The 211,760-nt window shown below is 35.5% G+C and overlaps 5 protein-coding genes and 1 long non-coding RNA gene across 15 annotated transcripts; 3 read left to right on the top strand and 3 right to left on the bottom strand.

Moving 5' to 3' along the window:
• Positions 1–5,124: 5,124 nt before the first annotated feature.
• armc2 (armadillo repeat containing 2) lies at positions 5,125–47,869 on the top strand. The gene is made up of 18 exons (XM_056480717.1): positions 5,125–5,196; positions 6,004–6,308; positions 9,048–9,120; positions 9,202–9,373; positions 11,238–11,356; positions 12,727–12,772; positions 15,308–15,391; positions 21,072–21,262; positions 25,077–25,179; positions 25,275–25,531; positions 29,349–29,494; positions 32,225–32,324; positions 35,487–35,769; positions 41,044–41,166; positions 41,262–41,375; positions 41,454–41,586; positions 41,660–41,799; positions 47,520–47,869. Exons 2-18 carry the CDS (start codon positions 6,094–6,096, stop codon positions 47,645–47,647), a joined length of 2,427 nt encoding a protein of 808 aa, XP_056336692.1. The 5' UTR covers positions 5,125–5,196; positions 6,004–6,093; the 3' UTR covers positions 47,648–47,869.
• Positions 37,949–47,376, bottom strand: LOC130247475 (uncharacterized). The gene is made up of 3 exons (XR_008839551.1): positions 47,208–47,376; positions 47,054–47,131; positions 37,949–38,561 (listed from the first exon to the last, which is right to left on the bottom strand). It is a non-coding gene; the product is annotated as an uncharacterized LOC130247475 (long non-coding RNA).
• A 915-nt stretch (positions 47,870–48,784) lies between the features above and the next one.
• Positions 48,785–117,274, bottom strand: sesn1 (sestrin 1). Of its 6 annotated transcripts, none has more exons than XM_056480710.1 (11): positions 117,191–117,274; positions 116,314–116,634; positions 54,234–54,299; positions 53,844–54,077; positions 53,570–53,752; positions 51,980–52,210; positions 51,690–51,837; positions 51,335–51,447; positions 51,056–51,246; positions 50,495–50,639; positions 48,785–50,404 (listed from the first exon to the last, which is right to left on the bottom strand). In XM_056480710.1, the coding sequence occupies exons 2-11, from the start codon at positions 116,590–116,592 to the stop codon at positions 50,318–50,320; spliced, it is 1,677 nt and encodes a 558-aa protein (XP_056336685.1). In that variant the 5' UTR covers positions 116,593–116,634; positions 117,191–117,274; the 3' UTR covers positions 48,785–50,317. The 6 variants fall into 6 exon arrangements, with proteins under 6 accessions (XP_056336685.1, XP_056336686.1, XP_056336687.1 ...); XM_056480711.1 differs by having other exon boundaries at positions 51,335–51,444; XM_056480712.1 differs by having other exon boundaries at positions 53,844–54,044.
• Positions 117,275–120,205: 2,931 nt separating this feature from the next.
• On the top strand, positions 120,206–128,269 carry cep57l1 (centrosomal protein 57, like 1). 4 transcript variants are annotated; one of them, XM_056481411.1, is made up of 11 exons: positions 120,206–120,324; positions 120,873–121,053; positions 122,786–122,962; positions 123,069–123,190; positions 123,313–123,429; positions 123,571–123,648; positions 123,749–123,841; positions 123,970–124,041; positions 125,171–125,400; positions 125,499–125,643; positions 127,792–128,269. In XM_056481411.1, exons 1-11 carry the CDS (start codon positions 120,304–120,306, stop codon positions 128,038–128,040), a joined length of 1,485 nt encoding a protein of 494 aa, XP_056337386.1. In that variant the 5' UTR covers positions 120,206–120,303; the 3' UTR covers positions 128,041–128,269. The 4 variants fall into 4 exon arrangements, with proteins under 4 accessions (XP_056337386.1, XP_056337385.1, XP_056337384.1 ...); XM_056481410.1 differs by having other exon boundaries at positions 122,783–122,962; XM_056481409.1 differs by having other exon boundaries at positions 120,867–121,053.
• Positions 128,270–131,093: 2,824 nt separating this feature from the next.
• cd164 (CD164 molecule, sialomucin) lies at positions 131,094–149,880 on the bottom strand. The gene is made up of 6 exons (XM_056481135.1): positions 149,701–149,880; positions 146,864–146,935; positions 135,490–135,558; positions 134,968–135,030; positions 134,481–134,537; positions 131,094–134,391 (listed from the first exon to the last, which is right to left on the bottom strand). Exons 1-6 carry the CDS (start codon positions 149,774–149,776, stop codon positions 134,228–134,230), a joined length of 501 nt encoding a protein of 166 aa, XP_056337110.1. The 5' UTR covers positions 149,777–149,880; the 3' UTR covers positions 131,094–134,227.
• A 7,040-nt stretch (positions 149,881–156,920) lies between these two features.
• On the top strand, positions 156,921–210,330 carry grm1a (glutamate receptor, metabotropic 1a). 2 transcript variants are annotated; one of them, XM_056481035.1, is made up of 9 exons: positions 156,921–156,996; positions 158,682–159,535; positions 170,118–170,367; positions 192,022–192,257; positions 197,401–197,647; positions 199,946–200,117; positions 203,141–203,267; positions 204,658–205,600; positions 208,285–210,330. In XM_056481035.1, the coding sequence occupies exons 2-9, from the start codon at positions 158,800–158,802 to the stop codon at positions 209,027–209,029; spliced, it is 3,456 nt and encodes a 1,151-aa protein (XP_056337010.1). In that variant the 5' UTR covers positions 156,921–156,996; positions 158,682–158,799; the 3' UTR covers positions 209,030–210,330. The 2 variants fall into 2 exon arrangements, with proteins under 2 accessions (XP_056337010.1, XP_056337011.1); XM_056481036.1 differs by having other exon boundaries at positions 208,320–208,528.
• Positions 210,331–211,760: the final 1,430 nt, after the last annotated feature.

The raw sequence follows: 211,760 nt of genomic DNA, 5'->3' as shown, positions 1-211,760 counted from the left end.
TGCAGCTCTCAATACTTAAGTATCAAGTAAGCAGCAGCAACAAAAGTAGACTGCATTGTCACCTTGTGTTGGCTGCGTATGGGGAAAATCTGCACTTGAACACACTCCATCTCATTACTCTTCGCCTACTATAGCTTAACTTGCTCTGCATTGTATCTTGTGCAACATGAGCTCAATTTATTACTTTATTTACCTGTAATACTGCATCCCACTCAAAGCTCGCAGAAGAAATGTGACAGAGTGTGTGGCTGGCTTTTTTAGGACAGCAATGAGAGCAGGTGAGTCAATCAGCAGCCTGTCATCACTGTCATAATAAAAAAAGGCAATGTCTCAAGCAGTCAGCTGTTTGTTCTCACAACTTTCATCTGAGCAAATTAGTATGTCAAATGGAAAGGTCAACAAATCCAAAAGCAGCACAAAACTCACCAGTATTTACATTCTTAATCCTAAACACACCATTCGGGTTTTTGTCTCTCATCACCCGACTATAAAGGTTATGTATTGTGTAAATGTCTGTGTGTATGCACTACAACACAGCACATAATGCATAGGATCTGCTGAACCATATGTCAGACCGCTGCCCACAAGGCTATATGGCTGCATCAACAGTGCCATTTTTATCCTGACAATCAATCTTGATCATGTATTTTATTTATGCTGAGGAGGATAAAACATGTCTAGGACACCATGGGTATTTTTTTATTTATGTCAAGCTAGGTAGAACAAGTGATTGAGTGGGTGCTGAGAAAAGACAATGACAGCAATGTATTCTGGGATTTGGTTACTTGAACCACTGAGGCATAACTATTTGAAGAGTCTACAGCTCGGTCTGTGAATTTTCAAGGCCACATTTGTTCTTATATCCTGCTTTCACGGATCAAACATGGTTAAATATGCAAAAGAGCAGGTGAACTACAACAGCCAGACAGGCCTAAATGTGGCAGTCTTCGATTAGCTCATTAAAGTCAGCATGAAACACTGTCAAAAAGTTATCGAATTAAATTACCTTACAAGTCAATTTTACTTACAGTACATTTAACTGACTTCAAAGAGGCCCTATGATTTAATTAAGTTGAAACATGCCTAACATTTTGGTTAAATTAATGTAAAAACATGTTAACATGACTTTTTTTCACAGCGAAGTGACCATATTTCGTCCCTACTGTGGATTTTAATCGCATATTTTGCTCCCAAGCCCCACTGTATATATTTGTTTTGAAATCAACAGAGATGGGAAGTGATGAAGTACAACGAAGTAACTTCAGAACGCAGCAGCACAAGTGGTCTTTGATGAACCCAAAAGAGCACGTCACTCCGCTACTCACCTGTTTGCACTGGCTGCCAGTTGCTGCCCGCATCAAATTCAAAGCTCTGATGTTTGCTTACAAAGTGACCTCTAGCTGTGCTCCTTCGTATCTGCTCTCACTTCTGCAGATATATGTGCCCTCCAGAAACTTGCGTTCTGTGAATGAACGTCACCTCGTTGTTCCATCCCAAAGAGGGAAGAAATCACTTTCCCGAACTCTCACATTCAATCTGCCCAGTTGGTGGAATGAACTCCCTAACTACATCAGAACAGCAGAGTCACTTGCTGTCTTCAAGAAACGACTAAAAACGCAACTGTTTAATCTCCACTAACTGTGCCCTCTCTCTCTCTCTCTCTCAAAAAAAAAATATATATATTTTTACTAATGCTTTGCTTCTTAGACTTTTACACACCTGAAACTTGTCTATAGCACTTGTTCACTGCTGCTCTTATAGTTGTGTAAATTGCTTCCTTGTCCTCATTTGTAAGTCGCTTTGGATAAAAGCGTCTGCTAAATGACTAAATGTAAATGTAAATACTTTGTTACTGCACTTAAGTAGATTACTCTGGTAATAGTACTTTACACCACTTTATTTTTCTGACTTTTTACTTATACTCCTTACATTTTTACACAAATATCTGTACTTTCTACTCCTTACATTCTTAAACCAGGCTTGTTACTTTCATTTTCATGTGTCTGGTGTAGCAATCTATATTATTTGTTGTCATTGTGCAAATTGAACTCCTTTTTGATTCAGTTAAAAAAAAAATTTCATTGTGCGTCTGCGAGCAAATACACAGCTTTTTCAACCCTTTTCAGTCTTCATTTAATTAGTTTAACAAATGTTTTAACATTACAATTATTCACACTGGGTGATTTATGAATAGAATTATAATGAAAAGGAAAAATAAGGAATTTATCACATGAAAAAAAGTTTTGGAGGCTGTAATTGCTCCTGTGTATGTTTTTTTTCCTAGAATAAATGTATTAACAGCATTAATGACTTTATCTATGAAAGAAAATATCCACAATACTCTGGAAAAACAAGGAAACACAGAAAACATGGGATATTTTGATTTTAGTTTTGAAGATACAGAAGCAGCTTTAGCAGAATACCCAAAATAATAAAATAGAGTATTTATTATACAAAAAAAAAAAAATGCTTTGGACAAAATTAAGTGTTAATTGAAGACGTTTATTATTTGTAAAGACTGAGGCCTCGTTTTTTTTATAAGTAAATGAATTGACATTAATGGTGGTTGTTCTTGATTTAAAAGAAGCAAATCTACATGCTAAATACTGTGAGTTTGAGTCAGGATGATGATACACAGATTTTTGAGCAGTGTTGTTTTGCAATATTGCAGTGTGATGTTACTAGGGTACTTTCCTACCGAAAATTAGCAACAACTTTTACATCAAAATCAGAAATTTAAGTTATTTTGTATAAATGTATCGGTAAGATGTGAGGTCTAGTTGCCAGCGTGAAACTAAAACAGGAAGTAGTGATGGATACTTTTTACGTAAGTACATATTTCAGGCCGTACTTCTTTACTTTTACTTGAGTACAAAAGTGTAGTCAGTACTTCAACTTTTACCAGTCGTTTTAAACATAAGTATCTGTACTTCTATTTGAGTAAAGCATGCGTGTACTTTTGCCATGTCTGGAAATCTTGATAACAACATTACAATATTTCATTTAAAAATATAATTCATGGTGATTTTAACCTAATTTCTACTGAAATCTCTTTGTGTGTGCTTAGTCATAAAAAACTGGAGTGGTTCTCAACCACATGTTGACACAAGCTCAACGTGTATGACAGTCCTTACTTTGTGTAAAGTCTGAGTAAACACTTTGCTTAGGCTCGTCATCATACATTGGTACACTATCACTCCATTCGTCTTATTACCAGGTGAGGGAGTGCATGTGTGTCCAAGAAAGGCCATAAGGAACTGGTTGCCAAGGCGACAACAGCAAGAAAAAACGACAGTCCTTGCAAAGCAAGGCAAACCAATTTACCTCAGTGACGTAGAGGAAGAGCAGTCAGTGTCAGTGGTATTTGTGCAAATGAGTCAAGGTTCATGAGATAATTACATTAACACTGTTTATGCAGCTTGCTAAATTCAGTGTTAACCTTGTGACACGTTTAATCTAAAATCTGACAGGCTGAGAAATGCAGTATGCATGACATAATGTTATCAAGATTGCCATCCTTGGCACCACACTCCCCTAGTGACAATGAAAGAGGGCAACCATATCTATGAAGCCATTGGCCAATGAGCATTCTCGTACTAACTCCTTATTGGCTAGCTCATCCAATGGCATTACACCAATGAGACTTCTTGTATCCATGAGAATGAAGCTTGTAGGGCTATTTAAAATCCTAACACAGAGCCAAAAGATGGCACATGTGTGCATTTTACTTTACGAGGAACAGAGGAAAAAAAGAGATTTAGAGGGTCAGATAAACCATGGCAGTCCTGCGAAGTAGTTTTGTCTGCTGTATAATGGCTAAAAAAGCCTGCTGAACATCATGAGAGGATAAATTCAACATTGCATTATGATGACTTTTTCCTTTTGTATGAACTTTTATATACTTTTTTCCAATGTATGTGGATTTGCTTATGAATGTTATTAAAAGGTAGTCTCAGTTAGGATGTTTGACTACCCTAAAATAAAATACAGACAGTAAACAAAGAAGACAAGGGCTGATACTTATTAGTTGCTTATTTTGAATAAAAGTACTTAATATTATTAATGTATGCAATTACTGTGCTACATTTACTCTATTGTAATTGTACAATTTTTGGCCTATTTTTTTTTTTAAATCACACATACAGGTAGTTCTTATAAACTGTATTTTACCTAATAAGGACGTAGGCTGTGCAATTTTAAATGCACAAAGTTCTGAGGGAAATGAATTAAGGTAAAGCTGGTTTTATGTTTGCACATTCGTTCAGTGACAACTTGTGACATGCTCCCTATAATGTTTACCATGGTACTTTGAATATTCGGTCTGAAATCACTTGCAATTATGATTCAAAACAACATTAGAATTATTTGACTGTGAACAATGTTGTACTTTGATAGCCATTGGCTGCTAATATGATTCCACTATTTAGATTTGGCAAAGAATACTTTTCTGAAATTATATTATTAAGCAGAAATTAAAATAAACCAACTTTACCTTAATGGGAAAATACACTGGGAAAATGTCTCATGAGGGCACGCTTATTTGTTATACACTGTCTTCTTATCTACTTCACTACATCGAGAGCCTTTTGATATACATGAAAGTATCCTCTATTAACAAAGTTTTTAAATTCATGTTTGTGTTATTCTGGCTTCATGAACATCAGCTTACCTGATAACGTGTCGCCTCAGTCTTCACCTGGCGTCTCTGTTCAACTTTATGGTTTTTCATTGAACACTAAATAGTTTATAGGGAAGGAATATGATGTAATGACTCATTTAGATTCAGATGAATAAAAATACACATATTTTACTTTTGTTTCAATGGCTCAGTGTTTGAACTCTCACCTTAGTTTTTCCGTTGTACGTTAGCTAAATAATGTTGTTTGTTTTTGTTTCACAAGATGCTACACCCTGACATATTTCGGCAGTCCGTATGTAATTTTGCATTATGACTCCTAATTGATTTGTTATAACTATTTAAAGCATAAATGTAAGCAAATATGACAAAAAGAAAGGAAGCAAAAGGAGTTAACAGGTTTCCCACAACAAAAGCCTCAGTGTGTCACGTGACCATGCGCGTGGCCGTGATTACTCTTTTGGCTTGCGTCCCTCTATTTGCTGTCACACACGCTGACGTTTCTGGATTAAAGATGACCTTTTTAAAACAGTGAAACCAAGAATCGGCTTTAAATCAAGGTAAAAGGGAATGTTTTTATGGGCTAATCACATAACGTTCTGCCTTAAAGACCAATATCATTAGTTGATTAAGTGTACTGCAGGCAATGTTTTATACTAAATAGATTATTGTTTTGTTGGTTAACTCGAACTGTTTAAGATCGCAGTACATTCGACTGGTTTATTATACGACTTTTTGCTCCATTAACGTTTTTTAACGTTACTTTTTATGTCCCACTATATGTTTTAAATGTTTTGTTTTGCTACAGCCGATCTGCTCTAACAGCGTTGTGCGTTTCTATGGTGACGGTGCGAGAACGCGCATGCTTGTCTTGCACTCTTGCACTGTGCATGAGTGAGTGATGTTACTCCGGTTTAGAAACAGTTCAACACGTGTTTCAGATGGAATTATTCCATGCTTTTGAATGTATTGGAAACACGAAAACAAGATATCATTTTAAAGGATTGAAAATATAAATAAATAATCACTTTCTGTGAAAATTAAAAAGTCTGTGATCATTTACTCACCTTCCACATTGTTCCAAACCTGCTTGACTTTTGTGTTGAACACAAAAGAAGATATTTTGAAGAATGTTGGACAGCAAAAGTCATTATCTTCCATAGTATTTTTTTTATGGATGATTCTACTTTGGCTGCTGGTTTCCAACATTCTTCAGAATATCTTACTTTTGTGATCAATCTAAGAAAACATGAATAAACATTTAGAACCAGTTGAGTGTGAATAAATACTGAGGACACTTTTAATTTTTGAGTGAACTGTCCTGTCCCTTTAATTAGGTAAAAAGATTACCATTTTTCCCCTTATAGTTATGGAGCTTTCCATCCATTTTGGCTATACGGTAATGATCAAGGTCTCAGGCCCTTGAAACCTGTACACATCCCCCTTATGGATAAAGCATGTCTATAATGGAGTTCCAGCACAACAAAAGTGATGGCGTTTACATGAGCACTGGCCACAGGAGACAGACGAGTGCAGAGATAGTGTCAGAGGCTCGACGCTCTCTCAGATCTCTTGCCACACAGAGGCCTTTCACACCTCAGGAGAAAAACCGGCAGCTCTTTGGAGAATCATCATCTCGTGCACGTGATGGGCGACCACCATCTGCATTCAGGTAAAAGGACATCTCATGATTTGCATGCATTATATGATTGATCATAGAGATCTAAATTTATCATAGAGATCAACAATTTCTTCTCACTTTTTCAAAAGCCTTGGTTCCAGCTGTATTGTTGTTTTCTTGTAGGAATCGTAAAAAATGTAATTAAACAGTTATCAGCCACAAACCAAAAAAAATGAAATTGCATGTGATTTTTTTATTTTAAGCAAAAGCAGCTAAATAAATAGATAAATAACATCTATAATAAAATATTAAAAGTATTACAAATTGTTGTTTTCTTGTAGGGATTGTAATATATATATATATATTAAAAAGTTATAAGTAATTTAATAAAATTAAATAATAGTAATAGTAATAGTACTTTAATAAAAGTAAATAATAAGTATATAATAAAAATGTATTTTTGAAAAAAAGTATTTCAAATTGGACTTACTTTCTGTAGTGAGGGAATTAACTGCAAATTAAACTGTGAATAACATAATTAAAATAAAAATATAATATAAACATAAAGATATTGATTTAAATATCTTAATAATGAACATGGAAACAATATATTTTATGTCTGCATATATTTACTGTATATAGGCTATACATACAAATATTAAAGTAATTTGAGAGTGCAGGAAGATTGATTTGATCATTTGCAGTGTATCAAGGAAATGGGAGGCAGTGGTACCAATTTGGGAATTTTGTCATCCTATTTGGTGTAATATTATTTCAAATAATGTTTTAAACAAGGAACTGTTCAGTGTGTATTTTGGGTACAAAACAATAATCAAACATTATCATTTGTAACATTATCACTGTTCTATTATTGACATTTCACAAGTAAATGCACCTGGATACACATCACAGCCATTATTTTCTTTATTTTCTTGTGCATGAAGTATGTTACCATGTAAGGTGATTTTGTCAGGTGAATCTGGATTTTAGCAGTGCAGAGGAGCAGATATCGCATATAGTCATGGAAAGACTTAACCAATATCATATAACATATATTTTTTATGTTGAGGGTCTTACAAATAAAATAATGTCATTATTAGATCCTGATTCTTTTTACTTTTATTTCAGAAAATAAGATTAAGTGTTCTTAGAAGAAGACAGCAAAACATAAATATAAATAAATCAAATAACAATACAAAGAGTGCATATTAGGGCTAATGGGCCCCATGGCTGGAATTGCTTCGTGCCACCAAGTCACTAAATTTACCCCTACATATAGTCTTAATAGGCCACATTGTCTAGCAGCAGGAACATAAAAATGTAAATGCATGCATGTAAAGCGAGCAGCTTTTGGGGAATTTGGTTGTATTCAAATAGGAACTAGCTCTATAAATTAATTTCTGATGAAGGCATTTGGAAGTATTGATAGTCGAGCATGTTCTTTTGGTGCAACTTGTTTGACTGCATCCAAACTACTAAGGCACATACTTTAAATGAGTACTTGCTTTGAAAATGATAAAAATGACATTTTTGATAGTGCTGGGCAAATATTAATCACAATTAATTTTTTTCTTTTTTAAATATTTTCCAAATAATGTTTTACAGAGCAAAGAAATTTCCATAGTATGTCTGATAATATTTTTTCTTCTGGTGGAAGTCTTATTTGTTTATTTTGGCTAGAATAAAAGCAGTTTTTAATTTTTTATGAATCATTTTAAGGTCAAAATTATTAACCCCTTAAAGCTATATATGTTTTCATATATATTTTACAATCACATGTGCGTAATTAATATATATATAATTTGCATATATTATGCCAAAACGTTTATAGCATGAATGGATGTACTGTAATATGAATGCAATCTGGTCATACTGCATTTCCCATGTTACCTTGTTACAGTTAGCTACATCACTTCAATTCCATTCACAAATACTCTCCCATGGCCTCATGGAAAATCAGTCTGCCATGGAAATTATGTATGCATGCCTCATATTCTTGCCACAATAAGAAAGTAATCTGGGCACTTTTTGTGTACTGTTTTTCACCTAGTTTAATTATAGATGTCATTGCTAAATCACGGGTAATTTTCATTCATTTCAGCAATAAACATTTAAAAAATAAATAGATGAGGTTTATCTATACAACTGGCTTTAATAAGAGCATATACTATATCAATAAACATCCATGTTGCTCAGTGGTTTGTATTTAAAGGATTATAAATGATCCTTGAACATCTCTATTATGTACATGTGATTCAATTTACATACAATTTGTATCATATACTGTACAAAGGGATGGGCAGTATTTATGATACTGGGATTGATCCAATAAGCCTATTGATAGAAGGTTTGCAGAGAAATTTCATGCTCCCTTGTAAAAGAATTTTATTTTGATACATTTGTGGCTGCTGTATTTTGTAGTTTATTTTGATACATGTAAAATTGAGGTATTTGGTTTTTTACTTTAAAATACACTTTAATGTATTTTTGCCCATCCCTGACTGTACATATATATTTTATATCAAAATATAGATGTATTTATACATAATCAATATACATACAGTAGTACACACATCTATATTATGTCAAAACAAACTTTTATTTTGAATTAATCGTGATTAATCTTTGCCCAGCACTAATAAAAATGAATGGAATTCTTACTTCCAGAACCCAGACTGCTACATTTTAAAATGTGCTTATATATTAATTAAATAATATTAACTGCTTTATTATTACTATAAGACAGCTATACTGGTTTTAATTACCTTCACAAATTTCCCTCTTTTCTAGTCTTCATGCCCGACATTTTGAAGCTCCTGACTCCAGGCCAGGATCTGGAACTCGTCTCAATCCGCTGGAACATGTAGGAGGCTTTTCAATCCTTTATGTCTGACTATTCAGCTCAAAACAGGAAACACTAACTCTTTAGACCTCTCCATCTCAGAAACCCAGGGTGTCTGTTTCCCTGGATGAGGATGGAGGTGACGATGAAGCTGCTCTTCCCAAACCCCCAGCAGAGCGAGGAGGTACCAGGACTGGATCAGGAGGTTCTCGTGCCAGACTGCTTAGAGCAACATCCGTTAGCAAAATGCCACCTATGACACCAAATGCAAAAAGTAAGAAAAAACATTTTAGCAATCGATGTGAAGTTTTTCTTGGTCTGTTTTTGTACTGAAAGTCACAAAAGAAATTATAAATGACAAGATATAGGATTGCTTCATCTATCATAGAAAAACACAATGCATTAATATTGCAAGTTCATCTGTCAGGCAGATTGATAACCCTCAATAAATGCATTGTGTAATGTGCATTGTTGCTGAAGTGTTTCCAATGAATTGGCTCTTCCAAAAAAAATCTGATATAAATCAGTTTAAATCCCCAGGATGTAACTCAGCTATGTGTGCCTTCAGTTTGTTTGTATTGAGAAAACCAAATGTGTGTGTTTGTCATATCAGTAGTTTGCTAGAATGAATTTTATACTAAGCACACAAGTAATAAAATCATTATAAAGGTTCAAGGATACTGAAGGACAGAGCTAGACTGTAAACGGTTGATATAAATCCAACTGGCTGTGCTTTAATTGATTTATATCCTGCTTATCTATTACAGTACATATTGTTTGAAGTTTGAGTCATAAATCTATCTATCTATCTATCTATCTATCTATCTATCTATCTATCTATCTATCTATCTATCTATCTATCTATCTATCTATCTATCTATCTATCTATCTATCTATCTATCTATCTATCTATCTATCTATCTATCTATCTATCTATCTATCAAAATGAATGAACGAATAAATAAATAAATAAATAAATTGATAAATACACACATCAATAAATAAATAGATACACAAATAAATAAATAAATAAATACATACATACATACATACACACATAAATAAATTAATACATACATACACACATAAGTAAATAAATAAATACATAAATAAATAAATAAAATACACACGTCACATCAATAAATAAATAGACATATAAATAAATTTATATAAATAAATAAATAAATACACACACACAAAAATAAATTAATAAATACACACATCAATAAATAAATAGACACACAAATAAATAAATAAATAAAAACATACATACATCCACACATAAGTAAATAAATAAATATATAAATAAATACATACATACATACATACACACATAAGTAAATAAATACATACATACACACATAAGTAAATAAATAAATACATACATACACACATAAATAAAATAAATAAATAAATAAATAATATATATATATAAATAAATAAATAAATAAATACATACATATATACATACATACAAACTCACACATAAATAAATAAATTAATACATACATACACACATAAGTAAATAAATACATTAGTACACACATCAATAAATAAATAGACCTATAAATACATAAATAGACACATAAATAAATACACATACATAAATAAACACACACACACACACTTACACACACACACACAAACACAAATAAATAAATAGACATAAACAAATGCATACATACACAGATAAATAAAATAGACACATAAATAAATAAAATAATAAATTAATAAATTAATTAAATAATTAATACATACTGTACACACATAAATAAACACATACATTCATACATACACATAAATAAATACATATACACACATAAATAAATAAAATAAATAAATAAGCTGTTTATAAATATAGGCAGACATTTAGGCAGCAATTTAGATTCTTAAATTAATTTCTGGAAGATCATGATATTTTGAAAACTGAAGTAATTGCTGCTGAAAATTCAGCACGCACAAAACATTGTTATTTTAAACTGTATAAATATTTCCATAAAAGCAGCTTTACAGTATATGAACTAAATGCATCATTGATGTGTATAACACACAACAAACACACATTATTATTATTAATTTTACACGTGGTTTTTATTTTTTATTTCATTGCTAAGCCAAGTTGTTGTCTGTCTGATCAGATATGTCTCCAGAGGCAAGGATTGGAGGAGACCAACTAGATGACGGAGACAATCTACGCTCAGCTGATATTACAAAGCATAAAACAAAATCCTCCTCTGAAACTGATCTGCACACGCTTATCGAACAAGGGTAGGCTTTTTGAGACGTTTTTTCTTTATGCATGTTCTTTTATTTTTACTCTTTTTGTGTATTTTCAATAAACAAAAAATGTTTGAGATCTGATACTGGAATCAGCATTTGAATGAATCAAGTGCTTGTTTATTTGGGCTTCATAAAAACCAGTACTGCCATCATCAAACTCACGCTGTAAATTGACTTATTCTCTGTGCCTAAGAACAGCGGTAAAAGAAAAAAGTGTGTCCTTGACTCACAGGACACCCTGTTCAGGCGCTAACTCATTCTGAGAGGATTAGTAGATTACACTGTCATTAATTCACTTGTTACCGGTATTATGAGAATGTATGTACATTGTCCATAATATAGGCAACACAATTGTGTAATCCATCACCTTAAAAAGTTCATTTATTAAAATCCAGGCACTCTCATTAATACAGTATGATGCCCAGAATGCCCACTTGTGACAATCACAATGCCTCCAATTTAGATGCATTTACGGACAATCTGGAATTTAATAGTGAGTAAAAGTAAAGCAGAGAACCCTCTCTCTCCATCTATCTCTACCATATCCTTGTTATAGTTGCTAATGGAGCGATATTAGATTATGCAGGCCGCTTGTGGCTGGCTGGCTGACTGTTCTGTTGACCACCAGCACAGTCTCATTTGAGATTCACACGATGAGATCACGTCTCGGCCGAGGCATCCCATCAACAAAGAGGCATTATCGAGATGTTCAAAGCCCAAACACAATCAATGCCACAAATATGCCCCATCTGTGCCATCATATTTTCCCCCCAGTCCTTAAGAAATATCAGTTTAAGATAAAGTATGAATATTTGCATTATACTTTAGTAAAAGTTACAGCACAGACTAAAACTGTTAACGGATATCTTGATTTCTATGATAAAATGAACTATGACAGTGCATGACTAGCTGTAATACAAGCATGCAGACCTGTGGTTTCCTGTCTGTTACAATAGCTCTCACATGCACGCATATTTTACACAAGCTTACTCTATTCTTCACCATTTACTGATTTTGCCACAACTGACAGTTGAAGAATTATAGATAATCAAAAAAATCGAGTAATTAAAGCTGCAGCAGGATATCACAACAGTGACATCTTGTGTCTGTCAGGAAAACAGAATTTCATGAGAATAACTTAATATAGAAATAATATTTTGCATGTCTTTGTGAGTAAATATTACCATTAACGTTAAAACAATATCTGCAGACTTTGTAAATGCTCGGTTTTAAATATAAGTTCATCTAAGTTTTGTAATTGACCTCTATCCACTGTTCCAAACACAATGATGTCATTTGTGCCCTCTATTCACTCTGTATGTATGTTTGTGTGTGTTTGTGATCAACAGGAGACCACGAATTGATGTTTCCAGTCAAAGTGGATCAAAACCAGGTATATTGATTTATCTATTCTACTACACTATACACTCACTGGCCACTTTATTAGGCACACCTGTCCAACTGCTTGTTAACGCAAATTTCTAATCAGCCACTCACATTGCAGCAACTCAATGCATGTAGATATGGTCAAGTTGATCTGCTGCAGTTTAAATTGAGCATCAGAATGGGAAAGAAAGTTGATTTAAGTGACTTTGAACGTGGCATGAGTGTTGGTGCTAGACGGGCTGGTCTGAGTATTTCAGAAACTGCTGATCTACTGGTATTTTCATGCACAACCATCTCTATTGTTTAAAGAGAACGGACTGAAAAAGAGAAAATATCCAGCAGTTCTGTGGGTGCAAATTTCTTTTTGATCCCACCGGTCAGAGGAGAATGGCCAGACTGGTTCCAGCTGATAGAAAGGGGTATGCAGAAGAGCATCTCTGAATGCACAACACATTGAACATTGAGGCGGATGGGCTACAGCAGCAGAAGACCACACCAGGTGCCACTCCTGTCTGCTAAGAACAGGAAACTGAGGCTACAATTTGCACCGGCTCACCAAAATTTGACATTAGAAGATTGGAAAAACGTTGCCTGGTCTGATGAGCCTCGATTTCTGCTACGACATTCGGATGGTAGGGTCAAACCTTGGCGTCAACACTATGAAAGCATGTATCCATCCTGCCTTGTGTCAATGGTTCAGGCTGGTGTAATGGTGTGGGGGATATTTTCTTGGCACACTTTGGGTTCATTAGACCAAATGAGCATTGTGTCAATGCAACAGCCTACCTGAGTATTGTTGCTGACCATGTTCATCCCTTTATGACCACAGTGTACCCATCTTCTGATGGCTACTTCCAGCAGGATAACGCGCCATGTCATAAAGCGCAAATCATCTCAGACTGGTTTCTTGAACATGACAATGAGTTCACTGTACTCAAATGGCCTCCACAGTCAACAGATCTCAATCCAATAGAGCACCTTTAGGATGTGGAGGAACGAGAGATTCGCATCATGGATGTGCAGCCAACAAATCTGCAGCAACTGTGTGATGCTATCATGTCAGTATGGACCAAAATCTCTGAAGAATGTTTCCAGTACCTTGTTGAATCTATGCCACGAAGGATTAAGGCAGTTCTGAAGGCAAAAGGGGGTCCAACCCCGTACTAGTAAGGTGTACCTAATAAAGTGGCCGATGATTGTATATACACACACACACACAAACACACACACACATATATATATATATATATATATATATATATATATATATATATATATATATATATATATATATATATATATATATATATATATATGGAAAATTTGACATTGTGGTATTTTGTTTTACTGTGATATTCTGTACACTTGAAGTCATAATTATTAGCCTCCAGAATTATTAGCCCCCCTGTTTATTTTTTTCCACAATTTCTGTTCAACACATTTCTAAACATAATAGTTTTAATAACTCATTTCTAATAACTGATTTATTTTATCTTTGCCATGATGACAGTAAATAATATTTGACTAGATATTTTTAAGATGCTAGTATTCAGTTTAAAGTGACATTTAAAGGCTTAACTAGGTTTATTAGGTTAACTAGGCAGGTTAGGGTAATTAGGCAAGTTATTGTATTACGATGGTTTGTTCTGTAGACTATAAATATATATATATATATATATATATATATATATATATATATATATATATATATATATATATATATATATTGCTTTGAGGGGCTAATAATTTTGACCTTAAAATGGTTCATAAAAAATTAAAAACTGCTTTTATTCTAGCCGAAATAAAACAAATAAGACTTTTTTTCCAGAAGAATAAATATTATCAGACATACTGTGAAAATTTCCTTGCTCTGTTAAACATCATTTGGGAAATATTTGAAAAGAAAAGAAAATTCAAAAGGGGGCTAATAATTCTGACTTGAACTGTATATTGCGAAATGAAGATAATGTCACCAGTTGATTTGAATAGCTCTATTTAGAAAGATTTCAATAATTTAGATTGATTGTGATAATCAACTCTTATTATATGCATAGTGCATCTGCATAAACTATAATAAATTACAAGCAAAAATTAACAAATAACACTTGAAACCACTAGCCTACTGTCAAACACGTGATAGACGTGCACAGGACTCACAATCTTGTAAATCTTGTTCCTGACGCAATCTTGCCAGTGGCCGCAAATATCTGATCAGATTGTAAACCTAAACCACTTTTTGCTGCAGCAGTTTCTCAAGGTTCTTTATCCAGATGCCAGTTGTTAGCCGTTTGATCTGTTGTTTTTTGCAACCCACTGCTTCCTGCAGCTCGTCCACAATGCAAATGCTCTAACAGAATAGACAATATCATGAAGAGCTGTGTGGGTGTGAGGCTCTGACCTTTTCATGCTATGTTGAACATCCTGTAATACATTCATATGCTTGAAGATGTGCAGGGGCGAACTGTCTGAATTTCCCTTCCAGGATCAATAATGTGCATGTACCTGTCTGACTAGATTTTTGAACACCGCTGTCTTTTTGTAGATGCAGATGACAGTGAGGATGAATCTGTGTTCTGGAACACTAAAGTCCTGCCCGTCCTTCAAGAATTCGAGTCCTTTGCTGGAGGTGATGATAAAATTATTGTTATGAATGTGTTTAATATGCACCATATGGCCTGTTAAAAAAATCAAAGTGTCACATTCTGTTATCTGCTATCATCAGACTATGCATATTGGTTGAGTTTAAATGAACAGTTCTGGGAAGGAATTTATCCCTAATAAAATGTAAAAAAAAAAATAGAACGTTAATAGCTCCAAAAGCATTTTTTAAAGATTCAAGTCGATGAGTTTTCTTTATGTAATGAATACTAAACATGTCCTTTAAATGCTTCATGGAATTTTACTTCTATTTGGACTATTTGGATAGATGAACATAAGTGTTTTCTTATTTATCTGAAGATTTTTTTAATGATACTGCAGTTCCAGCACTCGAAAAATGACTTTTGATTTTGTTCAAACTACTTATTTAAAATAAGTTGAAACAACACAATTTTTAGTTTTTGATGTTCAATTAACTTGAATTTGTAAAAACGATGAAGTTAACTTAATAACATTGATTTGTGTTGGAACAACGTGAAAGTATTGTACCCAGCATTTTTTACAGTGAAAGATATTTTTTTTAATTATGTCCCAACAGAACAGCTCTGCTTTTTACATTCACCCAGTGCAGTTTCTACATGCATACACACACAAAATCTTATTATTATGGTGGCTTGAGAAAGCCATCATACTGTTATACTACATAAACTTCTTCTTCTTCTTCTTAGACTATTATAAGAACGCATCTCCTCCTAGAGAGTTCATACTACAACTGACAAACTAACTCCAAACCTCACAACTATACTAAACTAAGTTGCTTTACCTTTTCCAACTGATCCGACTTACAGTTTTCCCAAAACTGTCCCGGAAAATTCAGAAAAGTCCCATTTACTTAACATTGGACCAAACTTTATGACCTCATAACCAGACTGTCATACAGACTTAAGGTTGGGCTCATTTAACTCAGACTACCAATTTGCCAATCCCTGATGACCTTTCAACTCACTAGCCACACCCTAGCAACTGCCCCATAGACTTCCATTATAAAAAACTGCCATTGACTTTTCATTGGACATACTAACGACATACCAATTCATACTAGACACATACTAACAAGCAAACTAATCATACTAGCTAATTCAATGCTGATTCATACTATAAACATACTAGCAACATGCTAATTCATACTAAATTCATGCTAACAACATGTTAATTCATACTAGAACCATGCTAATTTATGTTAGTAACTGCCTAGGAACTACTCAGAATACCTTAGTAACTACCTAGCAACACCCTAGCAACGCCTTAGCAACCACCTAGCAACACCTTAGCAATTACCTACCAATGCCTTAGCAACTGCCTAGCAACCAAAACACCCTAGCAACCACCTAGCAACAACCTAGAACACCTTAGCATCTGCCTAGCAACAGCTTTAGCAACCACTCCGAACACTTTAGCAACGCCTTAGCAACCACTCAGAACACCCTAGCAACTGCCTAGCAACCCCCTAGAACACCCTAGCAACCCCCTAGCAACGCCTTGGCAACCTCCTGAAACACCCTATCAACCGCCTAGCAACGCCTTATCAACTACCTAGATAACCCTAGAAACCCCCTAGAACACCCTAGCAACCACCTAGCAATGCCTTAGCAATCACTCAGAACACCCTAACAACGCCTTAGCAACCGCTTAGCAACTACTCAGAACACCTTAGCAACCTCCTACCAATGTCTTAGCAACCACCTAGAAAACCATAGCAACCAACTAGGAATGCCTTAGCAACCACTCAGAACAACCAAGCAACAGCCTAGCAACCACCCAGCAATGCCTCAGCTACCACTCAGAACAACCTAGCAACCGCCTAGCAACACCTAACAACCGCCTAGCAACAACTCAGAACACCCTAGCAACACCTTAGCAACAGCCTAGCAACGCCTTAGCAGCTACTCAGAACACCCTAGCAACCGCATAGCAACAACTTAGCAACCGCCTAGCAACCACTCTGAAAACCCTAGTAACCACCCAGCAACACCTTGATAACTACCTGGAAAACCCTAGCAACCGCCTACCAACACCTTAGCAACCAGTCAAAACAACCACGCAACTGCCTAGCAACTCCTAAGCAACCACTCAGAACACCCTCGCAACCATTCAGAACATCCTAGCAACCACTTAGCAACACCTAAGCAACCACTCAGAACCCCCTATCAACTGCCTAACTAGAAACATGCCAATCCATACTAGAAACATGCTAACCTATATGAACTGATCTATATATGCCAACCGTTTCAAACTTCTTAAAAACTACTTCAGTTATTTAAACTTTTAAACTACTTCAGACTTTCAGACGAGACTTTCTCAAGCCACCATAAAATGTTACTTTTCTAGCTATAATTTTTTTCTATTACTATATTTAGATTGATAAAGATGTTCACAATTTTAAGGTTATTGGATTGTGCTTATGCATGTTCTTACTAAGAAGCTGCACTCAAATGTGTCCCCGAGTGAAAGCAAAGCTGCAGGGAGAAAGAAAACACAATATCTGGATGCAGAGGAACAAAAACAAAGCTTGTGTTGAGCTTGGCACGGCACTGAGCTTTTAAAGTCAAAGCTTGTGGGGGGAAAAGAACCGTGAAATGCAATCCAATAGCAGTAAATATTTAAGTACTTTGAAAATTCAATAGAAATTCATTTAAAAGATAAATATCAAATATTTATTGCGCCTAGAGCCGCTCGGTTCATGCATAAAATACCATTCATATTCTCCATGGCATCATCAAGAGAGCCCTGTTGGGGAGAATGCCAACCATCTTGGAAACAGATTTGAGAGACAACATTTGTCTTAGCAGAAATAGCTTTGGAAGGCTCAGCTCCCCTCTAAGACAAGTTAGATCCAGCAAAAATAAAGCACACGATGGTTAAAACCCATGTAGTAACGGATAATTATTCTGCAAGCAACAGCTAGTCAAAAATGCAAACATGGGTTTTATGGATTTAAGTTGCGGCCGAGGTTATTATAGTTTCACATTTTTAAATTGCTTTTATTTTGGTACTATTTATACATTTTCGGTTCATTTCAGTTTAGGTTTAGTTCATTTCATTAATGGTTTTGTTTGTTTTAGTTTAGTTGAACTCTTGTCTATTTAGTTTTTATATGTTTAGTTGAAGTTTTGGTTTTAGTATTTCTTGTTACTAAAAACACATCCAGTGGGAACCAAAGACAAGGTTAAAGTCCCCAAGAAATAAAAAAAACATATGATTTTGTTAGCGTACATTGCTAGTTTTGTGGTGAACGATTCATCTGTGCATGTCATTAAGAAAAAAAATGTTTGCCCTTCTAATCTTTAATTGAAATCTGAAAATGCACCTGTTTGTTTTCAGTTAAATTGTCAGATTACCTATATCTTAGGAATTGGGTGTGGCTAACACATTTAACCATGCCGCTCCAACTGTCAGCTTTGACAACAACCAGAAATGGTGAGCAGGAGGAGTCTATTAGGTTGTAATAACTCCCCCAAAACACTTCCTGATATTTCTGGATGAAATGCCTACTTTACTACATCCATTCAGCTCGCTGTAGAAAAACAAGCCACACCCACTGTTTTGTCATTTAATATTCAGTTTTTCTAGGAACTGCATCAGAATACGAAAATAAATAACGGTCGAAGCTTCCGATTCATGGGGACTTTAATGTTTATTACACACAGTTTACTTTAGCTCTTGCGCAAGCTTCTTAGTAATTAAAAATAGAATAATTGTTTGAACAGACGCTGAACCTAAAAGCACACAAAATGCTACTTAAACAATTACAAGTAAAAAATGTTTAGAATTAAGAAAAACTTCTTCATATTTGAGATAACTTAGTAGTTAAAAATGCCTCATTTACATTTTTGGTAGCTAAAGAAACGTTAGGACACGCTTGTTTATATCGAGAACATGTTTCTGTAGAAAATATAGAATACTATAGAATAGTTTTGAATGGGAAAAAGGGTAATGGCCAATATGGCAAACGAAGCACCGCCTTCTAGTACAGCAGCCAATCATTGATCGCTATAGACGAACAATTCTTTGGGGGAGGACCAGACTTGGGTTTCTGCAGATTTTGTGTGATTCAAATGTTTAGCAATTAAACTAAACAGACAGTTGTTGTTTAATGGACTTTCAGTGAAAGCTTTATGTGACTATTTTCAATTTCATGAGGTTCCTTTTACAGCATCGATGTTGTAATATCATCAGTTAAATAGACTTTAGCATCTATTTAGTTCTTAAAGAGTAAAAAGAGACGAAAGACCATGTAAATGCTAGCGCCTTCATTAGCAGCAGGCTAGCGCAGAAATTCCATTGAAAATACTGGGGTAAAATTAATTTCCATATTTTAAAGACATGGCGTGGAAAAATATTATTTAATGCAGTGCTTCTTGTTGGGTCTGATACCCACTTTATATCATATCTCAGCCAGGCAGTGTTTTTTTTTTAAAGAATTCAGACCTTAAACACGTCAATTTTGTATGGGATAACAATTAACCAGAAGCCCTCGGGCTGGCTGACTGAAATTAAAAGTCCCTGCGCATATATGCGATTGCATTCGTGATTCCTAATATGAAATTTAATCGTAAGCTTGGCAAGCAATTTTGTAGAATTTGATGTTTCTCCATTTAAACAAAATGTCCGACCATACTACCCGAGAGGCATTTCAAAGATGGCCACCGAGTGAAATGACTTGCCTTAAAGGGACTTTGGCTTGACTGATGTGTGCATTGTTTGTAAAAGAGCTATCTACAGGTACTTCTATAATGAGTCGCAGCAAGTCAGATTTTCCACGACAGTGCTAATTTTTTTTTCTGTTAGTTTTTCAGTGACTGTTGTTAGTTTTATTCATTTAATTGTGAACTTTTTACATTATATTTTAAATGATTTTGACCAAAACGTATCAACTGTTTCAGTTTGTTCATTCATTAATTCATTCATTTTCTTTTCGGCTTAGTCCTTTTCTTAATCTGGGGTCACCACAGCGGAATGAACCGCCAACTTATCCAGCATATATTTTTTTACGCAGCGTATGCCCTTCCAGCTGCAACCCATCACTGGGAAACACACATACTCTACGGACAATTTTAGCTTACCCAATTCAATGTCTTTGGACTTATGGGGGAAACCGGAGCACCCGGAGGACACCAACGTGAACGCAGGGAGAACATGCAAACTCCACACAGAAATACAAACTGACCCAGCCAGGAGCCAGGAGATTTTGCCCATGTTGATACTCTATTACAGTCTAACATTGCTTAAACACTCAACCACATTATGTTGTTGTGCTTAAGGTCAGTGCGTACAGAAAAAAAAACAGTAAAGAGCTATTATACTGTATACACGCTAATGATGCATACCATACAGTGGGAGAATTCGCCTGAAGGCCTGTGTTAACTCTGTCAGTGGGTGTAAATGTGGGCCAAATGTCAGTGAAATGTCAGTAAGCCTACTCCGTGTACACATCAGTTGAGCCGAATGAAAGAGGCTGTGTAGCCCATAGACGACTCTTCTTTCACTGTCCTTCATGGAGACAGTTGAAGGGTGACAATGCTGCAATTAATACTGTGCGAGACACACTGTTTGAAATGCGACCTTGACACTGTTGCCTATTTTGTGCATTGGAACTTACAGTATAATGTACTGATTGGGTTATGTGTCTCAAAAAACAACCCTTCTAGGTGATGCTGTGTCAGATGAGATTGTGGGACAGCTGTGTAACTCATGCAATGGTCTCTATGATGCCCTGGCAGAGAGAGGCATGCTGGGAAGGCAGTGTAAAAAGAGGTCCGGCATACTGAGAATACTGTTCAGACTTATAGATGTTGGATCGGACCGACTTAACCTAACGTTAGCCAAGCTTATTCTGGCAGTAAGTATATACACACACATGTTCACAAACACACAATATGAATGTCTCCCATTTTTTTTACATTTGAGTTTCTTTTGTATGATGAACACAAAATAAGATATTTTAAAGATTGTTGGAGATCAGTAGCCATTGACATCTAGTATTTTTTCCTTACTATGGATGTCAGTGGATACCGATGTTCATTTTACTTTGGGTATGTGCAGAGTTATCTTTGACAATGAAATATGTGTTTAAATTGACAAACATAATTGTATTACATAATTGTAATAGAGATTTTGGTCACATTTTATTTAAAGGTACAATTTTAACCGTTAACAAACCATTAACTTTTTTTAACTCAATAAATTACTAATTAGCTGCTTATTAATAGTGAGTTGGGTAGTAGTTGGGTTTAGGTATTGGGTAGGAATAGTTATGTAGAATGAGATTTATCAGTACTACCAAACAGCCAATATCTTAATAATAGGCAGGTAAAAGATCAATAGGTAATAGTGGGAATTCTAACCTAAAGGGGTGGTCCACAGTGTATTTTTAAGGCTTAGTTGTGTTTATAAGATGCAAAGCAATGTGTGCTCATGCTTCACTTGTAAAAAAATACAATATTTTTTCATATATCTTATTTTGATTGTATATAGCTACGATATAAACGATATTTCCTAGTTCTTCTAAAAGGTCTGCCCTCAAGAGGCTCTGATTGGTCAGCTAACATAATGTGCTGTGATTCGCAGATTGGCTCCATGTCACCACATCACGCGCCTGCAAGTACGCACGTTTGTGCTGTGTAAACAGTCTGGTCAGGGCAGCTGTTAGCAGCATCAGCTGCCTGAATCAGACAGAACAATGAAGAGCACACAGCTGAACCTCACGCCTGCTCTCTAAAATAAAATCTGACAAGTGTCTTTAACTAATATTCAGAATAAGCATGTGTAAGTAATATAAAACATTCGCATATCTTTTGCGAGTTTGTTATTTGAGATGTAGAATGCACGGAAAGTGGCCACATAGAAAGACACTGCACGCGCTGCTGAAGATTGTGGGTGTTTACAGCGGTTTGACTGATAAATATGAATTTGTAGCTAAATTGTTAAAAGTGTCAAACAACATTTACTTTTGTTTACATCCTTGTTTACGTCCTCACTACAACATACCATTAAACTAGAAACTGTGCATGTAATTGATCAGTTTTAACAAATAAAAATAGTTACAGGTTGTGGCTTACAATCCACAGCTTCGTCGGTTGGAGGAGTTTTAACTGAATCCAGTATTAAACTGGGAGAGATTCTGGAAGCTGTCCTTTGTCAAGTGCTAGCTATATGTTTTTTATAATTCTCTGGAACATAATTAAAGTTAAACTGTAAGCACTTCTCTCTTTGTGTCATGTCCTTTGGAAGTCCAATAACAGAAACACAAGAAGCTCTGTGGAAATAGCAGCGTTTTATATGGCATTTTAGCTTTCTCTGCTTTAACATTACATCGTCTATGGCCACACCCCTTCGTTGCGCAGGTTGTGCGTGGTGAATATACGTAACCGGAAGCCCTTGTGATCTTTGTGATTTTTTTTTGTAGTTCCCTAACTTCGTTCGCTGTAGGCTTTGCTAAGCTAACTCTGTAAAAGACAATGTCTCCCTTTGCATTGAACTTTGAGCATATTACATTCAGAGAATGTTGTTTATGTTCGCACAGCTACAATACACATCAACTAAAGTTTAAAATATGATATCGTAGTGGACCACCCCTTTAAACCAAAGTGTTACCGAAATTTTGTATGCACATTCCACAACACAGTCAGTGTCAATCAATCAGCCATTGGTTAACTACTGTTTTCGACAACACAAAAATGTAAATTCGGCAAATTGAGCCATTTCGTGAAAAATGTGTGAAGCTTAAAGATGAAGTGTATAGTTTCTATGCTCCTAGTGTTAACTAACAGAATTGCTAAAACAATGTCAAACAACCTAGCTAATCCCACACCCTTTCTTACAATTATTGTGATGCTTCATATATTTGACTATTTTGACAAAAACTTAAGTTTAACGTTCTGGTGCTCACGGCGACCCAAGTTCGATTCCTGCCTCGAGGTCCTATGCTTTCCTCTCTCTCTGCTCCCCACACTTTCCTGTCTTTACTCTCTATCATTCTATCAATTAAAGTTGAAAACCATGAAAAAATTATATATATAGTTGCAATCAGAATTATAAAATTTTTGAATTTTTTTTTTTTTTTATATTTCACAAATAATGTTTAGTCTTATTTATTTTATATCAGCTAGAACAAAAGCAGTTTTAATTTTTTTATGCCATTTTAAGGTCAATATTATTAGCCCCTTTAAGCTATATATTTTTTTCGATTGTCTACAGAACAAACCATCGTTATACAATAACTTGCCTAATTACCCTAACCTGCGTAGTTAACCTAATTAACCTAGTTAAGACTTTAAATGTCCCTTTAAGCTGTATAGAAGTGTCTTGAAAAATATCTAGTCAAATATTATGTACTGTCATCATGACAAAGATCAAATAAATCAGTTAATAGAAATGAGTTATTAAAACTATTATGTTTAGAAATGTGTTGAAATAATCTTATCTCCATTAAACAGAAATTGGGAAGAAAATAAACAGGGGGGCTAATAATTCAGGGGGTTTAATAATTCTGATTGCAACTGTATATAAAAAAAAAAACATACCCGTCATGAAGAAACTGCAAGTTTGGTGTCTCAACTGATAGCTTTAACGTGACATCACGCCATTAGTGACATGCCCCCCTGGCAAGCAAAACAACACAATCTCCTGCTGCCCACCAAGTCACGAGCTTAGTGACTTCTTTTTTTTAGCCAAAATGCTGGATAGTTGTTGTGCAATAGGATATACTAACCAACAAGAACACATGCATCTAATACCTTCAGAGAAAGAAAAGCAAGAAAGGAGAAATTTGCTGATTAGTGCCAATCGACAGCATTTTTGACCCATCCTGATCTAAAGTACCTATAACTATCATTTCTTCTGCATGCTTTCTTTACAGTTTTCATTCTAATTGGCAGTTAATTGCAGTTAAAGTATTAATTAAAATTCAAAGTCATTGCATAAATAGCAGAAGTGAACAAATAGATCTTCTCTATCAGCAAATATTATTGTAAGCAATATATATATATATATAAAACAGAGCGTCACATTCTACAGTATACCGCCGTCACCCATGACTGAATATGTAAACAATCCTGAATTGAAGCTCTGGCAGGGATGACTGACATAAGTATATATGGGTGCTGTATATAGATTGCAAGTGGTTAGAATTTACAGTTTGTTATTATCTCTTTTTTGTTCAGTTGACATGTAGTCCAAATATTTGTAGCTTGAAACAGAAGGATTTTCTATGGAGATCCCATTGTAAGCTGTCAGTATGGCCAATTATGTTGCCCGACAGGTCTCCGCTCAGGTCAACTGACAAGAAACTATCATATTGAAACACAAGATCTTATCAAATGTTTAAATAATTTTTATCTTTAATCATTATTCATGTTTTACCCCATTTTCTGACAGTGTATTTTTGTAAGACTTCAAATATTTAGCAACTAAACACCTTCTGGCTTAGCTTAACATCTAACAGTATCCATGACCCAAACTCTCATTACTGCTTAAACTGGATTGACAAATTTGAGCAGACTGCTTTCAACGTTTTGATAGTCAGACCTTTAGCAGAGACTAACTCATGTACTTATAGTAGTCTACAAACAAAAAAAAAACTGGACAAAATAATCAAGCCTAGCTGTATGTGTGAGGTTTATAATCAAAATCTTATTGCTTTTCTCTGTTACCAGCTCAATGTGAGTGGGAATAACTTGCTGAACATCTGCAAACTCGTCTTCAAAATCAGCCGGAACGCTAATAACGACGCCCTGTTCCTCAAGGGCTCCATCCTAGGTTATTCCTCCATCCTGATTATTGTATAACTTACCCAAATCCAATTAGTCGCTATCTCTAAGATCACCCCATTGTGTGTATGCATTTCCCCACAGACTCCCTTGTGTCTCTGCTCCAGTGTGACGATGTGTGGAGTAAAGGTGAGGCCATTCTGTACTGTGTGGGCTCACTGAAGCTCCTCTCAGGAAACAGTGCCCTCTCCAGGCTGCTGCTGAATAAAGGCTTCATCGCCGTCCTGATGCAGTTGTCAAAGAGACTGATGCACGGCCCATCTGCAACTTCAGCTAATGTTAATACTCGCAAGTCAGATGGAGAAGGTCAGCAGATCATCACAGGACACATACTGGTACAGGTAGGAGGTCCTTGACTGTAGCCTGGGTTGTGAAGGAGACAAAGTTCCTAAATTTTCTATTCAGTTTTGAATATGGTGATGAAGCAATCACAAATATACCAGGATACACTACAACAAAGGAAATTGTGTCATTTTAAAGGGATAGTTCACCTAAAAATTACAATTCTGTCTTTAGCTACTCACCCTTTACTTGTTTCAACCCTTTCTGAGTTTTCTTTTGTTCAACACAAAAGAAGATATTTTGAAAAATGTTGGAAAACCTGTAACCATTGTGCTTGATTCCTTAATTTTAAAACCCTAATTAAATAAAGTATCAGGTTCCTCTCGTCATTGTACACTCACTGGCCACTTTATTAGGTACACCTGTCCAACTGCTCGTTAATGCAAATTTCTAATCAGCCAATCTCATTCCAGCAACTCAATGCATTTAGGCATGAAGACATGGTCAAGACGATCCATTGCAGTTCAAACCGAGCATCAGAATAGGAAAGAAAAGTGATTTAAGTGACTTTGAATGTGGCATGGCAGTTCATTCTGCTGTGGCGACCCCAGATTAATAAAGGGACTAAGCCGAAAAGAAAATGAATGAATGAATGAATGAATGAGTGAATGAATGAAAGAATGTGGCATGGTTGTTGGTGCCAGACGGGCTGGTCTGATTATTTCAGAAACTGCTCATCTACTGGGATTTTCATGCACAACAATCTGTAGGGTACAGAGAATGTTCCAAAAAAAAAAGAAATTATCTAGTGAGTGCCAGTTCTGTGGGTGCAAATGCCTTGTTGATGCCAGAGGTCAGAGGACAATGGCCAGACTGGTTCGAGCTGATAGAAAGGCAACAGAAACTCAAATAACCATTTCTGCTGCAACATTCGGATGGTAGGATCAGAAATTGGCGTCAACAACATGAAAGCATGGAACCGTCCTGCCTTGCATCAACGGTTCAGGCTGGTGGTGGTGGTGTAATGGTGTGGGGTATATTTTCTTGACACACTTTGGCCCTATTAGTACTATTTGTACCAGATCTCAATACAATAGAATTTCTTTGGGATGTGGTGGACCATGAGACTCGATTCATGGATGTGCAGCTGACAAATCTGCAGCAACTGCGTGATGCTATCATTTCAATATGGACCAAAATCTCTGAGGAATGTTTCCAGTACCTTGTTGAATCTATGCCACAAAGGATTAAGGCAGTTCTGAAGGCAAAAGGCGGTCCAACCTAGTACTTGTAAGTTGTACCTAATAAAGTGGCCGGTGAGTGTATTTCAGTTTTTTTTAGGACCGTATTTTGTAATGTCTTTCAAGGAGTAATTAAATTCATCCCAAGGTATCTCGATAGATTCTGCAAATGAATCAAATGAATCAAATGTCCACTCCAGGAAGATTAATGAAAATACACTTTTATTAACAAAATTAATCCAGTGAAAATATGAACAAAACAAATGCAAAAACAAAACAAAACTGAGAACAAGGGGCCTTACAATAGACTCACAATATAAAGAAGTCTGTTTAAGTGTGCTGTTGGTGTTTATGCTGCAGCTTTTCATACAGTATTTATACCCATGAAGGTGTTTGCCTTCTAAGTTAGATTAAAAATATATTCATTACTGTTTCTACCATGGTTAATCAAAGCATTGTAATAAAAAAGACTCTGCTAAATAACATGAAATGTAAATAGAGAAAAAGAAATCCCTTTGTTCTTCGAAGTAAAGTAATAAATCCTTCTTCACCAACTAGGGTTATATACTTGTTGTAATAAATCTCTACAACCATAAGATATATGTGTCAGGAAGCACAATTAAGCATAGCAACGCATTTGTTTATCAGCAATTGGGCAGGTCGCCCAAGGTCTCCTCATCCAGGGCCATGGCTCCTAATCGGTAAAGAACATCCTCCTCTCCTGATAAGTCTCCCAAACTTCCTCTAGTCTTCGATTGCAGTCATTTGTTAGGAGTTTCAATTGAGCCATGTCCTCCTTTATCGCAAGCATGTATTTGACCAGCTTCAGTAAATTGCCCTTGACCTCTGCGAACTCTCTGTTGAAGAAATCTCTTATGCTTCTTCTCATCTCTAATAGCTGTTTCAGCAAGCATCAGAATATGTACTGTAAGTGATGTTTTTTTTTTGTCTTTTACAATTAATATCATTAAACCATACAGAGACCACACCATTGACTTCCATTGTTTTCCTACTATGGAAGTCAATGGTTTTCAGCTTTCTTTAAAATATGTTCTTTTGTGTTTAACTCCATACGGTTTGGAACCAATTGAGGGTGAGTAAACAGAGAGTAAATTTTCATTTTTTGTGAACTATCCCTTAAAAGGCCTAGTTCATCCAAATAAACCAATGTACTCTCATATACTCACTGTTACGTGCTTCCAAAATAAGTGTTACACTATCAAATATATTTTGAAGAAAGTTGAAAACCAGTAGCCATCGAAGTCCTTACCATTTACTTTTTCTACTAAGAAAGCCTACTAACAAAATCTCTAATTTTGTGTTCAACAGAAAAAAAAACTCATTAAAAATAGTTTTGGAACAAGCGGAGTGTAAATAAATTAAACAATTTTCATTTTTGGTTTAACTATCCTTTTAATTAAATGATTTGTCTAGAAATGACCATGAATTGGCTTTCCTTTTCTATGGGAAACAAAAGATAATTTGATAAATGTGTTTTTGCTAGCACTGACTTCCATTGAACCAAAAAAAGAGACACGTTTCTCTTAATATCATCTTTTATATTCTAGATTAGAGAAAGCCATTCATGTTTAAAATTCAGGGTAAGTAGTGACATGAGTTTTATTTGAAATGAACTATCCTTTTATAAAAGCTAAAAGGACTTTTCTGTGATGTAGGACAATCCCTTTTCCTTGTTTCAAAAGCACTTAAGATCCATCATGCATTGGATGGTGTACTGGAATAGTGCTTTGTGCAACACTCACGCACGACCATAGACAAACAAATAGGCTTGCATTGTAAACATGGTAAATCTGTGTCTTTAAAACAGGAGGAATTCAGCAAGCTTGAACCCCACCCGGACGTTTCTCAGAACTCTGTTCTGGGAGTGAAACGGAACAAAATATGAGCGTTTCATAAGGGTGGGGTGGATTTTAATGTGCTTTTCCTCTGCTTTTGTTTTTCCTTTTGTCTGGGAGGATGCCCTTTTTCCACTTCTCCGTGTCCATATTTTACTTTACACTCCTCCAGCACAAAGTACGCTTCACAGGAATGATTAAACTCAGCCCAAACAAACATCCTGAGCTCGGCATGCATGGTTTGATGTTCAGCGCCAATTGCCATGCCACTCATTAGCTTGTTGGCAGACGGAAATGAGGGTTTTTATGAAAGTACCATCCATTTGGCTTTAGTAGGCACCCTCCTTGTACCCTAATCAGTGTTCCGAGCTCTTGATGGAGAGATTTATGAGACCAATTTAAAGAACCTCTGTTATTTTTTCTTGATTATAAGTGTTTCCTTTTTTGTACGCATCCCTAGCCATTAGGTGCATACTGACACACACCTGCAAGACAGTCCCCCATTCATCAAACATACACACTAATACCAAAATCAAACAGGGGTGCTTCAGGGGTAGTTAATGTGTCGGTGCTTTTTGGATAAGTGATTTATAAAGATAAACAACAAAAATCATAAGCCCACGGCACTCAAAACATAAGTCAAAAAGTCTTTTCGAGTGCCTTGGACTTATGATTTTTGTTGATTTTGTTGGCTACACACACTAATACATTTGATTTGATTTTTGGTTTCCTTAAATGCATAGAGTTGCTCTCAGTGTTGACCTCTGGACACTTTCTAGGTCACAGGAGCTTTGAGAAATATAGCCGACCAGTCTGAGTCTCGGCCTTCCTTCCTGTCCAACAAGGCATTTTCTACTCTTTGCTTGATTCTGGAAAACCACCGCAATGACCTCGACGTCTGCATTAATGTGGCCCGAATATTCAGGTGAGTTGTCCCTGTGTGCATCCAAACTCTAAGCGCTTCTTTAGAGCAGTAGTCTCCATTTATATTTTAAGTGCAGCTTCATAATAATTAGAGTTAGGGCTAGGGTTATAATAATTAATAGAAAATACCATGAGACAAATTCATTTAAAATATGAGACAATTTAAAATATGAGACAAATTCAACAGCTTTACTTACTTACTTACTCCCAGGGCCGTTATTAAAGTTGATATTTATCCGCACCATGTTGCTGTTTCGTAACATCAAATTTTTACGAGGTGGGTTGTAAGCCCAACGCTCAACCCCCAACCTGGAGGATTTAAAGCAGCTTTAAAAGACTGGAATCTTATTGTATAGCTCAGGCCAATTCAATTAAACTGATTAATTGTTGCAATATATGTTCACTTTAATATAATTTAGTAGTGTCATCATCCAATGCAATTTATTTAATGTTTTATTGGGGTCAATAATAATTACAATAATAATTTAATTTTAGATGTAATCAAACCATATTTGATCAGATTTCCTTTAGTTTCTTTGTGTTCAAACCACAAGCTCTATGCCTGCGTGTTGTTGAAGAGCACTTGATTTAAGACAGGATTTGAAAAGTTCAGATGCAAAAACCTAATGCAATCAGTGTTTTTTTTCTAAAATAAGCCTTTTTCAGGCTTCTGTGTGCATGTTCAGTAATTTACTTTTTTGGAAAAGGACAGATTATTTTCATTGCCTTTAAAGTGAAATAGCTGACTATAAACATAGAGAAAAATGCTTATTTTGGAGAAAAATGTCAGATTGAAGCTTTTTGCATCTGAACTCTTCATTTCAAGAGTTCACACTTAGCTGATAATCAATAAAGCGTATTTGGCATGCTGTCCCGGGAGAGAGCCCTGAGCTCGTAATATCCTCGAGCCTGGGGCTCCCTTCCGTTAAAGGGCGAGAGCGGAGTTCGAGCTCAGGTAGGTCTGGAGGACTCTGCTGCTTGTCGCCGCGTGAGAAGTGTAAACTAGTGTTTTTTCGGTGATAATTTGGTTTAGTCAATTGGCTATAGTTTATGTTTTTGGACGGTGGGAGGAAACCGGGGGACCCGGGGGAAATCCACGCGAACTCGGGGAGAACATGTAAACTCCGCACAGAAACACCAACCAGCCCGATAGGAGGTTGGACCAGCGGTGTTCTTGCTGTGAGGCAACAGTGCTAGCCACTGGGCCACCGTGTCGCCCTATTGGAAAAAGGGGGAGGAAGTAGGGGTGGAAGGGGGGGAAGCTTCAAGACGAAGATAACTGGAGTGAAAAACTCTGGTTATTTATAATGCTTCCGTAATCATCTAATGGGTCAGATTACAGAGCTAATGAGGAGCCAGCCGTGTTGATCATAAGCACGTGATCCTCTCGAAATTAGTTTATAAATAAACCACACTTAAACTTTGCCATCTGAAATCGTAAGTTTCAACAAAAACAAAGTGATCGTCGCGATGTCCTCTTCTAGAGTCTTGCAGTGTTTGGTATAGATTTGTGGCTAACAAAGCAGAAATAAAGCCTTTGCTTATTTATTTTCACATTCATATCTAAACTGCTTGAACATACTTCACAACATTACATAAAAAAGCAATGCCCTCATCCATAGAAATTTTTATCAAAAGTGGACAAAAGATCTGGACTTAAACTTGACTAGTTCTTCTACTTGTATTCCAGTTAACCAAAACACATCTTAAATGGGTAGTTCACCTAAAAAAAATAAAAACTCTTCCATCATTTACTCCAAGACTTTCTTCTGTTGAACACAAAAGAAGCTATACTGAAGAACATTGGAAAAAAAGGCTCTATTAACTTCCATAGTATCCCAGCGGGCACAGGATGTCAACATGACATCAGATTGATGTTGCATTTTGTTTGGAAATAAAAATCGGGTTAGCGTTGTCAGGCCAACATCAATGTTCAATGTCGAACAGACGATGCCTTTTGGTTACTTTCCAACAACCTAAAAACAGCAAAATATCAATGTCTACGCTGTAAAAATCCTGCTTGCCTTAAGCTGAGTCCATTGAACTTATATTATGTTAAAATGACTTTAAACTGCTTGCATACCTTATAAAATTAAATTAGAACATGATTGCCATAGTTTATTAAGTTACAATGAACTAAAACATATGCTGTCAGGACTAGTTGTTCATATAATTTTTTTACAGTGTAATGATGTTACAGCTAATTGTTATATGGACGTTACTAATATGATGTCTATCAGACGTTGGATTTTGGTTGCCATACCTGATGAATAAATGTAAGTATTTGACGTCAATATGACAATGGTTTAAGATGTTGGCTCGAAGTTGGATTTTGGTAGCTTTCCAACACAACCTAAAATCGGCAAATTATCAACGTCATTATTGGACGTCAAAATAACATTGCCCTTAGATGCTGGTGAGCTAAATCTAACGTAATATTAATGTCTTATGACATTTTTGTCTGCTGGGATGTTTGTTCCTTCTATGGATGTCAATGACCACATTTTTCTCTAACTTCTTCAGAATATTTTTGTGTTTGTGTGTTTGTTTACCAGAAGAAAGGAACTTTATAAAAGTTTAAAACCACTTGAGTTTGAGTAAATGGTGCGTAATTATTATTATAATTTTTTTGGATGAACTATGCCTTTAATACCATGCAAGCAAGGTCTTTGTTTGAGGAAAAGATCTAGTTGATGAGTGTTGATAAAGTTTGTGTGCTCTGTCTCTCCAGCAAGCTGTCCACCTACACCGAATGCTGTCATGCACTCGCTGAGACGCCACGCTGCTGCAGCCTATTTTTGGAGCTGCTAGGCAAACACAGCAGGAAACAGGTGAATCTGGCTCAAGTCTACCAATGCTCAGACGTACATTGCAAAACATAGGCTGCGTGTTCCGCTTTCTGATCTGATGTGAAACTTGAGCAGTGGTCTATGAAGATGTGTGTGTGTGTGTGTTTCTCTTCGTTTTATTTCGGTACAGACAGTTCAGATGTTCCTCTCTCTCTTTCCTACTGGCACTGACAGAAATGAGATCATGCGCTTCTAATCTTATAAAGAATAAACACGGTTCACACTGTGTACTAGGTATCATAAACACAGTCCTGCAAACACCCTGCATCTCACATCGGGACATACTGTCCTCTAGACTACTGGCAGAGATCTCTCTCTCTGCACCCCGCTTTTCATACATACCTAATGAAAACAGAAAAGAGCTTTTGAAAGCCAGTTTAAAATGTCTGGCCAAGTGAAGTTCACAAAAAGGGGGCTGTGTTCACAGGCATTTCAAAGCTGTTTAAAGATTTAATAATAATTATATGACTATCTCAATCTGTGTCATTGCTATTAAAAAAGACGATAAGAAAATCACTCAATGCTCCTGACTGAATAACTTAATTACTGTAACTTTCATAATGATTAAAGTTAGAGTAGTTTTTTTGTTTGTGGTATAAAGTTTGAAGGGGCGGCACAGTGGCTCAGTGGTTAGCACTGTCGTCTCACAACAAGAAGGTCCCTGGTTTGAGTCCTGACTGGGCCAGTTAGCGTTTCTATGTGGAGTTTGCATATTCTCTCTGTATTTGCATGGGTTTCCTCCAGGTTTCCCTCACAATCCATATAAATGCAGCATAGGTGAATTGAATAAACTAAATCGGCCGTAGTGTATGAGTGTGATTTTTTATTTATTTATTTATCCTTTGTTTTACTATGAATTTCCCATTGAGATATCCATCTCTTCTACCAGGGGGTCCTGACCAAAATGACAGCACAAAAAGTTTCAGATACAAAAGTAGACACATAAAATATCACATATTAAAATGTACACAAAACATTCACATGATTCTTCCAGATACGGTTTGAAAAATATTTAGAGATGGGAATGTTTCTAACATGACATAACACTCTGCATTTCATTTTATAATGTAGGGCCAAAGGAGGAAAACTCTGCTCTCTCTAGGAACAGTTAAATGTAATTTATAAGAATTTCGTGAACTATAAATACTATATTATTACAAATATAGGACGGCAGTTTACCTAATAATACTCTAGTGGTGAGTAGAAGCATATGCATTTTTCTCCTTTGGTGCAGGGAAAACTAACCAACTATTATGTACAAAGTAGATGAAGATGCATTCATCACAAATCGTACTGCAGCATGATATATACTGTCCACATTTTTTAATAACCACAGGTTTGCATGCATATAAACTACATCTCCAAACTCTATCACTGAAAGTAAACAGCTTTGGATATTTCTTATTCTTGCTTCGAAAGGAAGGCACTTCTACATATGAAAAATAAAACCCAATTTAGGTCTGAGGTTCTTCTCAAGATTTTTACGCTGTTACTACAGTCCCCCTCCAGGGTTAAGATTGGTGAAATGAGTGTGTATGGATTTTTTCCCAGTACTGGGTTGCGGCTGGAAGGGAATAAGACATATGCTGAAATGGTTGGCAATTCATTCCGCTGTGGTGACCTCTGAAATAGAGACTAAGCCGAAAGAAAATGAATGAATACAATTTAAAAATTATGAAATTTTGCTGGAATGTAAATGTTGGTGTCATAGCAAGCTTATTTATTAAACTCACAATTATACTTCATACACTGTAAAAAAATCCAATTTACAAATTGTTCCCCAAGTTTAAAACTGTAAGTTAGGTGGACATATTTTTGAGCTCAGAGTTGAATGTACTCATAAAAACGATTTAACTGCATGTTTGGAACTGTGAATGAAAATGAAAGTAAAAAATTCAGTTGAGGAGACTTTAAATTTTAATTTCTTCATTTGAGCGTTCACATGTTTGCATCAAAATTGCATAAAAAAAGTTAACTTAAAGTTTTAAAGCAACCGGCTGCAAAGACATTTTGAGTTTATCAAGCTTCAGTGGTTGAAGTTGTGCCAAATTATTTCGTATAGTATACTTCACTTAAACCAGCCTTTTCAGTCATTTTAAAAAAATAATTTGGCACAATTTCAACCACTGAAGCTTGATAAAAATTATTTTTTTTGCTTTAATTTTAAGTTAACTCAACTTAAGTTTTTTTTACAGTGTAGGTCAAAAGCAAGAGTACGTGGCATTTATTATAATGGGTTGATGTGAGGATTATAAAGGATAATAAATGCTAAAAATGATGGCTTAAACTGGCTTAATATTCAATAACTAGTTACAAGTTTATCCCCAGAATTTGAGAAATCATCAGATTCATTGTGAAATTATAAATATAGCAAATTTTAATGTTAGATGTGACTGTGATTAATTACAAAAATAAGTTTTGTTTTTCTATCAATTGACAACACTAATTATATAAAAACTTAAAAAAATAAAAACAACATTTCAAGAATTAAAAAAACAAAGTGTAATAGCGGTTTTAGGTACATTTGTAGGTACATTTTCCTACATGACTATTGATCCACATCCACGTCTAGAATGAGAATAATATGATAACAAATTAAAATGCTCCATTTAAAAACCACTGCACAGCCCTAAAACAGTATTTGTCATATGAAACTTTTATACTTCGTCTTCACGGTACTAATTACTCACCAAGAACATTTTTATTATTTAAAAATATACTCCATTTTCATATGATCAGATACTCTAGCATTTTTCAGCACATTTCTCAAAATGCCAAGTTGTTGTGAATGATTCTTCAACATTTTTTAGATGCTTTGGTTGTTCTGGTATCTGTGGTACTGTTACTAGCTACTGAATTTGCATTATAATTTGTTTATGACTAACCGTGTTGACAGAGCAGGATATTAATTTCTTTTCCATTTTTTGAATTGCTGTTTACACAAGGGCTTGTTGGTGTGGCATTTGTCCCGCCCCTCCTCCACTGTGATTGGCTGGCTAACTAAAAAGACATTGACAAGTGTTGCACCAAAAAAAGCACTAAATGCTCAGTGCTCAGTGTAAAAAAGAAAAAAAACACTATCTTCAACCTAACTTTCATATCTACATATGTAACACACATGTCCTTTGTGTTTCTTATGTGCAGGATCTTGTGGTGCGTCTCCTATTCACACTAGGGAATCTGACCGCAAAGAGCACTGAAGCCAGAGAGCAAGTCTATGAGGAGGAACAAGGAATGGATGTCCTCCTAGATCTTTTCCAGGCCTACCTGAAAACACCATCACCCCCTGAACAATGTTGTTCTCCAGAGAGAGAGGACGTCCTGGTCAAACTAATCAGATTGCTGGCCAACCTGGCCATCCATCCCACCGTGGGCACAGCATTGGCTGCCAACACATTGTGTGTACAGCTGCTACTGAAAGTTCTGGGTAATCATAATCTATACACACACACTCTGTCGAGTCCCTAATAAGTTATATGTTTGGTTCTGCATTCTCCATTTGTGTTAAGCTGGGTATTTATAGGTCCCCCATAGTAAAGCACAGCTTTGTTTGATGTGCAATATTATTTGAATGAAGACATATTAAGTAGCTTCTCCCCCTTTAAAAGTCTCATGAAATAAAAATAAAGTATTTTAGATATTAGTATCAGTATTGTTTTTAGGATATGTATAATCTAGTGCACACCAAAACAGTGTTAAAATTTGCGTTTAGATGATATAAAACTGATATGAACATGTAAAACTTGTATTTTGTCACTTCTGCCTCATTAAGTCGTGACCAATCAAACGCCCTCTAGTATCTGACATGTCCCGCCCCTTCAAGATGCTTCACATTTGATACGCTTGAGCTCAACCACTCAAAATACAAAATACTATTGGCCATTTTTTAAGGGTGGCGGTACACTATGCCCAACCCTCTCTTCACGTTTCAGATGAGATTACGTCAAACACAGAATTATAATGCACATTTTAAAGCACTTCACAGGACCTTTAAAAAAATATCCAACAATCATTTTAGTTTATTTTACAGTTTACATAGTCTATAATCACATGCTGAGATGTTTATCCGGTCTAAAAAAATATTCAGTGTCGAATTCAAATTAGACGCATAGGTTTATGTACATTCACACCAAAAGCTTTTGCCCCCCAAGCCCATATTCCCCTCCACTGTTTACTAGCATTGATTATATATATATGCAACTAATTAGGCAAGGTCCAGGGGTCCTGGAGGGCCGGTGTCCTGCAAAGTTTAGCTCCAACTTCCTTCAACACGGCTCCCTGGAATTTTCTAGGGCTTTGTTTAATACTTTGTTTATACTTCCATACTATATAGTATTGCTAAAAATAGTATGCGAGCCGAGTAGTATGTCCGAATTCATAGTATTCGAAAAAGTTTGTGAGAAGTACCTGGAGGACGTACTATTTACAGCTAGATTTTGAAGTGCGCATTCGATGCACACTATGCTATCCCATGATGCACCAGGAGACAATTCATGAATGGGAGTGAAGTGATGCAACTGACGCGGACAGGTCACATGACCATGACAAAATGGCGGATGTAGTACGTCCGAGTTTTATTCATACTGCTCACATTTATACTCTATAGAACAGGGGTGCCCAAACCTTTTCTTATAAAGGGCCAAAAACCAAAGTTGAATATACCAAACCGTATTACATTAAATTTGCCATGTGTATTTTCTTAATATTTAAAAAATAACCAGAAAACGTTGATTTAAAACATTAATTAATGATGCAGTATCATTTTTAACATTTTCTAATGAACTAATTATAGTAAAAACAAAAACAATCCCATTTATTACACAATGGAGATCAATGCTGAATACACAAGTCGGGCTGCTCCTGCCTTTGCCTTGATTTGTTCACCGATGTCTTGTACATTGTCCTCTATCTGTCAAGTGGCAGTGTTTACATTTTAAAAGTCTGATTCATTTACAACATTTAATCTTAGCTGGCTTTTTGTTGCTCCTCAATTAAACAAAGAACAAAAGGTTACATTAAAATTGGAAATGACGATCTCTGTCAAAAGCATTCGCCCAAACCAACTCTCTATCATTCTCACTCTCTTTTCAGATAGGATGGTGGGCCAACCAAAGGTTACCATGGGCCAACTTTGAATACCTCTAGTATATAATGTACTTTTCTAACAGCCGAGTAGTACATTTAAATTCAAATGCAGTGCCTACTGAGTAGTAAGCGATTTCGGACGCAGCCTAGTATACCTAGAAAGAGCTTGATTAGCTGGTTTAGTTGTGTTTAATATGGGTTGGGACTAAACTTTTCAGGACACCAGCCCTTCAGGACAGAGTTTGGGCACCCCTGGTTTAGGCGAACCCTCTGTATGAATGTCCGAATATATGTGACCGAGTTCAACTGCGTCATGTAGTTGATGGACTGCTTCTGATTATAGAGAGCATTTGATTGGTCAGAAGAAACAAAATATACAAAATTTGTTATTTTTAATCTTGTAAATGTACATTTTGTCAAAATGATTTACTCACCCTAATGCATTTACAAATCATTATGAGTTTCTTTGTTCTATTGAACATAAATGAAAATATTTTGAAGAACGTGGAAACTGGTAGCAATTGACATTCATAGTAGGAATAAAATACTATGGAAGTCGGTTTCCAACATTCTAATATCTTCTTTTGTATTCAACAGGGGAAAAGAAACTCAAAGAGGTTTGGAACAAGTGAAGGGAGAGTTAAATTATCCCATCATTTTCATTTTTAGGTGAACTATCCATTTAAGATCCATAAAAACCCGTTCCATTTTGATTTCAGAGGAACTTTAACGCATTGCACCATAGTACACTTGCTCTTGCATTTCAGTGTGGTTGTCACAGAGATGTGACTTTAAACACAGCAACACACAGATGTTTCGGGCTAAGTTTACTTCCTTGAACGTAAATGAATGTGCAGGTTGGTTGCTGTGCACTGCAATCACATGCTGTTCTCTCCGCGTCAGTTACTGGCACAGACACTACAGTTACTGCATCCTCTCCAATGATGAGAACAACCAGACTGCAAACTTATGCACAGATCTTGACTTGAGCAGCCTGGCGACGATGCTGTGTGGTTTGATGGTGTGAAGGCTGCAAGATTGGTTTTGGTTCTGCATGTGGAGGTTTCAGAAGGAGGCATTGATAGGGGTGAAGAGGTGGTTGTGCGTTTCCTTTTTGAAATAGAGAAAGAGATCCTGTGGAAAAATTTGTTAAATTAAAACAGATATCTACAGTTTGAAGTGACATTTAGAGCATGCTGTCGTTTTTTTTAAATAGATATGTGGACAGTTAGAGAGGAAATGGGTGGGAGATTTATTGTTTCTCGCTTATCTACCTTATGTCTGCTACATTAAATTGACATCCTGTTATGATGAAAATGTAATTTGAGAAGGAAAAAAGTACAAACTGAGAAATCAACAGTGACTGAGCATTTGCCACAACAAAAGGTGTTTCGAAACGCACACATTTTGCAGCGTGACGCACAAAAACTGACAGAGCAAACCGCACTTTGAACGGGAACTACACGATCTTTCTGTAGAGACACTTGCTGTCGGATTCTGACTACCTCTATTTCAGATTTATCACGAAGTGCTCGATCTGAAATTCACACGAAGGGTTTTGAAACTTCTCAAGGAGGAAGTGATACCTGATTACCAATCTGTAAGGTTGGATCTTCACTACCAAGAAGTGAACCATCATGCAACTTCTACTGTTTACTGTTTACTAGCATTGTTAGTCATGTAATGTATTTTTATAAACTGGCCACTTTTATGAACTGACTTTTAAATAGACTTATGGTTTAGTCCAAGTGAATAACGAACAGATAAACAAACATGTAAGGCGATGGACTCAAACTCAATTCCTGGAGGGTCACAGCTCTGCAGAGTTTAGCTCCAACCACCTCCAACTCACACCTGCTTAATAGTCCTCTGGTAGTCTTGAACACCTTGATTAGTTGGATCAGGGGTGGTTAATTAAGGTTTGAGCAAAACTATGCAGAGCTGCGGTCCTCTAGGAATCCAGTTTGAGACCTGTGATATAAAGTAATAACACACTTTTCCCCCCTTTTTATATGCCTGGACAGTGTATTCGAAGTTGTTTGCCTTCTGTTTTGCATTGCCAACTAAGATATGCCAAAAAGGATGGTTCACCAAAATATGAAAATTCTGTCATCATGAGACATTGAAGAATGTTGGAAACTGGTAACCGTTGACTTCAGTGGTATTAGTTTTTCCTACTCTGGATGTCAGTGGTTACAGTTTTTTTTTCCAGCATGCTTCAAAATATCTTCTTTTTTGTGCAACAGACAACACTGTTATCTGTAACCCTTTATTTTGATGGTCCATTTGAGTATTAGTAGTCTGTCTGCTTAATATCTGTTGATACAGACATTCAATAGACATTTAACTGATTATAAGAAACTTTGCAAGTACATATCAACTTACACTAACCCTACCCCTAACCCCAACCTAACAGTCTACTTATAATTTAATGAGAATTAGTTGCAATGTAACCTAAATTCAACAAAACATACCATCAAAATAGGGTGTGGCCGACAACAACTAAAAAATTAAACTGGTTTGGAATAAATCAAGGGTTAGTAAATAATGATAGAACTTTAATTTTTTGAGTGAACTATCCCTTTAACAGAAGATGTGCTGCAGAACACATCAATCTCAAAGTGTTCGAACTAATCTGTTGAATACTTAAATGACTCATTCATAAAGTCAAAAGGCATGTATTATTTGACCCCATATACCCCCATTTTACTATGTTCTAATATTAATTAATTAATATTTTACTAATATTAATTATTATCATTATTATTATTATTATTATTACTGTTATTATTATTATTATTATTATTAATAGTAGTAATAATAATAAAAACAATATTGACTGGAGTAATAATTTCATTTGAAACTACATTCAATAAAGCAGTTATTTAAAATTGTAATAAATATTTATCAATTTAACTATTTTTTTTACATTTACTAAATGCTGCCTTGATGGACAGAATAATTTTGTTATTTAATAAATTTTGAAAATTAAATACATGAGGAAAGAAAAAACTGACCCCAAACTTTTGACCGGTAATGTTTATATACAGTTGAAGTCAGAATTATTAGCCCCCCTTTGAATTTTTTTCTTTTTTAAATATTTCCCAAATGATGTTTAACAGAGCAAGAAAATTTTCACAGTATGTCTGATAATATTTTTTCTTCTGGAGAAAGGTTTATTTGTTTTATTTCGGCTAGAATAAAAGCATTTTTTATTTTTTTTAAATCCATTTTAAGGTCGATATTATTAGCCCCTTTAGGCTATTTTTTTTTCAATAGTCTACAGAACAAACTATCGTTATACAATAACTTGCCTAATTACCCTAACCTGCCTAGTTAACCTAATTAACCTAGTTAAGCCTTTAAATGCCACTTTAAGCTGTATAGAAGTGTCTTGAAAAACATCTAGTAAAATATTATTTACTGTCATCATGGCAGTGTTGAAAAAATCTTCTCTCCATTACACAGAAATTGGGGAAAAAATAAACAGGGAACCTAATAATTCAGGGGGGCTAATTCTGACTTCAACTGTACACCATTCTATCAATTCTAATTAAATAAAAGTCATTATTTAATCATTATTTACATTTTTCTGTCTTTTACCCATGACTCTCAGAGTGCCGGAGTGTCCAGGAGAGTGAGGAGTTAGTGATCAATGCAGTGGCCACCATCAACAACCTCTCTTTCTACCCTTCCCAGAGCTCAGTGATCCGTTCCCAACACACACACATCTCCCAGTGTAAGACATCTCAGTGTGTGCATATGTGTGTACCCATCCTGTGTGTCGCATCTGTCTTTGTAATCTCCCCCCGGCCTGTCCTTCTGTCGCCGCAGTGCTGCTCAAGCTCTTGCTGGGCTCCAGTATGGATGCAGTTTTGGAGGCCACGCGGGTGTTTGGAAACCTGTCACAGATCAAAGACGTGAGACGCTTCGTCATGCAGCACAAAGGTGTGAGACGCTCTCTTCCACTTCTTCTGTCATCAGACCCCCAGAGTCTGACGCCGGCCTTGTGTTTTTGTGTCTCAGTGGAGCAGTTTGTCATAACCCTCTTGGACTCCAAGAGCCCTGATGTGTGTTTCTCTGCATGTGGAGTTCTCATCAACTTATCTGCAGATCCTGACAACAGGGCCATGCTGAGCGCCGAGGGAGCCGTTCAGAAGTAAATCTCGCCTCTCACTTTGGTGCGCCAATTTTCTTGACTGACGTTTAACAGTATTATGTTTTCTTTCCAGGCTTGTTGACTGTCTGCGTGACTTCGGGCCTCAGGACTGGCATTTAGCCGCTGTGGTGTGTCAGACTCTGTGGAACTGCTCTTTAGATGGAGAGCTCCAACACGCTCAAGAGCTTCTGGAGATCTTACGGCTGTACACAGGTATTTATGTACACACAAGCACCAGGACTTAGTTTAACATGGTTCAACAATTACAGTTGAAGTCAGAATTATTAGCCCTCCTGAATTATTAGCCCCCCCCGTATATTTTTCCCCCAATTTCTGTTTAACAGAGATTTTTTCAACACATTTCTAAACATAATAGTTTTAGTAACTCATTTCCAATAACTGATATCTTTTTTGTCTTTGCCATGATGACAGTATAATATTTTAATAGATGGTTGCAACATAGGCTCATTCTGAAAATGTAGCCATGTCTACATTTCTGGAGATTGCGAATTATGTAGCCAGAAGTACGTATGGCTGCATTTCGTCCTACGAATGCTATGGGGCGGTATAACGCCATTCCTTTTCGCGCTTACCAGCTGACCGATTACCTCCATATGGATGGTTTTCGCGCTGTTGCCAGTTTGTCCATTTAGCTCGTCATGTACGTCAGCGAACTTGAAAAACAGAGAGGAGTTGGCCACGACAACAGGGTTTGAGTCCGGCAAAGAACGATTCCAGACAGCAGGTAAGACAAGAACAGAGGTCAAAAAATAAAATAAACAAGTAATTAACAGGGTGAGAATGTGGTAAAATCTGAAAATGTGGTAAAAATCAGGCGAGGGCTTTTCTTTTTTCTGGATTTCTTTTGAAAACTGTTGGTTGGGTTTAGGGAAGTGGGTGGGCTGGTCAATCTGTGCTTTTGAAAACACTATTGGTTGGGTTTAGGGAAGGAGGAGGGTGGGTCAGTTGATCTGTCGGTCAGGCAATTGACAGTCAGTTGACAGCGGCCTCTGGGGGATTTACGCGAAAAGAGCAGGTGCAAATAGCATTCGCTGTAGAATTTGAGATTTGAAAAAGCGTAGCCAGTGGCCTCTGGTGGACTCACGAAAACAAAAACTGCAAAAAAAGTAGCACCTTGGATGCATTTAGAACTCTACAGAAATGTATATAGCGGTACGTTTTCAGAATGAGCCTGGGTTGGATATTTTTCAAGACACTAGTATCCAAGTGCAATTTAAAGGCTTAAGTTAATTAGGTTAACTAGGCAAGTTAGGGTAATTAGGCAAGCCACTGTAGACAATGGAAAAAAATATATTGCTTGTAAAAATTAATAACTGCTTTCATTCTAGCCGAAATAAAACAAATAAGGGCCTACTCACACTATGCTATCCGAACCGTACCCAGGCCCGTTTCCTGGATCGTTTGAGAAGTGTGAGTGTGCTGAATTGGGCTCACTTGGGCTTTGGCGCAGTACGCTTGTGTGTGAGTGCAAAACGCGCCTAAGCCCGAAACTGAAAGCGAGTTGTGACGTTTAAGGGACTGTTTCACATGGATTTATTAATCATTCTTACTGTTCAATGAACACAAACTGTCGTAGTTTATTAAAGACACAAACTCTTCACTGCACCACAGCTGCGCCTTCAGCAAACCTCCAAATTCCTGCAGCATGAGGACTTTGTGTCTGTTTATGAGCGTCAAAAGTGGCGGATCTGTTCGGTGAAATATTTGACTGTGTGTCAACGCATCCCAAACGACTAAAACAATATAACTGAAGAAATCTTCACTGTGCTGAGCGAGAGCGCTTCTCTACTGAACAGTGCATCATCGATGACGTAAGCGTGCCCAAGCCTAAATGTAATGTAATGAGTGCGGGCCGTCGGGGGAGACGGGAGGGGGGACAAGCGTGCTTTGGCCCTGTTCAAGTCAAATGTACATAGTGTGAGTACGCTTTAAGACTTTCTCCAGAAAAATTCCTTGCTCTGTTAAACATGTTTTGGGAAATATTTGAAATATAAATATATTGAAAGTGTGGCAGTTCTTTGTGGCATAAGCCATGGTCACAGTAGAGTTTGAGCATGTGAAATTCTTACGACATTTGCGAAAAGGGGTGGGAATTAAAGAATCGATTATTAGACAATAATAAAGCAAGCGATTGCTCAATATTTTACAATTCTGTACAGAGAGGTCACATTTTGATCTTCTATTAGTCTCACACAATCACATGATGTGATTTCGCAGGTCAGTAACTTTGTGACGCAGCGACATGCAAAACTTGTCACATGAGCTAGTGCTTCTGGTCTGCCTCATTCATATGTGTATGAAAAGTCAATGGGACAAAAAGTGCAGTATGACTGTGGCTATAGATTTAACAAGCTGCTGGTCCATACATGATAGCATCATGCATATTCTGTAGTTTCTCTTTTAAATTGAATTACATTTTTGACATCCCCTTACCATACTTCAGTTTTTCATCAAATTTTCTGACCAATCAAATGCTCTAAAAGTATCTGACATGTCCCGCCCCCTTCTCATTTGCTTATCATTTGATGAGCTTGATCTTAAACACTCTTACTGGCAGAGCTGTGACAACAAGGAAACGCTATTGGCTGTTTTTTTTAAAGGGGAAGAGCTACTATATGTCCTGCCCAGCTTTCAGTTGAAATTGTCACACATCAAACAAAAATGCACATTTCAAAGCAATTAACGGGACCTTTCATCATTTTTGAAGAATTTAACAACACAAAAACCAAGTCTTTATATGTTCTATCTTTTGTTCTCATTTATTTAAACTTTTTTTTTTTAAGTTCACTAATATTACACTATTAACTGACCACAGAATAGTCCCACATAAACTTGACTGGATATCAGAAATAAAAGCTCAGCAGAAGGGACTTTTCTTATCTTTTACTGCACATGTGGTATCAATACATAACACTAATGACTGTTGTTAATTTGTAGTTACATCCATGAATCAACAAACACGAAGCAAATAAACAGTGTTTACAGTTCTGTGTTTACACGATGTTCAATGATGTGCAATGATGTAGTAGTGGTGTCTCATTTCTTAGAAGCATATTTTTACCCATAGCTCTTGCTACTCTGTTTCAAGGAGCAAAGGGTAGCTATAGGCCAAGGGGTATAAAATAGAATTGGGATTCGGCCAAATCCACTTAACTCTTGCAGTTACATATGGGAGGGTGAGGGATGACAAAATAAGTTTGTTAAATGCATACTCTAGAAGGCAGTGTGTGTTTACAGCCATTGCAATCTTTTTGGCTTGAGACTTACGCTCTCATTCACTTCTATTGATTTTTAGACATCAAAAACAGCTTGGTTGGCTGCTTAATGTTGCAAACTGATATTTCCTTATTATATTACTTTTTATTTAATAATACTTTTTATGTGTAGTCATGAACACACTTGTTTGTAGAGCAAGTAGTTTCTGCTGTTTATTATTCCTTGTAATTTCTCCCATAGGCAACTAAATATGCTTATTTCACACGACCAACATTTTAAAAAAACGAAAGTGAGGCTGAGGTGGGAAGAAACCCGGAAGTATATGATGAGAACTGTAAACATTCCAACAACATGCTGTGGACTACAAACCTCCTGCGGTTGCTGCCATTTAAAAATGCAGATATGGTATAAACACCACTTTAATATAATTCAGTTGTTTGATTTAAACAATTAAAAGCATATTAGGCATCAAACAAAATCACAATCTCTTTAAGAGTAATACGCTTAAGTGTCCTCCTAGGCTTTAGCTCATGGCACTGGATAAACACAGTGGGGACGCTTCCCTGCATCAGCCTATGTAACCCAGTGAGCGATAAAACAATACAGTCCTGTGTAAAAATGTTTGGAGCACACCCTCTTGTTGTCTGTAATAGTGTTGTCACGATACTGAAATTTTTAAAACGTCAATTCCCTGCTAACATTAAAGCGCGTTCATAAACAGGGCTGATTTGCTATAGTATTTACCAGCGCTCGGCAGAAATTACTGTTATTGGCCATGAAGATCAGTTCAAGGTGTGCAAACACAGATACAGGGACACTGGAGCGTTTTAAAGCTGCGAAGATCACTCGAGTCATCAGCGGATCGCTCGTCTGTATTTGCACTTAGTAAACATTGATGAAGTGCTGTGAACTGATGACCTTCACAGCCAATCACAGTCATTTCTGTTGAGCACAGGTGAATACCATGACAAATCAGCACTGTTTAAGAAAGTGCTCAACAGTGCTTAAATGTTAGCAGGAAATTGACATTACCGAAACGTTACCGAAAATTCAGTATCATGACAAGTCTAATATAGTGAAAGAATCAGTTCATTAACTTGAGCTTGATAAATGGCATCTAAAACGTGTTTGGGAAAGAAAATGTTAGCTAACTTGTGCCATTTCTCTTAACTTAGCTGAAAATGAGGTCCGATATCCCTTTTTATTTTCACTATCCATTCAGAACGGATCTTTAGGCTCACTCGGAAGACATTAAAATTATAATTTTGTGTCACTTTTCTCTTCTCTGACAAGATATACAGCCAGGTACACAGCGACTCAGTCCTGTGTGACTCAGGTGATACTTCCGGGTTTCTTCCCACCGCAGCCTCGATTTCACTTTTAAAATGGCAGCCACGTGAAATCAGTCTATAGGACGTTCTAAAACAATCACAAAAACGAGCACACATTGACGAATAAGGTCAATGGGGTCTATGTGGAAGTATGCTGAACTGTATTACCAAATCGACGCGTTTAAGGTCTGTTTTCTTTAAAAATCAGCGATCTCCACTGGCTGAGTGATATCTGATATAAAGTGGGTCTCAGATTGTACAAGAAGCACTGTATTAAATTACATTTTCCCCTGCCGTGTCTTTAAAATATGTACATTTATTTTACCCCTGTATATTTAATGGAACTGCTAATACCAACAACCATATAAAATGGAAAAAAGTCACATTAACTGGTCACCAGAAGTATATGAGTATGGGAAGAAACAGCTCGACATATACCCCATAGTACAGCATTCTAGGACAAAATTTACACTTTGCATACCACACCCCGATTTTTCCAACAAGCTTTTAAAATAAGCCATGGTGCTTCCCTATTAATTTGTGCACTCCCTGGGGAAATAGTGAATATTTTCTGGGAAAATGATGATGATATTAGACAAAAGCAGATTATAAAGGTTTGGAATATGCCGGATATAAACTGAACTCGAATTCTACATCGAAAGCTAACGTTACAGCCATGAAATATGAGTCAGTTCGGATGGCAGTTTGGATAATCTGACTAACGTTAATTAAAATGATACTTATTGATTCCCTTAACATAATTCACAAACAAGTGCAAATAGTGGCATCTCGAACAAGACGAAACTAGAAATGCATCTATGAAATTACGAGACAGAAAAGACTCGTGATTGTGTATCTGGGTTTCAAAGCTAGTTAAAGCTAATGTTAGCTCAGCTCACCTGTCATCTTCAGAGTCCTCAAGTCGTTCCCGGGTTATTTGGGCATGTCACAAATAAACTAAAGTTCTGCAAGCTGTCCTGATCCATTAACAGAAAAAGATTAGTTTAGGTTGAGTGTTGTTTTAAGTTGTTTGTTGGCAGTTACTTTACGCACCGTTGACAGTTGATGGTGATCCATCCACACAAACACTTCCATTTCATTCACTCGTCTATGTTTCGGGAGGTGATCAAATTGTATATTGCCCTGCTTTTCTGGGTAACTGCTGTCTGTGCTGGTGTTGCAAGTTCCATGGTTTCGTCTATTTTCATGATAATTCCCAATTAATTATCATATTTATTGTCAATGCTACTTTGAGAGAACATGGCGGACAGTGGCAGAGAATATCGGTGTTATGATTGGCCTATCGCCTGTCAATCAAACTGCCGCGAACGGTCAATTAAAAAAATTGTCTTGTGTTTTGGACAGACAGAGAAGCTTTGCAGTGGCCTTCTGAAGACGGAGTCAGACAGGTTCAGGAAGCACGCTGGGAGCTGCTGTTTGTACCAGTAGCTGAAAGGCTAAGACAACGTTTACATATTGAAGACACCATTTAAATCATTCAATAAGCTCAAGTGATGCACAGCCTCGTCTCCGGTCTTCACACGTACAAGCAAGCTGAGGAATGAGCCGGTGTGTATAATGCACTTTAATACAAGTTAATACTGTATATAGGCTACTGTTCAAATAATTATATACAAACAATACTATTCGACTGTTTATTATTCAACACATAATTACTGTAACATTCAAAGATATTATGAAGGCAATAATCATGTGTAGAAATTCACTCACAAAACTTCAAATCATCTTAAAGACTTTATTAAACAGACACTTCCAGAAAAGTCTGTGAAGAACACAGAGTAGAAACATTGTCTTACTTGCTTAATACAATCACATCAAACTTATATACTGTAATATGGCACTGGCTTCCCCCCCTTTTGCCCTGACAGTTACACTTTACAGCTGAAATACATTAATATGAAGTTAACACAGCTGCCTTAGAGGTGAACTATACATGCTTAAAACCCATTGACCAAAATGTGATTTTGTTGGTGAATTTTATTGAACTACTGTGTGGCTTTTAGTCTTCAGTGTGAAGTCTGAAGCAGTCTCTAAGGGACTTTATTTAGAAAATATTTTCATTTTTAAAAGGGTGAAACCAACTTCTCGTCTTGTGCTTTTAAAATGAGCAACTATCTCTGGGTGATTTCCAAACAATAAACAGTTACTGGCACCGAGTGGCTTCAGATAAAAACAGGGAAATTTGTAACTATGGGAAAATTTCATTATTTTTGCAACAGGGATAGTTCCCAGGTCAGCACTGTGACTTCCTTTAATCCATGCTGTGAGAAGATGAATTGCTACCTTCAACATTGTGTGTTTAAATCATTAGTGCACAGCATGGGATGCTTTACTTTACTTGCTTGTTTTGATACATAAAACTTTGAAATAAGGGCGAGTAGATGTCATCAAAACATTAATTATGTGACCTAAAGTTACATAAATGATATCCTAAAGTGTGTTATTCTTGTTAAGCAATACAAATGCAAATGAGAAAAGCTTTAGTTCTTATGGTACAGCCTGTTTAAATCTTCTAATACTGAATAACAGTGATTGTTTGGTGCAATGTATCATTTTAATGTGAGGTTCTGGGTAGAAAACAAAAATGATTAAACTACAAATGAAACAAGTGAAATACAATGTTTTATTTTCTTTCTTTTTTTATCAAATATTTTCTTATAAAAGCGTCAGTAACTGACATCAGTCTCTCAAGTCTGACTTAAAACCTCCTCATATCCATTTCCAAAGGAAAAAGTACCATCCCTCTAGTCCTGCCATCATCAGAATGCAGTACTTAACTGGTTTTAGTAAACAAAACAAAAAAAAAGACAGCAGAGAATCCACCCTGCTTGAAAAGAACACACACACACTCACTCGAAACAAAACTGCTTAGTTACACTGGTTAAAGTTCTGAGAATGAGAACAAGCATTTAACCCCACAGCCGCACGGGTCGCCTGGTTCTTAGAGACTACGTCTGTACAGATTGCAGCCCACAACATTGTAAGACAAAAGTTCAGCTCACCAGACAGCACTTAGATACTTAAGGATACAACAGGAGGTATTTAGTTATAATAAACCCCAAAATGACAAACAAAAAAAAGCTTGAGTTAAGATGACCGTGCATTACAAGGAAGACAGATAAGGCGGATGGATCAGAGCAAAAGGAAGCACATCACAAAAGGAAGACCTTTTCGCTTTAAAAGTCATGAACACACATTAACAAAAAAAGATAGAAAACGGTCATCGAAACAAAATGGCTACATAACAGCTGAAGCTTAACATTTTTTTTTTCTTAAAAAAGTGCTTTGATATTTTAAATGCATGAAAAAAGAGCCTATGTTTGGATTTTTTTAATCCCCCTCCCTCACATAGCATTTACACATTGGAAATGTGACAAAGTGGTGTACAGTAACCTATAAGAAGGGCTCAGAACAGCTATTACTTTTGAATTGCGCTCTCACACTCACATTAACACAATCGTTCCTGGATTAGCTTATACAAATGGGTGATGGTTTGGGTGTCTTGAGGCCTCTCAGTTGAGAAAAGCAGCATGAACAGACGGCACCTCGGCATCTGTTGCCAGTGCTGCGCATGACTAGGCACGCGTTTATGCAAAAATCAGTAATGCTTCTATCTCTAGCCACTGCTGAAATTTTGTTTATAAACAATATAAAACGATATGAAACAAAAAAAATACTAGTAGATAGGCATGTTAGTGCAGTCTATCTGCACCATTGCTGGAGTTGCTATTTTTGTGTGTGTGTGTGTTGTTTTTTTTAATCTCATCTCACAAAAAGAAGATATGATTATATGGCATCTTATCGCAGATGCATTTGAAATACTAAAGGAGGCCTGGCCTCCAAAAGCTCGCCGTCTCAGCTTGTCCTCTCGAGGAAAAGAATCCCCTCAGACGCCCACTAGTGGAGGCTGAGAGGACACACAAGTAATTCAGCAAGTAAGGTTTGGTGGTTGTTTTTTTTTTCCTTCTTTTATCAAAACAACCTTGTCATTGTCCTCCAGTGCGGCCACTCAATCGTTCGTCTTCCTCCATTTTATGTTTTTCCATTTTTTTGTTGTTTTTATGTTTAATAAAGTGTCCCACTGTAGCAACATCAACAACAACAGTAAACTATTAATTAAGAAGGTCGACATGAACAGCACTTCATGTCATGTAGCGAGTGATAGCTCTCAGAGCGTAAAGCAGTTCTGCCTGCATACGCGCTTCCATAAGAAGCAAATTAACGTGGACCTGAAAGATAGAAAAAAGAGGATTTAATTAATTAATTAAATATATTTTTTTAAATGTACATTTTTTGGAGTTTTATAAAGCCTTTCTTACTTTCTCAGAGTGCCGGAACTGTCTCCAGAAGCTCTCGTACATCCTCTTGGTAATTTTTTCTGGACTGCACACCATCGTTTTGATGTAGACTTTAAAGCTGCGGTCTAAGAGTTGGTTAATTTCTCCATAATCATAATCGTCGTACCTGCCAAGCAAAAGAAGAAGGAGATGTTTTAATGACTGGAGGGGACAAATAATACAGTAATCATTAAGACAAAAATTGCATTTTGTAAGCACTGCCCTGCTAAAATTTCTTTATTAATATTATTTATGTACAAATACATTTTATTTATTCATTGTTTTTTTTTTGCTTATAGTCATTCTAGTATGTAAAATAGAAAAAAACATATTTGGTAACTAATTATTTTTATAAATGTGTGTTATACATTTTCCATAAATAGTATTATATATATATATATATATATATATATATATATATATATATATATATATATATATATATATATATATATATATATATATATATATATATTAGTAATTCTTACAGCATGACTGAATCTATGAAACATTTGTAAAACAGTGAGCAGTAGAAAGACTGACCGAATCCCGAACATGCAGTGGATGTAGTTCCAGATGGCTCTGCGGAGCATGGAAGTGTCCACACCCTGATGTGTCGCCATTGTGTTGTACGTCAGATTGAACGCAATCTGAAACTTTTCATCCAGAAGCTGGCCGAAATCGGAATACAGCCGATTCACCAGGGAAAATCCATGATCTTCCCAACTGTAGTCCTGTCAAGGGCAGAAAACATAGGGCTGTTATTGTAATCCTAAATTTCCTTTGGTAGTCAAAAGCAAAGGTGATGTCACTTCCTCTTACCTGCACTCGGAGAGTTGGTACATGTTCTCCTCTCCTGGAGAAATCTTTATAGCCATAACTTGGGTCTTCAAAGTGTCGCGAAACATCTCTGGATGGCACACACTCCTCATCTTCTGTTGAGCAAACCATGATTTATTGTGATTGAGTACCAGTAATAATTAATCCCAATAGAACAGCAAATCAGCATATTATGATTTCTGAAGGACTATGTGAGATATTAGATTTTAATTTACATTTTGTACTAGTATGTCACGATTTAATAGTATTTGTGATCAAATATATAGATGAGGAAAACAGGCTTGCAGAAACGTCTATCGTACTGTTAGCAAACATTTTAATGGAAGCATCAACTTACCAGAGGTGACCACCAGCATACTCTCCGTCTTCTCCCTCTCAAACCGAGTGGCCATTTCCTCCTGGCTGGCTTCTTCTTCATCACGACATTCCTGAAGCTGCTTCATCCTCTCCATGAGCACTTCCACCTCACCAGATGATTCTGACCCCTAAAACATGCATACAGGAATCTAGATCAACACAAACTTAACATACACTGTACTGTTAGAAATTTGAACCTAACTTTCCACAGGTTCTTGCAATCATTATTATTATTACTATTTTTTCACTGAACGCTGGCCTGTGTCTCACCTGCTGGTTCCCAAACATATCCTCCTGGGCACCGTTGCCATTGGCAATGTCACAAACGCAGTAACCGCTGAGTGAGGGCGGCCTGAACGTGTGTCCTCCGTCTGTGTGGATGTCGGGGGTGATGCCGCAACCAAATGTGAAGGAGGCCAGAGAGTGATAGTGTGTGAGTAGCACCACAGCATGGATCAGCTCAGCCAGGGACCAGCTGTGCTCCTCTGCCTTCAGCAGATGCTGTAATTCAAAACAATAAATAAAAATACATTTTAATGACATGCAGGAGTTTTTACAACAAAAGAAATAGAGTAATATTTGAAATATCTAAAAGATGTCAGGTTCTTAGAAATAAACTTTCACTACTCATGTGGTTTTGAGAAAAAAAAAATCCAAAACTTTCAGAGAAGTTTCAGTTTAATGACTCATTTAGTATCACTACTGTTAAAATACCATTCTTACATACTTAGTAAGGCTGTGCGATTTGGGGAAAATATCTAATAACGATTTTTCTGACAGATATTGCGATTGTGATTTAATTTTATAGTCAAGATTTAGCTTAATATGTATCGTAGCTTACTGCGGTGAGTGTTAATTAAAAAAAAGAAACATAATAACTTACTCCAACATTTACTAGATTGAGTGTCATTGGTAATACTACTAGTTGACCTTTTTGCAAGACACTCCTCATATGGCTGCCTGTGGTGCTTTTTAGGTGCTGGTTGTTGTATTTCCTCATGATGTGGCAACAATTCTGCCACAGCTCTTACAAATGACCTGTTTTTGTTCGATGTCTGTGACTTTGGAACCACAATATTTCCGTATTACCGACGTGCGGTTTTTCTTTGATATTAATTTGTCTGTTAATGCTTCTGAAGCGGCAGACGCCATCATCCCACTCATCCGCGCACTTGTTTGTTTGTTTGTTTTTTTTATAGTGGGCATTCCGCTTAGGCCGGTTGCGCAATTCTGATTGGGCAGAATGAAAGTGTGCTCACTCAATTGACTAGTAAGACTATCACACACAGACGGCAGTCATGCATTTGCTGTGGGCGAGAGAAATAAATAATACATACATCTTTCATATCGCACCCTCTTGCAATTTAGCTAACCAAAACGCTTTAAAAATCGCGATTGCGATTCGGTTTTGAGTAATCGAACAGCCCTAATACTTAGAAATAGAATTACACCAACCTATTTACTGTTACCTATTTACCTATTACTGAGACTTTTTTGGGGGGGAAAGTCTCAACTGTTTTTCACACCAAAAACAAAACAGAAGACATTTTTATTCAGAAATTAATATTATATTAACATAAATTTAACTTGTGCTGAAATGAACATGCTCATCGCAGAATGTGCATTCAAATCACAATATGTATGTTTTTATAATGAATTAATAGCACCATGTACCTAAAACATTAAATGCTTATAAAATAACCCCATTTAAGCTTATTTAAATCATATCTACTGAAACCCGATCAGTTTTCATACTTCACAGCATCTTGTAACGGCATTATAAAACATCTCGATGCTCATTACAGTTGCATAACACCTGTTGGCGAAAGTCCACGAGTGACCGTGAGGCTGAAGTCATACCTCAATGTGTTCTTTGGTGAGCAGCCAGGGGCGGTGGGCCAGGATCTTATTGAGCTCCCCGAGAGCCTGCAGCTTCCGTGGGGCTTCTTCCAGACCATTCAACCACTTCGGATCACCTCCGACCTGCAGGAAGTCATTCACGTGCAGGTTGACCAGATACGTGCACTGGTGCCTAGCAGCAGCCTGTTGAACACACACACATACCAAGCGTTCAGAACAATCTGCAGACTATTTTTTTTTTATTAAATACAAAAAATACAGTCTGCAACCTCACCATTATTCCAATATAATGTCTACAGTGCAGAGACAATGGACCGTCCATCTGAAGGAGGTAATGTTGTGTCCTAAGAAAGCTCTCCAGATATTGAGGATGAAATCCCATGACCAAGGAGATGTTGTCAAGGCGACCAAGCACTGCAAAGGCATCCTCAAAAATCGACTGTGTCCTTTCATCCAATTTACTGACTTGAAGTATCTGGGACAACAGGGGAGTAGAGATGCGGTGAACCTGAGGAATTCAGTGCTTTTAAAATAACTTCACTAAAGTGTATGATAAATGCTGTTTGTGCGATTAAAAATAAAAGCGGTGTCATTTGTTGATTAAAAATTGTTGTTGCCAGATTTATGCCAACTTTGAGCAAGCGGGGCAGATGTTAACACTCACCTCTTTCTCTGGTATAAATCTACTTGGTCCATTTCCCACTGGTCTGGGGATTCGCACTCCAACATCCTAGAAAAGATCGGGAAAAAAACATGATTACATGATCGAAAACCACAGAGAAACACTTGGCATGAAGCTATACTCGTATCGAAGAATTTCTGGCATCAGACCAGAACTCTTAAAAACAACATCCTTCCTTAGCTCAAACATCAACGGTTGGTTCTAGAATATTCTCTGCCATTTAGTAGAAAATAAATACTTTATAATACACAACACAACAATGCACTTTTACAATAAGTAGCACTAGCAACTGATCATTCATCTTGAACATCATTCATCTTCTCACTGTCAAAGGCACAAAGAGAATGACTCAAAACAGCCTAGACACCTTATCAACAAAGGTTGACTGAGTTAGCATTGCACCAGTGACATAAACATGAAAAATAGCTGAATCAGACAGGGATATGCGAAAAATAGTGTAAAATATTTATATATATTGTTGAACGGTATTAAACTTGACTCCGCGAACAATGAGATCGTCCCCCTGCAGCAGCATACAGCACTTACAGACAATGGCATATGTTATACATATATAATTTTACAATGTTTATTAAACAAAACAAAAAAACAGCATTTGGTCAATGTGACACTGACTTCCATTTCATTAGTCACTGATCAATAGCAAGGGTCTATTGATCAGATGACAGAAAAACAAGCCATCGGTGTTCATGGTGCAAGTACAAAGAACTGACTGCACTGCAGCAAACGATCTGAATGAACGAACATGTTTTGAAAGCAACAAAGAAAAAGAAAACAGTAGACTAAGAAAACGGGTTAACGAATAACACAAGTGTCGTTAGTTAAACTCGATGTCAAACTCATACGCTTTCTTACCTTTTTACTAAGTCGCTCGCACTGTGTGCAAATTTTAAACAAGTCTGTCATGGTGAGAGAGGAGTTTTCCATAGTTTCATTAGATGCCGATGCGTGCCTCATATTGCGCTGTTCTGCTTTTAAAAACAAAATCTAGAGCGACTGTTCTTTGTATTTGCTTTATCCTGTTGTTCCTTGAGGCATTGGGTTATGCTACCCGTTCATATCAGCTGTTTCAGCTCCCGAGCAGAATACCCACTGCTTCCTAGCCCTCTTGTGGTAAATAACAGGCTGTTAACATGACTGACGTAACCAAGAGCCAATCTCGTTGCGAAAACAACCTACGTTGTCCAATCAAAGCCAAGAGGGCGGAATTAAAGGAACACACAACGCCTTCAGCCGACTTAAAACTGTACTTCATGCAAAAATATTAATTGTCATCATTTGTGGATCAATGCATCACTGAAACATTGAATTACTGAGTATTAAAGCTACAAGATAGCAATTTAGACTACTTTATGTAGAAAAAGATACATTAAAATGATCTCACTTTTCCCTTTGTGAATCACATATAAGAAAGTCATAAAGATTTTAAAGAACATGAAATTAATAAACTACGCTGTAAAGCATAACATAAGTAACGTTATAGTAATTTCATTTATTTGGAGTTAATGGGGTGATATGCACACTGCACTTCTGATAGGGAGCTTTCCTTTGCTTACAGATGCATGACTGGAAAGCTTTCTAATATTGGTTAATACTTAACCGACTTTTAACTTGGTCTTCCAATAAACTTATTTACATGGTTTGTCTTGTAGTCTATATGGCCACGGTTCCAAAAGCCCGGTGTAAGGGGCTGATTTAAGTAGCTCGAGCAAGAGGGAGGGGATGTTTTTTTTCCTTGAGCAAAAGCGAACTGCAGTAAACAAGCCTCGCAACGTGAATGAGGATGACGGCATGGACTACAGTGAAAAACAAGCCAAGATCAATCCCTGCCCTCAGCTTTATATCCCCCACAGGGAACAAGTCAAGACACCTAGCAGATAAAGTGACGCTTTTGGCAGGGCTATTGATTATTTTCTAGGAAAAAGAAGTAGAAGAAAAAAAAAAGTTCTACAGGTGCCTTTGGTTTTTCAATGCATTTTAAAATGTTGTTCACACAGTTTAGAGACTTTCAGAGTCATTTAACAATGAACGCATAACTCTGCACAATATCTAATGTCTTTATTTGCGCAAATGCACAATTGTTGAATACATACAAGTCCATCTAACTTGAATTAAAGTTCTGTGCATGAGCAGAAGGCTGTCAAAGCTTTTAGATTTGGCATCGCTCATGAGATGAAGAGTAGCTATTCAGCATGTTCATTGTGTCTGAAGGGACTGTCCTACATCAGGGGGCTGAAGGGGTGTAAACAGACCAGAGCAGGAGTCAGCACTCTCTCTAGTGATAGGGGGGTAGTTTAACCAGGTCCACTGAGCCCTATGGCTCAGCAAACCTACAGAAGAGAATGGTCAGCGTTTGCCTTGCGCCCACCTCCCCTCTTTATTAAAAAAAAAGCCAGACTATTATCGGAGAACAATCTTCAGGCTCTACTGTACTCACACCATATCATAACATAGGGCTCAGTCGGTTATATAGATGAGAAAATAGACTGCAAAAAGAGTTTACTATAGTACTCCAGTCATATGAAAACACATAACAAAAATCAAAAGCTTGCACAATAGTTGGCAAACACATAAGTGTTGTTTTTAAAGTCTTTTTTCAGTCGTATCATTCCAACTCATTTAACCATCACACATGAGGAACATGCCTGGACATATACATGTACTTCTAAGAAAAATACACAAACTATCAATTTTCATTTCCCCCTCAAGTTAAACATGCCAATCAAGTCAAATTAATCCAATCATCATTACTGTAAGCCGATTGTCTTCACTGTAAACTAAAAGTTAACAAATAAAACTAAAGCTTTTCAAAACTCTCATAGTGTCTATGACTGGAAATCTCTTTAGCCTATTATTTGTTCAAATATGAAACAGCAGATTTAAACCATTCATTCAAGGCTATATATGTGAATGACAAGACTGGAGAAGGTGACTTCTTGGAGCTGTGTGAAAAACATCTGCTGATAACTCTGGCTTTGCCGGTAAAAAAACTTTCATTTTAGTGTGAACGCGTTCTGTGTAACAGGGTGTGTTTGTAGAAGTGCCTCTCTGTGTGAATGTGCGTCTTTGCGCTGTTGTTTTTCTTGTGCTGAACGAGCAGCCATGCTAAAACCACAAGCCTTCGGATGTTCAACAAGTGGCAGAAAAGTTGCCTGACGCAGCCCTCGTCTGAACCGGTTCCATCCTGACCTATCAGAGAGCAGGGGGAAGAAAGAGCGAAAAAAAATAACACAAAAGACACAAGCCTAGCAACAGGAGTCAGCCAATCAGAGAGCAGAACAACAGTTTCAGGGTCCAATCTGTTTTTTTCACCCTCACTCCCCCACCGTAGTGCCTCTGAAAGAAAAAAAAAGTAGTCTAACTTCAAAATGAAGTTGTTTCTTGGTCTGTTCAATGACTGGGAGTGATATGTTTTTATGGCTGAATGTATCTGTTGCTTTGTAGGCTGAAAAAGTGTTGCAAGTTGACTAAAGTCTTTGCAGCCTTGAACTTTAGACCATATGGTGTGACAATAGCCACAATGTAAAACATAATAATAAAAAGAATGGAAATATATGATTTCAGTGACCCACATTGAGCATTTATTGTTGTTTGCCATTTGTCTCATACTCTCCAACATTGAATATAATCCTATTCTATTACACTAGGAAAGATTATCAGTCAAATAAACTCTGCAGTACATTGGGGTCCCTCTTTTTTAGTTGGTTTGCTTCCTATTAATCCTTCAAATTTACATATTAGTTATTGTGAACTTAATTGAAGAGCCCTGCTTTGGTGATTATCTTTTTGTTGTAAATACATATTCAAATTAACTGGCTGAACCCATCTGAACATGTCCCCATTGTTTCCGAGATTATGTGATTATTCTTTGTGTGATTAATAAGAATGGCATAAAAGAGATGTATATCATTCTATAGAGAGATATCACTCTGTCTATATATTTATAAACAGTAAACATGTACTCTATACACTATATACACTCACTGGCCACTTTATTAGGTACACCTTACTAGTACTGGGTTGGATCCCCCTTTGCCTACAGAACTGCCTTAATCCTTCGTGGCATAGATTCAACAAGGTACTATCTTAGCTGACAGGAGTGGAACCCGGTGTGGTCTTTTGCTGCTGTAGCCCGTCTGCCTCAAAGTTTGGCGTGTTGTGCATTTAGAGATGCTCTTCTGCATACCTCGGTTGTAACGAGTGGTTACTTGAGTTACTTTTGCCTTTCTATCAGCTCGAGCCAGTCTGGCCATTCTCCTTTGACCTCTGGCATCTGCCAGAGGCATTTGCTCCCACAGAACTGCCGCTCACTGGATATTTTCTCTTTTTCTGACCTTTCTCTGTAAACCCTAGAGATGCTTGTGCGTGAAAATCCCAGTAGATCAGCAGTTTCTAAAATACTCAGACCAGGCCGTCTGGCACCAACAACCAGGCCATGTTCAAAGTAACTTAAATCACCTTTCTTTCACATTCTGATGCTCGATTTGAACTGTAGCAGATCACCTTGACCATGTTTACATGCCTAAATGAATTGAATTGCTGCCATGTCATTGGCTGATTAGAAATTTGCGTTAACATGCAGTTGGACAGATGTACCTAATAAAGTGGCCGGTATGTATACAGAATACATTTTTTATTTGTCTTTAGTTTGAATTATTTGCACTAGTTAAATTAACTAGTATAAAAGTCTCATTCTTAATATTGATTTGATTCATTTAATTGGTTACTTCTCTCCAAAATAACAATTTGCATTTCATTTGCACACCCTCAGGGCATCCAAGAACAAGGTCGTCAGGTAATTTGGTTTTGCCTGTAACTTGTTTTTTGACTTTCAAACTGTTGGCAGCCACTAACAAACTTCATTGTACTGATGAAAAAAGCCACCTAGCCTACATCTTGAATGACCTAAGGGTGAACAAACCAACAATAAATAATTTTTTAGTTTTTTGGCTATTCCTTTTAACCTCGTAAAGTTATCAAAAGCAGCTTTATTTTACTAACCCTCCATTCTACAGTTAGCACCTTGTTTACTGTATGTCATCTGAGTCAGTGTCTTTGCTTGCTGGAGTTCAATGAACTTTCCTTACAGTGAGAGTTCAATGACTGTAGACTGTGCCCAGGCTCAATAGCTCTTTTCAAGACACTAAACATATAACAAGCATTCAACAGCCCTTTCCTCCATTATCAGATCCACCTTTCCTCTCGTACTTTCATCCTTATATCCTCTATGTCACTGGTCATTTTTCCCACCCAGCTTCCCTTGTTCTGGACTGTCAAACTAGCACTTGTATTCAGCTTTAGGGTTCTGAGAATCAGGCTGATTGGAGCAGATCAGTCTTGCATCTGTCTTCCTGAAAGAGGTGCGGTCCACTAGGAGCACTGATACAAATGAACACACACACATACACATCCAGACAGTCAGAGGAAATGGCACTCCCAAAGCACAAACTAGCACGCATATTGCATACTCCACTCAACAATAAGGATTGTTTCTACAGGCCAGCAGTCCAGATTTCATTTGCCCTGGGGATGTTTAATATTAAAATAATAATGATACTCATGCAAAGAAAGCAAAATGCACAAATGCAACTTTTAAGGGGGTCATTTACAATGCAGGTGCTTCTGTTTTCCTGTGCTATTTTCTACCTGTCATCTTTGTTGGGAAGCAATCACATGACATCTTTGGCCAATTTACCATGCCTCGCTTTTTATTTGTCATCATGAACACTGTTTTAAATTCAAATGTCAACTTAAGAAACGTACAAACCTTTTGCATGCACTTTTTCTAACGCTGTACTAACTTTGTTTGTGCTTGCTGCTTAAAAATTGATACTATTTTCAGCAATGATGCATTTAAATGATCACAGTGATCATCAATCCTAACCATTCAAATAAATGCTGTCCGTTTGTACATTCTAATCATGAATCTCTTCATTAAAAATGTTCAGCTGATAATGAATTAATGATCTATGAGCACAAAATCTGGATATTAGAATGATTTCTAAAAGATCATTAGTCACAGACTGAAGAAATTGTTGCTTACAACAACAAAAAATAGAAAAGACAATTGAATGAAACTTTCTAACAAAGTTACTGAGAGGTGTCTGTGGTCACACAGTAAATTGTCTAAAACATTGATTCATTCATTCATTAATCCATTTTCTTTTCGGCTTAGTCCCTTTATTAATCTGGGGTCGCCAAGGATGCCCTTCTAGCTGGAACCCATCACTGGGAAACACCCATACACACTCAATCACACACGTACACTACGGCCAATTTAGCTTACCCAATTCACCTATACCACCTGGCTTTGGACTGTGGGGGGGAGAACATGCAAACTCCACACAAAAATGCCATCTGACCCAGCCGAGGCTCAAACCAGCAACCTTCTTGTTGTGAGGCGATTGTGCTACTTACTGCGCCGCCGTGTCGCCCGTGTCTAAAACATCAATTACCAACTGGTATCTACAGTACAAACAACTAAGCATTTCTTTCAGTTGATATTGTTAATGGTTTATCAATCAGCTACAATCTGGCTTGTTTCAACCCAAATTTGAGTCAAACATGGACAAACCCATCCATTAAACAGTTGTCCATATTTGGACCACATCTGTGTTGAAGCATTTTGCACTGAGTGTAGTATCAAGGTCATTTTTAGCAGGGGTACAGAATAAATTGAGTTCACCTCAACTGTCCTTGCAGAATACCTACACATTTAGTTGAGCAAACACAGTGTCACAAGCAGATTTTGAACGATATACATGTTGTTTCAATATTTGAAACCTACCAAATTGCCTTATAATGCTTGTAACAGGGTTTCTGCAGGTTTCAAGTCAAATTTAAGACTTTTAAGACCATTTTAAGATCATTAAGAATTTTGATCAAAAGATTTTTTTTCTAATGTATTATCATAAGGGAATCATAATTGTTTTTAGTTCCCTTTCCTTGAATTTATGGGGGAATTTGATGTAAAAATGTTGGTAACACTTTATTTTGATGGTCCATTTGAGTATTAGTAGACTGTCTGCTTAATATCTGTTTGTACTGCTGCTAAACAGACATTTATAAATGTCTTATAGTACAAGAAACTTTGCAAGTACATGTCAACTTATACTAACCCTAACCCCAATCTAACAGTCTATGTATAATCTAATGAGAATTAGTTGGCATGTAACTTAAATTCAACAAACAGACCAACAAAATAAAGAGTGACCAAAATGTCTAACAGCTGTTGCGAACTGCATCTCTTTGCAATAAAAAAAACTTAAATATAAAAATAAGGTTTTATTAAGATGTATTGTTGGTGATTGATCGATTGGATGGAAAAAATAAGACCTGTTTAAAAATGATTTAAGACCTACAACACAATATTTCAGTCAATTTAAGACTTTTTAAGGCCTAAAATTTTGTTTTTGAAATTTAAGGCATTCCCAGCAGACACCTTGTTGTAAAGTGTGCTTGTTTTAAATTTATTTCAAATAAATACTAAGTAGTTTGATATTTCTTTACCTTAGAACCAATGACATTCTGATATTTATTATATTTATTACAGAACAAAGCCAGCATACATAGCTAACAACAACTTTAAACAAGCCAGGGTTTGCATTAAATGAAAATACATAAGGAATGAAATAAATAAATAACAATAAACAGGAAAAGAAAAAAACTCTTGAGGTGAGAAGTGACCTTTATGCACATCTAATATAATACTATTTTCTTTCAGTACACTTTAGTTTATCTATTTTTTGTTCTATAAGCCACATTTTTGTCTGAATACTTTTTGAGGCCAATGTAGTCCACATACAGACAATCAGAAATCAAAACCTCACTGTCCTTTGCTGTATAGTTGGAGATCTTTCGCTCACTTCACCAGTGAGGAAGCCACAGTTCCTGTGGATGTTATGTTAATAGGGAGGGCTCGCAGCTGTTAAAACACAGGGGGCACACCACATAAAATTCAATACGTATATCTAACATAAATAAAGCCAAAACCCGCTTCTCCAGCTATCTTTAGCCCAAAACAAACCACAGTCCCACATAATTAATGATTGTCCTTTATCATTTGATGTACAACCTAAGCAGACTTTGCTTTATAACAGTCAAAATCAATACATATGGTTAAGTATTGGCTGATAAAGATGTGTGGTTTGCTTTTATTTACTAAACATTACCCTGCATGAGCCCTCGGCCGAACTGTAATTTTCATGTAATGTTAATGCTTTATTAATATAGATCCATGATATGCCAAGTCACTACCTCTTTCGGACAAACAAGCTTGCTCACATGGAGGCAGTGAAAGACTCAACAAAAACAATACTTCCTTAATCAGACCGCAGAACACTGTTCCTCAAAACAAAAATAAATATGTAACGAAGCCATAGACTTATCTCTTTTTATTACCCTTCTGTTTATCCGTAGTTCGCAGCTGTGGAGAGAGGTAACATGATCATATGAATGCCAGCCTGTTTAGTCAGTCTATCATGCCTTACATAATCAGTCTTGGAACAAAACAATAATGGTGTCAGTGAACTTGCTGTTGATTCAGCATCTGTTTTATATACAACGTGAGACCTGAGATGGACTCAGATTGACTGTCGGCCTGAGGATTGATTGGCAGGATATAATGGAGAAAGATGCTAATATCATACTAATAGCATTTTGTAATGTACTATAATAAAATATTTGGCAAAGAGTGTATAGCACAGCACTGAATGTTACATGAATATCACCTGCATAAATCATGTCAAGATAAATACTTTCTATAGCTCCATTTGGATTTAAGGGATGGATGCAAGGGATTTTCACAATTTGCAGGGTGTAGTTGGTGACTTTATTGGTGTACGAATCTAGAATGCCAGTGTTTTTCTCCCATGACACAATTGAAAGCCCCATTCTGAGTTACTTACTGTTTTTAGACAAATAAAGAGGTTGTTTGATGATTTAACTGCCATCCAAATCCACATTTCTGAGTTTATAAAGGAAATCAATCAAAAAGTTGTTTTGTAAATCCTTTTTTTGGCCACTGAAATGCACTGTACAGTTGCAATTTATGGTAATTTACATTTCCTTGTATATTAAAAATGGACATTTACATTAAAGAAGTGCTAGAAATTTAGTGTCTGTGTGTGGGCCCTATCATATACCCGGCCAGTAAGGTGCAAGTCGTGTTTGGCGCGATTTGTTGCTATTATCAGACCAGCGCAACCATTACCTTCCCATTTTGCATAAATAGTAAATCCATTTATGCATCTTTGTGGACTCATGGGTGTGCCGGTCTAGAAAGGAGGTGTTTTAGGGAGCATTGTTGGTGCGTTGCTAATTTGAGGAACTGAAATAGACTGCGCAATTGACCAGCTGAAAGCTGGTCTAAAGTCCAGCACAGAGTGCATTAGTAGCCTTAAACGCGTACACGTTGCTTAATACACACAGGATTTACAGCAATGCACAAATATCTTTACAAATGAAAATCTTTGCGCTAACAAAATTAAATATGTAGGCTAATGGATGTCTTCGGTGGAGTGTGTACAACACCGTTTCCTTATTCACGAAAGTAAAAGAGCAAAGTAAAGAGTAAAAGTAAAGTAAAGAGAAAGTAAAGAGGCAGAATGGAGGAGGCTCAATCTTTATCCTCGCGCTGCAGATGGTTTGTTTAACTGTTTTCTCGCTAGTGAAGCATACAGATTTTCCACTTACTTCGTTTGCCATGTAAATAGCAAATGCACCATGGCGTACGCAACTGACTCTTAAAGGGAATGGGAGATGAGTGTCCGATTGGTTTAATGCAAGTTATGCTCAAAACACACATAAATCATTAAAAGATCAAGCACAACCCTGTTAAACCATGCACCTCAGCGCAGAGCATATTTTTCCGTCCTTAAAATAGCAAAAGTGGATTCGGACACGCCCTTAATGTTGTTTAGGGTTGTGAGTTGTGTTGGGGTCCAATGCAATTGTCTGTTGTTGTGGCAATCATGGCACTGAATCTTGCATGTCTTACAGCGAATATCATTTTTTCATATTGCAGATTTAAATACGGTGCCCAATTTTACTGTTAGTATTCAAATCAAATAAGACATTAATAAAATAATAACTTACACACTTAACCCAAAAGTAAAAATTCTATGCTACTGTACAGGTGGGAAACAAGAATTTGAAATCAGAATTTAAAAAATGCTACCTGCAAAAGGAAGCTCACTATGTTTACAGTGTCTACCATTGTTTGAGACAGATATAGATCATCTGACTTCTTCAGAACTGTTTGTTTGCAGTGGAGCAGCTCAATAATACTACAGTATCATAAGTTCATATTAAAAAGCTCTGGTGAACTAATTTAACACTCGTGTCCTCTTTCCTCATCAATATCGGATGAGACCCCGGCAAAACCGGATGACCAAACAAAACCGCCTATATGCCTGGGCCTCAGGCCATGCCACAGTCAGAATGAAACCACTTAATATTTCATTGTTTATGAAAAGCCTGTACAGACCAGCAGAGACTGCCTAGTTTCCCCTTCCCCAGCTGTAAAAATTTCCATCCTTGAAAGAAGGAAATAATTTACAAGCACTAAAAACCTCTGCCCACAGCCCTTTCTCTCTTTCCCAACAGGTAATGTAATTAGGATCGGTTTAATGCACTCAGGTGGAAAGCTTTACAGTAGATAACACACACGGTATACAGTATACAGTATTATTGCACAATAACACATTGCACAGTTTGAGCACATTTGCATTGACACCGTGCACGTGCACAAATGAGAACGCTTACAGTTGAAAATCAGTCATTTACAGTGCATAAATCAACATGTCAGGGTGAGCAGGTTCGCAGCCTTTGCATATTATAGGTTAATAATCCTATATATGCTATACGTTCTAGAGACTCCACCTAAAAACACATACCTGTGCAATGCTTTTGGCTAAGCTGTTCATTAATAACTGATCCATGCATGTCTGAAAGTCATGTCCATTTTCCATACTGCACCATATAATGTGCTGGTGCTCAAATTTACTTTTAGTGTTGATTTTGGTTTTATAATTATTTACACCTAATAGTACTGCATGTTAATATATGCATTTTATACATTATTAGCCATAAAATTAAAATAAGTAAATAAACATATTCTACATTAATAACTATCAATTAAAACGAACATTAAGTTTAGTTCACCCCCAAAAGTTGTTCCATCCCCATAATAACTTGTTAATCTTTGGAAAACTAATGAAGATTTTTTATATACATCAAATCTGAATTTATCGGATTTTAGAAATATAGCAAGTATGGTTTATGGACACCGATCTATGTTTGTATATAAATAAAACAAAGTAAATATGATATACTTATGATATAAAGCAATCAAGTCCAATTTGGATCAAATTTCTTAATGGATTTTTTAAGTGTTCTAGTGATTTTTTTAAAAGCATCAGAGTTTTAGAGTGAATATTTGAATGGATTTCTATGGAAAATATTGCTTTATTTGTGTTACAATGATAAAGGGGAAAACTAATTAAACATATTAACCACTAAACAACAAAAAAACCCACAAACCTTCCAAAAGCAACACTGACTTCTACATTTCAAAATAATGCCTGACAGTCATATTTGCTAGAATGAAAAGACATAGATTTGATTCCTGATCGCATTTAAACTCACATATTCTATAGTAAAAGCTTTTACAACCACCGCTTCTCTTTTTTAAGTACAGCAAAATCACTGTTGTTCCACTGTTACAAGCTTGCAAAAGAGAGAAGGAGGCTAGGAACACTGTTATTTATGAAGACAAAATGAGGAAGTGTGCCAAAAATTCCCCCTAAACACCCACACCACCCCCTCCCGACTCATTCTTTCTTATCCTTCCATCCGAGAGAAGAGGAGAAACAGGTTCGGCAGACTAGAAGCTTGCTGACTAAATAACATGTTGCAAAACTGAGACAGACTGAGAAAGAGAAGAGAGCAAGATAAATCATTGACAGGCTCATAAACTGAACAACATGTCAGGAAATTACTATAAATGATTCAAATTAACTGTAACTGCTCTGAACCGGTATGTTGGTCATACGAAACAGGGCACAGAAAAAAAAAACATGTACACATCAGCCAAACCTCTGAATGCCAGAGAAGTGTTAATCTTGGTTCTGGACATGCTTTCGTAGTGCAAATAATGAGAACAAATGATGTCCGACTCGCCTTCATGAGAACACTGGCTTCATACACATGACCGTCTGTTAGGGAGCTCATTTTTAGAGGAGCCATATGGTCAGCAGCGGGAAAGACTAGACTTGTCGCGCAACGGCCAAATTAAACTATACGTTTTCTACACAAAACACAATCTTTAAGGAAGATAAATCAAACTGCTACATTCTGCCATGGTTAAAAACAAGCAGTAGCAGTGCAAAAAACTAGAAATAAACATATTTTTTAGCTTTAGTAGCTTTGGTCAATGACTTCTTGTTTGAAAAATTAAAAAGATGAAAATTATAAATTATTACAGCTTTAAAATCAATAAAATTTAAAGCTAAAGTTCAAATAAAATGAAAGAATGAGCAGTATGTCTACATTTGACTAAAATACATTTGTAAACGCAAATGTCCTGCACATTTTTGTTTATATATGAAATTCATATTTTTTACAGGGTTTTGGCTCGGTGTGTACTATTGTTTTAACCAACACTGGATGTGAGAACGTAATCTGAAACTTAGTCATACTTATACAATTTTTAGCAATTGATACTGATCCCTAAAATCTAAGATCGATCTGGACCAGGGGCTTCACAAACTTTTTAGCCTGCGACCCTTAAAATAACAATTCCAGTGACTCGCGACTCCCTTTATCCTCTGAGGTGGTTATATAAACACACAAACATTGCACACATCGTGCACACACACCAATAGGAACTATATAAACAAGCTTATTGACAACACACAAAAAAGTGCAACAGTCTAACAACCATATCATTTTTTATAGTCATTATTCGTTTGTTAATTTAATATTAACCTCACTTAACGAGAATGGTGAGCACAGTATTTACGGTTTTGTTTTGGATACCGCCACTTGGAGATGATCCTCCATGTTCAGTCGTGGCCTTTATTTTTAATGTATGTGAGTGCCATAAAGGTGTCAAAGTTGAACATTGTGCTGTAAAATCAATCTGCTGCAACAAACACTACTGCTGTGTCATCAATATAGTTTAATAACCCCAGGGGTCGCAATACAATGAAAAAAAATTAAAAGGCTGATAGCTTTTTATTTGCAAGTTGTTTTTTCATGTAACTATTAAATACTATTCTTTATCTTCTGCAGGTTATAAATAAAATATGGTGATTCTAATAGTTTAATAACATATATGACATTTAAGAAAATCACCAAGCGACCCCCATCATCGTCTCGCGACCCTCTAGTGGGTCCCAACCCCCACTTTGGGAATCACTAATCTAGACAATGATGTTTTATATGATACTTGACTAAAACCTCACTAGACACACACAAGCACACATCAATGGTAAGAAACTTTGTGTTTTAGTAACTTTTATTCTAGGATCAATGTATTTGTTTTACACTGTAAAAAGCAATTTGTTGAGTATAATTTGCAGTTTTAATAAACTTAAGTTAAGTCAATTTAACAGTTCCAAGTACAATCGCTAATCGCTTTTTACAGTGTATATTCTGCCCAGTTTATCAGAAAATTATAAGTACGCTGAAAAAAAAAATTCAAAGGTGATTCCTTGGGTTTACTAATTATTTTAAAGTTAAGTGGTTATAAACATTTATTTGGGCTGAATTTAAACAAATGAATTAGCTTGAACATATCTACATTTAATTTGTTTAAATTCAACACATAAATTGTTTGCAACCATTTTGAAGACATAATTTTTTTCAGTGTATGAACAAACATCCCATGTCACATTGATGTACACTGCAGAAAAGGGACAATACAACTAATGTCCATAGCATTACATTAAAATCATGCATTTTGACTGTTGCCATTTGTCAGTTATTAAATTTTATCAATGAAATGGGTAAAAACTTAACTCTAGTTAGATTTAGACATTATAGTCAAGACTATAAGCCTTGTGTGCAGTGTGCACTTTTTATATTTGTGGTTGGTAATGATTAATTTAACCAGTAAAACACAGGTATTAATTACTAAACAGTACAAAAAACTGTTTATAATAGTGAAGCTTTGTGCATCTTTTACATTTTATCATTTCTATTATTTTCAGCACAGAAAAAGCAGTAGGAAAAAAAACAAGAAAGTCAGATAAACCAAGGTTGCACACAATGGCACAAAAAAATGCTGCATGGAGTTCTAAAAAAACAAATATGACTTGCATAAAACAAGAAAGTCAATAAACATGGCCATTATGAAGGCCTGTGTTTGGATTTCCAAATCTTTGTTATTCTCTCAAATGTCTCGTCTACAGCTTGAGGACTAGGGTAAAACATTCATTTCTCTTTTCATAACCTTTGTGTCGAGCTCAAGCAGTCAGACTGTCCACAGTCCCATACTGGCTAGTGGGGAGACATGACTGTCCTATGGGATTCTCAGAGGAAATACTCAGACAATGCAAGCCCCGTCCCCTCCCTTCATAAAGGCCACAGTCTTTCTTCACAATGAGCAATGACCATGGTCAATGAACACACACACGTTCAATGAATCATTAGCATAATTGTTTAAACAAGCGCAGTTATTAAGTTATTACAAAGGGCAATTCTGAATGATACGACAATAGGAAAATATTGATTTGTATTGATAACAGTAATTGATTTTTTTCTGAGTGTGTTTTTGTGCTGGGATATTGGTTTGCTCAAAATGGCTGATTCTTTTAGAAACAAAGCAAATGGTTGTCGATATGAATGGATAACTGAATATCTGACTCAAATGATTCGTTTAAAAAACGTATTCATTCAGAAAAGCTGTGCTTGGAACTATGTTTGTTGGCTAAACAGAAAAAAACTAACAATATCGTGACTAAAAACAGCTAATAATAAAATCAGTTTCACATTTGCAAGATTTTTGTGTAAAAATCCGGAAAAACATTGCTCTTGCTTATGTGATATCACTTAAAAAAACACACACACATACGGATATGTTTGCTTTGATAACTTCAAGTCATTCTAATTGCATATTACAGTTTTTCTCAATTGCTTTGGCTCGATTCTCTATTGACATTTTTATTTTTTAAAACAATAAGTTTAGATCTCTGAACAATTAGCTTATTGTTCACATCATATTGTCATTTCATATTCATTTAAGTGATTTTCCAATGCTTTGGCACATGTGTGCAAACAGTAAGTACAATTGTCTGTAGTTTGGACAAAAACTGATCGCATATGGCCTGTTGATCAAAACTGATGAGTCGATTCTCATTTAAACGGTCAATCTCTTCACAACTTCTCAATCACTATTCACATAATCCATCACACTCAAATCTGTTTATTCAATTATCAAACATTTGGATACGCGCATGTTTACACCATAAATATCTGATTAACATTGTTTTAGTGTCTGCTATAACTACCTCTAGTTGCAATACAATTTGTGTTATCTGTTTATCAATCCAGTTTGGTAGTATAGATTGCCCACATCACAATTACTACATTCACAATCCTGAACTGCAGTAACAAGAATAATTTTTTTCATGGATATTTAGTAGTTTTTTGTTTGTATTTGTGGTAACATAAAAAGTATGAAATATACAATACAGTAACTGGACAAACGAGGTTACACTTTGCATGTAACCGTGCATTCACATGGGGCTTCAGTGTCAACACTTGACCGAGGGTGTCTTTGAAGTAGGGCCTGACGCGATCGTCATACCAGCGTCAGCCAATGAAATTAGTCCGCAATCGGCTACTGTCTGAGCTGGGGTATTTGTATAAAGCGATCTGATTGGCTGACACTTTTATTGGCGCTTAAAATGTTGAGAAATTCCCAACTTCTACTGAAGCAGTGCAGACAGATCCACAATTCAGTTTGGCAACGCTTCACGTCACCCATTCAAAGTGAATGGGAAGCGTTGACGCTGACACCCCGTGTGAATGGGGCGTATAACATTTGTACACAAGTAAATGTACTGCATAAATACAAATGTTCATTAATTTTATGTACTATTGACTCTTCTCAACAAATATCAGATTTTTTAAACCTTAATTTCCATGGTTGACTTTCATGGTGAAAAAACAGCTAATCATTTTGAGCGGTGTGGCTCACATGGTGACAAGTTCACTATGTTTTGGTGGCTTTGGCCAAATTACTGACACAATAACTAGATTTTGGAGCATGAATGAAATGTTTTGGGTGAAAGACTACATTCTGCAGATATGCAATAAAGTTCTGAAGTTCCAGGAATGTTAAGTCTGTTTTGAAAAATGTGCCAAAGCAATTGAGAAAAACTGTATTAGGCTGTATCATGCAGTGAACACTTTTGTTCATTTGATTCAATGTTCAATTCAATAAATATTACACACAGCAAACACCTGTGACTTCTAGCTTGAACCCCAAAGACACATGGATATTTCAGAATAAAGCCAAACTACTAAATTGGGCATTCTGACCAAAAAAAAACATGCTGCAGCAATTCCACAGAGAGGAGGAAAACTTAAAAAAGAAAACTAGGCGAAGGGTTGACTAAAGAAGAACAACTGGGGAAAGGCTGAGGAAGAAAAAGACCAAACATCATTTCCTTTTTAAAAGCTAAACACTTCAAGAGTGTGAAATAGGGCTGGGCGATTTGGCGTAAAATCTCAATCTCGATTAATTGAACATTTTAACTCGATTACTATCAATGAACTATTATTTTATTTATGTTATTTTTTTGCCCTCATATTTCACTGACTGGGGCGACGCAGTGGTGCAGTAGGTAGTGCTGTCGCCTCACAGCAAGAAGGTCGCTGGTTCGAGCCTCGGCTGGGTCAGTTGGCGTTTCTGTGTGGAGTTTGCATGTTCTCCCTGCGTTTGCGTGGGTTTCCTCCGGGTGCTCCGGTTTCCCCCACAGTCCAAAGACATGTGGTACTGTTGAGTTGGGTAGGATAAATTGTCCGTGGTGTATGAGTGTGAATGAGTGTGTGTGTGGATGTTTCCCAGAGATGGGTTGCGGCTGAAAGGGCATGCGCTGCGTAAAACGAATGCTGGATAAGTTGGCGGTTCATTCCGCTGTGGCAACCCCAGATTAATAAAGGGACTAAGCCGACAAGAAAAGGAATAAATTTCATTGATGAGTTTTGTACAGTAAATATGCTCACAAATTGCAAGTGAGAGATTTCTGAATGAAGGGTGTATTACTTGACTTTAAAATAATTGAAGGAAACACACTATTTACTATCTATGATCATTTATTGAATATCAACAGTGGACAACTGAAAATAAAACACACTCTGCCTAAATAACTTGCACTTTTGGAAATATAATTTATTATTTTCAATGTTTTTCATATTAAAAGTAGAAAATAAGCAGTATCTCTTCTAAATCAAATAACTCCTGCATATCCTGTTAAATAATATTTTAAACGTTGCATTTCTTTTGTAAACAAATATTTTAATGTAAATAATAACTTTAATATAATGGAAAATATGCCGTCTCAAGGCATCTCTGACGCAGCTTCCAATCATCATCAATGTAGTGCAAAGTAAGGTTCAAGAATGGGTCCATCGTCCAACTTGACTAGAGATCAGATATGGCTGCGAAGTGGCCGCAGAAGTATAAATCAGCCTTAACACAGCAGGGCCACATAACACATAGGGAAAGTAATTGAAAAAAATTTGACCTGGAAATATTTAATCAATTATAGATTCTGAATGTCGATTTCGATTACTTTTTGATTAATCGCCCAGCCCTGTGAAAGCTTGGATTAGTTTAGAAAGGTAGGACATGTCCAGTGCTCTTTTTTTGTATTGGGCAACAACGTGATGCAATATTATTTACCTGAAACTTGTCTTGACAAGACTGATTAGTGAACTCAACAAAGCACTGCAGTTATAAAAGAACATTTTATTTTTATATGCAAAACTTACACAAACACACACACACACAGAGAGAGAGAGAGCTGTGTGAGAGTATGAATGGATGCACTGTCTGTAAAAGTTTCCTGCTGAAAAACATGTTTTGTACCAGACTAAAAAAAAAAGATGTCTGTGGTGTGTGGAGAGAGAAAGAGAGCAACCAATTTTTTTATTTAAACACGAGACGGAATGTATTTTTATCACTTTCTTTTACTTGTTTATTAATATTTGCCTTCCACCTATCACTCCTTCACCCTGACCCTGTAGAAAGCCTGCATACTCGAGGTGTTTGCTCAAGTTGCTTTTTGTAATATCTTTTTCGCATGCTTTGTCAAAAAGACAATGGTTGGAATGTGACATGCAGAAGGCATTAGTTAATGTATAACATTCACAGAATTGTTCAGGCATCCTGCATAGCTTAAAAAAGCATATGTTTAACATATCACCTTGATGCCAACAGTATAAACAGCTAAGCACTATACACATATAGAATCCAAATATTTATTTTCTGACCAAATAATGTATTTTAGTGCATGCGAAATTTATGTTGTAGACAAAGTGGGGTGTTATGCAAAGAAAATATGATAATTAAATTTAGAATATATTTTGGTTTGAATGAGGGACAAGAAAAAAACACTAATAGGCATAATTTCTTTCTATTATGCATGTATATAAATCAGCATGTACACATTGTTATTTTCACACTTCAAAACAAGTCAACTGTATTCAATAGAAGCATTACACTAGTATAAATAATGCCTCAAAGCTAACAGACACGGACTAAAAACCACAAACTGCTAATTATCAGGCTTTAAACTTTTCTCTACAGTATTTCTCTGTGTGTGTGTGTTCACGTGTTTGTGTGTTTACATTCAGTAGCTCCTGCTGTGGTGGGTTTAGTTGTGCCCTTGCAGAAAACAAACACTGATCACATTACCAGCAGATAAACTGTGGGCATGTCAGCACAAATCCACGCTGCATCAATTCTGATCCTTTTCTGACATTCCACCGTGGACATTCCCTTAAAGACTATCAGCTGACACATGACCCTTCAAAACAAATTCAGAAAAATCACTGGATTTCCATTAACATAATGCAATAATCTACAGTTCCAGGAGAAGAAGAAAAAAAAATATGGCTGGGCCTAACTACTCTTGTCCGCTCGCCGTTCTTACAGAGTTCTTTCCCAACTGTGGTAGTTGTGAAAGTCGTTTTTATATATGGTTTTGAATATATAGTGGTGCGATTGTAGTTTATAGGATAGAGCACGAGTCCAGGGCTCAACAATAAGATCCAGTGTAAATTTGCACATTAAACATGCACTTAAACATTTGGTTTTATTTGATGTGCAGCACAATGTTTGTTGCAAATTCTACTGATTTAAATATGCTACAAAGGTAACCTTATCTAGATGGCTGATAGGGATCAGTTTTATAAAAAATGTAAGAAGGATTTACAAGTGTGTGGGCCATAAAATCTAAATCCTACCTCACAATATTTTACTGTATATATGAATGACAGTATATGTCACAATATATTTCTACTTCGAAAGAAAAATAGATTGTGGAAAAACACTGCACAAATTAGAATGATGTGTGCAATTAAGTATTATTCACATGAATAAGTTACATACAAAGTCAATGCAAATGCGTGAATAGAAGCGAATTACCAGTTGGCAAGATGAATAATACAGAATGCATGAAGCGGTATGCGCAACGCATTTCCTGTGAATGCTCTGATTTCACTTGAATCCAATTGCGTGAAGAGATTCAAATTAAAGGTTGGCAACATGAATGATGCAGAATGCATGACGCGGTATGTGCAACACATTTGCCATGGACGCTCTGAATTTGCCTCAGTCTCATCATGTGTATAGAGGCAAATTACCGGTGGGCAGCACGAATGATGTAGAATGCAAGACACAGTATTATGCATAGGCCGGTATAAGATTCTATAGCAGCCTTAAGCCAAATATACGTGCAAGGCTGCTTCTGAGGTTAGATGCACAGTAGTGATGGGAAGTTCGGATCTTTAACGCGAACTGGATCTTTTGTGACAATCTTCCCAAGTTTGGACACAACATATCAAAAATATGGAGTCAGCAAGCATAGTTTCAGTCAGTTAAAACATCACCACGATCTGAAAAGTTTCTTACAATTACGTTTTGCAACCCAACTGATACATGATTCACTTATTTAAATTCCATTATGATTTTCTGTTATGAAATAAACTTTTTTTCACCAGATCCTCTCATTTAAGCCCTCAGTTTACCCGTGCTGCAGTTGTTCAAGTTTAGTTCAGTCACAGCAGGCTATCATGTACCGTCTGTGTTCGGTTCAATAAATCACGTATGCGCACTATAATCGGTTCACCACTTCTCAAATCTGATCTCAGTGTACTGTTCTAGTAACTGAATGACTCAGTATATATTTGTTTATTTCGAGTCAGAGGGGGTATCAGGCATGTAAAAAGTAAGTATTTTGTGGTTAAGTGCTTAATGTTACTGGAGACATAAATCGTTTCAAATGATTCAGTTCGGTTTGGTGAATTAGTTCAACCTGTTCACTTAGAAGATCCAGTTAAAAAGTATGATTCGTTCACGATCGCGATCACTAATACAGAAATAAAACCCATTATTGGGCAAAATGTGTTAAATTAATAGTTTTAAGTCTCTGCTCGGGTCATATTTAATGCTGTCGCCGTGCTGCTGTCATGTCCAGCTGTTGTTTTTGTAACAGGAGCAACAGCGAGGACTGACTGGAGGAGGACCGGCTTGATCTGGCCAATGGCATCAGGATCACAAACACTGAGGTGCTATACGATCAAACACCCGGCAGCTCAAATTAAATAGATTTACTTCTAAATAGCTTACAGTATTTATTAAATTCATTTTACAAAAATAAAAACGAAGCTTGCTTTAAATTAAATTGCTATAATTTTAATTAGTTTTAGTTAGTTTTGTATGTACACAATACAGTTTCAGTTAGTTCTAGTTAAAAAAACCTCTAGTTTTCATTTTTATTTCAGTTAATGAAAATGTTTTTTCAATTCTAGTTTTCATTTTTTCCTTCATTTTCGTTAACTATAATAACCTTATTGTTTAAGAAATTCAACAGAAAAAATTACATATTACATAACATTTAAATAAATAAAATCACATTTATTTATGTGGCCAATAAAAATACAGGCAGGGCGAGTATAAATCTGGCCCATAAACTCAAACTACTGGCCCATAAAAATTCTTATTGTTGATCCCATTTATGACCCCCTTCTCCATCTCCATGTTTTTTTTTTCTCTATAGTCCTCTCTTTGTTCCATTGTCTCCCTGATGTCCCATCTTTCTGCTTTGTAGTCTTTCTCAGTGGGCTTGTGTTGCTCTTGATATTTGATGGCCAGCAACAGATGCACGAAGACCTAATTATCTAATGCATGTAAATACCACATTACCACAAATACAGAGAGGAAGAAAAAAGAGAGATATGGACATCAACTTATATGTGGCTTCACCCTTTTGTCTTGACTTACATGCTCACAGTTTCGTGCTAACTATTTATTGCCTGCATTTAACTGTTAACATTCCCTCTAAACAAAATGAGCCAAAAAGCAGAGTTCTAGGAGAAGACAACAATCTTACCAGGAGATGATTCAATAGTACACACTGATTTCAATTACTTGCAGTCACCGTGACTCTAGTAGTGCAATCACAGAGAAAGCATGGATCAACCTTTCACCTGAATAAACCGTATTTATTTTTAAATACTTTTTTCTGCGAAAATGCCAACAGTTTTAATGTCCTCGATAGCTTAGCAACCTTCATGACCTCAACAAACAAGAGTTGGCAACAGGAGCCAGTTCTTCATCAACCCTGATAACACAGACCAGATATTGCTGGATTCCTGCTCAGCGCTCACATAAATAAGCAAGTATAAAAACACATTTTCCTCACATTAACTCAAATAGGAATTAATTTTACATGCTAAATGCAATGTTTATTTTTTTGTAGCTCCAAACTACCACAATCTGGCTTATTTAATTAGGACTGTAAATGTTGATCCACAATTGTAATCTAATTACCTCAGTTATGTCTTCACAACATCAAATTGAGCTCAGCTACAGTTACTAAGGCTATTTGAGTATTTAATGTTGCATTTACTGTAAATAGGGAGCAGTGGTGTTTTAGTTCTCAACATGCTTCATAGGGCTTGTTCAAGAGGGTAAACACTGAAATTAAGTGCAATTTGTTTTTGAGTAAAAGGAAGGACTAGTTAATGTTTAGGTATGTTTGATGTTTAAATAGATTCGTGGTTTAGTGGTTAGTTACTATTGTTCTTAAGATTTGAACTTATAGTTGGCTTTATGTATTTAGCTCTTAATATTCAAATAGAAATAGCAAAATGAAGGGTTGCACGGTGGCTCAGAGGTTAGCACAGTCGCCTCACAGCAAGTAGATCGCTAGTTCAAGTCCCAGCTCGACCAGTTGGCATTTGTGTGGAGTTTGCATGTTTTCCTAATGTTTGCTTGGGTCCAAAGACATGCACTTTCCCAGCAAACAATTTTGTGTTTAATAGATGTAGACATCTAAATGTAGACAGCTTGGCTAAAACAAGGCTAAACTTGGGCTGTCAGTGAAAATCTATTAGACATCTAAAAATAGGCCAAAACTAGACTAGTTGTCAAATAGACAGATTAGACAGACTTTATAGGTGTAGTCATTTATTTCTGTTTATTTGATGACTAGTCTAGTTTAGTTTTACATCTATTAGATTTTCACTAAATCTAATAGCCCAAATGTAGCCTTGTTTTAGCCAAGACGACTATGTTTAGATGTCTGTTAGACATCTATTACACATCTTTTAAAAACAACCTACCTGCTGGGTGGGGAATTGGGTAAAATAAATTGGCCATAGAAAATACATTGGCCATGAATGTGTTTCAATGAGTGTGTATAGGTGTTTCCCAGTATTGGGTTGTGGCTGGAAGGGCATCCGCTGTGTAAAACATATGCAGGAATAGTTGTCGGTTCATTCCGCTGTGGCGACCTGCTTATAAACCAGGGACTAAGCCGAAGGAAAATAAATGAATGAATGAAAATGAATGTAAAAAACGTCAAATGCTAACCAGTGTTTTAAGTTAGTCCGAATAAAATGATAAATAAACACAGAATTGTTCAATTTAAGTTTACTTAAAATAGAAATTTTTAATAATTAAATAAAATTTTTCATAAATTCTTCTGTGAATAAACAATACTATTTCAGGGCAGTTAGATGTTTATTATAATTTTTTTTTAAATAAATGAATTTTTTTCAGCACAGATGCTTTAAATAGATCAAATGCAACATTTATAGTACTAAAAAACGAATTATGAATGTTTGTGAATTGCATTGATAATCTGTTTTGCCAACATTAAGCAACACAACTTCTTACAATAATTATAATCTAACCAATGGCGCAGTGGCTCAGTGGTTAGCGCTGTCGCCTCACAGCAAGAAGGCCGCTGGTTTGAGTCCCGGCTGGGACAGTTTCCATTTTCTGTATGGAGTTTGCATGTTCTCCCCGTGTACGTGTGGGTTTCCTCCAGGTGCTCCGGTTTCCCACACAGTCCAAAGACAGGCGGTACAGATGAATTGGGTAGGCTAAATTGTCCATAGTGTATGCGCTATAAGTGAACTGCATGGACTAAATTGGCCATAGTGTATGAGTGTGTGTGTGAATGCAAGAGTGTATGAGTGTTTCTCAGTACTGGGTTGTGGCTGGAAAGGCATTTGCTGTGTAAAACATATGTTAGAATAGTTGGCGGTTCATTCTACTGTGGTGACCCCTGATAAATCAGGGACTAAGTCGAAGGAAAATTAATGAGTGAATATAATCTAACCGAAAAAATAACATCTGAAAGATAGCTGCTAATAATTTTTATATTTCAAAGTACATGAAAATACAAATAGCTTCAGTTTGCAATAAGATTTTCCTAATATTTATATTTGCATTTTAGATCAAAATAAAACACGTTTTTTGAGTGTAACTCAGCACTCAAATGCTGCTTTTTATTTAAAATGAGTTGAAACAACACAATCTTTTTTTTCAGACAACTTAATTATTTTATGTTCAATCTACTTAAATTTATTTTAAAAAATTAAGTTAGCTTAATCAGTTTGTGTTGGGACGACATGAAGGAATTGTGTGAGAAACCCAGCATTTTTTACCGTGAGTATGAATGTAATATTTACTGTAACTGCCTAATGTTACGGGAATGCATGAGAGACAGACAGAGACTGGCAGAGGTGCACGTCAACAGAGTCCTTGATCTCACAGAAACCCACACGTCTGCTACGCTCCTACTTTTTCTCACACACATGTGCTTGAACCTACACCAGCTGTGATCTGGCCAGGATCTGTGAAAGTGAGGCCAAGTGACATCATCACATGTTGACCTTCTTATTTCTCAAAACGCAAGATTAGATGTGTCATTTCCCCCCCTAAAAAAGCCAATAATTGACACATGGTCAATAAAAAAATGAGAGAGGAGGGGAAGGAAGGAAGAAAGTTAATAAAAGGAGAGAAGAAGAGGGTTTGGTGTTGCGCAGCAGGAAGTCCGGAAACAAAGAGAACATGTAGCACCAGCTGCCATGATGACATCACTGCGGTGGTGACAGAGCTGTAGGGCCACGGGAGCACAACCCAGAAGGCCCCGTCCCTTTCTCGCAAGTTTTTTCCACGGATAAAGTTCACAAAAGCAATAAATCTTGTATTTCCATGATAGTGAAAACACAATGCACAATCATCTTCAAGAGGAGACTGTTTTAAAGTTAAAGACATTTTACAAAATGTGGAGACCCGGTCCGACTGATGTTTTAGTGGTTTATCTGAGGGATGCTTCACATGTGTTGCCTCGCCACATGGAGTTCTGGAATGGGCATCCTAGATGAATAGCTGATAAAAGACATGCTAGTACTGTCACTAATATTGATATTGTACTCAAATAGATGGATGGTTGGTGTGTTTCTGGTCTGAAATGTCCATTACTGTTCATACATTTTAATTTAAAATATGTTTTATGATGTGGTTTGTTTGGTATGATGACCCAATCATTAACCGAATAATCAGTGTAATCTATGGCTTTACTGTCATATTAATAATAACATGTTTATTAAAATCAGTTGATCAAAACAAATAATGTTTAGGTCATTTATCTTTCTTAAAATGACAAATAAAGCATTACAAACAGTATGTCATGTTAATGAAAGGTTTTAAATGATAAATGATTTTAAATTAATTATAAATCATAAGTCAACATTAGAAAGGAAGACCAATTCAGCAAATAGTTTCTAAAATTAAACATTTCACATTTGGCCATACATCATGCACACTCTTATAATTACTCAATTCTGACTGGCAATTTCAGTTTAATCAGTCAGAATTGTTAGCAGTTTAATAGGCACTTAAACAATGTTTAATGGAATAAGTTAACACTTTGTACAGCTGTCTGATATCAATATCAAACAAACTGCATCACTTCACTACTTGACCTCGTAAGTAGTTAATTTTAGCCATAACTAATACCTGTAAAACCAGCCTGATCTCATGAGGAATCGTAACTTTTTTATGCTTTGTCAGTTTAGTGGCTAACCCGTACGAGTTCAGTCATAGTAAATGTACGATTTTAAAAATCAACCCCAATTCGAAAAAGTTACAAATTGCTGTGAGATAGCATTGGAAGAACCTGGTGCTATATGCTTTTTGAAGTGTCTTCAAAAATGTATTTCCTATGAAAATGCAGTTATGTTCCAAATCAGTATAATATTACTGAAGGCTCGTGTGACACTGAAGAATGGATTTATGGATGCAGCTTTGCCATTACAGGGATACCTTCATTCATTCATTCATTTTCTTTTTGGCTTAGTCCCTTTATTAATTCTGGGTCACCACAGCAGAATGAACCGGGAACTTATCCAGCATATGTTTTACGCAGCGGATGCCCTTCCAGCCGCAACCCATCTCTGGCAAACATCCATACACACTCATTCACACTCATACACTATGGACAATTTAGCCTACCCAATTCACCTGTACCACATGTCTTTGGACTGTGGGGGAAACCGGAGCACCCGGAGGAAACCCACGCGAACGCAGGGAGAACATAAAACTCCACACAAAAACGCCAACTGACCCAGCCGAGGCTCGAATCAGTGACCTTCTTGCTGTGAGGCGACAGCACTACCTACTGCGCCACTGCGTCACCCTACAGGGATACATTTTATTTCAAAATGTATTCAAGTAGAATATAATCTATTTAAAATTGTTTTAAAACTATTTTGTTTTAAAATTATTTTGTATAAAAATGAATTATTATTAAAAATGTTTACATATAACAATTTAATTTATAAACCATTTAATTTAGCAATAAAGACTTTTAAAACATTGAAAAAATCTTACTGACTCTCCACTTCTGAATAGTAAAGTATGTATAAAAAACTGGAAAATCGTTGTAAAATAAGCAAGTGACCACACAATACCCTTCAACAGGATCTAAAGCCACCCAGACAGGACAGCCGGTGTCCATTTTGATAACAGTAGGACACACCACAGCCCTTGAATCCTGACCTGGCAATATGTACAAGTTTTAGGCATCCTAAAGAGGAAGAGAATTGTGCTGTTTTCAAGGATTGATTTCCTAACAGACTTGGTATTTAAGGCACATTATAATCTGGGATTGTGAATAAGTTAAAGATCGAGGCCAAGGGCGTGTAAGATCGAGGCCAAACCGTGTAAGTTATTTGTATAATATTCTTAAAGAGATAGTTCACCCCAAAAATGAAAATGTACTAACTTACCCTCAAGTACTTCTTATTCCATTTATGAGTTTCTTTTTTTCCTTTGAACACAAAGGAAGATTTAAAAAAAAACTGGCAGCCATTGAAAATAACAAAAAAAGGCTATGGAATGGTTTCAAACATTCTTCAAAATACATTTGCATTTAACACACACTCAAAGAGGTTTCAGAGAAGTGTAAGTGTGCGTAAATAATGACAGATTAATTTTTGCCTGAACTAACCGTTTAAATTACGAATTCGATTAGTTCGTTTATTCAAACCTTTTGTTTAAGAATTGTATTTAAACAATGGGTGTCTGTGGTATGTTTAAACAGCTAGGTAAAAGTGTGTGTATGAGAGAGTGAGAGAGATGGAGAACAGAGATAAATAAATTCTATCTTTGGGTGTCTGTTTACTTTGGACAATACACTGTTTTCAGAGGACAGCTGTTAAAGACAGTGGATAGAGGGCTCGAGAATAGTGAGCTTGAGAGCAGGTGTGTTTAGTTTGTATAACAGTTACTGATGTCAGTTGATTGTGCGTTAGTTCGATAGAGTGATGGATGAGTATATCATTTATGGCAAAACATACCGCAACAAAAGCTCGAGTTAGCACCAACACCAAATCATCACATATTTATTTTGCAATGTAAATAAGTGCCTACCAAGATATTTAACATTTTATCTCTGAATTGACTTCAACATATATTGTTCTATTATTTTTGTGAACGCCTGTGCCCTCAGTATCACGCCAACAAATTAAAACAAAAAACAACCTGATCTCTGTCTAATGACAGTGTTGAGTTCCTGCTGGTGAGTCTCTCAACACAAAAGCCCTTTATGTGCGGCATTACAGTGCATGCAAGAGGAATCCCTTTGGCAAGATTAGATAAAACATCAACCAATGTGGGAACAGCCGCACACACGCAGATGTGCATACCACTGAACACTTGCACACACAAGTGCACACAAACACACATGCACTTAGCAGTTCCTGTGGGCTCCACAAGTCTGAGAACACGCTCAGATGTTTGTTTCTAAAATGTATTAAAGCCTTTTTTTGGGAATTAGAATTTACATACACTACCGGTCAAAAGTTTAGGGTCATTTTTTTTGTTTCATGTTTTTTTTTTTAATTCTTCTGTTCATCAAGGCGGCATTTATTAAATGTAAAAAAGTTGTTAAATACTTATTTATTAAATATTTATTTATTACTTATTGTATGTATTTTCAAATGACATTATTAGTCCAGTCATTATTGCTTTTTTTACTATTACCATTAATAATAATAATAATCATCATCATCATCATCATCATCATCATAATAATAATAATAATCATAATAATAATAATAATCATCATCATCATCATAATAATCATAATAATTAATATAAGAGTGATTTCCAAAGAATTATGTGACTCTGAAGACTGGAGTAAGGAAGCTGAAAATTGATCTAAATTATAAACTACTTTTGAACATTTTTTTTTTTATATAGTGCAATAACATTTCACAATTTCACCATTTACTGTTTTGATGAAATAAATGCAGCCTTGGTGAGCAGGAGAAGCTTATTTTAAAACATTTTGAAAGCCTACAGACCCCATACGTTTGGCCGGTAGTGAATATGTGATATAATACACATGCTTTTAATCATACAAAAGATTCTTCACTGCATTATTTCTATAATAACAAGCAAATCTGGAACATTATTACTTTGATAGTGAGATATTTGCTTCCGTTGAAGCACAAAATGCCAGTTGTGAGAAGTCAGAAACATTTTTTAATATAAGTCAGATACTTTGGAACTTTTTAAAATAGTACTTAAAGGGTTAGTTCACCCAAAAATTATTCATTTACCCTCCCTCATGCCGTTTTAAACCTTTCCAAGTTTCTCTCTTCTTTAAACACAAAAGACGTATTTTGAAGAATGCTGGTTGCTGGCACCATTTGACTTCATTCGTTCATTTTCCTTCAGGTCAGTCCCTTTATTCATCTGGGGTTGCCACAGCGGAATGAACCGCCAACTAGGGCTGTGTGATTAAATGAAATCGTATCGGAATCGCAATTTTTAACATGCACGATTTCTAAATCACCGTACAGCATGATTTTTTGCGCGCTCCAGTCCCAACTGATACTTCTACTGCAGTATGTTATTTGAATCAATCATAACGCAGCGTGCCTAAATAGAGCGCGAGAACAGGATACTGAGCTTAATGACAAATAGCCTGCATGAACAGGAATGATAAGTTCAGCACAGGAGGACTTAGTGCCAAAAAAGTCAACATCTGTGGTATGGGATTACTTTGAATACAGGAATGCTGATGTATTGAAGAACCAAGTAATCTGTAAGATCTGTCAGTCACATATCACGTCTAAAAACTTGTGGAAATCGCAAGGCAAGTCGGTTCCTTCTGCATTTTCAATGCACTTTGCTTTTGCGTTTCTTTGTCATTGCTAGGTGATCAACAACCATTTTCTCAGAGGATGACAAACTAACAAAACATTGCTGCAGCTCTGACACAAGTTTTCCTCGGTTTGTCTCATGCGTACTCGTTCTCTCTAGACTTTTTTCCAGTTTGGCACCTCATAAATATGAATATATGAATTATATATATATATATATCCGTGGGCCTCCATTGTAAATAATGAACTTGTGCGTGCAAAAGACATGATATGTAAATGGCCTATTTCATGGCAACATCACAAAGAGGTCTACAATCTATGCAACAAATATGTGCACATGTAAAAAAGTACACGCTATATACTTCTGATATGTGGTCAAGCATAACATTACTTGAGTTTGATGATGCACACACACAAACACAAACACACAGTAACGTTAGCCTATTTATTTGTTTTGCCATAGGTCTGTTCTAAAGACAATTTGTTACACCTTTACCAGGTGATTTTTATTTTACCTTATGTCTGTTTTAGAGACATGTTACAGGTCTTTGATATAAATCTAATTATTTTCCTTTTGAAATATGTTTCAGATTCACACTGTAAAATGTCTGTGTGTCAAAATCATGACCTTCCAGCTGCAACCCAGCACTGGGAAACATCCATACACACTCATTCACACACATACTGTACACTACGCCGATTTAGTTTTTTCAATTCACCTATACCCGAATATCTTGGCACTGTGGGGGAAACTGAAGCACCCAAAGGAAACCCACGCAAACACAGGGAGAACATGCAAACTCCACACAGAAATGCCAACTGACCCAGCCGGGACTCAAACCAGCGACCTTCTTGCTATGAGGCAACACTGCTAACCACTGAGCCACCGTGTCATCCTCAATTGACTTCCATAGTAGGAAAAAATGTTATAGTAGTCCATGGGTGACATAAACCAGCATTCTTCAACATAACTTAAATTGTGTGTGACAAAAGAAAGAAACTCAAATAGGCTTTGAACAAGTACAAGGTGACTAAATAATGACATGATTTTATTTTTGGGTCAATTATACTTTCCATTTACTTAAAACATAATTTGAATATACCAAGTACAAAATAAAAAAAGCAACTAGGCACTTCAAAAACGCAATATAGTTTCTTACAGAAAAGAATGAAAGCATATGCAAACAACAGGATGCAGAATGTCACACTTTAATGCCAGAGCACAAAAAATAGCTTCTCTGTGGGCGTCACACACTGCCTCATCAGACAAAAGGCCAAAAGTGAGGGTCAGGTGTGCAACCTGGACGATAAACACTTGATGAAAATGACTGTCGGTGAAGTATCATAATTCAAAAACTTAAGAAGACTATTCTATTCTTGTCTATGTCTCACTGTGACTCCCACAAAAATACAAACCAAAACCACAATTACACTGAATACTTCATGATATCCTTCACTAATCATGGTTTCCGAAACAGAAATCAAAGACTACTGTGGGACGGAAAGTTTTGGTTTATCAAAAGCGGTGATGTAACAAAGGGCGTGAGAACGTATGTTAAAGTGTGTGTGTTGGGGAACAGGAAGCTCTGAAGTTTACGGGGCACAGGGTATGGGATGATGTCTTCCTTTTATCCTGCTGGACCTCTTGCTCTCTCACACAGAGTCACTTTCCCTCGCATGCAAACACATTCACACACAGCTCTCAGCCTGTATCTCTGCTACCTCAGCATTTGTGTGTTTTGACAGGAAAGACCAGAGCCAGCTACCCTCAGTAACAATGATCCCTCTGTCACTGTCTATACATCTGTATGTTCCGTATAGAGGTGGTGGATGAGCTGTCGCGCACTGATAAAATGTCGAAAGCTGTTTAAAATCATACAGTGTTTAAATATCTTTGCATTTCAGCCAATTCTCATTTTATGTTGTGTAATTATTTAATTCTCTTGTACATTTAAGCCTGCATTCATTCATTTTCCTTCGGCTTAGTCCCTTATTTATCATGGGTCGCTACAGCGGAATGAACAGCCAACTATTCCGGCATATATTTTACGCAACGATGCCCATCTAGCCACAATCCAGTACTGCGAAACAGCATACACTTTTTCATTTACTACGGCCAATTTAGTTTATTCAATTCACCTATACCGCATGTCTTTAGACTGTGGGGGAAACCGGGCAGAACGCTGGCAGAACAAGCAAATTCCACAGAGAAATGCCAACTGACCCAGGCGGGACTTGGACCAGCGACCCTTCTTGCTGTAAGGTGACTGTGCTAATACTGAGCACCGTGCCGCCCTCAGGCTGCATGTATTTGATCAAAAACACATAAAATATGAATATAATAATACTGTGAAAATTGTTACAATTTAAAATCATTAGGAGATGCAATAATCAACCCAGTCGTAAATTCAGCTAATTTTTTCAAAAACAAAGCAACTGTATGGGCTTTTTTTTTTATAAAAAAAAAAAAAAGCCGACAATCTTGAAAGTTCACACCGAAAGCGGCAAAGTAGCCAAAAGTCATTCACTTACAATGAGAGCCAGTGGCGATAAGCCACCGATTGAGAGGCTTCCAGAGAACACAGTCCTGTAAACCTTGGTTCCGACCACAGTTGTTTCCAAGGGTTTGATTATTGCAGTCGCCGGATTTCCAATTATTTACGATGTTTTCTTACAGGGACATACATTAAAGGTTACTGACGAATTACTGATGTGCATTAATGTTATTTTTTTTCTTAATCTCGGAATCTCACGTTAACTATAAGGACGATACAAAACAGTATTGCTGCTTCAGAACATTTCAGACATATGAACACATATTGGATAAGTGGAGCAAAGCCACATCACACACAACACCTTGATCTTCTATAGGTAAATGAATTTGATAAAAAGCATGCAACATTTTCATGCTAGAAAGCACGTTTATGTGGGAATGTAACTGATTTGCTGATATGCTGCAACGACCCCTTTAAATATGAGTTCAATGTAGTGAGTTTTGATGCTCTCACTGGCAGAGCAGTAAAGGCAGATAGCTTTTTCGCCAGGGTGGTAGGCATAACCATTTTAGTTTAGAAAAGTCAAGGTTTTAAAACTGCAGAAATTTTGTTTTACCGTTCCTACAATAAATATAAGATTTTTTTTTTTTACTTTTTTTTTTAGGACAACAGTATCTCCAGCAGAAAAGATTTCCCAAGACTTTTTTTAATTGTAAAGAAATCTGTGTTTTTGAAACTAATGAAGACAGCAGAAGTCAATGATTTATTGGAATTATGTAGCCTGACATGTTTACTATTCCAAAATATTACAAATGTTTCTCAAAATAAAATATATTGTGTTCAAAAAGTTTTAGTTTTTTACCCAGACATTTAAAAATAATCTATTTTAGAGCAGTAATCACAATGCCATCAAACTGTGATATTGTTATCCAAGGTTATCATACCGTCAGAATCTTATACCGGCACATGCCTACAGGGCAGCCAGAGCGAACTTTGATGCTCTCGCTGCCTTCAGTGAATTGAATATAAAACAAACAAGTGGTTCCTAAAAAGGCCAACAATTATGTTGTTTCAGGTCATCTTAAATATGTAGTTTGAACATGCAGCAGAAATCATTTTTTTGAGTGAATGACAGAACTTTTTTTGTGGAAACCATCATACAAGTCATACCTACAGGTCAATTTAGCTTGATGTATACTGATGAATAAAAGTAATAATTTATATAAAAAAATCTATTTCACAGATGTTTTGAAAAGTGGTGTATTTGGAGAATATTGAGCTGTGAAATCCTGCACTGTCTAGAATGGGTTTTTTTGACTTCTGAAATAAAAAAGAGGTAAAAATTAAGATACATAAAAACAATTGTTAAGATCAAATATTCAAAATAACTTCACATTTAGTTACAAGACTTCAGTTGCACATCTTTGTGGTTTGTGCTCAATCTTGGCGATAACATTTCTGAAGCATGTCAAAAGTTCAAGTGAAAAAAAAAACGTGTTTATCACTGTGCCAGTTTGTATGCAACAAGAATGCTAGCTGAATTGAAGTCAGACCACAGATGGTTTAGTGATATGTATATATGTGCATGGACGGCAGTATTTCAGTGTTAAAAAATGTGAGAAAACTGTGCATGTGAGCTTAAGTGTGAAATATTTCTATTATTGTCCATGTTATATGTGACTCTTATTGCTCTAGATATAAGTGTGTGAATATTTCAGGGTGCAGGGGAATTTCCCCTTAGGTAAAGACAACCTCTGATTCACAGCATTACTTCCTGTGAGAGCCATCACACTTTTTTTTTACACTTCCTGTTGAGGGTTAGGCACTTTTTGCTTGTTTCTACAGAACAGAGCCATATTTAGGCCTCAGTCTGATCGTTACCATCTCTGATCTCTATTACCACAGCTTTGACTTAAAACATTAGTAGATAGTGACATGATATTTGCAGTTAATGTTTTATATTTGTTCAGCAATATGGGTTTAAAATAGATATGAAAAATGTGAGACTTCTTCTGAGGCAAAAAAAATAATAAAACAAGCATCTGTGTTCTAAACGCATTCAAACCAACCCAGATAACACTTGAAACGTTACAAAGAGCTTGCTCATGCATCTTAGACAAAAGAACAAACGATTCAGTCACCCCTAACCCACTTAGACGCTTATACACACTTCCTGTTTTATTAAAAAAGTACACGCCGTTCTACCAAAAGAGTCTCTTAACCGCAGCACCTCTTCTACACCAGCGGAGCACAACCTACACACACAAACAAACAGTTTGTACTGAACCTTAAATCAGTGCACGTGTGAAGGGCTATGGGTTAACTGAAAAAAAAATGTCTGCCAAATATTTTAATAATGCAAATAGATAATAATTGACTTTTTTATGCTGTTATTAAGCTGGTAACATTTTTTATATTTAATACTGGATGGGCATAATGTTTTATTCAAATCTATCTATCTATCTATCTATCTATCTATCTATCTATCTATCTATCTATCTATCTATCTATCTATCTATCTATCTATCTATCTATCTATCTATCTATCTATCTATCTATCTATCTATCTATCTATCTATCTATCTATCTATCTATCTATCTATCTATCTATCTATCTATCTATCTATCTATCTATCTATCTATCCACCCATTCATCGATCCATCCAGCGATCCATCCATCCATCCATCCGTCCGTCCGTCCGTCCGTCCGTCCGTCTGTCTGTCTATCTATCTATCTATATACCTGTCTCTCTGTGTATAAATGGTAATTTACAGTAGCTATGTTTTAAAGAGAGCTCAGGGTATATTACGCACCCCAGATCACCCATTGTATTCTGTGTTTCAGCTGCTGCCATCAGGACGTCATTTTAGTGTTCCTATTTGCAGGACTAATAAAATTAAAAACTCTTTATTGTTGTGGCCATTAGGTCATTAAATGAGTCCAGCAGGGAGGGAGATGCATCTAAAAATGCTGTATTGTATGTTTTGTGGTAATATTTTGATAATGTGTACACGGAACTTCGCCTGTGTTATGGCACCTTGCCAATAAATGGGATAATAAAGTTGAGTATGAGTCTGACATAAAAATGGGCCTTATCAATGGTCCTAATATTTTTGATGTTTGAATATTTTTGAAGCAAACTGTTTAATAAAAAATTCGTAAAGTATTGATTTGCATATAATACTAGAGCGATATTTTAAAATCAATAAAAACATGTTTCTTAAACACTAAATCAGCATATTAAAACTATTTCTGAAAGATCGTATGACACTGAGAAATTGATCAAAGGATTTGTCATGAAAGGAATAAAGTTATTTTTTTAAATAGGGGAAAAAGTTGTTGAAGTGTAATAATATTTTACATTAAGATACAATTACATTACAATTTTTCTCTATTTGTATGTTTTAAAATACAGCATTGTGAGCACAAAAGTCTCAATTACATGAAAAAAACCCCATCCACAAACATTTGAACAGTATCGTATTTTTGCTAAAAATAGGTCACATATGAAGAAAAATAACAAAAATGGAAAGAACCCGAAAAACAACTATGATCCAAACATGTCTAAGCATGCCTACATCCAGGTAGGCCTGAAAAACACGGTATAGAGCTGAGTTTAAGGGGGGAAGGGAAGTGAGCGTTCTCACAAACATCCACATATCAACACACACAGAAGACTGCATTCAGCCGTGAGGCTCTGAGCATTTTAGACCTAATGAGGTCTAATCACGGTCTTTGCCGTTCCTCAAACCCGTATTCTTTTACTTCTCTCTCTTGGACGAGTTGCTCAACTTGAGCTGTTTGCCTCCACAGCTATTTAACAGATTGACTTAAGTATGAGACTAAGCACTGAGTCGTTACACGTGAGGGGTGGGGTGAGGGGATTGAGAGAGATAACACACATTGAACACATACTGACACTAGTATAGAGAAATGTGAGGAAGTTTGTGTGTGTCAACACGGTTTAATATCTGCAAACACTGCAAGCTACGAAGTGCAGAAGAGTAAACATATGCAAAGTTTCCAATAATAAACGGTTCTTCGAAGTTGTAAAACAATTATTGGAGAATGTTTCACAAGAAATTATTCAGTATTCAGAAAATTTCAGTATGTCTGCATCAAAATTGAAGCTTTAATTCAGCTATTGAGTGAAATTTGTGAATATTTTGCACTATTATCCAAATTGCACTCTGAATTAAACTCCTTGAATGTATTTTATTACATTAGCTAGTAGTGACATTATCTGTCCTGTCCTTTAGTTGCCCTTTTAAAAGCAAGATGGCAGGGTGATTATGTTGCAGCAGGCATTTGAGGTCCGATTCATGCTCACACACACCCTTCCACTACCTCTCATTCACAATGTGAGCCCCCGCTCCCTGTTCTTTCTATTGTCACACATGCACCTCAGCTTATAAGCACTTCCAGCCTCATCCTGAGATGGTAAACAAGTCAAGATATAAAGGGGGTTGGGGATAAAGCGCCACTGATTTGTTTTGTAACTCACTGGTAACTAAAACCAGCCCTTGACCCTGTACTACTGATCTCTACTACTTTGCTTACACATTGTGTACAAATGAGTCTTGAATGATGATATTGTTAATATTTTAAAACAAGGTAAATTTTAACATAAAATATATTTTTAACTTCCAATGCATTGCTTTCAATGATTTTTTGTGCAAATTTGTTAGACAGACATGTTTGGTTGTTGTGCTCATGTCTTGTATCTTTTGTCCTGCTTGAACATAATATAGTGTTTTAACATTGATTAAAATAAAACATTAAGTCTGTGAGATATCTTGTCAAAAATATAAAAAAATAAGTAAATAAATAATAATTCAAATATTAATAATTATATATGTCTTACAACAGAGTCTATGGTTCGTTGACTACTGCAGTGAGTATGCCATACAAAGGTTAATCTCCTTTAAAAGTATAAGCATTGAGATTCCTGTGCACCATCAATACAGCAGACTTAAGATAATAAAAGTTGTTGACTGTGTTCTCGTTAGGGCTGCACGATTAACCGAAAAAAGATCCTGATCTCGATTCGACCCCCCTATACAATCTTAATCCAGCATCCCTCCGTTGTTCAGCAACGTGGACACATCCACATGGTCAGCATACTTTATTTATAAGGTATAATTCACCCAAAAATGTCATTTCTGTCTTAATGTAATGTATTTGCGTTTTAACCAACAGTAGACCTACATATAGGCCTAATATTATTATTGTTTTTTAATCATATGTTTGACAAGTAGCAATAATAATAGCCTACTCATATTACCTTTTATTGTACATCTACAGAATCGTGAGAAAATCGTGATCAGAATCAGAATCTTGATTTTAAGGAAAAAAAAATTGTGATTCTGAAGTATACTCTTAATCACTGTGGATTAAACTGTGTACACATGCTGGCATATGCCTAAAAAAACCAAGGTTGAGTCAGATGGTGTTTAGTTGGTACAATGTCTAACATGTTAAATTGAGGGGAAAAAAATTCTGATTTGGTATTTTTGCAAATGCAAAAAACAGAATAATACATGAAAAAAACCAACACAGGCTGATTGGAAATATGTGCTCCAGCCAACATTTTTGAGAAACCACAAAAGCATACTTAAACACATGTTCGATTGCAATTTTGAAGTAAAATTAATGCTACGAGGCAGTGTAATGCCAACAACTTTAGTTCCTTTCATACAAATGATATTTACAGGAATATATTATCAACAAATGAACAATTCTTTTCATCCAGTTGTTTGACCAACACCAAATAAATACCACAAAACCACTTAAAGGCATAGTTTAAAAAATATATGCCTTCATTTCCTCACCAAAACAGGTTTGTTCCAAACTAGTTAGAGTATTTTTTTCTCTGTTGAACACTAAAAAGATATTCTGAAGAATGCTGAAAATCTGTAACATTATCCATAATAGGAAAAAAGAAATAATTTGAAAGTCATTAAGTGCATGTTTCCAGCACCTTTCTAAAATATAACTACAAAATAACTGATTCGGAACAAGTGAAGGATGAACAATTTTCATTTTTAGCTGAACTCTCTTGTCTTTGATAGTAACTAAGTTTGTCCATTTGTCATCCTCTGAGAAAACGGTTGATGACCCACACTTGTCACTTCAGGTCAGAATAACAACAAATGCGAAAATGAGTGCTGTATAGCAGCAGTGAGGAGATTGTAAATAAAAATGGATGTAAGGATGTCGTCAGAGTGGCTTTTTGGTTTCTTTTCTTGTGTATCCCAGCCACTAGCTCCCCTTCTGAAAGAATTTTTAGCATAGGGGGTAATATAGTCATTCAACTTCATAATTTGTAATGTTGCAATATGTATTTGAATAATAATGGTTAGTTCTTTAACTTATAGCACAGATTTGATTATCATAATTTGTTTTGGTTACAGAGTTTGAGATTTCCTGTATTAATATTATTGACACCTTACATATGTTGATCTACCTTTACCACTGCACACACTTTATAACATTTTATTTATCAAGTTTAAGAGTCTCTTTAACACTTATGTTTATTTTGTTATGAAGAGATATTTTGTTTAAATATTTTTGTTTTTGACTATTAAAACTATTTGCCTTAGTAATGTTGGTAAATTAAAATAAAGTAGTTAAAAAAATCCTAATATTCCTAAATGTATTGTTAAAAAATATTAAATAATTAACAATATAAAATCATATGAATCATGATATCGAGATATAGATAATTCTCAAAGTTTTTAAAAAGTTTTTTCTCCTCAAAGTTATGACTTCCTGATTGCACCTAAGCCAAAAATAAACTGCTGTTGTTTTTGTTTTTGTATAGCTACAAAGTCTCAAAGCAGCTTCCCAAACACTCCTAGCCACCAAATGCCTTCAGTGAAATGTGCGTTGACAGGTGGCAGGTGAATCTGGACTGTCATATCGCATGTCCAAACAAATGGCAGCTGACCACACAGACAAACAGACAGTACAAAACGTGTTTTCACAAGCCACAGGCTTTCCCTCAGCTAGAGATTAATTTAACAGAAATAAAGCCTTCCTCTTTTGGTTTTTGTTATTCTGTTCTGTGGTTTATAAAACTGCTTTAGCATGGTTTGTTGTCATATGATCCGACTGGCTTCTTTATTTGTTCCTATTAGCACATAATCACTAAGATTAGCCCTATCAGTTAGATAATGTGAATCCCAAACACTCTGTGCCTTGGCTATGGTCTATGATAAATGTGTTGCATATCAGCTTGAGCCTTCTGCTGGGCTTAACTCCCCTGCTAACATGCTAATAAACCATAATAAAGCAGGACAGTTGACCAAACATACATTTTTACAATATAATAAAATAATCTATAGGGATGCATTATATATATTATAGGGTTGCACAATATCTAGTATCAGCATCAACTCTGCAGTGTGTGTATCCGCAATAGTCACATTGCAAGATTTGAGTCTGGATTGACCAGGCACCACAGTCCAGAATGCATGCTTTGTGCAAAGTTTAACCATAATAGAGTGAACAGTCATTTCATTTGCATGTGTTTTTTCAGGCCTGTGACTAAAGCAGCAAAAGCATTCAGGCAAGAACTTATAACATGTAGCTTTAACAATGTACAACTGCATTTATACTTTACAATGAAGACTACACAGTGTTATTTTGCATCTGATATTAATTTCTATACCTGAATACTGTTAGACATCTAGAAAATCATATGTTTTTTTTTATTTGTGTCTTGCTTTACTGTATTTATATTGCTTATTATGTTTTATAGAGATGCACTGGCCTTCAAAATGTACCTTATATTACTCCTGGGCTAAAACTGTGCGCAATCAATTGCATCCAAAATAAATTTTGACATAATATATGTGTGTGAAATGTGTATATATACAGTGCTGAGCATAATTAAGTACATCCCATTTTGAAAATGAATATTTTTATCCATTTCTCAGTGAATATAGGCAATGCATTTTGGTGCACTTAAACAAAACAGATATATTTATATAATATTATAGTCACCAAACATATTGAGAAATAGAAAGATAATACAATTCAATTCAAGCAATACATTGCAAAATTTCAACTATTTTTTTCCAAAATGTTTTGCTTCTCTTGATTTTTTCTCTTTTTTAAAATTGTATTTAATATTTTTTCTCTAACATATAAATTTGGCTGTACTACCTTTTGGACCATTATCGTTAAGTTATTTTGTTAGATAAGCTCCAGATTTGGCTTAAGTACTGACTAATCTAATGTATATGCACACATATAATATTGTATAGCTTCTTATTGAAAATATGAATTTAAAAGATAGATTTGTAAGGGGTGTACTTATATATGCTGAACACTCTACATAACATCGCAGCCAATTTCATTTATTTAAATTTTGTGATAATTCAACTCTGCATGCTAACAATTTGGGCTGCACAATATATCGTTTTAGCATTGATATCGCAATGTGTGAATCCCCAATAGTCACATTGCAGGACGTGCAATGTGAGGTCAGGATTGTAGTTGACCAGGTACAACATTTAGAATGCATGACAATTTGAGTCATTTCAGTTTAACAAAGTAAAAAGTGAAAGCTTACCAATTGGCCTCTTGAGTTTAAAGCATTTTAAAACAAATGAATGATTATGTTTGTCGCTTTAATGAAGATTAATTGTACTTAATTATTTACACAATGAACAATATACAGCTTTATTGTACATTTGATTATTTTATTTCTGTTCCTGTATAGTTTTAGACTCTTTCATTTGTATATTTGCTTTACCTCTGCTTATAGATTGCTTATTATATTTTATGCAAATGCACTTCCCTACAAAATCATCCCAAGTAATGTAAAACCATTAAGTTGATTAAGTAAGTTATCTTGTGAAATGTCTTGGGTGTCACGGTGGCGCAGTGGGTAGCACGATCGCCCCACAGCAAGAACGTCGCTGGTTCGAGCCCCGGCTGGGTCAGTTGGCATTTCTGTGTGGAGTTTGCATGTTCTCCCCATGTTGGCGTGGGTTTTCTCCGACATGCACTATAGGTGAACTGAATAAGCTAAATTGGCCTAGTATATGAGTGTGAAAGAGTGTGTATGGGTGTTTCCCAGTACTGAGTTGCAGCTAGAAGGGCATCCACAGCGTAAACATATACTGGATAAGTTGGCGGTTCATTCCACTGTGGCAACCCCTGAATAATAAAAAAAAGCCAAAAAAAAAGAATGAATGAATGAAGTTTTGTCCAGTATCGTGCAACCCAACTAACATTCTTTCTTCACACATATAGAAAACATTTACCTATATCCAACTCTAAATATAGATTTTTTTTAAATATAAATATTTAAAGAACATTTAAATGCTCTGATTTAATTGATTTAGGCAAACATTGTTTATTAATTCCAGATATTAATGGTTTTATTGGTCAGAATGTAAAAAACAACAACTAATTATCATCTAATGGGCCACATTAACAACAACCCCACTAATTTACCATCAACATTACCACCCAGTGCAAATTACCAGCTCATTTAACTGGGAGGATGTCATGCTTTGGCTTGTTTTGAACGTGTATTTGTGTAATAATAACACTCTCTGGTATTCCAGTTTGTCCCGTTTACCATTCAAAAATATGGCAGCAATGCAAAGTACAACAGACCTGTTTCTCATTTGCACTGGGCTTGAAAATACTGCCACACAGAGGGTCATACAGAGTCCAAGGCATTTGCGTCACAGCCACAGCAATAGATCAAGCCTTCAAAAAAACTACACCAATTCCTAAAAAAGACCTGCGTGCAGCCCACTTTTACAGACACCTACAAGTATGCTTGTCTTGTTTCGTTCACATTGAATAGTCCCGTGCTTAAAATCAGAGACTGATTAAAGTTGTTAATGATGAAAATCTGCATACTTAGTTTCTTCAGCCAATGTCCCTTTACTTCAACAGCCAACAGGCTTCATTAAACTGAATGCATTAGCTAATCTAATTAGTTAAATTGATGTCTAGCGGGAATAAAAACAGATGACATTAAAATAGTACTTTATGTTGACCAAGAAGGCATGATGAAATACCCAAATCAAAAGTAGATCTACCATAAGGCAGGTTTTCTTAGCATGGAGATGCAGAAAAACATGTTTTTTGTTTTTTTTTTGTTTTTTTTTTTTGGCCAGATGGGAGCTACTTGGGATATGATTCCAGGAATGCCTAAATAGGAGCAATAAACAGAGTAGCTAAGGAAGCAGGATTGAGAATCAGCGGTTTAATATGGGTCAGCTCCTTTTGTCTCCCAGGCATCACTGCAAACAAACAGTTCTCTGATTTCCTAGAAATATCTGGAACATATCCAGCCATATGGTCCACACCCCCTTTTCCAAGCCCCCTTTCCGTTTTCTACATGCTTCTGTCTCACTTTGCAGTGGTCTTTTTTTTTTACAGAGTAGGCAAACACATTCTAGAGTTCTGGAGGTGTGTATCCTCTCATCCAATCACAGTGCACTCATGCTGTGCGTCTCGACCAATGGCAAAGCAGCGGGGGTGGAGCTACCAAGCATCTGTGTGCGTGTTGTTTTTCACTGTACCCCATCTCTTTGTTTTATCATCTCCCTCTCTGTTTATCTCGCTCTGTTGATTTATTATGCTAATGCAACAGAGGTCAGGACTTGGCATAAATAGACTATGAACTGCCCATATTGGGAAGGTATTCAGGAGCCCACCGCCCACTCTCGCACACGCTGATGACAGTTATTAAGTAAGCTGATGGGGAGGGTGCGGTTGGCCCATAACTCCAACTGAAAGCACTATCTGTACCGAACAGAAGCAATAACACCTGGCCATTAGCTCTACTGATGGAGTCAAAACACACACACACAAGCACTCGATGTTAATTCAATCCAGAAATAAAGTCAGCTAGTCATTATCACAAAATAAACCCAGACAGAATGATCAGCTCGCTGATATGTAGAGGTGAAATGAAAGACATTGAATTGGCAGAACTTTATAAGAGTTGAGTTGTCAGAGGCATGAAGATATACAGTTATAGTAAAGAGATTAGAGAATGCTGCACAATTCAAGTTAATCAGCTACTAAAATGGAAATAATATAACAAATAAAATTGGAGTGAAATAAATTGATTTGCAATCATTTTTATATGTTAAGTGTTATGTCTATTGTGATAACATGGCTTTAACGTGGTATATTAGTCGGGTTAGTAACATTTCTTCCATATTAAGGTCGCTTATGCATCCCACAGGTGAATTTATTTGATAAAAAATGCTTTACAAATTAAAATACAAGCCGAATGTAATTATTAAAACAGTAATATATTACAATTTAAAATAAGTGGAGTCTGTTCTAATATTCAAATACTTTTACTTTTGATCAACCAAATGCATTCTTGCTTAATAAAATAAAAAATATATATGATAAACAGACTTATACAGAAATGTAGATGGTTAGAGAATATAAATGTACAGTATCAATTAATCAATAAATAAATTATTTAGCATTTAGTAAAAAGTTAGTCTACTTAAAGTTGATTAAATAATCCACACCATACACTAGAAAACATCACAATATTATTTTGAAGGTGGTTTTAATGGTGAGACGTAAAATATTTAGGTATATTACTATTCATTATAAAAACTTACTTTTATTTCATACAATTGTGAAAATTGTCAGGAGTTTTACTATATTTTGACCTGTCACAAAGCTTATGTATCTGATATAAGGTCATTCGAGGCTTCAGGATCATTCTAGTTGAAGTGCTAATCCAAAAACGGTCTAACGTGTAAATCTAAAACTGTCCCACACACGATCCAGGGAGGTCACATAAGTTTATTATAGTCATGCTATGATGATTGAGTTATATGTTGCCATATCGTTCTCAACTGGCCATTGCATACCATTATTCATAGCTAACAAATCAGCCAAGCCACTGGCTAACACATTTGGCTCTTTTGTATTTACATTGATCTGTGGAAGAAATCTGTGGAAAAAAAGAGGAAACGTGATTTATTCTTTTTAAAATAAAAATCTTGTGACATTAGTATACTACTTTTAAACCAAAAAAATGCAACACACTTAAAGTTAGACTTAAATTATACGTACTTATTCATCCATTCATCATCTTGATAATTTATTATTATGGAAGTAGTGTTTTCCGTGAATGTGAACTGTTCGGTAGCTTCTGTAGGCTAATATTCATATGACAAAACAACATATTCTAAGTATGCATGGCTTTTAGTATGCATTTTTTACAGTTTTAAATACTGACTTCAACATAATACCTTAATATTAACATATACAGTTGAAGTCAGAGTTATTAGCCCCCCTTTGATTTTTTTTCCTTTTTAAATATTTGAACAAATGATGTTTAACAGAGCAAGGAAATTTTCACAGTATGTCTGATAATATTTTTTTCTTCTGGAGAAAGTCTTATTTGTTTTATTTCGGCTAGAATAAAAGCAGTTTTTAATTTTTTTAACACCATTTTAAGGTCGAAATTATTAGCCCATTTAAGCTATATATATTTTCAATAGTCTACAGAACAAACCATCATTATACAATAACTTGCCTAATTACCCTAACCTGCCTAGTTAACCTAATTAACCTGGTTAAGCCTTTAAATGTCACTTTAAGCTGTATAGAAGTGTCTTGAAAAATATTAGGTAAATTTTTATTTACTGTCATCAAGGCAAAGATAAAATAAATCAGTTATTAGAAAGAAGTTATGAAAACAATAATGTTTAGAAATGTGAAGTAAAAAATATCTTCTCTCCGTTAAACAGAAATTAGGGAAAAAAATAAACAGGGGGGCTCATATTTCAGGGGGGCTAATAATTATGACTTCAACTGTATATATAAAATATAATATAATATACAAAACTAAGTAAAGCTCCATGATATTAAGTTTGCATAAATAGTACATTCCAGTAATGATTATACATAGTATTTTTATACTGTAATTCAAACTAGTGTATTCACTGAATGCATTTTTTTTTAATATTTAGTAAGTAAACTGTCAGCATACCTATAAGTTAATTTGAAATATAGTCATGTCAAAATAGGACATATGAATGATATGAGTATAGTATACTGTAAATGAGCAGTTTTCTGTATTTTGTGATTCATGTTTTATTTTTTCCTCTGTTTATTTATGCTTTTGAATTGCATTATGGGACCTTGATCTTTCTTCCAACAACTTTTCACCTTAAAAGTTTGAAAACGTGACTTTTATTAACATTTTTAATAGTTTAAAGCAGAGGTCAACCAACACTGCTCCTGGAGAGCAACATTCTTGCAGATTTCGGTTGCAACCCTGACCAAACACACCTGTCTGCAATTATCTAGCGCTGCTTCAGGTCCTAATTAATTGCTTCAGGTGTTGGAGCTGAATTCTGCAGGAAGGTAGCTCTCCAGGAACAGGGTTGGTGACCCCTGCTTTAAAGTGCTGTATTGTCTGGCTTGGTTTTTGATTACGGTACAAAAATTTGTAATAAGCTGCCAGTACATTTCCTCTAATTTTATAGATTTTTTTATCATTGTATGTTTTTTTATACGTTATATTATTTCAAACTACTAAAATGTCAACAGGATTGAATTTTCAACATCAAAAGTCAACAGGGCAAAGATCAAGGCCCCATAATGCAATTCACAACTGTAAATAAACGGAAAACACTTGTAAATCACAAAATACGGAAACTGTAAATTAACAGATATTTTTTACAGTGTACTCAACGTTTATTACTGTTAAGGTATACTTAAAAGTACAATTTTTTAAACAAAAGTGGGCCAATTTAGTTCAAAGATGTAAATAAATACTAGACTTACAACTATTACTATTACTATTACATGAAAATGAGCATGCTTCCTACTAGGGATGTGACGATTATAAATTTTGGTTGTACGATTATAGGATTAACCACAGTTTTTCGATTATCATGATTATTAAGTAATCATTAATTTCAGAACACTAGTTTAGCAAAAATCGCATGAAAACTACTTATATTTTAAAGTGTTATTTATTGCTGCTCAGTAACCAATTAATGCAGCACAAAATAATATTACAAACAAACAATCGTCCAATTCTCTTTGGACTTAAAAATAAGTATTTGGCAATAATGTTACACTGAAAATAAATGATAGAACAATGAATGAATGAATGAATGAATGAGTACATAAGTAAATAAATAAATAAATAGATTTTACAGCTACATATTAGCTAAGCAGTTCCCTTTAAAGAGAACAAATGTAGGCTGCTGAACCTCTGTCTGAAAGGCACTTTTGATCAACTATATTACAAAATTGTTTGGTATTTTCATTTTATAATTTTTTTTTCTCTTTGGAGTAGAAATGTGTATTCCATACAAAGTATGAAGCTGATCGGTCAGTTCTTGTCACAAACCCATGCCATTCTTTCAACTAGGTGAGCCTGGAAAGCGTGAGCTGCCAATATGCGCACAAACTGCGCACCTCCATTGGAAATAACAAACTTGTGTGTGCAAAAGACAGGATATGTGAGCGGTCTTTAGTTGATAGCCTCAGCCATAGTTAAAATCAGCCTTTAATCCAGTGCATGCATATTGTGTACAAGCTTGGAACTTTAAACAAGCACAGTTGGCATAACTTTTAGTTGCAGCAGTTTTGATCCCTGCAGAAATGCGGTGTTGAGAAGCCTTTACGATTAATAAACAATGATGAATTAAAGCGTGGTTAATAGTGAAATCGGTTAATCGTTGCATCCCTACTACCTACATATGATATGCTTAAGATTGACTTATGCAAGGTATGCTTGAAATGAACTTGAAGTGTACTTATTTTTTGTATAAATGATAGCATGATCACAGCATCTTTTAGCAGTTGCTGCTAACTTGCTAAATCCACTGTCTGGCCACAGGTTTGACGTTAACTGTCAATTGTTAAATAAATATAAAAATAAATATAAAAATGAATATCACATGCGCATCTCAAGACTGCCAGACAGCTGACCACACAGCCCGCCCAAGTCCAGACAGAGAGTACAACGGCAGGTGACAGTGCTGTGGAAACCTCAACTAAAAATACAAGCATATCCAGACACGCTGATAATAATGTCACAACTGGCGTCTCCAAAACGGCTTTGTCTGCCTGAAAAACACAGCAACGCATACACGCACACAGACACACAAACAGGCATACTTCTGTTCGTGAGAGACAAATATTGCATGACTGTTTTGTTATGTTCTTCCCTAAATGTGTCTTAGTGACTCAATGCTAAATCAAGGTTAGAGTTGGGTCAACTAATTCAGATCTGCCAACTGATACATCACCAAGCCCAACATTCAAAATGCCATATCAGTTTAATTGTGTGTTTGTTTTAACTGGCATGCAGCAGACCCGTCAAGTTAATGTTATTTAGTGCTGTGGATCTGAGTGTAGATTGATGTAAAGATAAGGAAATACAGATAAAGTGCTTTGACTTAGACTTTGGTCTATCTAGCTTGAATAAGATCTGGGGTCTCATTTATAAACGTGGCATGCGCACAAAACGGGGGTTGAAATTTGCATAAGCCACTTCCCATGCAAATGTTGTGATCTATAAAAAATTACCTTGACAGGAGAATGTGTGCAGCTGTAAGTAAACTCTAAGTGAACATATTTAACCTAAATATTGACTTGATCAAACTGCTTTAAATCATCATAGCCATAATCAGCTATGAATAAATTAAAATTACATTCACTTTTAAGAAGATTTATAAGCAGTAAGTTTTATAAATGTGACTACTGGCATTCTGTACAAACAAATGTTGGTCAAAACATTGGACATTTATAATTTACCATGTATCAATATTTAAAAACATTTAATATTTTAACACAAAAAAGTGCTACGTGACACTCCCGTTTCATAAAAAATGTACATTAACAAATATTGTATTCATTTTATTAAATTATTATTATAATTCGTTTTAATGTTTAAACACTTTAATTCAATGTTATTTATGCCTATTTAAGAATCCCTATGATTGTTAAACTTTTATTAAATTAGCTAATTAATTGTTTAACATTAAAAGTATTTTATTAATTATTATTAATTTTAAACATTTAATACCATCCTCCCACAAAATGCAATGTTTTTAACCCATATTGATATTTTCTTTGTTCAATTATTTATTTAAAAAATAAATATGTTATATACACAGCTAATGTTATATCAGCTTCTATAAAGAAGTGGCTTTAGAACAACTCCGTCACTGTTCTTGAATGGCCCAGCCAGAGCCCTGACTTAAACCCAATTGAGCATCTCTGGACGGACCTAAAATGGCTGTCCACCAACTTTTACCATCCAACCTGACAGGAAAGGATCTGCAAGAAGGAATAGCAGAGGATCCCCAAACCCAGGTTTTGTTTGGTGATAAATCAAAATCTTGTTGCACCTTTTCCAAAAAGACTCATGGCTGTATTAAAAAAGGGTGCTTCTACTAAATACTGAGCAAAGGGTCTGAATACTTAGGACCATGTGCTATTTCAGTTTTTTTTTCTTAATAAATCTGCAAAAATGTCAGCAATTCTTTTTTTTGTCAATATGGGGTACTATGTGTACATTAATGAGAAAAAATGAACTTAAATGATTTTAGCAAAAGGCTGCCATATAACAAAGAGTGAAAATTTTAAGGTCTGAATACTTACCCTACCTACTGTGTATATATTTATAAATATATATATATATATATATATATATATATATATATATATATATATATATATATATATATATATATATATATATATATATATATATTTAAATATATATTTTTTCAAGCACTACATTTAATTTAGTTACAAATGCAATAATTATATAGTTTCAATATTTTATTTAAGTATCAACCTCATAACATAGTAGCTGCACTCTGATATCCTTAAAAGACTATGTGTTTGATCAGGGAGGTGGAAAATGCCAAGGGTCTCGAGGGAGACATAAATACAGCCAACGTCCAGGTTATGAAATTGATAGCCCTGTTTTCTGTTCTTCCTTTCACTCCTCACTTCTCTCGCTATCTCTCTCTAGATGTAACTCATCTATCAGTCCTTTCAAACCCTTTTTATATTTCTAAACATTCCACCGCTCAAAGTTTACTTATGAATGAGCATGTCCTTTTATCTTTGTTGACTTCATTTCTGTCATATTTCAGCTTCTTACTCCCTCAGACATCAGTGATCTGTTGCTTCCAGACATGCCAAGCTGTTTGGGTTTCAATTAACGTACATTCTGTACCTGTGAAAGGCTAAACGTGACATATCCATCAAAGAAAACACGCCAAGCTTTTCAGAGCATCCATCAGAAGATTTGTTGAGATGCTTAAACACTGAGGCCTGCATCACATCGAAACAAGAAAGAAGACACTATTGCATAATGCATCGATAATTGACGTGTTGACTGTAATATGAAAGGCTTGTTGCACTAGTTGTATTAACGGGTGAATTAAACTAACACCAATGCACAATGTAAACACTCACAATTTCTCAACAGGCATGCTTTTTGCCCATGTTTGGCCAGGAGTTGTGACTAATGCTTCCATAGTTATGTTTTTTATGAGAGATTTAGGATATTGGATAAAAAAAATGCTGACTGGAAACACCAAGAAAGAAGGAGGAAACAAAAAAGTAATGATTTATACATTTAAAGATCAAACTAGAAGCTGAAAGGATAAAATTATAATCCAATAAAAAGATTGCATGTGCATAAATCAGCATTCCTCCATGCAGGGGTGCAACAAATAGGAGAAAATTTGGTCATTTCTGTGCCCATCTCTGTTAATTCCTATATTTATTCTTCAACATTCAAAACAAAATAATGGCACATTTAAATGTAAGCCTTACTTTACAAAAAAACATCAGACTACTAAAAAAATGCCACATTGAAGCAGTTTACAAGAATGATTTAACATTGGAATGTTAATTGAAGCGGAACAAAACCTTTATTGTGGAGAGGTAGTAAGTGGTAAGTGGGTATACAATTTTGCACTATGGAATGAAAGAAAAAATGCTGTTGCTTCACTGAAAACAAAATACAGGTCTCATCTTAACGCAGAGTGTGATTTGAGAATAAAAGAATCAAGCCTAGCATCATTTACAAAAAGTGTGTACTACAAAACATGCTGTTTGCAGCCACTAAAATGGTGAATAAGATTATTCATTTTTGGAAAGTGCCAAGAACTTTTGCCCCTCACATTTTGTTTTGTCAGTTTAGGTATTTGATGTTATCAGAGGCAAAACGCAAACATTAATGCATTATTATTATTATACTTGACCCTTTTTATGCTATTTGATGTTATGTTTTTAAAATGTGATGTTATGTCAATCTACAGTTACACTTGAAGCCCTGGTCATTAGCATTTTGTTTGGGAAACTGAGGACAGGTGAGGTGTAAGTACCCTTCCCAACCTCCAATGGGGATGGCAAATAAAAAGTTTCAGAAATACTGGCATGATGAAAACACATACCAAATAAAATCATGTGATTTTGCCTAAAAAAGGTGCTGTGATTTGGGGCTGCACAATATATTGTTTCAGCATTGATATTGCAGTGTGTGCATTCGCATTAGTCACATCGCAACACATGAATGTTGAGTCTGAATTATAGTTGACCAGGAGCTACAGAATTGTATTTAATTACTGTTCTTAAACCAAATTTATACAATTTATGCCATTTTTGTCTTGTTTCTAGTCCAAATATCTTCAAAGTGAAAACACATTTTTTTAATTATCCCACTGGCAGATAATTTTACTTATTTACTGGAGAAAGAAACTCTTTTAATGTTGACTTATTTAATTATGGCTTATTTCTCAAGTTGAAAACAAAAAATATTTTTACTTGATCTAATTTTTTTTTTTAGATATTTCAACTAGAAACAAGACAAAGTAGGAAAAGCATTTTTTGCATTGTGATTATTCCATTTCTGTACCTGAATACTGTTAGACACTCTAGAAAACAAATAGTGCTAATAGTCAAATAGTGCTATTCAAACTATCTTGTGTAACTGTTTTCACATCACAATATCTATCATGAAAAAAATTAAATATTGCAATATCAGTTTTTTCCAATATCGTGCAGCCCTAATGTGATTGGATGACAATCTAGGAAAAAAAAGTGATTTCTCAGCTTGAAGAATCAATGTTTTATCATTTAAATATCATGCTAGGTTCCCAGAAAGTAATAAATTCTATTCTCTTGTAACCCGTGTTTTATTTGCAAATATTTTATGCTATTTTTTTTATTTTGTGCATGAAACAAATTCACAACTTACAGCATTCCATAAAAATGTGACTTCACAATGGCTGTTGCAAATCCTTTCGTCCAACTCAATGGAAAACGATGCTCATTTGTAGAGGGATTAGTTACGATGAAGAGAGTTTTCCATTCTACACCTGCCATTGTCTCTTTCTATAATTTTCCCATGAAAATAATATTACACAGGAAAGAGAAATTGCTTCCATAAAGGAAGTAAGGTCTGATCCTCAAATACTGGGATTAAGGCAGATGTTACCAAAAGTGATGGTACTGAGAGAATGTGTCACGTATGATGCAATAAAGTTAAACGGTTTCATTATTTTTAGGCTTTGGTTCAACGAAACTCCAATATTCAAGCAGATTTCTTCTTCTACTTCGCCTGGCAACTCAGTCTATTTCTGTTCTCCATTTCACATCCCTCTGATTTCCTTTTTTAACCCTATGACATTCTTATGCTCTATAACAACACACAAAAAACCTTCATTTCTGCAGGAGTAATGCCACTTCCCTTTTTTGAGTCTGGTTACACGTGGGTTCTTTAACACGTGTGGTGGCTCACGTTGCATTTTTTATTTGCAGAAATTCATAATCTAAAAATCACCCCCTCTTTAAAAAAACACTTTTAGTGGTCCGGATGTGGCCATAATTGAAGCTGAGAACTAGGTGGTTTGGTTTATCAATTTTGTGGTCATCTGACAAGTTCAGAGTCTCCAGCTTGAAAGCAGTTAAACAGCAGGCTTCATTTTCAAGGTTGCACCATTTTAGATCTTTGAAGAAAAAAAGAGTTTTATTTCAACAACCTGAATCAATTAGTCTCATAGAAACTCAAAGGCCACTTTGAATGTGAAGAGTCCATTGAGAAGCATTTAGATGATGGAGATGCTTGCATCTGTAAAAACTAAATTATAGCTGCCTGGGTTTAACATGCACTTCAAATAACAGAGGAAAAGCTTTATTTGTAGTTTTATGGATGGGTGGCTATCGCAGTGTGGTACTTTTCAGGACAATAAACGGGTCCAGAACATGTTGATGATGATGTGTTTGAACAGTGTTTTCTCTTTTAAACACGCAAATTAGTGAAAGCTAGTTTTTGACTCTTCTAAAGCATATAAATACCATAATATGTTTTCAGATATGTAAACATGCAGAGGGAACATTCTTGTTTATCTGAAAAACAATGCTGAAGTCAGATAATCTGCTTTGAAAATGTCTTTTACGTGTCGGAACGGCTGTCTTTGTTTTGGATCCTTTAATCCAGCCAATGCCAGTTTAGCCAATTATATTCAAGCACTCTGGGTTGCCTTGTTGGAAAACCGCATATTTCACTCATTCATTGATTCAGAAAGGCTTTGAAAGCATGCATCCGTGACCGAAATGCGACCTCCGGTGGACAGAAGCAGAATCCGAAATAAGATGCAAATTTAGAGTTCCACGTGAGGTTATTAATTAGCAAATAACATAAATATTAAGAATGTAAACATTAGGTGAGTAGGTTACATTGTAACCCTGTGTCCTAACAGCATACTACATGACGAGATTTGCAGTGGTAAGCAATTTGGCTGTTTGCACCAGATGAAACATGACAGAAATTTAAATACAGCCATTCAGAAGCACAGAATACACTCACTCATGAAACGGTAAGGTATATAACCTAATTAATACATATTAAACATCTTTAATATTATTAAATGTAGATGCTGAATCATTGATATGTTTAGTTGTAAAGTTCAATTTCAAGATCCAATGTAAACTTTCTGCTGCTGCTTTGAGTAATATGGCAATAAATGTCATGTAAAATGGCATTAAAACTCATATTATTATCATATCATTTCACACTGCTGCTGCACATGAGGTTTACCTGAGGTGATCATTGTCAGTTTTCTGTTGTTCAGCTGCAAGAAATGGAAACCCTTTCAAACACACACACACACATATATATATATATATATATATATATATATATATATATATATATATATATATATATATATATATATATATATATATATATATTTTTTTTTTTTTTTTTTCTCCAGGGGTTGGTTAGAACAAAAACTCCTCATAATATGGAAAATATTCCTTATATTGTATATCAATACTTTTATTCAGAATACATTTTAAATCAGCCTTCAGGCTGAACTGTCAGACTCACTTCAGTTGGTCCACAATCTGGCAACCTCAATCACAGCAAGATTTTGTGCACAGCAAAAACTTCATAAAATTACATTATACATTAGGTTTTTTAATAATGTGATATTTTTGTCTTTGCACTTAAAAACATTACATGCATGTAAATTTTCCCTTCCCTTTGACATTGCAGAATTGTATAGCAAAGGCCTTGTCTATCAGCAAAGACATTACATCATTTTCCTCAATGCATCAATTCTGCCAGCTGAGAGACTTATTGAGATGAATGTGAATGCTAATAGTATTACACACACATCCATTTAGAAATATAATCCCGATTCTTGTCTTGGACTCCAGCAGTAAAGTCAAGGGCTGGAAATTTCCGCCGTCCCAACCTCAAGGCAGTCAAATCAGTATGCAAGTTTATAACGTGTTAATGGCGCCATCTGGCGTTCATTAAATTACATTATGGGAAAATTTTGGTTTTGCCAAATCACCAGATCGCCACAGTATTGTCAGAGTGTCCAATTGCCAAACACAGCCTTTATGTAACATCCATGATGTGATTGCACTGCCATTTTGAGTAGATGTCAACCCTGCTGCAAACATTTGATTTAACCTAAAAACATTAAGTCTCCTCCCAACCACAAGAACATAATTGATGTTCTTGTGAAAAACTTACTATAATGTGCAAATGTGAAAGTAAGATACTGTGTGGATCCATGTGCAGAGCTTTACATGCATCCATGCATATTAATCAACAACAGATGGGCTGTAATCTGATCCTTATACACAGCATAACATCCAACACGCTAAGAAATTCTGTTCCCTTGCTTTGTCCTCCTCTTTCTGTTTGTATCCTTCACATTTTTAGCTTTGCCATCGACATATTCTGCTTTTCATTCAGACCCCTTTTCTCATCGTTATTTTATGAGGTGTTTGTGCAGATCAACAGAAGTAGCATTAGCAGTGCTCTCATAAAAGCATTAACAACGCTTACAAAACTCCAGACCTAACCAGTAGGGGAGGGAAAATGTCACATATGCATACGATCTTGGAAGCCAAAGTGTGTTAACTGTGTGTTGCTATGTCGTCTGCTGAGTGTGTGTGTGTGTGTGTGTGTGTGTGTGTGTGTGTGTGTGTGTGTGTGTGTGTGTGTGTGCGCTTCATTCCATTTTCTATCCAAATAAGACATGTTTTTTGGGACTAAGCCATTTTTCACATCCAAATAGGCGTCATTCCTCAAGGGCAGAACCATTCCTCAATTCCTAGAGTTGAGAGAGGTTTCTAAGGATTTCTCCCTCCCCTCAGCACAGTTACCACAAACAAGTCCCCCTCCCCAACAATAGGGTTGTTTTGCTCCAGAGTTCCATGCTGTCATGATAGCCCCCTTCTTTTAACAGGGGAGAAAACAGTCTGCAGATAGTTTTCCACTCCTTTTCTCTCTCTCTCTCTCTTTCTCTGAGGTAAAGTAGAAATAGAGTGGTTATTTATTCTTTGTTTTTTCTCCAGACTTAACCCTCTGTGAGGCAATTCTGGCCATTTTCTGCAGTCTGCAAACTCATAGTGCATTTAAAATGTCAATAAAATAGTTAATAATGAGGGGGTATTTGTAATAAAAAGGCCTTTTTAGTCACATTATCCTAAAGGCATGGTATGCTGATAAATGAGAGGGTTCTGCTAATGAGATTTGCTGTGAGAAAGTTTAGTTTTTTTAACATCAGATGATTTTTCTGTTTCGCAAAAGTGTTCATTTACAAAAAGCAAAAGTGGAAAAGATATTAAAATATATTGATTATACGAGTAAAGAAATATTGTGGTTATACTAAATATATATATGTTTTTGAATTAGATATTTATTCCCTGTTTTTGCATCAATTATTAAATGTCTGATTTTTTATCTTCCTTTTACACCAAGGATGAAAAGTAATGGTGATTATAACTGCAAAGGTTTTAATAACTGTTCTATTAATATTACACCAGCTCTAGTGATAAGGAAAAATAAATTACGTAGTTTGAATTGAAACATATATATAAGTTTAATTATATATATATATATTCAAGGGACACTTTAAAAGGTACACCTTACTAGTACCAGGTTGGACCACTTTTGCTTCAGAACTGCTTTAATACTTCGTGGCACAGATTCAACAAGGTACTGGAAATATTCCTCAAAGAGTTTGGTCCATATTGACATGATAGCATCACGCAGTTGCTGCACATTTGTTGGCTGCACATCCATGATGCGAATCTCCCATTCCACCACACCCCAAAGGTGCTCTATTGGATTGAGATCTGGTGACTGTGGAAGCCATTTGAGTACAGTGAACTCATTGTCATATTCAAGAAACCAGTCTGAGATGATTCGTGCTTTATGACATGGTGCTGCTGGAAGTAGCCATCAGAAGATGGGTACACTGTGGTCATAAAGGGATGGACATTGTCAACAACAATACTAAGGTAGGCTGTGGCGTTGACATGAAGTAAATAATAACAATTACTAGTACAAGTACTAATGAGCCCAAAGTGTGCCAAGAAAATATCAGTAGAAAATATTATATAAATGTAATAAATATCATATTTATGTGTGCCCACAGAACTGCTGCTCACAGGATATTTTCTCTTTTTCGGACCATTCTCTGTAAACCCTAGAGATGGTTATGCATGAAAATCCCAGTAGATCAGCAGTTTCTGAAATACTCAGACCAGCCCATCTGGCTCCAACAACTATGTCACACTCAAAGTCACTTAAATCCCCTTTCTTCCCTATTCTGATGCTCGATTTGAACTGCAGCAGATCATCTTGACCATGTCTACATGACTAAATGCATTGAGTGAATGGCTGATTAGAAATTTGCATTAACGAGCTGTTGGAAAGGTGTACCTAATAAAGTGGCTCGTGTGTGTATAACATTTACTTGACATTTATATATGCTGTTCCACTTTAGGAACAGAATTCCTAGGATGCTTAGCACTACTGAGAGCGCCCCTGTAACTATTGGCGACTGACTCAGTGTGTGTTCGGAGTTTGCTCCTGTTTTTAGTATACAACAAACAACTTCAGTAAACAGTTTGTTTAGTGTTAATCAAAGTTTCCAGTTGTCATTATTGCTGCTAAGAGGAAAAGACAGAACAGCGTTCATGGCAACCCAAGTTCGATTTCCATTTCACAGTCTTTTGTCAATCCCACTCCCCTGTCTCTACCCCAACTTTCCTGTCAAAAGAAAAAAAAGCTTGAGCCTTTAGTGCCAGATGCCAAAATTATAGTTTAAGCATACAATAAAAAGTGTTTTCAACATTCGCAAGAATTAAAACATCTATCAAATTATCATGTTAGAATGATTTCTGAAATGTAACACTGACAACTAGAGTAACGAAAAATCAGCAGTAGCAGTGTGCTAAAATGCCCAGCTTATGCATGAAAACTGAATAATATATTTGAACACTGCTTTCATAATGCATACAAGAGGATTAAATATCTCTGGATTAGAAATCTTCGGCTACTAAGAGTTCCTCAGCTTTGAATACAGACATGCAGACTTAACATTACCAGCACACAGCTCACTAAACTAGTGCCAAGTGCCATGGTGACACCCAGCTTCCATGCACATACCAAACACACACACACAGACACACACATCCACATGATCCTCACAAGGCCCACAGCTAATTTAAGACCCGAGGGAAGGAATCATTTTCAAAGCTGGGATGGGCAACAAATAAATTTTACTACGCCTTTCTGAAACATGTCAATATAATGGAAATGTTTAGCCTTAAACTGTATATGTAACATTATTCTTGGAAATCTGCATCTTTCTTCAGGGCTCATACCTAAATAAAAAAATGGGAACATGTAAATACTTAGTATTTGCAAAATCCTCATTTGTGTCCATTATTTGCTGAAGTTGACTACTTTACAGTCAACAAGCACCATTTTTGAATGATAAATGTGACACAATGAGCCATATCGAACAAAACATGGGCCTAAAAGTGAACCGAAAGCTCCTGAGGCTTTTATTTCAGTGTGTTGATGTTCTTCCAGTTATAACTGAAACGGAATATTAAGTAGAGGCGGGGCTTTCTATTTGAGCATCATTCCCTCAAAGCAAATTAACGGTAAGAGGGGTGTGGTTAAGAATATTGTGATGTCACAAACTGACATCAACAGAGAAGGACTGACACTTCAAACCCAGAAGCAAATAGTCAACACTTTAATTGAAGATTCTTTTTTTCAGTCGATTAACTTGCACTGATTAATTGTACATCTAAAGAACAACAATGTGCGCTAGCAAAATAAACATGGTAAATTTTGATTTCACACAGACTTTAAAAAAATTGGGCATCTTACATAATTTCTAAAACTCCTTTCAGACAGTGGACTCAGACTGACCTAGATCTGTCTATCTATCCATAGCTTCTAAGGGCTTATCACTGCAGAAACATGCATTAGTGCACACACACACATAAAAACGCTCACAACCAACAATGCCCAAGTCACTCAGGTGTGATGCACAACCAGAATGCACATCCTGTTGGTGTGTTATTAAGCAAGTGCACCAACCACAATGACAATGGTACACCAGTAATCATTTCTTTTTTTCTTGGATTACTGCTTTCTGAGGTCACATCCTGAGTGGGTCTACGCCTACTGGCATCTGTGTGGTGCTCACTGGATCAAAGGTCAATTTTTCTCTCTCTCTCTCTCTCTCTCTCTCTCTCTCTCTCTCTGCTGCTGTGGCCTCATTTGTCACAGTCCCTTGAATCCCATAATTCCGGATATCAGAGCAGACGGCTTACCGCTGATACAGTAAGCAGAATGGGTTAAAAGGTCAACACAAAACATGGGATGAACACCCTGTCATCTAACAAATCACAAATGAAAACAAACATCTAAAAGAGAGGGGGTTTCATTAACAGCAGAAGAGTCATCAACAGAAGATTTCGGTTTAAATCTACAAAGGGTTTCAAGCATAAAAGCAACAAATGTGTATTTTTTACATATATTAGAATATGTACAGTGCTCAGCATATATAAGTACACCCCCCACAAATCTCTCATTTAAATGAACTTTTTCTATAGGATGCTTTGTGTTATATTTGTGCATATACATTAGTTTAGTCAATACTGAAGACAAATCTGGAGCTTCATTTATTCATTCAGTCATTTTCTTTTCGGCTTAGTCCCTTTATTAATCTGGGGTCACCACAGAGGAACGAACCGTCAACTTATCCAGCATATGTTTTACACAGCGGATGCCCTTTCAGCTGCAACTCATCTCTGGGAAACATCCATACACACTCATTCACACACATACACTGCGGACAATTTAAGCCTACCCAATTCACATTGTCTTTGGACTGTGGGGAAAACCGGAGCACCCAGAGGAAACCCACACGAATGCGGGGAGAACATGCAAACTCCACACAGAAACGACAACTGACCCAGTGACCTCAAACCAGCGACCTTCTTGCTGTGAGGCGACAGCACTACCTACTGCGCCACCGCGTCGCCTAAATCTGGAGCTTATCTAACAAAATAACGTACAATAATGGTTCAAATATTAGTAGCCCAAATTTATGTTAGGGAAAATATTAAATAAACATTTTTATTTATAAAATATTTGCAATAATTTGCATGCATTTAAATGTATTATCTTTCCATTTTTAAAGATGCTCTGTATTCATCAAATATTGCGATATAATTACAGTTTCAGAAGATGGTTTGAATAGCTCTATTTGATGGTTTTCTAGGGAGTCTAACAGTATTCAGGTACAGAAAATGAATAATCACAATGCAAAAAAATGCTTTACTTACTTTGATTTGTCTTGTTTCCACTCAAAAAAACAAAAAAAAAACTTAGACCAAGTAAAAATATTGTTTAGCTTTCACAGTCAGAAGAAATAAGTGAATTTTAAGAGTTTTAAGGAAATTATTTGCCAGTGGGGTCCCAGCAAACAATTTTGTGTTTAATAGACGTCTAATAGACATCTAAACGTAGACAGCTTGGATAAAACAAGGCTAAACTTTGCCTAAAAATAGCCCAAAACAAGACTAGTCATCAAATAGACAGATTAAACAGACTTTATGTGTAGTCATTCGTTTCTGTTTATTTGATGACTAGTCTAGTTTTGGCCTATTCCTAGACGTCTACTAGATTTTCACTGACAGCCCAAATTTTGGTAAGTTTTAGCCAAGACGACTATGTTTAGACCTCTATTAGATGTCTATTAGACATCTTTTCAAAAATGTTTGCTGGGGTAAGTGAAATAATCTTGTTTTGCATAAATCATATAAATTCCATACAAATACAGAGATTAAATACAATTCTGTAGCTCCTGGTCAACTATAATTCAGACTGGACATTGCATATCTTTGCAATGTGAATATTGTAGATGCGCATAATGCGATATCGATGTTGAAACTATATATTGTGCAGCTCTAATTTGCACCATGAATTGCGGAAGACAAGGCATGCATCACAAATTCAGTCTAACAATAATTTAAATACCGAAACATCTTGTCAGGCAATTTTACAACAAGAATAATTTGAAGACTTTTAAAAACTCTTTTGAGGAATCCACAAAATACAATATCTTGCCACAATCCTCAAAACTACTAAATCAAACTATTGCACATTACAAAATTTTCTGTTAAAATATATAATTTTTTAAATATAATTACAATATAATACAATTTTGTATGCTCACTAATCTTTTAATATATTTTATAGGGCAGAATCCATCAGCTTAAGTGATTTTGTATTTAAAAATGAAAGAATATATTTTCATTTTTAAATACAAAATAACTTAAGCTGATGGAAAGTTATTTCACACATATTGTGAAGTTTTATTGAACCATTAGTTTTTTGAAACATTAAATAAGACACTTTGGTTGCAATTAATATGCTGGCTATGTACAAATTAATTTAGAGTTTCAGTATGACACTGCAGATTTCACATATCTGAATATCCTTGATCTAAAGCTTGCATGCAACTGCACGTCTTTGCATATTTTTTTGTAAAGGTCACAGTGAAGTGACATTCTAGCTTAATTAGTCACACTTCTGTGTTAATTACCAAAGTTGCTGATCCTGAAAATATAACACCAACAAAGCAAACGGCGTCAAGTACATGCTAATATTCTGACATCAAAAGTTTTCTAATGCAAAACCTTTAGGAGAACAATATTAAGGATTACAGCCAAATAAACTATGATGACAAACAGCAAGTTGCATTAAATGTAAAGAATAGGCCAAATGTATTTATGTATATTGGTCAACCTTTACAGATCATCTGTGAATAAGGGAAGCCCCTGATCCTCCATGACCCCCCTGCTGAACCCTCTGACACTAAAACCCTCAAATACTGTAAGAAATGACCCGGTGCCCTAGCTCCCTTATCCCGGGCAGGGCTATTTTAAGCCGTGGCGCACATACAATCCCGCATAAACAAACACATACTTGTGTAAACAACAAACATAGTAACTGCTACTCTTCATCATCTCTTGTCTATCAAAGGTTTATAAAATATTCTGCAGCATGTTCGCTTGCAGTTATTACCTTCAAGCTGTAATAAAGCTAAAATAGCTGAAACTGAATGAAAAACAACATGGGATTGCAGGAGAACATTAATTATGGTAGAGCCAAACAAAAAAAATCCCACTTTGTTATTACAAGCAAATTCCCTGTTTAATCATAAGCAACCCGTCACACTTTCTGACCATTTTTCATGCCTTTTCCAGATGTTTGTGATGACCGGATAAGGTTTTGAAAACAAAACAACCATTTTATGGAGATCCTGCTTAAGAATCCAGGTAAAAAAGACATTCAAAAAGATTCAAAAAGTATATTGAACAAGCAAAATTCCATTATTCAAGAAATTACAACTTTAATATGTGTTAAAGTTTGTCGACGCAATAGCCTAGTGGTTAGCGCGCCGACATGTGAAGCAGTAGCATGTCAAGGCGTCCCGAGTTCGAATCCTGGCTTGAGGTACATTTCCCAAACCCTTTCTCCCCTCTCTCTCTCTTCAACTTCGCTTCCTGTCTCATTACTATCTAAAAAGGCCTAAAATAAATCTTTTAAAAAATGTGTTAAAGTTAAAGTTTAGTGTTTAAAAAATATTTTTAAAAATATTAAATTATTTAGAAAAAAAAAATGTATTTATTTATTGCAATTTGAGCATTTTTTACTGCAAAATGTGTTTCCTAAAAAGTAAAAAATAAATCATTTTTATACAACTTCCACACATGTACATTTACACAGCAGCCATGTTTTTAATACAAATGCATCGGGCTTTGTCTGGATAAATTAAGTACATTTACAGTTTATGCCAGAAAAATTTTTGTGAGCAAGTTTTCTTATTTTTTAAAAGACACATTCGAATTAATAAAGTCTATGCTACTGTTCAACACATAATCAATATAACTTTCATTTTAACTCAATAGCTGCTATACTAACAATAGGCATGGGCCGGAGATTCTGACTGTATGATAACCTTGGATAAAAATATCACGGTTTCACAGTTTTGTGATTACTGCTATAAAAATATGTTCAATGTCGGGGTAAAAAGACTACAACTTTTTCCACTTTGAACACAATATATTTTATTTTGAGAAACATTTAAAATATTTTAGAGCGCTAAACATGTCAGGCTGAATAATTAAAATAAATTATTGACTTATCCTGTCTTCATTTGTTTCAAAAACACAGATTTTTTTACAACTGAAAACAGTATCTTTGGATATATTTTCTGCTGAAGATACTGTTGTCATAAAAAAACAAAGAGAAAAGTTAAAAAAAAAAAAAACCTTACATATACTGTAGAAACGGTATAACAGAAAATGTTGGTGGTTTTAAAACCTTGATCTTTTGCAAACCCAATATACCTTGAAAATGGTTATAATCCCATGCCTAAATAACACTATAAGCCAATACCATGTGATGTGCTAAAATAATTTTATTTAATTTTGAAGTACCTACCTGAACCCTCTGGAGCAAGCATATGCATTTCTCCCGGACATCTTCATAAGGACACCTTTTGGAGAGCATCAGGACATGGGCCAGGAGTGCGTTGAGATCACTGGACAGGCTGTCATCCATGGCTGGAGGAGGAGAAGAGCACTGAGGGTCTGGCATTGGCCCAATAGACTCTATCTTCTTGATCACCTCCTGGTGAATGAGCTCCATCGCTGCGTTTCTGGAGCTCGAGTCTCGACTGCTCAAAGCATCCCATCTTCCTGCAGCATCTCTCACGTCCATCACTGTAACAGTCTACTATTCTTCAACTATACACCTAACAGCCTGAGCCATGAGTGAGAGAGAGAGAGAGAGAGAGAGAGAGAGAGAGAGAGAGAGAGAGAGAGAGAGAGAGAGAGAGAGAGAGAGAGAGAGAGAGAGAGAGAGAGAGAGACCAAATTAAATTGTATAGTTAAAACAAGATTTCCTGCTGCAAGCTGGGAAAGGAATTCTGCAAATCCCTCAAAAAAATGTCTTAAGCAGGGATGGCATTATAAGCATTGTGTTTATATGAGCTCAAAACTAAACAAAAGTTGCCTGGGTTTTTTCAGTGTTCTGTTGTTTAAACAGAAGTAATGACAAATTCAAGCGTCTAGTGAAATAATTACCCATAGTCTTCTATAAAAACTTGTTATTTTAACAAAGAAACACTCAGTATCATAGTATACAGTACACACATTGTAAAGAAAACCGTTGAATGGCGTTTAATCAAGTTCTGGTATATTACAAATATCCCATTACAGACTACACAATTAAAAAAAGAGCTGGCATGGTGAGTAATTAATAAACATATTCCATTAAAAAATTAATATGCAAAACGTGTCAAGAAAAAATTACTTACTATATTCACATTCTCTCTAGTCGTCCCTGCTGCCGTTGAATGAGACCTTCCAGCGCTCCTTCTCAGTCGACTTCAGCCTTTTGCACAGCGGCTTGTGTTAGCAGTTGATTGACAGGAGGAGCAGTCCAATAGTGTTCTAGGTAGGAAGGAATAGGCGTAGACAAACTCAGAACGCACCAATCAACGATTAGAAAGGAGTTCCTCTCAAGCCGCGCCTCCCAATACTAATAACCAGGGAATTGTAGTCCAGAAATACGCTAATGTCAACGTTATCTAGGTGACGCAAATACAATTGAACTACAAATACCAACGTTCCTAGGAAAACGCTGGTAACTGCAGGGGCCCCGCCACCACTTGTTTATCTCAAAACCCTTATGATTAATGCAAAGCTTTCACCAGATATTTATCTGTCTTATTCAATGAAAATATGTCAGCTATATATAACCTCTAAAAACAGAATAGATATATACCTATGTCGTAGCATAGCACATCGTAGTGTTCTGCAAATATGAGCTTTCTACTATTCTTTGTTGATTTTTTTTGTGTTATTGTATGAAAGCATCATTTTGTATTATTGTGTGAAAAAATCGTATAACAGGTAGACGTATAACCTGATCTATCTATCTATCTATCTATCTATCTATCTATCTATCTATCTATCTATCTATCTATCTATCTATCTATCTATCTATCTATCTATCTATCTATCTGTCTGTCTGTCTGTCTGTCTGTCTGTCTGTCTGTCTGTCTGTCTGTCTGTCTGAATAACGATTTGATACAAATTATACAGATTGTAGGTACATATAGCATGGACACCACTGAAATGCAGAAAGATACTGTATATGATTCAGTTACATTTTTACACTGGTCTGTCAAAAATATATTACAGGGTCATTTTGATATTGAAAAGGCAAAAAGCAAAATTACTGCAGAAGGACAAACACAGACAAACAGAGATATAAACAGTGCTTGACAGTTTATGACAAATAGGGTATTTGCATAAGGACTTTACATTAAATTAGAATTCACAGTAAAAACGCGAAACACACATATTCAGTGTCTTGTACTCAGATACCTCACTAAATCTAGTGATGTCTAACTTTACTGTAGTTTTCAAATGCCTGTACAAACAGTATATGGTGCTGTCTTGAGCATTTTCAGGATGTGTCACCAAAAGACTTTTTTTGCATTGGAAAAAAAATTTACAGAGTAAACTGTCATAATGAAAACATGACAAAGCCATCTGATTATCTTGTTCATAAACAATGGTGTCGGGACTTTTCATCTTGATGACACTGACACTTTCAGTGACATGAATACTTGCTTTTGAGGAATGAGCCATTTTGAGCAAGTGACACCTTTTGCAGGTTATCAACTAGGTTTTGCAGTTTGTACTAATTGTTTTGAGAAATACATTAACTGTTGTGCAAATGTAAATAGTGTTCTGAGAAATGCACCAAAGCCATTGAGAAAAACTGTAATTTCAGCCAGCCTCAGCGCTTCTTTCCAGTGAACTGTCTTTCCATTAAAAAATTGCCACGTTTAAGGTCTGATTTCTTTTAAAACATCAGTAATCTTCAATGCCTGAAAGATATATGATATGAAGTGGGTTTCAGACCAGACAAGAAGGACTACATTAAATTCCAGTTCCCCCGCCATGTCTTTAAAATATGACAGTTTATTTTACCCCAAAATTTTCAATGGAGTTTCTGTGCTCGACTTTTCTGTGCTTCCTGCTGTTCCTGACAGTGCTAGCTGTTACATGGTCTTTAATCTCATTTTACACTTGAACAATTAAATTAAATACTTAAGTCTATTTAACTGAATCCATTGTAATTACATTACAAAATCAATGCTGTAAAATAGGGGTGCCCAAACCTTTTCTTATGAAAGGCCAAAAAACAAGTTTGATTGAGAGCTGTGGGCCGAAAGTAAATATAGCAAACTGTATTACATTAAAGTTGCCATGGGTAATTTCCTAATTTATCTTATATTATTTATTAATAAATGGGGAAAAATACTTAATTTAAATTTTTTGAAAATGTATAATATTTTTACAAACTTATTACAATAAAACCATTAGAAATATCAATTTTTAAAACAATGGAGTTCAAAGCCGAATACACTGAGCTGAGCGAAATACATGCTGAGCCTGCCTTTGCCTTCATTTGATCCTCTGCTTTGGTCCCTATTCATTAAGTGACAGTATGTACTTTTTTTTTAATGCATTTACAACATTTAATTGAAACATTTATTTTCAGTTTGCTTTTTTGCAGCTCAACAATAAAACAAAGAAACAAAAGGTAACATTCAAATATAAATGAGAATTTCTGTTAAAGGCATTCCCCAACCCTTCCTAATAATTTTCCCGCTGGCGAGCCAAATCAAAGGATACAAACAGCCAACTCTGCCCCGCAGGCCCTAGTTTTGGCATCTCTGCTGTAAAAGGAACCTTGTGAAATTGAAAATAGTCACAAAAGCTTTCACCGGAAGTTTATCATTAGCTGAAAAACACCAGTTGTGCATATAGCCCATTGATGAACCATTTTACATTCAATGACTTAAACAATGAACTAAGACTACTGTACAGTGCACAGAGTAATACAATACATTTTAGGCAACATTACATTACCAACTGATAATGTGGGAGACCACAGAGAAATGTAGGCTACATATTAGATTGAATTAATGTACAAAAAATGCAATCTGTTTGGAGCAAAGCAATCTCTTTTTATGATGTGCACAATAGAAAATGCATCAAAATTAATTAGTAAAAAACTGTATAATGGGAATTGTATTGGTTTTAACGCTAATACTATTACATTCTAATAGTCCCAAAACACAAATTAAACCATTGAATGTACTGTTTTAAATGGTTAAAACCTATTACTATAATGGGAACTATTATAACTTTTATACGTTTCTTTTTCCTTTTATTTTAGGATCCTGCTGAACGTCTGCATGAACAAGGGCGGTAAAAGAGGAGGGAAATTTGAAACTGGGGGCGGCGCTGTGGGCTACTCAAGATGACACTCACAGCTAATTCATCTGCACGATGAACAACCGTGAACAACACATCATTTATTCAGAAATAACGAGGAAACCTATTCGAAATGGATCACTTTAGAGATCAGGTAGCTATATACTTAATGCTAAGTAGTTATTATATATTGAAGTTGTTAAAACTATTATCGATGTTTAAACGGATATTTCAGTCGTTAGCCTTTTAAGTTAGCTTGTTTACATTTTGCATCATGGAAAGGCAGTTTTTGGTTCGTAACGTTTTTATGTAGCCTAGCATGCAGCTTTCTAGGTTGTGACACAGTCATTTATTTGATAAACCAGGAAATGTTTCTAATTTTGATTAATTGCTGCTGTTTATTCAGCAAGTTAGCATGGCTAATCATTTTAGCTATTGTACGTTAATTTACATTAAATGTAAACAGTGGCTCTTGCCTATCCATTTAGGCTAATTGTACGTTATTCTTTAACAAACTTTTTACTCTCAACTTTTTTCAGGAAAGAATATGTGTCGTATATATGTTTAATTTTTATGTTTTATATATGTAAACTATTATTAACCATAGAACAGTATTATCATTGTCCTTCCTCCAACCATGACATAGTAAATAATCTATAAACTAACTTTTTTTTTTTGTGTGTGTGTGTGTGTGAGTTACAGAGTTTTAATCTGGACTCCCCGTCCAAACAGAGTTATGTTGGCAGTTTTTATCAGCCACCAGAGAAGATGTCAAGACCTTTGTATATGAACCCAGACACACATCCACTCAACAGAAAGAGCTCAGGTTTGCAGGATATCAGCCCACAGCTTTATCAGAAAGTTCCTGATGCTGGAAGCAGAGGTGATTTGAGTTTAAAAGATGACCATATAACTATTTATTTACAGTCAGATATCTTATTTCTGATTCACAAAGGTCTCACTTAGATGTAAGTTCTTAATTTGATTCCATAGATATTGATATAACATCAGTTCTATATATTTTTTTAAAGATGAACAATGAATGTAAATGTAGAATTGTGTGTGTGTGCGCAAAATAAATAAATAAATTATACAGGTTAATTTTGAATTTCACAAATATAGCTTGTAAAGCATTAGATTGGCTCTTTATCATAAAAACCATTAGTAGACAGAACTGGGATACTCTATATTTACTGTAATGCTTTATATTACAGAAGCCCACTTGATTATTATGTCATCCAGAAAAAAGCATTTTCAACCATTTTTTAAGCATAAGAATAAATTACACCAGTGCACTGTTTTACTGACAGCATAGCTAACATTTTTTATTTTATTAATCGTCAGTTATTTTAATACATGAGCACATACAAATACAGTCTCAGCTGTACAGTAGAAAAAAGGGAAATATACAAACAAATAAACAGGATAATACAGTCATGCTAGGAGCTAAAATATGCACCACCATAGAATAGAAAAGCTGGAGAAATTATTAATGTAGTGCCAAAAAGGTGTCCATAGCTGCCAAAAGTCATTGAACTTTTGATGTATGTCATAGATGAGTTTCTCGAGTGGAAATAGCATACATACTTGAGACAATCACATTTTAAAGTGCCTGAGGAGATGACCACAATAGAAATATGCATTTCTTTGCCAGATAAACCAAAATTAAATACAAATGCTTGGTGTGGGAGCCCAACACATTCTCTACTCCATCATATAACAAATACAATTCAAGAGGAAAAAGCAAATGTTATCTTAAAGAGTCCTTGTAGAACATTATGCATTCTCTTCCACAAAGAGGTGATTTTGTCACATTACTAGAAACAGTGAAAGAATGTTCCCTTGCATTTTTTGCAGTTAAAACAAAGATGATCAGAGGAGTTCTGTAAATCTTTTTCAGACGTAAGGGTGTAAGATAAACTGGTACATTTACTGGTACATTTAGATGACAAATTGTTACATATTTCAGACCAATCTGTATCTTCAATTTCGTGACCCAAATCTTTTTCCCACACACTCTTCAAACTCTTAAAGGAAGAAGTGCATGAGTTAGATAGAGCTTTATATATTTTGGATATTAGTCCTATCGAAAAACTGCTCTTTACAATTTGCTCTATGGCTGCAAGTTCAAATCTCAGTTTACCCTTAACTCACAAAGATTTAGTGAAATGATGAAGGTATTTAATAAATTAGATTGTGGTATATTATAGTGGTTGGAAATTTCTTGGAAAGATTTAAGTGTACTGTCTGTAAAGAGGCATGATAATTTTAGAATCCCTGATCTGGACCCATTTGAAAGACCAATATTTTGCAAAGATACTGGGAAATCAGGGATAAAAGCAATAGGTGAGAACAAAGTGATATTAGCTGGAATTTTAAAGTACTTTTTTATGTCTCTCCATGGCTAACATTTTGATTGAGAGATGCAGTACGGATTTAGATTTTGGCAGGTAATCCAGTGTGGTGCTTTTTGTAAATGTTAAATTTTTTTTTTTTAAAGAAATGCACTGACTGGTTTGCAAATATTAAGAGTGATTTGAGAAATGTACCAAAGTGAGTGAAGATAAACTCCAAGACCCAATGTAAGTTTGTTTGGTTGTTTGTTTTCTAAGCAGCAGTGATCGCAGCCCTGAAAACACTGCAGGAGAAGATGCGACGCTTGGAACTGGACAGAGTTCATGCAGTAAAGAACGTCCAGCACTTCTCTCAAACTACTCGACACCAGGAGGATGTTTCTGCATCGAAGGAACCAGAGCACAGCACGCAGGACAATGACTCAACACAGAGGAAAGGTAACCTGTTGCACAGCAGTTATTGATCAACTTTCAATTTTACTGAAAAGTATAAAATGGAAAAAAAAATCATATATTCTAAGTAGCAAATGTCTCTTCATTTCAGTGCTGGTTTCAAAGCTTCACTCAGCAGAAACGCGCTGCTCTCTACTGGAAAAACAGCTCGACTATATGAAGAGAATGGTGGAGTGTGCAGAGAAAGACATAATTACTCACACAGACAGACAGGTTAGTGAAAGCATAAAGCCAGTAGAGCTTTTGGATATTCCAGGAGTTTGAACAAATGTTACAAATTCTCATTTAAAAAACTAATTGTGCAGAAACTTTTCTTCAACTGTTTTGGTATTTAGGACTATCCGCCTAAGGAAAGCACACATACAGACCCACAAATCCAGGCACAGCTCAATAAACTGGAAAGACTGGAAAAGGAGTATCTCAGACTCACCAATACACAGTCTGTGGCTGAGGTACACAGATATGATGCCATATGGCTCTCTGGGCTATATATTGTCTAATATTTGTGTAATATTTGTATATACAATATGTGTTAAATGTATTGATGATGTGCAGAATTGTCTTTCATTTGATTTGATGTCTTTCATCTACAGAGGAAGATTGAACTTTTAGAACAGAAACTTTTAAAGGAAGAGCATGAGCGTAAACTTGTGCAGGAAAAAGCGGAGGAGGTAATTTTTTTTCATGAAATTTATGAATAAAATCTTGCATTAAAAAGTGGTTTACGGAATTGATGCAGTGATGTCATCATTTAGTTTTTTCTGCCATCAGTTGCAGCGAGAGCTTGAAAATAATCTCCTCTCCCTTTCTGCTGCGACTCAACCTAAAGGCAAGAAAAAAAGGAGAGACAAGGCCTCGTGGAAGGTACAACTTTATATGCAGAAATGTATAGTGAGCACTAGGTGGCAGTATGTATACAGAACAGAATATTACGGATGCATTGTTTGGTCAGTGGTGTGAACTGTGGTGTGTTTTCTTTTATTTGATCTCAGAAGTCCCCTTCAGCAAAGGTGGAGGCAGTCTCTGCTCCGAAGGCTAAACGCCTCCCTTTTGTGGCTGGAACAGTAAGTAACTTCACCATGACTCAATGGAAATGGGTGATGGTTAACAGTTACACAGCTTGGTTGTCATGTATTATATTTAGTCTAGATATTTAAAATCACTGATAAAAATGCTATATATATATATATATATATATATATATATATATATATATATATATATATATACATTCATATACATTCATTCATTCATTCATTCATTCATTCATTCATTTTCTTTTCGGCTTAGTCCCTTTATTAATCTGGGGTCGCCACAGCGGAATGAACCGCCAACTCATCCAGCATTTGTTTTATGCAACGGATTCCCTTCCAGCTGCAACCCATCACTGGGAAACACATACACACTTATTCACATACACTTACACTACGGACAATTTAGCCTACCAAATTCACCTGTACCACATGTCTTTGGACTGTGGGGGAAACCGGAGAATATATATATATATATATATATATATATATATATATATATATATATATATATATATATATATATATATAATGGTTTGATTAGATTTTAATTATTTTTTTGTTGTTGAATGAATTAATTCTTTTAAGTATGAATTAAAATGCACCAGAAGTAACTTTTTATTTTTTAACCATGATTATGTTATTATTTTTCAACATGGATGCATTGAATTAATCAAAAGTATGTTTTAAAGAATTAGTTCCTCTTTTTAACAAGAATGTCAAAAGTGACAATACAGACACGTATAATTCTATTAAAATAATAAAAAAATGTATATTTATTTTGTTCTGTTCCTCAAAGAATCCTGAAAAACACAACATTGGTCAATAATATTAATTAAAGAATAAAAATAAATAGTAAATCAATAATAAAAACTATTCATTCATATTCATAGAAATCAACATTACATGATGGACCCTGTGGTGCTGAAAAGCAATGATGCTGAAAATTCAGCTTTGCCAACAAAGTATGTAGAAGAAATGTAAATTACATTTCAACACAAACAATAAACAGACTAACTGAAAAGAAAGAATAAACTAATTTTTCAAACATTTAATTGCCATTTATATTTGAATAAAAATAATAAGAATTCTTTGTTCATATTCATATAAATTTATTAAATCATTATAATTCATAATTTTTTTAATTTTAATATTCTCTTAGTCAACCAGTCCCAGCCACTCTGTCAATGCCAATGTTCAGAGTGTGTTGCACATGATGAAGCACAGGAATCCACGTCTGTGCGAGAGAATGAGTGCTCTGCAGAAGTCGAGCTCTGAAAAGCAACGCACCCATCACAGACCTCCATCCTCCCCCAGCAGATCTGCTTCCACACTGGGTAGTCTCTCTGAACTCTTGCTTGCACTGCAGGATGAACTAGGACAGATGAGCTTGTGAGTAACTCCATCCGGTGTTAAAGATGTGCTGTTGAAATGCATTTATGGGTAGAATAAGACAGGATTTTATAAATGTTTGCATGTGTTTGTGACAGTGAACACCAGGAGCTTGTCAAGCAGATTGATGAGACCACTAGGCGAGAGCTTCGAGATGATCTGGAGCGAGAGCTGGACTGTCTGGTCAAGAGAATGGAGGAAAAAGCAGCTCAGATTTCCAAACTGCGCAAACATCAGCAAACAGTGAGTTTGTGCTTTATTCTATTAGCTAATAATTGCATTTGACACCCTGTAGGAATCATTAGGTAAGTTTACATTAATCTTCCGCTAATTTAATATATACACCTAGTGGAAATAGAAATGTATAACGCCCATATATTGCAAAAGTTTTTAGGCTTGCAGGAGATAATTTTTCAGGCAATTTGAATTCCCATTTACAGGTCACATGGCTTGCATATGTAGAAATCATCTGCTAATACTTTAAAAATGACATGCTATGTCTGGACCAGAGAACCAAAGTGTTTTCTATAACTGGTTAAAGACCAAAGCAATTATGGGAGTGTTATTTTCTAAGTAACAGAATAATGGCTCCATTAACCAACACATGGAAACAGACATGAAGTAGAATCTCAGTTTGGCTTTATTGTTTGTCTTATGTACATGTATTTCAGGCAATGCACTAGCCATTACATAAGTAAACTTGCCTATATCTCTAACCATGATTTTTGTAATTACTCATTGCAAACAGAAGAATTTTATTCGCATATAACATTCAGGGTGCTTTCACAGTTTTGATTGGTTGGTTCTTACCAGAGTTTGGTTGACCCCTCCTACCCTGCCCCCGCTGGAGTGTGTTCACACAGTGTATTTTGGTTCTTAAAATGACATTTGCGTCATCACAGTGAAAGCTGTTGCTAGGTAACAATAGCTTGGGAGGAGACACAAAATGGCTGGACACCACTGCTTGGATGCCTCAAGTTTGAACTTTGGACTATGAAATTGTGTTTTCGTTTTGTGCCAATGCAGAGACTATTTGTCATAAATGTAAAACTTCAAACAAGAAAAGTCATGTTCTGCTGTTTATAATTTAATTTGACCCTTTAATCTTTTCTTGCTCTCAATCACAGAGATTTTAGTGACAGTTTCGGAACTTGTCTGAGTTTATTATGACAGAAGGGAGTGAGTGATTGCAAAAATTCACTGTTTGACCAATTAATATGCGATTTATAGTGGCTCACTTCTGTGATTTGGTGTGATTTGTTCAAATCTGACGTGTACGATACTGGAAATCACACAAACCGCACCCCAGACAACTCTTTCCAGTGGTGGAAAGAGTACTGAAAAATCATACTGGAGTAAAGGTACCATTACTTGCCTAAAATGTAGTACAAGTAGAGTAAAAGCATATGCTGTAAATATTACTCAAAGTATAAGTGAAATATCCTTTTTAAAAGTACTCAAGAGTAGTGAGTATTACACTGTGAAAGGTTAATGCGTTTACATGTAGTTTGTGTGAAAACGTAACATTTTGTAGTGCATTTAATTATTGTTTAAGGCCATTTGGTGATTCCAGTCCTCATACATTAGACCAGTGTTTCCCAACCCTGTTCCTGGAGGCACACCAACAGTACATATTTTGGATGTCTCCCTTTTCTGACCCATTAACTTCGGGTGTTGAAGTCTCTTCTGATGTTATGATAAGTTGATTCAGGTGTGTTTGATTAGGGAGAGGTTGAAAATGTGTACTGTTGGTGTGCCTTCAGGAACAGGGTTGGGAAACACTGCATTAGACATCATCATCATCTGAACAGTATCTCAAATATTGTGTTTGTGCGCAACGATTTTGTCTTCTTGGACTTTACTTGTACGTTTGCTGCATTTATAAAGCTAAAGTTTCTTGAGGTAGATGCATTTTTTTCTACACATGATTTGATTGGATGGGAATTACAGGACAGATTATTCTAGCCAATCAAATAATATAAAAAAATAAATAAAAGTAAAAAATTAGGTAGTGACTGCAGGTTAAAGGAAAATCGTAGAGTAAAATTACAGATACAGCACTAAAACATACTCAAGTGAAAGTGCACATTTCTAAAACTACTTAGTAAGGTAGAATTCTTGAAAAAAGGGACTCGATTACAGTAATTTGAGTATTTGTAATTTGTTAATTTACACCACTGCTCTTTTCAGGCAGCCCATGTGCAGACCAAAAGGGCTAGTGTGAATTACCATCGGTTTTTGGAGTCATCAAAATTCTACAATAGTTTGTTGTTTGTAATTTACAAAATTCTGCAAAAATGTGAAACAAATTTCTGATGGAAACATGCCTGTTGATGAACATCTTAATGTCCTGTGTTTAAATGTATAATGTTTAAATCTATACTCCTTTAGGTCCAGAAATTATCCCAGCCATCCTGTAGCCCTAAACAGAAGCAGCAGAAGCCACAGTGGACCACTAGTGTAGAGAACAAATCCAGGGCACACAGTGGGGTACAACCATTGCCACCATCTCCAGTCAAAGCTTCATCCAGCACGGGACCAAAACAGAGCCAGAGTGGTCAAGAGTCCCTGAAGCTTCTTAAAGAGACCCAAAAATTGTGCTCCAGCCTCCGCAGACAAGACATCACATGGGAAACATAGGTATATTGTTCAAAAACACACATACAAGTAATGGACTAATAAGAAGGGCAGTGGAATGACAGCTCATCTTTGTCTTCAGAAAACATTGATTCATATGCATCTAAATGCAGGATTAGGTTGTACTCTTAAATGTGGTTTTAATTAATTTAATTTTTAAATGATTTTATTTCTGTTCATATTTTTTTTGTTTGAAAAACACCTTGTAAATAAAATATTTACATGTTTTAAATATGGCTTTTTAGTCATTTGAAATGCAGTTGAAAATATGCAGATCTCGGGTGACTTTTCAGGATCCGATTGTTTCAAATTTAATAATTTTAATCAAAATAGTACATTTTTAAATTATTTTAATATTATAAGATATACAGTTGAAGTCAGAATTATTGGCTATTTATCACTCTTGTGGTTTATTTATTATTATTATTTCCCAAATAATGTTTAATAGAGCAAGCAATTTTTCCTATATTAATAATATAATAATTTCCCATAATAATATTTCTTCTGGAGAAAATCTTATTTGTTTTATTTTGGCTGGAATAAAAACAGTTTTTAACTTTTTAATAAATATATTTTAAGGTCAAAATTATTAGCCCTCTTAAGCATTTGTTTTTTTTCCTTTGATTATCTACAGAAAAAAACATCGTTATACAATGACTTGCCTAATTACCCTAACCTGCCTAGTTAAGCCTTTAAATGTCACTTTAAGCTGAATACCAGTATCATGATGAAATATCTAGAAAAATACAATGTTCTGTCATCATGGCAAAGATTCCTTTAAGAAATCACTTATTAGAAATGAGTTATTAAAACTATTATGTATGGGTCTAATAATTCTGACTTCAACTATATGTAACACTGATTTCACACATTCGCTTAAATAGAAAAACTTTATTAATTTCACAGACTCAAACGTGTGTGAACATAACACCAGGAAAGGTAAAACGAGTGTTCCTGCACCATCAGCTTTTGTGTGGTTTCTTTCTTATGACATTTGGTCAGCTGGCACATTGTTTCCTCCAGTGTTTCCACAACAAAATCGACCTGCTCTTCAACATTTGGTCTTTTTACAACATAGTGGTGGTTTACACCCTGAGAAACCATCAAATGAAATAACAAATGTAAACTTACAAACTTGAAAAGCTAATTAAATGCAAGTTTCCACTTTATATAGATGTGAAATAATGTTCAAGCATTCAGCGCAACATGTTTATGCAAATACAAAGCAACATACTTGTTCTGACTGTATTCAAATATTTTTAATAAGTAATCATATTACTTTGTATTATATTTAAAATTATTCAAAAGGTATTGCAGAGCAGTTTACAAATAGAAAATGATTAAATAATGTAGAAAAACTAAGCATTCTAGATGTAACCGAGTAGAAAGGATGGCCTGTTTTGTTCAGACGGTCTTATTGGATTATGCTCTGTGACACGTTACTGATTAAATCTGTATTGTACAAACTCATTTGAATGCAGGAAACATAAATACACTGCAGTGCTATTTAGTCTTGATTATATCATTTTTTTTCCCTTTTATACATTTGATAAGTTATCTACTGGTTTTCAGAGTGTCAAGCCAATGCTGTCCTCATAATAATGTATTTTTCTGAGATGATTCACAATGCTTTAGGTCATCTTTGCAGTATTGTGGTACTGGTGAAAACACTGAATCACAACACATGCACGTGCTCTCCAGAGAAGATATTTGAGCATTTAATGCAAAGCAAGCAGGAATGGAGCTGACCCTGAGGGTGAGTGCATATCCTGTTAAACATTACAGACTGTTTTTTAAGCACTGTTTTCTAGGACACAGTGAAACTGATATAAATTAAACCAGCCAGGGATTGAAAGATGCTTAACGGGAATCCACATTACTGGGAAACTTTAAGATTATATAAAGGCTCTTTATTTTTAATAATACTCATACCTCAGGTGCTTTCTTTAAAAAAAAAATATTTTTAGATGTTATGTACCCCCAAAAGCGGTCATTCTCAAATGAGGGACCCCCACTGTAAATAGCAAAGCATTTTTATAGTTTCTTGTGTTTGAAAAGGAAAGAAAAAATATATTTTTTATAGGAAATAGTTTAGTTTCTATTAAAATACATTATTATATTTCAGTATTATATTTTATTATACTCTAACTATATATACTATTATATCCAAATAACATTTTATTTATTCAGTGAACAAAATATATAAATAAATGTTTGCAATATATATTCAGGGTATCCATGAGGTCTTAAAGTCTTAAATCTCAAAAGCTAAATTTCAGGCCTTAGAAAGTCTTAAATCTACTGAAATGTGTTGTAGGTCTTTTTTACAGATCTTAATTTTCCTTTGTTCATGTATTTCTATTTAAAAAGAGCATTTAATTACTTTCCTTACAGTAACATTTGCTTAAAAGTTCTCCATTTATTTACTGCTGAGGACACTGACCTGACATATATTTTTTTATTATTAAATAATTATTATTGTAGACTGAAGTTATTGACAGCTATGTTTTGTTCTATTCTTGAGAAGGGTTATAGGGTTTGTGAATGGATATATTTGAAAATTTATTACAATTTTTTTTTTTTAACTAAATTATTATTATTGTATTGTTAAATGTATTAATCTTTAATCATTTTTTGATAGGGCAAGTGAACATCTATTCTAACTGGGATATTAAAAATAAAATCCTGTACAAGTCTAAAATTTAATTCATAATGGCCTTAAAACATCTTAAAAGGTCTTAAATTTAACTTAGTGAAACCTGCAGAAACCCTGATATTATAAATGACATTGCGTTACATATTTTGTATATAATAATGTCTATAACATATTTAAATTCCAAGAACATGAAAAACCATTCCTTCAAAAAGACAGCAGTAAAAAAATTAATAAATAAATGATCGTCATCTATAAAGATATAGACAAGAGTATATATTTTTACAAATTCTAAATTGTACATCAAGGTGACACAAAGTTGCAATTAACTGTGTTTTAACAGTAAAACGGTTTGTTACAAATGTTTCTTAAAGGATAAAGTACACAAAACAAAACCCACAACTGTTTTACAATACTCAAACTTTATTTGATCACATTTTCAACCTAATTGCGAATGCAGATCAGAAATGAGGGAAAACAACAACGAAAGAAAGAAATAAAGAGATCTGAGTTCCAGAGAAACAAAACCAACAAAGCAGGGCATAAAACAATTAAGGCAGACTTTCGGGTCACAGACGCAAACAGTAGCCATCTTCTCATCAATGAGCATATATGGTGTTTGTGCGCAGGTTCATGTGAAGCAATAAAAATTGCACTACTGGACAACAGGCCAAAGGTAATGAGTCATTTTGTACAAGTTTCAACTTAACGGTCACCTTTTGTAATTTGATAACTAATTAAATAACTAACGTTGGCGCAAGCAAGATACAATACTCAATGTTCCTCTCATCAAAGAACTTCAATAACTCAAAGTCCTTTTGAGTGTAAGTCTTCATAAACTGTAATCTTCATAATTATGTCATCTTAAATTAAGGCACTTTTCTTCAAAAAGGTGCAGCAAGGAATGCGACACTAGCTCAGATGACAAAAAAAAATATGGCATTGTTATGGCTGTTTCTGTAGTGCGCATGAACAAACGCAACAGGATATAAGAAAACAAGGCCACAGGCTAAAGTTAGGTTGAATTCTCTGAGTGTGAGAGGATTGTGAGCCATTTAATGTTTAGACGAATCATTCACCACAAAAATGACAATTCTATAATCATTTTCCAACCCGCGTATTATTCTAACCCTGTGTGACTTTCTTCTGTAAACAAAAATATATCCTCAATATCAGGATTCTCCATACAATAACGAATGAGTCAGTTTACATTGTGTTCTTCTAAAGAGATGATCATAGGAGAGAAAACCATGGAAGAGTTGATTTTTGGGTGAACTATCCATTCAAATCCATTATGTAGCATGGGTTTTACAGCCCTTTGTATACTCAGTTAAAGTCTATTTGCAATTATGTGGGATCTTTGGATGTAGCCTGATTCTATAACAGACAATACTGTGTATTTATTGTTTGTTAACAATTACATTGGAAACAATGAACTTAAGTGAATAGTGTTTTAAATTTGGCATAGCTGAAGCTTTATATGAATATGAGTAAGCATTATAGCAGCTTTTCTAGTGACTCGTGCTAAAATAGACACCTTTGGCATTTAAGCACCATGATAGGGCAATGCACAAGCGATTAGAGTGGTTCAATAAAACAAGGCCATAACAGTCATCTTCTGATAAACATGCAATTAACACAATGCTGGGAATGGGACATTTCGAGGAAGCAGACAGAATCTAAAGCGTGCACCAAACAAATCAACTCGCTTCTGCCCTTCCAAAATTTGCAACCCAAATAACGAGAATCACTTCCCAAGCCAATGACATCACGGCCCACAGGGGAAGTTATTAGCAGCAAGCTAATCAAGATTATTACATTTCAAATTTCATATAACACAGGAATGGATGTAAAAAGAAAATACACATGCTAATGCGAATGCACTTAATTGTACCGAATTAAATATGCTGAACAACACAGGAATTAGGCGTAGTCTAGCTTCAGTTCTGCATTTTAGACAAATCTACCTGAACTCAATGATTAGATTTCAAGAAATCAAACCCAAGCATTAAATTAAGAGTGCGACGGCTCTATTCTACTTCAAAATCTGACTGTAGCAATACGAAAAAAGACCAAATAAGCAAAAGATATCCAGAATGCACTTTTCTAGGGCACCTTTTAAAAGATATTTAACAAAAGCAACAACTTTAGGATCTGCGTACAGTGCCCTGAAGTACGTACACCTCAACTTTTTATTCATCTGACGTTTTACTTCCTCTCAAATAGTGTTATTATTGATTTCAAAGAGTTCTGATTATGTACAAATAGTTATCTGCTTTTGAATAGGAGTGCTGGAATCTGCTAGCAGAAATTAAGCTTTTGGGAAACATGACAATGCATAAACAGCAAACAAATTATTTCATCTTTAATTATCTACTACGTATAATATAGCGATCAGTCCAGCTGGCAGACACTAGATCTATTTCATTGATACAAGCACGCATGCGTGTCAATCAACACACTGACATTCAGGCAGACACACCAACACAGAGCCAGGCCTCGATGGCGGCTCACCATTCACACTTTTAAGGCTCACTTTTAAGGCAGCAAGCCACTACCTCCACCTAAAGGCACTTTGACTCAATGGTCAATCATTCTGAATGGGATCCCCGATCCTACGCCCTACCTGTAGTGCCTCGTTCTCATTCGCATATCCGGCAGAATTTACTAATTCTAATGAAGGCTTGTTGTAGAACTGGATTGGCTGTTCATATCCCAAAAGTACAACTTAAAATGGCCGATACTATAGTAGGTCCCTGAAAATGACCCCCAATGATCTCGTTGGATGCTAACTAGGGGTATACAAATGCATCTCTGATATTACCCAATATATATGTGAGGAGGAAGGGGTGAAACACTGATGTTTATTAGTTGGAAATAAGTAATAGTAATGGACTAAGCTGGAGAATGTAAATCATTTTGGCTCTCTTGATTGGTGTGACGCAGCAATAGAAAAATTAAACAAAATGTCACACGCTAACAGACACAAACCAAAACATTTGTGGTGAAACTGAAGAATAGATTTAAAGAGGATGTTATTTTTGCACTTGATGCTTGAATAAATGGATGGAATAATAAGAACATAATGGCAACAGCGTAAAAAAACTGTTCTGGTGAAGATGCCTGACCGTAATTTTGAAATTAACACTGAGAATGCTGTAAAAGACCATGATATTGAGAAGTAAATCATTGTCAATGATAAGTCGTTGACAACAAAAATTAAATATTAAAACATTTCCGGACAGGACTTAATTTGGAAAGCTGTGGTTGCGCGTGAAAGCAACTGAACACTTCATATACCCCATAATGCCACTGCTTGATAAGACTTACGGCATTACTCTGTGTTTCTGTTTTAAACTCAAGTGCTTGTGAGAGCTCTAACAGAAACTAAAGAAAGCTCAAAACACAGGCATCGAGTGTCAAACATGAGGCTAAACATAGGGGACTCGATCTCTTTTCTTTTGGGTCGGAGTGTGTTTGTTTTTGTTTTTTTGTGTGTGTGTGTGTTGCCGTGTGGTGCCTCCAGGTGGCAGCGTGTTACAGGGTGTGGTAGTTGCGGTCCTTGGATTTGCAGAACTTGTAAAGGAAAAAGATGACTGCTTGAAGACCAAGTACTAACACTATTCCCCCGATGAAACTGGCGGCGTCGAATGTGGACGTCTTAGATGGAGAAGTAGTGGGCGACGCGGTTGTGGTGGAGTCTGTGGAAAGGCCAAATGTTCAGACAAACCTTGCAGGAAGAGAGAGGTGTATCATTCCATATTGACATTAGAAAGAGAGCCATACTTACTTGTGTCCGTCCCGTTTTGAGTCGGAACAACTGGCGTGATTGGAATTACTGTGGTAGCTAAACAGAAAGAAGTGCTGTTCAGATTCAATCCTGCACTTCAACAGTAAACAAAAATGCCAACGCATAACATTTTACAGCCTGTTAGGCATGTTATAAACTGACGTTGGTGTATTTCTTATTTTTGTGTGTTTTAAAGTTACGAGACTGGTTTAAAGAACATACATTAGCTAACAAAAACTCAAGGTATCATAGCAAAAGTGTGTAAGGGGTGTGAATCAGTGTATTGACCTACATGATTTATGTTTATGGCTCCCATTTATTATTATTTACAGTTACAGGTTTACATTTTAATGGATTTTATGACTCATTTGTATTTTATGGTCAATCAATAGTTTTTAACAGTGCTATGTAAATAAAATTGGCATTGGGCAGGTATGCGTTCTGTTGTGTATATGAATGCTGCTGAGGAGAGTCTAGAAAGCCGTACCATTGGTGGTAGCATTCGTGCTGCTAGTAGTAATGGGGTTCACTGTCGTGGAAGTTGGCGGCTCTGCAGTTCAGAGAAAATCCAAAAATTAAACAGTCATCATTCAAACATACAACTGGTTACTTGGTTATTGTACCAATTATTTATTTTCTGATCATTTATTTATTTATTTATTCACTTATTTTTTTTAAATGTCATGTCAGCATCAAAACTATTTTCATGGCTAGAAGTTTACAAAAATCCAATGAATAAATAGCTTTATGACAGCAGCTTTTAGTCTTAAATTCGTAAGGCTTCGCATTGTCTACAATAAAAACACGCACTATTGTATTACCTTTTAAATGCTTGTTTTACTTATTTTAGAAATATCTATAAATATATTTATTTACATTTTACAAGACATTGAGACAACGTGTTTCTTTTACCAAGAAGGCATGTCTGTGGTGGTTCATCTTTCTCAGTTGATTAAACCATGCTCTTTCATCTATTAAAAATGAAGCGTGAGATGGTAACAGAATTTACCTGTGCAGTTCGCACTGACGCAGTTGGCTGTTTGGTTCTCAAGACTGCTGTTCACACACTGCAAACCACCTGAAAAACAAAGGATATATTCTAAGAAAAGAAAAATATTGGACTGAGCTGTACTTGTACAGAACAGTCTTCAAAAAATGGCTTTAATGATTTGTGCTTTATTTACACTTTTTTTTTTTTTTAGATATCGTCTGCTGGCACAAATAATACACATTTAAATAAAGGAGGGGGGGGGGGGGGGGTATGGGGATGGTGGAGAATCTCTGAAACAAGTTACTTAACCTCTAAATAAAAAAAAAAACTGTAAAACATACTAAATTATAAGCCCCCCTGAATTATTAGCCCCCCAGTTTATCCCCCTCCATTTTAACGGAGAGATTTTTTTCAACACATTTATAATCATAATAGTTTTAATAACTCATTTCTAATAACTGATTTATTTTATCTTTGCCATGATGACAGTAAATAAAATTTTACTACATATTTTTCAAGACACTTCTATACAGAATAAAGTGACATTTAAAGGCTTAATTAGGTTAAGTTAACTAGGCAGGTTAGGGTAATTAGGCAAGCTATTGTATAATAATGGTTTGTTCTGACTATCGAAAAAAAAGCTTAAAGGGGCTAATAATTTTGACATTAAAATAGTTTTAAAAATAAATAAAAAAACTGCTTTTATTCTAGCCGAAATAAGACTTTCTCCAGAAGAAAAAAATATTATCAGACATACTGTGAAAATTTCCTTGCTCTGTCAAACATCATTTGGGAAATATTTAATAAAGAAAACGATTTCAAAGGGGGGCTAATAATTCTGACTTCAACTGTATAACATAGCAATGTTATAGCACATGTTTCTTGATCAACCCTACATATATGTGGTCACAAACACTCCTATGACATAAAAAGGTTACTGGCCCAGCAATATGAGGAACTAGCACTGTCATACAGTACTGCGATAAGAAAAAGATTAGAAGGGAGAGAGAGCAGGAAGTATCAAGGAAGATTTTCCTGAAACCTCTGTGTCACGATCAGCTGGTTTCCATTTAGAGCATTCTCCTCAGTCTCGCATGAATAGTACTGTGTGGAAGCATGACAGACAACTCAACTCTCAAATACCTTGGTGATAGCGATAATTAAATTTTTACACATTGTTTCGTAATCCACTTTACCGACACTGTTGTCTTTCTCATGTTTGTCAGTAACTTGAGCTCTGAAGGCCTTGAGTGTCAACCTGGACTCATTCAGTTAGGACACCCTCTTGAATTTTTACTTCAAGTAAAATAAAGTAATAATTACTTAAAGTAATAATTTCCGTATAACCTTATCAGTCTCTCAGATCATTCTGGAGGAGTTTTTGCTCAGCATTTCAGTTAGGGTGTGTGGACTTTGACTGGACTATTGCAACACCTTGATCTGCTGGTGTGCTTGCGATCACCGTCTTTTTGCATGACCTAATTTTGGCTAAGCTTTAGCTGCGGGACAAGCATCGTGTTAACACACATCTAAAAGTTCCAGACCAACAAATTACTAAAACTTCTGCTGATGATCAGTTAAGGTGTTTGATTAGCAGACTTTTTTTTTTTTTTTTTTGATCCTATATGTGGTTGTTTTTCTGATGTTTTATTTTCCAAGGTTTTTAAACCTGCCAATGATCAGCTCGTTTTTTGTCTTTAATATATTAATATTGGAATTTCATACGGTGTCATAACTTTCACATGACAGCACACTCAAAACATTGTTTGCTACGTCAAACTGTTAAAATTTAAAATGAGCTAGAACACAATTTTTGAGTTTTTCTAAGGAGAGCTTAATTGTTTTATGTCCAGTTAACCCAAATTTGTAAAAACTAATTAGTTAACTTAATTTTTTTCCATGTTGTCTCAACACAAATCAATTGTGTGGAAGCCAGCATTTTTAGTGTATGCGCTTGAAACCTGTGAATACTGTCAGACAAAAATCATGTCCAAGAAGTTTGTTAACATAACTATTTAAATTTAAATTTGGTATTGCAAAAATGCTAGAGTCCTCCTTGATTTTTCTTGTTAAGTAGGCCTGTCACAATATTTGCTATAAGTTACTATATTTTCAAGTGGGTGCCTGACAGCTGAAAATAGACCTGGTAGCAGATGACTTTTTTTGTTAACATTTATTTTATTTTTGTTTAGGACATAGTTTCACATTCTGATTCCAATGCCTAAACGTTAAAGTGACTATAATTAAATTAAATATTCTTAAGAATAAAATATTATGTGTTCTTTGGAAGAGTGTACTTCCATTATGATGCCATAATATTGTCATTCTGGCATTATATATTAAGTGGCCTAAAATGGTCTTAAAATGACAATAATATTGTTTATTGCAATATTTTGATGCAATATATCGTAAGGCTGGGCCGATAAACGATATCAGATCGAATTGCGATAAAATTTATGTTGATAACGATAATAAGCTATGGACATTTTTACTCTATATTGATCTAAGAGCCAATCACACAGCAGACATATACAACAACAGGAATCTGTAATTGTGTAGATATTAGAGATATGCTACTTCACAGTATTGTTCAGCGAGCTCAATTCACTTTCCCACCAGTAGTATTTGCTGTTGAACTGTAGTTTATTTTAATGATGACTATTTTTTACCATTTTTAATTAAGTAAAACTTTTATTTTAAAAAAATTCTATAATTGTTTATTTTTAAAAAATGTATTAAGTAAATTTTTGTTTGTGTACTGTATATATGCTGTCAGTTACAGTTCTTCAGAATATTATATATTATACTGTATATTATATTACAGAAAAACGAAATCTCCAAAAAAATAAGTAATTATTAATAAACAATAGTTTAAAATGTTATTTAATGAAGCATCTAATCTTTGTGGCTTCAGTCATTGTTTGGATACTCTTTTAAAGCTGGAAGCATTAACAACATTTATCGAAATATATATCGTTATCGTTCAATATGGAAAAGAATTACCAAGATTTCCTATTTGCAACTTCGCCCAGCCCTAATATATTATTCAACAAAAATAGATATTGTGACAGGCCTACTGTTAAGTATTTTTTCTCTCATTCGTCGATTTATGTAATTTTTTTTATTTACTAATCACATCATTTTGTTGGAATAGTTAGAGTTTTACTGACCAAGCTTATGTAAAACTAAAACCAGATTTGCACAAATCTCAGAAATATACCAGGGTGTGCTCATTAGTACCCTGCATTCTATATTATAGCTTAAAGTCATTTTAATTTCAGAATATATTATATTGAATAGTCCCTAAAAATTATATTGAATAGTCCAGGATCTGTATAAATTATAACAAATATGCCACATAACTAGCTTTTGCATGGTTTTTATTCTTTGTATGACTATATTGAGTCTGACTCAAACTTAACCCTATTCTCTTTCAGTACACGTGTCCTGAACTGAACCGTGACAGACTTTGAGTGTTTTATGTCAAAAAAGTGTTTCTCATTGAACTGAGCCTCAACAGGTGGATTAAACCTTGGTGTATAGAAGTACATTGTGTACTTTATGACTTCGAAACAGCAACCGCTGAGAAAGAAATGTCACATGCTTTTGTGAAAGGTACAACTCTCATGTTGAAATTCCATACTATGACAACACCAAGATGTTTTCAATTCCTTGCTTTCTGAATAAGTGCTGGACTAGCAAAAATGTCCACACATTCCACAATGCCTCCCACCCCTCGGCAGTTTGGACAGCAAAACAAATTCAGCTACCCGGCTTCAAGTAATGACTGAAGGGAAATGCATACATGTTCATTACTTTAAAAGGACTGCACAAGCACTCTCTGAAGCAATCAGATGAATGAATATGATGTCAACCGGCCCACTTCGACTTTTCTTTTTTTTTAACAGATTAGACTGCAAAACCAGGCATTGAGAGACTTGTCTAAATACCAATGAAAAGCCACAATTTCTACATTTTCAAATATATAATCCATAGAAAAAGAAGAAATTTTACATTTGTATAGACCATTTCAATGTGGTGTTGTCATTGGCCCATGAACATTTCCTGCTTGTTATCAAACCATTTTAAAACTGTAACAAGAGGCAATTTAATCCCACCTTAATGTTCAAACAGCTATCATCAAATTATTTATCAATATGTGGGTCTCTTTGGTTTCTTGGGAGCCATGGAAATGAATAAATGTAAAACAAGAAATATGTTGGGACCGTTGTTTTTGTTTACATCCCTTAAAATAGTCTATACAACGAATGCTGTTCACTTGAGTTCCATAAATGAAGTATAACAAATATATAATTTATAGAATAACACTATTAAATCTAGCATAATATTTCATCTGTATTATAATGTATAATAAATAATAAAATATTATTTTTAGTATTACTATTACACTGCGTCTAATAATCGTGATAACACAATAAAACTGAAGATACTGAGATAACACATCAGTTAGGATTATTATATAATTATTAGAAATGCACAATATATATATTTTAATTGTTACATAAATTAACAGATATTAAAATGTTACATTAAAATGTTTTTAAAAAATGGAATATACAAAAATAATTTGTATTCAGTCTAAATTTAAGCCAAAATAGCTTTAACTATAATACAAATATAGGCATAAGCCGGTAAAAGATTCTGCAGTATGATAACCTTGGATAAAAATATCACTGTATCTTGATTACTGCTCCAAAATAAGTTATTTTTAAAAGTCTGGGTAAAAAAAAAAACAATGAATTAATATTAATTAGTATTGATTGTCAAACGATATTTATATATTACCACAGATGTGTGCTTTTTTTTTTTTTTTTTTTTAGTAAGAAGTTCACAAACAGCTCACTATCGAGTTATGTCAGATTAGCAAACAGGTATTAATATTTAACTCAACTGATGTAATGAAACATTAAACATTTCAATATTTGTTGAGCAAATATTTTACCTTCCAGATCATCTCACTTTCCTTTGCACCCACAATAAGTCAATAATTCAAATGAGTGTTTACAGCTCATGCCCCGACATGTAGCGTTAGCCTTACCATTGTTTGCAGTTAGCAACAGTTAACTGTGGAAACGCCCTCAAATCTAATAAAACTGTCCTGTCTGACTGAAACAGAATCGACCCTTTTCACAAGACGCGTTTAGCGGTCATCAGCATCTTAAATTCTTGAATGTTAACATATCCTTTACGTATTATATCATCTTTGCATCAAATTACAAAACACTAATTACCGCTTAAGTGAGGTGTTTCTAAAGTAAAGCAGTGTCTTTGGGTGGGACAGTAAATTTGGCATTGTTCTCTCTTCTGTCTGCCGTTATCAGTCTCACGCAATTTTTTATCTTTTTTCTGAAAGTCTTGATAATACTATCGGTGAGTCTTTTATTATATAAGCAAATATTATTAAAAAAAAAAAAAAATATATATATATATATATATATATATATATATATATATATATATATATATATATATATTTGTTGTACTCTACCATTCACTATGCTCCAAGTTTACCCAACTATGACGACTTCCGCTGCTGAGAAACCCGTAAATGTGAAAAGGGTCCATACCTCTATCTACACCAAAATTTAAACCAAAGAAAAACTATTTAAATAAATACTTAAGATTATATTCAGGACTATTCCTAATTATCGAAACAAAAAGACCTGAAACATCTGCACCTGTTTACTCTACCCAAGAGTCCTGCACCACCAGCAGGAAAGACCTAGATTTTTCCAGAGTGTTGTTTCACTGAATCAGTGTAAAGCGATCGTGTCGTCTCTAGGGAGCTGATAGCACAATGCTAACGCTACTGGCTTTGTTATAGGGGGAGGTGCGGTTGCAGACACTGCTACACCTGCTCAGGCCCGTCAGAGTCAGACCACTGACACAGAGACATAACACAGACTCAGAGAATGACAGCTGACTTTAACTGAAGAACGAGAACAAAGCCTGTGAAAGTGCTTCTTTGAGGAAAGCCATTATAGCTGCATTATGACAGGCAGTGTAATAATATTAATTATCGGTTTAACTATTGGACAAAACATAAAACAACTAATGTTATACTAATATATACAGTGCTCAGCATAATTTAGTACACCCCATTTTGAAAATGAATATTTTTATCCATTTCTCATTGAATATAGGTAAAGTATTTTGGTTCATTTAAACAAAACAGATTTATTAAACAGATACATTTATTTAAATAATATTTGTCACCAAACATATTTAGAAATTTAAAGATAATACAATTAAAAGCTAAATATTTAAGAAAAAAAAACTTACAAAACTTTAACTAAACTTTTCAATTTTTTTTAATCTCTTCTTTAAATTTCTCTAACATACAGTATAAATTTGGGTGTACTAGTTTTTAGACGGTTCGTTCGCAAGATATTTTGTTAGATAAGTTCCAGATTTGGCTTCAGTACTGATTAATCTAATGTATATGCACAAATATAATATTGTATAGCTTCCAATTTAAACATATCAATTTAAAAGATAGATTTGTGAGGGGTGTACTTATATATGCTGAGCACTATATATATATATATATATTTATATATATATATATATATATATATATATATATATATATATATATATATATATATATATATATATATATATATATATATAAGGGCTGTGCAATTAATCGAAAATTCGGTTTCGATTTTGGCTTCTAACGATTATGAAAAAGCATTCATCGAGATAAACGATTATTGCATCATATACAGCCCCCTTTCCAGTTGTACACAATTGTTGCTCTGCAAAGCTCAGTTCCACGAGAAATTGACTAAAAGCATGTACTGTTATGTAACGTTTGCAGCATGGGATGCGCATCATTCATGTTTTTAAAAGCGCAAATGAGAGCGCATGCTGTTGTGTAAAGTCATCTTAAAGTGAGCGCTTTAATGGTCAAATAGGTGTCAAAATGCGTTGTTTATTGATTATTCATAGTAACCCTCATTTGTGTAATAAACAAACGAGTTGAGAATCAAAAGACATGTGAAAGAGAAACCATAGGCCTATATCAGAACCGCATTGCTCTTGAAGTGACAGCGCACAATATTCCTCTTGCCAACTGTTTTTATAAATAATCAAACAACAAAAAGTGAAAATCACTCACTGCTCTTGACTGAAGGACTTTTGTAGCTTTTTTCTTACAGTGAAGACGCTTAAAGCACATTTTGCTTCATATTTTTATTATATGAAGAAGAAAAAATATTATAGCAAATACTGTGAAAAATTCCTTTAATTTAATTAATTAAACATAATTTGGGAAATATTTATTTATAACATTTATTATTTTATTTGTTATTATTATTCTGAATTATTAGCCCTCCTGAATTATTAACCCCGCTGTATATTTTCCCAAATTTCTGTTTAATGGAAAGACGATTTTTCCAGCACATTTCTAAACATAATAGTTTATAACTCATTTCTAATAACTCATTTCTTTTATCTTTGCTATGATGACAGTACATAATATTTCACTAGATTTTTTAAGATACTAGTATTCAGCTTAAAGTGCAATGTAAAGGCTTAATTAGGTTGGTTAGGCAAGTTAGGGTATTTAGGCTAGTCATTATATAAAGGTGGTGTGTTCTGTAGACAATCAAAAATATTGTAGTTATTCTAATAATATTGACCTTAAAATGTTTTTTTATTCTAGCCAAAATAAAAAAAGACGCCAGAAGAAAAAATATTATACAAAATACTGTAGATAATCCCTTGCTCTGTTAAACATTATCTGGGAAACATTTGAAGTAAAAGAAAAAAAGAAGGGCTAATAATTTAGACTTCCACTGTATATATATTAAAACATGTTTATGTTCAATTTACACAACACAGTAACAATGTTTTAAAGGCCCTGGCTTTTAATGTTAAATAAAAATATTGAACCCTTGTCCTTTTCTGGAAGAAAAACCTCTAAATTAAATAAAATACAACTCTGTACCAATCTTTATTTTATTATTTTTTATATAAAAAAAAAAAAGATTTGAGAAAGTTTAGAAAGTTGACATGCTTCCTTAGTATTTTTCTCATTTTGCAGCGCAAATGTCTTTTTATAATGAGATACATTTACTTAAGAAAAATAGCACAAGGTAAGCTTTGATTTCAGTTAATGAATTGATGAACTGAGTTCATAATTAAAACTTTAAATGTGTGTTAGTGTACTCAAATCTTCTGAAATCTTAATTCAAATGTTATATAACAAATATAACATTATTTTATTATGTTATATATAAATATATAATTTTATTTATTTTTTTTTTTTACTTCCCCCCCCCCCCCCCCCCCCTACATTATTAAGAGTTTTATTCATGGATTAACTACATATCTCTATAAACAAGATTTATTTTGCAATGCATGCGTCCTGATGGTTTAAATACATTTCAATTGTAAAACAAGTAAAGAAGATTTGATTTATTTATTTACTTACTTTTTCAGTGGTAATGCTTTTTGTTTGTATTTTGTTTTGAAATTATATCAAATATACTGTATTAGTATTCATTCATTCTTATAATTTGAATATTCCTCTCCTTTCATCCATGATACAGCCACTTCTTTCTGCTTACTTTCCTGTGTTTTTTTTTCCTGAAGAGCCTCGAGTGCCATAGCAACAGTGTGTGCGTTTCATTAGTATGTTTACTCTCTCTGATTCATTTCACGTCATCCATTAGCAAAGAGGCATGGAGAAGGACTCCAGGGATAAAAGGGCAGTTACTTGAGGCTCATACTGACCAAAACCACCATTAAGCACAGAATGAAACACACAAACACACAATCCCATCTAATATCAGTACACCACATTATACACTTTCCACAGTTACAGTATCTTTGTTTACATGTAACTTAAGAGCTGACCAGAGGGAAAAATCTACTAATTTAACTTGTTAATTTGTTTATTAATTTTACAAATAGACAAACCTACAGCTGTCCAGAGAGACAAATCTACAAATATAATCTGAGAAACAGGAAACAGGATTTCCACTAATATGATTCAAACTCAAAAATCACATGCTACCCAGAGGCCAAATCCATTTACCTACACATACCATTAATGAAACGGGTACTATGTGTAGACAAACCATTGACTGTGACTAAGTCAGGTGAAGCATGTGTTCTTCATACCAAATAGATTAAAGTTTGTGTTGGTCATCTTACTTTGAGAACATTTTAACACAAAACCTCCATATTTTAGTCAAAGCATAACCGAAAAAAACTTAAAAGTGCAATACTATAAATTTAGTTTTTCTTTTTGTAACCAAATTTTCAGTCTGTTGAACAGATTCTGTTTAACAGACAAAAACCAGCAGACTGAGGAACAGCTTTTTCACAGAACTGACTCTTTTGGCCCCCCTCATTTACCCCCCACTCTCCTCATAACTTATTCTCCTCACAAACACTGCCCTATTTAATATTTGCACAAAAATAGTACATATTCATTTTACTTCTTTGCACCAATTCATCTTGAATTGTACATTTCCACTGCACATATACATTTGTAATTATGTTCATATCTATCTTCTATGGTTGCCGCGAATCGTGATACCATTAATTAATCTTAAGATACTATACCAGCTAAAGTATCATGATATCAAATTGTATTGCGATACTGTAATTCATAACTCAAATTATAAAGAAAATATTTGTCGGAAATACTATATTTTATGTTATAATAGGCCTACTTGAATGTAATTCATAATTCCCTTAAGGCCAAAAAGTATTATTTGCACCCCATTTCACCTAAAATTTATTCATTCTTTTTGTTTATTTTGTAAATAACGGACCAGCAAAAATACATTAAAATAAAGATACAAATTATACAGAATGAAATTTGCTACAAAGAGCACTTTTTTTCAACAACATTAGGCTATATGAAGGGGTCAAAATTGATTCAATGTTTCCTGTTGCTATTTTAGGTTTTTCATCATTTTTTTCTGTCTTATCAGGTAACAGTTCAAAATAATAAAAAATTTCACTTTGTGAGTCGTTCTTTTTAAGAGATTGTCACGGCCACTAATAAATCATATTAACAGGAACAGAAATAAACCAATTCAGATGTGCATCCGACATTGAAGCATTGGAAAATAGCAATGTTCAATAGGCTACCATAAAAGCTGTGAATTCTACAGTTTTGCAACCTTAGAGACTATTAAAATAAAATGGTCTATTGTTGCACAAACATGTGAGCATTTTAGTGAATTTTCCACATGCAACATTATCTATTGTAAATAAACCATTAATGACGATACTACCGTTTACAAACTACAGTGGAACTGCCATTATTTTGGAGCCATAGTATTGCAATACTACCATAGTACGGATAAACCGTGCAACCCAACTATCTTTATACTTCAGTTTATTAACAGCAACCTGTAGATATATTAATTTATTGTAAATATCTGTTCATAGTTAATACAACCTGTATATAATGTTCATAGTACATCCGTCTGTAAATATTACCCATAGTTTTTCTATAATTGCACTTTATAAATTATATCCTGCACTTGCACTCATGGTTAGACCTAAACTGCATTTCAGTGCCTTGTACATGTGTAATGACAATCTAAGATTATATACATTTCCCATTATCCTTCAAAACACTGTAAGTATAAAATAATAGTTTACCCTTTTTGCATTTTATTATGTATAGGTCAACTTTATTTTGTAAGTATATGCGTTACACTAAATGATGATAAAACATTATTTCACCATATATTTTGATATTTAAATAAAAAAAAATTCATTTTAATTTTACTTGCATTAAATATAATTTTACATGAAACTGAACTGAACTTAAACACTGAAAACTGAACTGACACAGTTTCAATTTACTATGATCTTTGTGAAGCTGCTTTGACACAATCTACTTGTAAAAGCGCTATACAAATAAAGGTGAATTGAATTGAAAGCTTTTATGTTTTTGCATGAAAGTACATGAAAGCTGTAATAAAATTAAGAACAAAAAATCCCTTTGTTTTACATTTTCAATTTATAGTTGTGTGTAATTTAGTTTTATACTGTAAATATGGTGACATATCTTCCAAATGTCACAAAAGTTAAGTTTGTAATTTAGAGCTTTATTGCACAAAATAATATAAACATTGGTTATTTTTACAATATAATACCAATCCTTTAACTTCTGAATAGTTAATAATTTAATAACTGGTGGAATAGCTTAAAAAATATAAAATATCTTTAACATTATTTTGACCAAATGTCATTTTCTAAAGTATATGTACAGCAAATATAATATACCATATATACCAAACTTTAGTTACACAGCCTCTTGTCTTCAATTATGCTGTTCTAAACCAGTTGATTGTTGTCATATGAGCTTTGAATTTGACATGGAGGAGGGACTGACCTGTGCAGTTCATCCATTGGCAGAAAGTCACATTTTCACATGCCTCGCACCCTAATTTACTACAGCCTTCATCTGCAAAAGAAACCAGACATTAAATAACGAATGTCACATGCATAAAAAAATCCCAACAAGCATGTAATATTCAGAAGCACTGATGATGGCATTTCGAATGTAGTTTTCCTGTAACATTGACCTATATTTGTTTCCAGAGTGTTTGTGTGTCGTTCTTATCTCTTGACCTTTAAACCTGAAACAAGGAACACTCAGTAACCACAAAACATTACATTCTGTAAACATTCTCTAAGACTCTAGGTTAAAGATAACAGAGCTGTGCCCAAAATATGCCAATCCAGAATCTTCTCCGCTTGCGAATTGATATGTTTAACCTTAAATAGTGTAGATGTGGAATAGCTGAACGGAAAAACAAAAAAAGCTTGGAAAATTACCAATGAGTCTTGTGACCAAGTGAACATGATCTGATGTCTCTGGCAAAACACACAAACCAAGGTTGTTTAAAAACCTAGTGACGTCCTTAAAGGGACAGCTCACTTAAAAAATTTTAATTTACTTAGAGTAGTTCCAAATATTTATGATTTTTTTTTCTTTAAACACACAAAAAGAGGACCAATTGAAGAATGTTGGAAACCAGTTGAAAAAATACAACGTATATCAATGGCTATTAGTTTCTACCATTCTTCAAACATGTCTTTGAAGAGACAACAAAAATAAAGAAACTCAGATAAGTTTCTCAAATTAGTGAGGGTAAATAACTTGACAATTGTGAATTCTCCATTTAAAGTTTTAACGTAACTGAAGTATTGTGATGTAGGGCTGGATGATAAATTGAAAAGTAAACATTCAGAACCTTTAATCGATCTAATTTTTCCGGGTCGATTTTTTTCAGTAACTTTCCCTGCCGTGTGTAGAGTCACGTGATTTATACTTATATTATTCTGACATTATACTTCTACCAAGTGCACGCGTACGGTCCAGCGCAGCCTTCGCATACCCGCACACTTCTCAAAAAAATTTTAACTACACGTCACAATGACGCGTAGCACAAGCTTGTGATTGGTCGGTTTGGTATCGGTGACAAGGATGACCAGTGCAGAGAACTGCATTTTAGGCAATGCGTGTTTTAATTTTCAGCATTGATGTTCAATAAATAATCATAAATAGTAGATAGTGTGTGTTTACTTCAATTATTTTAAAATCAAGTGATGCACCCTTAATTCAAAAATCTTATTTGTAATATGTGAGCATATTTACTTTACAAAACATGTCAGTGAACTATGAGGGCAAAAACATAAAATAAATAAACAAAATAATCGTTCATTAATTGTAATCGAGTTAAAATGTTCAATCAATCGAGATTTAGATTTTAGGTCAAATCGCCCAGCCCTATTGTGATGCACATCCATTTGTAAAAGATTACTAAACAAATCGAATGATGTGAGATGTGGGAATTCTGTTAAAAAGATGAAGGCAAGCTTGATTAAACTTTACAAGATCACAACGTTTTTAAAGCAAACACAAGCACAGATTAAGGTTGTTGCTAGATCAAATATGGCTGCGGTCAGACGTTAAGAGAATTATTTATTAAATTTCTCATTTATTCTATTTTATTAACGTCTATCCCTACCCCAACCATCATAGTAATGTAAAAACAGTTGTTGTACAGAGTTTTATTTATTAAATTACCCAGTAAATTGTATTTTATTATTAAGGCCTACCCACACCACAACCCTAAACAAACCCAACTGTCACAGTAATGTAAAAATGTTAATTATTATTATACAGTGTTACAAAAATAATGCTATATTGATGTGCATACCCGCAGCTGTATCCTGTCTAGACTTTAACCAATAACTGGAGGAAAAAAAGAAAAGTTGAAAGAAAGAAAAACAAGCTGGCCAAAAATGACCATTATTGCCCAGTGCCTTTATGTGGCAAAGATAGCAATCTGGTTTGTTTACAGCCCAACATGTGATTCTCTGGATAAATATAGATGTTCAAAATGCAGTATACATAAATGTAAGCAAAGCCACAAGACAACACAATAGAAAGCCTGATGTATTTGATTACATAACAACCAGACGAAAGCGATCGTTTTGCGTGACAGATAAGGGATTATATAATCAGGTATGGGGGAAATTTATTATTTGGGAATAGTGTAAAATAGGCAACAAAAACGTAAACAAGTCACAAAAAGGCAGTGACTTGCGGAACAAGGTCAAAGTGCACCAACCGCATATAACAATGTTTTATTAAAATTGTGGTTGGAAATCAAGAACGATGCTTTAAAAATTGCCAACTGCTTTTTTAAGTCCCTTGGCGGTCTAAGAACGTATATATTTTCTTATTACAACACAGCAGTATTACGATGCTTTAATTTTCTAACAGCTGACTCTTAAGAGTCGATTCTTTACGCGATTCAAATACGTGCATAACGATAAGTCAATTTCTGACCAAACAACTCTTTTGAATCGACTCATTTTGCTAAGATAAAACATGCAAGACGATCTATACAGGCAGATTATAGTGTGCTTGACTTCTTATTTTATTTCTGAAATGTTTTATCCGCTGTGTTGAAATTTCAAATGACCTCGTCATTTGGCAACAGTGTTAAGCACAGTTGATGCAATAAAAACCGAACCATTACCTAATACCAAAGCTCAAAAGTAACAAAAGAATCGTTAATGCAACCAGAATCGCAACCGCTCCAAATTAAAATCACGGTTATGGTGTAACCGATGGCGTGATGGACAGTGTTTTGTTTTTGCGTTGTGACAACAGACACGCGGGTTCACTGTTACATTATAGCTAAATTTACTCACCCGCCATAAACTGCTGGCTTGTCATAGATCCCAAGAGGGCTAGTAATAATGTCACGGCGAAAACTCTCCAAAACATGGTGTCTAATTAGTCTATTTTGAGTCGTCGTTCGGACGTTCAGGTCGACCTGCCTGCAGTTTCACTCCGTTGCTGCTGTGGATGTGGCTATGCTTCCTGCTTTCATGATCACGTGACTGGTACTTTTCATCATGGGATGGAAAACGTGGCTTGAAAGCGTGTGACCAAACCTTTTTTCCTGTAGGTGGCGTGTGGGGGCTCAGAAAAAATAAATCTTTCATTGAGTTGCACTCACATCTCAGGGCGTTTTGTGTGTTAATGTAATCGTCAAAAGTGATTAATTCATAAATACCAGAACAACAGATCACCTTCATACTAAATTGATCAAAATGCTGTGTTAGTCATCTCACCAACTGAAAAATCTTAACTCAAAACTCCTATATTATATGGATCAATGATGAAAAGGCTAACTAAATTTGAATACTCTACTATTATACATTTTTATTATGATTTACAGAAGCTACCAGCTATAATGCCATTCAAAGTAACAGCAGATTATGTCATAAGCATTGCCATTATCTTTCAACCACAGGTTTTACCCATTTACAAGCACAAAATTATTTTAAATAAAATGTAATCTTTTATTATGTTATGCATTTTAGTAAATATGGGTCAGAAGAAGTATGTAATTTCATTATTAACTCAACTATGTTACACCAAATTATGATGAAACATATATAAACCACAGTCATTTTGTTTTCACAATTATTGATTTGAATTGAGGGCAGCACGGTGGCTCAGTGGTCGCCTCACAGCAAAAAAGTTGCTGGTTTGAGTCCCGGCTAGGCCGGTTGGCATTTGAATATTTAGTGTTTGTGTGGGTTTTCTCTGGGTTTCCAAAGATGGGTAAAGGGTATGAACTGGGTAAACAAAATTGGCTGTAGTGTATGATTGTGTGTGAATGTGAGAGTGTATGGGTGTTTCCCAGTTATGGGTTGTGGCTTAAAGGGCATCTGCTGCATAAAACATATGTCGGAATAGTTGGCGGTTCATTCCGCTGTGGCGACCCCTGATAAATAAGGGACTACGCTGAAAGAAAATGAATGAATGAGTGATTTAAATTGGACTTGTATTTAATATGCTCCCACACTCACAAAAATAAAAACAAAAAATTGCTGCTTGTCTGAAATCACTTATTTAAAATGAGCTGAAACAACACAATTCTTGCGATTCTTTTGGACAACTTAATTGTTTAATGTTCAATCCACCTAAATTTGTTGTGTTAATCGATTTGTGTTGGGACATGAATGAATTTTGTGGAACCCTGCATTTTTCTTTTTACAATCTATGCATCTAAACCACTTTTGTAAATATGAATCACATATATTTGGCCTACTATACATCTTGCCTTTTTTGCCAGAAACTGTACATTAAGACTGTTGCCAGACCTTTATCAAACAGAATGAAGAGCGTGTGGTTTTTGGTTTGTCTCTGACAAACTGACACTGACAAACCAAAAACCACATGGTTGGCTCATGCAATCGCAGAGTATAAAATGCTATGTAGGCGATATTTCAAACTCGACATTTGGTATGAACGACAAGAGCCTTGCTAATACTAGCTTAAAAGTTGAAATATTAATATTCTGTATATAGACCATTTTGAGGGGATGTAAACAAAAACAAAAGTTCCAACATATTTCCTGTTTTGCATTTTTTATTTCTATTGAGAATTCGGCCACATATTGATAAAATAATGTTATGATAGCTGTTTTAACATTCAGTTGTGATTTAATTACCTCTTTATAGTTATGAAATAGTTTGATAACAAGCAGTAAATGTTCATGGGGCAGTAATATCACAATGCATTGGTCTGTACCTGATCTTTACAGTTAGGGATTGGGCCCCATATATGTTAAGCTCCGCCCGCTTTCGGACATCGTTCAGTTGTTTTACCATCTATTCTACTCACTTATTGCCACGTGTTTGCCTACACTTCCTCCAAATGTTACCATGTATAAAAATAAAGCTGCGTGCAAATTTTGTTTAGATCATCAATAATTTGTAGAGCCATCGTTCCACACCCTATAAAGTGCTCTTACCCTTTGAGCTTTTAGCAGCGCTCCCAGCAAAATGCCGGTGTGTAAGTTAAAGGACATTTACCACTCTCTGATTTGGGACAACTTTATACACACCTTTACTTCTCTTTTAGTTAAAAAAAAACGCTAACATGTACTATGAATGAGAGAAATTTAAGTAACTCTAAATCTTGGTATGCTTGAATATTTATCAATATTATAATTATATTATAATGAATATTTTTCAATTTAAGCCATTCTGTAGTCTCAGTTTGTACATGTCTGATTTCATAAAAAATAAAGATTACATTATATGCTGAGTGATATTGTAAGAAACCAGAGTAGAACCCCACTGAATATATTGAAGAGATTAAGGAAGAATATATATTTTGTCTATTTTATAAATTGTTTTATGAGGGGTACTCAATAGTCAGTGGATTAATGGTATTAAAATAATGTTGTTTAAATATTTTACATTGCCTTGACATTGCGCCAACAGACACCAATTGCTGAGTTATCCAAAACAAGTATCTATTAACATTCGTCTAAATTAGCAGGACAGGATAAACAAAACAGCAGATCATAAATTTTGCTTATGTGATTAGAATATAAGGCAGATATTGGGGTCATGAAATCTTGATGTGCTGCCACCCAGTGGATGAGTTCATTTAAAAATGAACGTGAATGAATATTTAAATTTCCTTCTTTTACATTTTTCTTTTTAGATTGAATACATTTTATATATTTATGGAAGTTTTTGTAAATATTAATATTTACATGTAATGTATATAACATGGGGAAAAAAGGAATACAATCGGTTACATACTATGACAGAGGGAAATGGTCTGCACACTTTTTCGCGTGAATTTCAAATTGCAATTCTTGTGATTTGTTTGTAAACATATTCTGTGAATTCTAGCTATATAATGTAACAGGTTATTTAAAAATGCTAATAGTATCTGGATGCAGCCTTTATGGTTTAAGCTGAAACTGCATCATTCAGTGATGCAATGTCAGACACAATGCACTCAATGGAGCTAGTGAGGTCACTGTGAGGTGTAGAGTTAAGGGTGGGAGCCCATTAAAAAGCATTGCATGCAGCTAAGATTGCACTGCACCAGGTCTGCATCCTGACCCCTCTCAAAAATGCCCACTGAAAATTTACTGTAATATCAATTTTAAATCGCTAGAGAGCACCATTGTAATACATATTAAAAAGCAGTTTCGGTTTACATGCATTGTAGATCTAAGGGCTGACATAGCTTTTCATAACTTTCAATTGCTTAACGACCTAGAAATCAGTATTAGTGTGTGTGTGTATTTTTTTTTTTTTAGAAAACAATAGCTGAAGTTTAGTTTAGTGGACATACAAATTATGCACGCATGAACTCACTATAAATCTAGAAATTGTAAATCTAAAGTTTACAGCAGATGGCGCTGTATGCCTTTACAGATTATTGCTTTTTCATACCGCAATTACTAGCCTAAAACTTCAGAATAGTGTGCTGCTTTTTCAGTGGAGAGATTTTATAAGCAGTCAGTTATTCTGCTTCACATGAGAATTATTAATCTTAGAGATTTCGATAGATAGATAGATAGATAGATAGACAGACAGACAGACAGACAGACAGACAGACAGACAGACAGACAGACAGACAGACAGACAGATAGATAGATAGATAGATAGATAGATAGATAGATAGATAGATAGATAGATAGATAGATAGATAGATAGATAGATAGATAGATAGATAGATAGATGGATAGATAAGGACATTAACATTTAACATGTTTTATTTTTTTAATTTAGATCACAAATTCATACAAGCTCTTTATTTCACCTAACAACTCTCACTTAATAGGGTATTAATGTTCTAAAACTGAAAATTTTCCATGTCAGTAGTTAAAAAGAAACATTGAGAGCATTCACATAAAATCTATAAGATCAACACATATGTCAAGAACTTGTGTATTATACATGTTAATATAGATGCCACATTAGGCCACTCCATACATTGCAATCTTGGAACGGTCAATGCATCATCATTCAGTGTAAAGATGAATGAGTTTTAGAAAATGCCACAACATTGAGTAGCCTGTTTATAAGAAAAGGTGAGATACTATATTTATAAATTCACAAAGAAGTCGGACACCTTTCACAAATACATCTTGCATTCAGACGTTGAAGGACCAGATTTGACCTTTCCAATATGGCGATTGCGTATAACAACCCATAGAATCAGTTGCTAATGAGCCATATATGAGTATGCACATAAAATATGGATGTGCATAGCAATTTATTAAATACATAATATTATTACAGGGTGTCACGGTGGCGCAGTGGGTAGCACAATCACCTCACAGCAAGAAGGTCACTGGTTCGAGTCTCGGCTGGGTCAGTTGTCGTTTCTGTGTGGAGTTTGCATGTTCTCCCCATGTTGGTGTGGGTTTCCTCCGGGTGCTCCGGTTTCCCCCACAAGTCCAAAGACATGTGGTATAGGTGAATTGGGTAACCTAAATTGATTGTGGTGTATGTGTGTGAATGAGGGTGTATGGATGTTTCCCAGTGATGGGTTGCAGCTGGAAGGGCATCCGCTGCGTAAAACATATGCTGGATAAGTTGTCGGTTCATTCTGCTGAGGCGATTCCAGGTTAATAAAGGGACTAAGCAGAAAAGAAAATGAACGAATGACTGAATAATATTCATACACAATGTAACCATTAAAATGAATTCAATAATTAAACTAGGTATTAGGTAATTATTATATTTTACAGTTGAATTTCTGATATCTTGACTCGCTGTGAAGTCATACACAGCAAAATCCTCAGAGCAAAATTTACTCAGTTGAGAGTGTATTTGGTCCCTCTCCAAAGTGAGTAAAATTTACTCAACAGTAGAGTTAAAGTTAATGAGACAATGAAGGGTTTGATTACGTGTTGATTGAGCACCGATGATGAACACCTGCTGTTAATAAGCAGAAACAGAGAAGAGAAATGCAAAATTACAACTGACTTCAGTCACAACCATAGATGAAATAAACTGAAATAAAACACATCAAATCTCTCAAAATCTCAGCAGAGGATCATTAAGCAACTCCACAAACACCAGCTTTACTTATTAACAACCTGTTTGGCCTTATTTCTGCCACACTCTACAAAATTCCATATAGTGATATTATTAAGCATTAACTAAGTAATTGTTTTACAACAGCAATAAAAACAACAACACTTTTTTGTGTTTTAAGCTGTCTCCATTGAGGAGTACAGTAGTTGCTTTTCTTGGGCTCTGACTCGATTTCTAATGTTAGTTTCTCTTTGTTTGCCAAATAGTGTATTGTGGCTGGCAAATATTGTATAAAGAGAGCAATTGTGCTCTGGATGTGCTTCTGGTCAAATCAGTAAAATCGATTTTGGCCTATTAAGTTTGAATAATGTTTTACCACAAAAGTAGCACTGTATCAAGAAAATGGAACTCAGCAATACTGTTATCAGATTACAAAACACATTGAACATCTGAAACACTCAAAACACACAAAGAATCAGCATGTGCTTCTCAACTATGGCGAGTTTTTTTTTCCTTTCCAGCAGTGCATGCTGGGAACTATGGATGAATGTTGTATGATTCTCTTAGCATACACTGCAGCCAAAAATAATAATAAATCTCTAACCACTGTTGAGATAGACACGCTGATTATTGATGTCTGTGTCTCTAAAGTGTTTCAGATGCTCAATGTGTTTTAAAAATGTATAAAAACTACAGCTGAGGTCCATTCTCTTGAAAAACACTGAATTTTGTTTCTTAAATGATAAACCATCATTTAAATATAATTAGCAAAGTCAAACATAATCTCTTATAATTCTTATCAACAGTAACAATCAATACATGATTAGTGAACCTGATCCTATTTGCTCTCTTTATATTTGTCATAGCAAGCAAAGATAAATCAACAATAGAATTTAAAGAGCCCAAGTAAATCAACCACTTTTCCTCATGATGGTGACATTGGGGAAAAGCATTTTCTGTTGTTGTTTTTTTGTAAAATGTAAATAAATAAAACAGTTAATTCTCAATAAATCTCATATGGACTTTTGTGAACATCTGACAGAAATAAAGTCAAACAGGTAAGCAATGAGCGAAGCTGCTGCTTCTCTTCTGTTTCTGCTTATTAACAGCAGGTGTTCGTCATCAGTGCTTAATCATCACTTAATTAACCCCATCATTGTCTCATTAACTTTAACTCTGTTGTTGAGTAAATTTTACTCAATTTAGAGAGAGACCAAATATAATCTGAACTGAGTAAATTTTAACATTTTGCTGTGTATCATATTTGACACATGATGATTATCACACTGTTGGTAAGGTTACTTCGTCAATGTCGTTAAGTTAACCCATATAAAATGTGATTCTAGCGTATTTAAATTTATTAGTGTAACTGATTACATTTCCTTTGGCTTCTCTTATTTATCAGGGGTTTCCACAGCGGAATGAACCACCAACTATTCCGGCATATGTTTTACGCAGTGGATGCTAACCACTGAGCCACATTTTACTATTGACTATAACTGTTAAAAAAGTCAAACATTTAAACCACAAGGTTTAACCTTACAGTAGAGCTCAACACTGAGTATTGTGATTCACTTTTCCAAACTATCTTAAATATTTATAATATTTAATAATGCAAGGCAATGGATTTATAGTATTCAGCTTATTTAATAGAAAATATTCAGATATGAACCCCTTTGTTAATATATTAATAAGTAAATGTAATTACATAGCAGATTACAGTTAACATAATTACAAGTTAGTTACTCCCTAACACGGTTTACATACAGTACATCACTACTCAATTGATGACTTGTACAGATAACCCAACCACCAAGTCTGGAGAATCATACCAAAATACATAGAGAGAGTAAGAGACGGAGAGATTTGTAGTTTGTTTATTTTTTTGGCAACACTGCTATATTTCACACAGTCATGCCAATAAAGCTCTTTTAAATTGAATAGAGAGAGAGAGAGAGAGAGAGAGAGAGAGAGAGAGAGAGAGAGAGAGAGAGAGAGAGAGAGAGAGAGAGAGAGAGAGAGAGAGAATATGTGTGTGAGAGAGCGCTCCTCTGGCTGGGTAGCACACTGATAGCTGAAGTGTACCATCAGTGCAGCTGCTGTCTCTGGCGGAGGTAAAGCGATGTCTCATTGACTCAGGTGCGTAGTGATCGAATTCCTGTGCAGATGTTTCTGTTGTTGTTTGTTTTTGCTGGCAACTGCAGGTACGGACAGATGCGCGGCAGTGTCACTAATGCGAATATAGCCTACAGAAGGCACTGCATTGTAAAATAGCTTATTTGTTGTAGAGTGAATCGATTGAGCCATTAAGGTTTACAAATATTGAATGGAAAGAAATAATTTTAAGATTTTAAATGCACGGTATGAGGTATCTGTATTTATGCGATGTGTCATATTGGCACAATAGTTGTTGCAAGGCTTGTAGTTGCTCTTTCCCAGGATTGAGACTTAAAGGAAAACGTTGGTGATATAATGGGGATTAATTACATCTCGTTCTGCACGAAAATAAGTCTGACTTTTGTATAGCAGCATTTAGTTTTAAGGGGACAAGCAGTAGCCTATCTGAGGTATTGTTCGCGAGCACATTGCCTCCAGTGTTTGTGGTTTGGATACTATTTCGCGTTACTGTCATTCAGTGCCCGTCATGGTTGTGTGCGCTGTCCGCGGTGCTGAAATCGCCCCGCTATTAGACGTTTAAAACGACCTCCCAAAAACTCGCAAATGAATTTCATTCTGTGACTATACTTTCTCCTATAAAGTCTCTCGTTCTCCAGTTATTATGCATAGGCTAAATAATGACGTAAGTTTGCCTTTACAGTTAACATAAACATTTTGGAATATATATTTTAAACGAAATCTTGTATCTTTGGGCTTTGTCTCTAAAATGCCTAAATGCTTAACAACGTATTTGCAAATCTTATCCCTAATCTATGAAAATTAATGTAAACATTAATGCAGATGTTGGAACGCACTACACCACTAGTTGAACTCCAACGCCAATTGCAAGCTTGGGCAGTTTTAATTTGTACACACTTAGATTGGAAATCAAATGTTATGCAAGTAAATATGAAAAATACGAAATAAAAAAATGCATGGAACATTGACTAACAACTCTAAAAAATATTACAGCCTCTGATATTCAGGAAATGTGGTATATACAGTATAGGATGATAGGATATGTTTTTTAGGGGTCGACAAAACAATTTGTGAAGTTTTTAGACTCGCAGTCATGGAGTTTTTGGCTGATTGAAAGCTTGTCTGGGCGTTGTAAAATAACTGTTGATAGCAGCAGTGTCAGTTAACAGACATTAATGTGATTACAAATGAAATTCCGGACCAGTCATTTTTAGGTCTTTATATTTGTTCTTACAGTGTTTGTACATTCATAAAGTTCGAAAATGGGTATTACACAGTGTTGCCATAAAACATTTATTCTTTATTTCCCCCAAAAACAGTTCTTAAAATAATTTTTTTGTCAAATGTTTGTGTCAGTCAAAATATAACGTTAAAAAACCCTAATAACTATGAATAACTTTTTTTGTGCAATGGAAAAGACGCTAAAGGTTCATAGAACCATCAATGATGATTAAGATATATTTTATTAAACAGTATTTATTCCATCTCAGTGTTTAGACCGCACATCTCTCGCCCATGTAGGCTACTGTAGGTCATGTCTAATTGCCTAAATTGTTAAAACTCACCCAGCATTACATCACTTCCCACTTCATCATATTATTTCATATGGACTTTTAACAGGTGCCATGTTTTTTTTAATAGATGCACTTCTCCTCTGTAACTAACTCTGCGTTATGTGTTTTCATCAGATGTCAGGGCGCATTCACGCTGTCACACGTGGGCATCATGGTCGCTTAATTGAATCTGGGACTGCAGAGAAACGAGCACCGCTGGCACGAGCAGCTCGCACGCTATGCCCCTCTCACAATGTGGAAAATGGCACGCTTGAAGATGCCCTGTGCCTCGCGCGGACACTTCCCACTGCTCCTGTGTCTGTTTCTAGCGACACTCTTATCTCACGCGCTTGGGAACATCTACAAACGCTCGGCGGTCCAGCGCGCGGCGGCCCGGTCTGTCGCCCGCATGGACGGCGACGTGATCATCGGTGCGCTCTTCTCCGTGCACCACCAGCCGTCCGCTGATCGTGTGGCCGAAAGAAAATGCGGGGACGTGCGCGAGCAGTACGGCATCCAACGAGTGGAGGCGATGTTCCACACTCTGGACCGTATTAACGCCGACCAGAACCTGCTGCCCAACATCACTCTGGGCTGTGAGATCCGAGATTCCTGCTGGCACTCTTCTGTGGCTCTGGAGCAGAGCATCGAGTTCATCCGAGACTCTCTTATCTCCATTCGGGACGATAAAGACGGATCTAAGTGGTGCATCGACGGGACGCCTTCCAACCAGCCTCCTCCCAGCAAGAAGCCCATCGCTGGAGTCATAGGTCCGGGCTCCAGCTCGGTGGCCATCCAGGTGCAGAATCTCCTCCAGCTGTTCAACATCCCCCAGATCGCTTATTCGGCCACCAGTATAGACCTGAGCGACAAAACCCTCTTCAAATACTTCCTCCGCGTCGTGCCCTCTGACACGCTGCAGGCACGCGCCATGCTCGACATTGTCAAGCATTATAACTGGACTTATGTGTCAGCTGTACATACAGAAGGTAAGTCACTGCAGGACCTGCCGTTCTCACTCTTCATTAAGAATTAACATACCTTAGAAAACTTTTCTAAAGAGTGTATTTTCTATTATGTGCATACAGGTAGCATGTCAAGGTATAACTTGCTGTTTGTCTCAAACTTTTATGCATATATACGTATTTGATAAAATGAACATACAGGTAAAGTAGACTATCTGTCATTTCAGCAAGGAGCCAATGAGAATTACACTTTTTAAATATTAAATATTTGATATTTGTCTGTCATTTTATTGTTTTGCAAAACATGTTTTTCTTCTCATTTGACTCAAACGTTTGACATAATATTCACACATTGATTTGGTAAGATTGAGTATATCAATTGATGATCCCTCAGCTGTGTAAATTTATGCAAGCATGTTTCAGCTTTGTAAGAAAAGCAGTGAGGTGTTTTATATTGCATGCATTTTTTACACAGATAAAAACACTATTGTTCGAAGTAGTTTAGAAATATGCCGCTGTAAAAAAACAGGACATTATCCTTTAATTATTTGTATATTTATGTTAACTTTAAAATACAGTTAAACCAGCTGTAAGAAAACAAAATATTTTTAAATAGATTCAAATGCATTGGGTAAATCAGTTGGATAAACACCAAGTGAATCTGCTAAAACCAAAATGTTTCATACAAACTGCCTTTCTATTTTACACACACAAACACATACCCAAATATTAATAATAATAATACAGTAAATTCCTTAATATTAATACAGATACATTTACAATATGTGTAAAAGATTGCCACGTCACTGTGAAAGTCTCAATATATTTTGTTTCCTTTTTTTGCATGGGCCCTTGCCTCTTGTGTTTTATTATTTTGCAAAAGAGACAACACGGTGGCTCAGTGGTTAGAACTGTCGCCTCACAGCAAGAAGGTTGCTGGTTCGAGTCCTGGCTGGGCCAGTTGGCATTTTTGTGTGTAGTTTGCATGTTCTCCCTGTGTTGGTGAGGGTTTCTTCTGGGTGCTCCGGTTTCCCCCACAGTCCAAAGACATACGCTATGGGTGAATTGAATAAACTAAATTGGCCGTAGAGTATGTGTGTGAATGAGTGTGTATGGGTGTTTCCCCATACTGGGTTGTGGCTGGTCTCCACTGTGTAAAACATATGCTGGATAAGTTGGCAGTTTATTCTGCTGTGGCAGCCCCTGATGAAGAAAGGGACTAAGCTGAAGGAATATGAAATAAAATGAATATTTTTCAAAAGTTGAGGTAACATGTTTGAGGGTTGATTCAAACGCATTGGGCAAATTAGCTGGAAAAACACCAAAAAATTAAAATATTTAGTTTTCTAAAATCAAAAAGAGAATCTACCTCTTTAATGGCTGAGTAAATGGGAAAATATGGGCTATTTTGGGTGTATTAATTTGTTGTGTTAATCAAATTAACTTAATTATTTTATCTCACACTTTATTTAAAGCAATTTAATTAAAAGGTAACAAATATCGAAGTGTATTGGTAAACAACATGAGCAGCTTGTACATTCTCAGAAATAAAGGTATGCGAGCTTCACTGGGGTGGTACCTTTTTAAAAGGTATATGTACTTTAAAAGGTCCATATTAATACCTCAAGGGTACATATTAGTACCTAAAAAGTACAAAAGCGTTCCTCTTAATTTTTTAGGTACTAATATATACTTTTGAGGTACCAATATGGACCCTTTAAGTACAAATGTGTACCTTTTGAAAAGGTACAACCCGAGTGACAGCTCGCATACCTATATTTCTGAGATTGTGTAGTCTATTCAGTATACCATTATCCAGTATGTGCAACATTTGTAGGTCCAGTAAAATCATATAAGTTACAAACCTTCCTTTCTGGTCAGCCATTCTTTTAGTTTGCAGATCAAAGCTTCCTGCCATGATCATAGCTCAAAATATAAGCCAGACATGAAATCTTTACCTCTGCTGTTGCTTTAGGAGAGCGGTTAAATCAAAGCTCATTTTAAATTAGTTAGACTCTGTGTTTCAACACACTTCAGTTTCCTTAATTAAAAACCTACTTCTGTGGATGTTTAAGTTAAGTAAATGAACAACAAGTAAATAGAAAACAATCAGATAAACAGTATTCAAAGATAACGAGTACACATCTCTTTAAATGACCATAAATACTAATTCACTCCCATTAAATTGGTGGTCAAAGTGGACCAAAGACCTTATATTATTTGCATATGGAGGCAACCTTTAATGACTCAGTCAGTTTCTCCACACATAATGAGGGTAATAATATATTCTCCCTTTCTCGCCTTCAACACACACACGGTTTTTCTTTTTTATGTGTGTCACTCCCTCCAGCATTGTTATGCGTATCACTTTCAATTCAGTTGTTGGTTTGTTTATAAAATGTCCAGAGGTGGAAAGCTTGTCGGTTAAACCACACACTGAGAAGATTAATGCCCTCACAGGCCATATCACTTTTTGTTTTCCTTTATGCTGATGGTGTTTTAATTATGGTCCTCGATAGTTGATAGAATGAAAAGTAAATAAGGTCAAATTGGACAAGGAAAAAGCAGAAAAAACATGACTAAAACCTTCACTGAATATATTGCAATGTAACAGCTGCTAAGATATAGTTTGGTTAGCGACGTGCTTCGGTTTTTATATTTAGTATATATCCTAATATATTCTGAAGCGTCATAGTGGCTCAGCGGTTAGCACTGTTGTCTCACAACAAGAAGGTCGCTGGTTTGAGTCCCGGCTGGGCCAGTTGGCATTTCTGTGTGAAGTTTGCATGTTCTCCCTGTGTTTGAAGGGGTTTCCTCCGGGTGCTCTGGTTTCCCTCACAGTCCAAAGATATGCGCTATAGGTAAATTAAATAAACTAAATTGGCTGTAGTGAATGAGTGTGTGTGAGAATGTGAGAGTGTTTGGGTGTTTCCCAGTACTGGGTTGCTGCTGGAAGGAAATACCCTGTGTAAAACATATGTCAGAATAGTTGGCGGTTCATTCCACTATGGTGACCTCTGATGATTAAGGGACTAAGCCGAAGGAAAATGAATGAATGAAGTTGAGGGACACCTTAGTCATATATTTAAATATGCAATATAATTCAAATTTTCAGTCCACTATTCTGATGTTTTGGTAAAACTAATTAGTTAAATGGCTTTTCATTCTCATGAGTGACTCTGTAATGGTTTTATCAGGCATGAACTGTAGACAATAACTCACAAACAGCATCACCAAGTGTCTTGGACATCACTTGTTGCTCATAGTAACAGCAGAGATCTTTGATTACATTAATTATCCGGCCACATTTAAATTCACTTGTCTGGTTTAGAGACTAGGGCTGCACCATACTGGAAAAATCTAAAATTGCAACCTTTTTTTATTCTGCGATATATATTGTGATAGGTATACAGTTTCACTAGGTGAGTTAAATGACTATTCGGAAAGAATTGAGAATTTTTGATTGATTGGGACGATTCTGTAAAGGAGTGCAAATGCATAAAATCTAAGAAACTAAGAAATCTACAAGCATAGATCAATTCAGTAATGAATAATATACAAATTAAATAAACATCGTTTTATTGTTTTCCGAGGACTCGAACTGTATTCAGGTATACAGTAATTTAATAATCAAATGTAAAATAATACTACATAGTCTTTGTTTTATAAACAATTCAATACAAATAATCGTTATCGTCTATGTTACTATTTCAATTTCTTAGGCCTGAATGCTTCTCAGAAAACACATGCAAAATCATTAATTATAATCCAGACTTAACATTGTGTATACACTGTCCCTCCCCTGCCATCCAAAGCCACGCCTCCTGAAAACACGAGCGCGCGCACCTTAAAGATGACAGCAGAACCCTCTCTGATGTGTTGAGCTGAAGCTAAAGCTTGGCTGGCGGCATGCAGGATTTATTACACTTATTATTACACTAATTTCTAAGCCATACCTACATGCTATTTCTCACTGAATATTCAGAGTAGCGGTAAACAATATAGAGATATCTTCAGTTCAGTAAAGCAGGCTAGGCGGAATAGCGCTATTCACTGGTGTTTTGTTGTTAAATTAAATATAAATCTTCATTATCGATGCTGATAATGACCTTATGAAGCTGAAAATGGTCACATCAATCTATCGCCGGAAGATTTCAGGGGCTGAACAACACTTTTGTGCATATAACCCATTCATAAAACAACACAACCTACATCAGCTCTGCGTGACTACAATCGTTTTAAAACAGAACATAACCTGTCTAACAGAAATACTTCAGCCATGGTGTCATCTTTCCTCCAGCATGCAAAACTAACTCCAATATTGATTCAGGATTTAAAAAAAAGTTTCGATTCAAAATGTTTTTACCTCTCTCTCTCTCTCTCTCTCTCTCTCTCTCTCTCTCTCTCTCTCTCTCTCTCTCTCTCTCTTGTTGTCACTAACTATGAATGAATGATCACATTGCGTAATCAATGGTTAAACAATATATTGTGCAGCCCTACTAGAAATGTTTAATGGGATAGTTCACTCAAAAATATAACATTGCTTTCAGTTTTCTAAAGGCCATCTGATTTGTAGCTCATTGTTTGCTTCAGTAGAACATCAAAAAGCCAATATTGAAAGTTAAAAAATAAAATAAATAGAAATCAATAAATAATATGCTACCACTTTAGAATAATAGTCCATTATTTAATGTTAGTTAATGTATTTACTAACATTATGAATAATCTTGTATAGCATTTCGTCTCCTTTGAATTATAAGGTTCTATCTGACATTTTTGTCAAAATTGAGTTATTGACATATTCTTATTAATTGACAAATTATTTACATTATGGGATGTTTTTTTATAAGTTGTTTACATTTTAAGACTTTTTATTTAAAAAAACAAATGTTACACACATACTGTTGGCTATGGAATGCAAAAAACTTTGAAGCTCAATATCTCAAAATCATTCAGAACGCAGATAAAACCTTATAATTCCAAGGGGACGATTTATTAATCATGGTTCAACAGTAAATAATGCATTATTACAATCAAAAGTTGCGCATATTAACATCAGTTAATGCACTGGTAGTTAACGAACTAATGTAATTTACTTTAAATAATATTAACTAACATTAGCAAACATGAATAAATACCATAATAAATGTATTACTAATAGTTGTTCATGTTAGTAAATACTTTAACTGGACCATTATTTTAAAGTGTTCCCAAAAATATTAATACCTGTGACTCCTGAAGAAACAACAAGGTCTTGTGAAGCAATTCATCAGTCTGTTCGAGAAACATTATACAAACCATGATTATCTGTAATCCACAACCTCAGAAAACATTTAGTATTCATTTAGTTTTGCCTGTATATGTTTTAACTCTGAAAGTGCTGGTGGTAGCCATTTATTTGTATTTAATAAATCTAAATCAACTGTTTAAACTAAAAAAAGTTTAAGCCAAGTGTCTCTTTAGTCAAGTGTGAGATAATCACCAAAAATTTATATATATATATATATATATATATATATATATATATATATATATATATATATATTGGATTAACAGTCTAATCTAATAGCCATTTTTAAATGCATACCAATTTGACAAGCTTGAATGGCAAAGTTCAATTGATATAACGCTAAAATAATCAGAACCCTGTTTGCTGATCTTAACTGGTTTAAGGTGGTCATCCATCGCTTTTCCTCATCTGGTTTGGCTGATCTCCCAGCATGAGCAGCTGAAATGTGGCAAAAAATGTCTCTAAAAGCAGCCAAGTCAACATGCTAATTAGTTATCATCAAAACAACAGAGCGGCGAACTTTAAGGGTTAACATCAAACTGTTTGTTTATTGTTCATCCTGGTAGCTCTCTGCCTTAGGATATTAATCTTTTACCTAAATGTTTTAAAGGCTGTTAATATGATATCAAAAGGACATCAGTGACATCACACTAGCTTTCTTTATTTCCAGCTGAATGGTTTGTCAGGCGGATTTGCATAATCTAACAAAGACTTGAAATCAATGATTATAGTGTGGGGTTTAAATTATGATCCTGGTGTCTATTTTGGTTTATTGTCTTATCTGACAGGTCTGTTTAATTAATAAACACAACAATTCTCGTTGAAAACAGATAAACAAATAAAACCAATACTGCAATTTTTTTCCTAGCAGATCAGTCGGTGCTTTTCTTACTCTTGTTGCAGTCATACAGTATGTGTATAAAACAGTGTTATTATCTATATTCATACATTTATTCATAATTAATCATATAATTATGTTAAGGCCGCATGAAATTGGAAAAATCTGACATTGCAGTATTTTGTTTTTCTGCAATATATATTGCAATATGAATGCTATTTCACAAGATGGCTGGAATAGCTCTATTTGGGGGAAAAAAATTATGATTCAATTTATATTGATTGGGATGATTTCATAAGGGTGTGAATCATGTATAAAAAAGGAAACAAAACCCAAGCAAGAATAATTACAGCAGAGCAATGAAAAATATTTTTTGGGAGTCAAACAGTATTCAGGAACAGAAATAAATTAATAAAATGTCAAAGTCTTCATTGTATTAATAATTCAGTAAAATCATTCTTTATTGAAGTTACAAATGTTTAATCTTATTGTGCCAGAATGCTTTATACTCTCTTGAAATACATTTAAAACATACAAATGAAAAAGTTTCACTCTGTTGTGGTTATACTTTGCAATGACTCCACAAATCTGATGCATTCTAATTGTTGATCAACTATAATCCCAACCCAACATTGCAGATCCTGCAATGTGACTATTGGGGACACACACACATTGCGATATTGATGCTGAAATTGAAAACATTTTAAGTTTAGTTTACTTTTGTTAAAATATTAATTTATCTTAGTTAGTTAGTTTTGTACTTTTTATTAAAATAGTTTGCTTAAACTTTTATTGATGTGTTTATAAAACAAATAGTATTAGTACACTTTGCTTATTTTAGTTCAGCAAATAAAAAAATAATAAAACTGCCAACTAGCTGAAATAAAATACATATTTATTTATTTATTTATTTATTTATTTATTTATTTATTTATACGTACATACATGCAGACAAATCTTTAATGTTTATTCTGTTTCAACTGTATTGGTGTTGTTACCATTTATTAACCCTTATGTACTGTTGGGGATGTTTTCATTTGGCCGTAATTTGGCCATAACCTTTTCTGTGTTTCAGCTAGTGGAATTATTTTTGGTGACAAATCTTATTTTGAAACATATTTTGAGAGAATTCTTTGATTAAAAAAATGCAAAAAATTTAAAGGCAAATTTACTACTCTTTTGTTATGTTAGGGAGGAAAACATCCCCTGAATTAAACTCCTGTAAAAATGCATCAGATAAATATTTTTTTTTCCATAAATCTATTAACCAACATCAGTCCTGATCAAAACTACTAAATTGTTTATAAAATTACAGCGTTTTAACTCTTTAATTACCAAATTCATAAATGATGTCACTGATTTGGTGAAGAAAACACACAAATTGACATATTTTCAATATAAAAAGTGGACTGGATTTTTAAAAAATCTTTTGTCAAAGTCTTGGACATGTGAAACAACATTTCCTTTGATGCATTGTTTTTGATTAATTTTCTTTATTTTTCTCCCTAATTTACTGTTGGTGGCCGTTTTTGCCCGATTGACTTTCATTATAACCACATTTCTTTTGATCACAAAACCTTCACAGCATATAATCATGCATTTTTGATTGTTGGTGGTTTTGTAGTTTTTACTGTTGATCATCAGTTGGCACCATTAACCCTTTAGATAGGCCTGTGCAAAAAAAGCATAGTTTCTGGATTTTATATGGAATATAACGGCAAATTAAAGTGTGTGTATGTGTGTCTGTGAGAGTGACCTTTACACACTTACCTTGATGTAATTGAGAAAATCAAAATATGCACAACAGCTCTCAGAACTAGACATGGAGTAAATAAAAACAAAGGCTGTCTTCAAATGTGGTTATAATGGAAGTCAGTGAGGCAAAAACAGCCACCAACAGTAAATTAACGATAAAAAATGAAAATCTAACAATGCATCAAAGTAAACGTTACTAATCTTTCACATCTCCAAGACGGTGATAAAAGGTTAAAAAAATGCAGTCCATAATTACTTTTTATATTGAAAATACGTCATTTTGTGTGTTTTCTTCCCCAAAACAGTGACATCATTTGTGTACTTGCAATTAAAGAGTTAAAATCCTGTCATTTTAGTTTTGATCAGGACTGAGGTTGATTAACAGATTTATGCAAAACAATTAGAAAAAATATTTATCTGGTGCATTTTTACAGCAGTTTAAGTCAATGAATGTTTTCATCCCTAACATAACTATAGGGTAGTAAATTTGAACAGTGCACAAGGGTTAAAACATACTTTTATGAATTTAGAGAATTCTTGTAAACACCTACTAAGAAAGAGAATGTAAGCTAAAAAAGCATGGACCCTAAAACTGTAAACAACGTAGTTAAAACTAAAGACTTAAAGAAAGAAAAAATACAATAAAATCACATAGAGAGTGGGGGGAAAAATGAAGTCACAGAAGTGTGAACAAGCTGAACACCCACTCCAGAGTCTCTGACCTCCAGACAGTCATCAGTGACCACACACCACTCATCTCTCCTGATTAGACAGTACACACAGTCAACAGCGCTGACCTCTGCTGCCTGCTCAGTAAGATGTACATGTCGTCTGGCAGTGTAGATGTAGGACTTTACAGAAGATGTTTAAAGTGTTACGTCGTGAGCTGCAGGCTTTTGTACAGAGCCGTTTTGAATTCACACAATATTTTGAAAAGGACACGGCATGTTCAAGTGACCTATTATGGTAATTTGCTGTAATTCTCAAGTGTTATTGGTGTCCTACTTGTCTAGTTACCTTGCAATGCCTGTGCAATATAATTAAAGGAACATGTTCAGTCAGCTGGTCCTTAATGTAGAAAAGATTGCTTGGCTGCTTGTTTAATAAATAAAGAAGTGGTGGTTACATATAAGATTGACAGTATATAGGGATTTAGTAAGACACTGGCAACATAGATTCTACTGACCATGAGTAAGTTTGCAAGTCTACACTAAAAAAATTGTGTTTGCTGTTTGTTCAAACTACCTATTTAAAATGAGCTGAAACAACACAATTCATGAGGTTCCTTTGAGGACAACTTAATTGTTTTATTTTCCATTCACTTCAATTTGTAAACAAAACTAATAAGTTCACTTAAATCCTTTATGTTGTCTCAACACAAATTGATTGTGTGGAACCCAGCATTTTTTACAGTGTATATAAACTTATTCTACTAACCCAAGCTTAACAGTCTGCTAATGCAAGGTTTATTTTAGTTATAATATTAGTTACTTCACTTAAAATTGTGAGTAAAACTTGTTGACTTAAGTGTCAAATTGACAAAAATATGTAAATTGGTAATATGTAAATGTAACTGTTTTTTAAATAGTTTTAATAATTATGCAGTAAATATATAACTTCTAATTATATATAGTAAATTTACTTAACTTGAAGGGAACAGATTTACTCCCCTTTTAAGTAGTCAACTAATCACTTTAAACAGATTTACTCTCTTTTTAATTCTAAGTCAACTAATAACTTTTTACAGTCGTTCACAGTATATTTAAATTAATATGGAAAACAAGTGCATTTTTACCAAAACTAATATTGGATTTTTTTTTGCGTATGCGTTCATATACAATATAATTTGAACAAAAAAAATTATGGGTTTTTTCTCTGAAGAAGTTGTTACTCCACCCCATTTAGAGCATAATTATGGTTTTTTTTATGTTATTGCTAACGTGGTTCAAGCGACGGATCTGCGACAAAGCAACTACGGTTTTGAGAAACACTCATCACTACATAGTTCTTCTCTCAAACAATGCATCGTACTATGATAGTTCAGTCGTGAGTTATGTTGTTGTTTGGAAAACGCACCCCTGATTGACCTAGCAACATCACATAGCATAACCCTGCCAATCACCCAAAGTGGCCAAGCAACCTAGCAAACACCAAAATACACTATACACAACCACCCAGAAAACAACAGTTTAGACTTATTTACTTATTTAGAAATCCCATAACAACCACACAAAACACCCCAGCTACCACATACCAACTATCCAAATAAATCTAGTAGCTGTCTAGCAAACACACAGAGCACCCTAGCAACAATGCTGTTTTAATTTAGCAATTATCAAGCAGCTTTTGATTACAGCATGCCGTGACTGACAATTATAATCAAGAATTACAAAAATCCATTTACATTTGACTGTCATTAAATGTGTTTTTATTTATTTGTTTATATAATTTTGTTTCTCATTCTAACTGTATAACGCCATTTGTCTCCTAAATGGTGGTGACCATTTTTTCTCCATTTCATGTCTTTTTCAGTTGCCTGTCTGCCTGTCATTTTGTGTCCTCCATAGTCAACTGTCATCCATTTCTTATCCCGGGCTCTGACTGGTCTGACAGGTGTTGGATCAGCGGCGGTAATCCATCCTCCATTCTGTGTCTTTGATTAAAGCTGCACTAGTTTCATATTCTCCTTTATTAACCGCCCTGCATTTTGTGTCTGGTTACAGGCAACTATGGGGAAAGTGGCATGGAGGCCTTTAAGGAGCTGGCGGCAGAGGAGGGTCTGTGCATCGCTCACTCCGATAAAATATACAGTAATGCCGGAGAAAAGCACTTTGACCGTCTGCTGAAGAAACTGCGTGAGCGGCTGCCTAAAGCCCGTGTGGTGGTCTGCTTTTGTGAAGGAATGACGGTGCGGAGTCTGCTGATGGCCATGCGGCGCCGTGGGGTTTCTGGAGAGTTCCAGCTAATTGGGAGGTAAGGCTGAAACCTTGTTCGGTTTTGGGTTGAGAAACTGCATCACGTCAGAGGAATAAATTGCAGGATTTGAAAGAGACACAGAGGGCAAACGAGTCAAATTGACACCCACACTGTCTTGCTCATGGTTATATATGACGTTTGAATCAGTTTTGGTGGAGTAAAAGATGTTTGCATATTGTTTGCAAAAAAGCAAATGCGGTTCTTGTTGACCTTATTCCTTTATGTAAGAGAAGGCACTGCCATTGGAACCTAATTGTCTGGAGTCTTATCTGGTCTCATTTATTGATTTTTAATGGTAAAAAAGCTTGGTCTGCTGTCTGATGTTGCAAACTGATATTTTCTTATATTATTTTAATGTATTTTCATAGACACACGTATGTGTGTAGAACAAGGAGTTTGTTGTTAATAGTCATTTCCCACATAGGCAAAGGAATCTGAAGTCCTAAAACAATCACATTATATTACATTGAATGAGGTGATTGCTATGCATGCACAATATATCGGTGACCATATCGATATCAGCCCCTAAGGCTATTTCTAATGTTACCGATATTGGTCTCATAACATTCCACTGGATGAACCACCTCACATACGTGCTTCCTGCCACATTTGTAATATTTTACTTATATTTTGGTTTTGGTTCATGTTCAGGGAATTGATTGCTCTATTTTTGCATTGTTTTTTGGTCAAGCATAGATTTTATTTATATAAAAGAAAGTTGGCCATAGAAAAGAACAGGTAATTAATTAAGTACAGAGATCAGTTGTTCACTTTAAGTGTTTGCCTTTATAAATAATATTATACAAAACATTAAAATTTATATTCATCTTTATCGGCTAATATATGGGCTTTCATCTTCCAAATCTAAAGAGTTATTATTATTGGTATCGGTCAAAAATTTCATAGGGTGCATCCCTATTGAATACTATTAAATAAGACCAATGTTATTAACATTGTAACACTTCCCAATAATTAGTTAATTTGACATTAGTTTATATGATTATGGAAAATGGTAATACTTTAGTTTGAGGAGGAATAGTTATTTGTACTTATGAAGTACATATAATGCAAGATTTTATTTTACATCCCTAATCCTACCAAGACCTAAAACTAACTTCTATTTTAATCACTAATAATAAGCAGAACATTAGGGATTTATTGAAAAAAGTTAGTTTGTTAAAGTTTGACCTAAAAAATCTTAATGTAAATGCCAACTAATATGTTATTCAAAAAAATCTAAAGTTGTAACTGTTATAATATTAACTAGTAAAATAATATATTTTGTTTACTTGATCTCGCTTTTTTATGCAATATAATACTATAAATATATTATAAAATATTAATCATAATAAAAACTATATTTATTAAATATACTAAATATACAATTTATTGAATTAACTCTTATTATTTTATTATAATAAAAATTATAGTAAACATTCAAGCTTTATTATTGTTGTCCTGTTCTGTATAATTAAAACCTCTCTGACCTGAACTAACAAACTAATGTTTACAAAGATGAATAAGTACTGTAGCATTGGTCAGTGTTATTTAAGGCTAGTTAATACCTAATAATGGTAATTATTCTAATCTTATTGTAAGGTCTTTCCATTTTTGCCAACTGAATCCAAACAAAGTCAAAAATGCACCAGCAACCACACAGAGCATACTAGTAGCCACCTAGCAGCACTCTAACATCCACAATAATACCCTTGCAATTACATAGCAACTCCCTAGCAACCACCCAAAATAACCTAGCAACCAGTTAATTAGCTCAGTTATTGTTGCCCTATTTTTACACTATAATTATAAACCTCACTGTCCTAAACTAACATTAACTAATAAACTAATGTTAACAAAAATGACTAAATACTGTAGCAACATAATGGGCACTAGCCTGTAGAAAAATGCAGCTTTACTATAATAAACAGTAAAATAACAATCAGTGATGCAATCAAATATTAGACAGCTTCAGATTCTGTTGTTAATCAGTTTTAAAAGACAGATTAGGGTTACTTCAGCTCAGTTTAGTAATAAAAATGATTATATTTGACATTGGGTGACACGGTGGCTTAGTGGTTAGCATTGTCGCCTCACAGCAAGAAGGTTGCTGGTTTGAGTCCCGGCTGGGCGAGTTGACATTTCTGTGTGAAGTTTTCCCTGTGTTCATGTGGGTTTCCTCCGGGTGCTCTGGTTTCCCCCACAGTCCAAAGACATGTGGTATAGGTGAATTGGATGGACTAAATTGGCTATAGTGTATGTGTGTGAATGAGTGTGTATTGATGTTTCCCAGTGCTGGGTTGCAGCTGGAAGGGCATCCGCTGTGTGAAAAATATGCTGGATAAGTTGGCGGTTCATTGCGCTGTGGCGACCCCTGATGAATAAAGTGACTAAGCCGAAGGAAAATGAATGAATTAATATTTGATGTTTCTTTGAGTGCTTATACATTGTTCTTAGTATGGTGAAAGAATAAGACACATTGGAATGCCTGCCATGTAAGAGTAGCTTCTAAATACACAAGTTTCCAAGGAGACCAGATGAGATTAAAAATGGACATTGTGAACAGAGGCGCTTTTTCACACTTTTGGCAATTAATGAATAATTTGTGATTCAGTAGCTGGCGCACAAATCCCTGGAAACGGCCTCCTGCCTTTTGTCTTATATGGAGCGAGGGTTTGAGTTTATGTTTAGGTGCGTGTGACAGAGAAGAGGGTCACTTCATTTCAGATCAGCCATGGAAAAATGCTGTAGGCTGAACATTAAATATTCAATCTCAAAGCCTCCCGGGAACTGTATCAGGAGCCAAATGACCAGTAGGCATCACTTGTGACTTCAAAATGAAAATGTGCTATATATTGTTTGAGTGTTTTCTTATTAGGACCAAGAAAATGGGAAGAATCAAACATGGTTATAATATTTTAAATATTTAAAGGCATTTCCACCAAAGACTTTTGATTTATGTACAGTTTATGTGTATATGTGTACAGTATATGTGTTTATATACAGTTGAAGTCAGAATTATTAGCCCCCCTGAATTATTAGCCCCCAGTTTATTTTTTTCCCCAATTTCTGTTTAACGGAGAGAAGATTTTTTCAACATGAAATCTAATCATGAATCTAAACAAAATAGTTTTATTAACTCATTTCTAATAACTGATTTATTTTATCTTTGCCATGATGACAGTAAATAATATTTGACTAGATATTTTTCAAGACACTTCTATACAGCTTAAAGTGACATTTCCAGGGTTAACTAGGTTATTAAGGTTAACTAGGCAGGTTAGGGTAATTAGCAATTTATTGTATAAGGATGGTTTGTTCTGTAGACTATCGAAAAAAAATATTGTAGCTTAAAGGGACTAATAATTTTGACCTTAAAATGTTTTTTTTTTTTTTTTTAAATAAAAACAGCTTTTATTCTAGCCAAAATTAAACAAATAAGACTTTCTCAAGAAGAAAAAATATTATCAGATATACTGTGAAAATTTCCTTGCTCTGTTAAACATCATTTGGGAAATATTTAAAATAGAAAAAAAAAAAGGGGGGGGGGGGGGGGGGGGGGCTAATAATTCTGACTTCAACTGTATGTAACTGCTACACCGTTTGGGTTTTGGTCACTACATACCATACAACCATAATGTTTTTTTTTTTTTGGGTGTTGTTGTTTCTTTGCTAATTAATTTTAATGCAAGTATCTATTCTGATATTAAATATTAAATACTAAAAAGTTAATATTTAAAAATGTAAGTATTAAATATTTAGCTTCAGCTAGTTGCCAAGGAAATATATTTATCATGTTTATTAATTTAGTCTGATAATTAAAACTGAAATAAAACTAAATAAATATTGGGCCCGTTTGGCATTTCTGTGTGGAGTTTGCATGTTCTCCCCATATTGGTGTGGGTTTCCTCCGGGTGCTCCGTTTTCCCCCACAATCCAAAGACATGCTAATTTGACTAAATTACTAAACTGTCCATAGTGTGTGTGTGTGTGTGTGTGTGTGTGTGTGTGAGTTGGTCGTTGTATATGTGTGTGTGTTTGAGAATAAGTGTGTATGGGTGTTTCCCAATACTGGGTTGTGGCTGCAAGGGCATCCGCTGCATAAAATATATGCTGGAATAGTTGGCAGTTCATTCCACTGTGGCATGTATTTGTTTTTTCTTCTTTGCTATATCATATTACAGCAAGTCACTATTCTGATATTAAATGTTAAATAAATTGTAATATACATATTTTAAAGTATTAAATATTTAGATTCAGCTAGTTGCCAATGAAATATATTTATCATGTTTATTAAATTACCTTGAGAATTAAAACTGACAAAAAAAATTATATATATATATATATATATATATATATATTGAATTAACACAATAATGATAATATTACAATACTATTAAATCTGAAATAAAAATAAATAATTATTGGATCAACTCATTAACAACAATACAAATACATATATTAATTAAGCATAAAATACAATTAAAAGTGTTTTTTTTTCCATGTTTTCCATGTTTTTTTTATTCATATTTTTGCAAGTCTCTATTCTAATATTTAACGTTAAATAAATTGTAATATACATATTTGAAGCAATAAATTTTTAGTTTTGAACAAGTTGCCAAGGAAATATATTTATCAAGTATATTAAGTTAGCCTGAGAATTAAAACTGAAATAAAAATAAATAAATATTGGATCAACACAATAATGACAATAATACATATAACAATTAAAAATACAATACAGATTAAAATAGCTTTTCTTCATTCTTCTTTGCTAATTCATATTATTGCAAGTCTCTATTCTGATATTAAACGTTAAATAAAATATAATATACAATTGAAGTCAGAATTATTAGCCCCCCTTAGAATTTGTTTTTCTTTTTTAAATATTTCCTAAATGATGTTCAACAGAGCAAGGAAATTTTCACAGTATGTCTGATAATATTTTTTTCTTCTGGAGAAAGTCTCATTTGTTTTAATTCGGCTAGAATAAAAGCAGTTTTTATTTTTTTAAAAACCATTTTAAGGTCAAAATTATTAGCCCCTTTAAGCTGTATTCTTTTTAGTCTACAGAACAAACCATCGTTATGCAATAACCTGCCTAATTACTCCATTCTGCCTAGTTAACCTAATAAATCTAGTTAAGCTTTTAATGTCACTTTTCAATGTCAAAGCTGTATAGAAGTGTCTTGAAAAATATCTAGTCAAATATTATTTACTGTCAACATGGCAAAGACAAAATAAATCAGTTATTAGAAATGAGTTGTAAAAAAACTGCTCAATCATTAAATTAATATTCATTCAAATTCATTGCTGAGTAAATCATTTAAATAAATTACAGTCAGGTTTAGGTTAATACAAGAATTCACATGTATATTTAGGGAAAATAGATAAAAGGGCTTTTTTTTTTTGTTTTGAGATATAAAACGTGATATAATAAAAAAAAAAAAAAAACACTTTCCACACCGTTCCATGTTTGATTTAAACAAGCTATTCTCCCATCCGTCAAACTGTCAGACAGCAAAATGAGAGCAGCTCTGGATTATATTCAAAGACAGACTCCTCGCAGACTTGTAGGTCTGAAAATGAACTGTAGCAGCTTTCTTGTTTAATCTATATCAAGACAACATCTATAGCCCACCCACGTACAATCACAGGCAGGCCATCATATTCAGCCAACAGACTTTCTAGGTCAAAACACGGAGTCTAGCTTTTCCTCTATTTTCCCATTTGCATGATCCTGTCTCATTCAGTTTTCAGCTGGGTAATAGAAACAAACATGCATGTTTTTATCGGTATATGTTTGAGAGGAAAACAAAGGGAAGGGAAGAGCGACAGACACAAAACGCAGAAGAAAAAAACGCTATTGGGAACTAATGGAGATTTATTCATTAAAACATGTCTTGCATTGTCATGATAATTCGAGTCCAAGCCTTCAAGCCAAGACGGTTGATGATGTGTATCTGAGAGACAGTGAGAGAGAGAGGCATTGCAGGTGAACAGGGTAAAGAAAAACAACTAATAATTAGTCTCAACTAATCTTTTCCAGCTGATTGATTTATATTAAGAATTGCAAATGTTTAAATTTGATAAAATGTTATGTCTAAATATGCTAATGAGTTATTATTTATTGAAATATGTTCTGGTTTGCATACAGTAATAGCACTTAAAACAAGGACCATTGGATGAAGCCAGGATTTTTTTTTTTTTTACATGCGTGACACTGGACCATAAAATTTGCATTGGTATGTTTTTGGCAATAACCAAAACTACACTGTATTTATAGATTTTATAGATTTAAAAAATGATAACATTTTAGATTAAGAAAAGAGGTCATATCTTTCCTGTCTTTGCTTTATTGCACTGGCTTCCTATAAAACTCAGAGTTCATTTTAAAATCCTTCTTTTCAACTATAAAGCATTGCACAATTTTGCTCCAGTGTATATCAGTGAACTTATCAGGCCATATACAGCTTGTAGGCCGTTTAGGTCCCATGATCAGTTTCTTTTGTCTGTTCCTCTGTCTCGCTGCAAATCAAAAGGTGACCGAGCTCTGACCAAGGCTCTGGAACATATATATAACATATGAGCATATCCCTCTGTATAAACCTACAAATATACAGATATTAATAAAACTCTAATGCTTGGTCTTTGCATGTGCTGCTGAAGTGGAGTTTTATAGCTCAGTGCAGGAGAAAAACTCGTTCAGAGAAAACCGCCTTTAAGAATATGTTGAAATCTACAACCACAAATTAATTACGTGTAGCAAAAGAAACACCTAAAAGTGTGTGCTGGATATTTTCTTTCCATTAGACTGTAGAAACACTAGATGAAAAACCCAAAATCTCAAAATTGACATGCATGAAAAAAACGCCTGTGTTTCACCTTAAGAAAAATAGCAAGAATAATGGATGGAGTGTTTTTGAAGATATTTTCTGTGGGGAAAAAAGGAGGATAAGGTCTAGGTGTTGTTTTGCTTTGCTTTGTTTATTCATAGCCAGCTCTTGCTTTACCCAAGCCAATATATCATTTTCTCCAGCAGCCGAGAAAACATTGACTTTGTAATTTCTAATCAACATCCTCGGTCTCACAGGGAGCTTCCCTTGAACACTTATTACACTGGATTCCCCAGATGTATAGTCAAGCTACACTGAGCACTATGTTTGCTTCTGCCTCTTAATGATCGAATTAGCAGGATTCATTCCCTACCTCTTTTTTAAAGTCCCATATAGCATGTGCTCCAGAGATATTTTCATAGCCACGTTTTTTATTGCTCTCAGGACAGGAAAAACAACTTAAGCTCTTCAGTATTTCAGCTGTGTGTTTCAAGCAATGTCAGGAATCCAAATTAAATGTTTAAACGGCAGCGCTCTCCTTCCCTAGTGTCTCCTGTGTTCCCTTTCCCAATAATCCACAATGTGTTTTCCTCCAAACACTCCTTCTCTTCTATCTGAAACAGATTCTACTAAGTGCATTCGAGAGAAGATAAAAATATTCGAATATATACAAGTATAATATACAGTGCATCCGGAAAGTATTCAAAGTGCTTCACTTTTTCCACATTTTTTTATAGTACAGCCTTATTCCAAAATGGATTAAATTAATTTATTTCCTCAAAATTCTACACACAATACCCCATAATGACAATGTGAAAAAAAGATTTTTTGAAACTGTTGCAAATTTATTAAAAATAAAAAAGCTGAAAAATCACGTCAAAGAGCAAATCCATCAATGCGCAGCTCCACAAGTCCTGAACCATGCAAGCCAGTGGTGACAGTGATGAGGAAAAAGCTTCATCATTTGGCGAAAGTGAAGGATAAAAAACCTAGAGGAAAAAAAAAGTAGTTCATATACATAGGAGCCATGTACAATATAGGAATGCAAGTCTGGGTGGGTTTCTTTTGCAGATGGAGAAAAGCTTACAAAATGATTTTATGTTTGTTTTTTTGCAGAAACTTTGTATTTTGACAACTTTGGACTTTCAAACATTAAAACAAAAATATAAAACAGCTACCCATATAGAGAGTGTCCTTTGTTTAATTAAATCAACTTCATTTATGATAATTTTTACCATGATTAACAGTTTTTAAGAAGACTGTGTATATGGATAACCTCTCAGTATATCACTAATGAAATATAGCACATGCATTATCAATATTATAAGGTTGTTTAGAAGTATTATGCACCATAATAGTGATTTCTAGTGTAGTTTTGTAAATATAAATGTGCTACATTATAAACGACATGCTATTCCTCTATATGTGTATTATATTTTGTAAAACCTTATAATTTAGGGTTTTTATGATTAAAATGATTGTAATTATGATTGTTCCTTCCTGTATTGTCTGCACAATTTATTTTTTATGTAAAGGGGAAAGTCTTAAAATAACTTCATGGTTTCTTACGGCTTTAAAAAAACATATTCATGATTAACTCTCTCATGATAAACTATGTAAATTTCTAATCCTGCTATTTATAGTTAGTAAGTAGTCGTTGGAACAATTAAAGTAAGGTATAAGATGGGATTAAGGGGTGTAGAATGTTGTCTTCTAAGATAAGACATTCAGTATAAAATTAACATCCAATTTACAAGGCAATAAGCAATTAGCTGAAGTGAGAATTGGTCCCCATGGTCATTCTGTGAGAATATTATCTTAATTTATTTATTTATTTTTATATAATCAGCTGTCATCATCTGAAAAGGAGAGCAATTATCAAATGTCTTACCAATGTGACAGTCATCAGATCATTCATTCATTCATTTTCTTTTCAGCTTAGTCCCTATATAAATCTGGGGTCGCCACAGAGAAATGAACCGCCAGCTTAAGCATATGTTTTACACAGCGGATGCCCTTCCAGCTGCAACCCATCACTGGGAACACACTCATTCACACACACACACTACGGTCAATTTTAGCATACCCAATTCACCTGTACCACATGTCTTTGGACTTGTGGGGGAAACCGGAGCACCCAGAGAAAACCCACGCAAACACGGGGAGAACATGCAAACTCCACACAAAAATGCCAACTGACCCAGCCGAGTGAGGCGAATGTGCTACCGACTGCGCCACCGCGTCGCCCGTCACCAGATCATTTTGGCAAAAAATGTTTACAGTTTTATTTACAGCAATATTCACAGTTTCTATACATTCATTTTCCTTTGGCTTAGTCTCTTTATTTATCAGGGGTTGCCACAACGGAATGAACCACCAACTTATCCAGCATATGTTTTACGCAGCGGATGCCCTTACAGCCACAATCCAGCACAGGGAAACACCCATAAACTCTCATATTCGTACACATACACTTCGGCCAATTTAGCTTATTCAGTTCACCTATAGTGCATGTCTTTGGACTGTGGGGGAAACCGGAGCACCCGGAGGAAACCCACGCAAACACAGAGAGAACATGCAAACTCCACACAGAAGCGCCAACTGACCCAGCCAGGGCCAGCTGTGTGAGGCGACAGTGCTAACCACTGAGCCACCGCGCCACCAGTTTCTAAACTGTAACAAAAAACTGATTGTGATTTTTACTGGATAAAGACTGTAAAATGCTTTGGTAAAAACTGGTGATTCGTAAGACACAGCAAAGGTTTCTTTAATACACTTTAAAGATCCTGACTTGTTGTAATTAAATAAAAGGTCAAAAATGGATTCATTTAAATATGGATTAGTGTAATTTAAATTTATCCAATACAAAATCACCCAATGTCGGGTTTGTCCATATTTGATATTTTTGTGAATAACTCTAATAAATGTAACCTATGAATAATGTAATTTTATCAAAATACTGTTAAGTGAGTGTGTGTACATATATTATGGTGATACAGTTATACACACATAATTCACTTCTGTACATAATTATAATTATAGCCTTTAGATGTGATTCTATACTGTTCATTTGGGAAGCATTTTCTGTCAGTATTTCCTGACTAAGTCTTTGTAATCACAATGCTTTGCTTGTTTGCTCAGTGATTAGTTAAAGATTTTCTTTCCCCTTTAAGGACCTGAGTTTTTGTGATAACATTTTTTGGTGACGTAGAGCGTGGTTGCTATGGAGCACCATGTCAGTTGTGATGCTGGTAAACAAAATCAACACACTAATTTAAATACTGAAGTGAAAAGTCTTTTTAATTGACCATTTCCACAATAAAGGTTGTTTTCAATCACGTGGTTCGCGCGGAATTCAGATGGATGGCAAGAAGTAAATAAATGAATGGGAGACATAGAGGAAAGTCTGTATTTTTGTGATTTATTTCAATAGAGATATAAACAAAAAATAACCACATATGCTGGGCATGATCCTTACGTAATGAAAAGGGCAGAGTTTTCTACTGAAATAAAATATGTTTGCCTGTCATCGATGTGGTACATACTGTATAATTACGACACATGAAAAAACACTATAGTAAATACTATAGTGTTTGGAAGCAAACTATACACAATTACTCGAATTAAACTGTCATAGTAATTATATTGTTGCTGTGGTACAACACAACTGTAGTAATAAACAAATTATTCAATAGGCTTCGGCTTTGTACAATAGAATCACAGTGCACCACAGTTTACACTAACGTTACAGTATTTATTACAGTTTATCAGTTTACTATGCTGCAGTATTCTGTAGTATTCAATAACAAAGGGTTGTCCACATAATACACTTAACTATGTGGTTCAAAAACCTGTCTGTTATAAATTACTATAGTACTATAGTATCCCCATGCGGATATCTTCCAGACATCACAAAATAACAGATGAAAGCATACAAAAGTGTGGACGCACAGTCTACATTATTACTTATTATTGTTTTTGTAAGGGGGTAAAAGTGCTCCACTATAATAATAGTTTTGTCGCAAGGGTTGCATTTCTTTTTTGTTCTGTCGATGAACTTACCATCAACAAACGATGTTCCTGTTATGGTTGTTTATTCTGCCGAAACGCCAGTAAAGACTTGGATTAGTTCAAAATAAGACGGAGATTTCATTGCAGCGATAACATGGTAGGGTATGTTATTTATATTCTCCTGGATTTGGTATAAGTGTAGTGGTGTATAAATCAGATTTTTATATGGCATATTAACATATTTAAACACATTGCTAGGCCTGTAAATAATCTTTATTGGTACTGTCAAACGAATTACTGCATTCAAAAAAGTTTGTACACATTGATGTATTAAATAAATATTTATGACATGCCGCCTTTTCCTCTGTTTTTCAGACAGTTTCACGAGCTTTCCCCTATTTATGAGCTAAAACTTTTGGAAGTCTATAAAAGCTGTTCGGCATTTCTTATTTTGGCCGATTTAAACAATTATAAACAACATAAAACAGAAATATTTTGATGTTCTGATAGTGATTACTATGTAGAAGAATCAGAATTTTGCGCGTTATAACTGACGTCATGTGAAAACAACCTATATACAGTACTATGTGTGTGTATATATTTGTTTTTATAAGTAACTTGCAAAAAAATCGAACTGAAAAAGGAGGTCTGTTTCATAGTATGACCCATCTGCCATTTCTAATGATGACTTGAAGTGCTCGTCCTCATTTTATCTGATCTTGATGATAAGTACTTTTAAATAAAGCATTGCATCCTTGGGATCCTCAGTCCCGGCCTCACCTCTGCACATGTGCCATCCTTTGTGGTTTCATGTTCTAAACTTGCCATATGACTTTCGCACCATTCTTCACCACGTTTGCATTTAAGTGGGTCATTTACTCCAAGGTGTGCTTGAACTCTCCAAATAGATTTTCTTCTAGGGTTATTTTCTCTTCAAGTAATGTGGAGAATTAGATTCAGCATTCTTCAGCACACGCAGTACTGCATGATTGCCTGTGACCTCTTTGTAGAAGTTATCATCTGCGGATATTGCGGTTTTGTCAGAGAACCGCTCTCGTAAAGCCCCACAGAGGCTAATTCTCAGGAAACATCTCTTTCTCATTAACCCTCCATTTTGAACGCATTAAAAGATTTATTAGTCATGAAGTCGAATACAGAGTGAGGAAAAGAGACTTTAGCATGTTTTCCAAATATCTGTGTATGGGAAGTTCCCATATTTGACTTTAAAATACACTCATTAGATTAATAGATGGGATAGCTCTGACATAAGAGAAAAATAGAATGTTTTAATAAGATTTTGACAAAAAAATAGGCCGAAAAATGAAACTAGCTGGATTGAATGATCATTAACATTACAGCCTATGAAAATCTGCAGATATAAAGCTGTTTAAGTTGACCTGTCAGCCTTTTACAGACTCTCTCAGGTCACTTTTAAGTCTTTAAGGTTCAAACAGCTACAGCGAAACTACATTAGAGTGAGGCAAGCCTGCAGGCATCCCAGCAGCCCTGTCATTGGAGCCGAATTACATTGCATCCCACAGGACCTCCAGCACATCTGTTTGTGCTCTGACTGCTGTTGTAATGTTTAAGAGGTTGATTCTACACTGTTTACTTCATGTCACCACGCAGGTTTTCAAGTTTTGTCCCATGTGAATATAAAGGATCTTAAAAAGAGGCTGACTTTGAAAGGTTTTGAGTATGAATGGGCTGATTTGGGCAGTTTAGGAGGGGAAAAATGACATGCACAAATGGTGAGATGACATGGCAAAGGCTTGTGTTATGTGAATGCCAAAGCTGCATTTTCAGCAGTCATTTCTCCACATTAAATCTGCATTTATTCAGATACATCTGAAAAATCACTTTTTGTTTAAAATACCGCCCACACTTTTTTCCCCAAAAGTTTTTCCATCATACTGTGTATCCAAAAACACGATAAAGCTTCACTGAGACACCATCAAAGCTCTCACACTGTTCTTCTGGCATTTTAGTACAACACCATCTTACCACTGGATACATTTTCTGCCCTCTTTGCATGAATGAAGCGCTGAGTGATAAAATCTGTATCAATATTTATTGACACCATTGTCAATAATGATAAAAAAGGTTTGGTATGAAGTTTCGGTATGAAGCGCTATAGTTTTATTAAAATGTGGCTGCTGAGCGCGCCTTGCAGGAATGCCAATAAGCTTAGGGTGTAAGTTTGTCATTTCCAATGGAGGCACATCACTTGCATGACGTGCACATGGTGTGCAAGCGGCGCATACGAGATGCATGAGAATTTTTCAGGTACACCTGGTTGAAATACTGCATACTGTATGTACACACACACACAAACACACACACAAACAAACACAAAAAGTAGTTAAATCTGAACAAAGTGCCTTTTTCGAGCAAAAGTCAGTATTGTAGTGTGACCCTTTTTGACACTAAGCACATCTTTAACACTTTTAAGATAATTGTTAAACGCTGCCTCTAGGCATGGGCTGGTATAAGATTCTGATGGTATGATAACCTTGAATAAAAATATCACGGTTTCACTGTATTGTGATTACTGCTCTAAAATATGTTCTTTTTAAATGTCTGAGAAAACTCAGCAACTTTTTTTCTCCCATTAAATAGATTATATTTTAATACACATTTATAATATTTTGGAACAGTAAACATGTCAGGCTAAAATAAATCATGGACTTCTGCTATCTTAATTAATTATAAAAACACATTTCTTTACAACCTAAAAAGGTATCTTTGGATATCTTTCTCTTCTGTGAATTTACCGTATATATGCCACTACACTGTTCAGGTCTATAGTGGGTCTATAGGGTGTTGGTGTACGAGTGACTTCTTATTCAGATGTTTGCTGAATTGTGGGGTGACCAGTAGGTTTTGATGCGCCTTTGCTGCTGGAGGTACTGTTCCCACAAATAGATAAAATTAAATAGTCTTTAACAACATCTTGCATATACCTTGAAACAGCATAAACACAAAAAAAGTGTTTTAAAACCGTGACTTTTTTCCAAACCTTGAAAGCAATTATCGTCCCATATTCAGGTCTGGACTGTTTTTGGAGCTGTTTGTCTTTCCAAGTTTACTGCAGTCGTCATCATTATCATGCTAGAAATTAAATTATTACCAATCAGACGCTTTCCAAAATGGATGCTTAAATTACAACCAGTCTGTATTCTTGGCACTCACAATCCCATCAGTTCAGACAATGTTGCCAACATCACTGGCAGAAATGCAGCCCCAAACCAGGACAGAGCCTATTCACATATTGTCTATGATTGCACCAAAACAAATCAAATACTAACCTGTACGTTTTGGCTATGTTCTTATGGAGAAAGGAATTATTATATATGGCCTTAATAGTATTGCTATATGTGTGTGTATCGGTATGTGTATGTGCATTTGAAATATGTTCTATAGTTATGCTGCTTAATGTTTCTGTGGAAAAAACTGTATTTCAGAATTCTTGAACACGTCTGTGCTCAAACTGCTGTTGAGTGGTTTGAAGAGGTTGATTCTACAAAGTTTACAATGCCAGTTTTCAAGTTTGATCCCCTGTGAATTAAAAAAATCTTATAAAGAGTGAAAGGTGTGGATATAAATGGACTGGATTGCAGTGTATAGTCTGAAAAAAAATCCATGCGCATATCATGTGCATAGAGGACATGACAAAGGTTTTGAATGCGTGGATGTGAATATGAGAAGGAAAGAGAGTGAGAGAGTATTAGTGGCAGATGAAAGCTGGTGTGGGGCGTGCGAGAGCAGGCGTGATGGGGGGCTCCCGGCACCACTGCAGCTTGTGAAACACAGAGCCAGGCTGCTGCTAACTGGAGCGCCATGAATTAGTAAAGGCTTCTGGATGAGTTCTAATGGCCCTCAGCCTAAGCCTGCACTGTCTTACTCAGTCCTCTAGAGAGGATCGAGCAACAGTCAACCAGAGCAAACAAGCACAATATATTGGATTTGAATGAGTAATGAGAGAAGGTGGAATATAGGAATAGAGGATCTAGTCGGTGAGAGTCGCACAAAATGTTTTTTTTCTTCTATCTACTGTTTATGCATTTTGTCACATACAGTTGAAGTCAGAATTGTATTATTCTCCTGTATATTTTTCCCCAATTTCTGGGATTTTTTGCAACACATTTCTAAACACGATAGTTTTAATACAAATTTCTAATAACTGATTTATTTTATCTTTGCCATGATGACAGAATATTTTACTAGATATTTTTCAAGATATTAGTATTCAGCTTAAAGTGCAATTCAAAGGCTTAACTAGATTAATTAGGTTAATTAGGTAAGTTAGGGTTATTAGACAAGTCATTATATGTAGACAATCAAAAAAATATTGCTTTAGGGGGCTAATAATGTTATCACCAGCGATTGAGCAGCTGCAGATGGACTACAAATCTGGCATTACATGGACTACAATTTCCAGTCATGCAGCGCTCACACGCACCTGTTCGAGATTCCACTGATTGCACACACTAACAGTCAGAGGATCATTATGGACTGATTACAAGGACTATATACACAGCACACACGCACACACGCTTCATTGCTGAGTCTTGTTTTACTGATTGTGAACATTATGACGCATTTTCCTTGCCTTGTCTTCCGTGTTTGAATCTTGCTTTGTTTTGTTTGTTTTACGTTGTCTGCTGCGTCCCTTCTGACCACTCGCCTGATATTTGACTATGACTCTGAATTGCCTGTATACATCTGTTTTCCCCATGTGTTTGTCTGTCGCTTGCCTGACCATTCTCTGTGTGATAAACCCTGTATTTGGATCCGCACCTCTGTTGTCAGCATCCACTTTACATTACAATTGACCTTTATATATATATATATATATATATATATATATATATATATACAAAATTTAAACTGCTTTTATTGTAACCAATAAAACAATAAGAATAAAACAAATCAGACTTTCTCCAGGAAAAAAAGATATTATAGGAAATACTGTGAAAAAAGAAAAATAAATTCACAGGAGGGCTAATACTCTTGACTTCAACTGTATAATGCAGTTATTTACATCATTAGTTTTATTGTGTTTTTAGCATGCAACAACATCCACAATGCAAGCTGTGATGTTTGCTTATTTATTAAGTGATTCATATAAACTGGTTCTTTTTATTAAGATGTTAGAGAAGATTCACTAAACAGCACTGAAATTGCAGCCCTAAACTACATCTGCTCTAATCCAGATACAGTGTTTTCATTTTCTGTAAACACAAGCGTTTTCCAAAATTTGCTCGTTGACTCTAAAATGCTTTTAAAATGCTTAGATCGATGTGCCATGCATGAGTAAAACTGTCCACCACCAAACAGCAACTGCGAAAAGACATTCGGTCTCCATTGAAGAAATTGAATCTGAAGTATGTACAAGCTGACATTAAACTTTAACAATGCTATCAAACTGGAGAGCAGCTAAACCGATGGCAGTACACCGTCATCCACCATCTTGCTTTAGGCTGGATGGGTCACATGATTACTTCAGATGACTAAAAGTGTGTCATCGCTTCTAAACGCCCCCATTTTCATAGTCTGCACTATGGGAAAACGGTGTAGAGAAAAGATGCATTTATTGTAGATACAATATAAAGGATTCAGCATAATGTATAATGGATTTATATTTTCCATTCCAGAAAGAAAATGCATATAGAGAGCAGAATATATATATATATACATTTTTTTTTTTTTTTTTTCAAAAAACAAGTAATGTATGCCCTCAAATATTTTTATTTCAATGTTATGTATTGTATTGTATTGTATTTTCTTTCTCTTAACAATTACACTTTTTATGATTTGTTCTTTCCAAAGCTACTTTTATTTTGAAAAAGAAATTGTGAGAGAGATTTTTATCAATTGCTCAATCATTCTTGTTTGTCATCAAACTTCACAATTCTGGCTTAAGTGTCAAATTATCCATCAGAAATCATTCTAATATGTTAAAAATGGTTGGCTTATATTTGTGGGGGATACGTTTTTCAGCTATCTTAAGAAAGTGAAAAAGTGAAGTTTCACATTTCACTAATTTCAAGAGGAGCATGTGATATGATTAATCGCGGCTGGTCTCCCATCCATAATCATTAGTAAGCCAATCGGATTAATCCAAACTCACTATAAGTAGGCTGCCTACAATTGCTCCCTTATCTTCGTTTTCTGAATACCCCCCCCCCCCCCCCCCATCTTCCCCTTTTTCCTCTTTTACCATGGGGAGCTCTCGAGAACTACCTGATCTTGTACTCCCTTACATGCTTTTTGACCAGGCGGAACAGCGTGCCAAACTTGCTAATATTATCATGCAATATTTAAGTGTGAACTCTTAAAATTATGTAAAATATGTAAAATATTTTAATATTATAAATGTTGTTACTGTTTCTTAATTTAAGGCAACAAAAATCTACAGGAAAGGATAAAAATAAATCAGAGAAAATAAGAATAGATAAGTTATATCTACACTGTAAAACCCAACAGTCAACTTTATCAAATGAAATGAGTGTAGTTAACTCAAAATTGACTGAAAGTTAATTCTACTCATTTGAAAAGAGTTTTAAACTGTGTTGAAGGCATTGAGTTAATTAAATAACCCATTACTTCAACTTAAATGGAGTAAGTTCACAGTACTCATTAGGATTATTTTTTTTAACTCAAATGGTTTGTAGCAATCGGGTTCCTCAAATGGTTTGAGTTGTCTTACCTTATTGGGTTTTACAGTACTCAGTTGGTTTGAGTTCTCTTCATTTATTGGGTTTTACTGTGCTCAAATTGCTTCATTTACTCAAGTGGATTAAGTTCACAGCACTCATTAGGATTATTTTTGAACTTTAATGATTTGTTGCAATCCGTTTCTCCAAATGGTTTGAGTTGTCTTAACTTATTGAGTGTTACAGTACTCAGTTGGTTTGAGTTCTCTTCATTTATTGGGTTTTACTGTGCTCATATTGCTTTGTTTACTCAAGTAGATTAAGTTCACAGTACTCATTAGGATTATTTTTTGAACTTAAATAGTTTGTTGCAATCGGTTTCCTGAAATGATTTCAGTTACCTTAACTTTTTGGGTTTTACAGTGTATAATATAGTATATGTATCTATAATATACAGTGCTTTCCACACATAGACTTTACTTACTGGTATATTAAAGGCTGCCCAAGTATATTTGGTGACAATTTTTAAAATAATTTCTATTATAATCATCCTTTTACAAATTACCTCTCATTTACCCGTTTCGTTGGCTACTGCTGGTACTGTTTGGGTGAGAACTCTCACGCGCTCTGCAGACTCACATAGCTTTTTTGCCACTTAAAAATGCATCCGGACAGGGTTTCTAAATCTCCGGTATTTGGCTTTACTTTCGAAAGTTGTCATTAATTGTGTGCATTTTTATATTACCTTTTTATTTAAACCTACTTCGCTTGGCTTCATAGCTGACTGCGCGCAGAGCCGTGAGAGCGAGAGAAACATTGAATAATTAATTCTTTAATAAACAACTCAGAAAAACTTTGCTATAAATATTTGTACATCATTAGAAATGGTTAATCAACTAATTCGCTTATTTAATAATCTACAGTTATAATTATTATATATTTTAAAGATACTGTCTGTTTTTATTCCTTTTCTTCTGTCGTTTATTTCCAATTCTTGTTTATTTTTTCAATTTGATGATGTTAATATATTACATAGCCCATTTCATACATATCTAAAATGATTTGGCAATAATGTACAAAATGTCATGCCTATAAAGCAACCTGAACTTGAGAGAGACAGAGAATAAAATAGCAATAAAAAAAAAAACCAATTAAACAGTTAAAAAAAATCGCTTTTTTTTTTGTTTGCCACATGTAGTCGATCATTTATGTGCTGTGGGTAAGGTGTCTTTGAATCTGGCTACCACCGCAAATATAATTCAAAACTATGGGAAGCACTGCTATAATATAGTAAAAAATGAAATAAAAAAGTAAAAGAATCGAAAGCAAAAAAATTGAAACCGATGGGAAGATGAAGATGTTGAGATTAATCAAAGCAGAGAATTAGAGAAGGGATCATGCTGCAATGAAATCAAATCACTGCTGTCCTCCTACAGTATGTTCCATCAGTGCTCTAGTTAGCCAGGCTTCAGCCTCAGGACACTGCCAGATCTGCCTATCATAAGAGCACAGTGAGCCTCTACCTGAGCTTCACCTCATTCATTATTCATAGAGGTAATAAAAGTCTCTGTAGAGCTCTACTCTATCTAATCTCTGCCATTTTCCGCTCTACTGTGGGGTGCAAAGCTGTTTAGGGAGATGTATTTTAGGTCGAAGCCTCTAAAGGTAATTTTGTCTAATTCGCTCTATGATACCATGTGTGGTGAAAGGTACCGCTGGTGTGCGCGGAAGAAAGAAAGTTAGGCAAGCAGAAAATAATGGAGGAATGGATTCAGGGGATAACAAAACATAAGGAAAAACTGATGACTGTGTGAAATATGTGACTGGAGGATGAAGAGTGAAGGACCGTGATTCTGCAGTGAAAATGCTTCTCTATATATGGTCACCTTGGAATTATAAGGTTTTATCTGACAGTTTTGTCAACATCGAGTATATTCATTCGTATATTTTTACTCTGTGACAACTTGTTTGCATTATGAAATGTTATTTTAGATTTTTGTATTTTTTTTTTTTTTGGAAAAGTAAAATTTTTTGAAAAGTTCCACATAGCAAAATTTCTCTGGCCCAGCTCTGGCCCACATGCCCACATGTGACATCCAGTGGCTACTTCCCAAATAGCAACAGAGTGTCGCCTCTTGGTGATTCTACGCTCTTTGATATGGGTGTGCAATTTTTAACATCTGGGCCAAATACTACATTTACATCTGGCCCAAATCTTGTGTGCCGCTTTAAAGATGGTGCCACCTCTGCCAAACCCGGGCCATGTGTGGCCCACATGCTGTGTGCCAGTTTAGTGGTTAGTACTCGGTTTCATTTGCGTTGTGTAAAATAAAGTCAACACCAAATCAGATCTGACACCAAACCACACCTTGGACGGATCACGAATAATAATCAACTCTCGAATCAAATCACTCTCTTGGCTAGGTGAATAATAATGACCTATCCGGAACTAGTTTATAACATGCCACCAGTCAATGAACAGAGGGGGGTTCATTTAGAAATAAAGGGCCATGTACATAAAAGAAAAGCAAGTGGAAGCGTTTTTATAACCTGTTACTCCAGTGCCGGATGAATGCATCCTGTGCCAGCTTTATGCCAAATCTGGGCCAGAATTCTTTGCTACCTGGGGTTCTACTTTGAATGTACACGAGAGGCATTGATCCGGTCAGGATCATATCGGGGTGATAATGAGTGCAATTAAATCCATATTTAAATGATTAATTGGGTTCACTCAAAAATGACTATTCTATCGTTATTTTCTCACCCTTTACTTATTTCAAATTTCACTGTTTGACTTACTTCTGTTCAAAAGAACATATTTTAAAGCTGAAAACCTGAAGCCATCGATATTCAGTAGTATTTGTTTTTCATCTTTCTACAAAACATCTTCATTTGTGCTCAACAGAATTCAGAAACTCATAAAGGTTTGGGTGAGTAAATAATGAGTTATTTTTCATTTTTTGGGTGAACTATCCCTTTAAGCTAGGGGTGTCAAACTTACTGGAGGGCCACATCTCTCCACAGTTGAGCTTTAATCCTAATTTGACACACCTGATCAAACTAATTGAGTCTTTCAGACTTGTTTGAAATCTACAAATAAAGCTGCAGTCACACTAGAGTTTGAGCTTGCAAAATTCTGTCGTACGGTGCTGCGAAAAGGGGCGGGATTAAACAAGATGATTAGACATTTAAAAAAGCGATTGGTCCATAATTAAAATTTCTGTCCAGAGAGGTCATGTTTTGATCCTCGATTGGTCTCACACAGTCAAGTGATGCGATTTCATGGGTCAGAGTTCACAAAGCTTGAACTTTGCAACGCAGCGAACTGCGAAACTTGTCTCTGCAGGGCTCTGCAGAGTTTTACACCCCTGCTTTAACAGTATTGGAGTGCGGTGTTAAAATGTGATTGAAATGAAATTACAATATTACAGTATGTGCTTTCCATCTAAACCAAATGAAATTTAAACTGATGGTTCCTGCAAAAATAATTACGCACATATTTCAAAAATCCCCGTTTACAAATTTGTGTAGAATTATTATATATCAATATATAGAATACTTTTAGGGTCTGACATGTTCCACCATTTTATCTTTTATGATTTGAAATGTGTAAAACATATGCCAGAGTAGTTGGTGGTTCATTCCGCTGTGGTGACCCCTGAATAATGAATTGATTTCTGAACAATGAATAAATCATGGGCTAAACATTACCATGAAAATCTTATTAAAGGCATAAACACATTAAGGGTGTTTATTTGCTGAAATTCGTATTCAAAATCTGTTTTATTTATATTGTGCAACGTATGTTTGTAAAGTCTTTATGCATAGTAGATATATTGAAAGGGGGAAAAACAATACTACAATAATGAATAAATCATGGACTAAGCTGAAGTAAAATGATTTGGAATGCAAAAATTTTAAAGCTCAATATTTCAAAACTCTTGTGTTTAAATTGTGTAAACTCTTTTGTTTAAATATTTTATACATTTACAAAATCTCAAAATGTTCAACACAGAAATGGTTTGTTGCCCGCTGGTGAATTTTATTTCAATAAAATAATATGAAAGCCGTGTTTATACAGAGGATATTTAAGACACAGATTCTTCATCCTTTGGCATGTTATGTTTTCTCTCTCTCTCCTTTTGAAGTGATGGCTGGGCAGATCGTGATGAGGTGGTAGACGGATACGAGCAGGAAGCAGATGGTGGGATTACAATGAAGTTACAAACGGAAGAAGTGCAGTCATTTAATGACTACTTTCTGAAGCTGCGTTTGGACACCAACAAAAGGAACCCATGGTTTGCAGAGTTCTGGCAGTACCGTTTCCAATGCAGAATCCCCGGTCATCCTCAGGAGAACCATAACTACCAGAAAATCTGCACAGGTAAACAAAGAACCAAAAGTCACTCAAATGAGGCTGGTGTGAATATGGTAGACATCAGTAACAGTTTTAAATGAGCCTTTAAAGAGGTCATGAACTGCCTTTTTAAAATATGTTCTAATGTTCTTTGAGGTCCACAATTATTTCAAAATATCAAAAACATCATTATTTAGAAGCAATGGGCTATTTTGTGTCCTGTTTTCACATTACACATTTACACTCGGTTTCAAGGGGCAAAGGGAAGGCATAGACATAGGGGTATGAAATAGAATTGTGATTGGACCTTAGTTAATGCAATAAGTATGTCATATAAGGACTTAGTAATCAGAAAGGGGTAATATGTGGTAAAAAAATACATATGAGCAATTTTAATTTTGGTTTTAGCCTAATTTTTTAACTTGTTTGACTGTAAATAATAGGATCAAACATGAATGTTGTCAAGATTTTTGCCTTGAATATCCTGGTTTAGTTTGGCCAAACACCTTTTGCTCCTCAGACTGTTTGCTCTCTCGTCGATAATGTGAAGAATTCCTTTCGGTTCGCTGCTGTTCAAAAAGAGTGACGTCGGTGCTAAACTTGGGTTCAGAGTGGTTGTAGCCTAATCAGAACATTGAATAGCCCTGTTTTAGTCACCCATAAGGGTGATCAGATGTCCCAATTTTCCCAGGACAGTCCCTTATTTCGGCACTACCACAAGAACAGTCCAGTCAAAGGTAGGCTAACCAAGCTCATCGTAGAACAAAAAATAAAATTCAAACAGTCTTCATCATTGATACACTTGTACATGTAGTACCAGAATCTGGGATAGACGGAATCATGCTGAATGGACTCATAACTGAAGCGCTGTCTTGGCACCCTCACAATCCTTCCATCACACAATATAACTGAGACAGTGCACGAACAAATCAAATAGCCTACACAAGCAATTATCTAAAACCCATCGTTGCGGAGTACCTATCTCAAGTAAATACATGATTATGCTTTACAGTAAGTCTAACTGAACCAGTTAGAAAGCAAACTTTTTTTTTTCAAGAATGTTCAAAATTGTTCCTAATATTGGACTAACAAAAACGTTTTGATTACCTAAATTTACAGGATTTTTTAATAGCACAATGATCTGTTAAAAAATCAAGGGAATTGGATTAATCAGTTCTTGACCCCTTTAATACAGTGTTATACAATTATTTCATTCTCATAATTTACAATGCCCAGCATATATAAGTAGACCCCTCACAAATCTATCTTTTCAATTGATATTTTTAATAGGAACTTACGATAATAGTCCAAAAACTAGTATACCCAAATTTATATGTTAGAAAAGTATTAAATACATATTTAAGAGGAAAAATCAAGAGAAGCAAAAAAAAGTAATAATAATAAAGAAATATTGTAGGTTGTAATTTATTTATTTATTTTTTCAATATTTTGCTTGAATTTTATTGTATTATCTTTCAACTTCTATATATGTTTGGTGACTAAAATATTATTTGAATAAATATATCTGTTTAATAAATCTGTTTTGTTTAAATGCACCAAAAATACATTGCCTATATTCACAGAGAAATGGTTAAAAATATTTCTTTTCAAAATGAGCTGTACTCAATTATGCTGAGCACTGTATGAAGTAAGAAATTACTTTTTAGGAAATTACATTTTTCTGCATGACTTATGATAACTGTATATTTCCCTCCATTTTTTTTCCATGTAATTGTCTTCTGGTCGGCATTTTTAAAAGGTGATATAGGTAAACAGAGTTGTGCCCCTTTATCTTTCGTGCTTCCAAAACAATGTCTATGTCTTGCACAATTTTCACAATTTTCTTTTTTTGCTTCGATAGTAAACACTTTTAGACAGTGCTTGAGAGAAAACTAAATGCTGCTTCTGCCATTTTTTATTTCTACTAATTGTATTTTTTTGTATTAAAATACCCAAAGACTAATAACAAAATGTAGTGTAATTTTCACGTTTTCATGTTACTTTTGACGTATTTTAATAATCAGGTTTTAACTTAATTCTTTAATTTATAGAAAGTTTAAAGCTTAATACTTTTAGTCAATTTGAATCATGTAAGTTGAGATGGTTAGAAAAGTAACTAAAAGAAATTGAGGCCGCAAGATTTTTTTACATTACAGTGTACAGCCTAAATGTATTTGGATAGTTTTGGTTTGTTTTACTAACAAGTGCCAAGAGCTTATAGTTTGCTATTGTTCTCCTCTTCTGAAAGAGCATCATGGTGGTAAGTGAGAGTTGATGAGAGTCATTATGATGTTATGATACCTGCACCGAAGCAGCACTTCACTATGGCAACAGACAGCACAATAGGCTGGACTGTGTTGGGCTTCTTTGATTGACAGAGCTGTTCTCATTTATGAAGAAGATATGCAGTTAAGAGCGGTGTAATATGCAGAGGCGTTTAGATTAAGCGAAATTGTGATGGAAATATTTACCTAGTTTCATCAGTGTCTTAAAAAGCTTAAGACCTCTTTTTTAAAAAAAGCCAAAACTTGCCACTAAGACTGTTCCTTGTCCCTGAGCATCCACTTGGAAAGGCACCAGATTGATATCGATCACGTTTTCTTTTCACACACTGTATCTATAAGACTCTAATTTAGCCTAAAAGTCAAGCAAAGTCAGACAGTATACACTGACAAAGCAAGATATCAGTCCAGCTTTTCTGTGCTGCTTGTAATGTAGGTTTGATGGCACTGAGAGCACAAGAGATGCTTGTTGCACAAGGAGAAAAATGCTGTCACAAAGTGCAAGCTTGAAAAAAGACACAATCACAGTGTACTGAAATAATGTACTCACACCGTGAGTATGCATGTGTGTGAGAGTGAAGAGTTCACATGGTTTATTTATTCACTGCAGAAAATATTTTTTAAATCAGTAATTTTGTCTTCATTCCTGTATAAATATCTAAATATTCCTAGAACAAAGTATATTTGCTTTAGTAAGACTGTATAAGTAACATTTGTTTTTCATACTCATTGGAAAATGTATTATTATTATTCCTTTGAGCATAAATATCAAAAAGCTTTGATTATTATTTATGCATTAAGAATTTTTAAATATTTATGTGTGAGAGAAATAACTTTGTCTTAAGGATGAATATTTAAGATTTGTTTTATTTGAGAAACAATAAATTCTTATGCAGTTCTAGGAACTTAATTTAATTAAGGTGAAATGTTAATAACATTTAATGAATCTCATGCTGCATTTACACTGCATAGTTCAAGTGACTCAATTCCTATTTTTTCTTCCATGTGGCACAGATGGGATATGGCCCATGCATGTACGTGTAAGCAGGAAAAAAATCACATGGATTCAGATTTACTCAAATCAGATTCAGGCCTTGTTCATATGTGGATATTTATCCGATATGAATCAGATCTGACGCTTTCATTTCAGAGTCCCAAACCTTCACAAAATGTATCCTTGCAAAGGAACTTTATCTAAATTCATGGAGATTGATAATACTTGCACATTTGTAATATACATGAGGAAGACTTATCTCATCTTTTCTATAACTGTGATGTCTCTCTTAAATTTTAAATGATGTTAGGTATTTGAGCTAAGAAATGTTAATTACAGGCTTTCTTTAAAAGATGTGATTTGCTCTTTCACACACACACACACACACACACACACACGCACGCTCGCATGCACGCACGCACGCACGCACGCACGCACGCACGCACGCACACACACACACACAAAAACATTTGAGTATGCTGTTAATTTCTATAACTTACAAGGTAAATATTTTATTCATAAACAAAAACTTGCAAATTGTACTTAATTGAAATATATTTTTATTAGAAATGGAAACTTTGAAAAAGTCTCTAATGCAAATTAAAAACAAAAAGAATGATTTGATGTTAGATTTCATGGAGGAATTCTTTTTCTGCTACTGATCCCCAGCTGTAGTTGATGATTATTATTATTATTTATTTATTCTCATTGTACTTTGTAATACTCTATCTATTTTTTTCCACCTGTTATGTTTTTGCTTTATTATTATTTCTGGTTGTGTTTTTTTTCAATTGTCTAATGTTTCTGGATATAGTTTATATCTGAATTTGTTTTAATACTGTTTCAAAACTTATTAAAAAAAGACTCAAACCTTACATTTCATAAACTAGAACAAAAAAGCATTTATATTGTCATATAGCACAAGTATTCAATTATGTTAGCGAGTGTGAGAGAGGGAGAGAGCGCAACATCCGCCATGTAAACAATATATAAAACTGTTGCATACAACACGTGCATAAATCAAGCCATGGACTTTACATTAAGATACCTACTGGTTTAAAAAAGCCTAGATTAAAAGAAGATGGCCAAATGAGAACTTTTCTGTCATAAACTACAGTAAAACAACTTGTAAAAAAGAATTAAAAAAAATTAACAGATTAAATACAGGAAAGGAGAAAAGGGAGCTCTTTTATTATCAGCTGTCAGTCAGTGCTTTCTCTTTTTTTCCTGGTCATTGTGTGCAGTGTAAATGCAGACATTTGGATACAAGTCACTTTTAAAAAAGATGATGTAAGCTGGTCAACAAAAAAACTGGATACTGTCACAAAATCGGATTTGACCATCAAGATCTGCAGTGTAAATGTGGCCTAAGACTTAATTTCTTGCCTCTGATTTCTCTTGAATGTGTATGCAGCATTGGAATGGCTTTTCCATCGCTGGCTTATGAATATGGCTTTAGTCCAATAGCTTGCCAGTGCTAAGATATGAAACGCCATGAGAGCATGTAGTTTGCCAGCCTGCCAGCGGGACTTTCTCCTTCCCTTTGTTTACTCTCTTCCCTCAGTGTGTTAAATGTGATCATATTTTAATATTAGGGCCGTAAAATTATATATAAAATTAAGACAAAGTGACAGTCTGCCTTTAGTCACTCTGTAATAATCAGACATTTGCTAATTTATTGGTTTATATTTTGACAGCATAGAGCCTCTGGCTGTACTTCATTTTTCTGGGTAATTTAATCCGTCCAGCATCCAGAATTTTTTATTTCCTAAATTGCCAGCAAATCCAACAGTTAAAGTAAATAAATCCTGAATGGACGGAGGCAGAGTGGCACTCATATGACTATCACGATGCATTCTCTCCCTCATTCTGCTTTAAAATGTTTCCCGTGCAGGAAATGAGAGCTTGAAAGACAACTACGTCCAGGACAGTAAGATGGGCTTCGTGATCAATGCGATTTACGCGATGGCTCATGGTCTTCATGATATGCACAGAGAGATGTGCCCAGAATACTCTGGCCTGTGCGAGGCAATGGATCCCATTGACGGCAGTAAACTGCTGGACTATCTGCTGAAGACTTCCTTTAGTGGCGTGTCTGGAGAGGAAATCTACTTTGATGTAAATGGAGACTCACCTGGGAGGTAAATGGCAAGAATAATGTGTTGAGTATGTACTAGAGCTCTGCTTCTAAACGCATTGTGCTGAAAGGTTGATAAATTAATTATACTGCATCCTTACATACTTTAGTTTTAACCTCACATTTGTCCTTTGTGGAGAACTTAGTCCCAGAATGCATTTGTGACAGTCTTTTTTTTTTCAGGTACTGAATATATAGAAAGTTAACTGCAACTTTTAAATCTCATAATTTTGACTTTTTTTGTAAGTTTAGTTAGATTTTAGTATAAATAAAAATATACACTCACTGGCCACTTTATTAGGTACACCTTACTAGTACCCCCTTTTGCCTTCAGAACGGCCTCAATCCTTCGTGGCACAGATTCGACAAGGTGCTGGAAACATTCCTCAGAGATTTTGGTCCATATTGACATGATAGCTTCATGCAGTTTCTGCAGATTTGTCAGCTGCACATCCATGATGCGAATCTCCCATTCCACCACATTCCAAAGGTGCTCTATTGGATCTGGTGTTTGTGGAAGCCAGCTCATTGTCATGTTCAAGAAACCAGTCTGAGATGATTCACGCTTTATGGCGCGTTATTCTGCTGGAAGTAGCCATCAGAAGATGGCTACACTGAGGTCATAAAGGGATGGACATGGTCAGCAACAATATACTATCATGTATAGGAAATTCTGAACCTACCATCTGAATGTAGCACCAGAAATCGAGACTCCTCAGACCAGGCAACGTTGTTTAATTTTCTTTGTCCAATTTTGGTGAGCCTGTATGGATTGAAGCCTCAGTCTCTATTCTTAGCTGACATAAGTGGCAGCTGGTGTGGTCTTCTGTTGCTGTAACCCATCCTCCTCAAGGTTCAATGTGTTGTGCATTAAAAGATGCTCTTCTGCATACCTCAGTTGTAACGAGTGGTTATTTGAGTTACTGTTGTCTTTCTATCAGCTCGAACCAGTCTGGCCATTCTCCTCTGACCTCGGGCATCAACAAGGCATTTGCACCCACTGAACTGCCGCTCGCTGGATATTTTTTCTTTTTTTGACCATTCTCTGTAAACTATAAAGATGGTTGTGCGTGAAAATCCCAGTAGATCAGCAGTTTATGAAATACTCAGACCAGCCCGTCTGGCACCGGCAACCATGCCACATTCAAAGTCACTTAAATCAACTTTCTTCCCCATTCTGATGCTCAGTTTGAACTGCAGCAGATCGTCTTGACCATGTGCTGCCATGTGATTGGCTGATTAGAAATTTGTGTCAATGAGCAGCTGGAGAGGTGGCCCTAATAAAGTGGCCAGTGAGTGTACATCTAAATGTATTTGGACCACTTAATTTAAGGATCGCTATCAGGATGTGAAGAGATTTTCAACTGGCATAACAAAAATAGTTCCTGAAGACAATTAAATATCATGATGTTAGCAACATGCTAACCCAAACACAGTTTCGTCTGAATTTTCTACATTAGTTTAACTAATTTATCCTGACAGCCAGCTGGTCTTCCAGTCTAACAGTGCCAAAATCCAGTTCAAAGCAATCCTGATAAGCTATACCAGAACACACCAGCTATGCCCATTATAGTTATGCTTCATAATCCAAACTTACCGTTTTGACTGTTTAACTCAATAGCTTGTATCTTCTTCAATTTTATAATTGGATTATCACATTGTTAGCTTAGCAACATGCTAACACACAATTGCCTGTCTTTTCAAATCAAGTGTTTCCATGAGTATTAGCAAAGTAGCCATGCAGCTTGCTACATTTTTGGAAAGGAGCTAGTTTAATGTCTTAGCAGAATGGCCAGTGTGACATTGACCATTTGGGTACAAATTCTCTGAGGCAAAATTTGGTCATACATCCTCTCAGGTTAGACTTGGCACCGTAACCAACACATGCAAAGAGGTGCGTATCGGATGGTAATGAGCTTGGAGTGGAACAGATTGCCTTGTCTGGAGGAGATGCTTCAGTCCTCTCCAGTCCAATACCCTGATGCGGTCAGCTCCTGTCACCCTGCCTGTACACGAACAAAAGATGACAGCTCCACTGCTGCCCTGAGCACACGTTTGCATTTGTGACACTCTGTAGGATAGTGAGTGTCATTAGTATGGATGAGTGGACCGAGCACTCGGGAGGTTATGGATTCATATCCCAGGTGGAGGATGCAAAGTTGAGAGACTTGGATGTGTGAACATGGTAAAAGTGTGAACTCTGCCTCTTGCTAGTCCCGAGGCTTCAGTGGTGCTGAGCTACTTATTATGGCAGACTTGCTGTTTCACTTTTTTTCTCTCCCTGACTTTTCTTCTCCTTTAGGTATGATATTATGAATCTGCAGTATGTGGAGGAGATAGGCCGCTTTGATTACATTAATGTGGGCTCATGGCATGAAGGCCTCCTGAGCATCAGTGATTATAAACTCATGACCAATCGAACGGAGATGGTTCGATCCGTCTGCAGTGAGCCGTGCTCCAAGGGACAGATCAAGGTGTGTATGTTGCGCAAAAATATAACCACAGAAAAACTACTAATTCATTCATTCATTTTCTTTTCTGCTTAGTCCCTTTATTAATCTGGGGAAATGAACCGCCAACTTATCCAGCATATGTTTAATGCAGCGGATGCCCTTCCAGCTGCAAGCCAACACTGAGAAACATCCATACACACTCATTCACACACGTACACTACGGACAATTTAGCCTACCCAATTCACCTATACCACATGTGTTTGGACTCTGGGGGAAACCGGAGCACCCACGCGAACACAGGGAGAACATGCAAACTCCACACAGAAATGCCAACTGACCCAGCAGAGGCTCGCACCAGGGACCTTCTTGCTGTGAGGCGATCGTGCTACCCACTGTGCCACCGTGACGCCCTAGAAAAACTACCCTTCAGATGTAAAAACTTTTAAGGGATAGTTCACTTAAAAATGAAAATTTACTCACCATTTGCTCACCCTCAAGTGGGTTCAAACCATTATGGCTGTTTTCTTCTGTTGGACACAGAAGATATTTAGAAAATAGGTGAAAACTGGTAACTATTGACAGCCATAGTAAGAAAAACAAATACTATGAAATAGGGGTGTCAAAATAACTTTCTTCCATGCACCACGATGCAGACGCAAACACTTCGGTATCGGTTCAGTGATAGATTCCTACCGGTTATTACGTACTGATGTCATTTATCTAATTTGCACTATATGGCGGTAGCTTACTATGGCGAGGGAGGAGAGCGCGAGTAATTAAAACGCTCCAACTTCTTTAAAAACAGATAACAGTGCACAATTCATTGCTTGTGAGTTTGCTGGACAGTATTTCACTTAAAGGGGACCCAGCTAGAAAAAAATGAAAGCTCTAAACTCTCTCTCTCTCACTCTATGTGGCCCCTTTGACCTGCTGGCGTGTTTGTGAGGTAACATATTATCCTCTCTATCGGCTGTTACAACAATAACGTTACTTGTTATAATGGGTCTGCTGATCACAGCAGCCGTATAACATCAGTGTCCTCACTGTTTGCTAAACAGCACCAGAGCCACTCTGACTGTTAGAGCCAATCACAGCCTTTACTGTTGAGCAATGATAGGCATGTTAAGAGCCCCTATTATGTATTAAAAAAAAATCATATTTTGGTTTTAGGCATTTCCAACAACAGTCTGATAATTATGCAAGGTCAAAAACACTTTCATTGTCTTATAATATACATTTATTTTTACCTAATTATCCCAACGACTCCTGTTAAGCGATTCATTTGTTCCCAAACCCCTCCTTAGCGTGAGGCTAAACTAAGCTGATTGGTCTGATGACCCAGTCTGTTGTGATTGGTCGACTGGGTTCAGCGAGAGACAGAGAGAAATGCCCACTACGGCTTATAAACAATTTTTGAGGATCTAAAGTAGTTAGGGTGCAGAGTATATGTGAGAGCCCAATGCAGGAGTGCTTTAAACCAGTGCAGTAAACCACCAGCATATTGCTCTATTCTTAACCATGAAACACATTCAGTATTAATTCACACAGTGGCAAAAGCTGAACTATTTAAAAACTAGCAACAACAAACGGCAGTGGATCGCGAGCTCACAAACGCATTTAAATCCATAAACAAAGTGGCACGCGTCGCGTTTTCAATGTAGCTTTTAGATGCGATGTGAGAAAATAAAGAGTTAACCAGATACAGTACAAGGGGTTACAAGTAACAAAACACAAATAAATACATCATTTGAAGCTAGAGAAAACAAGGAGGCAACCATTTTAATTACACTTACTTACGCTTGTGAAATGGAGGAAGAAACTTATCCATGAACTGTGCACTCAAAAATAAACTTCAACCACTGACTCTTCACAGCCTCATCTTTGGGTAGGGATAATAACACTAACTTTCCCTCACACTTCAGAGCACAGCATCTTCGTAACATGATTCAACCGGGATCTGCTACAGTGTTTGTCTTCCTCTTTCTGTTTGTGGGCAGGGCCGGGGGTTTAAATTTTCCTGGGTCTGTGCGTGCAACAAATGGGCGAGGCTTGAGTTCCGTATCAACGCCATGCCGACACGGCTAAAGAATCGTTACCTCAGTGATTCATTAGAACCACTATAAGTCGACTCTTTCATAGATGAATCAAAAGTTTTAAACACGGTGCACTTTCCTTAACTGGAAATTTCACTTCAGTTAGAGCTGTGTTACACACTGCATGGATGGTCATTTTCAAAAACTCATATAAGAACTTGCGCAACAATGATCAAAAAGCAAGCAGGATAATATTTATATTTGTTTATTTGCTATAAATGCTCAGGTTGTTTTGTGCCTTTTCTTCTTTCTTTGAGCAGGTAAAAGTACAGTACATATATCTGACTGCTTGTATTAAAGGACAAAATTGTATTACAAATAATATATAAATATTTATCTAAATATAAATACAATAATTATTGTGTTGCTAAGTAAAATAACAAATTGTTTTTGTAAAGCATCGTCATCGCACCTCGATATCAAATTAAACCGAATCGATGACATAATAATCGAACCGAACCTTGAGACCAGTGTAGATTCACACTGTTTGAAGGTTCACAGGTTTTCAGCTTACTTCAAAATACCTTCTTTTGTGTTCAACGGAGGAAAGAAAGTCAAACAGGTTCGGAACAATTGAGTAAATGTTGAAATAATTATCTTTAAAGTGTTTTCACTAGTTAACACTCTGACCATAAACGTTTGATAATAGCAATGTATTATTGAATGTTTAAATTGAGATAAACTAAGATAAACAAATGCTCTAGTAGTGTTGTTCATTGTTAGTTCATGTTATCTACTGTAGTTACTCATGTTAACAAATTAAAGCTTTTTCTATACCCTGCAGTGAACAAATATTTTTATGTTATGCTTAATGTTACTGTATTAATACCAGTATCAGTACATTTTTATTGTTATTAAATGAATTAACTGGAGTTAAACTGAGGAATTATTAAATATTAGCTTACGTGACACCATTGTGACACAGAGCTTTGGATGTTTTCCAATTGCAGGTGATCCGTAAAGGTGAAGTGAGTTGTTGCTGGATCTGCACTACATGCAAAGATAATGAATATGTTCAGGATGAGTTCACCTGCAGAGCTTGTGACCTGGGCTGGTGGCCAGATGATGAACTGGCGGGTAAGAGACTTTGTTTACATTTCATTCATCCTGCTTTTTTTAACCACACATCTAATAGCTCTTCATTCAAGCACTTAGACCACTATTTCATTGAGAATTCTGGCATAACCTACTTTATGCTTTAGCCCGTATCTCCATCCGGCTCCACTGCTATCACTCGTCTTTATGCCCTTCGCATCCTCCTTACCCAACACTCTCTCTCCCTCTGGGCTGTGAGCTGCGCGTTATTTTGACAGCTCTTTGCAGCAGCTAGCAGAGCTGGATAACGGTGAGGTTGGAATCCCATTAGTACCCAGCAGCCGTGTGTCAGGCTCAACAGTTTCACCACGAAACCTGAGCAGCAACAGGGAATTCTGATTACCAGAGAAACAGACTGATCTGAGATGGAGAAAAAGCTCTGTCATGGTGAATGTGTGTGTGAGAGAGAGAGAGAGAGAAAGACCCTTCAGGGATATACAGGACGCTCTGTCATAGAGAATGAGAGTGATCAGAATGCAAAGAAAGATATGCACATGGAAAAACTAGGGCATATGAGTCAATGACGTGATGTATTAATTAAGTTTTAATAATTATATTAAAATGTAACATACATAGTATGGTTTTTAATATTTTTGAATTATGATTCCTATACATCTTAAGGCACCAATAATGGCAGTCTGTTGAATGGTAATGTCACATCATTTTACAAAGACATCTTCAATAATGTGCGTTCTTTATTGTTTCAACTACCCTAATATCATAATGAAGAAAAACATTGAGGACGTTTACATGGACACCAATAACCCAATCCAATGAAATGTTCCTGAATGAAGGTAAAAGTGCCGAACTGTAGTTAAAGTCAACAAATTAAAAATGAAACACCTGAAATTACATGAAACTCTGGAGGATATGCGGATAGCGTGGTGACACAATGACGTTAATCCCGGAGGAAACCAACGTGAACATGGGGAGAACATGCAAACTCCACACAGAAATGCCAACTGACCCAGCCGAGGCTCAAACCAACGATCTTCTTGCTGTGCTGCAGTCATGCTACCCACTGCGCTACCTTGACGCTCGTTTGTTAATTTTATAAATATAAATATATAGGTTGCAGCATCCAGAGATGCCATTTTGAACGATACAACAAACCCGTCCTCCTCATCGGTTGTAATAGAACCAGCATGTACATACATAATTACATGTCAAGATGTTTGCCCTTCAGACTGTTGTGACTGCTTTGGACTATTTACTGTAAATTTAAAGATCTTTGAACATTTGATCTTGTATATCTTAGATAAAGACTGTTTGTTCAGAAGTCCAACAATACCAACATTCTGTATTTAATGTTGTCCTGTTCTTGATTTATAGTTTATTCACCTTGGCTTCCTGTCTGCTTCCTTTATTCCAGAATGCAAGCCTCTCCCACTCAGATATCTCGAATGGGGCAGTGTGGAGTCTATCATCGCAGTGGTGTTCTCCTGCGTTGGTATTCTGGTAACTCTATTCGTCACCTTCATCTTCATGCAGTATCGTGACACGCCAGTGGTGAAGTCCTCCAGCCGTGAACTCTGCTACATCATCCTGGCTGGCATCTTCCTCGGCTATATCTGCCCCTTCACTCTCATCGCACGTCCTACCGTGATCTCCTGCTACCTGCAGCGCGTCTTAGTGGGCTTGTCGTCTGCCATGTGCTATTCCGCACTAGTAACCAAGACTAACCGCATCGCACGCATCCTGGCTGGCAGCAAGAAAAAAATCTGCACCCGCAAGCCCCGCTTCATGAGCGCCTGGGCCCAGGTTGTTATCGCCTTCATGCTGATTAGTCTCCAGCTGGCCGTAGTTGTTACACTCATGGTATTGGAACCTCCCGAGCCGGTGAAGAGCTATCCCAGCATCAGGGAGGTGTACCTCATCTGTAACACAAGTAACGTGGGTGTTGTTGCTCCGTTGGGCTACAATGGCCTTCTTATTATGAGCTGCACCTACTACGCTTTCAAGACCAGGAACGTTCCGGCCAACTTTAACGAAGCCAAGTACATCGCTTTCACCATGTATACCACCTGCATTATCTGGCTGGCTTTTGTGCCCATTTATTTCGGTTCCAACTACAAGATCATCACCACCTCCTTCTCGGTCAGTCTCAGTGTTACTGTAGCACTAGGATGCATGTTCACGCCCAAGATGTACATTATCATCGCCAAGCCTGAACGCAACGTACGCAGCGCCTTCACGACCTCGGATGTGGTTCGTATGCACGTGGGCGATGGGAAGCCGGCTCCCTGCCAGAGCAACAGCATCCTCAACATGTTCCGCAGGAAGAAGAACAACAACAACGCGACTGGCAGTACCAAGTGAGTGACACCTATTAATAGGTTTGAGTCACATTTCTGAAATACCAGCTAAATGCACATACAGGCTATGAAACGTATGGAAATAAAATAATAGTATTTCTTTCTCAGTAGCACACCAAGTTGGACTGCAGCAGTAGCACTGAAAGTGTTCTTTCTAGCATGTGTGTGTATTTGAGTTGTCTTTCCCATGTTTTTCTACCTGCTGCAAACCAACAATATGTACGTAGAGATTTGCTAGAGCCAGACACTATCCGGTCGTCTTCTATCTGTGCTGAATCCGCTTCTAAAACTTAACCTAATTTTCAACCATCTACCCATCCACTTAGTTCTCCTCTCTCCCTCCTCAGTATTAACCCACTTCACAGTGTGCCTCCTCCCTCTTGTCAAACCTTCTCCTGACTAAAAAAATTAACCCCGTTCTCTAAGGCTGTAGCTTTCATATCCTGTTCCCTTCTAATGCCCTGTTCACACTGACGGCGATTTTATCTCTGGAGGTCGCTGCATGTTGGTTGACATTCCTACTGCTGGATTGTTGCTAAAAAGCGACATTAATAACATTGTGACATTTGTTCATAGATCACAATCAATCAAACTGCATCATATTATGAAAATGATGAACAATTATACATCAATTAAACTGATTGGCTCATGTAAACTACTCTCAGTTTTGACGTTACTAGATGCCACATTGAGTTGCTCCTCATTTCCATACATGTTGAAGTTAACAATCATATCTCCTATTGGAAGTTGTTGCATTGAGTTGCTCCTTAATAACATAAACCTAAACTGTACTTAACATAGATGCATTACTTGGATGCAACGATTAACTGATTTTGCTATTAACCGCACTTTAATTCGTCATGATTAATCAAACATAAAGGCTTCTCGACACCGTATTTCTGCACGAAACAAAACTGCTGCAACTAAACAAAGTTATGCCAACTGCGCACTAGTTTAAAGTTCCGAGCTTGTACACAGTACGCACGCACACTGGATTAAAGGCTGAATTTAACTATGGCTGAGGTTATTAACTAAGGGCCATTCACATATCCCGTCTTTTGTGCATGCAAGTTTGTTATTTTTATATTTGTTATTTGTTTGTTATGGGGGGGGGGGCATATCAGTGACTGACAATTCATGGGAGGGCTGTTTTAACATTTAAGCACAAGAAAAAAGTCAAAGAGCAGTCAAAGCTCTTTCTTTTTGTTTCTTATTGTACATATTTAAGGGGTAGTTTACATTGCAATAAAAAAATACTACAATTTAATAATAGGCATAATAATAATTATTATTATTCTGGCCCAATCAATTGTTGCTTAACCAAAAGTTTACCAGATAGCGTAAGAACAGCAGAAAGCAGATTGACTGGCAATTGTTCTTCTCAATAACATTATTTTTTTGTAAAACTACAACAAAAAGTTAAGTAAAAAAAGTATGTACATATTCACACATACTTTAACATGTTTTATTTAGTCAGCAGTAAAACTTTACTAATGCACCTTTTTTTAAACAAATCTTAATATGCAAATTAGGAAAATCTACTAAATGACACCATTTTAATCCAATATTAGAAAAATGATCATATTTACACCACCATCATATTGTGTAAGCCATGAAGATGAGTTTGTACACCACAATACATGAGGTATAAAACTGATCATAATCAAATGACCCTTGAATATTTACAAAAATAGAGCTTTAGTAAAAATCGAGCACTTACGGACTTATGTTTAGGCAGCCGAACCTCATTATATTTTTGACGTCAGTTGCGGGCCGGAAGAGGGCCACAAATGGCCCTCGGGCCGGCAGTTTGAGACACCTGTTCTACATCATTGTTATCCAAATATAATATTGGATTTGATTTTGGGAAAAATTACATTAGAGTTAAGGTGTTGGAATTATGTTTGGATTATATTTTTGAGCAGGAATGATGTTCCAGCATCAACATCAATGTTAATCCAGGTTTGCATACTACTTGGCAAAATGACACACAACCTGAATCAGTTCTTATCTGCATAAACTTAAACGTAACTTTTGATTTAACTTTTAATCTGGTGGCTGACCAAACAGATTGAGTTTACGTGAACAAACGTTTCTCTAGTTTGATGCGTCAGCAGATATGCTCATGAGAGTGGGTAGATTCTGGCTATGTGCTAATCCACTCACTTCTCATTGAAAACAAATGACCTCCAGTCTCCATGATGCTGCAAATCGCTGTCAGTGTGAATGCCCCTTGATTCTGATGCAGCTTTCAGCTCTGAGGCCTCTCTGTCCGGTTAACTTAATTACACTAAGAGCGGACAGAGAATGCCACGTTGATCTGAAACTGAGGGGAATTCCATGAAGCCCTTCTTCCTGCTGCATGACGTTCAGAGCAGTGCAGCGAAGGGATGGCAGAGAATGAGCCATGGTGGCTTTCATAATGCTCTGAAAGCAGGTCATTATGAGATACGCAATTAGCATGTTTGAGGGAGTCTCTGTCAGCGACTTCATGAATTAACAATGTCGCGTTTACGCATCGTGTGCTAACCCTAATCATGAGAGTTTTATGGCTGATAATTGTAGCAATTGTCTGAATGATGATGTGCATAATGATCATGTTTCTGTGATGTTCTTCTCTGTCTCTGTGTCGCATTCTGGCGTCTATTCGTGGGATTAACGTTGGGTCTCTGTTTCATTCATAGTCCTAATGGAAAGTCTGTGTCATGGTCTGAATCAGGTGCCAGACCCCAGGGGAGGGGGTCGAGTGTGTTCCACAGACTGTCTGTGCATGTGAGGAGGCAAGCGGTCGGCCAGAGTCAGACGGCAGTCATACGACCCCTAACTAATGCCTCACAACCCCCCGAGTCTGAGTATGGTGCTGGCCTCAACACAGCCCCCAATGGCTCTCACCCAGATGACAAGGATCTCTACAACCTCGGCGAGGGGCACGACAGGGGTCCCCAACATCCAACAGCCCAGGAGGGAGGGCTACCACCTTCCTATTCTCCTCCTAACTTAATAGACCACAGCACTGATTGTCCTGAAAGGGAGCCAGTGGACACTCTGAGCTCTACAGTTCCTGATTTTGACCAATTTGTAATCGGCACTGGCAACAATTTGAGCCCCGTCTCCTATAAATCATCCGCCAATCAGCTGCCTCTTCCGCTGCATGGGGACGCGTTCCCTGAGGAGGCTTCAGAAATGGAAGCTCTCGACCTCATTCAGGGGTTTCTGTGTGAGAGTGCCACACAAGAAGAGGAGGAGGAGGAGGAAGGTGTGGAGGAAGAGTTGGCACAGAGTAAGCTGACTCTGCTCACTCCACCTTCCCCATTCAGGGACTCACTTCGGTCAGGTGGGTCCATTCCTGGATCCCCCAGCTCCGACAACAACCCTCCCTTCTCCCAAAGTATGAACTACACCCCAAAACAGAGCTCTTTTACACTGTAAAAGCACACGCTCAGGATGGCGCTGTTTATTAATCAATCACTACAGGATATCATTTGCTTGCTTACTTGGCTATCTTTACAAGTCTCTGTCAAATGTTTTGGAAAGCAAGGAGGACTGTAAAATGATCAAACAGGATGTCCTGTTGGGAATATTTTTCTCTGAGGCAGCATCCGTTTTCCAAAATGCTGCGGAAAGTTGGAGTGCCAAATGTTATCATGTTGCTGTGCCCGAAACACGCTGGCAAATGAGATCTCAACAGTCCAGGAGTGACAATGCCAGTGTGCTGCTTTACTGTTTCACTCCTGCCAGGATGAGAGACACTTTTTGGGATTTAGGTAATTCTGAACTACTTCACTGGTTGCTTCTGATTAAAATGTTTAGTAACTAGTCATGGAAAATGAGGGTTTTTTGGACGTAGACTAAGACATAAGTGCTTAAGTAATATACATACAGATAAATCCCACATCTCATATCAGGTCGCTGTGTGGTTGAAGTATCTGATTTACATGTGGACAAATCAAAGTGAAACCACATGTGCACAGTAAACCTCACACGGTTCACTTGATGAGTAAACAAGGAGTTTCCCAGCTAAGTTTTTTTTTCCAGCATTCTTTGTGGCTCCCAAATGTAAGATTCAGTGCTTTTGCTTAGAGAGTCAAAGGCAAGAACGCTGATTGTAACATTAGCTATAGAATACTAATTAACTTCAATTTGGAGCCAAGGTACATTAAAGAAACTGTGCTTTTCTTAACTTTGTCTCATGCGTGAACTCATCCTAGAAAAGGGAGCAATGTTTTGCAAATGTTTGTATACTGTTCTGCCATCTATTGTTTTCCACACAGATGGTGTCTTTGTATATCTGCTATATGTTTCTATGATTAGAATGTGAGATATTTGTAAGTTTTAAAAATGACGTCTTATAACTTTCTCTTTGTGATAAAAGGGACATATATGGTTTGTTGGAGCAACTTTTGTAAATGTTACATTTTTAAATTGTATCTATGAGTAGTTGCTTCTAGTGGTAACTTGTAGCATTTACTGCCAATCTTGCGTAGGGTTATCTCATGAATTTGCGACTGTAACGCTTTAAGTTTCACAGGACTATTAGAATGCAACTCTCAAAAGAACTAAATTCTTGAATATCTTGCATATTGTAATTGTTAAAATGGATTGTAATATTAGGTCTTTTAGTGTAAGTTGTTTGGAACAGACCCATTTGTTCAATGTAAAGTAATTGACAGCTCACCGGTTTACATGGTCAGACTTAAAAATGAGAAAATGCTCTTATTGCCAAGACAATTCATGCTGTAAAATAAATATTTTATATCTAATCTTGTCTTTTTGTTTTTTCCACCATATATTCAGTTCACATGAGTAGGTAATGCTGTCCATTTACTCCATTGAAGAGGTAGGCAACTCTTTCCCTCTGTAGAACATTAATGACGATTTTAAACTGAAAATGTGGTCCTTAGTGATTCATAAATGCAAATCAACAGCTTCCAACACTTTTGAGAAAAAAAAAAACATACAGGAAAACAAAATTAAAACCTGTGGCTAGGCTTGGGCGGTATCCAAATTTCGGTAATGTCAAACCCCTTTATTTTACCTCGGTATACGGTATTACCGTGCATAATAAAACAATTATGACGTAAGGCTCAGACAGCGTCACCAAACTGTTGGCTTGTGCCTAAACCATTCAGAAAGTGAATACTGTGTATGCGACCGTAGATTCGAGGTATTTCCATCTCTCATGGTCACCTTTTTATTGCACAATATGCACATTGCCTCGTCTGTATTTACCGCCTCTCTCTTCTCATTCTGTCGGAACACGAAATACTGCCAAACTGCAGAAGTTTTGTTTTTTTTCGAGACCAGGTCACTTGGTGCGCGACTCGCCATCTATCCCTACCTCGCATATGCATTTTTAGGCATTAAATAAATTATATTTAATATTTAATCCTCATTTTCCCAGTGATGGGTTGCAGCTGGAAGGGCATCAGCTGTGTAAAACATATGCTGGATAAGTTGGCAGTTCATTCCGCTGTGGCAACCCCAGATTAATAAAGGGACTAAACCAAAAAGAAAATAAATGAATGAATTTAATCCTTGTGGGTGGCGCTGTGGCGCAGTGGGTAGCATTGTCGCCTCACAGCAAGAAAGGGGCTGGTTTGAGCCTCGGCTGGGTCAGTTGGCATTTCTGTGAGGAATTTGCATGTTTCCCGTGTTGGCGTGGGTTTCCACAAGTCCAAAGACATGCGCTATAGGTGAATTGGGTAAGCTAAATTGTCTGTATTGTATGTGTGTGAATGACAGTGTATGGGTGTTTCCCAGTGATGGGTTTCAGGTGGAAGGGCATCCGCTGCATAAAACATACGCTGGATAAGTTGGCATTTCATTCCGCTGTGGCGAGCCCTGATTAATAAAGGGACTAGGCCGAAATGAATGAATTTAATCCTTGTCTCCTATATAAGTGCATTGTTTTTTATGGCAGTTTCACGGTATTGAAACTGATTCTGTTGTTATTTTTAGATCCTGCGGTATATTATACTACCATATTACCGCCCAAGCCTACCTGTGGCTCCTTAATCTTCATGGGCCACATCACCACAGTTTAAGCTAAGCACAGTTTTTTTTTTTTTTATTAACAATGCCTGAACAGTAACAGAAAGGCATTAATACACTTTAGAATTAGACAAAAGATTGAGATAACAATCAATTGACATACCTCATT

The sequence above is a fragment of the Danio aesculapii genome, chromosome 20, assembly GCF_903798145.1.
Source record: "Danio aesculapii chromosome 20, fDanAes4.1, whole genome shotgun sequence".
NCBI lineage: Eukaryota > Metazoa > Chordata > Actinopteri > Cypriniformes > Danionidae > Danio > Danio aesculapii.
The sequence above is the reverse complement of the archived record's forward strand: the minus strand, read 5'-3'. Positions and strand labels throughout refer to the sequence as shown.

What these genes read in the sequence shown, in the direction of transcription:
- cd164 (XM_056481135.1), bottom strand. Translation starts at nt 149,776, where the DNA reads ATGTTTTGGAGAGTTTTCGCCGTGACATTATTACTAGCCCTCTTGGGA. An exon ending in CGTCAGTGCGAACTGCACAG is followed by an intron (nt 135,031 to 135,489) that starts GTAAATTCTGTT and finishes TCTGAACTGCAG; the next exon opens with AGCCGCCAACTTCCACGACA. An exon ending in TCAAAACGGGACGGACACAA is followed by an intron (nt 134,392 to 134,480) that starts GTAAGTATGGCT and finishes GCCTTTCCACAG; the next exon opens with ACTCCACCACAACCGCGTCG.
- armc2 (XM_056480717.1), top strand. Translation starts at nt 6,094, where the DNA reads ATGTCTATAATGGAGTTCCAGCACAACAAAAGTGATGGCGTTTACATG. An exon ending in AAACTGATCTGCACACGCTT is followed by an intron (nt 11,357 to 12,726) that starts ATCGAACAAGGG and finishes TTTGTGATCAAC; the next exon opens with AGGAGACCACGAATTGATGT. An exon ending in GATCTTACGGCTGTACACAG is followed by an intron (nt 41,800 to 47,519) that starts GTATTTATGTAC and finishes TGTTTTGGACAG; the next exon opens with ACAGAGAAGCTTTGCAGTGG.
- sesn1 (XM_056480710.1), bottom strand. Translation starts at nt 116,592, where the DNA reads ATGGACGTGAGAGATGCTGCAGGAAGATGGGATGCTTTGAGCAGTCGA. An exon ending in ATATGTTTGGGAACCAGCAG is followed by an intron (nt 51,838 to 51,979) that starts GTGAGACACAGG and finishes TGCATGTTTTAG; the next exon opens with GGGTCAGAATCATCTGGTGA. An exon ending in AGTTCCGGCACTCTGAGAAA is followed by an intron (nt 50,405 to 50,494) that starts GTAAGAAAGGCT and finishes TCTATCTTTCAG; the next exon opens with GTCCACGTTAATTTGCTTCT.
- cep57l1 (XM_056481408.1), top strand. Translation starts at nt 120,304, where the DNA reads ATGGATCACTTTAGAGATCAG. An exon ending in TGGATCACTTTAGAGATCAG is followed by an intron (nt 120,325 to 120,866) that starts GTAGCTATATAC and finishes TGTGTGTGTGAG; the next exon opens with TTACAGAGTTTTAATCTGGA. An exon ending in TGACTCAACACAGAGGAAAG is followed by an intron (nt 122,963 to 123,068) that starts GTAACCTGTTGC and finishes TCTTCATTTCAG; the next exon opens with TGCTGGTTTCAAAGCTTCAC.
- grm1a (XM_056481035.1), top strand. Translation starts at nt 158,800, where the DNA reads ATGTGGAAAATGGCACGCTTGAAGATGCCCTGTGCCTCGCGCGGACAC. An exon ending in GCTCCAAGGGACAGATCAAG is followed by an intron (nt 200,118 to 203,140) that starts GTGTGTATGTTG and finishes TTCCAATTGCAG; the next exon opens with GTGATCCGTAAAGGTGAAGT. An exon ending in GCCAGATGATGAACTGGCGG is followed by an intron (nt 203,268 to 204,657) that starts GTAAGAGACTTT and finishes CCTTTATTCCAG; the next exon opens with AATGCAAGCCTCTCCCACTC.